Source organism: Pholcus phalangioides, unplaced genomic scaffold (assembly GCF_987345545.1).
Source record: "Pholcus phalangioides strain wild (caught in Gottingen) unplaced genomic scaffold, Ppha-v1.0 ptg000011l_1, whole genome shotgun sequence".
Taxonomy (NCBI): domain Eukaryota; kingdom Metazoa; phylum Arthropoda; class Arachnida; order Araneae; family Pholcidae; genus Pholcus; species Pholcus phalangioides.
Window position 1 is genome coordinate 51,574,839 of NW_028301604.1, and position 243,793 is coordinate 51,818,631.

General features: G+C 36.5%; 3 protein-coding genes and 1 long non-coding RNA gene across 5 annotated transcripts; 2 read left to right on the top strand and 2 right to left on the bottom strand.

Moving 5' to 3' along the window:
• The first annotated feature begins 5,706 nt into the window (after positions 1-5,706).
• On the top strand, positions 5,707-18,612 carry LOC149080543 (BTB/POZ domain-containing protein 2-like). The gene is made up of 4 exons (XM_089239641.1): positions 5,707-5,726; positions 7,990-8,262; positions 15,640-16,008; positions 17,791-18,612. The coding sequence occupies exons 2-4, from the start codon at positions 8,012-8,014 to the stop codon at positions 18,485-18,487; spliced, it is 1,317 nt and encodes a 438-aa protein (XP_089095767.1). The 5' UTR covers positions 5,707-5,726; positions 7,990-8,011; the 3' UTR covers positions 18,488-18,612.
• Positions 18,613-30,930: 12,318 nt separating this feature from the next.
• On the bottom strand, positions 30,931-75,701 carry LOC149080544 (cytochrome P450 4C1-like). Of its 2 annotated transcripts, XM_089239643.1 has the most exons (11): positions 75,072-75,701; positions 68,663-68,775; positions 67,987-68,072; positions 62,079-62,272; positions 59,268-59,334; positions 59,010-59,136; positions 48,296-48,490; positions 42,600-42,773; positions 41,033-41,099; positions 34,903-35,082; positions 30,931-31,252 (listed from the first exon to the last, which is right to left on the bottom strand). In XM_089239643.1, the coding sequence occupies exons 1-11, from the start codon at positions 75,331-75,333 to the stop codon at positions 31,083-31,085; spliced, it is 1,635 nt and encodes a 544-aa protein (XP_089095769.1). In that variant the 5' UTR covers positions 75,334-75,701; the 3' UTR covers positions 30,931-31,082. The 2 variants fall into 2 exon arrangements, with proteins under 2 accessions (XP_089095769.1, XP_089095770.1); XM_089239644.1 differs by lacking the exon at positions 34,903-35,082 and having other exon boundaries at positions 30,939-31,252; positions 75,072-75,483.
• Positions 75,702-93,600: 17,899 nt separating this feature from the next.
• Positions 93,601-243,218, top strand: LOC149080545 (protein qui-1-like). The gene is made up of 25 exons (XM_089239645.1): positions 93,601-93,734; positions 121,151-121,330; positions 134,283-134,485; positions 134,914-135,116; positions 141,130-141,296; positions 145,694-145,777; positions 146,909-147,059; positions 151,061-151,232; positions 157,865-158,068; positions 172,319-173,174; positions 174,724-174,899; positions 178,876-178,972; positions 185,797-185,912; positions 189,345-189,462; positions 191,896-192,153; positions 197,555-197,678; positions 205,314-205,501; positions 207,470-207,813; positions 213,748-213,928; positions 215,278-215,468; positions 216,844-217,037; positions 226,138-226,300; positions 230,781-230,979; positions 234,511-234,747; positions 239,190-243,218. The coding sequence occupies exons 2-25, from the start codon at positions 121,210-121,212 to the stop codon at positions 239,738-239,740; spliced, it is 5,298 nt and encodes a 1,765-aa protein (XP_089095771.1). The 5' UTR covers positions 93,601-93,734; positions 121,151-121,209; the 3' UTR covers positions 239,741-243,218.
• LOC149080546 (uncharacterized) lies at positions 154,746-156,803 on the bottom strand. The gene is made up of 2 exons (XR_016193510.1): positions 156,383-156,803; positions 154,746-154,960 (listed from the first exon to the last, which is right to left on the bottom strand). It is a non-coding gene; the product is annotated as an uncharacterized LOC149080546 (long non-coding RNA).
• Positions 243,219-243,793: the final 575 nt, after the last annotated feature.

The window sequence follows — 243,793 nt, forward strand, 5'->3', positions numbered from 1 at the left end:
CAATTATTTGGAGGAAACCTATAAACCACTTTGATTACTGTTATTTTTCTATTGCGAATATTACTGGCATAAACCAAAATAACCGCAGCAAGTGGACATATCCTGATTTAACCTCTGCAAGACGGCCTTTTCTTCACTCGGACGAAATTCCTATTCCATCGTTTCATCAGCTTCCAGAGATCTCAGAATATGAATTTCATCTTTTTGATGTTCCTTGTGATACGGACCGAGTGACTGATAATGATTATGAAGGAACATCCTCATACGTCCTCAACGTTTCAATAGAAATGAGTGAAGTGACCTTATAAGAGATCTGCGTCTCTCAAAAAAAGCATCTAAATTACTTGCTTCTAGATTAAATGATAAGAATTTACTTGATAGTGGAACAAAAATTACATTCTATCGTACTAGAGAAAAGGATTTGTTATCTTTCTCCTCTCATAAAATTTATTTTGTGTTTTGTCAAGATATTAGAGAGCTTCTAATAAAAATGGGTCTTCTTGAATATTGCTCAAATGATTGGCAACTGTTTACTGACAGCTCCAAGCGAAGTTTGAAGTGTGCACTTTTGCACAATGTCAACAAGTACGGGTAATACTCCTTGCTCACTCAACTAAAATGAAAGAGGAATACGACACTATCACTTTGGTCATGGAGAAGTTTCACGAACATCAATGGGTAATTTTTGTGGACTTCAAACTGGTTAACTTTCTTCTTGGTCAGCAAGAGTGCTACACGATATATTCTTGCTTCTTGTGCCTATGGGATAGCAGAGCCAAACAATACCAATGGATAAGAAAAGAGTGGCCTACGAGAGAGAGAGCATGGCTGTTGAAGAAAGAAATGTCGTTCGTAAGCCTATAGCTACGGTAAATGAAACAATTCGTGAAAGCTCTTGATCAAGGCAGCTCTTGTTTTGCATACATCGGACAAAAATGCATGGAATAAGTACAAAAAACTTAAAACTGGAATTTTTGATGGTTCTCAAATCAGACAGCTCATAAATGGTCCTCATTTCATAGATTCCATGAATGAGAATAAGCGAACAGCGTGGATCTCATTTGTCCTTGATGTCAAAAAATTTCTTGGCAACCACAAGGCTAAAAACTATGTTGAACTAGTTAACAGCATGCTCAACAACTTAGAGACCTTGGTTGTAATATGAGCATAAACGTCTATTACCTGCACAGCCACTTAGACCATTTCCTCGAAAATCTAGGCGATACTAGTGAGGAACAAGTGAACGATTTCACCAGGACATAAAGACAATAGAAAAGTAACAGACAGTTTTATTGTACTCAACAACCGGTAAATCTTGATAACTTGTTAAACGTTTTCCTATTAGACTACTAAAAGAAGTAGGTCCAGAAGGTGGACCATCGAGGGCAACCATAACTCTTTATTAAGAAGCAATTCGTTTAAATGAAGCAAACAAACCACTGCTTGTACTGGGTGTTTTAAAGCGTTTTCGAACAATGAAATTGATCCATTAGAGACTCCAGTATTTGATACGGTACCATCACAACAAAAGAACTTTAATAGTTTTCTCATCAATGCAATTTTCTTTCATAAATTTTAGTATTGATGGCACTATGTCTTTCCCAGAGCCATTGTCTGGAGTTACGTGTTCTAAATATGTTGAATCTGGTTCTTCAACCAAAGATACGTATGCTTTTTGCATGCAATTATTTCTGAGGTGCGAGTTGAACTACTACCTTTACACAGGGCCGTCTTTAGAGTATCATGGGCCCCCGGGCAAAGAGATTTTTCTGAGGCCCTACCTGGCGAATTCTCGAACATTTGAACCGGTTCTTATGTTTGTGAGGCCCCTTTTTTCTTGAGAGCTCCCGGGCCGTGCTCGAGTGAGCCCATGCGTTAAGACGTTTACAGTATTCACTGCGTTCACTGCCTTTACAGTATTTTACTTTTTCACGAAAAACCTTCGATTTATCTATTACCGCTGCCTGATTTTCCGACGTTACAACATTTAAATCCTTGCTAGCTCAGCTCCTGCTCTACTGGAAATGACTCTACTGTCACATGCTCTACATGAAGAGAGTAAATTTTCTGGCAGCCCTTGTATCATTGAAACACTTGAAATTTCAGGCTCTTTCTCCATGGTGAAAGCATTTTACTATCAAATGCACTTTCATCGCTCGAACTCTCAGACATTGAATTATTTTCAATACCATTGCCTTCTTGTCTCCAAGCTGGAGTCGTTGTTGATTGGAGACTTCTATTTAGCTCGGATTGCAAAGACTTTTCCTTTCTTTTACTACGTTTCTTGAGTTTCTTTGTTTCATGAGTATTTTACTCTTGCGCAGCGGTTCTCCTCGAGGTAAATAAAAAATAATACAGTAAATTTGAAAGAATTATAAGTATTTTTAAATAATAAAAAAATAAATCAGTAACTTTGATAAATAAGTAAAAAATAGGTCTACGGGGCTCCGTCATAGACATTATATGCCAGAAATGGCTCCGCGAGTCAAAAAAGTTGACAACTGCTGCTATAGTGCATCATGCTATAGACATCCAATAAACATAATCCTCATGCTCTAATGGTGGCGCTTTCCATCGAGCTGGACACAGACAGTTCTCTAAATCATTAATGTAAATTATGTCAGTTTTCAACTGACATTTTAAAGCTCTTTGAATATTTTGTGTTATACCCCGACGATTTTTGTATCTTTTCACACGTTCGTGTAGTTTTAAAACCACAAAAACAATGCTGTTTGTGCTTGAAACGGGAATGGAAGCCTCCTTGTCCAAATTTTTTCTAGCTTTCGTGCTACTCGCAATGCAATTACTTTTTTTCTGGTTAATGACATCCCTTCTGTTTTCAGTTGATTTTTCACCCATTCAAAATACCGTAGCACATCACCTTTAGTAAGCAAGTCATTGATATCACTTATATCAACAGGTTGACTGATTATCGGTGCTACAGTAGTTTTTCTTGTAGGATAAGTTTTTTTACTCATGACGATGAAACAACAACACCGCACTGATTTCACCACTCACAAACTAAAAACTCATTAACTATCAACGCACATATACTTAACTTTAGCCCTAATACATAAGGCATTAAAGAGCCGACTGACAAAGGAGTAACCGTTATAACGAACTCCAAGAGACCGGAGAAATCACTTCGTTATAACGAAATTTCGTTATAAAGGAATTTCAGGTTGTTTGCATTGTTCGTAAGCATACTTATTTGAGGGATTAGAAAAGTGTTCGTTAAAACGAGATTTTCGCTATAATGGTATTCGTTAAAACGGGATTCGACTGTAATATAACATAATTATATCATAATAATAATGATATATGATATTGTATTATATATCATTATTATATATGAACTAGTATACCCCTGTAGGCTGCGGCCCGCAAACGCCTTCGCTCCTCCGGCCGTTAAAGGGGGCCCCCTGCCCCCAGAGACTGAAAATATCAACTCTGTTCTCATCACAACCGGAAATATGGCAAAACTGATAAGTTGAAACAAGATGTTCCAAAAACCGACCGCGGGTAACATTATTAAAAAAATTCGAGCGGGTTTTTCATGGATTCGAACCCACAACGTTCATTACACAAATCCCATGTTCTAACCATTGCACCGACTGACACATTGCGATCGCAGGTAAAATTAGGTATATCTATCATTAAACGTTGCCACGAAATATATTGGAGCCAAACAACAGTCACCGGAAAAACGCGTGCCAATAACTATGTCGCGCATGCGCATTACATCGAAACCCGAAGTTACGATCGGGTTAGAACTCCTTAATACACTCCGTATATGAAGGCGTCTTAGATCGGGTGTGACGATTTAGTGACGTAATAGCGACCTCAGCCAATGAGGCACATCCCATGTTAAAAAATCCTATGTACGGTATGGAATTACACCACTTTTTGATTTAAATATATTTTTTATTGCATAAATCTCTCTTCCATGCTCTCATTGATATATCCTGAAAATTTGGCAGTGTTCGGATGATTAGATTTTGCGAAAAACTATTCAGAGTACGGAAACTTCAAACACAATCACCCTGTACGTGCATGAATCTCAGAATGTCAATTTTTAATTATTTGAATTAGGCCGGGAATATGCTATAAAAGTTTCATAAAAGTTCATTTATAAAACTTGAATAATATAACCAAAAACGTTATCGGTTATATTCGAGAAAATGCAACCGATAGCCTTATTGGTTGAATTTTTCAAGTTTTATAAATGAAATTTTATGAAACTTCTATAATGTTAGGCCGGTATTACACTATAAAAGTTTGATAAAATCCCTTTTATAAAACTCAAAAATCCAACAAATAAAGCTCATAGGTTGCATTCGAGCAAATGCAACCGATGCCCTTATTGGTTGCATTTTTCAAGTTTTATCAATGAACTTTCATGAAACTTTTAGTGTAATCCCAGCCTTAGTTATTTTTACGCTTATTTTGTTTTATTTAAGTGTTATTTGGTTGATTTAATTTTGAAAAATTCAATTAAATAATGGCTTTTTTTGTTTTTTTAATCTTGATTGATGAGGTAAACACTGCAGATTTAGATACAGACTCTTTATCAAATTAAGGCACCTGTCTAAGGCTTCCATCGAAGAACAGGTTTTTCCGCTCTGAACAATGATCTCAAATCGTTGAAAAAAAAACGGTTAAGAAACAATTATTGACTTGTGCTCCTTGAAAAAGCTAGCTGAGTCATCTCCATTATTGAGCAAAAATGGGATGTTAGTATTATCGTTACAGCCAATTACTGGTCTACACGATGAACGACGAGTCCGCTCTCCTCTATAGGTGCCTTACGATTGAGGGATTGACTATTGCGATAAAACTGACGTCACACTTTTGCTCAAATATGGTGGATGGGCCCGCCTTTTTTTCAAGGACTTCTACGTCAAATTAGGGCGCTTTGTATCCTAGCGGGCTCGTCGAGGGTGAAAAACTAGTTTTCTCTGCATCCATCAAAGTGACGTCTACTGTAAACAAAAGTACAGGGGGCAGCTATTGGTTGCAGAAATAATACTGACGTCACACTGCACAGCAATGGTGGATTATGAGTCGGCCTGTGTTTCTAGTGGCTATACGTCAAATATTTGCTGCATGAGATCACTGCGTCGTAATTTTTGAAAAAAATACGCGTTGTCGCAATTAAATCCGAAAATTTTACACTTTGCTCTATTGTTTTTGGCACTGTATAGAACACCTAGGAAATGTGTGAAATATTGAATATATCTCTTCAGACATCTTCACTTCAGGCAGTCTATAAATTGCAGTATGCCACACTTTTTCGGGCACATATACCGTATATTCTTCTTATAATACCTAATTAACAATATTTCGCAATTTTGAATTTCTTAAATTAGTTTAATTAGTAATATATGCAAATTTTTAGCTTTCATTTTTTAACGATATGAAATTAAGTTCTGAAATTTGATGAATAGAAATAGTATTATTACTTAACAAATTCATTCTGGTGTTGGCATCATCATACAGTTCAACGCATTCAAAGAAAACGAGCTCGTCGTACCTTATTTTAGTGTGACCAATCCGAGTAAATTAGTTTATTTTCCGTCTTACTGTTGGGAGAGAATATGTTCTGAATTCTTGCTCATATTGCTTCATTCACATAGATTAGCTCTATAGGTATGTTTCAATTACTATTTTTTAAAAACAGATTTATCTTTAGAGAGATATAGATGGCTTTTGTTATCTTTGTTATTGTATGTTAGTTTTATATGCTATTGTCTACATATCGAAATTTATACAACTCGATAGATTTCTCATGGATATTTTATCGCAACACTTTAAAAATGCCAGTAAATATTTAAAAAGTTATTTCGCGGATATTCAGGTCAACTATATTGATCCCCACGTACAAGTACTATCAAGATCCCTTTTTACGTAAATATCATCACGCATATTATTCATCATAAATGCCCGAGTCGTTATGACAGTTTTTAATGTTACAGGAGCTGCCCAAATTCTGAAATACGGAATCAATATAATCAATTTGAATGTTGAAATTTCTGCATAGAAGCTATCGTTTAAGAATTTGTATGTAGTTTGTATCCATGAGAAAACTTAATTCACTGACACTGTATAGAAACTAAACACGTTGCACAAAATTAAAATTGAATTCAACGGCTTGTCTCAAACACTAGATTTGAGTTTCCTACGAATTTTGCTTTTATAAAATGTTCTAGCTACATTATATTAATCTGGCTATTGTAATTGTTTGTCAGAGTGCGATCAATGTAGATTCGAACAAAAATTATCAAATTTTTCTCGTGAATGGATTTCGAAGTTTTTTTAATCTCTTGTTTAACCATTGGAAATCTGAGCTGCAAATGCAGAGGGTTTTTGTTTTTCGGCAATAAACGTTTTAAATGAGTCGATGTTTTCGTTACAACTGCCATAGAATAAAACGTGAATCTTGAATTCCTTCGATGCATAGGTAGTTTTGAATAATTTAATTCAAGCTTCATTCCGAAGGCATGAGACTGACCTGTCGCTAGCCACTTTAACTATTCGGGACCACAAGTTTAGTGGCAATGAGAAATCCCTAACCAACCCTTCAAAATGCCATACCTTTCTTAATGAAATAGGCCTCCCATTTTCAGCAGGTGCAAATTAAGGGGTATAGGAGAAAGTTTTTCATTGAGAAATCAACTTTACAAAAAAGATCCAAGTGCTAAAAAAAGACTTCTATTACATAACTCGTCAATGCCGCTTGAAAGGGTTAAAATAGTTCAAAATTTTCGATTGGCTATCAAAGTTTAAAATGAAAAGGGTCAGTGATGTCTTAACGGAGGTCAGTGGGGGGGCTGGAATAGGGGCAATTTCCCCCAGTGTCAGACTGATCTAATGTCAATTCGTATATATGCATCGTCCTGCCGCCCCCCCCCCCAGCTTTTGAAGTCTGGGGCCTAGACTCGGAGCTAATCATTGAATTTTATTTTTATTTTGCATTTTGTTAATGTTTTGTTTCAGACTTTTATTTAATTTTATTTGTCGATTTCCGTGTTTTCACTTCAAAAAAGCAGTTTTCAAATAAGCAAAAGTTGAAAAGGGACTTCAAAATGTTCAAAACTTATCGCTTACCAGAATGATAGGTAATTATGTATAACCGGTGGAACATATACCCCCGATAGGTTCACCCTCCGTCAGAATCTAAGTAGGCCTACATATCCGTCAGGCACGTCAAACTAGTTTAACACCGTGCTTGGTATATTGCTCCACGCGATGGAGGGTTAAAAGAACAAAATTTGTTTTTGACATTCTCTTGAGTTCGAAAATTTTCACGTGATAATTTTTTAGCTTACCGGAGACATTAAGGATAATTTTAAAGTTTAAAATCCGTCGGTGCATACGAGTAATATATGGCTGTTGTGAAATCAACCTACTCAAGTGACATTAGTCGTAATATTTAAATTGAATTGGCATCATAAATGCAAACAAATCGCTCATTTTAGATTTTATAGAAATTTAGGACTTTATTCTGGTACCAATGGGATTGATGTACGTAAAGAGCGATCGTACGCCCGAATATCCTTTTGCGGTCATACGTCCACCTCAACATGGGACCGCATCGGGAAACAATGGTACTGTATTACAACGGTCCCTTACGATAATTCAAAGACTCCCCATTTATTCGACTTAGTGTTTTTTGTATAGCTGACGAGTTCTAACATTAAATTGCGTATGATATACTGAATCACCAATTTGAAAAACGGGACGAATAAAATTATTGGAAGTTTTGAGAAATATATAAAAAATGTAGTTTTAATTTGATTTCTGGCATTGAAAAAACTGCTTGAAATTTGACATTAAACGAAACGATAACTTTGTACACGATATCGGTAGGCTATTTTGTAAGCAAAAATCCACCTCAAAAGCGAGCAGTAATAAGTTTTCAATGATGGGTTTGTATTTATACATCTTTTTTTTGTTTGCATCTAAACTATTGTAAATTTATTTTGTAAGGTTGATACTGTTAGAAGTTATCATGCCCTACCCACCCACAAATGGATCACAGAATGGTGCGGGTGGCGTTCTTTACATGAACGAGCGTCATAGCGATGTAGCTATATCTGTAGTATGTGGTGAAGCAGAGTGGAGATTTCCAGCCCATTCATTGCTTCTGTCTTCTATGTCGGAAGTGATAACGAATATGTTGGAAGTTGATATGTCTGAGAAATCGAATAAAGTTATACGAATCACGGACAGCAACCCAACGACCATAAAGAATTTTTTAAGGCAAGTCTGAAATTCTTTTCTAGTTATACATTTGAACCTGTATTCACATCAGTAACCTTGTCTAAAAATCAAGTTAAGTCTACGGATTTTGCATTTCTTGCTATAAACTAGGGCTGGTAATCAAAGTTTAACTGGTTAATAAGTTTTATCAATTAAGCGTAATCAAGTTTTGACCGGATATATGCAAATGCTAACCATTTATAACAAACGTAGCGTTTGGTAACTATACAGTGATAGTCAAGTTCCTCCCTTGGCTGCAGATTACTGGCGAACCGTTCGTTTTACAGGCACACGTTTAGTTAGAAACAGTATTCACATATAACGTATATTTATATTGAAAAGGGATGTATAGTTAAAATAAAATAATGGTAACTTTTGATACCTCCTTCCTAAAAAAACCTAATTAAAAAGTGGCTTTCTCCTGAGGCCAAGATAAAAAAATTTCGTTTCCAAGTGCAATATTTGCTATCTCCGGTTTTTGAATTCAAATAACTTGGGAAAGAAACTAAGGATAAGCTCATTGCACTTAAAAAACGTGGATTTTTGTCTGCCTCGAGAGACGGGCCAACTTCCTAATTGGTGGTTTTTGGACAGGTATCCGTCTGTACAGTTTTATTTTATAGCCCTTGCAATTTTTTACATATCTGAGGTCTACAAGTTAATTGGATACTTTCTTAATTGGAAGTGTGCCTGTAGGATCACCAGTAATTTTCAGCCAAGGGACTTGACCGGTCACCCTGTTATAACTGCTATAATAAAATATTTATTCATTTTCACGCACCTATTTGCTACGCATTATTATAAAATTGAGGACACCTGATTGAAGCAATTTAATATGCTGAATAATATTTGTCAAATTTTGCGATTTCTACTTGAAACTCGGTTTTTCTCCAAAATCGGACATTTTATGTTGGTTGAATTTCGAACTAGACTTGAAATTATAAAGCACGCAAAAATTAGTTTGATTTACTATCCTCGCTGAACGAAATGAAAAAATTAACTGCACATGAATCTCATTTTCTATGAAATCACTGTCCCTACTCGCGGACTCCATTTATTTTACGCTTTTTATCTGTATGAAAGCATAAAGCATGTACAATATCGTGCATTCTATGGTAGGATGGTACGTACATCGACCTGCTCCTTATATATATGGTCACTTATCTGCAACATAATAGGGCATTAAATCGGTTTCGTAAGATTAATCGAATGGGTTTAGAAAAACTTTATTCGATCAATTCAATTACAGAACTGATTATCTAAACCAGAAATTTTAACGACGATTAATTGGACCAGCCCTACTATTTGCACCCGAGTGGCGTGGTGAAAGTTTCCGTCTGGTCTCTGGTTCGAACCGGGAAAAAATATTTTCCTTAACGAGCTTGATGGCACGCGCCTTCATTTCAAACGCAATTCGTTAACGACAGTAAATTGAAGTATAGCAATATGGCCGCTGTTGATGTGAGAAGTAGCCCTACTATTAACCTGGTTTTGACCTAACGTGTGGGCAGTAGTGTACAAGGCGATTCTAAAGTCATGGGACACCTAAACAAGCATTTTTGATCATAGAATGTGCGGTCGAATCGCAATAGCAAAGGCGGTAGGTGCTTTTTTAACTCCTGGAAGGTGCTGAACTCGTTTTCCGGGGTATTTATTGCGAAACATTTAGGAAATCAAATTCGTCTACCGATTAGGTTAGCTGCCGCACTTCGATTTATTGCCAGAGGAGATTCCTATACATGTCTTGAGTACAAATTAATACCGAAGCAATCTTTATTAGGAAGTGTTCCGGAAATACGGCTCTCATACTATCATAAAAACAATTAGTGAAAGTAAAAATGGCATCGTTTAAATACATTCAATAATGACCTATTTGTCCAAATTTATTGATAGAGGCTATATTTCATTCACATGGTTGACTCTCAAACTGAGAATTACGATTGTAGTTTCCTGCCCACCGTCTCTGGTTGATTAAATCTTATTTCTATTCACGTCCAGACTTGGGCAATATTTTTCTAGTGTTGCAAGTTCAACATTTCAACGCGAAGCACGAAAAATCGATGTTGCATGCCATCACTGAAACTTCCGAAACGAACCGGAGACAGTTGAACCGTTTATGTAATATGTAAGAACACTGTTCAGAAAAATTGCAGTCTGGACAAGGTTTGAGTGTGCATCCTATAAAATATATCCGATCCCACTTTCAAAGTTCAATAGTATTCGTCTAGTTCGTTTCTAACATGCATATTTGTTATCCGGGCTTGGATGTTGACTTTTTTTCAGCACGTTTAACTCTTTTCGGAACACAAGTTTTTCGGTACTTCGTTGGTACTTTATAGCGCCTCCCCTCTGAAAGCTATTGCGGTTTTTTATAGCTTATAAGTTTTGTTAAAAAGTCAAATATATTCATTTCCTGTGTAATAGCAAGGGTACTGGTTTTTCGTGATGTCGATCCACCTCGACATAGGATCGCAAAAGGTTAAGGCATCATTTAATTTTTAGGATACTTTTTCACCTGATTCTTTTCCAGAATAAAGTTTACATAATTATATATTCAGAAAAAAGCAAATAAAAAAATTCTTTTTCGACACCAAGTGTCGTCTTCGGAGGATAAAAAATATTGCGCTGACCGAGGATCCCACTTGGATTATCAAATCAACTCTCGGTTGCTCAGCGGAAAGAAAATGTCTGTCCAAGTCAAACGTCGCGACCAGAATGAAGCTGCCAACCTCTCGGGGTAAAAGGCTTATATCGCCTGGGCCACGACTGGTCTTACGTGCAGGCGCTCAGCTTCATTCTGTAAGTCTTCTATAACGCTGTGGTTGGCTGCTTACGAAATGGAGCTATCTGATTGGTCTATTCGAATTTTTCTACGATTCCTGCTCGTAATGAACTTGAGCCATGGTGTTGATTTATTTTTGAAGGCCCGAATATATACATGTGCCTTGTTAGAGGTCTAAATCGGCCGTGGACTTTGTGAGAAAACTTCCGCTTCCTGATTTGAATCTATGGCCCTCTTGACAGTGAGCGGCGATGGTCGATTTTTCATTCTTGATTTTAACACAACGGGCATGCTCATTTAATCTTGTTTTTATGGGTCTCCTTCTCTGTCCTATGTAACCAAGAGAGCAATCGCCACATAGAATGTAATAAATGTCCCATTGTTCATTCTGTGGTATAGCATCTTTATGGGGTTTGAAACTAAAGTTTTTATCAGGTACATCTATGGTTGTTAGGTAAAACTTTTGAGAATGGGTTTGATCTTTAGTGAGAATATTGGATCGTAAAAAGGGTACAACTTTGTTTTTGAATGGCCTCTGATATTTTCTAAAGTGGTTGCTCTTATTGGTTTCATGAATTTATACTCATTTCGTCAACGATCTTGGTGTTAAATCCACCCCCCAGGTCTTTAGTAATTGCTCTAATGGTTAAGTTATCAGCAATCGCAGTACAGAAATCAATTTCCAAACCTCTGTCTGAGGTTTGGAAATGTGCATGCGGCATCGCTCAAAAAGCAGTAAAAAGTGGGAAAAAGTTTTCTGCTCAGTGACGTACAATGTTAAAAAGCCGGCATAGCTGACAGCTATAGCGATAATGTTGGACACGTCACACTTTCCAAAAAGATTTTGGATAAAGGATTATTCACGTCTTAAAGGTGGATTTGACTCGGCTCAAGCCGAGTATTCACTCACCGTGTCGTGTCGGATATGATAACCATTCTTTAACATAAAAATGCCTGCCTGCGCGGCCACGATACGATAGATATGAATGCGTTCATTGGTTTTACATTAAAGAATGCTTGCCGTGTCTGACACATGGTGAGTGTGTGTAGATGTGAACGCACCATTTGCTCTAGGCAGTGGTAATATAATGAAATTACTCGTAAGCAGATAGCGTGTTTCCACGTGACTTTCACGCATACAGGAATGCTGGAAATCTACTAAAAAAAAAAAACCTTCAGTCTTTGGCCGGGACTATTGTAAAAGTGCTTTTATGAAACTTGAAAAATATAACCATTAAACTGATCGGTTGCATTAGCTCGAATGTAGCCGATCAGCTTATTCGTTGTATTTTTAAAGTTTTATACAAGCACTTTTTTTTGCAAAACTTTTATAGAGTAATCCCGGCCTTTGTAATGTCAATACCATTTCTTTCTTCATAATGTGAATAAATTTACATGCGATTTTTTTCAATACTATAAAAAATATTTTGTTTTTGAACATAATTTGTTTTGGGGAATTTGAGTTTTAGAGCATGTTTTTCCTCTTCAGGGTATTTTATGACGCATTTTTAGAATTTTTGGTCAAGATCCGGGCCTTGGTTATGATCGATTGAACAAAATCCAAAATTGTGTAGATCATTGTTTCTCAACCGCTAGGCCGCGACATATACCAAAAGTCTATAAATCGAGGCCGAAACACTATTGACGTGGCGCGATTATCGCATCACGCAGAGATGTGAATTCTGATTCGTGGAAGTTGTTACGTGGAATTTCCCAACGTCACAGAATTTACACGAATCTTAATTCACAACGTCTGATATGACGTGAAGTCACGTCAGTGTAGTATTTTGGCCTTTATGTCGGAATTACACTAATTTTCTAAAAGTTTATACTAATTTTACCCTAAAATTTTCTAAAGTTTTTATAAAATTCGAAAAATTCAACCAGTAAGATTATCGGTTGCATTTGCTCCAATGCAACCTATGAGCTTTATTGGCTGGATTTTAAGTTACAAAAGTTTATCCCTTTTTATAAGTGTAATCCCCGCCTTCCTGATGGCTGTAATTTTGTTTTTAATTAATGTGTTAGTGCAATAACAATTGTTTATTGATTTACTTTGACTTAGGACCCTTTCACACGGATGCGGATCCGCATACCCTTTCAAACGAGCACTGAAGATGCGGTCGGAACTTTAGTTCGAAATTCGTGCATAAAAACTGTTTTTTCGCAATTTTTGTAATTATTTTTCTCCTTCACCCCTGATTCAGTGCCCATAGGCAGCCTAGAGGCATTCTTTGGTGGTTTAATCTAGAGCCACATAGAATATGGGAATAAAGATGTCTTCATTCCGATCCTCACACGTAGTCGATGGGAGAAAATATCTTCAAATATTTTCAAAATATTTTGAAGAAAAAAATCAGTCTTTTCGGAAAAATATGGAAAAATTTTCTCCAAAAACATCCAATGTTCCAAAAATCAAATCCAAAAACGTCCAAAACATTCGATGTTCCAAAAAAAAGAAAAAATTCAGGAGATATCAAAGAATTTGCAAGTAGTAAAAAATGGGAGGGGTAGAGACTTTCAAAATGCCTGTGCTTAGAAATATTCACATCACAATTCGGTATTAGGTCGGGATTACACTATAAAAGTTCGTTTATAAAACTTGAAAAATGCAACCAATAGGAGGATCAGTTCTCTCGAATGTAACAGATGTGTTTATTGGTTACATTTTTCAGGTTTTATAAAATAACTTTCATAAACCTTTGAGTGAAATCCCATCCTTAGATTAGTCTCACTTCTGAAATATAAAATTTCATTTTTTCAGTTTATAGACAGAATATCGAGTAAAATAAACTTTAATATTTTTGGTGGTTCCTCCGATATCTACAAGTGCTAGGGTCTTCAAACGACTTAATCCGGCCCTGAGTGAACACCGTACGTGGATAACGTTGTTTAATAAGTGTTTTTTTTAAAGTTTAAAAAAATTAACAGATTAAAAATGTAAAACAATAACAAATATTTAAAATATTTCAGATATTTATATTTTTAAATTTTAAAAATTTAAAAAGAAAATTAAATTTTAAATTAAATTTAAGTTATTAAAGTATGTAGTCAACTAAATATTCGTAATGAACAGAACGGCTTATAATTTTGGTCCCGTCAGTGGCCATTGTTGGCAGGTTTTATTGTATAAAATTGTGAAATATAGCAACTTCAACTGCCTTTTGTCCATATCTCCATCTCAGAAGGAAACGGGGGGGATAGACGTATGTAGGTACATTATATTAATGAGCAGGGACCATCATATGGTGTTTTTAAGGGTATTTATGGCAAATAATTAAAAAAATTCCGTGAAAAATCACCTTTAAAAAGTAGCCAAAGATGCGGACGAATTCGCTCCGCATCGTCTGAATAGCTCCGAATAAACCTATTGTCAAAACTTCTATGTGCTGATGCGGAGCCTGCACTTAGGTTTTGACACATGCGGACGACGTCCGGACCCGCATGAACATTTCCTAGGTGCGGAGATTTTTCGGCTCGTCTGAAAGGCGCAGTATATTCCAATTGTTAAAACTTCTTCCGGACCCGCATCCGCTCCGTGTGAAAGGCCTCTTACCGGTTGGTGGTTTTAAAGGTTGTATTGTGGGTTAGATTATACGCAGGGCCCGGATGTGGATGACATTTGCATTCTTCAATGCTTTTTCACTTTTTGAGGCATTGGGATATTTTCTTTCAAAAATTTTTACAAAATTAAAAGTAGGCTGAAATTGTTTAACGAAAAATAAACTTTCATCACTCAACTTGTATCTTCCTTTGTAGGTGAAAAAGTTTAGAATGAATTTCGGGTAAATTTTTTTTAGTATTTAGTAAAAATTCAATGAGCTGGCCACACTTAACCAAACAATAAATTAACAAAATCCTATTGCTGCATGTAGTAAGATTTCGGAAGGTTTTTGTCGCCTTGGGATATTGAACTGATGACGATAAGATCAATCTTAGTTTCCACCATTATCTTTGCAGAAAAGTATGGAGCTTATTGATGCTATCGATAAAGTTAGTGGAGTAAGACAATTTTCTGTCAAAAAATTCGAAAAAATGGGGAAAAAGCGGACTTATTGAATGTAGAAAAATTTGTTTTACGGGAACTTCTAAAACTTTTGAAATTGCAATTAACACTGAGATCATATCTCCTCCCTCTCTCTCCCCCCCCACCACCAAATGTCCTCAGTAACATCAGTGTTGATGTTGAGAGAAGTTTATCTTGGTTTTTAGAAATTTCAATTCCACTGGCATTTTCTGAAATCTAATGTAGAGAATGAGTTAATGACTGGTTTAGTTTCTCAAATTTATCATTTTAACCGCAATTTTTTGATTTTTGGGAAATATTTTTTTAGTTTTTTTAAGGTATTTTTTTTCGAATTTTTAGGGCGTTTTTCTGGATTTTTTTTTTAGGTCTGCCACATCCTGGTCTTGATTATAAGTAATTGTATCACTAGTATGGTTTTTGATAAGTTCTGTTGACATGAGAAATTTTAAATCTAAACTGAATAGAATGAAGTAAATTTGGACATGGATGCGTATATTTTGCATCTTAAAATATTTATCGTGTCTGTAGGCATAAATTTGTGATGCGAGTGCAAACTTCTGTTCCTTAGGTTTGTCTACATGGGTGAGGCAGGAGCAGTTGAATGGCGAGATGTGATCGATTTGTTATCAGTGGCTCATAAGTACCAAGTCGAGCCTTTAATCAACATTTGTGAAAAACAACTGTTGCAAGCCATTTCGTTGTCCAGTGTTTGCTTGTTTCACGAGATTGGCCATCTTTATTCTCTTCCCACACTAATGGCGGAATCCCGTAAACTCATCCTAGATGGTGGTTTTATCATTTGGAATACAGAAGGCTTCGAAAACATGAGCAAGAAGTCTATAGAGCATTTTATATCGAGCAATCACTTAAACATGGAAAACGAAATCACTGTTCTCAATGCTTTAAAGAAGTGGGCAATCAGCGAATGTTCAAGGAGGTAAATAATATTTGATTATTGATTTGATGAAATTGCAAAGTAACACTGAAGTTTTTTTATATTTCGTAATTTTAAGTGTTCAGGAAGATGACAGTAATACATATTGTGTAAATACTTATCGAAAAGTAGGCTAAAATTGTTTTAAACGAAAAACTATCGGAACTTGTACCTTCCTTTATAGGTAAGTTTAGAATAAATTCAAGGTAAATTCTTAACCCTCGAGTGCACGGGTCCTATTTCAGACCAATTTTTGAAGATATTTCATATAAAATATTTATACACAACTTTTTATTTTATCATATTAGCTACATTATGAACATAAACTGAATGTAATTAGCCATTGGTAGCTAGAACCTCAAGAAAATATTTCCCAACACCTGTCGGTAAACAAGAGAAGTGCATGGATCTCGAACACAACCCGTGCACTCGAGGGTTAAACCAGCGGTTCTCAATCTTTTTGACTCGCGGAGCTCCTTAGCATTATCAAGTATACCGATTTAGTTTATTGTCCTGGGAGCCCCTGTGAAGTGCCATCAGGGCACAGGTTTCCATCCCTGCCTCAAAAATTCAAGCGAATGTAACATTGTCTTATTGGTTATATTTTTCAAGTTTAAAATGTCTCTAACGTTATTTTGAGACTTTTATAGTGAGATTTTCTTTTATCGATTACATTCGGTAAACTTTCATGCGCTTACTGGTTGCATTTCAAACTTTTCATAAAAGTTTGATAAAACTTTTGTAGCGTAACCCCAGCCCAACGCAGAAATGTTTTGCACTTTATTACTAAACTGCATGAAGTCTTTTATAAATGTATTTATAGATCATTTTGTTCCAATATTAGAGAATGAACGATTCTCTCTAATCGTGAAATTTAGCAAAAATCGGTTGATTCTGAACTTGTGTATAGAGTTTTGTATTCTCGAAACAACTTAGCTGACCAACGGAACAATTAAAATTTTCAATTATGACACTTCGATTTGACTTTATGAACTCGTTACGGCCTTTGACTGATCGGATGGTTTTTTTGCACAATTTCCCAACCTTCTTTCGTCGGAACTTACAATTTGAACTTCAGAAGTCCTGGCGATGAAACATTACTATAGTGTCAGTCACTGGAATTAACGAAAGTAGAAAGAAATCGTGACGTCCCCCGTATGTACATTGGGGGAAGAGCCTAACGAGTCAAGAATTGTCTAGCTAGGCCCATCTGTTTAGGTACCTCAATGTTAAGAAATGTGTGAAAAGTGTTAATTCATACTTGGTTTCATTCTGGAAGAAAAAGAAAAGTTGGTGATTTTTGACAATTTTGGTGGTATAGCGAAAACTAATTGTAGATGTGTTTTATAAACATTTTTTTTTTTAACTTTAATATTAGTTCTTTTGAAAATTACTCGTAATAACGAGATAGACCACTGTCGTAATCGTTATATCGGGCTTTTAATGTATTTTCAAAATTAGCTTCTCAACTACGGGTCATGCAACACTATCATTTCTAATAGCAGGGGGTTTGCCAAGTCAGTATTAGCAATACAGTAAAAGAAATTGATGTTTTTTCGTTGGAAATTATCTGAAAACTAACATCGCTATTTTATTTCACGAGTATGACATTTTTGGAAATAAGCTATTCAATTTCAGATGACTGATCGTATGCAATGGTTAACCTGAGGTGAAGAAAATTAGTTGGTTGACTGATTGAAGTAGAGAACCAACGTATATAAAACTCTACAATAACTCATGTTTTATCTAGTCTTTTCTTTTGATATTATATATATTTTCTTTCAGGGGGCACCAATTGACAGAAGAACATGTTCATAACATTATGAAGCCAATTCTACGATATATAAGGTTCAAATTCATACATTCCACCAAACGTCAGTTCATTCCAGATTCTTTCGTCCAACATAATCAGAGTGAAACTATAAGCAGAGTGAAGTTTTTCGTGCCACCCATACTTCACGCCCATATGACATCACTAAAATTTGTTGTTGAGCTAGGATCTTTTGTTGCTAAAGCCTCTGTTCCAGAGCCTCTTCACTGTCTCAAGTTCTCGTGCGATAAGCATCTCTTCATCCTTGGTTTTCGAATAGTTGGCATGTTCAGAAACAACTTCACATTTGGCAGCGGCAGCCCCATGCTTATACTGGGGCGTGAAGGAAGCAGAAATGCTCCCGTTCAATTTGACCTCAGTTCCATTCCGTGGAAAGGTGGTGCTTCGGTAGGAGAGTATATGTGGCGAGAAATAGTGGCTTACTTTCCCCATCCTGCTAGAATAGACCCATTCGCTTGTTATACATTAACAGTGAAGTATGGAAACCTTCTACCGACAAAATGGCCAAAAACCAGACTTGAAAACAATAATTTGACAACTGGATTGGGTTCATTCACAATATTCACTTTTGGACAGTGTGCTGGAATCACAGAGATATTTTTATTACCGGCACCGCCAGCCATAACGTCTTGCAATAGTTTACAAGACTAATTTACACGAAGTACTATAGCGAAGTTTTACATTCGTATTCGTTTTGACATGTTTTTAATTCGTGAATTTGTACAAGTATTTGTCCCCTTTGTTTTGAATCGACAATAAAATTTTTAAATATTTTAGTGTAGTGTTGACTTTTCAAACTAAGCACAACTGCGGTTTATCGTCGTGGCAATTTACTACCAAATAAGTTGTGCCAGAAGTGTGCGTGTGTACCTAACGGTGCTTATCTAGTGTGGCTGCGTGAATTTTAGTGCTGCCATCTACTTGTTATTGGGACTAGGGACATTTCCTGTGAATGAACGACACTTAATGCAACACTTGATATTAACATTACAGAATGCACACTTGAGAGTGTATACTGTAATGTTGATGTCAATTTTGCGCTGATGTGACTTGCATACTTACGAAGTTAATTGGATCTTTTAGAATTTCACATTTTTATTCATAAACTGAAACAGTTGCAGACTTTTGCTAAACAATTGCTAACAGTTCAACTAAATACGTCTTGTTAGATATCGAAAATTCTGCAGCTTCCAAAGAAATTTTCCGCGTACCATCTATTGACACCTTGACGGGGTCTTTTTCTGTATTGAAAAAAATATAAACAAGCTGTAAATAAATATTTCTAAATCTATTCTTTGGACTATTGGCTTTTAAATTGTAATACTGTAAGTTTTTTAAGGGGCTTATTTAAATTTTAAAAGCTTGTGGACAATAGTGCCGTTTACTTCTGACAAAGAAAGGGTCCAAAGGTGTCCTCGAACATACTTGAATTGTTTCATAATTTTCTCTCCTGGCAACATAAAATTAGCGACGGAATGAAATTATTAAAACCACAAAAAATTACTAAAAATGACAGCAGTTGGCTACTTATCCCCCTCGCGCTTGGCGATATCTACCTTTCCTCGGAAGCGGATAATCTAGGGCCGGGACTTAACCTACGAGCTTTATTGGCTGAATTTACATTCGATAATGCAAACGATAATCTTACAGGTTGAATTTTTCAAATTTTATAAAAACTTCTATATAGAAAGCTTTTATAGTGTAATTACGGCCTTTCTGAGCTATTTTTGGTCTGTTGCGCATGCGCACTGTGAATGTTCTACATATCTGATATCTAAAGCTATTGATATCTAATAATGCCAACTGTTTCTAGAGCAGTCGTATTGACAAAGCGATCCACTGGCGAAGTTTACGGATTCGATTCCAGCTCGTCACAACGGTCTTTTATGATCTGATTTTTCTTGGCTATTATCCTGTGATCGGGTCCTCCCTCAACAACGAGCGTGGTGAGACAAGTCCCCTTAGGGCGCGACCGCAGGTCTTACTATAGTGATTATCTTTAGGGTATCTGCGATTTATGTGATGTTTTAAATAACTGTAGTCTTTAGTGTATCTACGATTTAAGATTGTTTTAAGTAAGGAACGGAAATCGTATCGCGGTACAGAGAGAAATTTTTTAAAAACCACAATTTTCTGTTTCTTTGAAGAGGAAATCTGCGTGAGAATCTCGCGCGATAGAGGTTAATCGTCTAGGTTTGACATGACTAGATTCAACTGAACTGAATTTGTTATTTAAAATTGAATTTAGACATTTTTTTTAAAATTTAATTGTCGTAAAATAATCCGATGTGTGGCAGATTTGTTCACTAAACATTTCTGGCGATAATCGGGGGTGGGCGCTTTTTTATCGGGATAGTACAGGAGTAAAAAAAAATTAACATGTGACTAGCCGGAATCTAACCCGTAACCTATATTGCCAGCCCTACGCTCTGCGGGGTATTACGTCAGCAGATTTAGCCATTTTTGATCCCTCCCCAACAGCAAAAGATTTAGTGAGCTCTGCCCCTTGTTATAACCCACATTAGTATCAGAGACGTACATGGGAGGGGGTGCTACGAGCCTTCCTCATGCCTCTCCTCCCCAGACGATCAAAAGAATTTTTAAATTTAAATAGCTCGGAAGCAAATACACATCGGTGTTCTTTAATAACTTGATTTCAACGTATAATTAATTTAATTGAAATTAATACTTGAAGCGCGCTATGTAAGAACTCAATTTCTCTAAGAAATACATCGCGACCTACTTTTTAAGCCGTTGAGCTCAGCTCGTTGAACCCGGAGTTATCTGATGTGGCCAGTCACCTCAAACCTAATTTTGTAAAAATAAACTAAGCGGTGCATTTTTACAGATCTCCCAACGGCCGTATTCACCGATAGTTTAAACTACAATCACAGGTTATTATAGGACCGATTAGTGATCGATACGGGTTGGCTAAAATCCTCAATTTTACAAATCTGTTTCGATTTTCAATCCTTTCACGTTCGATTGTAGTTGAAATTGTCTGTGAATACAGCCGTAAGCGACACGCAGCACAGTTCCAGAACACTTAAGGGATCTCAATGTGCCATGGACCGTTTAAGTGACAGGCACAGTTTTAGAGCACTTGAGTGGCCCGCAGTGAAGTTCTACATCACTCAAGTTACCCGCGGCACATTCTCAGATTACTTAAGTGATCCGCGGCATATTTACGGATCATTTGAGACACGCTGCGCAGTTCCAGAGCACTTAAAAGGCCTAGATCACTTAAAAGATCCGCGGAACATTTCGAAGTCACTAAAGTGGCTCTATAGAGAACTTATCAATGGGGGAATATTAGTTCAGGTGGCCACACAATCTAGGGAAAGGTTTTTCTCGTTCATGGCACACTGAAGCCCCGTTTACATGACATGTGCAATATTGCGGTATCATTGGGAGATCTAGCACCCGCTTCACTTTTTCCTTCGTAAGGAAAGAAATGAAAAGGTAAATTCTTTGAGCTGGTTTTAAACCCGCTTTTTCTATTTTCCATGTTAACGGAACTTTCTTTCCTCCAGTTATTTTCTCTAGAAAAACGGGTTTTTTTTCCTTTCACTGTACTATACCTAAAAGTAGAACCCCCTTTATATTAAAGTGTGTTTGAATGACATCACTCTAAGACTGGGGTTGCGGAATTTTAAAATTCATTCTCGGTCGCTATTGGTGTTAAAAATTGTTATATTTTTTTTTGTGACCTATAATTCCGCCGGATATTTTTATATTTATGTGTATATTTTAGTGAGTGGAACTTTGGCATGGTATCTTTGAACCCTTTCCTTGCGAGTTAAAAAAAGTCAATACTATTGACGTAGTGCGCCTTTTATGCTTCTACGTTTGATTGTTAATAAAAATGCGTTCTACAGTGTGCAAAATTCATTTTACTCTTGGACAAATATGTATTAAATAATTAACAGTATTCATGACATCAAAAAATGTTGATATTTAAAAAAAAAAGCTTGAACTTCTGACAAGTAAAGTGTCCCAAGGTGTCGTTCTCGAAAAACTATGAAAACATTTAAGTACATTCATTTTACCCAGAAACAAAAATAATAGTGGCAGAGGGCAATCATTAACCATTTTACAATCAATGACGTAATATATTGCTTCCAAATGTCAGTGGAATAAAATCAAGCAAGTTTTCTTTCATCGCGAAACTTTGTTTCAACCCTATGAAATTAGTTTGTTCTTTTTACCTCCGTTTATTTCTATCTAGTCCCGACTCGTTTCCATACACAAAAGAGAAGTAGGTATTACGCTTTCGTTTCGGCCCAATCGGTATTCACTTCGAGAGGTTCGCTGCATCCGTATTCATGCCGGTTGAACTGAGACGAGCACAGACCCTACTGATAAAAAAAATATCAATCTCCTTGATCCTTTCTTTGTTTTCATCACTATAATCTTAAAGAATTTGATTTAAACTTTGACTTTCCATTTGTGTAATACAGTCGGTCCCGCTGAAACGGATAGAGATCAGATTACTCAAGGTATTCGATTATTGCGGCGAGCAATTCCATTGCTGTTTAACACCGTTAGTATAAGTTAGTTTGTATTTTAAAACTAACGAAGCATCAATATTAACAAAGCTTAATAATATGATTATTATAATGGTAAAGGGATAAATCTAACATCAAAATGAAATGGAAATACTTTTGAATTGCGACTATCAAAATACCTAAGATTTTACTTTTCATTGCGAAAGTTAGCTCCCTCTAGAGGCTAAACAGAGAACAAAAAATAAAATGTATGTGCTGAAGACAAGTACTCGCTCTCAAATCTAGATTTTTTCCAAGTCTTAACTTAGGAACATATTTTTCATTATACAGGGTGTGTAAGTAACAGGTCACTGGCGAACCGTTGATCCTAGAGGCATACTTCTAATGAGAAAAAATTTTCAAATAACGTAGTACCAGCACCTCCTAGAGATAGGCCTCCGCAGTCTGCTTGTGACGTCAGTAAGTAGTCCATTTTCCCTCAGAATATTCAGGAATAAAACGTCCCTGCTCATGCCAGTATCGCGGTATCTGTGAGCCAATCAAGAAGATTCTACGCCAAAATAAGAAACGAAATAGGATACTGTGTTTCAAAATGTGGCAAACTTGCTAGGTAGTCTGAATGACGTTTATGGCAAACAGTGCAGAGGCCTATCTCTAGGTGCTGATAGTACTCGGATATGTCATTCATGTTTCAAGGGGTTGTAGAGCTATTAAAAAAAATTACTTTTTATACAGTCCCGTGTGCCCAAAAACCCTATTAAAAAGTTGCTCTGACTCTCCCAGTGCCTACAAAAATGTTCCACGTTTCAAGTGCAATATTAGCTGATACATTCGAATTCAAAAAATGGAGGAGAGTTTGGAAAAAACAGCGTTAAATGCGGATGAACCGTTTTACCCGTATTTAACGCTGTTTTTTTTCGCACCTTTCCTCCGTTTTTCTAATTCGAATATCTCGGCTAATATTGCACTTAAAAATGTGTAATTGTTTTTGTTGACATCAAGAGAGACAGCAACAACTTTCTAATTTAAGTTTTGTTGCACAAGGAGAAATAAAAAAACTTACCTTTTTATACATTTAATAACTATACAACCCCTTGAAACATGAATGACAAATCTGATTATACAAATACAAATACAACGCCACAACAGGCAAAATGCCCAACGAGGTGGCTGATAAAAAGATGCCCATAAAAATATGGATGTCATGTTTCAAAAATACAGCAACCCCATTAAAAATGCAATTAACACAAATTATAAACAATATATACACATAATAAAATATTATACAATGCCCATAAAGAATACTTATGGTTGTCTTATTCTAAGAATGGATAGCTTCTCGATTTACCACAACATGTTTATCGTATTTCTTTTTAAACGTGTCAATTGTGTTACAATTTACTACCTCCGGGGGTAAGCTATTCCATTTATTAGCAACCCTATTAGAGAAAAATTCCCTGCAACACCATAACCTTGCATTGTCCCTCACCAATCGATACTGGTGTCCCCTTGTAAAAGCAGTCGATTGGCGGTGTACTAAAAGTTCATGGTCCATCCTATCCATCCCATTGAAAATTTTGAACACTTCGATCATATCTCCTCGACACCTGCGTTCATCCAATGTAAACATATTCAAAAAATGAAGTCTTTCTTCATAACTCAAGCCCTGTGTGCCAATAAGGACACGCGTAGCTCTTCTCTGCACCCCTTCAATCAAGTCTATGTCCCTCTGTAGGTATGGTCTCCAAAACCTTACAGCATACTCCAGTCCAGGACGAACTAAGCCTCGAAAAAGCGGAAGAATGACTTTAGGAGAACGCGAAGAGACCTTTTTGAAAATGAGACCAAGCATTCTATTCGCTTTTTTGACAACCGCTGAACAATGTTCAGAAAACCTAAGTCGCTCGTCAATGAGAATTCCCAAATCGGTGACTCTAGTTGCATCCGGGATAGTGACACCATTCAACTCGTAAGAGAACCGTGGGTTGTTCGAACCAAAATGAGTGACTATGCACTTATCTACGCTAAACGTCATGCCCCATTCATTTGCCCATGCTGCAATCTTGTTTAAGTTGGTCTGGAGCAACTCCCTATCGCTTTCATTCCCGATTACCCCCATTAGCTTCACATCATCTGCGAATTTGCTAGTAATTCCATCGATACCCTGATCGAGTTTGTCGATAAAAAGTGAAAAAAGTATGGGGCCAAGGACACTTCCCTGAGGAACTCCACTTGTGACGTCTGTCCAACCAGAGAATTCCCCGTTCACCATAACTCGTTGCGACCTATCTCTTAACCACGATTCTATCCAATTCAGCAAGTTGCCCCCTATTCCAATCTCGTGTAAACGCTTCAAGACTTTGCCATGTTGGACCCGATCGAATACTACACGTTATTTGGATACTTTTTCTAATTGGAAGTATGACTCTAGGATCAACGGTTCGCCAGTACGATGCTTATGGCATCGTTATTTGTTATTTATGCACCCTGTAAATGATTCCAAACGTTTTGTCCAATATACAAACATTGTATACATATATAGGGTGCATAGGTAACAGGGGCATAACCATTTTACTGCCGAACCATTGATCCCAGACATACTTTCAATTAGAAAAGTATCCAATAAAACTCAGATATGTCATTCATGTTTCAAGGGGTTGTATAGTTATTAAAATGAAAAACTTAGCTTTTTATACATTCTTCGTGTGCCCCAAAACTCAATTACAAAGTTGTTGCCCTGTCTCTCGTAATGCCCAACAAAAACATCAAAACCTCGAATATTGCTTTTCAATATTGAAATGTTTAAAGTGACTCTGTTATATGAAGAATAAATATTTAATATGATTGTAAAATAATTTTCTACTCTCTACAGAATTATTTTGGACATTATATGTGGTTTTTCCCCTTATAAAATATACAATTTGAATAAAGCATAGCATAATCACTGAAGGGAAAACTATAGAATGATTTGACATTCTCCGATTCAAGATGATTCTTGACCCTCCAAAATTGATATAAACCATCTGCTGTACTCTTTTTACAACAGATAAGTGTTTAAAAAAGTTTATTACATCATATATGTAATCTTGATTTCTGTTATTAAATTATCTAGATAATCACTGATACTTAAAATGATACTCTTATAATGCTAGATATATAATCGCTAGATATATTATTGAAATATATCTAGCGATTAAAATACTAAATCGTAAGACTAAAATGTCATTTAATTTGGCAATGCTTGTACATGATGTTTAAGAAAAACTGTTACTTATCCTTAGTCAAACTTAGTTATTCTTAATTTTGCACTATGATATGGTATATTTACTAGCATTTATGATGTAATGGTTTTCCAATTGAAGCTGTATTTAAACGTGCAAAACAAATGCTTTGGGTATCAAGTTCTGTCAGCACTGCTTTGGTTAAAAATGCTCTTTAAAACTGTGAATTTATACACCCCGAGCTAAGAAATTTTTAGGTGAAAATAAATGAGTGTAATTCGTGTATTAACAGATGCTGCTTGAGAATTTTTATATGGAATAAAATTTTGAGCAGATCAGAAAATTTAAAATATCAAAATAGATACTTTTCTCAGTAATTATATAATTCTGAATATAAAACCCTTAAATAACAAAACACTTTTATGTAGATTAAGCATATCTATCAGGTTAAAAAAAAACTATTTGACAGCATTGACAATAAATGTATGACTGTTTTAGTACTAATTTAGTTTCTGAAGTCAAAAACCTAACCAATGCCTTATCATACGTATTTTCTCAATAAGCAGCTCTATTTCGCTTAGCAAATTCACACAGGTAATGAGTAGTTTAAGTAAATAAACCATAAAATTATATTTTATATGTTCTTGACCAGCTGTTCCCGACCGGGGGTACGCGAAAAGAAAATGGTAATGGCGGCCACCCATCTAAAAAAAGGTTAAAAAGTAGGTAGAGGTTTTTACTAATATTGTCAGTTGTAATATGTTAACCCCCCTATCAATAAAATCTTCTATGAAAGACGGCCTTCCCGGTCGCGCCCAACCTATGATCCGGACTAGGCGCACTCCTTCATCTCGGCTCCATTTTCTTCGGCGTTTTAGATTTGATAGTTAACGCATGCTTGGCTGTGCATAAAAACGAAGAATTAATTGATTCGTGTTGTGCTTAACTTTGATTATGGGTCTTTGTATTGAGACGTGTGCGTGTTATTACCACAATTTTCCACCAAGCAGCTACTACTCACGCGATTTACGCTATGGAAATATTGGCTTCAGTCCGTGAGGACAATGAGCCGATATGGCGATGTGGCTCGGGTACCTTTCGGTTTGACGGCTAAAAACAGGATCTGTGTAGAAGCTGAAGTTGACTGAAACACCAAAATGAAGTACCGCGCACCTGTAAACGTGAAAACATATTTTGAGTCTGCGAAAAGTGATTCTGTCAAAGCTACCGACACCTCCTACTACATTAGCTATCGTATTGCAAGACGAGGAAAAAAATCACACTATTGGTGAAAATTTAATTTCACCGCGTACATCAAAGATGCTGTCAGATTTGTGCTTGCGGAGGAAAGTGCTCCTATAATGAGTTGATACCTCTGTCAAATAATATGGTGTCTCGAAGAATATAGGGCATGTCAGGCGATGTAGAGAGCATTGTCATAAGTCACGTCAAAGATTGTGAATTTTTTTCTATCCAAGTCGTCGAAAGTACCGACGTTTTTTGCGCAACATTCTGTGTTACTTTTAATTGCTAAGAAGTTGAAAGAGAATTCGAAGAAAATCTTTTTGTTTGTCACCCATTGAAGGGGTCGTATGACTTAATGATCAATTGCTTCAAATGAGTCATTATTTCGTTCGAAAAGGAATTCAATGGTCAAAATGCGTTGGGCCCACCACAGATGAAGCAAAATCCACGGAAGGTTGCTACTTAGACCTTGCACGCGTGGCAGAAGTCGCCCTAAAATGAAATGTCACCCTGCATTGAAACCTTTGCCTCCAAATTTGCGAAACGTTCTTGATGAAGTTGTCAAATTTATCATGGTGAATCATACCAACTACAGGTTATTTGAATTGTTGTGTGAAGACATGGATAGCCTTCACAACGCTTTGCTTTTGCACACTGAAGTTAGGTGATTGTCCCGGAGTTAAGTCCTGGCGCGGCTGTTCGAACTTCGACACGAGGTAGCTCTTGTTTTGGAAGTGTTCGAAACACTTCACGATTTCTTGTCACAAGCTGAACTAAATTTAACAGTTGATCACTTGGAAGGATTAAAATCATCGTTTGAAAAATATTTTTCAGAGGTGGAAATGGATGATCGGGGGATATCTAATCGTTAGTATTTTGAACCGGCTTCATTGTCGATTCCAGAAAAGGAACTTGCATCAGATACCACTCTGAAGATCCTCTTCAATGGCGGAATGGTAAACTTAGTCAGTTTTCGGGCTCGTCACGTTGACTAATACAGTGAACTTTCTACAAAAGCCATAGGTTTGCCTAAAAGCCTAGAAAAGCTTAATGTTTTTGTTGCCGTTTTTTAGCAGAGGGCTTGTGGAACGGGCGTTTTCTTCGTATACTCATATAAGAAATAAATATAGAAGCAAATTGAACGCAGCTCCGGATTTGACTTTGCAGTTATCCTCTTTTGAGCCTATTTAATTTTTCGAAACTGTAATTCAATACAGTCCCAAATATTACATTAATTTTTTCTTCCAATCTTTTTGTTAATTTGTTTGCTTACTTCAAAAATGAAAAACAATATAATGAAAAAATAGACCATTTAATTCAACATATACCTTTTTTTAGGGAGGTTTTCAGAATCTGTAATGGGCGAAACATTGTTGGGGGGGGGGGGCGATGCCTAGCGGATTCGGGATCGGGGGTACGCGGAAAGGAACCGAACCAGCTGGGGGTACGCGTACTGAAAAAGGTTGGAGACAGTTGTTCTAGACTCTTGTGTTGAAAAATTCAAGATTGGAAATTATAATTAATATTTTGTTTTAATTATTGTAATAAATTAATGTTTAAAAATGAAACATTCTGGTATGCAAAAAAGTAAGTTTTTCATCATCTTATATACACTGCTGGCCACCCAAATTGCAACACCAAGAAAGACAAGAGATATCGCAACAATATTTATTTTGTAGATAACATGTTGACCAAGCATCAAATGATTAAATTTATAGACTTCTGTGAAGTGTGGTTCCTGCCAAAATCAGTAGCCAGAGTAGCCGCCATTGTTGGAGATCACCGCTGCCACACACCTCGGCATTGATTCAAAGAGACTTTGGATGTGTTCTTGGGGTACAGCAGACCAAGCAGCTTCCACGCGTTGCCAAAGTTGATCTGGTGTGGCAGCTGGGGATGTAATCTGGGTCAATCGTTGAGCAACCATGGACCACATGTTTTCTATCGGCGAAAGATCCGGAGAGCGAGCTGGCCAGGGAAGCAATTCAATCTGGCGATTGACGAAGAACCTTTGGACAATGCGTGCCACGTGTGGTCGCGCATTATCCTGTTGAAATATGGCTGTGGGCAAGCCCTGAAGGTAAGGAAGGACAACTGGCTCCAACACCTCGGAGATGTAGCGCTGGCTTTTTAAAGTACCGGCAATGCGTACTAGAGGAGTGCGAGAGTGATATCCAATACCGCCCCATACCATAATACCCGGTGCAGGACCAGTGTGGCGGTGCATAACGCAGCTGTTCAGCATCCTCTCTCCACGGTGTCTCCAGACTCGAATCCGACCATCGTGGTGATGCAGACAGAAGCGTGACTCGTCAGTAAAGACAATTTCATTCCATTGTGCCGTCCACATCCTTCTTTCATCGCACCATTGGCGGCGGAGACGTCTGTGGTTCTGCGTCAAGGGTAGACGAAGCAATGGACGTCTTGCGGACAGACCACTCTGCTGTAAACGGCGTCGAATGGTACGCGCAGACACTGGATGATGCGATACAGACTGAATGTGCTGTGCTATGGTTCGTGATGTGGCTGAGCGATCCGTCACTGCCATACGCCTGTCATCACGTGAAGTGGTGCACTGAGGTGGATGCGATCGAACACGTCGTTCCGTCGTACCCTCCTGCATCCAACGATCACATATCCGCATTACAGTTGTTTGGTTTCGTCCAACACGACTACTGATTTCCCTGAAAGATAATCCACAATGTCGGTAGGCCACTATCCTTCCTCTGTCGAACTCGGATACTTGCTCAAAAGATGATCGCTGTTTTCTACGAGGCATAATTGATCGTTTTTTTGAAAAAATCACAAGAAAAACACAATTGCCGTACTTCAAATCGTCGAAATCTCCAAGCCTTAAATAGCGCTTTGAAGTGGCGCCACAGGCGCGCGTGATGTGCGTCTGCGCTGAAATTCTAATCATTTGCATATCTCACCTCCGCTAATGCATGTTGTGAATTTCATATTATTTGCATGCTTCCTTCAGGGTGTTGCATTTACGGTGGCCAGCAGTGTACTTATTGTATTCAAAACATTATCAAAAAGCATTCATTTAGGTTTTTGACGGTTGTCATGTCAAAAACCCATCCCTGAAATAATTATAGAAATTTATTTTTTGTAGTTTTGAAACGAGTGAATGACCTTCATGTGAAGGCAAAAGTGTGACGTCAGTATTATCATTATAGCCAATCGCTGTTTCCTACCCCGCTCTTTTTTCAACAATTAAACGTTACTTACAGTGGCAAAACCAGTTTTTTTATTCAAAGATGGAAGATAATGTGTCCGTCCTCCTTTTTAGACGTCTTATATCAACGCATCTGCATCTAAAAATAATATTCAGCAAAATTGTTTATTATCCTTGAATGTAAAATAGTCCACAAATTGGATTATTGTCGACCCTTGTCCCTGGGGATGATGGGATAATAATAGTAGCATATATAACAAAGGACCCTACGGGATCGCTCAGGAAGGGGGCGATTAGAAAAAAAATTCCGAATGGGGGGCAATGAACAGAAAAGTTTGATAAACTATAATCTAGTAGAAAATTTTTCGAGAAGTAGAAAATGTTATCCAGTAGGTGTTGGTTTGGCCCTTTTCCTCGTGAAATCCCGACCAATTTGATATTGCACTACTTTACCGCACGCAAACTTCGGTAAATATCGCCGTACAGGAATTTACTACCGATCGAGTCGGGTTGGTTTGACTTCTGTACTCGTTTTGAACAGAGAACTTCCGGCGAGAGCATATTGAAGCAATATTTATTGCTAGTCTGATAGGAGATAAACCCATCTATGTCTTTCCCCGAATCGAACCTGCAGACCTGATTGTAGCCCTCATTTTGGTAGACGAGCATCTTGCCACTCGCGCCCCTTCGTCTTGTACTGAGGAGGAATTAGCGAATTTAGAGCCATGATGCAAACGGAATAAAGGCCTGCCAAACTTAGAAAAATGTATTCATTCTGAGTTTCTTTTAAATATGGTAGCCACTATTAAAAAACTGATCCTTTTTAAAAAAAAAATCACAGGGTGAAAGTATATTCGTGAGTAATAAGAAAAATATTTTGGAAGATAAATTGACATTATTCGAATATTGGCAAAAAAATAAGTCATTTTCATGTTCTTTGGTCAGAATCGAACAAATTTTATTATATTTATAGGGGGGAAGGAAGTGAATATTTTATATGTTTAATAGATTTATGTTTTATCTATTCGATGAGTTTATACATATTCTTTGAAGGCTCTGCTGTTCCAAACAACGGCTAAGCATGTACACGTTCATGGAATTCCAGTCCTCTCCTTGATTGTTATGAATAAGCCTTCATCATTCCTCAAAACCATTTCGGCCGTCAGTTTGAGGCGATCTCGTGCTTGAACGGTGTTTATTGCGTAAGTACGAAGTACATTCGCCACAACCGTCTTCTCTTCAAGCATAGCAAATCTTTGTCCTGCGTAAAACAGAAAAACGAGTTGAAAACATCTATAATAGCATTCATTCTGATTATGATCATTTATATACGCTGGCTCCTCAAATAAGATTTATTGACTGCAGATTGAAATGATACAGAAGTTTCAAAATAAGAAAAATTGTTTATAGGAGTCTAAGGGCAGACGTTTTCGGCTATCGCAACAATTTTTTATTTATCAATTTTCCGTTTTATTCACGAATCGTCAAGCTTAAGGATAATTTTTTAATTCATGCAATTACATTAATTGTTTTGTACTATCTTCTTCAATTGAATGCCCTTTATATGTGTTAATAATTTATAAATCAACTGCATCTGTGGTTTTGATTCATTCTGCATTATATTTTATACCACATCTATATAGTTATTCTTAGCTTTTTGACACCGGTATAGAAACTGCAGTAATGTTCAAAAACAAAAGTTTTAAACAAGTTAATAAATACAAAATGTTTAAAATTTACTCAAAAGATATTTAAAAATGTTTTGATATATGATTTTTCCATTACGGAAGTAAATTTTTTCAGAGATTTTCGTAGAAATACATGACATAAAAAACGAATATGATTTTACAATTGCATAGACGAACTCTAATAGGAATGCAAACCACGTTCAATAGGACCTAAGATTTTCTTCGAAGAATTCACAAGCTGCAAGTTTTACAGGATTTACTCATTAGAATCACATAAACTATTGTAATAACTCATAACTCATTATGATGGTTGTGTGCCCGAAACGAAACGGAATGATGAGCTTTAAAAAAGTGATGTTAACTAACTTTCGATTTAAAAAGACAATTCCTTTTTTTTCATTGAGAATGAATTAAAACATACTGAAAGGTTCAGAGAGATATAGACGGCTTTTTCTCAGCCCAAAAAATAGTCGGCAGAGACAAGATGACTTTTCTTTCCGAGTTCACCTGAGCATAATAACCAGAAAATTGAAAGTTTGATTATCGAACCCATGATATTGAAAGGTTGTTTCAAAATGTTTTTCCATAGGGACTAACTCTGCGACAGTTGATTTTAAAAGTATACTTTTAAAGAGTACTACTTTATTGTGTAAGAGGTGATATTATCACCTATTTTTCATCATTGGTCAAAACAGTAAAGGCACTAATATACATAATTATACAGAGTGTCCGGTAAGTGCTAGCACGGCCTTTATCTCATCAACAGTCCGTCGTAGAGGTATGATTCCAATTTAAAAAATGCTCAATAGGCGTTCAAAAATTACCCTGTACCAGTTTTGAGAGTGAAAATACAGTGTCTCACAAAATAAAAAAAATCTAAATTTTTATACGGTCTCCCAGTGCTCTAACTTCCAGTTAGAAAGTTGTTGCCTGTATCTCTTGAGGCTAACAAAAAATTCAGTAATTTTAAGTGCAATATTCACAGAGATATTCGAATTCGAAAAACGGAGGAAATTTGAGAAAGAACAGCGTTAAATGCGGAAAAACCGTTTTACCCGCATTTAACGCTAAGAAATTTTTGAAACACATCTCATTTGGCTAAATGGTACAAATTTTGTGATAAATTTGCTAACATAGAAGACGAAGCTAACGCGTAAGCTATACGTAATAGCAAGGTTAGAGTATCAAACTACATGGAGAGAAAAAGTGCCGATCGTGAAGGAAGGAGGCCGAACTTGGCTTCTAATGGGATTGAATATTTCAACTCATTTTTAAGAAGACAACCCGCTGCTGGCGGAGAAATGTACTTTGGTTCGGTGTTTGGCATATAATTTACCGTTAGAAAAATTTTAAAAGCTTATAACTCACTTAATATTCGTCCGATCGAAAAACGGAAACACTTCTCTATATTAGTTTTTCACAAGGAATCACGTGTATAATTATTGGGCGGTCGATACAAATACAAACACAACGCCACAACAGGTAAATTGCCCAACGAGGTGGCTGACTTAAGAACATCATGGATCCCCGAGCCATTTTTTGGAGGCCCTACCTGCTACTGCTACACCACACATGCCCCCCCCCCCCGCGGAAAGCCCAATGAATCGGTACATGCGGGAATGTGCGTGTACGTGTAGTGAAACCTGACGTGACGTTTTTTGTGTTTCTCTGTAATGCTTGTTATGTGTAGTGCTGCCATCTGCCACCAGTTTTTCTAACTATGAGTGAAGTGTTATGATTGAATGATTTATCGTTGTAGGACTGTTGCTCTCTGTGGCGAGACTTTTTAACGGGGAGATCGGCTCGCATTTGCGCCTTGAAGTTGGGAACCACAGAAAACCAACTTCAGCCGACCACCACTGTGGGGTTCGAACCCGGATCCTCGCATCGCGAGTCCGTCGCTATAATACCGATAGTTACCACCCTGAATATATTTCAGCATTCGCTCAGAATTCACAAATTTCTCTCCTAACCATTCAAATTTCCACGTTTGTAGTTTTTTGGCATGCTTCCGATTTATGAGTATATGAATTCCATACTAACAGAACTTTATAAAAAATTTTCCAGACAGTGTTCACTCAATTGTAATTTGTTATGTTCTTATGGGTAAGAAAATTGAGTGAAAATAAAGAGCAGAAGTCCAATTGGGGGGTGGTTAAGCAAATTCACACTTTTCCGCTTTTACTCTACCACAAAGCCTTAGAGTAGTTTGCAGGCAGACAAAGCATGCTATATCAAATCACTTCGACCGTTTCCCCAGGATATGTAGTATCATATTCCAAAGTCGTCTCTTATGATCATATGGGAAGTCTTAAATTCCTTTGTCACCTCCTGTAGCATATTGTTAGGCTTAGCCACTGATGAAAGTGTCATAGTGCTGTATTATCATCGACGCTACTCGGTCTTTCCGGTGCATCAGATAAATCTCGTACACCATTGTTAACTTTTTCTGTCAGTCATATCAAGTCTCCCATCCAATATTACAAGTACCAAATGCTTTTGCAATCTATGAACTTTTGGGCATTTAAATTCTCGTGAAGCAATACCGAACACAGATTTTCCATAGATATAGTTATCAGGGTCGTAACTAGGATTTTTGCCCCCCCCCCCTGCAACTTTAAAATTCGATAATTCTATAACGGCGTTCCAAAACACTATCGCCCCCTAAATGTTTCCGCCAGGGCAGTTGCCCTCCCCCCTCTAGTTACGGCCCTGTAGTTATCGTGCCACGGACCTGCGCAATGCAATACTATTGATGTTCACTAAAGTCTTCTCTTATGACCTAAACTTTCAAGTGCCGTATCATGGGATGTACGTGTTATTTGCAGTACAAAACATCATTTGTTCTACGTCGAACGGGATTTTTTACGGATCCTTTCTTTACGGATCCTTACGGATCCTGATAAAACGCAATTTGTGCTGTCCTTCATTTGATTGACAGGATTTTTATTGATTTATTTACATGTATAACAGATACTACAGGATAAAACTAGAAACTCCAATTACAGATGTGAAATAGTTTTGCAAGAAAATCCCACAAAAAGGGTCGAGAGATTGTCGCTGTCCTCCCCTTCCCACTAGAATAGAAAGAATACGCATAGAAATAAGAGTAGAGATCTGCTCTTCACATCTGAAGTGTGCATGATATTTCGTTCACAGTTCTGTATTGCTAGCTTCTAGAAAACTGAAAGTCAAATTTTATACGGTTAGTCATTATATTTACCAATGCAATTTCTTGGTCCCGCTGAGAAGGGAACGTAAGCGTAAGGATGCCTTCCGGCAGAATTTTCTGGCAGAAATCTATCGGGATCGAATACTTCTGGATTCGGAAATGTTTCTGGATTTCTGTGTAGCATATAAGTTGCTATCATGCACGTAGTGCCTTTAGGAACTGTATATCCATCTGTCATTCAAAGAAAAATTGTAAAAATGATATAACAATTGAAAGTAAAGTATAACGTAACATCTTCAAATAAGAAATGCTACGCATACATTTTCAAAATCAACTTAAGAGGCCTACGACGCCTATTCTGATGATATACACATCAATGCAAATTCACAATTATTGGTGATTTTCCAAATTTTTTTTAAAAATTCACTGAGAAGAGCTTAAAAATATGGTTCCCAGAATATTACCGAATCACTTTGAAATATCGGTTGATTACAAGAAATTGAATTTCATTAAACCTCTCCGAAATCATTTAAAAATTGTTTTCTAACCAAAAAATATCTGTCGAATTTGTCAAAACACGTTACACTGTATAATAAGTTAGTCTGTATATCAGTTTGATCTCAAAATTGACAATGATCATCAGGTAGATATTTTATAAGATATCTTTGTTAGAATGGATTCTAAATGAGGAGAAGCGCGCGTAGTCTGGTCATTTTTAAATGAGCAGCTAGTGAGATATCGGAAAGAAGATATGACTTCGTAGAAAAATTCGCGATTATCTTTCTTTCAAACCGAGCAAAACTAAAACACACATTCAGTTATACCTGCGTGTGTAGGGGCCGTCAGTTGACCTGCACAGGCGACCTGAAGGGAATGGTTTTTCGATTCGGTATAACTGTACAGTTATGCCTGCGCAGGTATAACTGACCGTGTGTATGGGCCATCAGGTATAACTGCGCAGTTATTTTTTCCCGCTTTTTTACTACCGCCCTACTTTCTTCCCTCTTCTTTTTTACTGATAATGTAATAGAACAATAATAACTGAATAACTTGTTTTGGAAAGGGATTGCATTTAATTAGAAGAAAATTTTCTAATGGCGTAATTTTCACGATATTTTCTTACAATTTCATTTCGAATAAAAAAATCGAAATAAAATTTTAGAAATATTTCGACCATTGTTAAAATTTACAATTTTGTTTCTGAAATCACTCTTTTCAATAAATTTGCCCGAAACTATGCACCGAAACATACAAACTCTGTATTCAGATTATGTGCTATGACTATTAATTGTTTATTGATTATTTAGAGAAGAGAGGTTGACCAGGGTTCTTGAAGATTTTAGGGGCCCCGTATATAACGTCAGATTATTTTAGTATTTTTTCACATGTAGTTCCTTTAGAAATCAAGATTCCTAGAAATCAAGCAGGTGTTTATACGAGTCAGTTAATGTTTGCAATCGTTTGCAATTTCAAACGCAGGACTCTCACTCCTTTCTTGACCGAAAACCAGCAAGCATCAACAGGACAAAAATCACTGTAATTTATTATTTTCTTTTACATGTAATTCTTAATGAATCTTATTGAATTTGTTTTTTGAACACATCTCGTCAGATTGCAACAAATTTCGACTTTAAGCTCAAACATTGAAAGATTCAAATGAAATTACGCTAGTTAAACGTAAGAAAACAATCGAAAAATTTTTTGAGTGAGATACGATTGATATGATTATATCATTGAGTAATATTATTAATATACATACTATGCTTAATAATAAGTCAATTTCTAATTGAGTTGAATTAATCGTAAGAGGTCACATGAAAATTCAGTTTTCTTTCAAGGAAAAACACTACGTAAGTTACCATAAAAATTTTCCAAGTCAAAAAAATTTTTTTTTTTTTTAAATCGACACTATCGCGAGAAGAAAATGCTATCATACGATGCTGAAGGAGCATGTATCCCCTATCTGTATATTCATTCAGAGGAGAAACGATGCTTGTTTTCTAAGATACAGTCGACGCTCGTTATGACAATTTCACGTTATAGCGACAAAGACTGGTAGGGTGAGTCCCAAATGTTTTATGAGTTACTTACCCCGACCCGGCGAATGTGATTCGACATACGGGGGTTCCCCGAAGGGAGCATTTATTTTCTCAATCAAAAAAAAAAAAAAAAAAAAAATTCCATGTTAAAAATATATACATTCTATATCCCCGGAGCACCATTGGTCCGAGGTTAACAATTCACCTTACAAAACTCGGGCAACACCATTAACAACCCGCGAGCAGGAATTTGGTGCTCCCGATTACCACTTTTTCAATCTATTTGTTTCTCTCGGGAACATTTCACTCTATTCCTAAGTACCTTTGCACTGCCAAGTCCATTATACCAGAAAGAAGGGTTCTTGTTTTTTGGTTTTTAATCAGTGCCGTAATTGGAATGTTAGTGCTTGTGAAGTTTATCTTCTTTCTCTGGCTTTCCCAATATTCGCATTGATATATAAGATGTTGGGTGGTGCCACTATCTTTGTTGCAGAAAATGCACATCGGGGACTTTCCATGAAACCTAGCTTGAGCAATTCCTGTGGCACCATGTTGCGTGAGTAATTGATTTATATAAAAGTCTCCTTGAATTCTTGTGGTGCTAATCTTAGAGAAGATAGCATATGTGACCCTTCCTTTGTTGCTATCATCCCAATATTCTTGCCACTCTTTGAGGATGTCTTTCTTGATAACTTGTCGAATATATGATTTTGTATATTTGTTGTTGATGTCTACTTCATTCTTTTGCGTGGCTTGTTTTGCTTTTGTATCAGTATAGTCATTTTTAATGTTTTCGTGGTGTGCTTTAACCCAATGTAGTTTTGTATTAAATTTTTTAAAGATCTTCTGCATTATGAGCACTCTCCAAATGTTTTATGTTTTACTTATATAACGACCGTCCCAATCAGGCCCGACCACACCCTCAAGTCTCCCCTTTGCTACGACCTTGCTCCAAATATAACGTCCATTCTCGAAGGGGTCGTTATATCGGGCGTCGATTGTAATACCAAAATTTCTCTTTTATTGCCTATATTGTCATAATCACTGTAGATATGGATAGCATTCTTGATAAGCATGAGTAGGCAGTAGTGCCTTTTACTTAAGTCATGAAAATCGGTCATCATGAAAGGTTTTAGTAACATCAAAATTTTGAAGGAGTAAAAAATACATTATTGTACTTTATATGATGTAGATTCAACATCTTCCATTACAGCAGTATTCCTCAAAGTGTGCGTCGCGGCTCTTGGGCGTCACCACCCACATCCTGCCGCAGGGCACAGAGGCTATTCTCTTTGCCGAGCCGCTACTATAGTGAATTTTTAACGTGGAAAAAAAGAATGATTGGAATCGTCTCGGGCTCTGAAACCAGAATCCTGATGCCAATCCCATCTTTGTGGGGGTTGGGGGGAAGTGGCTCGAATAATGACAATATTCATTAGTAAAACCAGCCCCCGGGGATACAGGACCCCAGATGGTTTATCCTCAGATGGTGTGGAGATCTGTGACAGTAGGTTTTACCGATCAATTTACAGTTACAGTACATCTGGAATGTACAGCGCACATTCAAAGGGAGAAAAAAACACTTTAGCTCTGATGAAACAAGTACGAATTTCTGTGTGCAATACTAGTTTTCTTTTTTTTTCTTTTTTTTTGCCCAAGGCCCATATTTACAAAGGCTTCCTTGGTAAAATGGTCTGAGTTTTTAAAAACTGATGTTTTCCTCTCGCCCCTCCCCCATCACCCCCTTGTGTCCATTCATAGCCTGAATAGTCCTACTTTGGGAAACACCGATTTCAACACTCCACCAGAGTTTAGTTTAGTTTTCACGACTCGAGGTTTATAACGACGAGTGATCTTCGAAACGGGCAGCGCGAATGTTTGGAAGAATTCATTGAAATGTATAGGAATAAGAAATGCTTGTGGCAGGTGAAAACTAAAGATTACCATAACAAAATTAAGGAAGATGATAGTTATGAGAGATTGGTGTGGAAAATGAGAGAAATAGATCCTCTAGCGAACAGAGACAGTGTTGTTAAAAAAATAAACAGTTTGCGAAGCAATTTCCGAAAGGAATTGAAAAAAAAAAAAAAAAAAAGCTTTGAGTAGAGGTATCTTGATCCATTCTGAGAAAATTATGCCAATCTTTTGGTGCAAATCTCAATTCCTGTAATAATTTAACGTGCTAATATTGTTGCCTTTTTTTTTTAACCAATCTTTGTACCACGTTACCCGTTTTTTTCTTTTTTTTTTTGAGTCAATAACTTTCTGTGCCATAACCAATCCAACTACACACAAAGCACACATCATCTGTGGAAATCATACTAGAAAATTCCGAACTTTATAGACTATGAAAAAATCCGAACTGATCAAAAGACCGCGAAGACAGAGATCGAAGAATGGAAATATCCCCCCAGATTGCCTAGAACCGGTTCCAGAAGCTTCACCTGCACAGGTATAACTGAATGGTGTGGATGCATCGAACCGTTCAGTTATGTCTGTACAGGTATAACTGAACGTGTGTAGGGCCCTTAAGGTTTGTCGCCTCGGGCAGTCACTACTTATTGAGTTGTGCCGGAAGTATAAGTGTGTACGCCTAACAGTCCGAGAGCGTATGTGTGTAAATTTTTAGTGCTGGTGCCATCTATACTACAAATTGTAAGTGAAGTGTGATGTTTGCACCGCTTGTACGCCTGTTGTTCTCTGTGGCCAGCCTTTTTAACGGGGAGATCAGTTCGTATTCGCGCCACGAAGTTGGGAACCACAGAAAACAAACTTCCGCTGACCACCGGTGGGGTTCGAACCCGGGACCTCGTGATGCGAGTCCGTCACTACGATCACTCGACCACCACAGCGGCATTCAAGATTATCTACTACTACTACTGCGACTTAACCGTACATGCACCTTGCACACATTCCTCTACGGAATTTCTAACAAATCGGTACATGCCGGAATGTGTGTTCTGATTGTATGTGTTGCCCTAACTTATTTATGTTGTCGCGTTGCGCTTGTTTCACGTTTGTGCTGCCATCTGTTTTACATTTTCTGATGAAAAGATGGAAATGCTTAAATTTTAATGTTATGTCAGTATCGTGTTGCAGGTCTGCCTACTCTTTGCGGAGAGACTTTTCCAACTGGGAAACCGGCACGCATTCGCGCCTCCAAGCTGGAAATTCCTTATTATCTTTCTTTCAAAACGAGCACAACTCAGGTCTATCGCCATGAGAAATTTACTACCTAGTGAGATGTGCTTGAAGTGTAAGTTTGTTTACCTAACAGTATGAGTGCATATCTAGTGTTGTCTGATTTTTCAGTGCTGCCATCTATATTTCAGAATATAGATGAAACTCGCGATTAGAGTACGTCACTATGACCACTGGACCATCACAGCGGCATTTATATATGCTGTTCTTTCTTAATTTTTTCTCTGATTTTCGAATTTGAATTCACTAGTTCCCAACCTTGTTTCGCTATACCACACCAAAGCATCTTGTAAAAAAAATCCTGATCTTCCCCCCCCCCCCAAGAGACACGAGGAATGGAAATTTTGTGAGATAAGCAATTGTTGGAGAGTGATTGTTCTCGATGCAGCTAGAAGTAGATTTTAGTTCAACAGAAATTGCGACACGATGACCGCAGAACAAATTGCTACCACAGGAAGTTATCGAAGGATTAGCGCAACAACCTTTCGACGAGACACATGACAGAAAAGAGTATCGAACGCTGCTGTTTGAAATCGGCGATAAACGATAGATCCTGTGCTTATTAGCCCTCGTGTGCAGAAAATATACGCGATGCGGCAAAATATGATCGAATTATATGAGGTTTAAATGCTGATGGAATGAGGAAAACGTGGTGTCTACTTACTGTACGTGATCATATATATAATCAGATCGTTACACAACTATCCAAAAGTGATTCAAACGATTTTGCTCAGTTGAAAAGCCCAGAGTGATCACTAGATTCCGCAGCTTCGCCAAGATTTTCACGAATGCAATACCGAATTTTCCCAGCCGCTGAATTTTCAAGGAACTGGAAATTTCATTTTCAACAATACCTATCATGCAATGCGTATTCTACGCCTTTTTAAAGACTTGGGTGGCCGTGACTCGGCACAACCCCATTAATGTTTTGAGTAACTTACTGACTACAAGATCTTCTTCCAGTTCTCGTCCTATGACAGGCAGCGATGGAAAAAGTCGTTGACTTTCCTAATTTTAAAAATAAATGAAGTAAGAGACAATTGTGTAATATGAAATAAATTGGACAGAATCGTGCTGTAACATAATTGAAACATCAGACTTAGGGCGGTATTCACCGACATGGTTTAACATGTAGTCACAATTTTTGGATAAGAGATGAACATAGATTGGTTAAAAACCTGAATTCAACCAATCCGTGTCGATCTCTTATCAAAAAATTGTGACTATAGTTTAAACCATGTCGGTGAATACCACCCTTAACAAACAGTTAAGCATATTGAATTACTTCCAGCTCAGTCACCCTTTTCTTTTGATTATACTACATGTACAGGATGGTAAGGGAAGTCCCCAGGCCACATTTTACTGGCGAACCGTGGATATTAGAGGCATACTTTGAATTAGAAAAAGTATCCAAATAACATGTAGACCTCATATGTCATTCATATAGCAAGGGGGTTCTCTGCATTTTTTTTTCAAATATTGTAATATATGTAATTTAATTGTAAATTCTAATTTGTATAGTATTATCGTAATTGACTGGGGACAAATAAATTATGGTTACGAATACCGTCCCCGAAAAACCAATTACAAAATTGCTTCCCTGTCTCTTCTGAGGCCAAGAAAAAGCATTTTGCGTTTATAAGTGTGGTATTCCCTGAGATATTTAAATTCAAAAAATGGGAAAGAACTGCAAAAACTAACGGACAACGCTTCTTTCTTTTTTTGAATTCAAATATATCAATGAATAGCGCACTTACAAACGTGGAATTTTTTTTCCTTGGCCTCAGAAGAAACAAGGCAAAAACTTTCTAATTGGGTTTTTTGAAGACCCAATAGGTGTCCATATAGAAAGTTAGTTTTTGTATTTTAATAATTATACAACCCCTTGCAAAATGAATGACGTATATGAGGTCTACATGTTATTTGGACACTTTTTCTAATTGGAACTGTGCCTCTAGGATCAACAGTCCTCCAGTAAAATGCGGCCTAGGGACTTTCCTTACCGCCCTGTATACAGTGTGTAAACAATTATATATATGTAGCTTTTTATATATTTCTGCATTCGTTTTCATTTGATAAATAGGTACTTGAAACGAACAAAAGAAATTTTTGTAGCATCAATAAATATTATACAGGTGTCAATATTAGGCCTACGTTTGTTATAAACGATTGACATTCAAAAACAACCGATTAATCAGCATATTAAAAATGTTAAACTAATCAGTTGAAAAATATGATCGATCCCCAGTATACGTTTAAAAGTATGATGTTCACACGAATGGTATACAAAAGATAACGGGGGACAAATTCAGTGATGTTTTTCATAAACATAACTAACGGGGAGAGAATTTGATATAATTTATTTTTGGAACCACCTATATCTGAGCAAATCATTCGTAATGTTTTTTGTATAAGGAGGAGGGTACTATACTGCTGGCACAAAATTTTCCACATGCATTGTAAAGCTGCATTATCGAAAAGAAAACAAAACCACGAAAGCAAACTTACTTTGAGTACGCATTCGAGATACTTCATTGCTCGCAAATCTTCAGTGGTGATTGGTCTGACGATATCATCACCAAATATTCGATCCAATTCGTGATGAATATTTTCTTGCACATCTGGGTACAAACCAATATTATAGAGTGCCCAACTGATCCCCATAGCAGTCGTATCGTGGCCCTTCGTAATTGAAAACATGGAAAATATATAAGTTATGTTTAGAAAAAAATCTGTTTTGTGCCACATTTTTTTTTTGTAAAAGCAAGTTATATTTTTTTCACTTGTCTCTCTTTATTGAATCAAAAGCTCGGTCACAGCGAGTACAAAAATAAATATCCTACAGTAGCGCTGAAAAGTCTTTTGACAAATGCAGTAATGTTTGTAGTGCCAACTCATTTGCATGCACTGCCCTGACATATGTAAAGGAAGATATTTATCGACACCTGTAGCTGAAATTTTTTTTTCTTGGGGTTAGTGAATTTTTTTATTCCCTAATTTTTGTTTTTGAGCAGATCAAAGTGTTTTGTCATATATAGTTTAATCAAATATGGACGTACAGTAGAACGTCGCTTAACGAGCGGTTCGGTTAACGAGCAATTCGCATAACGAGCAAAAATTTTGAACACATTTTGATTGGATTAACGAGCGATGATTCGTATTACAAACAAAAATTTTGAACTTTGTTTATTTTACCGTTGTCGCAACTGAGCTGATGGTTTTTCGCTTCCGTCCACATACGTGCTGTGAAATTGTGAGTAATATTCTCCCCTACAGTCTCCGGTCAGCGTGCCTAACTCGAAAAAATGAACTCCCGTACGAATGTCACTGTTTACAATATGAAACTAGATGTACCATCGCAACCATGCGTATGTGCACTTAAAGCATTTTTTTAATTGTGCTTGGAGTAAACAGTGGGCTGATTGCATTATTGAACGTGATTTTGAGTGGCTAGCGCAAGAATAAGGAGAGATTGTGTATTTGGGGGAAGACCATTTGACTGGAGGTTCACGAGTCCCTCATTCAAGAAATAGTGGAAGAACATGGTCACATCCACAGGCGAACTTATGGAACTGCACGGCGCGCCTCAGCAAGAGCTTCTGCGCGGAATCTCGTCTGAGGAAGACGAAGAGAGAAATGAGGAGTCCCTCACTTCAAACGAGATTAAGAGATGTGTTGAACGTGAAATTCTGTGCAAAACTTTGTATAAGAGAACCACCCCAAATAAAGCTGTAGCACTGCGAGCAATAAATCTGTCCAACATTAGTGCGATTTCTCATTTCCGAAATAAGCAAAAAAAAAAGAGGCAACAGCAAGTGTCGTAGATAGGGTTGTTTTTTACAGTCACACAAAAAGAATATAGAAGAAGTGAGTCCTTAAGTCAGCCTAAACGATAGTCTTCCTCTTTCTGGTCGTTTAGAGTGAGTTAATTTGCAAACATTATCGTTATTGCATGTTTATTTATGGCATTATTATAGTTCTTTCATTGTATTATTTATTATATTATTTTGCATTATTGAATGAATGATGTTTTTATTAGTAATTTTCATGTGAATGGATAATTGTTGAACGAATTATCTAAGTTTCCATTATTTCCTATGAAGAAGTTTGATTCGAATAACGAGCAATTCGGATAACGAGCACGTTGGCGGAACGGAACGGATTAAGCTCGTTAACCGAAGTTCCACTGTAATTCATTCCTATTTAATATGGAATTTATAGTAAGATTGTATGCAAGGACACATAATGAAAACGCTAAAACATAAAAAATATTTGATGGATTTTTTTTCGAGAAAGCGTAATTAAGGTTTTAAGTAAGGGATGAAGCCAAGCTAAGGTGACAAGTAATTTTGGTATTTCAAGACAGTTCACAATTTTCTAGAATTATGTTTAATATTCTCGGGAACCTGAAAAAAGTAATTTTCTTTCATTACGACCAAAAAGACAAAGGATATTTTCTGATAAACAATCAAAATGCAAGCAAACAGAGATCTTTGAAATTTCCACTAGGCAAAAAACCTTATGAATTTAATTAAAAATGCGCTGAAGGTGAATGTATTACTTGTAAAAAGTTGACTGAACATTATTGAACTGTTTGTTGAACTGTATGTCTTCCAAGTGAAAAAAAATTGTTATTACTGAATTACAGAAAGGCAAGGGAGAGGGAAAATTATGCCAATCTTTTCCTATTGACAAGAGAAACAATCCAAAGTACAAATAGGTAATACGTAATACACATATGAGGTACTACAGGCTCCTCTAGGTAGTTATAAGGCAATTATTAAGGTATTATAGGTTCTTACTGTTAAACAGAAACGTGAAAGTAGGGATATGCTTCTCTGCTCTCGGTGATGGCACTCTTTACCTTCTTAAAAAACACAAGGGACAGGTTATAAAAATATATTTCGTAACCACATGTCCTTTACGACGTGACACGTCACTATTACCGATACTCCAGCAAGACAATTTCCGTAAATATAGCTCAAAAGTTATTATACATTACTTGAAAGGCAACAGAATGAGAGTTTTATGAATGATAAAGTTAGAGCCATAACTTGAATACCATCAAGCATTTATGGATTGAGTTCGATAGACGAGTCGGAGCCAGAAATTATTTCAATTCGATGGTTTTCTCAATTGTGTGAAAAAATAATGGGAAAAATATCCACTCACACACACACACACCATGGGACGAACTCATTGAGCTTGTCCCATGGTCCATATTTGTCCACCAGAACATGTCAAGTAGTTTTAAAATCTAAACTGCTTCCAACAAAGTGTTGACTGATTCTATTTTTTTATGGTGTCCAATGCATGACTGATTTGATTATTTAGTAGGTGTTTGCTTTCTTGTTTGTTTGTGTCAAAAGACTTTCGACCAAATATAAAAGTAAATAAATTTTTTTCTGAATTTAAAAAATTTAGATACGCAATTTTTTGTGTTCATAATAGTTTGTAATAAGACTCTGTGTTTGTTTCATAGGATGAAAAATTAATACAAATTTTGCAGGCACATTTATGGTTTTCAAAAGACTTGAGCGCTACTGTACGTTAAGAAAATATTTTCTATTTTTAAAACACCCAGAATACGGGAGTATAAAGGCCGAAACACGCTACACTAATGTGACGCGATTTCACGTCATGTCAGAGACGTTGTGAATTCTGATTTGTGGAAATTCTGTGACGTGGGAGTTCCACGTCACATAGTTTTTACGTCATGGAATTTCCACGAATCAAAATTCACAACGTCTCTGACGTGCATCACGTCGCGTCAGTACAGTGTGTTTCGTCTTTAAATTTTGCTTGGGCGCAATTTATGTTCTATCCACTACAGTTGTTCGAGAACAAATGAACTTCTGTAATGTGAGAGGGAACTATTTTTACACAGTTGAACAAAAATCATGAAACCTTATTAGGATTTATGTGGAATATACAAGGTGTTTCAAAAATAATCATTCAATTTAAAAAAAATCATGACTATCCAGCTTTTAATCCGTTTTGATCGAATAATGTATAGGTAGAAAGAAAGAAATCTCGAGTTTCACACAGTTGCTAACAGGTAGCGTTAACGCTCTTTCTTCGGCCGCAACTTCAGTGTTTGTCAAGATGGCCACTGCACAACAGAAATCGTTTTGTGTTCTAAGCATCGCGAAATGTAAGTTCAAAGTGCGAGTCCATAACAACTGTTCATCGTGCTTTTCGTCGACAATACCCTGGTGTTGCACTTCCTACCACTTAGAGCATTAGGCGATACGATGGTATAAACAATTCCAAGACACGGGTTGTTTGTGTAAAGGGAAATCCCCTTGCCGTCCCCGCATGTCAGATGAAAATGAGAAGTGCATCCAACAGAGTTTTGCACGTAGTCCACAGATATCCACTCGCAACTCGCAGTGGATGTAAACATACTCGCAGAAGTTTAGGGCGAATTTGACTACCTTATAGACATATGCCGTGCAGCCTAAGGTAGACATATTGAGCACCTTTAATTTGGTTTGTAAAAACTTTATGATTAGCCATGTAATGTAAAATTAACCTCAAGTGTCTATGTGTTCAATATTTTCCGTAATATACGTATTTCAAATCGGGTGATTCTTTTTGAAACACTCTGTATTATTCCAAAAAATAATTTGGCCTGTAATTAAATTTCAGCCAATTAGATTTAATATTATGTATGCAAAACCATAGGCGGAGATAGACATGGAAGTCTGGGGGGATTGCACGATAATGAAAGCTGAGGAAAAACAAGTTAACCGTTAATTGTCGTAAATTGAATGTTTCTTCAACTGAAATCACAGGCAGTCACATATTTTGCACATAAAAAATTGCACAAAGCATCTGCGTATTGCATACAAAAAAAGATTAGACCTGGACTTAAATCTTTTAAATGCATAGAAAAGAATTATTTATTGGTCCTTTTCATCAATATGCGCAAAAAAGATTTCACTCCCATATTTTCATAATGCTGTTAGGCCGGGATTATACTATAAAACTTTTATAATAGTTCTTTTATAAGACTTGAAAAATGCAACCAATAAGCGTCTCGGTTACACTCGAGCAAATGTATCCAACAGGCTTACTGGTTGTTTTTTTCCAAGTTTTGTAAAAGATCTATAATCAAACTCGATCTATCTCGAAAAAGATAGAAGTCTGGAGGGGGGGGGGCACGATGATATCTATATATACGCAAATACATTAGATCAGTCGGCTTTACCTTTGATGCTGGGGAGGGGGCCGTAACTCCGCCCATGATTAAACTTTTATAGTGTAATCCCGGCCTAACTTCAATATTGACCGAAATGGAGTGAAACATTTTTTGCTTGGGCATCTGTTTACTTGGCACTTGCTATACTGTCTTGCTGAAAATTCATTGTAATTTGCCGTATGCTTGTAGAGGCCGGGTGGTAGAACGTATTGGTATTGTAATGGTCTAAGGCTGGTATTACACTATAAAAGTTTCATAAAATTTCATTTATAAAACTTGAAAAATTCAATCAATAAGGCTATCGGTTGCATTTTCTCGAATGTAACCGATGATCTTATTGGTAGCATTTTTCAAGTTTTATAAAAGGACTTTTATCAAAATTTTATAGTGTAATCCCGGCCTAAGAGAGATTTATCTCAATTGGTTGAAATACTAGTTTGCATTTATTTATAAAAAATGCAACAGTATAAATCGGAAATGAACTTCATAATTTCAATTATGCACAAGTGTTTCTTAGGGGTCTGTTTTTGACCTCATCTTGTAACTGTTTTTTTCCAAAACTCTCAGAGGGTAAGATTTGATCTGTTTGCTGAAGATTATGCGTAATCGACCAGAACGTGTATAGGCAAAAGCGAAGAGCCATCGGGTCATTTGTGATATGTAAACAAAACGGAAAACTTTTGCTCGTAATGCGAATCATCGTTTATCGAGTCAATATTTGCACAAAATTTTTTCTCGTATATCGTATACTATACCTTATAATTACAGAAATCTAGCGTGTACACATATACGCCGCAATTATTGTACTACTAATGACAACAATTTCAGTTGGATATTAGTGAAATTGAGAGTTTCCACAAAACTTGCCAGATTGAGGTTCAAAATTTTTCATCACCAATATTTTCTGAGAAAATAGTTTTCAAAAAAGATTGACTACGTGCAAGATTTCCATTTAATACTGAAAGACTAGTGTTATTGGAGGAAATAAACTTGAACTCACAGCAAACATGAATGTATCTACTTCTTCTCTGATGTCTCGTTCTGTTAATTTGCCATCTATTAGATGCTGATTTAATAGAAGATCTAGAAAAGCTTGTCTTCGTTTTGTACCACAATTCATATCGGAGATGTCATTATTAGCGATTACGTTTTTCATCATATTCACCACCATTTCTTGTTTCCTATCTTTTATGACCTGTAACAAAAAAAAAAATTTAATTGACTTATGCAAGGGAATAGGGTGAGATAGACTTGAAAGTCTGAGGGGCATGATGATATCAGTTCACATATACCCATATACAGTCAGCGTCAATACGGGGATACGAGGGGGGCGCCCCCCTCGTATACCCGCTCATGTTCAGGGGTGGGGAGAGAAACATCGCGCAAATAAAACAATGTTTATTGTTTATACGTTTTAGATAAACAATAAGCTTATTTCACCCCGCTTGACCAGTGAGATGGAAAAAAGAAGAAAGATGATTTGAGCTGAACAAAAAAAAACCTGAGCATGGGAAGACTGTATCGCTGGAAACCTACACAATACAATTAGAATTAACGTTATTCTTTTTGCACCAGAAAGAAAAAACGGAACTTGAGAACTTTGAAACCAGAAGCAGAACGTCACGCCAGAAAGAAAGGGAGGAGTAGAGTTTATACTCAGTCGTAATATAGCCTCTAGAAATAGCCTTATCCAGTTGACTTAGGTCGTAATAAAGTAGTATAAATACAATTACAAATACCACAACGGGAAAAGTACCCGGCAAGGTGGCTGAAAAAAACAAAACTGTGTACCTCGATTATCCAGAAAGCATATTAACCTGTATAAAAATTTTCATACCCTCAGGGAAAGGGGATGAGAGCCGAGCATCAAATTATTGTACAATTAACGTAAGATTGAACAAAGGTTAATATTACTGTATTTAGTAATTAGAAGAAACTATTATATTATTTAATATATGATTATTTGGATTATTGAAACTTGTTTTGCATAGCAGCCGTTTCCTTACAGCCAAAAAAAAACAAAAAAAAACTGAGAGCACAATCTATAAAGCCAATTTTTATTGCTTTATTTGCAGTCAGTACCTGTGACTTGAAGGGAGCCCTAGAACATGGTTTTTCAACGTAAAACTTGGAACCCGTGATAGTTATAAGTCTGTTCCGCGGAACCCTTGATGATAATGAGGCTGCTCTACGGAAGTCAAACAAATTTTTGAACATTTATCCAAAAGAAAGTGTGTCTGTGTGCCTTCTCAACAGCATCATAGCCCCAGGCCAAAATGAAAGAGGGCTTGGGCACCATCTCTTAATTTACATATTTATTGTCATAAATCATTGTGTCGGATCTTATCGTGGAAGTCCCCAAGGCAAATGAGGTCCCCGGTGGGACTCATGTGTTAAGATGGTCCAGGGTATCCCGTAAATACACGTAAATTTCGCAATTCAAGAATTTCGCCATTCACTTCTAGTGCAGGGTTTTCCAACGTGAAAGCTTACGCGGAACCCTTGATAATTACGAGACTTTTCCGCGGAACCCTTAGCAAGTTTTGAATATTTCTTCAATGTACTAGGTGTCCCAAAAGTCAGCATGTGCTCTGTGGAAAAAGAATCCAAACTTGTAGTAGATAAAAAGTGTCTAAATAAATAAATATATATAGAGTTACACATAGTATGACCATATAGTCATATTTCATCGTTTTAGTAAAAATGTTAATTTTGTCAAGCTGCTAAAAAATACTCACCTTTTTGAAATTTTTAAATCGTAAATTCGTTATTTTAACATGAACTGTAGGCCCTACATCAATGAAAATGTACGTTTCTTTTTTTTTTGTCATCCTAGTAATACACACAGATTCAGAATAACGAAAAACATGCTTGTTTGATCATTTCTTTTCTCCACCATCTTCATTTTCTGCACAATAGGACTAATTGGACTGTCAATTACACAGTTCACAGCCGATTCCGAACGGCTTTTTTTATGTTTCTCACCGAGTGGTTCGCACTCCAAATGTATGGTGTGCAGACATCCCTCAATAGCAATGTGCTGTTTGATCATCATGGTGCTGTTTTTGTAATAGCTCTTGTTTCAGAGAAGGCACTGGCAAGGACAAAAGAGGGTATCAAACAAACGAAATACCTGAACATCTCGTGGCACAGTTCGCGAATATCTTATCGACCTGGACCACCATAGTCGTATTCCACAAATACCCGCGGTTTTTTAATCATGACAACCAATAAACAGTATCACTTATTTCTCGTTTAAGTATTCACATTATAATTCACGAAATGCAAGAAGCTGTCAAAAGAACAAGAAAATTGTAAAACAATGTTTGATGAAATAGTCTTTTTTTTATTAATAACACATACAGAACAAGGGAAAAAAATTACAATTCAGTGCACTTGGTCAACCGGGTTGAATGTGAACTTTGACATACACCATTCTCATACGAAATATAGGACGAGTGGTCAAAGGAAGAGAAAGAGTGAATTCGCCCTTCCCCCCGGTCCAGTACTCCAAACCAACACCAGCTATAGTAAATATGAAGATTAAATTATTCAGATTTTTCAGCACAAACTGAAATCGTTATCTTAGAGGAGCGAAAAATTCTAACTTGAGGAAAAACATAAAACATGAGGTGAAAGGACGGTCAGTTTTTAACAATTGACTCCATGTAGGCTTTTTCCTGGAGCATGCTAAATATTTGTTTGTCACGTGATGTTACATGACGAGCACTGATCAGACATTGAGAGGGAATATGTGTTACTGGGGTGCGGAATCTGGAAACTTTCGGTGAACTCACCCACCCACATATATGATGATCACTCGTGGGAAATTTCCCTTAGGCTTTTCTTTCAACATTAAACAAAATAATAATTGGAAGAAAAAAATTGCAGTTCAATGTCAATGCCTTTCTTCGAGTTCTTCTCGTGTGGTTCAAATGACCCCAGACCCTCACGGACGAGGACGGGAGCAAAAAGGGAGGCAACAAGACATTCATGAGTCGCAAAAACTTCAATTAACCGGGTCACCAGACTCCCCAATTGGAACCTCGAATCCCCCCCCCCCCAGCTCCACCCGTTCAGAATTTTTTTTTTCAAACCGAGCACAACTCAGGTCTATCACCATTTATGGGTGATTTACTACCTGGTGAATTGTGCCGGAGGTGTAACTGTGTGTATCTAACAGTCTGAGTGCATATGTAGTGTTGTGTTTGATTTTTCGGTGCTGCCGTCTATACTTCAGAAGGGAAGTGAGTGATGTGTTGTGATTGAATTACATTTGTGCTGTTTGTAGGTCTGTTGCGAGACTTTTTAACGGGGAGATCGGCTCACATTCGTGCGTTGAAGCTGTGAACCACAACCCGTCCGGAATATAGTCTGAAAAAATACCCCTTCAAAGCACTAAACAGGCAATCAGCAATGTGGACAGCTAGCCGCGACGTCCTTGACGAAGGTTGGCGATGCCCCCTGAGAGCCGCGACGCATGGTTTGAGAAACACTAATGTCCAGTATTTCGGTTTTTTTCCTTTTAGAGATCTTTTAAAGAGCTAGATTCAATTCATTATCTGCTTCACTTAGATATGAAAAAGAAAACAAACAAACAAAATCTCTTTCTTGAAAAAGTGAAAAATTACGTTTTTTTTCTTTCAAATCTTCAGGAGAATAATATTTATAAGCAACGGTGATGTAATGAGAATTACAGTTATTTAACTAATTTATAACATGATTTTGAAAAATTTAATGTTATGGGTAATTTTTCTCAAGAATGACTATTATATAACAAACAAAATGCAATTAAAACCATTGAATTTTTGTGATATTTTCTTTGGGGTCTATGGGGCGGCTGGAGTCATTTTCAGAAGTTTCTTTGTACGATTTTCACCCTTATACAACGTTTTCACGTGGCCTCTCACATAAACGAGGTTCTATTTGTGGTTAAGAATCTATAGAATGGGAAAAATAACCTCGGCGAGTTAGAAAGTGTTTTCCTTTTCTCTGTCTTATGATTGCTATTTAGGATTTGCTATTCAGAAAAGAGAAGAATCCGACATCATGAAGTTCAATTGGAGATCACAGAGAAGCGAGACGGGGGCACAGAATCCAAAGAAACAATTTAAAAGTTCTGCATCTTTGGAGGAAGACCCCTCATAAAATCTGCATGCAAGGCTTGAGTTTCGTGAGTACCAACTCCCAGGAAGTCGTCTTATAAAAAATTACTTCAGGTGAAGCAGTCATAAGACAATTGTTGAAGCTATCGGGGTTCCGGGATTTTTAGGATTCCGCCAAAGTAATAGAACTGACCAAACGGTGGGCACAATTCATTAGAATCGAGGCAAGACTATCTTTGTTGTTTTTTTTTTTTTTTGCTTCAACTCATTATGTCTGTGCTACAGAGATATGTCTAAATGTCGAGAGACGTTTCTAGTCCAAGACTAGTTTTTCGCTGTCATCATCCTACTCCCCCTTTCCGCCTGGTCTGAAATTCTGAAGGGGGAAAAATTAACCAATGGACGGCAACATTAAATAATCTTGACAACTGTAGGAGAAACGTATTACTTTTTGCAGATTATGACAGTTCTACTTCACAAACATCTACTATATCATTAATATTTGTTCCTCTCTAGCGGGTGAGTTCAAATACAAATACAAATACAACGCCACAACAGGCAAAATGCCCAACGAGGTGGCTGATAAAAAGATGCCCATAAAAATATGGATGTCATATGTTTCAAAAATACAGCAACCCAATTAAAAATGCAATTAACACAAATTACAAACAATATATACACATGATAAAATATTATACAATGCCCATAAAGAATACTTATGGTTGTCTTATTCTAAGAATGGATAGCTTCTCGATTTACCCCAACATGTTTATCGTATTTCTTTTTAAACGTGTCAATTGTGTTACAATTTACTACCTCCGGGGGTAAGCTATTCCATTTATTAACAACCCTATTGGAGAAAAATTCCCTGCGACACCATAACCTTGCATTGTCCCTCACCAATCGATACTGGTGTCCCCTTGTAAAAGCAGTTGATTGGCGGTGTACTAAAAGTTCATGGTCCATCCTATCCATCCCATTGAAAATTTTGAACACTTCGATCATATCTCCTCGACACCTGCGTTCATCCAATGTAAACATATTCAAAAAATGAAGTCTTTCTTCATAACTCAAGCCCTGTGTGCCAATAAGGACACGCGTAGCTCTTCTCTGCACCCCTTCAACCAAGTCTATGTCCCTCTGTAGGTATGGTCTCCAAAACCTTACAGCATACTCCATTCCAGGACGAACTAAGCCTCGAAAAAGCGGAAGAATGACTTTAGGAGAACGCGAAGAGACCTTTTTGAAAATGAGACCAAGCATTCTATTCGCTTTTTTGACAACCGCTGAACAATGTTCAGAAAACTTAAGTCGCTCGTCAATGAGAATTCCCAAATCGGTGACTCTAGTTGCATCCGGGATAGTGACACCATTCAACTCGTAAGAGAACCGTGGGTTGTTCGAACCAAAATGAGCGACCATGCACTTATCTACGCTAAACGTCATGCTCCATTCATTTGCCCATGCTGCAATCTTGTTTAAGTTGGTCTGGAGCAACTCCCTATCGCTTTCATTTCCGATTACCCCCATTAGCTTCACATCATCTGCGAATTTGCTAGTAATTCCATCGATACCCTGATCGAGTTTGTCGATAAAAAGTGAAAAAAGTATGGGGCCAAGGACACTTCCCTGAGGAACTCCACTTGTGACGTCTGTCCAACCAGAGAATTCCCCGTTCACCATAACTCGTTGCGACCTATCTCTTAACCACGATTCTATCCAATTCAGCAAGTTGCCCCCTATTCCAATCTCGTGTAACCGCTTCAAGAGTTTGCCATGTTGGACCCGATCGAATGCCTTCTGGAAATCAAGGTAAACAACGTCGACATTTTTGCTCTTACCCAAAGCCTTAGTCACGTAATCATAGAAGCAAAGGAGGTTAGTTACACATGACTTCCCCTTCCTGAACCCATGCTGATTATCCGACAATACATTATTCTCGTCTATCCACTTCACAAACTGCCTTTTGATGATAATTTCCAAAATTTTCGAGAGGGAGCTCGTCAAACTCACTGGACGATAATTAGACACCACTTCTCTACTACCCTTCTTAAATATCGGAACAACGTTAGCCAGTTTCCAATCTCTCGGGACGATACCCTCAGCAACACTACTCCTGTATATCTGTGCGACTGGCCCCAACAATTCATTAGCACCTTCCCTGAGAACCCTGGGATAGATATCATCTGGTCCTGGTGCTTTGCTTGCACATACATTTCTTAGAAGATTTAGGACCTCCACGTCTTCCACTTGAATATCGTTGAGCGTTTTATTACCCCATGCAACACCCGTATATCGAATATCATTATCTCCATTAAAAACCGACGCGAAAAAGTCATTGAAAGCACTACACATGCCTACATTGCTCTCTACTTTTGAGCCTCCTATCGAGAGGGGGCCAACTGTCCCCTTACATCCATTATTGACGTATCGAAAAAATGATTTTGGGTCAGAGCCAATGTTATCTGCCAACCTAGATTCAACTTGCTTTTTACTATCCCTTATCGCTTTCTTCAACAGTCTTCTTTTATCAGTAAACAATGATAGGTCACCTCGTCCACTTTTATACTCTCTGAATGCTCTTTTCTTTTCAAGATAAAGGTTCCGCACGCTATCCGTGAACCATAGAGGGTGTGATGTACAAACACGCTTTTTTCGAACAAAGGGTATGACGTCGTGCAAAACAGAGGACAGCTTCGTACTAAATTCTTCCCATTGACTTACCACCCCTACTGATTCCAACCGGTCTTTGAAAACTTCCGCTAACCTTCTTCGCAAAACATCAAAGTTAGTTCTCCGAAAACAAGGAACCAGTCTTTTGCTATCAACCTTACCCGAGGAAAAGTTACAGTGAAATCTGACGATACGATGATCACTGGAAGAAAACTCTTCCCCCACCGAAACATGTTCAACAAGATCCTCAGAACTAGTAAGAACTAAATCCAAAATAGCAGTACCCCTAGTGGCTTCTGATACATGCTGATACAAAAAATTTTCGAGCACCAACTTAAGAAATTCTCTTTCATACTGATTAATTGAAATCCCCTAGTATGAGAACCCTCTTTCGCTTACACATGTAGGAAATTTCATCATGCATATTTCGAATGCATCAAGTTCGAATAACCTTTTTCATAATTATAGCCCGGATTATACGCAAATGCGTACGTGCATATGCATTTGCAAATTTTGACCTTTTTCAGTATTAAATATGCACACAAATGCCTAAAATTGAAGAATTTCAGAATAAATACACATTTTCGTCATATTTATCAACATTTTCAAACATAAGCAACATCTCCAGTATGTTGAACAACGACATAGCACAATATCTGGACCAAATCGTTATACATCGAAATGTCAGAGGAATATCAGATGTCATAACCACGATAAAGGACGACCTCGTCCTATATGGTGCAAATTATTTGACATTAATTGATTAAGTATTTAATTTTTCAGTCGAATATGTATTTGATTCCATGTGAATGATCTTTACATTGAAGAACAACTTGGGACAACAAATTATTTTAATATAATTTGAAAATATACATAGATCTATATAGTGAACCTGATAGATCTATATCAGATTCCCGATATATACTTATAGATTTGATATAGATCTATCTTAGGAGACATAGATCTATATCGTGAATCTGATATATATATCTTTGTCAGGTTCACGATATAGACCTGACATAGATCTATCTTAGAAGACATAAATCTATATCCTGAACATGACATAGATCGATATCGTGAACCTGACAAAGATACAGTATATATCTGATACACAATATGTTGACATATCAAAATCATTTCATCAATTATATTGAATCCATATATTACTGTGTATGATTTATATCGTAGATGTTGCTATTTTAAGAGGAGCAAAATCATATCCACCATAGTTTGATTGCCACTTTATAATTGTACATAATTTTTAATTTAGAAAAATTTGTTCTTGTTTGTGTTGTATATATGTGTGTGTTTTCCATAAAGTTATTTATTATTATTGTTTCTTTTCATGTTTTGTTCATTTTTTACCATACATTGAGAATTTTGACTTTTCTGTGTTGCGTATTTTTTATTTTGTATTTTTTTGTTCTATTAGTATAAATTAATAATTTTAGATAAATAATTAACATATTACACAATACATCAATTCTAATACATTAATTTGTCTTTCATTATGTTGTGTTTTTTTGTATTATATAATTTCTTCAATCATCTGCCTCTAGATGATAAATATGTCTTGTAATTTTTGTGTGCACATGAAAATGAATAAATTTGACCCGATTTGAAATACAAGTAAAAAACCATTACTTGTAAATTAATATTCTAATAGCAACCTACAGCCATGGTGGGCTGATAAGTCATGAAGTGACAGTAAGTCTGACTATGCCTTTTTTACCCAGAACGATATCGTGGCCCGATATAGGTCAATATTGGAAACTGGATTTCACGATATAGATCTATATCTTTGTGCTACCTGGGATCACTGATCGACTCCATCATCCTAGGCTGAAATTTGAGCAAACTTTCCAGTCACCGGTAAATGTGAAAAACAAAATTTATTAAACTTACAAAAATGGTTGGTGATTATGCATAATAACCGAGTTTATCAAATTTCCGTAACTTATATTACATAAGGGGCCGTTCAAGTATTACGTCATCATCGATGGGGGAGGAGGGGGTTTCCGAATTGCTGAATTTTGTTGACAGGGGGGGGAGGGTTTGGATAATGCTTACGTCATCAACCACCCTTTATGAAGATATGAAGATTATGAAGATAAGTTTGTGGGCACTTGAAGTAACATTCCCCCCCCCCCTATTGATAAGTGCCCTACAGAGCCACTTTGGTGATCTCAAAATTTTTCGCGCATCCAAGTGATCTGGAAATGTGTCCGGGCCACTTAACTGCTCTGGAACTGTGCCACGCATCACTCAAGTGATCAGTAATTATATGCCGCGGACCACTTAAACAATCCAAGAATGCGCCGCGGGTAACTTGAGTGATGTTGAACCGCACTGGGGCCAATTAAGTGCTCTAAAAGTATGTCATATGTCACTCAAGGTATCCCTAAATGTGTCACGGATCGCTTAAGTGTTCTGGAACTGTGTCCCGGGTCATTCAAGTGATCTGAAAATGTGCCGCGGGTCGCTTAAATATTCTGGAATTGTACCACGGGACACTTAAGCGATCTGTAAATGTGCCGCTCAGTTCATTTTTTACAAAATTATGTTTGAAGAGGGCAGACCGCATCAGATAACCCCAGAGCCATATTTGGTCCATGGGTCAAGGGTCTTTATGTGATTTATCATTATATGGCTTAGAGGGTGGGTCACAATGAATTTATCAAATTTTGAGTTCATAGCCTTCAAATAACATTGAAATTCACAGAAATTGATTATAATAAAATATAAACGTATTTTCTTCCGAAATTTCAATTAAAAATTATTTTTTTGCATTAAAAAAAAAAAATTTCATCGTGGGGAAGGGGGCGCGAGCCCTCCCCCGTGTACGTATCTGATCTAACCAATATGCGTTAAGATTCAGAGGGACAGAGCTGATGACGAAATTTTGCTGACAAGGGGGAGAGGGGGTCAAAAATGGCTAAAAATTTGCTTACGTAATACTTGAATGGCCCCTAAGTTATGCAGCGGTTCTGTTTTAGTTTGGAAAAATTATTGTGGCCTCGGTATAAAAAAAAAAAAAAAGAATTGTCTACGTTGGTGCTGCCATCTATCTCACAAATTAAAAGTGACTAGTGCACACACAAAAAATTGGCAATAACAAATGTGAAACAACAGAAAATTAAACTTTGGTTTAATATAACTTTGGTTTATAAACTTTGGTTAATATTTTAGCCCGCAAGGGTGCCAGCTCTTATAAGAAGAGTAAAATTATGAACAATCTGCACACTCACGCTAATGGCTTCACGCACATTCGCTAAGCAGGTGGCGAAGAGAGATGAAGCGGGTATGGGCCGCTATCCCACCAAATATGGTCATGGGAATCGCTTTGGCGTCCCCAAAATGTTTGGTCACGAGCCACTTTTGGACTAACAATGATAAAAAAAAAATTTTTGGAACATTCTTTTTTTTTTATCATAATACATTCGGGTAATATAGAATGTGCCCAAGGCCCCCAACTCCGGCATACGCCTCTGCTTCAAAGAATGCTGTATATATGAAGGGCCCTAAAAAGTTGTGTTTGCCCAGAGGAACAGGTCCTGCAGGCAAACTGGAACCTGCAAAGCCAAAGAGAAGCTCACTAATCATTTGACTACCACATAGAAAATTGTGTTCTGGACTTTTACAGTTAATTAATAATTATGTGTGGGGTTCACGTTTTTTTCTGTCCCATTTAAAGAAATTTTGGTGCCTCTAGAATACTTTGAGAAATAGTCTATGTAGAAAGGGGTTATTTTTAAAAAAGCTTAAAGCAACGATTTTTGATCACCGTAAATTCCTGTTTGCAAACAAAACTCATTGTTTTGAAAAAAAATATCTCGGAACATGTTTGCAAATGTAACGTGAACTAGTTGGCATGGGAAGAATGCCCATTCATCACTCGTAACAAAATAAAAAAAAAGAGGTGGGATGGTTACTTACTTTTGTAGTAAACTGCAGCATCATTTGCACGTTTCGTTTGTAACTTCTTCCGTCTTGAGTCAAATAATAAACAAAATCAGGCCACAACCATGGTTTCATGATCCGATCAGAAAATTGTTCGGAAGCCCTATTTCGAAAAGTATAATTCGTAATACATGTTTAAGTTTGTATCACAAACCAAAGAGTTATTGTTTTCACCCGTCCAATGAATTTGGTTAATTTTTTTTTTTTTATTTTGCAATAAATCACGTGACTTACGATTTCAAAGCATTGATGTAATCGGAACTTTTTCTCTGAGCATCAATTTTTATTCCCATAGCCGTCTCTAAAATGTGTGAGAGAATTAATTCATTAACAAACCATTGTAAATAAAATATTCGAAAAAATGAAAACAACCGAGAACGTAAAATGGTAGTAACATCTCTCTCCTACCAATTTAACAATCTAGCTATCTTATTCAGCTGTACTGACGAAGACAAAACAGTTTTGCCATTTATCTTTAAGGTTGTAAAATCTAAAGTTTATCACACGCGTATCTGTCCAATTACAGTATTTCATAGACGATATGTTAAATGAAATTTCAAAACATTCACACGTACATCAACAGATTTGAGTGTTATTTATGAGCATAACATACAATCCTTTAAATTTTGGTCTTAAACCTCCATCATCACTGGCTAAATGTACTGTGAAAATAATAAAACATTTCATTGATAGAATATTTTGCAATCGTGTTTCCACTAATACAAGAATTTTGCTTAAAATTTGACATAAAAATGACTTTCATAGAAAATTATATAAGTAGTCCAAACGTTATTACTGTTTACACCATTTCGAGACACTTTCTGTCAAAAAATGCTAATAAAGTTCACTCCAGTACTATTTTATAGAAAAGTGTCTAAGAAAGGTAATCGGATACCTTAAATTCCTGGCACTCCCAGCATACCACAACATATTTTTTCCTCAGACACCGCACAAGTTCCGAATCTGAATATTACCCGACATAGAGGAGAGTGGGGTAATGCCGCTACCTTAAGACAAAAACTTTTTTTCGGACTTTAGATATTAAAAAATATTTTTCAGTTAATTTAAAGACATTAACAAATCATTTCTGTACCTTTTGTTATTTTTGAAAAAAAAATTCTTCTCTTTTATAACTTAGATATATAAAAAAGAAAGAAAACCATCATTCATCTCATCCATACACCATAAACCAAACATCTCTGTATTTGTTTCGTCTATCCATCTTTGATATTGCAATCATCTGTATCCATACTACCTGTCTACCCATCTTGTTTGGGGGGTGGGAGAACAAATCAACTAGTTGACTAGCGCAAAGTTTAGGTTGAATCCTTTGAAAGCACTGTGAAAATCTATGGAAAAACTAAAAGAACGACATGTATCCCATTTTGTTGAATTTGTGAAAATAATCTAAGAAGAATAACTTATATATATATATAAAAAACCCATTTCATTTTGTAGTGTGATATCCGGAGTACTTTACGACAACAGCTGAAAAAATCATTTCATTTCGTTAAATCTTGGAATTTTATGTGAACGTAAAATTGTCATGTTTCACTTGCATTTTTCATCATAAATTAAGAATTATCCCTTATATATTGTGTTTGTATGTATTTTTTCTGTGTTTATTTTTTATTTGACATCAGTAATTTTGTCTTGTGTTTTTTTATATTTTTTTGTTAATTTTATAAATATTTTATTTATCCCTTAATACCAATGTAATTTTTTTAATCGTCGGTACAGGCATTTTTCTCTAGATGGTATATATGTTTCTCATAATTCAATTTTTTTCTGTATATATAAAAATAATAATTTCATTTGAAATAGAATATGTTAAAATTAGTAAAAGATAGTAAATTGTGTGTGTGTGTGAATGAGAGAAAACAGCTGAGAATTCGTTCATCTCCAGAAATTGAATATGTCGGAATTAAAGATTGGAAACCAAAAACTGATTTTGGAAAGCATTCACTGTGAGAACTTTTATGAAAGAAACAATGGATTCACACTGAATAGTTAGGGAGGAATAATGTGTTCAGTTGGTCGTTCAAAGCGTGCCCTTTGAAAGTAATAAGTGTCACTCACGTAGGTTACGTTCTAAGTCACGATATAACATGCGATTTAGAAACAGTAAAAAAGGACTTTCATTTTGAAGTCTTGCTGGCTAAAAATTCCTTGTGGACTATTTTTTTTTGAATCATTTTTATGAGTTTTAACATTTTTATCATTTTTCTGAGTTTTAACATTTTTATCATTTTTCTGAGTTTTAACATTTTTATCATTTTTATGAGTTTTAACATTTTTATCATTTTTATGAGTTTTAACATTTTTATCATTTTTATGAGTTTTAACATTTTTATCATTTTTATGAGTTTTAACATTTTTATCATTTTTATGAGTTTTAACATTTTTATCATTTTTATGAGTTTTAACATTTTTATCATTTTTATGAGTTTTAACATTTTTTCATGTTATTTATCCCTTTTTTTATAAAAGTATTATTATTTTATTGAATACACACATGCTTCTGAGAAAATTGGTGCGAGAAAGAATAAAAGTTAAAATGTCGTGTTCACTCTTTAGTTGACACCCATCATATCGGATACCGTAGTTTATTTTTAGCCTTTTCTTATTCTCATCACTATTCGAAAAAAAATGCCTCTCGTGGTAACAATGTCTGCTAAGGAACATAAAGTTCATGAAAAAAAAAACTCGAATAAACATACAGATATAATATTTTATAGTACTGACTGAAGCTTCCCGCGTCTCCCGCTAGGGCAGTGCCTGACTCGCTCGCGTCTAGTAACAATACGAAAGCCAGTAGAATGGGATGGCGGAATTGTACCACTCTCCCCTAAACAATTTTCTGAGAAATTCTTAGCGTCAACTAAGCAAAATGCCACGTATATGCTTATTTATATATATTTTAGAAGAAAAAGTTATAAAATAGAATTGCATACGAGATTTGAGCACAATTTGAACTTGAGAAGTTTCAATTGCATTATTATGCATTCAAACACTTGAGAATAAATTTGGAAAATATTCACTCACCACATAATATATCCAAAGTACATAAGGTTATCGGTTGAACAATATCGAACATTTCCCCAGATCTTGTTTTTTCCTTCAAAATACTGACTAGGATTTTCGACTGTTCATCAATAACAGGCTGAAAATCCGAAAGGATTCGGAAATGAAAAGCAGGAGTCAGTAGTTTTCTTCTGTACCTCCATTTCGAGCCATTACTATGATGACAGAGAGAGAAAAAACTAATGTAAATAAATATATATCCTAACATTAAATTCCTGGCACTCCCACAATAATTTGATCGATGAAACTAGGAAAAATGGTAGTGTTTTTATCTTATTTCTCGATATTCTGTATGAATGTGGGATAAACAGCACTGTTTAACATTTAGAAGTAGTTTCACAAAATTTTTTGTCCTACCGCTTCCTTCTTCAGATTTTTTTTCCTCATCGGTCCCCCTCCCACTTAACCCTTTCAGGGGCGGGGGTTCCGCTGCAAAACTACCTGTTTTGGTAGTTTCAGTCAGTTTGTGTTAGGTTTTCAGCGGAATGTTTTTTTTTCAGCCAGTTGGTGGTTTAGAAGTCGTCGATTTGGAAAAAAATGTTATCAATTATCTGGAGAAAATTTTTCAGCTACAAACTCTCGTATTTTTTTTTAAGTTATGAAACAAAGAAAAATTTTATTGATAATTTCTATATTTTTTTTTCAAAGATTTAAGGTGGTTTCATCGATAGACCACCACCTACTTAGAGCCAAGTGTGAAATTTTCTTGTTGCTACAGTGTAGTATGATATGCTTCCAAGCGAATTATACATTTTTGGAGAAGTTGGTATAGCAGTAGTGTAAATCGCAAAGATGTGCCTTTTGTAGTACCAAAGAAAAGCCCCTTTGGACAATTACTAGGTGCAGTACTTGTAAAGTACCACTGTGTTCTTATCAGAAGGATGTCACAAATGAAAATTGAAATTTTATGACGTGCCATTTTTCTAACGGTCAGTTACGTGCCAAACTCGAACGAAAGTACATTTCTCCGCCAGCAGCGGGTTATCACTTCTTGAAAATTAACTGAAATATTCAATCCCATTAGAAGCCAAGTTTTGGCTTCCTTCACGATTGGCGTTTTTTCTCTCCATGTAGTGTGATATTATAACCCTGATATTACGTATAACGTACGTATTCGCTTATGTTGGCAAATTTATCACCAGATTTGTAAAGTGTTAGCCAAATGAGATCTGTTCGAAATTTTTTTTAGCCAAATCAACACTTTTTTACCAAAATGTGGCAATTTGTTTACCTTTAATATCAAGTCAAACTTTTTGAGGGAACGTCCTCAAATTTTTTGAGAGATACAGTGCGTACGTGTTTACTGCGCGATCGTTATTTTACGTTGTCGTTTTAATCAGATTACATGTTGATCAATAAAATGGCAATATTTCTTTGGATTTTTTTGAACTTTCATTGAAACTGTTATGCGTAAAAGTCTTTCATGAAGGATATAAAAATTATAGCTTGTGTGACTGGTGGAAACAGTAAAATAGTAACAACGATTCAATCGGAAACTTTTAATCAAACTTATTATCTTATGAATTGATCTATTCAAAATAATTTTTGGTTTCGGATTTTTTCTATTGATTACACTACTGAATACTGATTTTGTTCTAAAATTTTTTTTTGTGATTTTAGGATGCTTTTGGGTCACTGATTCCGGATCTGACATTGGTTTTATCACATCGGCCTAGTTTTTGGGTTGAAATGAAAGTTGAATTTCAATGATAATACTATAAGCCAGGTACGGATCTATGGGGGGAAGGCGCTCGAGCACTGATCAGGTTCCCCCAAGGAAAACGCGAAAATTAATGAAATTTTCGAAACTTCGAAATTTTCATGAACATTTTCAATCAATCCGTTGAAAATTACCCGTATAAACGTTTTTGTTTAAATAACTGCTTCAAGAAAACTTCGACTGAAAAATAGGAAAAGCCAGTATATTTTTTCAAAAAATTCTGGACGGAGCAAAAACAGAAAAAATCGGATGTATGGTCACCCTATTCACAGTGTATAACTCATTTTATTTATTATTATTATATTGTAAAATCACCCTTCCTAACAATGAACTTTGGATCCGCTGATGCCACAAGCAGCATACAAATCACATTGACCTGTGCGAAATGTAAATCATTAAATGAAAAGTTGCAAGGAAAATTTCCACGCAAAAATTCATGCTGCAGACCGAAATATTGATATTATTCTTTATGTCAAAGACTAGAGCCGATTCGGCAAAACCAACACCAGTTTCGAAATTAGCAGCCCCAGTATACCCTAAAGCCATTAAAACTTCCTTTGGGAACATGAAAATGTTTTTTTTCTAGCCCAAAATTTGGCTATTTTAACCTACTCACAAACGTTTAGTTTTGCGGTAGTTATTAGAGCCAGTGTACAGGGTGTTTCAAAAAAATCATCTGCTTTAAAAAAATCATAACTATTCAGCTTTTAATCCGCTTTGATGGAATAATGTATTGGTAGAAAGAGGGAAATCTCTAATTTCACGCAGTTGCCGACAGGTAGCGCTAACTCTCTTCTTTCGGCCGCCACTTCAGTGTTTCTCAAGATGGTTTCTCTTCCCTTGCAGAGCGATATTCAAACTTTACTCGACCTGTCCGATAAAGCATGAGAGAATCATCTATTGTATTTGTTAGATATGACCCAACTGAATGAGTTCGAGCAGTATATATGAAAATAATAATAAAAGTTTGTATAAACAATCATGAAGGAAAAAGAAAAAACACCTAATTCCTCAATTTTATTGCGGTATGCTCAGGGCCGCAACTAGATGCTTGGTCAGCCGGGGTAAGCACGCATTTTGGCGCCCCCTCATAATGTTGAAGGAGAGGTTAAAGAGTGAAATTTGCGCTCCATCTAGTCCGGCGCTCGGGACACCAGACCCGCATGCACGGCCCTGGGTATGCTTCTAAATCATGTCCGTCTCTGAGTTTGACATGACGTCGTAACAGTTGTTAGAATAATTTTATCTCCTGATCGGAAGTCCCTTGTCAGTACGGACTTTTTCTCAAGTACAGCTGGGTCCACACCGCTACGCTACGGGGATATCATACCACAACACAAACTGATAGCGACTTAAAACAGCAGAAGAATGCAGAACAACTTTGAACGGAATGAGGTTTGAGCAGCTTGTTCCATGTGGAGCGTGCGATAGTACCGATCATTGTACCAAACAGCGCTACGCCTCGGAAGAAGAAAACTCCGTCCAAACCGAACGCGCACGAATGTGCTACTTTCTTTGGTGTACCGAGTTCCAGTGAATCGCGCTCCGGCAAGAGCGAGAATACTCAATTTTGCGCTGTTCACCGTCCACATCGATCGCACGGTTCCCAATACTTCACCTGAAAAACCAATTTTCCGCTATAAAGGTCTGGACACACATATCCGCACCGTGCCAGGACCGTAGCTCGGGCGTCAGTTGGCCGTGGCTCGGCTCGTTCCTCTTCAGACCACACCTTTCCGTGTGTTGCCCGTGTCGCTGCCGTATGCTGACTACGAAGCTGTGTCGATTGCTTCAAGTCTTTAACGCAGCCGGTTCGGTGTAATCAAAATGTTCAGTAAATTAATTAACAAGAGTAATTTGGATATAATAGCCCTAGCGTAAATTAACAATAATTAATTGTTCTAAACATTTCTGTAAATAATCTATACATGTATATAAATTTTTTATTTTGGATTGATCTCCGATAGATTTTTTGTATGTGACAAACCCGCAAAAAAGGATAGGATCTATTTAATGCAGCTGAAAATAAAAAGACGGCCATTTGCTTAGTTTGACTATATGCATTCTTGTTTATAGTTTGGAGAGAGATTATTTACGGAGTGATAAAAGTGGAGAGAAGAAAAAAGCCATATAGAAATTAAAACAATCTGTGGGGGAGAGGGGTACTCTCTCTTCCTCACCTACACACTCGTTTTTTTATTATTCAGAGTCAACGGCCATCATAAATATAATCATCTGTAGGGGCAGGTGGTGTCAAATTCCGATAACACCTCGGAGAAGTGTATCTCAGCTCAGTAGGAGCATATTGTACGAAAGAGCGAGCATATCTTTTACTCCGTGTGTGTGTGTGTGTTCGTGGAATCTTCTAAACTGAAAATTGGCTCATCTGCAGATGGCAAATGGATATTAAAATCAATAACGATTGGGGTGTTTAGTCTGCCGGGGCTTGATTCAATGATAAAGCCTCACCAGTATTCGATGGTAATTTAAAGCACTCATTGCCAAAGTCCCAGTCGCTGAAACACCTTTGTCAGATATTTAGCACAAAGGTGCTCGACATTTTGGAAGGTGTGGGCCACTTCATTGTTTTGAAATATTTCGCGGGCTTCTTAAGTTATCCAGAAATGAGTCTCGATCCTCCAAAATTATCTAAAAAGAATTGGCGCGTGTCGCTTAATTGATCTGCAAGCGTGCCGCGGGCCACTCGAGAGATCTGGAAATGTGCCACTAACCACTCAAATAGGATAATCTGCAAATGTATCACGATCCACTTAAGTGAACTGGAGGTGTGCCGTTAGTCGCTCAAGTGATTTTGAAATGTGCTTGAGACCACTCGAGAGCCTTGTTTTGTTTTTTGTTGTCACGGGCCACATCAAATGCTTCCGAGGGCCGCATTTGGAGCACAGGACATGGGTTAAGCATTTATGGCTTAACATGTTGCATCTGATGTGAGTACCAAATTTAAAATGTCTCCTATATTTTCCCATAAGAAAAACCCCAAAAATTTTCGAACCGTTTTCTATTTATATATATAATTTATGTTAAAACCAAAACAATGATTCATTTATAGAGCATCGGAAATTAAACCCAGTTAGTTTTCCAAGTTTACATTATTATTTTAACAAAAATCTCCCCGGCACAATTTCGTTATATGCTATGTGAAACATAATTTTAAACTTTGTTTTCCCATCAAAGTTGTGAAAATGTTTATCCATATGTTTTCTACATATTACGCTAGTACCACAGAAGCGGGGCCAGGTGCGTCCAAACAATTTCGGGGCACGAAAAATGTTTAGGACACCCCCTCTCTTTAACAAGATTTCATATATTTTGTGGGAAGAGGGAATCGGCATACTGAATATACACGAACGCTAAGAAATACCCCCATACAAAAAAAAATAATAATAACTACACAAATGTGAATTAACACAAAAATTAAGGAAAACTTTTGAATCGATGGATTAAAAATAATTGAAAGAACCAATGTACCAATGAAAATTCAGAATTAATGAAAGAAATAATTTCGGAATAGATTAAGATTTAGAATTAACGGAAGAAATAATTCCAGAACTATTGAAAATTCAGAATTAATAAAAGTAATAATGCAGAAATTGATTAAAATCAAGAAATAAATGGAATTAATAATTCAGCAATTGATGAAAATTGAGAAGCGAAATAAAATTTAAAAAAAAAAGAGCTCTTTTATAGAAAAATATATCTGCTCTCTCTCTCCCGAGACCGCACCGTCACCGTAAAAATATAAAATAAACTAGTTGGTGACGGTGCGGTGACGGTGCTCGGCTACGGTGCGGATATGTGTGAACGGCTGCATTGCTTAGCAAAGAATTATTCTTTGACCGTGTGATGACCTACACTCGGCCGACGCACGTGTCGGGCACGGTGCGGATATGTGTGTCCAGACCTTTAAGCGCTGTGGGTGTGGACCCGGCTTGTCTGGGAAGTTAAGGTGATTGAGGCATGTGTCTCCCACAACTAGCAATCTCTTTCCATGTGGGTTTTCAATGGTGCCAAAGTTTGGAAAATGCTACATTGTTATATCTAGTCGATGTAAAGTACATAATTGGTAAAACTTTTTCAATTCATTGATTAGACAATAAAGAAAGAGACAAAAGTAAACTATAAACCTACCTCGTTATTAGGCCTTCCTTGAACCAGTAATTGAGGAAACCGTACATGAATGTTTTCTTCAATACTGTATTGCTGTTTAATATAATCTGAAAATTTTTATTACGATGGGTTACTATAGAACACAGATATGCATAGAATATAGCATTTTCTTAGAGATTATAATGAAAAATATATAGGAATATGCTAAAGTCGTAACTTTTTATCGGCGCGTCTTATAACCGACACATGCAAATTTCACTGCAGTGCTTTTAAAAATGAAGCCATCGTACAGCGTAATTCGCACATGCAACTTTCTAGTAACCGTCTGCATCAACACGAATACAATGTCTTGATATGAATACATCTCCGTTTTCGGAATGGAGGAAGCTACTGATCATGTTTTTGTAAAAAACATTTTGATACTTATAATCGTATCCATACGTAGCTATCTGACGTAATTGGAAAAAAAATTTTAGGAATATTTTTAAAAATATTTATTTTTATTTCAACCTCTCAGAAAAGAAGATGCAAATAAGTTAAAATACGCAGATTCTAATACGAGGATTACAGGCATTAAATTGTGGTAACGTACCGAAATGCAGTTCTGTATTAGGTTGTGTTGCATATAAAATGTTTGATTTCTGGAAAAAATGTGTTAAAAATAATCATCATTAAGATTTAAGCATACACAGCATACCTCGACTGTTTCCGGAGCAAAAAATACAACTATAGGTTTCAATCCCAGCCACATGCGCCATATTTTTTCCTTTTCAAATAATTTAGTTGTTCCACATAAGATTTGAAAAGAGACTATATAGGAAAAAAAATTGAAAAAGTAAATTGCTATTTCAGTAAGAAATTCATTGGAAGTTACACGTACACAATGACAAAAATAAAATGACGTGCCGAGTGATACTCTTGAGAATGTTTTCCAGTTAAATATAAGTTAGTAATTAGATTCATTATAAAATATTATAAATAGGTAGCTAAAATAATAGTATAAATATAATTATGAATAAATTTATGAAATATATCAAAATTGTGAATAAACTTTTCAAAAAAAAGAATCTTTATTTTTTTTCTCTTAATTCCAAAGAAGTAGTAACTAAAATTTTGGGACAAGATAAAAAGGATATTTTCAACAGCTTAGTAATCGAAACGAGGATTTTTTAAAGATCTAGGTTTGCATAATAAAGTGGTTTAATCCATCATAACATACAGTTGGCAGCCCCTTCTGTCTTGTCTTCGAATAGACAAGTTTGATTGAACAGATTTACTGAAATCCAGCATTAAAATATATAGAACGTTCTCAGTAATGAAATACTCGAAATTACCTGCGTTTTCTTTTCAGGCTAATTAAACTCCGAATTAACCATGTTAACCCTTTCAGTACCACATTATTAAAGAATGAAATAATTATAATGAAAAATTATTGGTCATTTTGGTTGTAATTAAGGCCTAAAAACAAAAATAAAATAATTTTTTCCAAAAAATTGTTTAGTATTCAGCGATTTAATTAATCTGGTGCTTGAACGTTTCACCAGCACTATACGTTTATAATAAAACTAAGAAAAATAACAAACAAATACATTGAATAATATACACTCATGTCCATAAATAAAGGATAATTCAGAATCACACGGAAATCGAAATCTAAAGTAAAAATTTCACCTGTAGAATTATCACACACATCTGCAAGAATGATATGCAAATTTTAGGAAGCCACCAGATGATGCCGATAGTACGTCACAGTGACGAGAGTGTAAGAGGGGGTTATATAAGGAATGGTGGCAAAGAAGTAAAATTGTTCACAAGAGTTCTGTAAGGCACTCAGTGCCATAAGCGAATAGTTATGACATAGAGGACGCATGTGGATGATTTTTCACGTGGTGGAATTATCGGCCGCCTGGAATGTGGGCGTACTCAGATGGAAGTATCCGAGGAACTTGGAATTGCCCAAAGTGTCATCTCTAGGCTTTGGCAACGATTCCAAGATAACGGAAATGTCAGTAGACGTTACAGTACAGGTCGCCCCCGAGTTACAACGCCGAATGAAGACCGGTATTTGGCAGTAACTGCCAAAAGAAGCAGACGGAGCACAGCATCCGACCTGTCTCGTCAGCTATCTGCAGCCACGGGTACCACAGTTTCAAGGCAAACCGTGTACAGACGTTTGGGAGATATTGGTCTATATGCTTGCAGGCCTGTCAGATGTGTTCCGCTCACGGCAACTCACTGTCGGCAGCGATTAGCCTGGAGTAGAGAACATGCAATGTGGACATCGTCACAGTGGGCTTGTGTGATGTTTTCCGACGAGTCCAGATTTAGCTTGCAGTCTGATTCACGTCGGACTTTCATATGGAGAACGCCAGGTACCCGTTACCACCAAGACAACATCATTGAACGACACCGTTACGGTGGTGCAGCATTGCTCGTTTGGGGTGGAATTATACTGGGTTCCAGAACAGATCTGCATGTTCAAACCGGAACCATGAAAGCCCAAATTTATCGGGACATCATTCTGGAACAACATGTACGTTTGTTTAGGGGTGCCATGGGCGCAGAATTTGTGTTTATGGATGACAACGCCCGTCCTCACCGAGCAAACATCGTAAACGAATGCCTTGAATCTGAGGATATAACCCGTATGGAATGGCCAGCATTCTCACCTGACTTGAATCCGATAGAGCAGGCCGAACAGTTGCAGCCCGTCAACACCTCCTACATGTGTACCGGAACTTCGGAGAGCATTGCTTGCTGAGTGGAGTGATCTTCCCCAAGATCAGATCGATAATTTGATACTCAGCATGCCTAGGCGTTGTACGGACTGTATTTCATCGCATGGGAGACATACAATGTATTAACCATCATACCAACCATGAAGTTTTTGTAAAGGAGATATTTTTTACAATTGCTCCAGGGAGCAAAAGTCGTAGTTTTTATGAATGGTATCATACATACACCATCGTTTTTGTTCTTTATCTTTTGTTTAATAAATGGGCTTTATGAGTAAGTAACGTTTGTTTTGTTTCTGAACCTTTATTTGCCGGAGCTGGCATTATCCTTAATTTATGGACATGAGTGTATATATATATATATATATATATATATATATATATATATATATATATATGTATATAGAAATTTTAAAAATTCATAAAAACCGGAAAAGTAACCGAAATAAAAAACGGTTTGCAGGGTTAGCATCGGTAGGTCACGGGAATTTTTTTAAGACAGGGAAAAAAACTAAAAAAAAAAAAAACAGCCGATAGGTGTCACTGACGTACACAAATCAAAGAAAAGGTACGCAAATAACGAACAGAATGCCTCCAAATCGTTTATTAGAGCAGTATGTGTTCCACATGACAACCACCACAGGGGATAACACATTACAGGCGAGTCACAAATCCAGTAACGACAGTGTGCAGCATATCCACATACACGGTTTAAAACGGTGAACTGGTTGTGGATTAGGAGCGTTCTTATAACCATCTCATTTGCATATTTCCACCGAAGTCGCTCGTACCAGCACCACCTATCAGCTATTTTTTGAGGGTTTCCTATGGCCTTAGCGATGCTGACCCTGCAAACAGTTTTTTATTTCGGTTATTTTTCCGGTTTTTATTCACTTTTAAAGTTTCTACGGACTTGTTGCCCACCCTGTATAAAGGCTGTATAACTACTCTACGATTACAAGATGAAAACCCAAGTATAGGACAAGTAGTTTTTTCTCTAAATATGTTGATTAATAAAATTCAGTTAGATGTTTCACTCCTGCAAAAGTGTCTGTGCAATGTAAAAAAACACTGCTTCTACAAAATGTTCCCTAGCAAATGTATAAAACAAATTATGGCTTTTTTTGTGGTAAAATAAATATTTTTTTCTTCTGTGTTATTCAACGTATTTCATTGGTATTTTTTTTATTTATAATCGTATAGTGCTGGCGAAACTTACAAGTACCAGGTTAATTAAATCGTTGTGTACGATTAATTAAATAATAAAAAAATTATTTTAAGGAAACAGATATTTTCTGAATTTTATGGCGAGGTGAACTCGGAAAAGAAAGTCATCTGGTCTCCGCCGGTGCTCGAACCCAGGCCCTTTTGCATTCCGAGTAGGCATGCTACTATTTACACCACTGGAAACACGACCCCGCTTTCCTTATTTCCCGCCTCTACTATAAAAAAATATTTTGTTTTGGTTTTAGGCCTTAATTACAACTAAAATGACTAATAAATTTTCACGATAATTATTTCATTTTTTTAATAATTTGGTACTGAAAGGGTTAATATGGTTAATTCGAAGTTTAATTAGCCTGAAAAAAAACACAGGTAATTTCGAGTATGTCATTACTGAGAACGTTCTATATATTTGAATGCTGGAACATTATTTCAGTAAATCAGACAAAGTCAAACTTATCTATTCGAAGTTGAAGGGGGACTGTAAAAAAGTTCAATTATTCAATTCATGGATACGAGATCCGTAAATTGGACACAAATCGCAAATTGGTCCCATCAACATTTGCGTTCGATTCAATTCAATTCAATTTTATTCATAAATTTCAGAACAATATGAGCGGGATAAAAATTGCTAAGAAGCCGAGACATGGCTCTTACTAGCAATCACATTTTTTTTAGACAATAAATGTAAGAATTTGATTCCGAATTGGATAAAATAATAATAAATGAGAGATAAAGGCAAAAAAAAAACAAAAAAAAAACCAAGAGGAAATAAAAGGGGAGGGGGGAAACTCGAAAATGACAAAATACAAAAATACTTGGTGGTGTCAATTGTGGTTCAGCAACAATAGTAATTGGAAAAAAAATTGTCTGATCTGTTTTCCCTTCATTTTGTTCCAAAATGTTGTTAAATTGGACGTAATTAAAAAGTCAAAAGAAAAATAAACAATAAATAAAAAAATAAGTTGAAAGGGTTATTATATATATATGTTATGAAGGTAGTGAGGAAAAATTAAGGAGAGGTGACTTGTGGAAAATGGAAAGTAACATGACATATAGAAAAGGGGTTGATAAATGCAAATTTTTTAAAAGAAATGTTCATTGTTTGTGATAGTAAAAAGATGTTTTTTCAAGATTTTCTTAAAAGTAGATATAGATGCTGTACCTGTCACTAATTTCATTTGGTAAATTATTGTAAAAATTTGGAATCGGATAGGTGAAATGTTTTATCAACTGTTTTATTAATTTTTGAAATCAAATAAAAATGATTAAATCTTGGGGAAGATCTACAGCTAATAGCTCACTAGTCACCCACACTTTTTGTTGGATTCATGCAGCATGGGGATGATCTTCATTCGGATTTAGATAAGTGGTTCTCAACCTTTGGAAGCCCACATCCCGGTTGAGTTCTTTTTTTTTTTTTTTTTTTTGAGTGAAAGGCACGGTCATAAACCCGACTAATGGGAAATTGAGAAACATTAAACGAGGAGAGGACGAATCACACGGCCCGGTTTGACTAATGCCACGGCCTGGCAGTTGAGAAACGCTGATTCAGATCATCTGGTTTTGCCGGTTTTCCGATCATTAACATCTGTAATTTTTTTCGAGCTGAGCAGTTAAACGGTAAATGTAACGAAAAGAGAATGTAAAATTCCGTCTGACGTACGTTTCGACATACAATGTTGGGATTATCAAAGGAATACGCATCCGTATTTTATTAAAAAATCGACCAAATGACAATCCGAATAAAGTTCCCGTCAACTTCACATTAAACAATTAATTTTTACATAAAATTAGATGGGGAAACTTCATAGAAGTTCGTAAAAATTCGAATTAACTTCGTTTAAATTAACCAAAAGTTACTTTATATCTTCTTTTTTGAATTTTTTGTTATAATTGTAACGTGATTCGGTGTGAGTATGTGATACCACGTCTTTTTTCGTTTGATTCCTTTTATATTTCACTTTTTTAGTTCCAAACCAAACAACTGCGATACATTTGTTGAGATTATATGTTGATATACCTGGCATTCTCGACTTGACTTCGGTATAGCTCAGTTGTATCCTATATTATACAGTTAATACTATTATATTCCGCCAACTGTATCAGAGGCGGGAAAATTCGGAAAAAATAATTTTTTTCTTTACAGAAGTGTTTCATTTACAGCCTTATGGTTATTTTTTTTTCTAATTTGAAGTGTAATTTCTATTTGTATTTTTTCTAATATTTTCAGTTAAATTGTTGTCAAAGGAAGAACATCTTCCAAATTACTAAGTTTTGTTATATAGTTTCTTTCGTTACTCTCTTCAAAAAAAAAGAAAGAAAAAAAGTGTGATTGACACCAGTTATTCTTTCTAAATACAGTACTGTGCCATAACTGACTCTACCAAACAAACGTGTGGAATAGAACTCCCAAGGATTAGTCTGTTTTCGCATACCTTGAAAGTATCGTAATCGCATTCTTACACCAAGCGGTGATTAAAGAATACAACGAAAATAAATACATTATATTTACCATAGAGGGGAGGGAAGATACATATATTCCCCCTTGTTTATATGAATATTTTCCACACAAATATTAGAAAAGTTGAGATATACTTAACACGATTATACGATTAACACGATTATACAGTTTGAAACAAAAACCGTAACATTTTCATTCGGTAGCATATAGTATATCGTAATGTAGCACACATACATTAGCGTGCGGATCACGTAATGTAAGCATTCACAATTTTTGCAATGCAAAAAAAAAAATCCCTCTTTCTTATTACTTCAAAGCAGGCATTGAAATAAATCATTTTTATAAGACAACTTCACACCGTACGACACAGACTATGATTGCAAGTTTAAGTCTTAAAGCTCTATGTGAGAAAATGTTCGGTTTTTGTATCTTTCCTGATACGTTTTTAAGTAAGGTACATACCTAAACAAATTCATACCGACTCTCAGATAATTTAATGCCGGTTGATTTCCCTTCACTGCGAAATATATTTTGCAGTTATATTTTTATATCCTGAATAATCGAGGAATTTTATACTTTCATATAGAAAATATTTTCCGTCACTTAAAGTTGTAAAAAGAATCTATAAAAATCATAAATCGAGAGAAAAGGCAAAGTAATTTTTCAAATCAGTTGGTACTCACGTATGTTAGTCTTTACATTACAGCGTAACAACGATCTTGCTATAGCCAGGTACAATAGAAAAAAGTTCACTTTGCATCCAGGAATTCGCCATATCAAATCGTGAATCCTTTTCCGCTGTACATATTTTTTCACTAAAAAGTATGTCAATAATCCGGCTGCAATAAAAACTCTGTACCGTGTTACTGAAAGAAGAGGCAGTACATAATTTAGGGCTTGATATTGTTTGCCGAACATATCAAAAGCTGTGGTGACAGTAAACATGACGGGAGAGTTTCTTCAAATTCAGACCGTGTGAAATAAAAATAAAATGATTAATACTTGATGATAATCATCAAAATTATTCGTTTTTAACTGAAACCGATTCGAAGTCGAACTTCGAATCAGTTCTCAATAACTAAGGTGTTGGCCACGTAAATCAATCAGAACCTGGAAACAAAAATGAGTAAGTCGGGGGTTTTTCCAATACGGATCAGAATAATTTTGTATGCACAGCTTGCAGAACTGTAAACATATAATTTCGTTCACCAGAATCACTATCTTGCCGATCAGTTTCACTTTTGTTGTTATACGGAATAAATGTTCTTTTCGAATATTCGAAAGAATTGAAACTCATTGGTACGTCGGAAGAACTAGTTTCTCTTTCCTAACAAATGTCGTTAAAAGAAAACACCTTTTTTAGTTTGTAATTCTACTCACTGTTTCGTAACTCACTCGCTTTCCATCGGTTATATCACGAACTCGTAATATTTACGTAATATAACGTTCCTTTAACCATCACTTTCACTATCAACTAGGTCATATGATGTAATAGCTAATCCACTGAGACTTTTCATTCTTGGCCTCTGAAAGTAGGCCGACAAGTTCAATGTCAGGTGAAAGTGACATTCAGCTTGATTTCACTAGTTTCAGAAAAAAAAATTCTGTTCATTATCGAATGCAGGAGAAAACAGTATACGTTAATGAATTTTACAACTTAAATGCGATGATGCGGAAAATATATTTATAAATATATGACGATAAGTAAAACACAACCTAGCTATCGATTTGGGAAACGCATTTTATATACAAGTACATTGGTTTTAGTTAGACTTCATTAGATTATCATCTCGTCATCATTGTACACTGCTCAAAACAATTAGTGGACATATATTTAAATTTATTAAAATTTAGTTAATGATTAACTCTTGTGACACAGCTCTTTGTGTTAAAATACAAAAATATTCTTTGTCAATATTTTATCAATTAAAATGTTTGAAAACCACGTTAAATAAAAACTACATTTCCGCTACTGATTGTTTTGTGTAGTATCTTTTAAAACTTTTTTTCGAGTACGAAATTATTGATAAATAAATCATTTTTCATTCACAGATTTCTTTTTAGTTTTAGCATAATTTTATATCGCCTAGAAATAACAACCGACACAATGTGAAATTTGAGCAACAGTTCGGAAGCCCACAAAATATCTGAGAATTCCCTTAAATGTTTCGGAGTTCAGCCAAAACTTATTACATATAGGGTGCATAGCTAACTCCTAGTACCACAAATTACACAGATCTGCAAAAAAAAAAAAAAAAAAAAAAAATTCAGCTGTATGGGATATATTTGGTGATTTGTATATTTTTGGGTTACTGAAACCGAAAATAACCTCGGTTTTTCTTCATCACGTACAGTTTTCTGGCAAACTCAGGTTGGCTTTTTATTAAAAAACACACTGCTAAAGAAAGAACGGCGAAGAAAGTGTACTTTTATTACGATAGGGAATGAAAATGTAAAACAGTTTTAACATTTCTATTAGTTAGCAGTGTTGAACAGACGTATTCATTGCTGTTGGCTGCGGAACTTGTTTTATTCTTTTTAATGTGGACGCGGTAGCCCAGATCGATAAGATACTCGCCTAAAAGTACCAAAGAATGTTTAGAGGTGTAGCGAGTTCGATACCCGGTTCGTCCTTGTCAGAAACTTTCCTGGCACAGGGTTAGGGGCCGTTCAAGTATTACGTCATCATCAATGGTGGGGGTTTCCGATTTGCTGAGTTTTGATGACGAGGGGGGGGGGGGTTTAGATAATGCTTCCGTATTCAACCACCCCTTATGAAAATATGAGTTAGGATTCCAAGGGGCAGAGCTGATAATGAAATTTTGCTGACAAGGGGGGGGGGGGCGTCAGCGTTTTGCTGACTTTTGCTGAAAAGGGGGGGGGGAAGGGGTCAAAAATGGCTGAAAATTTGCTTACGTAATACTTGAACGGCCGCCCCTTACAACGGAAACTAGCGACATGACCACAGAAAAAGATTGCTACCGCAGGGAGTCCAACATCTAGAGGTTAGTGCACCAACCTCTTCGTAAGTACAAAAAAAAAGACTACCGCGTTCGGATTCGGCAATAAATTGTAGGTCCCGGTCTAATTAGCCCTCGTGTGCAGAAAATAACTGTGGTGCGACAAAAATGATCAAATTATCTCTTTAATGCTATTACTACTACGTTTTCGTTGCTTTGTTTCTTCAGTTTCCCGCTTAATCATCCAACAATAGCTATAGCTATTTTTCTCAAGAAATAGAGCCAATATGACAAAACTTATGACAGTTCTCCAATATCACCCTAAAATCATTGAATTATCTTTGGCAATGATTTACCATATTTGTTTATAACGCACAGTTTCAATGTAATTTGTATGCTGCTTATGTATTACCATTGAGAGAGAGAGAGAGAAATTTACTTCCTCCTTTTTATCTCAAAAACTAGACGTGATGAATTTTTTAAAATTATTTTTCCACTAATTAGCACCCTAAAATTGTAAGAAACACTAATTATTTTTAAAAAAGTTTTTTTTTATCGCAGACCTCTGTTACTGGCGAACCGTAGATCTTAGAGGTATACTTCCAACTAGAAACAATTTCCAAATATCGTGTAGTACTCAGATATGTCATTCATGTTTCAAGGGGTTGTACATTTATGAAAATAAAAAAAATCTACTTTTTATACAGTCCCCGTGTGCCCCAAAACCCAATTAGAAAGTCGTTGCCCTGTCTTTCCTGATGCCAACAAAAAACAATTCCACGTTTCTAAGTGCAATATTCACTGGGATGTTCGAATTCAAAAAACGGAGGGAATTTGGGAAAAAACAGCACTAAAAGTGGGTAAAACGGTTTTCTCGCATTTAATGCTTTTTCTCAACTTTCCTCCGTTTTTCGATTTGGAATATCTCAGTGAATAATGTACTTAGAAACGTGGCATTTTTTTGTTGACATCAGGAGAGACAAGGTAACTTTCTAGTTGGGTTTTGGAGCACACGGGGACTATAAAAATTCAATTTTTTTTAATTCTGATAACTATACAATTATTTGAAACATGAATGACATATCTGAGTACTACACGTTATTTGGGAACTTTTTCTAATTGGAAGTATGACTCTAGGATCAACGGTTCGCCAGTACGATGCCATACTCCTGTTGCTATGCACCCTGTACGTGTGTGTGTCATTCACATTGCAGGGGTTTATACAGTTATTAAAATAAAAATATTAACTTTTTGTACGAACACATTACGCTCTAAAACCCAATTAAAATTTGTTGCCCTGTCTATCCTGAGGCCAGCAAAAACATTCCACGTTTCTAAGTGCAATATTCACTTAGATATTTTTTTGAATTCAAAATCGGAGAAAAGTTGGGAAAGCACGGCATAAATGAGATAAAAAAGCGTAGTCTGTTAGTTTAGACCGTTATTATAAATAACTGAATTGAAAGAAACTAAAAGTCGTGGAACACTGCACGTACCCCTATGTGAAACAGACCACAATAGTATAGCTTGAAAACGGTTTCATCTTAAAGATAACAACACTTTTCTCTCTTATGTTGTGCGGTCTTTTTCTCTTTGCAAGATTTTTGCTTGTAATTTGATCAGACATGGTTGATCACGAGATACACCAACTCGTGCATCTCGTATTCCCCCTTCCATCTTGTATAATCAGAAATCTACTTACAAGGATATCACTTTGTTCCATCGAAAAATACGTTACAGACAAATACAGTAAAACCCCTAGGCGGCCACCCCTTTCGTGGTCAGTTTTTCTCGGAACGGACAATAGGCTCCGTAGACATAATACAAAAACCACCCCTTTCCGCGGCCACCTCTGTATGCGATCAGCGGCCAACCTGTTCGCGGCCACTTCCTTGTAGATAATAGTGTAAAAAAACAAATTTTTGTGCGTGTGTTTTTTTCTTTCTAGTATAGCCTTATAATCTTTATACATCAGCATAAATACCTTTTCGGATCAATTGGATTTTCTGTTTATGTATGACACTATCGGGTTGGAAACATTTGTAAACAGGATGACAAACGCTAATGATATACAGTTGCTGCTAGCTGGTGGGACAGTTTAAAAATTTGCTCCCGGGGTGACAGGGTAAACCAAACAAATATAATCTATGATCTTCATCATTTTTGTCGCACCACGGCCATTTTCTGCACACGAGGGCTAATTAGACCGGGACCTACAATTTATTGCCGATTCCAAACGGCAGGCTTGTTTTTTATACTCATTGAGAGGTTGATGCGCTAACCCCTCGATGTGGGACTCCCTGCGGTGCAATTTTTTCTGCGGTCATGTCGCCGTTTTTGTTGTACCAAAGTTTTCTGACAAGCACGAACCGGGTATCGAACTCGCGACACCTCTAAACATCCTTTGGTACTTTAGGCGAGTATCTTATCGACCTGGGCTACCGCGCCCCGTCTATGATCTTTACTGAATAGGTAAAGGGTGTGGAAGTTTCGGCTTTGAGGATACTTTCTTCAGAGATTCAGTAGAACAACAGTGAGGGAATAAAAGGAATGTGATGAAAGAACATGTGCTGTACTTGCTATAAAGAAAGAACAGATCCCGGATAATACAGATTGAGGAATTGATCGGATGATCTGGTATTTTAAGTTCTGCGTAAGATACAGTGAAACCTCGGTATGCATAACGATACCGAACCAAGAAAAAATATCTTTGTAGAGGAATTACCTTCAAATCGACAGTCAAAATTACCATCACGTGTCATCAAATTTATGCTGCTGTTGGCAACTTTTCTAAATTGACGTTTTCAGTATCAATAAAAAATGCGCCTTTGAGTATTTATTCACTAAAAAATATTTTTATTCATTAGCTGACAAAAGAAATTCAGTTAGATGTGTACTGCTCCTATAAAGGGGTTTATCACAATACACTTTGATGTGGAATGGTTATGGTGTCGCAGGGAATTTTTCTCTAATAGGGTTGTTAATAAATGGAATAGCTTACCCGCGGAGGTAGTAAATTGTAACACAATTGACACGTTTAAAAAGAAATACGAGAAACATGTTGGGGTAAATCGAGAAGCTATCCATTCTTAAAATAAGACAACCATAAGTATTCTTTATGGGCGTTGTATAATATTTTATCATGTGTATATATTGTTTATAATTTGTGTTAATTGCATTTTTAATTGGGTTGCTGTATTTTTGAAATATATGACATCCATATTTTTATGGGCATCTTTTTATCAGCCACCTCGTTGGGCATTTTGCCTGTTGTGGCGTTGTATTTGTATTTGTATGTATCGCACAAAAAGTAGCGATACCGAACACTTTCGGTGATTAGGTTATCATCCCAACACCGATATTATTAGACGTCTTCAGAAGAACTGAAACATGTGACGTGAGTTAGAAAAATATACTGAAGGATATTTCGAGCGAAAAATAAATAAAAATAATAAAAGTTGTAGTGATTTCTCAAAATCCTCCTAAAAATATTGTTGTAGAGAGGGTTTATCATAGTAAAGGATATCGTTGTATCGAGAGAAGTTTAACATTACAGACTATAGGCTGTTCCAAACAATATTTGAAAAAATACCGTTGTAGAGGGATTTATCGTTATTTCGAGTATCGTTGTAGCGAGGTTTCACCGTATATGTATCTGTTTTGTGGGCATTGTAAATAAATTGAGCGTAAGATTTTTTGTTATATTGAAAACCGTTATTTTGATACGCCCCCTGAAATGTGCTTTTCCTGTCATATAACCTCTATTCGGCGGTCGGCGGTCACCTCCGCAGACGGCGACTTTTTTACGGAACGTCGGATGGCCGTCTTAAAGGAGTTTCACTGTACTTATCAATGTAAAGTAACGAAAATGTGAATTTTCCAGAAAATATCGCGTTATATAGCCTCTTCGCTCATCATTCGGTCTTCATTTTTGACGGTTTTAAATGGTTTTTTATAATGATTTTTTTTCAAGTTAAGACCTGAGTAGAAGCAGATATGTGTACCTAACCCTAAATGATTCTATTAAAGTTGTCGACTCAAATTAATTACTTGATTGATTTTTTTCTTTTTTAAAGGACATTTCGACATACAATGAACACGAATCAATCAATTTTTTTTAATAGTCAGGTGTGGCTCACATGTGAAGAGGATAGACACTGTACTGCAGAGTACCCCAAACTTTTTTGTTCCATCGCCCCCTTCTTCAGAAAATTTTTTTTCTCATATCCCCCGCCCCCCGCCCCAGTTCAAGCCCGCTCATAGGAACACGTGTTAGGGTACGCGCATGGTGCACGCGTGTTTCCGATTCTGGAAACCGGCGTTGTTTCTGATTGGTTAAAAATCCGAATTTCAACTTTTTAGATTTCGGGCGATTAACGGGAAAAATTTCTTGGGGTTTCCGTTTCCGGCAATCGGACCAATGGGAATGGGGAAACACTTCGTTCATTTACGTAGCTTGTCACCGCTTTTTACAAACCGGCTGTGAGAAGCAGAAAGTTCCCCAGAAAGAATTTTTCAAATTACAAACTCCGCGCTTGTTGAACTAGTATTTGAACTAGATTGTAAGCTATAGAAGATACTGATTTATTGATTGAAAAAAAAAAAAAAAAAAAAAAAAATATATATATATATATATATATACATACATATGTGTGTGTGTGTAATGATATTTGCCGATTTTCTTTTCAAAACTCAATTTTGGTACCCTGATAAATTTGAAATTGGTAATTTGGTAAATTTGAAAATATTGAGAAAATCGTTCAACATCAGTTAGTAGTTGGATTAAAGAAGTAAATTTATAAAACTGATGCTACAGACTGATAAATTGACATACTAGTGAATCTGTAGTAGTACAACTACGTAAACCGCAACAACTAAGCTAGTGTAAGTCGTTAGTCAATAGCCCGGCGACCTTTGGCCATGTATCAGTATATAATATCGAACTGCATAAAAACTAGAGCTTACATAGAGAAATCTATTTCAGATTTTAAATCAGCAATAGGAAAATAACTTAGATCAATTTAAAAATCTCATGCAACAGAAAACGAGAAAAAGAATGTTCCCCAGTGTTATTAACTATAAATATTATTAATTAACGAATAAAAAAAAGGATTATATTAACTTTATTATAATTATTTAATCAACTGAACCTCTTCCCGAGGCGAGTTTACTGAGCCCAGAGTAGATGGGAGAAATTATAAATTTTCGAGATCTCTCTCTCTCTCTCTCTCCGTCCTTCATACTTCATGACAGGGGTGTCCAACAGCTAGCCTGTTGATAGTAAAATTAATTATCAAATTAAAATTAAGAATTTACAAGGTTTTCAATCAAATTTGTGGTCATTATTCGAGCTATTCTCGTTCAACAGCGGAAAACTACTTACATTCATTTATTGTTTGTGACGAAAATAATTTACTACTATGTTATCATTAAGGCCCAGATGTTGCTCTAAAAATCTTAAAAAATGACTTTATAAAATGCCCTAAAAATATTGGAAAAAATGTCATCAAAATAATAAAACAAAGTTCTCTTGAAAAACCGGTTATGTTCAAATGCCGGAAGGAAAAGTTCTGACAGCATCAAAATCATATGTCAATTTTTTTCTCTCATTTAGATTTCATCATAAATAACAATTTTTCTAATAAACGAGTTATAATTCATGAATCGGTTTGGAAACAGCGGTGTTATGGCCCTCATAAGGGTGGGGCTGACAGGGCTCCGACTTGGGGCCCTGAGACGACTCTTACCATTTTTTGTTTTTTCCATTAAATTCCAGATTAACTGGTTATATTATCTGGTTACATAAGATTAACTGGTTGTATTATCTGGTTACATAAATGGTTAACTGGTTATATTATCTGGTTACATAAATGGTTAACTGGTTATATTATCTGGTTACATAAATGGTTAACTGGTTATATTATCTGGTTACATAAATGGTTAACTGGTTATATTATCTGGTTACATAAGACTAACTGGTTATATTATCTGGTTACATAAGACTAACTGGTTATATTATCTGGTTACATAAGACTAACTGGTTATATTATCTGGTTACATAAGATTAACTGGTTGTATTATCTGGTTACATAAGATTAACTGGTTGTATTATCTGGTTACATAAATGGTTAACTGGTTATATTATCTGGTTACATAAATGGTTAACTGGTTATATTATCTGGTTACATAAATGGTTAACTGGTTATATTATCTGGTTACATAAGACTAACTGGTTATATTATCTGGTTACATAAGACTAACTGGTTATATTATCTGGTTACATAAGACTAACTGGTTATATTATCTGGTTACATAAGATTAACTGGTTACATAAGATTATCTGGTTACATAACTGGTTAACATACATAGATTAACTGGTTACATAACTGGTTAACATACATAGATTAACTGGTTACATAAGATTATCTGGTTACATAAGATTATCTGGTTACATAACTGGTTAACATACATAGATTAACTGGTTACATAAGATTATCTGGTTACATAACTGGTTAACATACATAGATTAACTGGTTATATCTATGGTTTTTTCACAAAAATTCAATATTGAGAATTCCGTGAAGAATCTGATCGGAGGGTCCTGTTGCTACATGTGGGAACCATGACTGGCGTACTGGGGGGAAGGGGAATAGGGGTTTTCCAGTAGAAAACAAAAAATGAAACTCTCCCCCCCCCCCCCCGAGGAAATCCTGTGTATGCATTGTATGGTTAGGAAGCCATCTATAAGCATCCATCCAAAAAGCATCTTTTATTTTATTTTCCAAGAAATTCAAGCGTATATTTTCATGAGTGCTCAATGCAAAAAAAATCCGTATTCATATAATTTTCTCAATCTTTTCCATTGTGAAAATGGCGAAAATTCCAAAAAAAATGTGCGCGTACACTTATACCTATAGCTTGCCTAGACCATTCCATCGCTCTCCAGGAAGCTATATCGCCTACTTTGAGAAACACTACTCTGCTGTATTTAGAGGTTGATTGCCCCAATCACCTCGGAACTTCCTAAAAACACGTTTTTAGGTCGTAAGATTTAATTGTTTTGATTTTAAACGATGTATATAAAATAAAGCATAAACAACATATATACAGGGTACATAGGTAAAAAACATCGCGTATGGTATTTTACTGGCGCACCGTTGACCCTAGAGGCATACTTCTAATTAGAAAATGTTGCCAAATAACGTGTAGTACTCGGATATGTCATTCATGTTGCAAGGGGTCGTACAGTTATTAAAATAAAAGTGTTAACTTTTTATACGGACGCCCTGTGCTCAAGAACCCGATTACAAGTTGTTGCAAGGAAAAAAATTTCACTTTTCTAAGTGCAATATTAGCAGTGATATTCTTTTGAATTAAAAAAACGGAGTTGGGGAAAAAACAGCGTTAAATACGGGCAAACTTTGCAGAAATGTTTACTCACCATGTGTGTTAGTAAAATGAACCTCAGATTTAGGAATTAATGGATGGGAACACAGGGCCGTCATTTCAACTTTTTCCGGGGGGGGGGGCAAAGAACATGTACACAATGTATGTATACATATATATTTGTATAGGGGGTTTAGGGGGTATTCAATATTAGATAAATAAGAATTAATTACTTCAATATTAGATAAATAAGAATTAATTACTTCAATATTAGATAAATAAGAATTAATTACTTCAATATTAGATAAATAAGAATTAATTACTTCAATATTAGATAAATAAGAATTAATTACTTCAATATTAGATAAATAAGAATTAATTACTTCAATATTAGATAAATAAGAATTAATTACTTCAATATTAGATAAATAAGAATTAATTACTTCAATATTAGATAAATAAGAATTAATTACTTCAATATTAGATTTAACTGTATTTGTCAAAACACTTTCGGTCTACCCAACAACGAAAATTAGACAATAAAAACGCTCTAAACCCAAACAAACAAATTTCAGCTTCAGGTGTCGATAAATATCTTCCTTCTGCTTTACATATGTCAAAGTCAAGGCAATGCATGCAAATTAGCTGGCGCTACAGGCATTATTTGTCAAAAGACTTTTGAGCGCTATAGTAAATTCGGGTAATATGGAATACCACTTTTATTTCTTCGATTATTCCAATTTGAAACATGGTATAAACCTGTATTTCTATAAAATTTGGTTTGCCTTTGCATTGACAAGCATATCATATTTAAAAATAAATATTATAACTATGAATAAAGTTATTTAAAAAAAATTCGTGGGGTAATGCGGAATATAGTCAGGTAATAAGAAATAGGGGTTCAAAATGAAGAAAAATAATTCGAATTTATCAAAAACAAGATTTAATGAGTCTATGACCATGAAAAATAAAAATTTCATCGTCTGTTTCTTGTAGTTGATGATGCTGTGGTGTCACAGTCTATTTACAAGAGTCACAAATGTAATATTTCTAATCTGCTCCAAAATCGTCAAGGTGGGCCCACAGAAAACGGAACACACATTATTTCTAGACCCAGTTCTTCTTTTATCTTACTAAACATTCCATTTTGAAAAGAGTTATTCTTGACCAACTCAGATAATACTTATAGTATTCCATATTATCCGACACGCCATCTGTGAAAAAATAGCGTCCCTAAATAACTGGATGGAATCGCAAGCTAAAAATTAGCAGAGCACAATAAAATAAAACACGTGTGATGTACATCGTGCTTAGTTTGAAATTAATGGGCACATTTTCAAATAATTAATAAACACCTTTGTAAACTTGCCTGAGTAAATGCAGTGATATCTTTTCTTTCATTTAACAAAGCATTAGGTGAATGTACGAACGAAATGAATAAAAGGGTCAACGGAAAACAGGATAGAGCGGAAAAAATACGCAACATGGCAAGCGCAAGTAACTTTTTATTCTTTATGAAACGAAATCAAAAGTTCAAGTCGAAGTGCAAATAAACTAATGACCTCGATTCGTTTTATTAACGCCGCCTTAATCCTTTCATTGCCGACGTGTTTTTTTTACAGTCCCTCACTAATAAATTTTACTTTAACAACAAAACTGCTTTTCTTACTCATATCAAACTTTTCAAATAATTTTTTTTTTCAATTAATTCAACAATTATTTCAACGTAATATAGTTTTCGTGATTTTTTATTTCTTGCTTACCACTCCATTGATAAGTAGCAGCAGTCAGAACTTATTTAACTAACAAACATAAGGCAAAAAAAATTTCAGCTCTCTCTTAGGTGTGTTTGTTTTCTTTATAGTCAAAAGCACAAAATGTCTCATCTTTAAAACACATATTAAAGAAAAACAACTAGCAGTGCACATTGTAAAGTGTTATCTTGTTTCCTATAGAATATTAGCATTATCTTCTTGATTACGAAAAGAAATACTGCAGATTTTTCTAATGAAGGGAAGTTATAAGAAATGTTAGAAAATGTGTGCACAGTGTTGACAATGGAAACGATCAAATACCGTCCACAATCATAGAAGAAATCGCGCAACACGTGGATTAGTCCTTCTCGCGAAATTGGACTAAATTGTGTCCCCAGCAGCTTACATCAAACATATTTGGCACAGAACTTTCTTTTTTCCGTCACTTTCTATTTATATATATTCCTGTTTCCGACGAGTCTCCACTATTTATAACTTTTTCATTAATAAATTTTTCAAAATTTGCTTGAACAAATTTTCATTTCTTTAAGAAATATTCTTCTCCTGGATGCCTCCAGCCCACTTTTCAAATTTTACAATGATAACCTTCCATCTTAGAACAAAAACATAATCTTATTTTCAATAATATATACTTTTAAAATCAATTAACTTTCATACATTTCATCCATTTTATCATTTTAAACATTTTTTTTTCAATAGCGTATAGCCAAATGAAAATTTTTCCCAGCTTTTTTTTTCCATTTGTGACATTTGGAAAACATTGGCTCAAATCCTACAACATCAGTTGCCACCTATCAAATTTTGTGTTGAGAAGATTAAGAAGAATGTAGTGATCACTTGGATTTCCTTTTAAATCAATTATAAATTGTAAATTGCTTCACAAATATTGGATTTAATCAGGAAAAAAGAGGCAAAAGTGTTTTTGTTGAATGTTCTTCTCCTGGCTCCTCCTTTTTTGTGAGAAATACAGTGCATAATTAAAAATTATTTTCACTTTACCTCATGTTTCAGTTCAGAGGCTTCTATTATTTTTGAAAGGCGCATATTTTTAGCATGCACAGTTATTGAAATATATGGCATCCATATTTGAGCATCTTTTTCTCAGCCATCTCGTTGGGCATTTTGCCTGTTGTAGTGTTGTATTTGTATTTGTATTTTATCACAGTGTTGCAAAACATGTAGAAATATCTTTCACCTGAAGACTTTGCTTTGAGAGCGCTTCTCATGCTCATGCTCTAAACAAAGACAAATTAGAAATCGGTTGTCCCCATGAAATTGGAAAAAAAAAGCGTGATAAACACAAATGAAAAAAAAGCAATAAAAATGCAATTGACAAGAAAAAAAAACTGTCCAGAGTTCAGTGCTTGTCCAAAATGAAGATCAACAACCAAAATGAATGGAACATTTTGCAATGCATAAATATCAAATTAGTGCTGGAAATAGGCAAAATGCCACATCAGATCAACTTAAATCAAATGTTTCCACCATAAATTTTCAATAAACTTCGCTGCTGACTATATTTCATTTATCAGCAGGTAAAAAAGTGTCCCTAAGAAATTTTTGGATTTTTTTGGTTGACGTTTATTTTTGATAATTTTTTTTCATTTGTTGTCCACTTTCGTCAGTTTGATTTGTGTATAGACAATGCTCTATGATTGTGTATTGACAGTTCGTGCAATAAATCGAGTGTCCTGCAACTTCTCATAGACCAAAATCGCAGATGTATGGTCAACCATCTTGGGTGGAGAGGAGATGGAGACAAGTAGCGCAGCACTATGTAGGTGTGGACGCGTGACAAAGTCAATAGACCGTTTCGCGATTTGTTCGACTCTGTCTATGGCCAAATTCTGCGAGACAGTCACGTGATTTCGTCTATGAGCGCGGACGTAGCTTAATCCTTTACCTACTGACAGTACTTTAAAGTACCAGGTAAGATAATTTTAAGTTTGTCTTTAATAAGAACTAAAATGATCTACCAAATAATTTACATGATAACTATTAATTATTATCATTATATTTTTATTTATGTTTATTGCCATTTTCTTCTCATTCTACTTTTCATAATGTGGTAGATAAAAGGTTAAGAGTTGCGATGGGAAGGGAAAAAAACACCGAATAGAGAAAATTTGTTTATTTCAATAGGAAATGTGTTCAACGTGAGTGCCTCACATTTCCAGCACAAAATTCCTGGGTTACGGTTTCTCATATTCTGCAAACAAAATTGTCAGAAAAGTTTTGCTAAATACTCAGAACCAATTCTGACTACCGTAATTTTCTACGTATAACCCACAGATGCCGATTTCACTACTTTGAGAAAAGATATCATGGTATAGCGTACACAGCGGCATATTATAGTTAGCGTGTAAAAATTTAATTCACATTATTAATGAAATCTTAACGGTGATAACGACTGGATGAGGTTGTTTGTAAAGTAAATGCTAATTTTTCTACTCACATTTATATGTTCTCCATAGTTTTAATCTTTAAAAATATTTTTTACAAATTAATTTTGAAAATATCTGTTTCATTTCCACCCTCACAGAAACTAGTGTTTAACGTATAATCCACGAATTATATGCAGGAAAATACGGTAGTCGACATGTTTATTAAATTAGTTGATGTTCTTGAATGTAATTCGTAACAATATAAAATTATATTTAGAGAAAATTTTTTGGGTAGTTTTTCTTTTTAAACAAAAATTAAGGTTATTTTTTATTAAAAATAGTGTCATGTAACGGTGCCTCGAACATATATTAAAATTATATAAAAAATACATTTATAAACAAATAAGCATTCTGAAGCGTTATGTGCCGCAATAATTAACTTTAGTCAAATTTTAGGCATTTCAAAACGCATTAAAGGTCATTAATCAAACACAATTAAACGAGCATTTTAAACATTATATTCAATTTGCGTTTGAGCCGTATTTAAACTGAATCAATTAATAAAAAACGTTTCACAAATATAAAATAATAGATTTTTTTCGAATACCACACACACAAAATTAAATGGGACTTACCAGGGTACTGCTCTTCAACGTCCTCCCTTGCGGCCGGAGTCAGAACAAAACGGCTTTTTAATTACATTTTTAATATTTTAAAGGAGTAGGGGGTCCCCTGCTCAAGAATTATGACTCCTCCAGGGAACTATTTATACGCGAACCCTTACACACGCAAAGGTGCAAAAGAAAATGAGTGTACTAAGGGATACTTCTACATTACAAAAAAATATATCCAATTTGGTTGGTTAATTGAAGCGTGGGAATGGAATGATATTTATGTTTTAATGTCTGGGTGCCAATCAGTATAAACTAATGTCGTGGCACACCAGTTTTATGGAAAAGTGGTAAGTAAGAAATGATGTGAAAGCAAAAAAAAGTCTGGTGCCATGATTTTAAAATGAGACTAATTCTACCTATTCGATTTCAAAAGTTTAATTATTTTAGAGGAGAAAATGGCGATCACACACGACAATAGATTAAACGGAAACTATTCCGTTTTCTTACTTTCGTAACTGTTAAGAAATTGAAATTGTCTAAAATATTAAGCAAAATAGTCGGGAAAAAACGTAGAGTTACTTTAAATTTTTATGAAAACATGAGCGTATATTGTACGAAATGGGAATAAAGATGAAAAAATTTATTACTGGTGTCATGATTCAAATAGACTTTTTAATAAATTATTAAAAGGGAAAAAAACCCGAACGCAAGCGCGGATCCAGGGAGGTGTGTTGGGAGGGACGATTTATATTGTTTAGGTTCATTGAATCGTCCCGTATTTTACGGGACAGACAAATTTTTCCCTCATGTTTTGGTTGCTGAAAGGGGTGATCACCCCATCGCCCTCTCTTGATCCACGCATGCCCGAATGATGCATCGCACTGCTCGCTTTCAATAAGAAATTCTCATAGAAGTTAAAATGTTGGCTATTTGCATTTGTGTTGTAAAAGCTAATAGAAATTATTGGTTTTGAAACCCTGCTCTTTTGAAACACTATCAACAAAGATTACCAGGTGGAATACATTTAGGGGCACTTCCGGCGGATAATTTATCATAACCTACGTTTCTACTAACTTATTAGAAAAAAGGTCGTTTTGAATAGACAGATGGAGCATGTTGTTGCTTTCTCAAGTCATTATTTTATGTGTAATGTATGATTATTCAAAAGCTAACGTGGTGACTAGAACTTGATTTTTCGATTTGCACGCGTTTACAAATATAATTTTCATGTGTTCTCGAACAAATTAAAAAGTCTCTAGAGCATTGAATTTGCATGTGATTTGGCACAGAGATCCCCTTCACCAATCTACAGCAGTTGAACAACAACAACAATCACGTTTTTGCGAAAGTCTCGGATGGTACACATTCCACTGATGTCTATGCTGGATTTAAATACTCTTGATAAACTCTTCCTTACAACTGTTGCACGAGAGAATTCAAAAGAACCTAGATTAAATAGAAGGGCACATTCTCTTTACTCCAGCAATCTCATCAACGTGAACCAGAAACATGCTCCCCAATATATGTGTGAAATCATGCCGCTGGAGAACGCCACTTACTCGTTCAGTACAAGATAGCTACACAAATTGTACGTTAATTACAGTGAGGTTGCTATCCTTCGTTCTAAGAAATCGTATACAGTGGAACCTCGTTTATACGTCGCTCTTTTATGCGGCTTTCACATTTACACCACGTTTGGCTTCGGTCACAATTGGTTCCTGTACATTTGAATGTCAAAATAATCCATTTATTCAACGTAAAACCTGAATTGTTCAATGTTTTCGCTTCGATTCGAACTCAAAATCTTTGAAAAAATGTCATTTACATCCACCAAATGCGAGCAATTTCTTTGAAAACGCGTTGCTGAAACAATTTTTCTTGCATATTGTCACCGCAAAAGCCGTAGCTTTTAGGATGAATGCTGACATGTACGAAAATAGCCATTGAACTGCTGATAATCATTCAGAGTGAACACTTAAATGATGTTTTCATTGATTTGTTCATTGTATTGCTTGTTTCTGAGAATACGCAGACGCAGCGAGCCCCAAAGAAATGGGTTTTAATTGTTTGGAATCGGGCCTAGAAACCTTGGGGTCATATGTTATCTTAGAATTTTCTCTCTCAATGTTTTCAGCGTTATCTCCAGAGGGTGGGAAAATCCATTGTGAGCATTTGGAGGGTATAGATCTGCCAATAAGAGACATACAGAACTCACACACAGTACTGCACCAGTTTTTTCTATCATTTCTAGTGAAATGTTCTTTCGTTGTGATGCTTTGCTTACTGGTTGTGTTAAATCCGCAGTTCATTATGTCGAGAAAGCCAGAGGCGCTTTCTCTGAGAGATAAACTGGAAATTTTGGAAGAATTTGAAACGAAATGTAACGAAATGAAATGTAATGTAATAAACGAAATGAAATGTAATGTAATAAACGAAATGAAATGTAATGTAATAAACGAAATGAAATGTAATGTAAAGTAATGACGAAAGTTGATCTTGCAAAACAGTTGAATATCCCTGTGTCAACTTTGAAAATGATTATAAAGCAGAGAAATAAAATCAAAGACCAAGTGCCGGTTGCAGATCATCTGCGGCCAAAAAGATGAGAGTGCAAGGCGAGAAATTTTCCTAAGGCCGGGATTACACTATAAATGTTTCATAAAAGTTCATTAAACTTGTCGTTCATAAAATTTGTAAAATTCAACCAACAAGGTTATTGGTTAGATTAGAGCAAATGCAACCAATTACCTTCTTGGTTGCATTTTTTCGTTGCGAGTTTTATAAAGGAACTTTTATGAAACTTTTATAGTGTGATCCCGGCATAAGCACACTTGAAAAAAGGTAATGTTTTTCTAATTTTATTTCTCTAAGTGATTTGAAATTGGATTTTGAAATCCAATTATTTTTTGATGAAAATTGTCTTTTCTGGTTTCTTTTTTGTTTTTCCCCCCTCAAGTATACAAGTACAAATACAAGGCCATAACAGGCAAAATGCCAACGAGGTGGATGAGAAAAAGTTGCCATGATTGAAATGATTTTTTAAACAGAATTTTAGATGCAATCAAACACATTCAATTTCAAAATATTTTGTATGTCTGTTGGAAGAGGTCTGTTTTTTTACAAGTCTCAGTTGTGCGACTTTGTCACTTATACGACGTTTTAATCTGGTCTCTTGTGAACGTCGTATAAACAAGGTTCCACTATACTAAGCCTAGAAAACTCGATCCAATTAACCCTCTCCTGCACGAATTTTTTCATTCATTTACTGAGTTGGGTTATTTCCCCCCCCCCCCTGCACTTTCAACGACCAATCCCACTCGTCACATCTTGTTTACTTCATCCCACTTTCTGCAAACTGCATAATAAGTGTCCGGGGTAAGCGCTTATTTACTTAAGGCCAAACACATGATGATGAAGAGAGCAAAGATGTTATTAAATGTCTTAGATATCAAAAGAAAGAGGGTAGTGTGGATGAGAAGAGTGGCTAGCACATCTCATAAATTTGAGATCAGGGAAATTAATTAAATGTTGAAAGATTAACATCAGATCCCCGGATGTTAATCTGCTCCGGGCCCCTTCGTACCTCAAAAAAAAAAATACTGGTAATAGTATTTTCGTAATTTGTCTGGGTAAACATTGCGAATGCTTATCGGTAATCATTCATTATTGAATACTAATAATTGCTACTAATCAAGCAGAACAAATAGACGGCCAATAAATTTCATTTGAAATGAAAGACAAGTAAAAACTTGGCAAAATTTAATACGCGGCTATCGAAGTTGTGTTGAATGGTGCATGTTATGATAATACTGTATGAGTAAACGGGACGAATCTTAAGCATATTTATAATTTCATCAAATGACAAGATATGTGAAAAATTAATCAGTTCAATAAAGAACACTAGTTATTTCGAGGGTGGAATAAAAAGATAATACAAAGAGTGATTTTATATTTGCCCCGCTTTTTTCTTGCTTTTTTCAATGTGTGTTTGAGGGGAGGCGCTTGCATCGACACGATTCAGGTGCTGCGAAATTTCAGCTTTCCCGCAACTCACACTAGACGTTTTGCTAAGGAAATACCCACACGGCGCAGATCAAGAATAGCTTTTCAGTCAATACAAACTCGGCACCCAAATGAGAAGAGGAAAAGCGGCTCATAGGTAAATACCGCAACAGGCAGAAAATTTAATGTATTGAAGCAGCAAGCTGTGCAGATCAAAATGTTTTAGTAAGTTCTTTTTTTTTTTTTTTTTTGCTGAGTCCAAAATGTTATTTACACACACATAATGTTTTTTTTTTCTCTGCATTCAAACCAAGAACAATTTTTTATTGATAATCTGTACTAAGAACGAATTCAATATCAATTAATTATCTATCCGAATATAAACTTTTAATACTTATTAGGAACATCACATAACATTGCCCGAGATTAATGAAAATCATCTTCAAAGTGAACGAAAAAAGTAAAATTCTAAGCTTTACTTGATAAGTGATTTTCTACTGTATTCTGTTTGAAAAACTTGTCATATTTAATTTTTGTTTGAAAGAATCATAGGCATGCAACCGGAAGTTATTATGCTATAACGCTATTGTGCACTGCGTTTGGCGAAAAAAACATCGTTTTCTCACGCAAAGCATCTTACTTGTCGCGTGCAGGAAATTAACCCTTCTGTATCCGCAAGCAGAATAATCCACAAATTTCTGTTCCCGTTTGAGAAGTCCTCACCATTACCACACATCTTTTCTCGCGTGAACCACCAGTGAATACAGCATACTCTGTATCCTGGACACAATGAAATTGAAAGGTGATTTGAGAAAAAAAACCCTTTTTCTTTCTTTTTTCATATCATTACATTCATTTTTATGCATTTATTTTGTACGCACGAGAATCATTTAGAAAAGCTGCACCATACTAACCAGTATCTATTGCACCAGGTGTGTGAAAACTAACATGTTGAGATGATGGTCCATGACCCACTAATGATTAGAAAATTTTAGTGATCCGTGGAAAAATTTGGAAATTATTAGAAATCGTTGCTATGTTTCGCTATATTGGTTCCTTGCATTCTGATTCATGTCACTGACTGTCTTCATGTCACTAACACAGGACAGACGAAAAAATTAAACAAATGTATTTATGCAAGATATACAGGAAATTGGATGTTGTGTGAAGATGCTTATTTTTGAGATGTTGATTTTAGGAAGGCGAGGGGTCTGGGTTCGATTCCCGGTAAAGGTAGAGATGAGTTTTTTTCCTTCCTAAAATCAACATCTCAAAAAATAAGCATCTTCACACAACATCCCGTTTTCTGTATATCTTGCATAAACAAGTGGAGAGCAGCATTATGTCATAAGTGCATTTATATTGCACGTGATAAAAAGAAAATTTTATTACCGATACTTTGAAGATGTCTGTACTCTTTTTTAAAAAAAAATCATGTTAGTGATCCGCAAGATTCATATCTGTGAACTTAGTAGGCTGTGAGGTTCGAAGGGGGTTAGTAGCTGCTGCACAAACGAATATGCAGTCTAATAGTGAGTGAAGGAGCAATAGCGTTTAAATGTAATATGGTTTAAAAAATTTCTATTTTCTGTCCTGTGGTTGTCACAAAATTGTGATTGCATTCTGATTGTTGCATCACATAAAAGCTCAACAATGCGCAGCAAATGCTCGTCTCAAATTCAGTATTCTTTGAACACAACTCTGTTATCATAATAAAACGACCAAAAATACCGGCATCGTAGTCCCGCATGAGAGGTTTTGGCAGCTCTTTATCCTTACTAAAACTTGCCTACTTCCCTAGATAGTGGAGAAAAGTCATACCCAAGCTAGGTGAACCAAAGGATAGTACTTCATCCCAGACCTTCAACTCTTCGATCTCAAGATTTTTTAGAGAATAATTCCAACCCTTAAACTATGTAATAAAAACCAACCAATGTAAACTAGGTCGTCTTGAACAATTTTGGTTTCAAACCCAACCCAAGCCTGATTCATATAAAACTTTTTATTTTATTTTTCTCCCGTCTAACACTTTATAATATTGATGGGTACACAAATTTTTCGTCTTGTTGACCATATTCGCAGGCCTTATAGGAAATATACGGGTAACACTTTTTGAGGGCCAAACATGAATGGACAACATTGACGACATCAATATAATAATAAAAGTTATTTGCGTTAATTGGTGTGCAGCTGGAAATTTATTCTTTTTAATTTCATCACCAGCGGAATGAAGAAAAATAAGACAGTGTTCGATACGCCACCAAGCACTTAACCCATTGACGCCGGTTGATAAGAAAATTTTCCATTCGACATTTTAATTTTTTTTCCTTGCCAATAGATGGTGGGAGTGTGGTGTTCCACTCAGTATTTTTTTCTTCCAAAAAATCAAAGTCGTCTTCAATGGGAAGCTACCAGTTATTGCGACAAACTAATACCAGACCAAACACAGGGTGATAAAGAAGGCTTCAGAAACTTTACAAGGATGTCGCCAAGTGATTTTGAAACTGCTGCATGGAGGAAAAATTAAACATTAAAGCAATCAATTCCTCCATCGATTAGATTAGCTTCCACACTTTGATTTCTAGCCAATGGGGTTTCCTAATGGACACACTCGAATATCAAAGCAATCAATCAGCTTTAAGATTTTGCCTTGGCTTCACATACTGAATTAAAGAATAAATACTACGCGCGTAATTTCCTGCCCACTGCCTTTGGTTGACTGAACCGTGTTTCTAAACACCCAAAGTTATTGAAACTTGTTCGTAGTTGCAAACGTTTCCCAACGCAATGCAAGAAACTGTTCTGAAAGAAGCTAGTGCGCAACTCACGGGAACACTATAGAGAAACATTGTGTTTAAAGTCTAGACAAGGCTTTAGTGCGATGCATAATGTTGCGCTTTGTTTACCAAAAGCCGGGTCCAGACTCGCCGAGTTACGCGATATCGATCCACACGTAAACCGGTTTTGGACGGCAAAATCAGTCAAGATCATCTCAATCACGCCTCAAAAGCAGGTTATTGAGTGCCTCGGTGCGGTAGCACTGCGGGTGTGGAACCAGCTTAAACCTTTCAAGTGGCAGGCATAGCAGAAATCACTATAAAAAGGAATCACACTTAGTGAAATTCCATATCTTTTTTTATGAAGTAGACTTTCTTCCGATATTCAGCAGGTAAGGGGGATAGAAAATATGTTTCATTGAGAAATCAGCTTGACAAAGCATCTGGGCTTGTCATTGCTGAAATAAAAGGCTCAAACAAGCAACAGCGGAAAATTCATAAACGCTTTTCTGGGGAGGCAGATGGCGCAAAATAGTGATGTTACTATATACATGTGGATGCCGTAGACATAAACAACTATGGGCCAGAGCCTCCCCCAAATATTTGTCCCCATTTCTATAATACCTATAGAGATATTAGGTTTGAAGCTTCCCCCCCCCCTTCCAATATTTTCAATAACTTCACGCCTATGGCAGAAGTTGTTGGCAGATGCCTTCGAAAAATCAAAAAACTAGTGAAATGAAAAATAGATTGAATAAGATTTTGAGTAAGACGTAAAAAAATGCCGTTGTTGTGGCTTGGAAGTTCCTTCAAAAATATTCCTATAGTAGAATTGATTGTAAAAAAAGTGAAAGATATTATGTTATATCGTTGTATTGAGAGGAGTTTGACATTGTATTAGATACTATTCCAAACAAAATCTGAAAAAGAACATCGTTGTAGATCGATTTAGCGATACATCAGGTACCATTGTAGAGAGGTTTCATATGGTATTTATATTAAACCAATTTGTTTATAACAGTGTTTCCCAAAGTGAAAATAAATGTAATAAGTTTAATTGCCGGTGGAGGGGCGGTAGAAGCTATGGATTTAGTATAGGATACTATGAACGATGAGAACGAAAAACATTTTAAGAAGGGGGCGATAGAACCAAAAGTTTGCCAAACTATGGTTCAAAAGATATCCACTTCCACAAATAACACATAATCGCTCTAAACCGTTAATTCATTTCTGCAACATAAAACGTGTTGAACTTTAATGTGGGAGAAGTATTGGCATAAATGTTTCTATATCCAGAAATCTCTACTTGGATAAAACTTCAAACGCCGAGTCAAGAAGACAATTCAAATGCTTATATAAATTGATATTTGTTCTATGTATTAAAACTAAGAACGCTCTATTCCACAAATTTTTTCGGATTCACCCAGACTGAATATCATCAGTTATTTCTCATGCTTCCGACAGAGATTGCGATTTCAAAAATCGACCGGAATCCACAGGTGGCCAATCATTTTTCACGCAGCTCCTCAATCAATATTGCTATACGTACGCGTATATCGATTAACCGTCTTTCTGTTTTAATGATTATGGAATTTTTAGTTATAACAGAGAAAAGGAGAGAAAGTAGGAGCACATTCAAATACAATCAAGATTGATTACACAAAATAAACATTTTTAAGACCAACAATCAGGGGCATAAATACGATGTATATATTGAATGACATACCGCTATCCATTTAATGGAGTGATTCTCCCGGATTGTAAATTATACGACAGTATTTTTCAGTTTTTCTAGTCTCACGGCACATTTGAACCTAAAGTTAAACATTTGCAGTAAACTCAAATTGCGATTTTCAAAAAAGTAAAATATACAGTAATTTTTATAATTTAGTTATTAACGCAAATAAAACAGTTAATTATAATCTGTAATTGCATTTTGAATTTGACTCTTGTCTACAACAGCCAGTAACTCCCGCTATAAGGAGTTTCAATGTTTCAATATTTTTCTTTCTTCTTTGTTTCTGCTACTGATGAAGGAACTTCACATAGTTCCGAAACGCGTAAAGCCGTGTTCGTTTTGGAAATTTGGGTACACGCAAACGTTGATTATTCAATCGTATTATAATCTATACATATGAAATAACATGACGCATCATCGCAAAACCGGAACCGCTGAAGATATAAATCTTAAATTTTGGTCAATAGTTTTATTTAAAAAAAAAATTTAGACTCACTCTCTATATATACACTGAAGAGCCAAAAAAACTGACTAATCTGCCTAATATCGTGTAGGGCCCCCGCGAGCACACAGAAGTGCCGCAACACGACGTGGCATGGACTCGACTAATGTCTGAAGTAGTGCTGGAGGTAATTGACACCATGAATCCTGCAGGGCTGTCCATAAATCCGTAGGAGTAAGAGGGGGTGAAGATCTCTTCTGAACAGCACGTTGCAAGGCATCCCAGATATGTTCAATAATGTTCATGTCTGGGGATTTAGGTGGCCAGCGGAAGTGTCTAAAGTGAGAAGAGTGTTCCTGGAGCCACTTTGTAGCAATTGTGGACGTGTGGGGTGTCGCATTGTCCTGCTGAAATTGTCCAAGTCCGTCGGAATGCACAATGGACATGAATGGGTGCAGGTGATCAGACAGGATGCTTACGTACCTGTCAGAGTCGTATCTAGACGTATCAGGGGTCCCTTATCACGCCAACTGCACACGCCCCATACCATCACAGAGCCTCCACCAGCTTGAACAGTCCCCTGTTGACATGTAGGGTCCATGGATTCATGAGGTTGTCTCCATACCCGTACATCAGCTCGAAGCAATTGGAACCGAGACTCGTCAGACCAGGCAACGTGTTTCCAGTCCTCAACAGTCCAATGTCGGTGTTGTCGGTCCCAGGCGAGGCGTAAAGCTTTGTGCCGTGCAGTCATCAAGCGTACACGAGTGGGCCTTCGGCTCCGAAAGCCCATATCGATGATGTTTCGTTGAATGGTTCGCACGCTGACACTTGTTGATGGCCCAGCATTGAAATCTGCAACAATTTGCGGAAGGGCTGCACGCCTGTCACGTTTAATGATTCTCGTCAGTCCCGTTCTTGCATGATCTTTTTCCGGCCGCAGCGATGTCGTAGATTTAAGTTTTTACCGGATTCCCGATATTCACGGTACACTCGTGAAATGGTCGTACGTGAAAATCCAAATTTCATCGCTACCTCGGAGATGCTATGTCCCATCTCTCGTGCGCCGACTATAACACCACGTTCAAACTCACTTAAATCTCGATAACCTACCATTGTAGCAGCAGTAACCGATCTAACAACTATGCCAGACACTTGTTGTGTTATATAGGCGTTGCCGACCGCAGCGCCGTACTCTGATTGGTTCCATACCTCTTTATTTGCATACGCATGCCTGTACCGGTTTTTTTGGCTCTTCAGTTTATATATATATATTTTTTTTAAGAAGGGATTTTTCAAAATTCAACACCTAACGGGATCATAAGGGGAACTTTTGAGATTACGAAATCCATGTGAGTGAAGCCGCGGGTAACGGCTAGTTTGTAATAAGAATGATAACTAAAATTTCTTAAATCAAAACTTTTATTTTAGAAGATACCTTTTTTGCTACGTATAATATTGGTTAGACATCTCTCAAGTCGTCTTCCAAGGATTCTAGCTGTGATCGATTTATACAGCATTTGATGTATTTGATATTAATTTGTTGGGGAAAATCTAATGTCGCGTCCTGATATAATGAGATTTCAATTCCTGTTTTGTAACATATAAATTTGCTAAAGAAAAATTATATTATATTAAAAATATATATACTAGAATCCCCACATACTAAAAAATATCGTCTCTCTCCCCAGTTCTTCTCCGAACAATATATTTTGCTTGGGTCTGCCAATTATACAATATCAATCAATCATTTATTTAGTTCGGCCAAACCCGTGCGAACGATTGGCAAGAATACAGAAAACAAGTTGATAATCAGTGACACAGACAATAAATAACATACATGTAACAAATTATGAATATAACAATTATGGCTCGAGAATTTTTGGAAGCAAGAAATTTAGTTTACAAAATTTGTTTATAACGGATCATTCGGAACTATATATTGGCTTATATCTTCCTGGTTATAGCTCCAGAGCCGCAACTAGATACTTCTTCACCTGGGACAAACCGGCATTTTTGCGCCCCTTGCCATGTAGAAGAAGCTGTTAAAGCATAGTTTCCCAAACTTTTCATTCCACATCGCCCCCTTTCTTTAGAAATTGTTTCTCTCATCACCCCTTTTCTCTCGCTGGAGCCCGGGAGTCAAGGGGGCTCGTGAGGTGGCCTTTTCGATTTTTTTTCTTCACATATGTCCCATAGGAAAACAGACAAGACCCTTTAATATCAGTCGTATCAATTTGTACGCTTGTCGGCGGATCGTACCTTCTATTCTTATTGTATTTTTTTAATAATGCACACAAAGGGGTTTTCGACTTCTAACCCCCCCCCCAGAGCCGAGATTATAGTGTTATTTTGCAGGAAAAAACGTAACACTCCCCCCCCCACCCCCGAGAAAATCTTTGTACGCCTATGGCGATCACAAGTCTCAATATATTTATTCTATTAACCGGCCCATGGGGAAGCATTATTGCATTCTGTAAAATTATGTACAAATCACTTAATCATATCAAAATGTAATAATATTTATTACACACACAATTATATTTTATGATTTAGTTTAAATATACAGTGAAACCTCGATATAAAAATATTCTGCGGACCAAGAAAAAATAACATTTATTCTTTTGTTATCTTTTCTACATCAACATTGTTAGTACCATCAGAAAATAAGCTCTTATGTATTTATTGGCCGCAAAAAATTGTAATTGTTTAGTTTATTTATAAAACTCACTTAAATCCATTGCCCCTGTAAAAAACTTTACTGCATTCCACATGTGACTTACATAGAAAGTAGCAACGCCAAGAACTTCCTTTAGCTTTCGGTGATCAGTCAATGCAAAATATTGATGTTATTAGACGCCCTCAGAAGAACGAGAAAAAGTAACGAATTAGTTATAGAATTAAATTCAAAACGATTTTGAGCAAAATATGAAAAAAGTATCGTTTTTTATAGATTTCAAAAATCTCCTACAAATATCGTTATAGAGGGGTTTATCGTATTAGAGGATATCGTTGTGTATCGAGAGTTTAACATTAAACTAGGCAATTACCAACAAGATTTGAAAAAAATATTATTGTAGAGGTAGTAGAGGTCGCCGCTGTGGTGGTCGAGTGGTTATAGTGCCGGACTCGTGATGCGAGGATCCGGGTTCGAACCCCACAGTGGTGGTCGGCTGAAGTTGGTTTTCTGTGGTTCCCAACTTCAAGGCGCAAATGCGAGCCGATCTCCCCGTTAAAAAGTCTCGCCACAGAGAGCAACAGTCCTACAACGGTAAATCATTCAACCATAACACTTCACTCATAGTTAGAAAAACTGGGGGCAGATGACAGCACTACACATAACAAGCACTACACAGAAACAAAAAAACTTTACGTCAGGTTGCACTACACGTACACGCACATTCCCGCAGGTACCGGTTCGTTGGGGGGTTCCGCGGGGGGTGGGGGGTGAATGTGTGGTGTAGCAGTAGTAGGTGGGGCCTCCAAAAAATGGCTCGGGGATCCATGATGTTCTTAAGTCAGCCACCTGGTTGGGCAATTTGCCTGTTGTGGCGTTGTATTAGTTATTATCGATTGTCGTTGTAGCGAGGTTTTACTGCATATAGAAATTCTGTCGCGTATGCAGGATTTTTTCATCGGGGCGGGGGGGAGGGACATTCAACATTTTTGTTCCTTCCGAAAGGGGTTCCGTTTTTTTAATGCAAAAATGCACTATAATCTTTTCTCTTCAAATGGGAAGTTGCAAAATTTTTCGGGGCGGGCGCGAAAAATCCTGGTCTGGGGGTCATGGATACGATGCAGACAAAAATAGAGCATAAAGTTGTATATAATGGCATTAGTAGTATTTGAGAATGAATTTGCAAATTAAAATAAATGTAAAGTGCATGAATTAGGAGAGAAAAAAACATTGTACACGAATGCACACAATACTAATTCAATTAAACATAATACATTATGAACACTTTGCATAGAATCAAATATACCGGTCTGATACAAATTGCTTTGGAAAGTGTACTTTCCTCCCATTTCTGGTCGTTAGTATTTTCTCGTTCTTTTTAGCAGGATTTTCATCTGAAAGACTAGGCATTGCTGGTGGTTGAACATTGTGATTAATTTTTGAAGGCTGGTTTTACTCCGTCAATATAGAGTGACAGGTTTACCATTCACGTTTTTTAACAATATTTTTGTCGCGTGTTTGCACAACTGGATAAGGTTCAATGTATGGTAGACTTAGCGAAGGACGGACTTCGTCGACGCGTAAATAAACATGGGAACAAGATTGCAAAGTGGGATTAACATAAATTTTGAATTTTTTATGTGACGGAAAAACGGGTGACAGATTTCTCATAAGAAAACACAATTTGGACGCATAATTTTCATCTGGTGTTGATTTGAACACATCTTCAGATAGAAGGTTGGATGGTACCCGTAGAGTGGTTCTATCATACACTAATTCCACAATTCCGCACAGGTGGCTTGCAGATCACTTTTGAAAAGCTGATCGTAGGCCGAGAAGAACTACGGAAAGTGATTCTGTCCACTTTGTGTTACCATGGGCAATGATGACACATTCAGGGTGTGATGGGATCTTTCAATCATCCCGTTCGACTGAGGATTGTAAGAGGTCGAACGGATTCTGGCAGTGCCCATCATGTCGGTGAGCTGTATGAGAAGTGATGATTCAAAGTTCCTACCCCAGTTCATGGTTAGTCACGGGACATCCGAAGCGTGATATCCAACTGTTGGAAAGGGCTTTGGTAGTCGTTTCAGCCGTCATGTCAGATGTTGGAATGACTTCAGGCCACCTAGAGAAACGGTCGATGGGAGTCATGCAGTAGACCTACTGGTAACCTTCTGACGGTGGAAGAGGTCCAATGAAACCAAAATGGGTGTGGGTAAAATGAGCGTCGAGAGTTGCAAATGTTCCTAGAGATGATTTTGTGTGTCTGAAAATTTTACTCTTCTGGCATTTGTCACAACTGTTCACAGCATTGTGAATTTCACAGATGAATTTCTCCATACGGGGCCATACAAATCTGGAAGATATAAGCTTGATCATGGTTGAAATGCTGGGATGAGAAAAATGATGTAGATGCAGGAAAACAACATTTCTCAAAGGAGCTGGAACGAAAGGTCATGGATGCTGTTTTCGTATCACATACCAGTTCAACATCTGCTAATGGGAAGAAATATTTTTCCAATTGTAATGATGAAGAGTTGGATTTTTGAAGTTGTTCAAGTTCCTCATCTTGGAGCTACATATTTGACATCTGCTTGTATTTGATGACAAGAGGTGAAGAAATAGCATCAATTTCTATTCTTGACATGGTGTCAGCAATGATGTTTCCAGAACCAGTGACGTGTCTGATATAGGTAAAGAATTGCATAGATCAGTGGTTTCTGATCGGTGTGGATCGAGAATTTCCGGCCTCCAAGCATGTGCCTGAATCTACGGACAGTTGTGTAGATGGCTAACAACTCTCGGTCGTACGTTGACCACTTTTTCTGATTTTGTGTCAACTTCTTCGATAAAAATGCAATAGGATTCCATTGATGGTCGTGGTATTGCATAAGAGATCCACCTATCGCGATGCCAGATGCATCGGTCCACAAACTGATTGGGGCATCTGGATTTGGATGGTGGAGTAAAGTTGCTTCAGCCAATGCAATTTTCGGTTTGTCGAATGCATCCTGGCATATCTCATCCCATGGGAGAGGTTCTTCAGAATTTTTGCGTTGGGGATTTTTTCAGTTTCGCCGACCTTCTAACAGTTTCACTAAAGTTGTCGAGATATGAGCAACCTTCAGAACGAAGCGACGGTAGAAGTTGAAAAGACTCAAAAATTTTCTAAGTTGTGTGAGCGTGGTTGGCTGAGGATATTTTGTGATGGCTTCAACTCGATCTGGAAGAGGTTTGATGCCATTTCGCGAAATCTGTAGGAACTCCAAGAACGTCACACTCCAAGAAAGTCAACTGTGAAAAGTCCAAAAACACACGTGGAAGGCTTCAGCGAGAGACCATAGTCATTGAGTCGCTGAAAAAGTGCTCTTAGATGATGAAAGCTCCTCAGCTGATGACACGATGCAATGAGAATATCATCAACAAATGCGTAAGTGAAAGGAAGATCACGCACAACACACACACTTCATCAATAAAACGTTGGGAAGTGGATGCCGCGTTACACAGACCAAAAGTTGTGTACTCGAAGAGACCAAACAGTGTTGTGATTGCCGTTTTGTGTATGTGGTCGGAAAAAATTGGAATCTGGTGATATGCGGAAACTAAATCAACGTGAGGAAAGATATTTTTCCCATGAAGTCCTGCAGTGAAGCCTTGAATGTTCAGGACTCTGTTCTTGATGGTAAGAGCGTTTAGAGCTCTGTAGTCTCCAACTGGTCGCTAATCCAAAGAATATTTCTTTGGGATCGTGTAGAGGAGAAGAGGAAATTGCTCTTAGAAGGTCGAATGTGGCCGAGGTTGAGCATTTCTTGAAAAGCTGATTTGGCCAATTTCATTTTAGTTGGATCCAGCCTGCGAGGTTTAGCTGAGACTGGTGCGCCAGAAGTTTGTATGTAATGCATGGTACTATGCTTAATGGGTTGGTCGGGACGAGGTGGTTTCGTGGTATCGGAAAACTCAAGTAGTAATTTGTGGTAGATGCTATCTTCCCACACCACTTTAACTGAGTGAAGATCCGCTTTATTCAAATGTCCCGAAACGTCCAATTTGGTATTTAAATCAACTAATTTTCTATTCCTAAGATCGGGTAGTAAGTTGAAATAATTAAGTCGTCTCCAATGATCGCACATGACACATCACAAATAAAAAACGAGAACACAAACGGTTTCTTAAGACCTAAATTTAATGTAAGTAATCCCCAGCCATACACTTTACCACTAGAAAGATGGGCCGGGGGACTGTACCTAGAAAGACGGGCAGGAGTCTGTGTAACCCATTGCTTTTTCCGGCAATTTTTGAACATTTTAATATTTTACAGCATGGTGTAATATTTTTATGACAGAATGGAGTTATATACCACAAAGAATTAGTGGGTAAAATCATTGATCTATTAATACAGGCCTACTCTTTTGCAAAAAAACGAAGCACCCCTATAAAACAATCCAACCATCTCGAAATTTCGCATGCGTATTTCTTTATGCCGAGTATGAAAATGATTAAATTTTCAAGGCCAACGAATGTTAACTTCGGTCATAGTATGCGTTTCTACTGCGCAACTAGCATTGTATAAAACAGGTAACAATCTCCGACGGTTTATATTTTCTCGTTGTCGGCATTGCAGTTCCCTGGGGACACAACTAATAATGCCGTTACGACGTTGTCGAAGACTTTATAGCCAATTTGACTACTTTGAACGTGGTCGCATAGTCGGGATGCGTGAAGCTGGCTGGTCACACCGATCAATAGGCCGCCCCCTGCACCGTACAGACACGGCTGTGCAAAGGTGCTGGTAGCAATGGTTGCTGCAAGGAACTCATCAGCGGAATGAAGGTTTTGGAAGGCCAAGGTGCACGAATGCGAGGCAAGACCGAATGATTGTGCGACAAGCCCGAACTTCCCCAATGTCATTATTGTCTGCTATCCAACGTGCTAGAGACTCTTCCATACCACCCGTAGTATAGTCCACCGATCACGAGAAGAACACTGGCTACGTCACGTTACGTCACGTCGGATGATTCTATTATTTACTTTTAGGTAAAGCAACTGCCCATCGAGAATAGCGCATTAGCAACGGCACTTTCCCGTTTGGCGTCTTTTGCACTATTTTGGCCTCTTAGAAATTTCACTAAAAGCGCCACGGCAGTGCTCTCGATAACATCGTCATCGCAGTGTTTTTCTTGCGTAAACACCGGCTGTTCGACAATGTAGTCTTGAGGCATTGTCGCATTAGATTCACAAAAATAAGATCTGGTTGAAATTTTCCAGAATTTACGCGGTAGGGCCTCAGAAAAATCACTTGGCCCGGGAAAGCCCGTGATGCTCTTAAGACGGCCCGGCTGCTCGAGCACTTACGGCACATTATTTTAATACAAAAAATTTATTTTTTATTCCGCAGAAGGGATCGAAAACTCCAGCCATTTTTTAATAATCAGTTCCATGCATCAAGCTGAAACTGAACACTGCTAGTATATAACATTTTCGACCATGGCCCCCAGATGGATGGGCTACTACACCGCACACCAACTCCGGTCATATATCGCCATACGGCAATTTCCAACCAGTGGAGTTAAATGGGAAATGAAGGCTCCATCCATCGGCGGTCGCCCTAGGCTCCGTAGGTAAAGAACTTGCTTCGAATGTCCTATGCCCGGATTCGAACTCATGGACCTTGATGGTAACCTTCATAGTGGCAGACGAGCTGAAGACGAAGGATGGGCTGACAAAATCCAGCCTATAGGAAAATTCTTATAATTTTCTTTTTTTTTTCCACACTGTAAATTCAGAATGGATGGCCGGTGAGAGATCCCTGCTGCAGCATGAGAGGACCATTCTTCCGATGCCCTTAAGCATGGCCACCACATCTTGCAGCCGGGCTCTCAGATTGGGATCTTCGACGGGTCACTCTAAAATGAATTTATAGTTGTAAAAAATGATTAGAATCATCCAGGGCCCCAGGGCTGGATCCCTGTCAGCCCTGCCCTTGGGGGGACATGCCCTTAAGGTGGCTACAGATGTAACTGCAAACTTGACAAGCAGGCATGCTTAATCTTTTTATTTGTCACTACTGCATTTGTCACCTGTTTAAAAAGCCCATATGAGTAGCTTCTGTGGAGAAAGTAAAAAAGTAAAAAAGACACGATGACATGGCTATAAGAGAAGGTAAACAGACGAATGGCTAATTGCTAGCAGGTGGCATTCTGTTGCTGCGGTATAGAAATTAAACCGAAGAAAATGCCATATAATTTACAGTCGTAATAAATTATTATTATTATATTAATAATACTCCTTTTGTATTAAATTATTAATTTAAAGTAATTTTACTCCCTTTATTACTAAATGATCACTACTCCCTTCGAATTTTTTTCTGTATCAAATATTTTAGTTCAAAATATTAAATTTAATAAAAATTCAAATTTTTTAAATTAAAAAATTTATAACAATTTTCGAGCACATCTTTTAACAAACGCCAACACAAAAAGCGCAGCTCACTCAAGCGTGAAGACCGACGGAGCTGACTGAAGCGTGAAGAATACCCTCATAACAGAGATTTGCGCCAAGACAGACTTCACTGGTAACCCGGGAAAATTTTTATCCTTTCCCCGCGCCGAAATGGACCCTCTCCAGAGAGGGCGGTTCGCGTAACTCTTCTCGTGATCTGAGAACTATACCTTCCACCATCTCATGGCGCTTGGCTAAGGCGGGCTTACGCTCACAGCGGCCTTTAAGACGGGTGCCTTTAATCCCACAACATCGGCAGAGTCGTCTATAGTGGTGTTGCAGCCAATAATCATGGCTGCCAGCTAACTGGCATCACATAGTGTTCAGCGATGAATCCCGCTTCAGTCTTGGAGTAGATGACCCACGGACCCGTGTGTGTGGAGAGGCTGGGGTCAGCGTCCCAATCAGCCTTTGTTTTAGAGAGGCATACAGCCATTACCCCTGGTGTGGGGTGCTATCTCTTATGACAGCAGGTCGCCTCTAGTCGTCCTGCGTTCAACTTTTAACAGTTCAACGATATGTTGATGACATCCTGCGGCCAGTTGCATTACCCTTCATGGCACGTCATCCTGGGACCATTTTCCGACAAGAATATGCCAGGCCCCGTACGGCTCGCATATCTTTGAACTGCCTCCGTGCTGTTGATACTCTACCTTGGCCATCAAGGTCACCGGACCTTTCGCCAATCGAACATGTATGGGACATGGTAGGCCGCCAGATTCGGGCACCCCAAAATGTCGCAGATCTGCAGCAACAATTGATGAATGCCTGGCAGAATGTATCTTAAGATGAGATTAGGAATCTTTATCACTCCTTACATCGGCGTATGCAAGCATGCATCGCCGCCAGTGGGGGGAGTTCAACAATTACAAAAATAGTCAATCTCTCCATGGTGCTCCGTTTTTTTTGCAAAAAAGTATTATTGTTATTTAATTTTTAAAGCATTCTCTGTAAACGGCCTGTCTTGATGAGCGTCAGTGTGGGGGAAACTCGAGATCTGTATTTTCTATATTCCCGATAGGATTTCATCGCTTCTAGGTTATGAATGTGAACGAATGTGTGTGCTATATTTTTGGAAGCACCTGACGATTTTTCAAAGGATTTCAGATTTAGATTTGAAAAATAAAATTCACATAACTCCAGTGATGTGCAATCAGTATCTGTAAGCATAGTTTCCTGTAAAATATTTTGGAATCCTTGATGTTCTATTGACGAGGAAGATCAAGGTTGTTACAATGTTTCATACACTTCTATCAGCAGAAGTCTCTTCGCAACCCGATAGACGGGATATCATTCAGATCTCTGGTATTTATGGAAATCATTTGACGTTTGGGTGTAGTTCTAGGTTTTCCTTGGTGGCTTTCAATGTGGTTTGAATTAACTGTTTCTAGTAGCATTTCATTTTGCATCAGCCGAGGCATTTTTGGAGGTATAATTTTATTCTGATTCACATATCCATCATCAATACTGTTTTGCTTACTTCACAAAAAGTTTTGTGAATTATATAGGGTAGTTTTCATGCTTTGTCTCTTCTGAATTCTCATCATCAGAACTACTGTTTTTTCACACACCTTTCCCATTTTCTGAAGTTTTATCTGCGGTGAATCTGTACCTTTTTGCCATTTCTACAGCAATTATAAGCATGTAGATATTTCTAATTTGCAGAACAAATAATTTATTGGACAAAATGACAAAAATGCGTGACAACAAAAGCCCAAACATCTGCTGACCGACATCTGCAAAAAAAGAATGAAGGTAAAAAAACGTCTCGAAAATTGGAATTATACCGCATTAGATGCACAAAGATATCAGAAGAATTTCGACCTTACAAAATCAAATGTGACAATGTTGGTAATATTATATGTTGAATGTGTTTTAAAAAATATATATGGGAAGGTCAGTGTTACCCCCTTTCGTATTTCTAGGTATATCTAAGATGTCCGAGTGATGTAAGGATCCGCAATGACCTCACAATAATTAATTTTAATGCAACTATATTATTTTAAACTTGCAAGTACACAAACTAAAACATCGATCATTCAAGTTGAGATACATACGCTCACATTCGATTGCAACAACCGGTTATATTTCTAGTCTAATTCCAATTCCGCGCACACTGTGTTTACAATAGTTTTTATAGCGAACTCGGTGCACGCTGTTTACGTCACGAATGAGCATTACTTCATTTGTATCTTTGGTCATCACAGTTCCTTCCTTCGTAAATGAAGTGTAGGTCAGTCTGTCCGGTGGTATTGTTTGTCTTGTACTTCGTCTTGGAATCCATTCTGGTTCTGGGCTGGACGCTGTGGCAACCGGTTCAGGAATTTCATTCAGCTTCGAAGTTTGGCGCGGCACTGGTCCAAGTCCTGGATCTTCCGTAGAACTAGTCCTTTTTACAAGAGAATTCTCTGCACCGTCTTTATCTTCTATGGGCAGCTTTGACACTAGAGGTTGACTACGTGAAAAACATTCTAAAACAGAAGATTTAGTTAGAGGAACATTATCACCAATATTTCGCATTTGATCCACGTGGCGATGGTACATATCATCACCAACAGCTACACGTTAATTTAATAATCCTTGTCGTTCCACCACTTTTCCAAAAGTCCACTTGGGTTGTTCAGGTCTCCCGTAATTTCTTACTGCAACATTTTGTCAAATTTCGAAAATTCTCGATTTATCTTTCTATTATCCAATTTATTTTCCATAGGCTTTTGGGGACACAACAAGTCCAAGCGTGTTCGAATATCACGGTTCAATAATAACATCGCTGGGGATATTTTTTTCGTCATGTGGGGCATTTTCCTATACTGCATTAGGGTACGTCCATAGTGCACCGCTTCCCGCTTCTCGCTTTATTGCTTAAACCGCGGCAGTTGTAGACGGCGAGATGACCTCGCGCGATTCTAGTGCACCGCTCGCGGGAGCGTCTGCTTGCATGAGCAGTTGGCATCATAGAGCTATCACGTGGGGATCTATTGTGTTTTTGTTGACAACAAAAAATATGTACATGGACTCGCCTTGAAGTTGCAATAGGTTTAGTGTAATCGCTAATTATAGTTAATTAATTAATTGATGATAAATCAGCGATTTCGCTTTTAGTGCCACGACAAATTTTCGATTAGAAAAACGAGAATTAATCGTTACAAAATTCCGTTTGATTTAGTTTTATCGTTAATTAGTTTATATTAATGATAAAACTAAAATCATGATCGATAATTAACTAATCAACTAATAACGATAAAACTAAACTGGCCGATAATTAGTTAATTAACGGCAAAATCCGTTTGATTTCGTTTTATCGTTAATTAGTTAATCAACTTAATTAGTTAATTAACGAATTAACGCTAAAACGAAATCCAACGGTATTTTGATTAATTAACGATTTCGCTTATTATGTCATAACTAATTAACGATTAGTATTAGCAACAATTATCCGTCACAAAAACTCCGTTGGATTCAATATAATCGTTAATTAACCTTAATTAATGATTAATCACCGATATCCCTTTTATTATGTCATATCTAGTTAACGATTAGTATTGACAATAATTAATTCTCACAAAAACTCCAATAGGATTCACTATAATTGTTAATTTTCCTTAATTACTTGATGATTAACGATTTTGCTCTTATTATGTCGTAATTAATCAACGATTAGTCAATCAACTCCGTCGATTTACTATTCCACTCTAAAACGAACACTTAGAGGAAAGTATCCGTTTTAAAGTGCAAGCGGTGAGCCGGTCAAGCGAGAAAAAGAAATAACAATTCATTCCGGTTAAAGCGGGTAAAAGCAGTTTAAGCCGGTAAAAGCAGGTAGGCGGGCGCACTATGGCCGCCCCAATGAGTTTTCACGATCTATTTTCAGCCGCGATAAAGCGAGTAGCGAGAAGCGGTTCACTATGGACGTACCCTTAGGAATGATTCAAGCTTCGATTTTGTACAACAGAACACGTAAACGAATCGTTTACGTGTTCTGGAACTGTGTCGCGGGTTACTTAAGTGATCTTTGAATGTGAAAGTGATCTTTGAATGTGAAAGTGATCTTTGAATGTGAAAGTGATCTTTGAATGTGAAAGTGATCTTTGAGGCCTACTTCAGTGATCTGGAACTGTGCCACGGGTCATTTAAGCGATTTGTGAATGTGCCACTTAGTTCATTTTTACAAGATTAGGTTTGAGGAGGCAAGCCACATCAGATAACCTTCAGGGCCACATTTGGTCTGCGGGTCAAGGGTTTACCATATATATGACTCGTAAAGGGTGGCTTGCAATGAATTTCTTAAAGAGAAATTTTGAGTTCTTACCCTTCAAATAGCATTGAAATTAACAGAAATTGATTATAACATAAAAAGGTATTTTCTTTCGAAAAAATTTTTAATTTTTATTTTAATTTCTTTTTGCATTAAAATTATTTTTTTTTTGTCAAGGGGGAGGCGCATGAGCCAGCTCCCTATGCCCCCTCCCGCGTACGTCTCTGATCCCACCAATATACGTTAGGAGGTAGGGGGCAGTGCTGACGAAATTTTGCTGACGGGGGGGATCAAAGTTTTGCTGACAAGGGGAGAGGGGGTCCAAAATGGCTAAAAATTTGCTGACGTTATACTTTAACAGCCCATAGACCTATAGCATTGGATCTATAGCATTTCAAAATTTCTCCAAACGATCGAATTCTCATATATTTCGGACCTTCAAATCGCACCAAGCTCTCTAATGAATATGTAATACTAGACTCGGGCAGAAATTGCCCGAATTGTAGTAATAAGTTTAATCAAATATATATTCGATGTGTTCCATATACTTGTGGAATGTCGGTTATTCAATTTACAACGTACTGCATATCTAAAATTTTTTGTTTCAAATCCAGCAATAACTGACAAAATTTTGTAATTCAGATAACAAAGCTTCAAATTAGAAACAATTATACAATATGCAATAGTAGTGGGGGGTAAGACTATGAGTCTAATATATCGAGATGGTCAGAAATGCTTTGCAAAAATAATTAACAATGCATCCCAAAAAATATTCATGATCCAGGACTGCAATAATGACTATAGATTCAACAGTCACACGCACTCCCTCACAACACACACACATACAAAACTTTATCTTTACAAAAAACATTATTTATTCAGAAAAATCCTGCCTAGTTCAAAATAAAATAGTGAGGCAAACTAGACGAGAATAATTATCCAATACGAAGTGATAAGTAACCGAGGACGCGCGGTAGCCCAGGTCGATAAGATACTCGCCTAAAGTACCAAAGAATGTTTAGAGGTGTCGCGAGTTCGATACCCGGTTCGTCCTGGTCAGAAAACTTTCCTGACGCAGGGGTACAACCGAAACGGCGACACGACCACAGAAAAAATTGCTGCAGCAGGGCGTTCCCCCATCGAGGGGTTAGCGCACCAACCTCTCGATGAGTATAAAAAACAAGCTTGCCGCTCGGAATCGGCAATAAATTGTAGGTCCCGGTATAATTAGGAACAAAAATTGCAATAGAACATGCATGGGTGGAGATACGGGGGGGGGGCATCCCCCTCTATATGTACCTATGAATTGACATCATTATCATCGTGCCCCAGCAATAATGACCGTGCCCCCCCCCAGACCTCCAAGTCTCCGCCTATGGGAACATGGTGTCGCAAACCACGTTGAGGGTGAAAATCGCGAAAAACGTATGCAGGTTTCGACGTTACGCTGGAACGACAAAAAATACAAGAATAACTAGAAAAAGATTTATTTGCAGGGTCCCCTGGTACCCTAAAAATGGTATATATATGTATACATATATACAGGATGATTATAAAAAAACTATCCCGACATATGGGCCCCTAACTATCATACCATTCACAGAAACTGAATGAAATTTTGGCATAAGGTATTTTGAGGTATGCGCTCAAGAATGATATGGAAAACAACAGTGTCACTCTAACAGTTACGGTTACAGTGAGAAAATTTCGAAAATATCAAATGGCAACACCAAGTTTTTTGTATTGGAATGTGATCTCCATTGTGAAAACCCTAAATAGCGTTCGAACGGCAACTGTAGCATGAAAATCACCGGCGGTAGATAGGCTAAAAGTGAGGACAACCAATAAGGACAGAGAAGCAGCATAAAATAAAGCATTTTATTGTGTTTCACAAATTCTCCACATGACCTTGTGGAGGACTAATCAGGCTGGGATCTCAGCCGAAGAAACGGTGTGACGAATGAAACGAACATTAATGCTCTGGTGCACGGCAAAGTCCTTTTTACTTTTTCCTTGCCTAGCTCCGGGAATTTTCGTGCTACAGGTGCCATTCCAATGCTATTTAGTGTTTTTCAGTATGGAGATCGCATTCCAATACAAAAAACTTGGTGTTGTCGTTTGATATTTTCGAAATTTTCTCACTGTAACCGTAACTGTTAGAGTGACACTGTTGTTTTCCATATCATTCTTGAGCGCATACCTCAAAATACCTTATGCCAAAATTTCATTCAGTTTCTGTGAATGGTATGATAGTTAGGGGCCCATATGTCGGGATAGTTTTTTTTATAATCACCCCGTATATACATATATATATATATATACATATATATATACCATTTTTAGGGTAATAAATCTTTTTCTAGTTATTCTTGTATATGGTTATTCTTCTTTGTGTCCTTTGTGTTCTTTGCCCCCCTCTCCTCCGGGAAGAAGTTGAAATTACACTCCTGTGTTTATTTGATTAATTATTACAAGATTTGTTGGAAGTGGCGGCCGCTGACGTCATTGCACAGCCTATACCGACGTAAAAACGATTCCCAGACGTTCTCGAAGATACCAAGTATTCTTTTGATGTTTGCCGCAGCGACGACAATCCGCGCTATGAGATCCTACGATGTGTCCACAGGCATCGCATAAACAAGTGATTTAAGGTGACCCCATAGGGAAAAGTCACACGGATTGAGATTCACCTTTCGTCTCCTCTGGACTTGTTTTTCGCGATTTTCACCCTCTCAACGTGGCTTGCGACACCATGCTCCATTGCAATTTTTGTTCCTCTTGATGCCTACTAACAATGCTCTGAGTTTGTCGGTCCATTAACAGAACGCCCTGTATAATCTGATTAAATCTCAATTTCAAATAAGCAATAAAAATTAGTAAATTATAATTTATGTACCGAAGTTCTGAATGCTGTATTAGGTCTGTTGCCAAGTATATGCAAATCAGTGAACCCTAGACGGATTGTGTGATCCCTTGAGTAAAGATGGAATGTAATATGTGTGTGTTTGTATCTGTTGTTGTGACTGTATTTTCTCTCTTTTTCTGTGTTAATTAAATTTCAATTTCCCACGCATTTAAAACAGAGGAACTTGTTACCATGACATACAGAGAGAGAGAGAGAGTACTATACTAGTTATAATCGCAGGAGAATATATTTTTTTAATTATTAACTAACTAGCTGTTACCCGCGGATTCGCTCGCGTGGATTTGTTAATCTTTAATTGGAGATTTGTTAATCTGAAAATTTCTCGGTGATGATTTCCCCAATATAACATTTGACCCCTCGTGTGAAGATTTCCTCATAATCTTTGAACACTCCCCTCTTATGACCGCCCTTAGACGTTGAATTTTGGAAACCCCTCCTTAGTGAATCTCTATATTACAAAATAAAACTACTGACCAAATTTCATATTTACAGCTTCAGCGATTCCGGCTCAGCGATGATTACCCTATATAACCTTTGAACCCCCCTCCTGACCACTTAACGGGTCGAATTTCGAAAACCCCTTCTTAGTGAGTCTTTAAGTCGTGAAATAAAATTACTAACCGAATTTCATATTTATAGTTTCAGCGATTTTGGCTCGGCGTGATTTCTTTATATAACCTTTGAACCCCCTTATGTGCATCGAATTTTGAAAAACTCCTTCTCAATGAGTCCTTACATAATAAAATGAAACTACTGACCAAATATAATATTTATAGCTTCAACTGTTTCGGCTCGGTGATGATTAATTTATCCGAATACAGCCAAATTTTCAGAATATCTTAAGACCATGGGAGAAAAATTTATACAAAAAGTTCAATTTTTGACTTCAAGTGAATAAGTGGCTATTTTTATTTCATTTTCTTTTTTTTTTTATGGTCCATATAGCGTATATACCAAGTTTCAATGGAATACGTCCACCAGAACGGGCGCTACATACGTCTGAGTAGTTTCAGTATATGACACTGCTTATACCTATGAAGCGCCCATTCTTATGGAGGTATTCCATTGAAACTTGGTGTATACGCTATATGGACCATGGAAAAAAAGTAAAATTCAATAAAAAAGCGCCATTTATTCATCTGGTGGTCAAAATTGAACTATTTTTTTTATTGTATAAATCTCTCTCTCCCATGGTCTCATTAAGATATCCTGAAAATTCGGCTGTATTCGGAGAGTAGTTTTTGAGAAAAACTACTCAGAGTACGGGAACTTTAATTATAATCACCCTGTATATAGATGAATACAAAGTTTGTAAAACTTTAGAAGATTATAATTTTCAACAAAAAGCAAAGAGAGTGGTTTCACAGAGATATCGAGGACATAAATGAAAAGTATCGGGGCAAATGGAATGTCAACAGATACAAGCATTTTGTGTGACATTGCACAGAGCCGCCACGGAAAGATGATTCCATATTAAATAAGAGCTTTGAATTAGAAAAAAGACGTCACAACAATAAAACAATCAGTAATCTATAATTATTAATCTTCAGTGCATAATTTAATTTTTTTGATACTGTGTATATACGAACAATTTTATATACTGCCAATTTTCTTAACTTTAAAGCGTTTAAGAGCAAACTACCAGCAGCAACATTTAAATCCGTTTTGCATAATTTTCGTGAGTAAAATAGAAAAATGAGTGAAAAATACATTTTTTTGAAATCTGTGGCCTATCACCAGGAATAGTTCCCAGATATTTTTTATCATTCGAATTTCACAGGCCTGTGATATTGACATGCAATTCGCTTTTTATTTTCATAATTACAGTATTTAAGAAATTCTTCGCATTAAACACGCCATATCCTAACTCTGGAGATTCAGTGAAAAGACTTGAAAGTGCAGTGCGTTCAGCCGAAAACCTGTCTCTCAAGGGTAAGGATTTTGTTTCAAGTCACCCCTGGATATAAATCTCAAAAATTTGAACATGAAATATATTACTCGTTTTTCTGAATTAAAATTAGGTGGTCGAAAAGTCTGGCTCTGTTTTGAAGAAAATATTTAAAAAAGCTATTAAAGACAGGGACCAATGGCTAAGCCAGTGGTTCTCAAACTTCTGTCACCTGCGGCTCCCTTGCCTAATTCATGGTTCCTCGACGACTCCCCAGACTAGTTTGGCAGATATTTTTCCATATAAAAAACCACTTCAAAGCATAAATAGCCACACAAATCAACATCTCCAGCTAACTGTGACGCTCATTTTCAGAAACAGTGGGCTAAGCATTTGAAAGAGAATATTTAGAGGATGGAATTATAAAATGGATTTTTGAAGTAAAAAAAACCTAATCTATTTTACTTCCACCCTTACTTCCATGGCAAAAAATGCTATAAATGCTTGACATCCTCCGCTTCACTAAAAGTGCGCGTGTAGAAGAACTTCTGTAGTAAGCTAAAAAAATAAAAACCCTTTGAAACCTTCTCTTTCAAATGTTTTAAGCCGTTTAACTTCAAACTTTTTTAACAAAAAGCTTTTTTTAAGTTATTTTTTCTAACCAGGTCTAGACCCTGCAGAACTAATTGCATGCACCTTTGCAATAATTTCGACATGCATAACAATATTCTAACTCAAATTATAACAAAAAATATTCTAAAAAAATGGTGTCTCAAAAGAAGAGAAATTTTCGTCACAATGATATTGAGAAAAAAAAATTGAATAGCTTATATATATATATTCGTTTGAAAATTCCATCAGATATACTGCCAATTAACCTATGCAGATGCTTTCCGAGGATGACGTCACTCTCCGGTATCCATACAAAGGTTTTTTAACAACTGGTTGATGCGAAGATATATTTTTGGAAAGCGAGAAAATTTAACTGCCCCTGCGGGGAATCGAACCCTCGTTCTTTCACTTTCCGGGTGAACGCCCTAGACCACTAGACTACAAAGTCAACGAATACCTCAATTGACACCATTCAGGCCAAAGCTCACAATTGCTGACGATGTCACCAGATGGCGACTTATCCACGGATGACGTCACTCTCCGCTATCGATACAAAGGTTTTTTGTTGTAATAAATCTATAAAAATTAGGGTGTTTTCAATTATATTAATGTTAACTGCTGATTCGCCGGAACTCTGCTATCGGACCTACCCCGCTGCCGACATCTCTGCCCAGCTTCGTGGCAGTCTTCGGGGAGATCGGCTCGCATTCGCACCTCCAAGTTGGTAACCACAGAAAACCAACTTCAGCTGACCATCACTGTGGCGCCGCACAGTGGTGCGTTTTGCGAAAATCGTGGCCAAAACCCCAAAAAAAAAGTTTTGCCGTTCGACCCTGATTTTTTCACAGATGAAGAGTGAATAACCCCCGGCTTCTCGAGGTACGTTTTTTTTCGTTCATCACCTCTTAGTTTTCGTCCAGAAGGAGCTCCAATGTGGTGATTCAAGTAGCAATATACCGCACATCAATCTGAACCTTTTACAAAGCCGCTCTCGTTCAAAAATTTCGTACATCTCCGGGGAATTTTAGGCAGTTATTTCTTTTCTTGCAAGTGTGTTAGCAATTTAGAAATACATTTTGAATTTCGCTTTTGATATTTTTATTAAAAAATAAATTATTCTTAATACCAAGTCATTTTTTAAAAAAGTTAATTTTTGTGAGTGGCGGAAGAAAAAAGTGACCCGATGTGACCTCCTGAAATTTATTTCTCAACATACTTTAACATGTTTAGTTTATGAAAAAGGTGAAATTAGCTGCTGATATCTGCAACTCCGCTGACCCGACAAACCAGTCACGGCCCAGGCTCTGTCCCTCCAGGGATATAAGCCTTTTACCCTTGCGGGTTGGGTCGCGGGGGTCCGCTGACCCCCGCGACTTTTCTTCAACATGCCATAGCTGAGGCTTGCCTATACAAAGGCGGAATAGATTTGAATTTGAGAAAATTTCATTAAAAATGGCAGATTATTGCTCTGATAACTGCAGATTATTTGAGCTTTAACACTGAAAAATGAAAAACATGCCTCAGAATTTTTTTTTTTTTTTTTGTCTTTTTTAGTTTCAAACTTAGGGTGCTCCACTACGAAAAAAATTTAGATTTTTAACGAAATACTTATAAAGGATCATAGCTCAAATTTTAGGCAGCAATGCACCGATTTAGAAAATCGCGTAAAGAAATGAACACAGAATGACGTTTTAAATGCTTAAATTAAGTAAAATTTGAAAGGTGTACAGAAATCGTAAAAAAATGAATTGCAAATCTTGACTGATCTTAACAAACGTTCTCATTTTCTGCGAAGTACTGTACACACAAAGAATCAGTGGCGAACACATCAGAATTTGCTGAGACTAATAGGAGAACAAAAAGGACAATAACTGATTCATTAAGGAAACAGCGCATATCCATCAAAAACTTGAATAAATTCGAAAAAGTTTCTTGCAAAAACTCTCAAGATGTGATGTTTGAATTAATAACTTTTTCTCATCCATTCATATCTAGCATGGGGAAAACAACGAAAAAAAATTGAAGATTGCCGCAAAACGTCTTCAAAATAACCCAAAACTAGTTTTGACTATTTGAGCGATATCTATATATGTAAAATTGATTTTCTGCGTGTCTGTCTGTGTGTTGTATATGTTCTCTCTACAAATCCACAATTTTAGATCGATCGTTACCAAATTTTACACATACTCGTAAACGAAACAGGACCCGACTTGAACGATAAGCTACTGTAAAAGTTTGACAAAACAGGCCAAATGCCCAAAATTGTCAGGTAAGAATGGTTCTTGGGTTTCAACAATGATTTTCGGAATGTTTACTTTATTCACCGTGGTTCCCTAACAATGGGCCTCAGACATGTTTATTCCTTTTCAATGGTTTGTCACTTCTTAAATGCTCGCAGTATGTTGAGAAAGCCTGGTCAACGCCAGCTATTATAGCTAGTTGTTAATAAATCATAACTATGATTATAATATTATGATACACAATTAATATAACGTTATAATAGTGACCATAAGATTTTGCACCCAGACTACGACCAGAAACATTTTTCCATCCATTACAAACTTTTATCCTAAATTTCTGTGTTTAAATTACGTTTTATTCTTATTTTAATTTCCTGTTTTTACTTCTTTTTGAATTCTTAATTTTTTTATGCAGCATTTTTATGTTATTATAAGTTTTTTAATGCATCTCAGCAATATTCTTACATGTTACTGGAATTGAAATGTCATATATATGATGATGAGATATCATGAACAAATCCATGCTATGTTTTTTATCGCAATTCTATCAATAGCCATACTGTAAACATATCATATTTTATCCATTTCATATCCTTAAAATCCCTTTAATCATATAATCTGCGCCCTGCCGTTAAAAAAGCAAATATTTATTGTTCCAAACAGTTTTCAAGAATATGCAACGAATTTCAAGGCGAGTGAATAGTTTTTACCATGTTTTTCGCAAAACGCACCACTGTGCGCCGGTGGGGTTCGTCACTACAACCATTCGACCACCACAGCCGCACTGGATTACCTACTGAAAACCGCATGCAAAAATTCCACCTGAAATGCGAGTATGTTAAAAATAAAACTAATTAATAGATAATTCAGATTGGTGATGGTTTTTGTGTTTTGCGACTTCTAAAAACCAACAAGTTTCATCCTCGCGCTCATTATGGCTCAAAAAAATAACTAACTTTGATTTTAAAAAAAATGACAGTTTTATTTTTATTGATACAACGATTGAGATGAACGAAGAATTTGAGATCCATACATAAATATTTGATTCGTAAAAGAAAAAAAATTCATTTTTAAAAAATAAATAAATAGTAAAACTTTAAAAAAACAAATTCGTTTTTTCAATTTTTAAAAATTCTAATTTCAAATTAAATTTTGAATAAGAATGAGTCAATTAAATTTTTCAATATTTTTTTTTCATTTTATGAAAAGAACTGTTTTATTATTTGAAGTCGCATATTATGTGGTTACATTGATGTCATGTCATTTTGTCATGCGCAAAAGGTGTTTGTGATTTTGTACAGTATAATTTTGCTTAATACAGTGTTTGAAAATGTTTTGACCGAATTAGTGAAGATATTTTCAAAAAAACATACCATACCTTTATACATTCAAAAATATCTATGCCAAATTTGGAATAGATCAATGGTCAAAAATAATATTTTTATTGGTATTCCTACTAGATCATTGATTTCAGGCTTTCTGAGCATGTTTAGAGGTATGAGACCCTTAAATAATTCATATATTTCTCAGTTTCATACTAATCGATGTCAATTTCTATACCATACGTTTCGGTAATTTTTTACAGATTTTCGAAATGTGTGTGTGATTGCAAGAAAAACACCCCGAAAAAAGTTTCACTAAAGCATGGCTGGCGCACTGCTATATCAAGACAGCGTTTTACATTCTGTTCTTCATGGAAACATAAGCAGCGTTCCTGAACCATCATCCAAAGTTGCAAAAGTTGTTGTTATTTCCACGAAAGCCGGTAATACAAGTTTTCTGTGCAATATTCCTATGCAGTGTTTTAAGAAATTCTAAGATCTTGTTACTTTTTTTTCGATTTCAATGCAAATTGAATAAACATTATTTTTCTACATACTATATTGTCATATATAATTTATTATATAATTATACTTACGTATTAAATGATTCTTCATAGAAGCAATCGGCGCCAAATAAATTAATTTAGAAAGGAATCCCCCAAAAATATCAGTTGTTTAAAAATTTCAAGACCGCTTAAAAAAAATAAATTTAAGACCACAGAAAAAAAATCTGAATATTAAAACAAAATTGGAAACACCATTTTGTTCTATCAAAGTTGGGGTACGTTCTCTTTCATGAAATAAACTTAATGCTGAAGTTAAACTTTCAGGTATACGTTGTAGAGCCTCAATATTCTAATGCATTATTATTATTATACTTTGCGCATTGGCTCTCCTACCAAGCACGCTCTGGCCACATGAAGGAATCTCAGTACATTCTGTACTGAAACACGAGCTGATCACGTGACCGGATGCCTCCTTCGGAGGGTTCGAAGGGCCATTTGTGTGAAAACACTAGATCAGCTCCGGCTCTCACACGAGATAATCCACGTCGTCTTTCTCTCTCCTACAACTTCTAGGCATTGAACGAGCCAGGACTACCGCTTTCCATTCTCAAGCGAATGGTTTGATTTCATCGACCACTTGAAACGGCCATTAAATGCCATAACACCGAACGTTGGACCAGGGGCGACTAGAGCTTACCTGCCACCCGGGTGCGAAGTGCCGCCCCTAAGGGAGCTCTGGTAGTAGGCTGACAGGGCTTCAGTAAAGGGGACCTGGAGATAAACCTGATTTTTTATCAGAAGCAATCCACATACACACACCATTTTCACCGTGCGAAATGTCAGTGACCATACGTCCCGCTTTCGAAGAATGATTTTTTTTCCTTTTTTTTGGTCCAGAATTATTTTACCGTTCTTATGCCAGATAGCTTGATCCTCAAAACAGCACTTATTTTGGTAAGCCATCATCACTTATTCTGTAAAGATAATGAAATGCATAACGAGGTTATTTGTTATAAAGGCCCGTTTACACGAGGCAAGTGCTTTAGTTGATAACTTAATTTTAACTTACCGATTCTTCTTGAAAGTGTCCACACGATAAGTGGTAAGTAGACGCTCATTGGATAATTTTTACGGAGGTGAGCGCAGTTAGCGCATGCGCGCTTCAGTCTACTCAAATCCACGGAGAGAGAGAGACGCACAACGCGCGGGAGAATAATAGTAATAATTTTTTATTTATCTGGCATTCAGAGAAGTGCTTTTCTTAAAGCTCATAGCTTTCGTAACGATGGATGAAGATGATCAGGTAGAACTTACGAATACTGTGATCGCAGCCACATTATGTGATATTTTTTTTAAAGAATATAAATTTATTCACTTTCACTTACCCAAGAGGGGAAAAAAGAATACACAACATATTACAAACTTATGTAAGTCATCGAGAAGAAATATAAGATTTCTCTATCTCTCCTCTAAGTTGTAAATATCGATTATATGATATTTTAATCAAAGTTAAAGAGGAGATAAATTATATGAATTATGTGAGCCGAAAATATGGGAGAAGATTCTTGGCATTCGTAGGAAATTCTAAGGGTTAAAAATTAAATAATAGAAATTCATTAACATAAAAATTATTTCCAAATTTACGAAATTATTATTATTTTTTAATTTAATCTATAGAGATGACATCTTTATGTTAAATATTTGATCATGTATTTTTTCAACAGATGGCAGCAAATTCGTTCTGGACGAGAGAAATATTCGAACTCCCCCCCCCCCCTCCAGTTTTTAATATATAAATCCTCCACATCTGATATATATTTTTGAATCTTCAATTTTTTTCAACTCCTGGCATCACGTCGACAGAATATTCCATAGCTTTTTCCAACATCGAATAACTTTTAGCTTGCTTGTTGAGGTAATTTTCATTTCTATAGTTCAACAAACATTCATGGCGAAGATATTTTTCAACAAACTCTTGAAGGTTGTGTCCTCTGGCCACCTCACCATCCAATATTTCCGCGGAATTCTAGCGAAACTTCAGGAGACGACGGAGCATGAACAGGTTCACGCTTGAGATCAAAATAAACCCCTCCGTGAGAGAGCAAAAAGACCCCTCCAAGAGCGGCAGGTCACGCCCAGTGGCGCATGCGCATAGGTCGACTTAACCGGAAAAAATAGAACGTTCGTATTCACTTACCAACTAAATCACTTGCGCACTTGCCAACTAAAGCCGTGTAAACGGCCCTTATCGTCTGCATACATTGTATCGTACTTAGCAACTAAACATTAAGTTACCAACTAAAGCACTTGCCTCGTGTAAACGGGCCTTTAAGAAATGTATTTCAAGGGTGTTTCTAGTACTCCAGGAACCGGACAAGTGAGAAGCCAAATTTTTCCTTTGCTTCCTGACCAATCCGGAAAAAATACTAGGTGAGGGAACCAAAATTCACACTTGCCCCTTTGATACAGTACAGGGCCTGCCTGCTCTTGGGCCATGTGATCCATTACGGCCGCTCAAGAGGGGTGCTAAATCCGAGGTGAATGGGTGAAAAAAGTTTCATTGGCCAAAGATTATGATTTCTGTCCGTTCTGGAGAGGCGCCAAAGCCGAGACGAAAGGCTAAAAACAATGTTTTTGTTAGGAATTATTGGGATTAGTTGTGAGAGAGGGGCATGACCCACAAGGGTAGGGCTGGCATGGCTCCAGCCTGCGGGCCCGGGGCCCTGTCTTTATCATTTCTTTTCACACTATAAATTAACTATAGAAAGGGCCCCATGAAAAATCTGGCTTGGAGCTAGCGAAAGATTCCAGCCTAGGGGTACTGAAGCCGGATGTAGAGGCTGCGGAGGGAGGAATAGGCAGAAGGTGCAAAAATCCTTATAGAAGAGATCCCAAACATAGATTTTGTCTCGAGCCGCCCGTGATAGCTTACATTCTTGTTTCTGGTATTATGGTCGCAGGCCCTGTCTAATCCCTCAAGTTTGTTCATCTCCGTTGTCGAGGTATAACTCAAAAGCGTGATGTCATGTGAATTTTTACTGAGTGAAATTTTTAAAAATTTTGGAATCTTAACTAAAGTCTACGCTGCCGCTCCTTACAACCTGCTGCTCGAGTGCACCGCACCCCTTGCACCCTCGCTTAAGCCGCCTCTGCGTTGGACCGCAGTATTACCAACGATACTTATGGGCTACTGAGCCGCTCTAAAAGCCGACCTGCAGTGTACACCGACCGAACTCGGATTTGGTGCACCCTCACATCTTCCCGGCCAATTTTTCGACTCAGAAAATGTCAACTTTGATCCTTGTGACTATGCAAACAAGTTACGAGGACGCATGCAGCAGCTCCGTCCAAAGCCAACGAAACATCATGGTAAATATGCTACTTTTGTGTATCCAGAACTGGTGAACGCTACTCACGTGTTACTATGCCATGATAGTGACCGTCGACCTCACCAGAGACCATATAATGGTCACTTTCTTGTCACTGACAAAAATAATAAAGTGTTCAAACTTCACATCAACGAAAAAATAGTTTCGGTTTTCATCGACCGTTTAAAACCATCATTCTCCTTCTCGGAAGATACAACGCCGCTGGTGACGCAAATGCAGTACAACGCAACTGATGACAAGCCTACGTCGGAGAACTCATCCACGAAACCGAAACCACCAGTGACCACACGATCTGGACGTCGAGTCCGGTTCACGGTTTTTTATCGTGCCCAACATTGACACTATACTACTGTAGAGCCTCAATATTCTTATGTATCATTATTATTATTACTATTATACTTTTCACATTAGCTCTCCCACCAAGAACGCTCTGGTCACGTGAAAGAATCTCAGTACATTCTATACTGAAGCACGAGATGATCACGTGACTGGATGCCCCCTTCGAAAGGTCCGAAGGGCCATGTGTGTGGAAACATCACATCAGCTCTCACACGAGATACATCCACGTCGTCTTTCTCTCTCTTAATCTAATGCAAATATGTACCTGTAAAAATCTTCAATATAATTTCATCTTGTTTCTCAATAAATAAGACTCATCAATACGGAATCAGATGCGCTACCGACTCCTTATGAACGTATTATCCCACTCATTCATGATTGCCACTTTCAGTTGGCATATGTTTGCCGTGTAAAAACTGTACAAACATTTTCAGTAGGTAGAGTCTTGATTGAGACTCGGTCTCTGCCAATATACGATACCAAGATTTTCTCTTGCTCAAACCAAGTTTTTATTTGTTTAGAGTAGTGATTGCCACAGTGGGCAATATCGCCCCCTGGGGGCAGTAAAAAGGTTTGGATTTAGTATTGGATCCTATAAGTTTACTTGAGTGGGAGAAGAAGGTGTGAAGAAAAAACTTTTACAGATAGAACAAAAATTTTGGTAAACTATGATTTAGACTTCAAACCACTACTCTTGACGTTCTAAAGTTTAGATCAGTGGTTCTCAAACTTTTGTCACCCACGGTTCCCTTGCCCGACTCATGTTTCATCTGCGACTACCCAGAATAGTTTGGTAGATATTTTCCCATTGGTAGATATTGGTCGGCTGAAGTTGGTTTTGGTCGGCTGAAGTTGGTTTTGGTCGGCTGAAGTTGGTTTTCTGTGGTTCCCAACTTCAAGGCGCAAATGCGAGCCGATCTCCCCGTTAAAAAGTCTCGCCACAGAGAGCAACAGTCCTACAACGATAAATCATTCAATCATAACACTTCACTCATAGTTAGAAAAACTAGTAGCAGATGGCAGCACTACGCATAACAAGCATTACAGAGAAACAACAAAACTTCACGTCAGGTTTCACTACACGTACACGCACATTCCCGCATGTTCTGATTTGTTGGAGGGTTCCGCGGGGGTGGGGGGGGTGGGGGGTGGGCGGGGTGCATGTGTGGTGTAGTAGTAGTAGGTAGGGCCTCCAAAAAATGGCTCGGGGATCCATGATGTTCTTAAGTCAGCCAGCGTTGGGCAATTTGGGCCTGTTGTGGCGTTGTATTTGTATTTGTATTTGAATAAAAAACCCACTTCAAAGAATAAATAGGCACACAAATAAATATCTCCAGCTCGCCGCGTCACCCTAGGAGCCGCGACGCACATGTTTGAGAAACACTGGTTTATAGACACAGCAAGAGGCATTATTATCTGTGTTATTATTAGAGGCAATAATCTTGTTGATATTTCTAATATAAACCTCCTAAGAACAGACCAAATAGTATAAGACTTTTATATGGTAATTTTCGATAATTTATTGAATGATTGGCGTAGAAATTACTTAGGTGTTGGAAAAAAGTTTAAGGACAACCGAAAAATTACCATATCTCCAAAACCTGTTGATGTAAATACATGGAAATTTTAGAGTAATAATTACAAGTAAAATTTCAATTTTCCAGTGAAAATAGTTTTGATGAGTGCTGCACTGCTTCAGAAAAAAAATTGTTTAAATTATAGTAAATGTCAAAACCTGGAAATAAGTATAAGAACATGCGTGTTTTCTGACGTTGGGGAAAGAAATTTGCATTTTTTTCATGTTGGCCTGCCTAACAGCCGAGACTGTTTTGATCAGTCATGTGCACTGTGAAATCATTTTTTTTCTGAAAGCGTAAAGATGCCAAAGGCAAAATATTTATTGGGTATGGAAAGGGCGGAAAACTTTCTCTCTCTCAAAGAAAACATGATGTCTGATCATGAAATGTCGAGATGAATTAGAAGACTGAAGACTGTTGGTTAGAGTTTCATAAATGGGCACGAGAATAATGGAAAGCTTGCACAAGGAGACTTCTTCCTCTTACCATTTGTCAAAAGCAAGACGATTATTCAGTTTTTACGTGAAAAAATATAACAGCACAGATAAAAGCGAGTTCAATTCGCCAAAAAGCATGTATCCTTCGGCGCCACGTGAAATGACATTGTTTTTTTTCTCTGATAAGGAAAAGTTCAATTTAGCTTGGTTTTGAATATCACTTGGCATGACCAACACCGTAGCAGAGCCATATTTTCGAAACAATTTGGAGGTGGATCAGTGATGGCTTTGGGGGGGGGGGTTGCATTCGAAGGAAAAACTCCAATCGCATTCATAAACTGCATAATGAACAACTCAAAGGCATATCAAGACATTCTGGCAGAAAATCTAATACCAGGCACTTCTTATAACTCTTGGACAGTATTTGTTTCAACGGGATAATGCTTGGTTTGAAATCCATTCGGTGGAACTCATTGACTGGCTAGCTAGAAGTCCTGATCTGGATCAAGTTGGGCATTTTGGCCCGAGAAATAATACGCAGTACGGAAATAAATATAACCCTATGGCAGCAATCAAACAGGCTTCGAAGAAGGTTCCACAGCAAGTTATTTTATTTGTCTCGATCGATGACATTCAGAATGATAAAGATTATAGACAAAAAGTGTGATTTTTTTTCTTGGTTATTAAAATGGTGATTTTGTGCGTAATTTTCCAGTGTCCTTGTACTTTATTCTATGTTTTGACCTTCTCTATAAATTAAACATTTTTTTTTTTTTTTTTGAACAGAGTTGCACTCATCAATTTTTTTCCCTCGAAAATGTTTAGTTCTACATGTAATTATCACTTTAAAATTTCCATGCATTTAAATTAGCAGGTTTTTGAGATACGATAATTGTTCGGTTGTCCTTAAACTTTTTTCCAGCACCTTTGTAAATCCCATTTACCAGCGTAAGTAAATGCGGCTTCCACACCATTACGGATCATACTCAATTTCATATTTATAGCTTCTGCTGTTTGGACTCAGTGATTATTGCGCCATATAACCTTTGAAACCCCCCCCCCCCACATAAGACTCACTTAGATGTTGAACTTTGAAATATCTCTTTTTAGTGAGTCTCTACATTACAAACTAAAACTGCTGATCTTCAGCGGTTTCGGATCGGCGTGATTTCTATATGTAACCTTTGAATCATCTTTTGACTCCCCTTAGGATCGAATTTCAAAAATCCCTTTCTTAGTTTGTTTTTACGTCATGAAATAAAACTACTGACCAAATTTCATATTCATAACTTCAGTGGTTTCGGCTCGGCGATGATGAATCAGTCAGTCAGGACATGTCATTATTTATATATATATAATTATGACTATAATATTATCATTATTACAGTCATATAAATACGTATTAAATGGGCTGGACATATTGCAAGAAGACAGGACAACAGATGGACCACAAGTATTCCGGATTAGTACCACAGTGGTGATAAACGTCCGAGAAGGCGTCCCCACGCAAGATGGATTGACGAGATGGATGAAATCAACTGGATAGCTAAAGCATCAGAGTAATAAAAAATTTAGAGACCTTCATCCAGAGAGCAGTGGATTGAAAATGGTTGATGATGATGATTTTATGATGAAATATGTATTCATCTCACATATTTGTCAAACTAAACGTTTTTATCGTGAATTGTATTTTAATGCTTTGCGATTTGCAGTAGCGCTTTATTTTTCGCCATTAGAAATGTTTTGGTGACAAATGACAATTCTTACCTTTGACAACATTTTGGTGATAATTGGCGATGCCCAATATTTTCCCGTAAGGATCCTGATTTACCATATTTTGTCGAGGAAATGGGATCAGCCGAAGTATATATCGTTTATGATTTTCCACCGTAACACTTTTCACGAGCCGGATGGAACCTCTTGGTGGGCCGCACATGGCCCACGGGTCAGAGGTTGTGCACCCCGATCTAGAACATTAAGAGGTTGAACTTTTCTCTATTTCAAATTATCATTTGCTTCCACTTGTCATCCCAATATTTATTTTTGTTCATTGCAGTTTTCGTTTTTATGCAATATATTTCTCTCTCGGCGATAGAGATTTATTTGTAATTTTCCGTTGCAGAGCATTTGAAATAAGCTACAAATATTTTCAAACGGTCACGTAGGACATGATCTTCAGCGCCAGAAACTGCTTTCGGTGGGGGGGGGGGGTTGCATTCGAAGGAAAAACTCCAATCGCATTCATAAACTGCATAATGAACAACTCAAAGGCATATCAAGACATTCTGGCAGAAAATCTAATACCAGGCACTTCTTATAACTCTTGGACAGTATTTGTTTCAACGGGATAATGCTTGGTTTGAAATCCATTCGGTGGAACTCATTGACTGGCTAGCTAGAAGTCCTGATCTGGATCAAGTTGGGCATTTTGGCCCGAGAAATAATACGCAGTACGGAAATAAATATAACCCTATGGCAGCAATCAAACAGGCTTCGAAGAAGGTTCCACAGCAAGTTATTTTATTTGTCTCGATCGATGACATTCAGAATGATAAAGATTATAGACAAAAAGTGTGATTTTTTTTCTTGGTTATTAAAATGGTGATTTTGTGCGTAATTTTCCAGTGTCCTTGTACTTTATTCTATGTTTTGACCTTCTCTATAAATTAAACATTTTTTTTTTTTTTTTTGAACAGAGTTGCACTCATCAATTTTTTTCCCTCGAAAATGTTTAGTTCTACATGTAATTATCACTTTAAAATTTCCATGCATTTAAATTAGCAGGTTTTTGAGATACGATAATTGTTCGGTTGTCCTTAAACTTTTTTCCAGCACCTTTGTAAATCCCATTTACCAGCGTAAGTAAATGCGGCTTCCACACCATTACGGATCATACTCAATTTCATATTTATAGCTTCTGCTGTTTGGACTCAGTGATTATTGCGCCATATAACCTTTGAAACCCCCCCCCCCCCACATAAGACTCACTTAGATGTTGAACTTTGAAATATCTCTTTTTAGTGAGTCTCTACATTACAAACTAAAACTGCTGATCTTCAGCGGTTTCGGATCGGCGTGATTTCTATATGTAACCTTTGAATCATCTTTTGACTCCCCTTAGGATCGAATTTCAAAAATCCCTTTCTTAGTTTGTTTTTACGTCATGAAATAAAACTACTGACCAAATTTCATATTCATAACTTCAGTGGTTTCGGCTCGGCGATGATGAATCAGTCAGTCAGGACATGTCATTATTTATATATATATAATTATGACTATAATATTATCATTATTACAGTCATATAAATACGTATTAAATGGGCTGGACATATTGCAAGAAGACAGGACAACAGATGGACCACAAGTATTCCGGATTAGTACCACAGTGGTGATAAACGTCCGAGAAGGCGTCCCCACGCAAGATGGATTGACGAGATGGATGAAATCAACTGGATAGCTAAAGCATCAGAGTAATAAAAAATTTAGAGACCTTCATCCAGAGAGCAGTGGATTGAAAATGGTTGATGATGATGATTTTATGATGAAATATGTATTCATCTCACATATTTGTCAAACTAAACGTTTTTATCGTGAATTGTATTTTAATGCTTTGCGATTTGCAGTAGCGCTTTATTTTTCGCCATTAGAAATGTTTTGGTGACAAATGACAATTCTTACCTTTGACAACATTTTGGTGATAATTGGCGATGCCCAATATTTTCCCGTAAGGATCCTGATTTACCATATTTTGTCGAGGAAATGGGATCAGCCGAAGTATATATCGTTTATGATTTTCCACCGTAACACTTTTCACGAGCCGGATGGAACCTCTTGGTGGGCCGCACATGGCCCACGGGTCAGAGGTTGTGCACCCCGATCTAGAACATTAAGAGGTTGAACTTTTCTCTATTTCAAATTATCATTTGCTTCCACTTGTCATCCCAATATTTATTTTTGTTCATTGCAGTTTTCGTTTTTATGCAATATATTTCTCTCTCGGCGATAGAGATTTATTTGTAATTTTCCGTTGCAGAGCATTTGAAATAAGCTACAAATATTTTCAAACGGTCACGTAGGACATGATCTTCAGCGCCAGAAACTGCTTTCGGTGGGGGGGGGGGGTTGCATTCGAAGGAAAAACTCCAATCGCATTCATAAACTGCATAATGAACAACTCAAAGGCATATCAAGACATTCTGGCAGAAAATCTAATACCAGGCACTTCTTATAACTCTTGGACAGTATTTGTTTCAACGGGATAATGCTTGGTTTGAAATCCATTCGGTGGAACTCATTGACTGGCTAGCTAGAAGTCCTGATCTGGATCAAGTTGGGCATTTTGGCCCGAGAAATAATACGCAGTACGGAAATAAATATAACCCTATGGCAGCAATCAAACAGGCTTCGAAGAAGGTTCCACAGCAAGTTATTTTATTTGTCTCGATCGATGACATTCAGAATGATAAAGATTATAGACAAAAAGTGTGATTTTTTTTCTTGGTTATTAAAATGGTGATTTTGTGCGTAATTTTCCAGTGTCCTTGTACTTTATTCTATGTTTTGACCTTCTCTATAAATTAAACATTTTTTTTTTTTTTTTTGAACAGAGTTGCACTCATCAATTTTTTTCCCTCGAAAATGTTTAGTTCTACATGTAATTATCACTTTAAAATTTCCATGCATTTAAATTAGCAGGTTTTTGAGATACGATAATTGTTCGGTTGTCCTTAAACTTTTTTCCAGCACCTTTGTAAATCCCATTTACCAGCGTAAGTAAATGCGGCTTCCACACCATTACGGATCATACTCAATTTCATATTTATAGCTTCTGCTGTTTGGACTCAGTGATTATTGCGCCATATAACCTTTGAAACCCCCCCCCCCCACATAAGACTCACTTAGATGTTGAACTTTGAAATATCTCTTTTTAGTGAGTCTCTACATTACAAACTAAAACTGCTGATCTTCAGCGGTTTCGGATCGGCGTGATTTCTATATGTAACCTTTGAATCATCTTTTGACTCCCCTTAGGATCGAATTTCAAAAATCCCTTTCTTAGTTTGTTTTTACGTCATGAAATAAAACTACTGACCAAATTTCATATTCATAACTTCAGTGGTTTCGGCTCGGCGATGATGAATCAGTCAGTCAGGACATGTCATTATTTATATATATATAATTATGACTATAATATTATCATTATTACAGTCATATAAATACGTATTAAATGGGCTGGACATATTGCAAGAAGACAGGACAACAGATGGACCACAAGTATTCCGGATTAGTACCACAGTGGTGATAAACGTCCGAGAAGGCGTCCCCACGCAAGATGGATTGACGAGATGGATGAAATCAACTGGATAGCTAAAGCATCAGAGTAATAAAAAATTTAGAGACCTTCATCCAGAGAGCAGTGGATTGAAAATGGTTGATGATGATGATTTTATGATGAAATATGTATTCATCTCACATATTTGTCAAACTAAACGTTTTTATCGTGAATTGTATTTTAATGCTTTGCGATTTGCAGTAGCGCTTTATTTTTCGCCATTAGAAATGTTTTGGTGACAAATGACAATTCTTACCTTTGACAACATTTTGGTGATAATTGGCGATGCCCAATATTTTCCCGTAAGGATCCTGATTTACCATATTTTGTCGAGGAAATGGGATCAGCCGAAGTATATATCGTTTATGATTTTCCACCGTAACACTTTTCACGAGCCGGATGGAACCTCTTGGTGGGCCGCACATGGCCCACGGGTCAGAGGTTGTGCACCCCGATCTAGAACATTAAGAGGTTGAACTTTTCTCTATTTCAAATTATCATTTGCTTCCACTTGTCATCCCAATATTTATTTTTGTTCATTGCAGTTTTCGTTTTTATGCAATATATTTCTCTCTCGGCGATAGAGATTTATTTGTAATTTTCCGTTGCAGAGCATTTGAAATAAGCTACAAATATTTTCAAACGGTCACGTAGGACATGATCTTCAGCGCCAGAAACTGCTTTCGGTGGGGGGGGGGGGTTGCACCAAAGTGAGATAGAACAATAAAGACTTAACCATTCTGGTAATTTTTTTACATATGGAGGAGGGCGGGAACTGAAACCCCCTAGGTTTCGTTTTTGACGCGTGATTCGGCAACTAATTCTTCGATTTATAAGAGCATTATAGATAGCTGAAATGATCGTTATGGATTTATCTTTCAATATTTATGAAACAGAATTTTTCTCACCTCAGCTTTATTTAGGTTTTTTTCCTGGCAACGAAATTCCAGAAAATGGACTATTTGTTCACAAAACCAGTTTATTTATTTACTTGCTTTTATCTCTTGGTTTTCACTTACATGCTGGAACATCGTTAAGACGAATTCAAAGAAACAGCGAAAATATTTTGTACTAAATGAATTTTTATATTAACAGCCAAAACAGCGATCTGTGTTCTACGTGAAAAATATTTAATTCATATTAGATGAGTTTGTCTTAACGAGGTTCGAGTGCACAGTACATGATGGCTGCATCTTTCGATACCTCACAAGCACGATTCAAGTGATGTCGTTGGACAAAAGTGGATTGTACAAACGTTCTCTTCAAAGGTAAGTCACGACTTATATGTCAAGCTCCAGACATATAAAATAAACTTTATGTAAAAAACGTCATTAAACTGTACAGAAAGATGTGTGGAAATGTAGCCGAGCTTACAAAATTGGCAAAACAACATGCTTTAACTGGTCAAGTCGTGCTATTGTGATGGTTTGGCCTAGTTTTTTTGTTGGATTATGAATCGATCTGCAGAGATCAGGCAATATGACTTGCTTCTATTTAACCGCAGATATTACTAATGTGTCTATAATTGGTGATGTGATTTGATTTTTTTTCTGATTATATGACATGGTCTGTATTTTATTACAAATTTCATAAACGAAATTGAATTTATAAATCAAACAGTCTATGATTTTATTCATTACTATTCTGTTCATAGATTCTATGATTCTATTCATTATCTATATTTGTTGAAAAAACAGTAAGCGTGTCATAAAAAATAATGAGAATTTAAAACGGTAGTATATCAATTTAAATAATATAAATTTTTTAATAAGAATTTTTCTCATTGAATGATTATGAATTCGATTCATACTTCAGATTTTGAAGTGGAACGACGTTACTTGCAAGAGCACGTGTGGCCGGAACTCCAAAGACATTGTTCAGCATCTGGAATCGATATAGAAATTCTTGATGTTCATCAAGGTAACGATGTTGATTCCACTTTGGATCCTCACATCTTCAGTCAACAGTTGAAAGAAATAGAAGACGCATACTATACAACTTTAGGATGTTTTATGTTGGTAATATTTGTTATTTTTCTTATTCGTCTATGATAAAAAAAATGCCCAACAAAAATTATAATTTATAAAAAAAAGAATAAGAAAGTCTAAATCGTACTACATACAGATACTTATATACTCACAGTAATTTGAAATTATGTACCTCAGTCATAAAAAGGAAAGTGATGTCACTCTCCACTATTCAGTAGTGATAAGTGAAGAGTGGCATCACCTCCATATGTCGCAATCTCGGGGTGGGGGGGGGGGGGCATTATCACTATGACCTCTTAACTGAGTGAGTCTGTTGATGTTGGTTATATATAAAAACGAATGCGATAAAAAAAATCAACTATACAGTAAAAAAATTCATTTTTAGTAGTATATTTTTTCTCCTTATTTTTTACATTCTGGATAATTTAATCAAAAATGAAAATTTTTGTTGATTTCAGTGCTTGATAGGAGATAAATATCGGCCTTGTCCATTGCCACTTCAAATTGAAGCTACCGAATTCGAGCTTATACGAGGTAAAGCTGAAGAAGCGGGTCTTGATATAAGTATACTTGACTACTGGTACAAGCAAAGCCAAAACTCAGTAGTTCCAGTGTACTGTTTTCAGCCATTACAACAGAAGTTTCAGAAGTTTGCTTTAAGGTATACATAAAAGATCAATGCTATATTCTTTCTGTTTAAGCGATCGAGCAAAGAAACAGGGACATAATATCAGAATTTTCATTTAGCCAAATGCAATGCTTTATAACATTCAAAAATGTATTTAAAAGGTTACGTGATCTGTGCGACCAAATCCTTTTCTACTGCTCACTTCCATAACAAGGGACCATCCCTCATATTGTGGCATTATAATCGATTGTCATTCTATCTCTGTAATCCATCTACGTACTATAGAGACCGTAACATTTAGGTATATGATGGAGCTAAAAACCTTTTTTTTTTTTTTAAATCGTTTTTATATGTTTTTATACCGTTCAAATCGTTTGAACTAAATTAGGTCTCTTCAAAATTCAGTTCATTGCAACGAAAACCTTATTTTTTTCCTTAGATAACATAATAATATAGGAAAAAAACTCAGTCATTAGTCATTACAATTAACAATCGTTGCAGTTTTGTGAAAACACAAATATGACAGTATATCAGACCATAGTAAGATACCCATTCAATTGAAATTATTCAACTTTTACCTATGTCAGCGTCGTTATTGACTTTTTTTTAATTTCAAGGGAAAAAATAACAGAAAAAAGTTTTAATTTGAAAAAAAAAAAAAAAATTCCCCATTCCTACATTTTAATTTTGTGGAAGCTCGCGAACAATGCCGAACGCGTTCACAGAGTGCCAAGTGAACTTAATTTTCGGAGTAAATAAGTAAGTCTTAAATATTGGATACCTGACTGAATTGACCGCATTTTAAATGCTTGTATCATCCAGTGCAAAACAGTTTTTTGTTACATATTCATAAAGGTGGACAGACATCCTGATTTTCAGGGGCGGTACCGGTTTTTAACTAGTTAATACATTGTCACGAAAAATGCTTTCGGGTTTGTCTTGGTTTTTCATCACGTAGTCAGAGATTTAATGAAATACAATTCAATACTTAATTAAATCATATTTTTAAATCACCTTCCATAATGCTGTACAAATTCATGTGCTGACTCCGTATTTATCATGTATATCATTTTTTTATTATTTTCTTTTTCTTTTGTACATTTGGGGTCAATATTAAGTCTATACTAAGAATTCATGTTGATATTATTCATATGTAATTTTTATAGTACCCCCCCCCCATTGCATGAGAATATCCTTTATTATTTATATTACAATTTTTAACGTATTTTATTTATTTTTTGTTAATTGTACTATTTTTATTTGTAAATACTATCTTTCATTTTTGTGTTTTATTTTCCACCATATATCTGAAAATATTATCACTACTGTATTTTATAAACCTATTCGTTGTAACAACCAGTATGGGTTGTAAAAAATAATAATAATAAAATTTGTAATAAAATAAATTTTAAATTGAAATTTAAAATTGAAATGAAATACAAATTATTTTTAAATATTAACCTATTTCATTTTGACATACTACAAATCACAGTTAAAAAAAATCATTTCAGGAAAAAAATTGTTCATTATCACGCGCGCACAATGCACCTAAATTCATCATCGCCCATTCGTACCCTATTCACCACGCGTGAAACCAAACAGTTGATCCTCTATACATAAAGATTTGCACATTGTCAAGTCACGTCCTTATTCTGTGGAACTTGGCTTACTCTTACTGCGTAGGTCCCACCCGGACACAGTCTGAGGCAATTAAGCTCTCTCAACACAGGCCTCATGACATTTAGATCTGTTTATAATGTGCGAAAGTTAAGGTACAAACATAGTGCACGCTTGTTTCCGATTCTCGGAATCGGCACTGTTGCTGACTGGTTAAAAACCTGAATTTCAAGTTTTTTAACCAAGTAGCATTTCAGAGTCGGAAACCAGCGTGTAGGCCTACTATTTTCGTACCCTTTCTATGAAAATTGGTCAACCAGTTCTTTTTAAAAGCTGGGGGGAGGGTGGCTTAGAAAAATCATCATAGGACACCTTGGATCATATGATGTTGTTAAGAGGAATCTTACTTTATGAAAATTGCACGAAATCTCATTCCAAAAACTCAGCATTATCATTATCTAGTTTGCAATATTATTAGTTTTTCTGCATTGGTGCCATCCTCTTGACTGTATAATCAATCGAAAATCCTGTTTTTTACCGGATGCTGGAAAAAATTGTACATTAAAAAAAACACTTTTAATGACTTTTCGTGGTGCCCATTTTTTCCTGATGCCCTAAGCACATGCTTATTTTGCTTAATGGTTAATCCATTCCTCAGCGTGATGTACTCTGAGTGGAGACTTTTCAGTCTCCTTTAACTGAAGTTGACATCGGTGACTACATTTGGATAGAAAAATACAATCAATTCACGATAACTCGAATCTCTGTTTAAGTCGAAGTTTTGACTCAGCCCCAGAATTTTTTCCGTATTTTAGTGTTAAAATTTTCCCTTATATAACTCGAAGTTTTCTTCTTTCAAGTAAAAGTTTTTGGGAATTAAAGAAATTTAAAAATAGCATTTAGCAATAGAATTCAAAATGTAACAATAGAATTTGGCATTTAGAGATAGAATGTAATATTTAGAGATAGAATGTAATATTTAGAGATAGAATGTAATATTTAGAGATACAATTTAGCATTTAGCAACAGAATTTAGCACTTGTAAACAGAATTAAGCACTTGTAAACAGAATTAAGCACTTGTAAACAGAATTAAGCACTTGTAAACAGAATTAAGCACTTGTAAACAGAATTAAGCACTTGTAAACAGAATTAAGCACTTGTAAACAGAATGTAGAAGATTCGCTTAGCGGATTCATTTTTGTCTACTCTTGCAAAAAAGTGAATCACTTTCTCATGAAAGAAGGACAAAAAACAGAGTGACATTCAAAATTAACGGATTTTTGACAGAAAATAAATATTGTACACACTTTATTTATAATTCGTTTCATTTCTATATATATCTGTATGAGTTCGTCTCCATAATACAGAAATGCAGACAGTATGTACGTCTAGTTTATTTCTTAATATTCTCATTCAATAATTAAATATGATTAAGTTAGAATAACTTATCTATTCGAATTTCTTCATCTCCAGTAGTTTGACACGTTTTACTAAATCGGATATTCGTAAATAGCACTGTTATTTTAATAAGTCTTTCTTTTTGCCACCCTGAAATAGGAATTTCCGATAAGTCGAACTAACGATATCTCGAAGTTCTTTGTCGGCCGCTGCACATTTTACCTATCGAGATTTTACTGTATGTAAAATAAGAATTTTATAAACAAAAATATGGGACATCACTGAAAACGTTGGCAAAATTACCAACACTGCTAAAATTTCTGAAAAATTAACGAGGGGTAAGAAATGATGGGATACTGGAAATCGCAGTGAATTGAACTGTAATTAACCGAAAAAATGTTGAACATGGCAAATACACGAGATGAGAATTTAATAATTACAACCATAATTGTCAAAATATTTTATAAATTATGAAAATTACCTTCATTCACGATTTCAGTAAAAAATTTTAAATTCAAATTAGCTTCGTTGAAATAAACAGGAAAATTGCATAAAGAGGATGGTTCGTTGAATTGTTTCAGACGTTTTACTCGTCCAGAAAATTTGAAAAACACTGATTAAAAAAACAAAATAATCTACATTTATTTAAAATCTAGAAAATTTGCGTGGATTCGATGGATAGAAATGACATATTTTCCAAATGATTGTTGTTCGTAGGCGAAGATGGCCTTGAAAGGCTGGGGGGGGGGGACTCAATCATGATGTTAATACAGTATATGCATATGAATCAGATAAATCTGCTCCTTTATTAAAGCTTGACGGGTGGAGGGGGGGGGGCATTGTCCTTCATGCCCCCCCCCCCGTATCTCTGACCATGTCGGACTACCTGTCAGAGTCGACATAATTGAAGTAGTTTGGCGTATAAATGAAATATTTTAACATTATCTACAAGGAGTAATTGTGACCAGTGTTATCCACAAAAATAATTTTCAAGAGTAATTTCACTCCTCTCCAAAATTTTAGGGGGTAATTTTGTAAAGAGAAGAATATTTTTTTGTAAATGAAAAACAGAGAAATAACTATTTAAAAAATGACCTAAAATTTGATGAATTGTTTTCACTCCTCAACGAAATTTGGAGGAGTAAAATTGAATTTTAATGCTTGAATCACACACCTAGGACCGTATTAGCCAGCACTGATTGTGACGGAAGCCAAGCGTCGTATAAATGGGAAAATCCCACAAAGAAATCTAAGAAGGTCGTATAAACGGTATCCACTGTATAGTCCCACCCATATTCGTGATATGGGGGAAGTTTTAATACAAAAGAAGAAAGGAAATCTAATCGAACGATTACTCAAGATAACACAAAAGAAAGGATTCCTCCAAGTAAAGAATGGAGAAGGATTTGGTCGCTCAGAGCCACGACCACCTAGATAACTAGGTTATCTAGGTGGTCGTGTCAGAGCACGGCACCTGTTAAAAGAATGTAAATGGTCTTTACGAAGGTTTTCAACAGCTTGGCTATTGCGAAGATGAATTTAGGAAAAAAAGAAAGTTCATCTTCGCATCAGCCAGCTGTTGAAAACCTTCGTATGGATGGCGAAGAGTGACATTATCCTTGGATAAATGGTTATGACCTAACAGGTATTTTCGAAGAAAAATTTCACAAATCCAAAAAAGTTTGTTGAATATTTCTGTTGTGTACGCAATAATGATTAGAGCCCAGAAGTTAATGGTCGAAATAGGCAGGCAAAAAGGCACTAAAAAGGCATTTATAATTTTTCAAGGAAGAAAAAATAACTAAAAACAAAGATTTTAAGGGTCCAAAAACTAGTTGAAAAATCGGTTGCACTTAATCTTTCAATTATTTTAATTACAGTTTATAACAACTGGATTATTATCCAAGTTAAATTGATTTCAAGCCCAAAATAAAATGTTACTAGACCCTCAGGATTAGGCCAATTCCGGGGCCGCCATTACCTGACGTGGAGTCGGAAGGGATGATGATTTGTGGGGCTCTCTCGAGTTGCGAATGTTCTCGTTTTATTTTCTGTATCATTTAGAATAATCATTATCATTTCTATAGTTTAAATATGGCTATCTCGTTCCATTTTTGTAAAAACAGAAGTTATATTACTACGCATGCGGGACTTCAAGCGCTGGGCCCTGTGTGGCCGCATCTGTCACACAGCCCTGAGAGGTAACTCTTGTCAATTTAATTGAATACTAAATATGTATGTTTAATAAATAGCCATGGTTGTTTGCAGTACATTTATGGTGCAAAAAACGAAATCAAAACAACATGGGCCCCAGAGCCCTGTCTGCTCCTACTCCGCTTTGTGTGAGCCATAACTTCAATTCAAGACCTCTTGGGACAATCATCGGTCCGCTATACACATACAACGCAGCCCAATGCCTGAGCGAGACATTTTATGTGAAGCCTGGGGGGAAACAAATTTCTAACTTTCCTCTGCTTTTCTAACACGGGCTGCGTTCACCTGAAATAAAATAGTTCACGTCTAACACCATCCGGTCAAAGCAAAATTGATGCATGCCAACACCAATCTCTCAGATCAATTGTTTGCGTCTAAATGGGACTGGGAGGGGGGGGGGCTTACTGATGATAATTAATACTGAGCGTTGGAAAATTTTAAAAAGAGCGATTCTTTTGAAGTTTTCAATGCCCAAAATGTCATATCCAAGTTTACAGGTTATAGTCTCTGAAATTCACTAATAAACTTAAAACTATATTAAAATAGGCACACACACACACATACATTTATGGCACGAAAATTTCAAAAAAAAGGTATTTTTACTTAAAAAGTTTCAAAATAGTCAAAAAAAGGCATTTATTATGGCATTTTGCTTGAACTTCCGGGCTCTAATTACGATATTACAATCTGAATCATGAAATAAATATTTATTATTACATTTCTAATGCCCCACCTTTCAAATTAATAAAAAAGAATATAAAAAGATGATGTTATATCTTATTCGTTAAAATATTTATATTATCTTTATTTTTCAGTAGACCTAGTCATTATGATGAAATGGAGTTTGATGCGGAAGTTCAAGAATGCATAAATGAAGAGGAGAAAATTTGGAGTATTTTACAATATGGAGCTAGAGTTGCTTATAAAGACCGTCTAATTCATGAAGGAGATCCACAAATGCAAAAAAAGTTTCTTCTCTCGGGTAAAATACGTTCAACGTTTTTTTATAGTTCTATCACAAGTGTTGTTTTTTTCCCCCAAATTATGTAATCAATCAAAGAAAGGCGCTTTTTGTATATCATGTCGAGGCGAATAGATGTGTTGAAGGCTGAGAAAAAAATCTCTCTTTTTAATGTCGCCCCCTGCGGCGGCTATTGCCGCTTCAACTTCAGTTAAGGGAGACTGAAAAGTCTCCACTCAGAGTATATCACGCTGACTAATGGATTAACCATTAAGCAAAATAAGCATGTGCTTAGGGCATCAGGAAAAAATGGGCACCACGAAAAGTCATTAAAAGTGTTTTTTTTAATGTACAATTTTTTCCAGCATCCGGTAAAAAACAGGATTTTCGATTGATTATACAGTCAAGAGGATGGCACCAATGCAGAAAAACTAATAATATTGCAAACTAGATAATGATAATGCTGAGTTTTTGGAATGAGATTTCGTGCAATTTTCATAAAGTAAGATTCCTCTTAACAACATCATATGATCCAAGGGGTCCTATGATGATTTTTCTAAGCCACCCTCCCCCCAGCTTTTAAAAAGAACTGGTTGACCAATTTTCATAGAAAGGGTACGAAAATAGTAGGCCTACACGCTGGTTTCCGACTCTGAAATGCTACTTGGTTAAAAAAACTTGAAATTCAGGTTTTTAACCAGTCAGCAACAGTGCCGATTCCGAGAATCGGAAACAAGCGTGCACTATGTTTGTACCTTAACTTTCGCAAATTGTAAACAGATCTAATTGTCATGAGGCCTGTGTTGAGAGAGCTTAATTGCCTCAGACTGTGTCCGGGTGGGATCTACGCAGTAAGAGTAAGCCAAGTTCCACAGAATAAGGACGTGACTTGACAATGTGCAAATCTTTATGCATAGAGGATCAATTGTTTGGTTTCACGCGTGGTGAATAGGGTGCGAATGGGCGATGATGAATTTAGGTGCATTGTCTTATCGTTAATTAATTATCCATGCGAGATAGTTTCGCTGCTCTTCTGGTGTATAAGTCGCACTAGTAAAATAACCCTGAAAACTCGCGGTTGTGTTCCCAGCCTGATGAAATGCGTCAAAAATCACGGTTGTCTCTGCGAATGATTCAGCCCTGTTCGCTCATAGTTTAAAGATATTAAGATTTATAGACGTGCAAGAATATTCTTCGATGGGGGAACCTTACAATTAACATAAAGCTTCGGAAAAAATTCTTGTCCTTGAAATAACAAGAATTTAGTCGCTGAGATCGCAACTTTTGATACAGGCGCATGCGTAATATGAGGGGAGTGCGATTTCTTCGAGTAAAGTATGTGTCCGGCTGTTACGTTTGGCAACTTATCGCCAAACACCAGGGTACATTAACGATTTCGCTTTTATTTTGTCATGACGTCTCGCTGCTCGTGCAATAATAGTACAAATTCCTTCATTAATTCTGGAATTATATTATATTATATTATATTATAATACAATACGTAATATAATAATAATGATATTGACATACAATAAATACAGCGGCTTGCCGCAACGCAAATTCTATGTTTTGTTTCCTAATGAATCTATTTTTATTATGATCCAATAACCATAAAATGGGTCGGCTCCCTACGGAAAACATCTGGCCACTTTCGCTGTTTGGGAACAACCTCCTATCCCGTGCATCTGGCAATCAGTGGTGACATATAATATAATGAACCACATTTAACCTGTGCCACGGTTTTACAAAATTAAATGTAATAAAAAAATTAAATTTTATTAAAATTAAATATAAATTCAAGATCATCAAGAAACCAGGGGGCCAGGGGAATCGATCCCCCAACCTTCGGGACTAGAGCCACCAGCGCTAACCAATACACCAATTGCGATTGTCGGTTTCATGCAAAGCGTATTAAAACCTTCTTAATACAAATACACAAATACAACGCCACAACAGGCAAATTGCCCAACGAGGTGGCTGACTTAAGGACATCATGGATCCCCGAGCCCACCCCCCCCCCGCGGAACCCCCAACGAATCGGTATATGCGGGAATGTGCGTGTACGTGTAGTGCAACCTGACGTAAAGTTTGTTTCTATGTAATGCTTGTTATGTGTAGTGCTGCCATCTGCCACCAGTTTTTCTAACTATGAGTGAAGTGTTATGATTGAATGATTTATCGTTGTAGGACTGTTGCTCTCTGTGGCGAGACTTTTTAACGGGGAGATCGGCTCGCATTTGCGCCTTGATGTTGGGAACCACAGAAAACCAACTTCAGCCGACCACCACTGTGGGGTTCGAACCCGGATCCTCGGATCGCGAGTCCATCACTATAACCACTCGACCACCACAGCGGCTACCACCATACGCTTTGGTTTCATGTATAATTAAGTAGATTGTATTTGTTGTTAAACGTCGTCAGAGGAAATATGTTGGTGCCAATCAACAGTCGTCAGAAAAACTCGCCAAACGGATCAAAAGTTGCAGTCCAACGACTGTGCTATACCTGAATCGAGCTTATCAATACCAACATCGAGCTTATATTACAAGAGGGAGCATCCGACAGCAGCGACATCCAATGCAAGGAAATCACGTGACTCGGTGAATAACAGTTTGTGCTTGGCAATTTCGCCATTGAAATGTACAGTTCAGTCTCTAAATATTGCGCTTTAAAGATTACAAAAAGGATAGAGAACTAACTCATTTAAGATAAAAAAAGATTAAATTGTTTATTTCACTAATACTGGAATCATTCCTTTCATTAATACTGGAATCATTCCTTTCATTAATACTGGAATCATTTCTTTCATTAATACTGGAATAACTTCTTTCGTTTATTCTGAAAAATTTCTTTCATTAATTCTGGAATTGTTTTCTTTGTTAATTATCTCTCTCATTAATGGTGGAATTATTTCTTTCATTAATTTTTGAATTATCGTTTTTTCATTAATCTTGGAATTATCACTTTCATCAATCTGGAATTAACTTTCATTAATGCTGAAATTATCTCTTCCATTAATTCTGGAATTATCACTTTCCTTAATTCTGGAATTATCTTTCATTAATTCTGAAATTATATCTTATACTGAAATTATCTTTCATTAATTCTGAAATTATATCTTATACTGAAATTATCTTTCATTAATTCTGAAATTATATCTTATACTGAAATTATCTCTTTCATTTCCTTATAAAATAAAAAAAACAGCTTTTATTACTGGATATTCTGTACATTAAATATGTTCAATTATTTTTTTTTTTGGAACCCTATATATATATAAAGGCCTTTTAAACTATTACGGATGCCATAAGAAAATAACGGGGATTGCGCTTCCACTTTATGTTTCGCCAAGGATGACCGTACAGGCGTACCTCGGTTTACGCGATTAATTGGTTCCACAAAATAGTCGCGTAAGATGAAATCGCATAGAGGGAGTTGAATTTAACGTGAGAAAGATAGGGATGGGGGTTAGTTTTCTTCAGCGGGATTAATAAAATTGAACCCAAATAGCAAAGAAACTTTTTTTTCATGAATTAATTATTCAAACTTATATGAGAGAACAATGGTAAATTTTTCTCATATTTGTTTTGTACTTATATATGATAACAATAAATTTGATTTGATTTTTAAAAAAAATCCCGTGAATTTAAAGGCGATATAAATGAATTAAATTAATACCTTTTCTCTGTATTCACTACTTCTGATTGATTCTTTCCTGACGCGTCTGGTATGATAGGCTGAAAGAGTTGCCTCTTTCTTAAGGTTCTATAAAGAAACAATCGAGGTTAGGCTGACAAGCAGCATTTTTCGTCTACTTATAATAACGTTAATAGCAGAGACAGAGAATTTCGCATATTTCTCGCAAATATGAAAATTCTAGTTTCACTGGAACCGCTTTTTTCGATTAAATTTCTCATGATATTGTCAATATGTTGCCAAACGTTGTTCATCAGTGAGATCTGGTGAGTTGTATCTGAGAATTTCTCTCATATTTGTCTCAACTACATCATCATATCCAACGTATTTCGTCGTCAAAGGATTAAACTATGTTATGAATCTTCAATTTGCAAATTCATTTCCAGAATTAAACTCCAAGCCGAATTTTGCAGGTTAGAATTAATAAAATCAACTTTTAAAAATCGCGTAAGCGAGGGATACCTGTATATGGAAAGGCAGCAAAATACAAGCAACAAAAGTAATTAGATGCAACTTATCGTACGTTTAGGTACGATCGAATGCGTCAAATAGATTTGATGTATTCTAAAGTCTTATCAGTCAGAATAGTCATCTGGTTTGTGGCAGTCACGAAAATGCTTCTTCATCCGCAAGAGCATTATAAAAATACGTCCACAAATGAGCTCAATTATGGAAAAAAAGGCAGTAAAAGAGTTTAACTTTTTTGATATGGTGTTTTTTAGGAGTACATCAGCAACTAGACCAAGCTGTGTGTCTGTCCCACACTGCCAGTCAACGAATTATATGTGTTTTGCGACACATAGAAGGTTAGTTATTTTTCTACATACTGTGCTGTTAGTTTTTGTTCTAATCTCGATATATCAAAGTAAAAAAAAAATACATTTCCGATTTTTGTGGCATATAAAACTTTTAATATTTATTTACCACATACTTTATTGCTCCGAAATTAAGTAACACTTTACCACCTGATATTAACACCACTAATTAATAATTCTTCAAAAACCACATGAAGCCATATCTATTCTCAATCAGTGACATTGAGAGTTTTTTAGAATATTTTCCCGCTTCTTATTCTATAAAAACTATAAAACCATTCAGCTTTACATAGCATTTTGTATTCAGTTTACTGTTTGTACTAAATTGAAAATTACGTTGGGTGTTAATTTTATAGGATTACACGCCCTTCTTTTGCCACATGTTTTAGAAATACTGTGATAAAAATGTATTAAATGCATTTGATTTTGTCTCATTCTATCAAACTCTGTTGTACATTAATTTTTTTCTTAAAAAGTTTGTATACTCTTTTTTATTCTCCTTTACCCTTTTCTTACCAGTTCGACACAATTTGTAATAATTCATATAATACGTCTATTAATACAGATCAATTGCATCCACTAGACTCGTTGGTCGATTCCCCCACCCCCTCACATTCGATGTTTTGTAAAATGAAATTTATTGACTGTTGTGCATTTAGCGAACGGCCACGTTCCTTCTTCTAAGACGGAGATGTCCAACCTTTCGATTTCTGGAGCAGAATTTAAAGAGAAAGGAAGTCGAGGGCATTATATTGAGCCACAAGCTCTAATGAAAGCAGAGGAAAAGTCGTCGAACTAATCAACTTCAGCCAAGTAAAACGAGCCGAATTCTTTCGAAAATTTGTTGAAAAAATGAACTCATACCAATGACGGTTTTTTGCGCCGAAAACTTATCTTTCAACGCGGCCACGAAAACCTTATCAACCAGATACTGTAAAAGCATACTGTTTTATTATTCGATCTTGTTTAAGATATTTTTGATAAATAAAACTTGAGCAAATTTAATAATATAAATGGTGAAGAAAAAATAAAATACAAATTAACAAAATAGGAATAAATGATAGGAATTGAGAAATGGAGAAACACTGTGCTTATCATATAGCATTCACATTTTGTTTTTAGATATGATTGCAAATGATCAAACAGCTTCTACATACTTGGAAACGCTTGAACTTGGAAGATGTGCTCTAAAGGAAGAGAATATGTCCAGTCTTCAACATTTGATTGATGATGTGGTTTTCTCTATCAACAAGAAAAATGTTCATTATTTCACGTATGTTTAGAAACATATCTCAATTATTATGTGACTTGATAACTTTTTCGGATAGTTTTAGGTCGGTTATACCGAACCCAAACATCTGAATACAGGATGGTAACTATCGATCGCCCAATAATTACACACGTGTTCCCTTGTGAAAAACTAATGAAGAAAAGTGTTTTCCGTTTTTGAATCGGACGAATATTAAGTGAGTTATAACGATTTGAAATTTTGTGCCGTGTCATTTTTCTAACGGTCAGTTATGAGCCTAACTCCGTACGAAAGTATATTTCTTCAGCAGCTGTTCGAGACACTTGAACAAATTAACTGAAATATTCATTACCCTTAAAAGCCTAGTTCGGCTTTCTTTAACGATTGGCGCCTTTTCCCTCCATATAGTGTGATATTATAACCTTGATATTACGTATAGCTTACGTGTTAGATTCGTCCCATATGTTGGCAAATTTATCACCAGATTTGTATAAATGTTAGCCAAATGAGATCTGTTTGAATTTTGTTTTGGCCAAATCAACACTTTGGTTGCCAAATGATGCAATTTGTTTACCTCCACTATCAAGTCAAATTTTTTGAGGGAAGGTGCATACAGTGTGTACGTGTTTACTGCGCGATCGTTATTTTCATCATTATATTATAATGTTCATCAATAAAACGGCAGTATTTTTGTTGGTTTTTTTTTAACTTTCATCGAAACTGTTACGCGTAAAAGGCTTGAATGAAGGATGTAAAAATGGTAGTTTGACAAATGTGTGTGACTGGTGGAAACAGTAAAATAATAACGATTCAATTGGAAACTTTTAATCAAACTTATTATCCTATGAATTGACCTGTTCAAAATAATTTATGGTTACGGGGCGCGGTAGCCCAGGTCGATGATACTCGCCTAAAGTACCAAAGGATGTTTAGAGGTGTCGCGAGTTCAATACCCGGTTCGTCCTTGTCAGAAAACTTTCCTGACAGGGATACAACAGAAACAGCGACATGACCACAGAAAAAGTTGCTTCCGCAGGGAGTCCTCCATCGGGGGGTTAGCGCACCAACCTCTCGATGAGTATAAAAAACAAGCCTACCGTTCGGAATCGGCAATAAATTGTAGGTCTCAGTCTAAAAAATTAGCCCTCGTGTGCAGAAAATGACCGTGGTGCGACAAAAATGATCAAATGATTTTAGGTTTCAGATTTTTTCTATTGATTACACTACTGAATATTGATTTTATTCTAAAAAAAAATTCAGTGATTTTAGGGTGCTTTTGTGGGGCACTTTTGATTCCAAATCTGACATTGGCTGTATCAGATCGGCTCTAGTTTTTGGATGAAGTGAAAGCTTAATTTCAATGGTAATATCATAAGTCAGGTGCGGATCTATGCCCCCCCCCCCCCCCGCACATGAATTTTTTTTAACTTGTATGATATTTTTTTCTTCAATCCGTTGAAAATTACCTGGATCAACGTTTTTGATTAAATAACAAATTCACGAAAACTTCGACTAAAAATAGGAAAAACCGGTACATTTTTTCAAAAAATTCGGGACTTAGAAGAAACAAAAAAATCGAAACATTTCCGGAAAATACGGGATAAAATGAAGAATGTATGGTCATGCTATTCACGCTCATTTTATTTGTTTATTTTATTATTATTTTGTGAAATCACCCCTCCCAACAGCGAGCTCTAGATCCGCTCATGTCTTAAGCAGCATACAAATCACATTGAAACTGTGAGAAATGTAAATCATTAATAAACTTAATATCAATACATAAAGATCACTAATGTCTGGTAATGATACAAAAGTGATAATGTGTTGAATAAAATAGAAAAGTAAACAAAAAAGGTGAAAGAAAAATTTCCACGCAAAAATTACTGGCTACAGACTATATTAAAATATTGATATTACACATATTATCTCAAAAACGATGATACCAGTTGTGAAATCAGCATTCCTAATATACCCTAGAACGGTTAAAATTTCCTTTGGAACATGAAAATGGTTTTTTTCCGGTCCTAAAATTTGGCTGTTTTAATCTACTCACAAACGTTTAGTTTTATGGTAGTTATTAGAGCCAGTATTATTCGATAACATAATTTTGAAGAATAACTTCATCGCTCTCAAAAATTTTTTAAGGGTAGTTCAGCTGCTGAATGCCATCAAATTAGAAATTATAACCAAAAAAAAAAAATATAATAAAATACTCAGTATTTTCTGGAGAAAATAAAAAAAAAATGACTAACACTTATCTATAACCTCTGTAAAGCTGGCGTTGTGAGATGCAAAGAACATATTCTGATTGACTTAAAAAAACTGGTTTTTATATCTCTCGTTTTCTGGATTTCGTGTGTGAGTTAATATATATTTAGCATTTTCAAAAACGTCAAGTTATACGTTTGGTGTACGATTGGGGAATTTGGCAGGATTTCGAAGTGGCATCATCAATTTTTAAAACGTTATAACTCATTAATTATGGGTCAGATAAAAAAAAACCAACACTTTTCCCTATTAGTTTTCCACAAGGAATCACGTGTGTATTTATCGGGTGGTCGATAGTTACCATCCTGTATATCTGTCATAGTTCAAGATGCAGTTGAACCCAGGTATAGTGAACTTGGTATATAACGAATCTCGAGATGTAACGAATGAAAATTTTCATCTCTGCCTATATAGGCCGTTCTCCTATAAAATCAGTTATAGTTAACCAAATCTTTGGTCCCTTGAAGTTGAGGTTAGTGGGTTCTCTTGAAGTGAAGTTAAACGACGTTCCACTGTATGTTACAGATCTCATGCATACCTGCTGTGTTTGCAACCAATGGCTTCAGAAAATTTTGCATGCTCTGCAACAACCGATATGCAATGGTTGTTGAGAACCTTTCTTAATTTTATCAATCACTTGTAAGAATACGTCATACTTTATTAAACAAGGAATATTTACCCATACCAGATATAATAAGTTTACACATTATAAATTGTATCGCATGTACCCGAACACCAATCGTGAGGACGTGAGGTAGAATAAAGATTCGCTAACAGTGAAAAGTCCGCCGAAAATAGAATACCTGGCGGCTCCTGCGCGCTCCGTACCCGATTTTATTTTTAATCAGCATGAATCCAGGATACTTAGGTCGATGCTAGAGAAGCGCAATTATTACCGCACGCCGAAGTTAACGGAAAGCACAACCAGTTGTCAGACGAGTGCTGTTTTTAACGAAGGAACCGGTTTCATAATAAAAAAAAACACTCGTCCGTGAAGTGCTACGTAATTTTTGATGTCGGCGATCGCCTGGCAAAAAGCCGATTGTATAATGAGTGTATAATCCTCCGTAAAAAACAGCGTTCATCTAATACCATCTATAGCAGGCCTCCGCGCGAAGCTCATGACGTCAATGAAGAAGGCCATCTCACCTATAGCCATTGGCTATACTACAAAAAAGAGTAAAGATGGCGCAAGCATCGACCTGCCATATCCAATGGCTATAGGTGAGATGACCTTCTTCAGTGACGACACGAGCTTCGAGCGGAAGCCTTCTGCTATAAATGGTGTTGGCTCATCTGACAACTGGTTGTGCGCTCCATCAACTCTGGCGTGCGGCGATAATCATGCTCGTCTGGCATCGGCCTTAATATGAAGAAAGTTTTTGATCAGAACATATCAAAATAAAGATAATTATTAAGAGAATTTATAAAATAACCTTCACACACAACACAGCAGGCATAAGGTTAATTTAACAACTTGCGTTCGAATCACAGTTCGCACATGGAAGCATATTTTAGCAGGCTTTCAGAATCGACGTAAAGCCATAAATTCTGGCATAATTAGACCAAGGCTGCATAAAATCACCGCGGGACAAAGAAATTATAAAGTATGAATGCACTACAGAGATCTGGTTAAGTTCTAAAAGGGAAATCTACTGTGAATATAACCACCTTTTTTATGTTTAATAAACATTCAGTTCCTTTATACAAGTTTATGCACTCGGTTAACTTTTTTTTTAACTTGGTTTTTTTTTCAGGATTCCCTGGGCTGTCGGAGGTCTAAATCGAAGCAATAAGGATCACCAGCGATATTTGGAAAATTTTGGAAATGCCATTTTTATGAACATGAAAACATTAATAGATGACGATCTTGCAACTAGTATTCCTGACTGGATAAACCTTCCTCCCACAATCCGAAAGCCAATTCAAGTTTGCCGATTTCTTTCCTTAGTTATTTTTCATATTACATATATGAAATATTTGTTTATGTAATTTTGAACGATAATCTATAATCAATTGAAAACCCGGTTATACTACCCAACAACAGTTGAAAATGCTGTGACAGTATTCTTCGATGTGTGTATTTTTTTCATCCTTTCAGCTGATCAAAATAAACGCAAGTATGGATCGTAGAAGCTAGGCCGATGAAACCCCTATTTGCTTTATATACCAAATGACGTTCCGCGGTTTCCTGGATTCAATGCCAGCTCAAACTCCTAGTTCTCCTGGGTTCTTTCCTGACCAGAAGTAATCTGCCACTTGCGGTCATAGTAGCCCAGGTCAATAAGACACTGACAACATTAAAAAATGTTTAAAGGTATCACGAGCTCGATACCCGATTCGTATTTGCCAGAATCTTTCTTGACGCAGAGATACAACAGAAAAGAAAAAATGTGGTCTGCGATATGATCACTGAACACATTGCTATCGCAGCACGTCCCTCACCGAGGAGTTAACGCACCAACCCCCTCGGCGGGATAACGAAGTACGTCGTACACTGACGTTCATTAATAGCCTGTAGATCCCTGTCTGATTAGCCTTCGTGTGCCCGGTCTAATTACCATGGTGCGACAAAAATGATTAACGATTTGTCACTTGAAAAATCAATGACCTCCCACCATGAATACATGTATCATATTTACTTTTAAGCGTGCCTATTATGATTTAGTTTACGACACGACGGAAGGTAAAATACTACTTTTTTTTCAAATCCTGTTAAGCAAAAAAAAAAAAAAAAACACTATGCGTCTGAACAATCTCCAGAATCTTTGAAAATGTCTAACATTGTCCAGAATGTCTAACTTTTTAATCAATCAATCTTTATTTGCTCATATACTTGGATTGATAACAGTATAAATGTGGTGGGGCAATAACAATACAGTACATGCAAGGACGATATGCGCATAAGATACGAAAAATAACTTGACGATACGTATAACTTAATACGCAAAAATATATAAATTAGTACACAGAAATATGTATAAATTAGTATGTAGAAAATATAAAAATACGTACATAAAAAAATAAAATAAATATAAAAAACTTTAAGAGCGAATAACATTCGGAATATTGGGTGGATGGAAAATTAATTAACATTGAACAAAAACTACAAGTGACAAAAAAAAACTAAAGATACTGTTATGATATCGATTTGTGTGGCCATTAAGATAGGTTACAGTGCCATCAGTCGAGACTTCTTCCACAAGTTTGAGTCTATATGGATTATAAGTCGAGCAGCTAAGTTAAAATGTGAGACTAATGGCCGTATTCACCGACGGCTGTTAACATGCAAGCGCCTGCTAAAACGATGGTTATTTGGAAAACGGTATTCTCCGCGCTTCACAGACCGGTTAGCAGTCGGTTCTTTCGTGAAAATGTAGCCACTGCTATTTCGGCTGTTAAAAAATGACAGGCATGTTAACGCATGCGCGATTAGTGTGTTTTCGGACTTCACTTTTCTTTCATGTTTATTTCGTGGACTTCGATTTTTTTTGGGGTATTTTTCGAAAATTCGAATTTTATTCGCGTTCTGAAGTTTCGTTTTTTCTTTCTTTCTCTTGGTAATTCGAAGTCCATTTTACGGACTAAAAAAAAATTTTTTTTTCAATATTTTTGACAATTCTAATGCAGTTGGATCCCGTTTTAACGAATACCGTTATAGCGAAAATCTCGTTTTAATGAACACTTTTCTCATCCCCCAGCTAAGTTTACGTAGGAGCAATGCTAAAACCTGTAATAACTTCATAACGAAATTTCGTTATAATGAAGTGATTTCTCCGGTATCTTGGAGTTCGTAATAACGGAATTCGACTGTACAATTTCAGACTTGAATTTTTTTTTTTTTTTGGTAATTTCTTTTGCGGAATTCAAATTCCTTTTTTTCGGTTTCTTTCTTGGGTACTTCAGTTTCATGAACTCTGAAATGCATATCGCGCTTTTGGGCAATTCAAAGTTAAATTTCACGGACGTTGAATTACCAAATATATATTTATACAGTTGAATCCGCCTATATAACATTTTTCATAAACCATCATGGGAAAACGCTTTAAACGGAAAATCTTATTGTTGAGAATGATTGGGACCGAGGCCCCCACACATAGGCGGAGATAGACTGGGAAGTCTGGGGGGGACACGATGTCAATTCATGTATACATTAGACCTTTGACGTTGAAAGGGGGGGGGGAAGGAATGCCTCCCGCCCATGTTTCCTCAAGGGCGGGGCTGACAAGGCTCCTGTCCCATGGACAATTACTATAATTTTTTTCACGCTATAAATGCACTATAGAAGGGCCAGCCAGATCCCAGCTCCAGGATGGGGGGACATGAAAATAATTAGTCTTAATAATCGAGAAAAAGTTGTGGGGATGTTATAAGCGTATCGGCTGTATATGTAATATTAATAATAATGAAGACATTCAAATTTCATTTTCTGGACTTTGAATCTATTTTCGTATATATATATATACATATATTAGAAACGAATTCTATTTCATTGTCTCTGCATTCAATTTTTTCTGTTCATTTGGTAATTTAAAAAAATATACTTTAAACCATCGGTTCTCAACCCCCTTTTTTGACTCGCGGAGCCCTGTGGGAAAATTTAATTACTGATCAAAGTTACTGGTTTATTTCTACTATTTAAAAATATTTATAATCATTTTTTTAAATTTCACTGTTTTTTATTATTTTCCTCGAGCCGCGGAGCCCTGGAGAGTGCACAAGGGCTCCGCGGAGCACCGGTTGAGAACCACTGCTTTAAACTATTGAAAGAAAAAGAATTGATCAATAATTTTTTTCCTGTATTTTTGATGATTCGAAGTTCATACACTGATTAAAATTTCTAGGTGTTTTTTCAGAGCCACATTATAAATTTCATATGGCACATAACTTCTCATGTGTTTTTCAAATTTTTTTGTTCTGTTGCTAATGTCATAATGGAGCAGTGTACTGTAGTTATACTGTGCAATTTCATTATGTATTTGAATATTACACAGCACAGTATATATTTTGCATAACTGCAAAATGTGGGTAACTATATAAATTATGTACTTGTGGATGCTCAATATGAGTGTGCATTCATACAGCATTTTTCGAGCATAACTCTTGATATAATTTTTTTTTGTCAAACTCAGCTTCTCAATGTAAAGATAAATGGTGCTTCTTGATACAATCTGTTCGTAGTCCAATGTTATTAGTAATCTAATGCACAGATGAGAAAATGTATTTCCATATTTTGTCATTTCCAAGATTTTTTCAGCACAAATCTCATACGAGGCGGCATGTTTTCGAATACCTTGAACATAGAGACGTTTAAATTTTTCCTGCAAAATGGTGAACATATAAAACATGTTTTTGTAGTATAAAGACACTGTACTCTGAAATAATATTTAAAAATCAATTGAAAAAACAAATTGACAATTTCGAAAAAAAAGTCAATCAAACTTTCAAAACTATAATTGCTATTTATTGTACTCATAAATGTATTGATAGAATAATTAAAAGGCAGAAAAAAAATTTGCATGAGCCAGTCTTGCTGTATGATCATCTCAGACAAATTGTCGAATTATCTTTTGTGAAAAGAAGTGCAGAACCCCCAAGTGTGGTGCCTGTAGACTGCTTGCTTAGGAGTTGAGAGGTTTACTTGATTTGAAATAATTCTGTAATAAAGTACAGTAGCCAGAAATTAATTTGTGTCAACTTTTGAAGTATCAACTATATTTCATACTACTTCAGGAATTTTACTTTACACATGAAACAATGACAGTGAAATAATAATGTAGATTACAATTTTTATAGCTTATTTAAAACTCAAAACCAATGAAAATAACTACAAATAAGAAATAATGTAATACTCATAAACTCTTAACCTATTTTTCTGTTTGCACAACACTTATTTACGTTAAACTCTTTCTAAACGTATTTTTTTATTCCATATAATTTTATTAGAGATGTGAGGTGAGAATATTCATTTTTCTTTTAAATAATTTACTTTTTTTTACTAATTTCGTTTACATTGTGAAATATAAGTTGCCTGAAACATTACAACAAAACAATTTTTGGTACAATCACCCCCCTATTAATCCTGGTCATGATGAGAGGTTTTAAAAGTTTGTATAGAGATTTTAGAAACCTTTAGATTAAATTCTTATATAAACAGTTATTTTAAAATTAGATAAATTTTCAGAAATAAGTTCACAACAAAAGAAATTAAACCAAAGTTGATTGATAAAGGAAGCTATTCCTATATGGTAATCTTCATTCTAAGATACAGAACTGTTCAATGAACATACACTTAAATATTCTGTATGACTCACTTTTCTTTAAAAGTTGTGCAGTTCAGCCCCATGTAAAAATCGTATAAATTGAAACAAAAATCATTCACGAAAATTAAAGTATTTGTATGCTCGACACTGGGTCATAAAATAAAGGGTAGAATTTATCAAATTATTTCATATAATTGCTTTAAATTAACCATGCCATCAATAAGTTGCACAAATTTTTCTCGGAATGTAATTTTTTCTACATTTTTAATAGTAATTATACACTTGCAAATGATGTTTCACAATTAAATAGCATATTCTCTTCCCATCCCCATTGACACTGTTTACAAACAATGCAGAGTATTGCTTACAAACTGGCATTTCTTTGATGGCTCAATCGAATACACATACATAAACCTCTGCTTTTGAATAGAAAAGTATTTGTAATTTTATATGGAAAAAATAGAAATCTACTTTTTTTTTTTTTCGTGAAATCAGACATTAATATTTTTTCAGCATTTGTGATATTAAAAAAAGCACTAGTCGTCACATGGGAAAATGAGGTGGGGATGTTGACAGAGCTTCAGCCCTGGAATGGGTTGATCGTAATTTTTTGTTTTTACATTCTAAATTTACATCAAAGGGCCCACAGAAAATCCTGGCATGCGGCCCGGCTTCAGGATGTGGGGACCTTCGTTGAGGGATAATCAGGGACCACTCAGCAACATTATATATCGCACTTTGGATACTTAAATTTGTTTATATAATGATTTTATAAAAGGAAATATAAATAACTGTTAAATAAAGCTTTACACATACCTCATCAACTGCTTGAGAATCATAATCAGATTCCTCCATCTCCCAGAAATGCGATCGAGCATGTTTCTTGTGACGAGGTCGAAACGTACCAACGTCCTAAACATCTGTTTCTTGAAATTTCTCTAATTCGTTACTTTATTCAATAAAATAAAACTACCAATAACAAAAATAAATAACATCTTGCGGCGACAGCCAACGCGATCGTCCTCCATCTTGTTTTCAAAAACAATCGCAGCAGCAGAAGAAAAAAGAATAAACACGTGATCGATATTGGCGAATCAGCATCAAGATCATCATCATCACTTGTTAAACGCCGTGGCCTTGTCACAGCCGCTCACTGGTTAGCCGAGAATACCGATTTTTTCTAACATACGCGATAGCATTCATCCGCATGTTATTCGACCGGCCGTTTAACAGTCGCTCCGTGAATACGGCCATAAGTAAAACCTAAGTAAATTACTAAGGCCGGGATTACACTATAAAAGTTTTATAAAAGTTCATTTGTAAAACTTGAAAAATGCAACCAATAGGCGGATCAGTTAAGTTCGCTCGAATGTAACAGATGTGTTTATTGGTTACATTTTTCAAGTTTTATAAAAGAATTTTTATCAAAGTTTTATAGTGTAATACCAGCCTAAGGCCGGTATTACACTATAAAAGTTTGATAAAATCTCTTTTATAAAACTTTAAAAATCCAACCAATAAAGCTCATAGGTTACATTCGAGCAAATGCAACCAATGAGTTTATTGGCTGTATTTTTCAAGTTTTATACAAGCACTTTTACAAAACTTTTATAGTGTAATCCCGGCCTAAGACATATATCCTCATGTTGCAAGAACGTGCAATTAGAATATGCACTCGCGTGGATTTTCTTTTTATTAAAATAAAAGCTCTGCCGCCTGGCAGTCGAGTGGTTAGGGAACTAGCTTCTCACTGTGCAGGTCTGGGTTCGAATCCCGGTTCGGGCATGGATGTTTACTAACACTAACAAATTCCTGGACGGATCATGCTGATCCCCTGGGAATACGTGAGGATCACGTTATAAAAAAAAAAGTTCTAGGGAAATCAAAGCGCAATTTAATTATGATATGGATACCTCTGTTTGAGAGAGGAGATAATGCTCGAGACTCTCCCTAACTTTTTAAAGTATGAAGCCCAGTATTTTTTCTTTTTTGACCGCCACAGAACAGTTTGCAGAAAATCTAAGCCGCACATCAGTGGGAATTTCTAAACTAACAAGCTAAGCTCTACCCGGAATGGTTTCGTAAATGTGGGTTCTGAGGATGAAAATGAATAACCATATACTTTTCAAAGCTGAAATTCGTATTCCATTCATTGTCCATGATGCAATCGAATTCTAGTTGGGTTTTGATCCGCTTGTTATCGTTAGTGTTCCCCCATCATCACTTTAATTTCTTTAAAAAAAGAGGCTCATAAAAATTATTTTTTAATTTAGGAATTATTGTTTTTATTTACTTTAGGAAGTTATCCGAGAGTCACAAAGCCATTTGACGAACTGCCGAAAACATCTGCAATCTCTTGTTGTTTCGCAATCATTAGACAGTGATTATGGACCATTACTGCAAATTCAACAATCGATGCTTAATCAGGAAGAATGCGTGAGACATTCACCAACTATTGTCTGTGGTCAGAATGGTTGTGGCAAGTCGACGCTTCTTTCACAGGTATCGGTATAGTAAAACCTCGCTGCAACGATACTGGATATAAATCCATCTACAACGATATTTTTTTTTCAAATCGTGTTTATAATTACGACTATTCAATTGAGTATACACAACTACAGGAAACCGAATTACAGTTGTGAAAAGAATACATAATGCCAAAAGCACGAAAAAAAAGACAAATGCGTATAGTGTATATAAATAAAATCACTCAGAAATAAAATCAGACAAAAAATAAAAATCATCAAAAACAACATACAACGCACACATAGGGAAAGTGTCCATATACCGTCCCCCCAAGCAAAATCGTTGATTCTGAACATTTCTTTAGAATTAAAAATAATTTCAAAACTAATTTAAGTAACTCAATTCCATACCTAATAGTGCTGCAAGTGTGACTGAACTAAATAATTTTTTTCAAACCAAAAAAAAAAAGTAATAATCCAAACAACGCAAATTTTAGATTTTCACCAAAGGTGTCCTAATTCCGTCCCGTACCTCTTTCCAGTAAATATCTACACATTTATTTTAGTTGCTTGTATTTATTAGATATATAGTAAGAAAAAAATTGTGGTGTGAAAAAACACCAGATGCAGCTTTGGAAAGATTGAGGAGTGCTGTAGTGAATTCCTACTTATTGTTACATATGTGGCCGAATCTACATATTTGTGAAATGAGAATGTTTCTGAATATTTTAATGTTGATATTTTTGAGTGCCAGTTGCTTAAATAGTTAACAAAAAAGTTGGAGTTTTTTCTTTTGTCGTATACAACTGTTTCCCATTTATTGTTGATTTTATATATTTTTATATCCAGGAAATTGATTTGTCTTCTTTTGTGGTTTCCTTCAGAGAAAGCTTTTCAGTGTAGATGTTGGGAAAGATACTGTTAAAATTGCTGTTGTTGTTGCGACTCCCACTGCTTCCCAACAGAGGGAGGCAGAGGTACCATATGTACGAGCTGTATTATTATTATTATTTCTTTTTCCTTTTTTTGTGTGAGTATATTTCAGTAGTACACATCATGTAATTGAGGAGAAAAGAAGGACAGAGCGTCTTCTGTCACTCTGATTTAAGAAAAGATAAGATTATAACGGTTTTGTTTTCGACTAAGTGTTGTTTAATTCTTGCCCAGTGTGTCATTTCATTCATAATGCGAGAGGGGTAAGTTTTTAATTTTTATTTGGTAGAAACATGATTTAAAATTAAATTTTAGATCGACCCGGACGGGTTCCGCTTTGTCGATCCCTACACGAGTGGCGAGCCAGCCAGGATAAAGAATTTTTTATTTTAAGAGTTTTTAAATGAAATAATTTTAGATTTAGTTGAAAAACAATTTTTGGATTTTCCAAGTGAAATAAGTTTAGATTTTAACCGAAGGTATTTTATTTGAAGAATTTCCATCATGGAAAAGTTAGTTAGACAACGAAAGCCAATTAGAAGTTCATTCACAAAAACGGTAAACTCTCTTAAAGAGGAATTAGGTAATGAACCAGTGAATCAGAGTGAAATTCTAGATAAATTTACCAAGCTTGAAGAGTTAAAAGAAAAATTAGAAAATCTAGACAGTTTGGTTCTAGATGCACTTCTAGACTTGAAAGATGTTAGTGATGATGATGTCTCAAAAGAATATGATACCACCGAAGAGTATAGAGATGTGTTTATTACCATCAAACGTCTGGTAAATGAGGCATTACAAAATGCCAGTCCAGAACAGGGCAGTAAGGCAGAATCTGTCATTAGTTTGAATAGGCGTACTCAGTATAAACTGCCAGAAATTGAGCTTAAGAAGTTTGATGGCGAGCTAATCAATTATTTACCGTTTTGGGCTCAATTCAAACAAATTCATGATAATGATGAACTGAGCGAAATTGATAAATTTCATTATTTGTGCCAGGCTATGCAATCTGGAACCAAAGCCAAAGAATTTATCAATGCATATCCTGTCACAACGGAAAATTATGAAAAGGCAATTAATGCTTTAAAACAGAGGTTCGGTAAAACCGAATTATTGATTGAGGTCTATGTAAGAGAATTATTAAAATTGATAATTGATAATTCAGGCCATAACAAAAATAAGCTGCCCTTGGGAAAATTGGTAGATAGCATAGAAGCTCAGTTACGGGCCTTAGAATCTATGGGTGTTGATTTCGAAAGCAATGGAGCTTGGCTATATCCCTTAGTAGAAAGTTGTTTGTCAGAAGAAATTCTAAGGGCCTGGCAACGCTATTCGTATTCTTCCTCCCCCGCTTTAGAATATTCCACAGATGTGCACTCCATCCCCAATGAAGAATTTCCCCCTCAACGACAACCAAGTTCAAGGTTAACGAGACTCATGTCTTTTCTGCACCATGAAGTAGAAAATGAGGAAAGGGTGTTGTTGGCAAGAAAGGGATTCGAGGGAGGAAGGGATCAACGACCCCGAGAAAAACAGAAAAAGGGAGATTCTCCCCTTCCCACAGCAATAAACCTACATGCTGGGAACGTTAAGTTGAACTGTATTTTTTGTGATCGTCCCTCACATGAGAGTAAAGATTGTTTTGAATCTATGTCTCTTTCACTGAATGCAAAATTAGAAAAAATTAAAGAAAAAAAATGCTGCATGAAATGCATTAAAAGAAATCGCATTGCAAAATTTTGCCGTACCCTCGTCCGTTGTCATATTTGTAATAAAAATCATCTCACGTTACTATGTCCCGAAACACCTATGAAAAAGGCAAAAGATAAACGTACGATAGAGGATAATAAAAACCTTTCTTCAGATTCAAGCACTGTGCAAAGCACATCTGTTCAGGAGAAATGTACTTCATCTGTGGCATTAATGACATTAGAACTTAAGGTTACGGGGAAGTTCTCAAAGCAAGTCCGTGTGCTTTTAGATTGTGAATCGCAAAAGTCGTATATTAAACGGTCCACAGCTGAAGAATTGGGCCTCGAATGCGTCACAGTGGAAACTATATCGCATACCTTATTTGGGGGTTCAACAATCAGTGCTAAGCCCCATAAGAGATTCCGTGCAACTCTGGGGGCAACCGATAGATATTTAAAAACACAGTTAGAATTCGAATTTTTGAGTCAGGAAGTGATTTGCGGAAGCATCCCACGGTTAGCCCTTGACAGTAAGCTACTAGAAGAGCTCAAAATTAATAGAATATGGTTAACCGATGTTGGAACTAATTGCCCAGAAGTGGAGGTACTGATAGGCGCAGACATATATGGTAAGATTTTGACCGGACGAGTGAAACAGTTGTAAAGTGGTCTAACCGCCATCGAAACAAAGTGGGGATGGACAGTATGTGGGGAGAAGAATGATAACAAATGTCCAATTGACCGCTCCGCTAGCACTATGACAGTGACAAATCTATCAATAAGGGAGTTAAAAATTCCAGAATTATGGAGCTTGGAAACAATTGGCATTGGCGAAAACAGGAGTCATATGACTAAAGCAGAGGAGGAAGAGCACGCTCAAGAACAATTTTGTGGATCACTGGATAGGAAACAAGATGGTAGATACTGTGTAGGATTACCATGGTTGGACGGACGTCAAGGTATTCCTTCCAATCGACACATAGCCGAGAAAAGGTTGTATAGCGTTACTCACAAGCTGAAAAGAACGTCTACTTATGATGATTATGGAAGAGTACTTAATGAATGGGAACAGGAAAGAGTAATAGAAAAGGTACCCAACAATGAGTTAGACCGAAAATGTCACTATTTGCCCCATCATCCTGTCATAAAACCTGATAGTTTGACCACCAAAATCCGACCTGTATTTGATGCTTCTTGTAAAAGTGGTAGGAATCCCTCACTCAATGATTGCCTGGTAAAGGGACCGTTATGGTTGAAAGAAAATAGAGATACCTGGCCTAATCTAGAAGTGCATACAGATGAGCGTCTAGTAACTGTAGAAAGAAAGAAATCGTCCACTGTAAATTTAAGTGTTAATGCTAATAATGAAAATTTTAGTTGGTATAAAAAATTCTCTAACTTCTCTCGCATTGTGCGCATCTTTTGCTGGGTGAGAAGATTCATCTTGAGAGCACAGAAAAAAGTCATCCCGAAAGGGAAACTAGTGGATGCATGTGAGAAGGAGAACGCAGAAAATCTCCTCTGGAATGCGCTAAAATTAATTGATTGGATTAAAGTTACCAACGATAAGCATTTATCTCCAATCAAGTGGAAATTCATCCCTCCTACTGCAGCCTGGTGGGGAGGATGGTGGGAGAGACTGATAAGATCAGTCAAAGAACTCTTAGTGCGGGTCCTAGGCCGATCATCTCTACATTTTGAAGAACTCTATACGATCATTTGCGACGTTGAGGCTACAGTGAACCGCAGACCTCTCACATTCGTATCAGAGAATTCTGACGACCTGGTGGCGCTTTCTCCAGCATCCTTTCTCCAAGAAATCCCAACATCAGGAGTTCCGGATCTTGACGTGATTGATCATAAGAGCTCCAACGCTAGGCTCAAGTACCGTCAGAAGCTCCGAGGTGAATTGAGAAGCCGTTTCCGAAAGGAGTACTTGGGTCAGCTGATTCAACGGTCAAGTGAACAAGGAAGGAACTTCCAAGTCGGCGATGTGGTCTTGGTGGGACTGGAAGACAAGAAAAGAGTGTTGTGGCCCATGGCCAGAATAACAGAAGTTCTTCCCAGCAGAGACGGTAGCACGCGCGTGGTAAGACTCCAAACGAGATCTGGAACTCTAGTTCGACCTGTACAAAGACTTTACCCGTTAGAATTGAGTGACTCACAAGATCCGGTCATTAAATTCAGCGAACAGAGAAGGTCTAGATTCGGTCGAGAGCTGAAAATACCGGACAGACTTATATTGTGACACTCAACAGTCGTGTGTGCAAACAAAATCAACTATATGTGTCGCACTACATAATATGTATTTATTTTATGAATGTCATGCATTTTTATACATGTTTTCATGTACTCAAATTTTGAAAATTTAACTTTTATTATGGGTTATTATGCAGAGCATATGTATTTTTCAACTTTTGTAGTTGCATGTGTATATATATAGCTATTTTTTGATTCTATGTAAAGTAATGTTTATTTCGGAACAATATTTTGTATAATTGGAATTTTGTTTAGGCGCACTGCAATTCCAATGGTGGGAGGATGTTGCGACTCCCACTGCTTCCCAACAGAGGGAGGCAGAGGTACCATATGTACGAGCTGTATTATTATTATTATTTCTTTTTCCTTTTTTTGTGTGAGTATATTTCAGTAGTACACATCATGTAATTGAGGAGAAAAGAAGGACAGAGCGTCTTCTGTCACTCTGATTTAAGAAAAGATAAGATTATAATGGTTTTGTTTTCGACTAAGTGTTGTTTAATTCTTGCCCAGTGTGTCATTTCATTCATAATGCGAGAGGGGTAAGTTTTTAATTTTTATTTGGTAGAAACATGATTTAAAATTAAATTTTAGATCGACCCGGACGGGTTCCGCTTTGTCGATCCCTACACAGTTGTTGAAGATGCAATATGAACATCAATGTAACGAAAGCCAATAAAGTCGTATTGCAGTTTAGATTTTTGTTCGAAGAAGTGGAGAAAGAGGTTGTTGAGTGGCGGATCTCTCCCCATTGGTATTCCTTTAATCTGTGTGTGGATATGTATGCCATTGAAAAGGAAGTTTTCAAGAATGCAGAATTTATCAAGGTTTTTCCAGTGTGTGAAATTAAATTTAACGGAACCTTCTCGTATTTTTGAAAGAGATGAAAACAGATGTCAATGAGCTTATTGTGTGATATATTGGTGAAAAGGTTTTCGAAGTCATATTTGCAAATGTGAGATATGTTATTGTTGTTGATGACGTCAAGGACCTTATGGTTGTTGTTAATGATAATGTTTTCTTCTTCGATGAATGAGAGTATATTGTTCAGTGCTTTAAAAAATATTTTTCCTGCAGTATTGTAGCTCCCAGAAAAAAGTTGTATTGAACCTGAAAAAAATGATTCTGGACCTTTGGATCCGATTATTGAAAATGCCAGACCATAGATATCCTAAACAATGTTACCTCCGTTTGACCGAAAATGCAGAAAACTCAACACCAACTCTTTCCCCCGAACTGGCTGGGCTTCGTATGGCAAATTTTGGACGAAAGCGCTTTTTGTTTCTTAAGCGAAGTGAGGAACCCGATCATCATCCGTACTTATATTCCCCTTATCATTCAATCACTGAGAGATCAAAGTATACAAAATGACATATCCACGTATTCAAAACTCGTCGCAATTTCCCCAATACAAATTTTTAAAAACGAACTTCGGTCAGGAAAATTATCTCGATATAAACTGGGAAATTCGTGTGAAACGGGTTTCCACACAACTTAAGGCTGAAACACACTACACTGACCATCATGCCAGAGACGTGGTAAATTCTGATTCGTGGAAATTCTGTGACGTGGGAATTATACGTCACATAATTTGTACGTTACAGAATTTCCACGAATAAGATTTCACAAATTCGTCATCATGCCTTAATGCATAATTAATGCATCTCTTAAAATATCAGACCAGTGTACACAACATATAATGTCTGATATGATCCCGTGCCATCTGACGTGTCATAGTTACACGTCAAGTCAGTGTAGTGTGTTTCCGCCTTTAGATTCGGAGTGGACTCGATCTTCGTGAATGGTAGAGTATTGGCGATAAATTAGGAAGATATCTGCTCTTTCTATAATGAAAGGGTATCAGAGACTTGGCAGCATGTGATCCTGATATGCAGGATTTACATTTATTACAGAATAAAATACTTGGGAGCCCCCTACAATAAACCAATCCTTCATATACTTTATAAAAAATGCTGATAGACATTTTATATACAAAATATTATGGTTTCTTTCCGACATCTCAATGTTTTGGGACTCATTTGCATTGTAGCCTTTTATAACCTTTCATACAGTTCTATTATTATATCTATTTTTGTACAGTGTTGAGCACTTACAATTTAGTTATTCGTTTCCTGTATATAGTATTGCGAATAGACGTGTAAATTTTGTTGTATAGCATGCATATACAAATACAACGCCACAACTGTCAAAATGCCCATTGAGGTGGCTGAGAAAAATATAATGGTCTTGCCTTTCGTCACCCGTGCCTTCATTTTCACTTTATATTTCATTGCATTATTGTTAATTATACCTTTCATGTTGTCACCTTTGCAATTAGTTTTAAGACCAGAGCAATAAAATTTGAATTTCAATTAAATTTTTGTGAAAACTTCCTGTAATTTCTGTATATTTTGTAATTTTGTATACACATTTTTCTCATGCTTCATTTTGCTTATAACGTGAAGCTCTGTATATTTTCAAATATTGTATTTCTTCAATATGTTTTTTACTCACTTTTCATTCCATTTTTTTCGTCCAACATGTTTTTAAGAAGGCAGGCGTCGAGGAACAATTGTTGGCACTTTTAATAAGCTAAATCTATTAGATATACGGTTTTTTAAATTAAGAATGTCACACATATAGGAATACAGTACATAAAAACGTATGTTTATTACAAATTTTACAAAGAAGTTACAAGCATTTATATCCCAGCAATTAGTTAAATTCAGAGTTAAGTTGTCTAGGAGGTGACAATATTAATAGGCCTATTTAAATCATAATAAAAATTGAAAATGTTTATGGGCGTGTGCAAAAATCACAAATGTAATTTTTTGGACTGTCGTACCCACTGTATTCAGAATGAGTACATAATGCACATAATGCAGCTGTACCAAAGTTCATTATTACGAAACTCTCCACAAATCATACACATTGTCACATCAGGATGTAATAAATCAAAAGCGTCATCATCTTCATTACCGTCGCATAGAATTTTCTCGTCGATATCTTCTGACTGTCGACAGCTGATCAAAGTCCTCCTGCCATAATTCTTAGCTGCTTTTGTTAAGGTTCTTAGACTGCAATTTATTGACTTTTGCGTTGATTTTGGGTTTTTCAGTTTGAACCTGTCTATTTACAACTTTTTTCTTCTTTTTTTTTTGTCGGTCTTATTATTGACCTTATATTTCTTGGATGCTGCTCTGTTTTTCTTTTGATTCCTTTTTTGTTGTCTTCTTTCTTTTTTCCTTCAACTCTTTTTGCAATTTACTGTCTTCAAGAACTGATTTCACGGGTGAAGATGTTAAAATAATAGAGTGGTGCAGTTTTCCATCTTTTCCAGTTTTGGGTCCAGGGTCTTTTGCTGGCACTGGTGAGAGCTCTTGAATTGTTGTTTTGAATTATCTTTCCGAAGATGTGCCTGGTTGAGGATTAGTATACAAGTCTTCTGATACTGAAGGAGTTGCGCTGGTTTCAGTGGAATCTGCCGTTTCAGAAGCAGCGTTCTCATACTCAATAACTACTGGTTGGATTAGGACAATACCGCCACATGGCGGAATTGTCTCACATAGGAGGGGGTCTGAATTACCCCATTACGACATTATTGTAGTTTGGAGCCTACAGTTAGCAAAGTACTGGAGGGAAAAAATGAAATTTTCGTGCCAAGCACCTGATAATATGCACTATTTGTTTATATCCTAGCAAAACTGAAAAATACTCACCTTTGTACAAATGTCACAAGTTGAACGGATAGTGAAAACTATAGAATAATGAGGAAAATTTACTTATTTTTGCAAACAGCACGTACACTAGGCGCAATAGGTGCAATGGCGGTACTGGTTGAAGCTTCCCGCGTCTCCCGCTAGGGCAGCGCCTAACTGTTTTACCAAAACATTACGATTACGATTTCTGGCAGTGCCTATCGATATTTTCGACATTAGCTGCCCTCAAAACAGGCCCGCGGGGGACCAATGTGAAGAGTAAGCCAAGGGAGGATTGTATGTGTTTATGTGAAGTGCGTGTTGTAGTGTCAGAGTTTGGGAATTTAGACTACGTTAATTAAATTTAATTAATTAACCAGGAAAAACTCAACGTGTCCTTCTGAACTTGTTAGTAATATTACTTATTAATATTTTCGGCAGGAAAAGTGAACTGCTTCTGTGACGTCGGCTGGTTTGCGCTATAGTCTCGCCTCATTGGTCGGCTGAGTACCTGGTCAGGGATTGGCTGAAAAGAGAAAAAATGCACAAAAATACAATTTATTAATTCAAAATGAGTTTGGTGAAGAAAAAGATGAATAGAGTTAGTAATTTTAAAAACGATCATAGTGGATAGATGAAGAAGATTTTTATAAAAAATTTTAAAGTCATTCCTGATATTTCTATCAGAAATCACTGATTTTTTGTTTTTTATGGGATTTTTTAGAAAATATTTTTGAAAAGATGGGTGAAGGAAAATGAAGAAAAGGATAGATTTTGCAAACGCTAATGTTTGCTAATTAAATTGGAGCTGGTCTCTGCTACTAGCGTTCTCGCTTGCTGCTTCACGAGAATATTTCCAGCCTCCTTCAGAAATCGCTGGAGTATCGCTCTCTTATCTTTTTTGGAGCTTTGCTGGACGATATCCTGCATGCAAGACTTAGCGAACTCGAACATATCGTATGTTGAATTAAGGCTAGCCGCGGATTCAGAGTCCGAGTCTGTAGAAGTCGACGACGTTCCTTCTCGCGTCGTGAAACTGAACTCGTGTAAGTCGCTGCTTTCCTCGCACTCAGCTGCGGTGGCACTTGTGACGCCGGCACCTCCATCGGTTGGCTTCGGGGAGCTACTCTGCCCAGTTCCTTCGTCACCGGGCCGGGTCGGCTGCTTCTTGCCTTGACCTACCAAGTTGTCTGGTTGCTTGCCACAGTCTGTAGGTTTGGATTGCATTTTTTGCCTTGCGCTGCTCCTTTACCAAGTCCGTAGACGTGCCTGCTTTGGCATTTCCTGCCGCGTTGATACTGTTCGAGTTCCGGCTGTCCGCAATTTCTTGGGTTTTCTGTCTCTGGTGGTCCTGGAACTGTTTCCAGACCTTTTTGGGGATATGTTTAGCATAATTAAAGTTTTTCCCGGATTTTCTGAAAGTTGCGGGCGATATGGTCACCGCTGTTTCTTGAGTATTTTCTTTCAGTTCGAGGTTTTTTCGAAGTTTCGCGAGTTCAGTCTTGTACACCAAACAACCGCGGAAGACACTCGGGTGCCCTTCCCCGCAATTACTGCACACAGGGGGATCGATTCCGCGTTTCTTAATGCACTGTTTCACATCGTGAAAATCCGCACAAAACCTACATTTTTGGGGTAGATCACATTTGTCACCGCGGTGACCCCATTTCTGGCAGCGGAAGCAAATACTTAAAGTCTGGCGATTTGGATTCCAGCGATGTCTTTCGACTGTTATAGCAACGAGTAACAGTTGCTTAAGTCCTAAAATTTCTCTGGACTTGTCGCCGCTTGGCAGGTCAACTTTCCATAGCGGAAGAATTTTAGACCGTAGCCGCCGCCTTCGGGATCGCATGTGAGTTACTCGGATCGGTTCAAATCCATTTTCAACAAGTTCTTGTTGAATGTCTTCAGCGGGCATTGCTGAGTCAAGTCCGCGTATGATCACGCTGAACATTTCGGCGTCAGGTGCAGACTGCCTTAGGATTTTTTCACCGTTGAGAAACTCGATGATCTTGTCTCGATCCGAGGTGTTGGTGAATGTGATTCTATAATCACCGCGCGTAAATTTCACTTCACACGCGGCGTGACACAGTTCTTGAATTTTCTTGGCCACCGAACGCCATCGTCGATCACACCGGATCACCAGCGAGTACTTTTCTCGCTCTGTTCGTGGCCGTCTGGCTCGCCGATCGCTGTGGGCGGAGCTTCGTCGCTGCTAGTGACGCGCGATTGGCCCGTTTGAACCGGCGCGGCCATCGAATCAGGAGTCGGTGTAGCTGGTCGTTTGTCCATGTCCCGTGCATAGGCCTTTTCACCTTCCTCGGGAGCGGGTTTATCCAGTTTTTTCTGCAGTTTCTCCGGTTGTTTTTCAGGGGTGGCAGTTATCCGGGGCTGTTCCACTGTCTGGGCCCAAGTTCTTGGTTCGGGTTGTTTCTCCTGCCTTTGCAGCTGGCTTGCTTGTGCTGGTTCTTTCTCTCAGGAAATCTGGGATTTTTATCCAGTTGGTGCTCCTGTCCCTTATGAGCTTGGTGATCCTCTGGGAGAAAATTTCGCCTTTCTCTGCATTGACCTGCAGGCTAAAGTAGCAGATTTCAGTGTTTGTCAGAACTTTCTTGACATACTGCCGTAGGGCCATCTTCAGCTGCAGGACATTCGCACCTTCCGGTTGTTTCTGGATTTCTCTGTAGATTTCAAAGATTTTTTTTGTAGCATCTTGTCCCCCCTCGCACGAGAATTGGTCGGCTGCGTCGAAGTGTCCGGCTAGGTAGCCTTGGCACCACAAGTTGTAATGGCGGCTGGTTCGGCTAAGGAAGCTGAATATTGCGCTGACTTGTGCGGCAGCGTTGGCCTTCTTGTCACCGAAGACTTCAGACAGCTTGGCCCAGTCGTCATTTTCTTCGACGAGCACCTCCCCGTGCAGGAAGCAGGCAGGTTGTGCTTTGATGCTTGACATTTCAGAATTTTAAAGCAATTCCTAATTATTTGTTACATTACAATCTGACTGAGTACGGATATGTAGCTTAAACTTTTAACTGACTATTACAGCATTGTGGTTTGCTAGATTACAGCAATCTCGGGAGCTCAAAACATGCGTGCTCTCTCTCTCGCTGTCACATCGAGAATAGGTAAATTGCCAAAACATCAATTCCGCAGTAACTGCTCTACGGAAATATCGGACTTACTAGACGATTCGAAAAGGTCCAATGAATGTTGAAACATTCGGAGTATGATAACCATACGAGATTGTTGACTGTTCGTCCTGGAAGAGGAAGAAAACCCGTTTCTATAGACGTAGTACAGGACGTTTCGCTTCAGGTGGAAGAGGACAGAGCTTTTCTCGTGGCAGCACTAGTGTCAGGCGTGTAGCAGCAATACCTTCTAGATAGCTTAGTATCTAGGAGGTATTGGTAGCACAGGCGTTGTGTGTGGATAGTCCACGTTCAACTGTCCATAAGATCATGTGGAATATTATCCGTACAAACTTTCACTTGAGCAGCAGTTGCTTCCACATGATTATGACGCTTGACTCCGGTTCTCACTGCAGTTTCTAGCTCGCGTTGAGGTCGATTCAGAATTTCCTTGGAATATCCTCTGGATAGACGAAGCGCATTTTCACTTGGATGGTGCAGTCAATACTCACAACTGCCAAATTTGGGAACCAGAAAATCCGTACGCTATCTTAGAGGCTCCGTTGCATTCACCAAACGGTATGCTGTGGATTTACTGCATCATTTATTCTCGGTCCTTACTTCTACTACGAGTTACGTTCTACAGGTCCAGTGAGATGTTCGATCACCGGGAAGCTATATGCATTGCTGCTACAGAATGAAAATGTTCCGGCTCTGCAAGCACGTCACTGCTTTGCAGGCATAATCTATCTTTATGCAAGACGGAGCTCCTCTACACGTTGCAGGGTGTGTTAAGAATGTTCTTAAAACACATTTTATAGAAGAACGTAACATCAGCCGGCACTTCCCTAATCTATGGCCTCCCGATCCCCGGACCTTAATCCATGCGATTTTTGGCTTTTGAACGTCTGGCAAGTCGTGACAACCCAAGAACTTTACCTGACATTAAAGGCAGCCTTTCACACCACGTACTGAACATTTTCCCGCACACACTTCGGTCAGTTGTGGAACATGCCATCTTGCGATTTCACGTGGTATCTGAAAATAATGGCCATCATATGGAACATGTTTTGTTGCAGTAACAAATTGTAAAAGTACAAAGGTTTTTAACAGCTGGCTGATGCGAAGATATATTTTGGAAAAAGAGAAAATTCAACTGCCCCTGCGGGGAATCAAAACGAAGTCCTTTCACTTTCCGGGTAAACGCCCTAAACCACCAGACTACAGGGGCAACAAATATCTCAATCTTTCCTTGGAGCTCATGTGAACTGAATAGGACCGTTCATGGACGGTCAGACCTAACTCAAGCCAAAGCTCACAATTGCTGACAATGCCACTAGATGGCGACTTATCCGAGGATGATGTCACCCTTCGCTATCCATACAAAGGTTTTTAACAGCTGGCTGATGTGAAGATATATTTTGGAAAGAGAGAAAAAATATTGGTGTCTGCATAAAAAGTTGGTTTTTTATTGTAATAACTATACAACCCCTTACAATATGAATGACGTATCTGAGATCTACACGTTCTTTGCATACTTTTTCTAATTGGAAGTATGCTTTTCTAGGATCAACGGTTCGCCTGTAAAACGTGGTTTAGGCCGGTATTACACTATAAAAGTTTGATAAAAGTAATTTTATAAAACTTGAAAAATGCCACCAATAAGATAATCGGTTGCATTTGCTCGAATTTAACCTATGAGCTTTATTGGTTGAATTTTTTGAGTTTTATAAAAGGGATGTTATCAAACTTTTATAGTGTAATACCGGCCTTATGGACTTTCCTTACACTACTCTGTATATATACAGCAAATAATAATGCAGTATATAATTCATCCTATATTTTATTTCTTGTGATAGTTTTAAAAATCGCGTAAGAAGGTTCAATATACAACAGGTAAGAAGGTACAACATATTTCTATAAAATGAAATTCATGTTCACTTTCATAACATTTTACGTACTTATGAAATGGAAAGATGCTGTGTGTGTGTGTAATTATGCTCAGATACACCAAACCACGCTTGCATCAAGGGAACACGTACGACGGAAGGTAAAATATCGCGGTCACCCTTGCTTGTTCTCGAAGCTCTTCGGCGGTACCCAAGGTTGTCTTGGTGGACTAGTCAGAAATTAAATCTGTGTATTTCTATTTTCTATCTAACTTAGGCCGGGATTACCCTATAAAACTTTTAAAATAATTCTTTTATAAAACTTGAAAAATGCAACGAATAAGCGTATCGGTTACATTCGAGCAAATGAATCCAATAGGCTTATTGATTGTTTTTTTTCAAGTTTTCTAAAAGATCTTTGATCAAACTTTTATAGTGTAATCCCGAGAGATCAGCACATCGTAGTTATAAATTTAATGAAATATCACCCAACACATTCGAGTTATAACAACTTTGTTTCACTAGACTTGCCTTTTAAAGCGTGTTACGCCTCTTAGAGATAATTTTGTTTTAATTCATGTATTTTAATCAATTCCATAGTAGTAGTACTCACATGATTTATACCTTATAATAAACTGGTTTTAAGCATTCTTTTGCAATATCAAATAAAAACATTTTATTTTTTCTTCGAGGTTTTCATGTATTGTTCTGAATGGCTTGGTACAGACGTTGTCCGCATTGTAAGACACGTTGGTCAAAGTCCATGTACGGCTTTCACCCCCGAGCTTTTACGTAATCTTTGCTTACACATATGTCTTCGCTTCGGCTTTGAAATCGCACCATATAATTACAGTTTTGAACTTGGCAAACTCAGCATATGGTTTCAAGATTTGCTCAAGTTAGTCGAATCCGAAGACAATGATTTAGTGATAGTACTTGACAATCTACACGAACTTCGTTCAGCTCCCAACAACCAAGCTGCTATTCTAGGCTGGTTGCCTTGGAATTTACCATCAAATGTGCATATAATTTGCTCTATAGCGGAAGAAGCTGAAACAGTTCTTGGTCTACTGAGATCCCGGATATCAACTGGGGAAAACTTCATCAGGATACCTCCGCTAACTTGCGAAGCTGCGTTGCGCATGCTACAATCTAATCTTAACGACAAAAAACGCACGTTAACTCAAGATCAATTGAATGCAATCAAGCAGAGATTAGAAGGGCAATCTCTGTCCGCACTCTATGTGAAACTTTTATCTAAACTTGTAAAAAAATGGGAATCATATACAATTGTAACTGAGAAAGATATTCCTCAAACTATAGATGAGATTACTGAAATTGTACTACATGATTTGGAACAAAAATATGGGAAAGAAACTATCAGAAAAATGGCTATTTATCTAACGTGTACTAATTTTGGTTTACGCGAAGTGGAGGTAGTAGAATTGTTGTCATGTGGTGAGTGGGACGATCAGCAAATGGAAACATGCGATACTAAAGTCTCAGAATTTTCCACAACTGGCTGGTTTAATATGAAAAAGGAACTCGGTAAGTTGCGTTCTTTATAACTTCAAATCTAACTGCTCTTATCTATCTGTTATCTATGTTACCCATTATTTTGACCAATAAACTTTGAAGTTTTTCTTAAATTAAATATTTATCAGAAAATTTTTTCATGAACTCAAACATCTTCATACTGACTCAAAATGAAATTGAAAATAATCAATCATAAAAGTAAAGATATACTTGAAAAATTAATCTCAGGTGAATAAAGTAGGAATATAAGTGGTGAATATTTAACCATTTAAAGCACAGCAGAAATCACTAAACCCCCTATAATATAATGTTGTATCTTTTTTAATTAGAAAAGGCTTTCTCTTCCGATTTTCAGCAGGTGCAAACCAAAGGACACAGAGAAAAATATTCCATTGAGAAATCAACTTTATACAAGGCTTCTCAATGCTGAAATAAGTCTTTTAGGGAGGCGAGATATCTCGTCAATGCCACTGAAGGACTAAAACAAAAAGAAATTGGCGATTTGACTATACATATACACAGTGAAAACTCGCTACAATGATACTCGATATAACAATAAATCCCTCTACAACGATTTTTTTTCAAGTATTGTTTGAAAATGTTTATACTCTAATATTAAACTGCTACCTCTCGATATAACGATAATCTCTCTATAACGATATTTTTCTTCGTCCTTAGTGTACCGTTTTATCGAGGTTTCACTATGCTGTACACTGCTCGAAATGGCTGTGGTCCCCATACAATTCATGGCTCAAAAAACAGAAAACTATGTATTTCTATTATGGCCGGTGCACAGTTTTGTTTATTTTTTTGATTTATCGACCCCTTACGCCAGAAACATGAATGTGCAAATTCTTGGGGGGGGGGGGGAATAACTCGGAAAATGGTGTTTGAACGTTCAATCTACCCATGTTACTCTATGAATGTTATTTTGCTAAAATGTGTCACACACACACACACACACAAAACATTGTTTCAATAGGGAATACACATTCACGTTTCTGGCACAAAACTTAGATAGCAAAATAAAGGACCCAACCATCTGATAAACCAAAAAAGTGAAAATTTGCACGTTCATGCTTCTGGCGCAAGGGAAGGGGGAGGCAATATTCAACAGGAGTGTGTATGTATTTCAAGTAATAATTTTTTATTGTAACTGATTTTTTTCTCTTCACCTTACGCCGGTATTACACTATAAAAGTTCTTTGACAAAGATCTTTTATAAAGTTTATTTGACACAAAGATCTTTATTAAGTAGATTTGACAAAGAAATATTATAGTGTAATGGTCAACTTTGAAAAAGACGAAGATAATTTTGATAAAGACGAAGTAAAAGTGTATTTGAATAAAAGGTTTATAAAAGAACTTTTATAAAAATTTTATAGTGTAATCCCGGCCTTACGTGAATGTTTTTATGTATAACAGTATAAAAAAACAATATCGTGCATTATTTGATACATCAATCGATAAATTTGATCGACATTTTAGTTGATTCTTGAAAACTTCACCATTCTCTTTACATTCCTTTAAGTTTATTGTCCTTTTTTTAAAACTATTCCAGCTATTTTGACTAGAGTTTACGTTGTAGACCAGAGGCCATATTTACAATGGTGTCATAGATCCGTTGCAGAGACTGTACGAAAAAAGTATTTAGGAAGCTTACAAGAAGTGCAATTATGTCATGCTGATCTTTCCAACGCATTCCATTTGGGCTTCCTTATGGAAAAAGAAAAAAAGGTGCCGATTTTTTTTTAACTTGATGTTTCTTGAGTACGAGAACTTCAGAGTATTACTAAAATCTTGAACATTCGTTTGAAATAGACTATATTGCTTTCAAATTTATAATTTGTTTACCCTGTAGTTCAAAATAAGATCGCACCAAACATGTATCTCGATCAATTCGTATAACGACGAATTGACAGACTACTTTCTCCGCAAAAAAAATCATGGAAAAGTCCAAGTAAGTCCATTCCAAGTTCATTCCAGTCTCGAACCAAAGTTCCAGTAACCTGGATTTCAACCTTTCGGGGTAAATGGCTTATATCCCCTAAGGGACAGAGCCTGGACCATGACTGGTCTTAAGGGGGTTGGTGCACGCAAATTTTCCAAAAAACACATTTTCCAATTTTTCAATTTTTAAATACTGTGAAATTTGCTGCGTCTAACTGTGCTTAAGTTTTTGTTCTACCTGTATTAAAAATATTTTTAATGTATTTTTACATTAACTGCTGGCAGGCATTACACATGCTAATGTTTTTCACTAAAATGCGTTTTTCTCAAAACTATGTTTATTATTAGATAAGGAACATTTTTTCGAACATCGCTCATTCAAATGTCATGAAACTTTGTGTGTCTCTCAACACTATAGTGTTACATACTTTAACACGAGATTTTCAATTAGGATTTTAATTAGGATTTTATTAGGATTTCAATTGTTGGTTGTTTTTATATCGAATTTTAACTCCACCAATATGCAACTTTTTCAAAAACCATCAAAATGTACCCATATTTTGTGCCGTAAAAAATTTTAAAATAATTTTAATAAAAAATCCTCGTGTTAAAGTGTGTAACACTACAGTGGTGAGAGACATACAAAGTTTCATGATATTTGAATTAGCGGTGTTCGAGAAAATGTTCCTTATCTAACAATAAACATAGTTTTGAGAAAAACGCATTTTAGTGAAAAACATTAGCATGTGTAATGCCTGCCAGCAGTTAATGTAAAAATACATTAAAAATATTTTTAATACAGGTAGAACAAAAACTTAAACACAGTTAGACGCAAAAAACTTCATAGTATTTAAAAATTGAAAAATTGGAAAATGTGTTTTTTGAAAAATTTGCGTGCACCAACCCCCTTAAAGTAACCTGTATTTCAGCAATCCGACCAGTTCTTCTCTATGTCATAGAACAGTGGTTCTCAACCAGTGCTCCGAAGAGCCCTTGGCGCTCCGTGTGCCCTCTCCAGGGGCTCCGCAACCAATCGAGTAAAAACCCCATTAAATTTGAAAAAAAAAATTATGAACATTTTCAAGCAATAAAAATAAATCGGTAACTTTGATGAATAAAATTTCAATTTCTCCGCCATAGAAATATTTTACCGAAAAGTTTTCCGCGAGTCAAAAAGGTTTAGAACCGCTGTCATAGATAAATCGTAAGTGGTGGTGTTGCTAAAATGAAAAATCAGTCATTATAGCCTAAGGCCGGCATTACACTATAAAAGTTTTAGAAAAATTCATTTATAAAACTTCAAAAAATGCAACCAATAAGCGTATTGGTTACATTCGAGCGAAAGTAAAAAATGGGCTCATTGGTTGTTTCTTTCAAGTTTTGTAAAATAATCTTTTACCAAACTTTTATAGTGCAATCCCGGCCTAAAGAAATATTAAATTCTCGGTACAAAAAATAATGATTCTGTTCAAGTGATGCAAAATGCAATTATACACCACACTTGAAATAAAGAATGAAATTTACACATGGACATTGTAACTGAAAGTAAAGGCCCGTTTACACGCGGTAAGTGATTAAGTTGTTAACTAAATTTTAAGTTGCCAAGTACGTTACAATGTATGCAGACGATAAGGGCCGTTTACACGGCTTTAGTTGGTAAGTGGAAAGTGCACAAGTGATTTAGTGGTTAAGTGAAATAAAAGCGTTCTATTTTTTCCGGTTAAGTAGACCTATGCGCATGCGCCAGTGGGCGTGACCTGCCGCTCTAGAGGAGACCTGTATCGTCGGCAAAATATATTAAGTTTCCATTTAGTTTAAGTTTGCAAAATTCGTTTATGTATATGAGGAAAAGTACAGGTCCTAGAACTGGTCGCTAACCCTTTTTTACTTCGAAATAAAAGTACTAATTTTTTCATTTATTTTAACTGCTTGTTGTCTTTATAATAATACGTTTCAAACCATTTCAATAGATTTCCTCGTATTCCATCTGAGTAAAGTTTCTTAGTTAGGATATTTAGGTCAACGTAATCAAAAGCTCTTTCTACATCTAAGAATATGGTTATTGAGACTATTTGTTTAGGTTATATCCATTATTTAATCCATTGCATAAATCAATTATAGACATTTCTGTATTTTTTTTTCTTTTGGAATCCATATTGATTAAATGCAAAAAATTTTTGATGATTTAAAAAATTAAGCGGTTGTTTCTTTATACATTTTTCTATAACCTTTGAAAAAACAGGATTTATACATGGAAATTATACAGGAATTATACATGGAAATTATACAGGAATTATACATGGAAATTATACAGGAATTATACATGGAAATTATACAGGAATTATACATGGAAATTATACAGGAATTATACATGGAAATTATACAGGAATTATACATAAAGGAAATTATACGTGGATTTTTTTGTGTATTTTTTGTACAACTTTTCTTTGTAGTTTATTCTCTCTATAATTTCCTTGGTAATTCCTTTTTTTTCTTGGCTTTTTTTGGATTTTTTCTGTTTTAGACCATAGATTCGAGTTCAACGTTATCACATCAATGAATAGTTTATATTTATTTTGAGTATTACTCTCTCTTCAATCATAGTCTTTAGATTCAAATTTGAAATGAATTTTTCAAATTTTTCATAGTTTATTATCGTTATTTGTTCATTTGTTTTGTTGATTTTTTATATTCTTTTCCAAAAAGTTGATGTAACCTATTATTGGGTAATGGTCAGTGACTTGAGTTTTATAAACAGTGAATTCTTGTATAGTTGTTTGTTTGGTTCTATAGAAAGCATGGTCAATACATGTCATTTCTTGAGATATGAACGTTTAAGGAAATTCGTCACGCAACTTTTTGCAAATGCTTCCAGTATCGTCAGATGATTTAAAAGACGTATTCACGTCAAAACATTCACATAGCCAATCCGGTATAATGGTCTAAAATGAAGGTCCCAGGTAGCCAAATCCTAAGGTGATCAACCGCCTCTAAGGGCTTTTCTCATCCTGGAAAACCATTTATTGAGTGAGTTCGGTAATGAAAAGAAGCCTAGCAAAACTTGAAGCCGCAAGATTCAAGAGGATGGTCAGAAATAACCAAACATTAATAAAATAAGCGAACTCGCGAAATTCTGGGAAACGAATATGGACAGATCGCACACCTAGTTACCATCCAGTCACGAGGCAGAAGGAGGGAATCAACTGGAGGATCAACGTACGCTGCGATCGTGACATGGGCACGCGGAAACAATTCACAAGAATCTGAAACGTTCAGTTACAATGAAGTTCACTTCATACACAACAGTCATGTCCCGTCTGTCCTAAATACACAGTATCAGATTCTGAACTGTACCTGGCGAGTGTGAAAGAATAGCTTAACAGAGGGAAGTAGAATATATTTTTTGAACTGAAAAAGACGAGACGAATCTCTCGGAACGAGCCCTGACTGTGTAAATTGACTTTAAGGCCCACCTAGTTCGAACTCAAACCGAACTCTTTGGTGCGGTGCACCCTCGCAACGTTGTTGTTCAAATAGTTTTGACACAATACTACCGTGCTCTCTCCTAAATGGGCAGTGGAATGATTTCCCACACTTGACAGAGTCGAGTGTTTAAAATAGCTTTTAACAGATTCGAATTTTAAAAAAAAAGTAATGTTGAGTTAAGAGTTTTTACTTTGCAGAGAAAAAGCAATTGTCCAATAGCTTTTTTTCCCTCAAAAGTAAAAAATGAATTATTCGATACTTTTTCTTACTATTTCAGGGTTCACCATTGTATGAAACCAAGTCTAAACGTAAAGAAGATTGGTCTGATATGCTAAGAGATATTGATGAGTTATGGTATCATCTCATGCTCAGTGGTAAATCAATATTTTCAAGTAATATTCCTTTTTCGATTGAATGATATACTACAAAAAAAAGGTAGCCCCCAATAATTGATTAGAGCTATAGATCTTATCATGTTTAAAAACAAAACTTTTTTCCATTGATGCAAGAGTAAGGTAGCTCCAAGCGCTAGTCTAGAATACCTGGAACAATATAACTTGAAAATTTGAAGTTTAACGTTTGTGTTTGTTTTTTAAAGTTTGATAAATCTGGAGTTACCACCATTATTCAGTAAACGCTTCAATTTTCGTTATCAAGTTTTAATGATTTTAGTTATACATGACCTATTCGTACTTTCCTCGAATTTACGTGGAGACATCTATTTAATGTCACATTCTCTCTCCTTAAACATCTTTAAACTTGATAGAAAAACGATTTTAATTTTTTTTTAAATATGTTAATGTATATACTCTACATATTTTTAAACATATTACGTAAATCACATATTTAAATGTTACGTAAATCACATATTTAAATGTTACGTAAATCACATATTTAAATGTTACGTAAATCACATATTTAAATGTTACGTAAATCACATATTTAAATGTTACGTAAATCACATATTTAAATGTTACGTAAATCACATATTTAAATGTTACGTAAATCACATATTTTAAATTGTTACATTGCAGTAAAAATGCGCCAAAACAAAATTTATAAAGCTGGCGATTCTGACATTAAAATAAGTCATTTTTTCACAATACGATCATTTATTTTCCTGCATTTTTTATAGCAATACTAAATTTCCCTTGAAGCGTAAGTGTCTGCATAATACGTTGCAATCGAAATTAAAAAGCTGTAAATTTCTTGTAACACTATTTTTGGTTTTCGATATTTCGATTTGAAAAAGCAGAGAATAAAATATTCAATAAAATTTAAGCATTATAAAAAAAAAAGTTAAACACTCGTTTCATTTAGTAGCTGTGGACATTTGCACGAAATTGCTACGCCGTCCGCATCAATATTACTGCAGAAAAGATCTGTCCCAAAAATAATAGTAAAGGTTCACGTAAATACTTTTGTTCGTAAAACGTAGGAAAGTTTATCTACTTTTATTCATTTTTTTCACGATACACTAGGCCTATACGACGTGGGTGACACAGAACAAATCACTGGAATCTCGAAACAATACACGTTATATGCGTCGATACTCGCAGTATTTTGTGTATCCACCTCTGATTCGTTTTTATTACACGTCATGACATTGAACCAAACATAGTTTTAATAGTGTCATGGGGAATAACCAGTTGTCTAGTGATACATAGCCACCCAAGCTGCAATAAAAGACGCCCAAAGTTCATCGAGATGAGCTGGAGGATCGCCAAAACATTACCTTTTGTTTCCACTATATTCCACGTATTTTTGATAGGTGTTAGGTCGACTGATGACCGAAACGAAATGGGACATTGTTAACACTGAAGAAGCCTCACGTTGTTACTGTAGCATGAGGAATGGCAATAACCTGCTGGAAAATCACCCCAGAGAGGCATTGTAAGTACGAGAAGTGTGACTAGTGGAATGTTTTCGACGTATCGAGCAATTTTTGTGGTAGTTTGAACTCTCGAAAAATTGGATTTGTTGCTAGATTCAATATATGACCACATAAAATAACTATTTCGTGTCAAGCAACGCCAGGCACTAATACATGTACTATCATCGACAGTACGGTCAGCTGAACCGATGATGATACAAAGCGAGTGACAAAAATGACTTGAACAATTATAGACCCATTACGGTTCTTTTCACGGCATCAAAAGTTATGGAAATAATTATGAGAGACAGACTATTTTCATATTTAAATGTCCGTAATTTCTTTTCAAACAACCAACACGGGTTTCTTCCAAATAGAAATACAGAAACTTCACTTCTTGAATTCAGTAAGTATGTTGTTGATAATATAGACAAATATCAAATAAAACAATAGCTATCTTCCTGGATATACGGAAATGTTTCGACAGCGTTGATCATCCATTTTACTTGATGAATTTCAAATGTATGGAATTAGAGGTAATGCGCATAGCCTATTTAAATCATACTTTAAGAACAGGATCCAAAGAGTCAAATGTATCAAATACATTACATTAGTACTCCGATGTCCATGAAGTGAAGAAACGAATTCCTCAAGGATCTACTTTAGGGCCACTTCTTTTTACTATATGCATCAATGATTTCTGTAATCGAGATTATATTTGCTAAAATTATCACATTCGCTGATGATACTGCATTACTTTATTCAGCAACAGATCATCAATCTTAACGAACATCATAAATCATGACTAAAGGCGGATACACACTACTATGACGTGACGTGTAACCACGTGACGTTAGATGGCGCGAGATCATATCAGACATTATACGGTGTGCACACTGGCGTGATGCATTAAGACCGAAACGCACTACGATGTCGAATTTGTGAAATCTTATTCGTGGAAATTCTGTGACGTTGACGTGGAATTCCCACGTCACAGAATTTCCACGAATCTGAATTCACAACGTCTCTGACATGACGTGCAACTTTATTGCGTTAGGCGTTTGTGCTTTCCAAGCGTGGCCCATCTCAGCTATTCTGTCGGCTGCATTCTTCAATCTGTGCTCTTCGCCCGAGAATCGTACTTTGGACGCCATTTTGTACTCTAAAAAAAGGGGAAACAGAGAAATTTTAAACACACTCAAAGACGAATTTTGTCCATTCCTTTGGTGGTGTGGGGAGGAAGCTGATTTCCGTCGTTGTTTTAGTCGATTTAATAGTATTTATTGGTCGTTATATTGCAGCGTTTCCCAACCTTTTTGATATCACCGACCGCTTGTGTTGAAGGTCAATTTCGAGATGCAAGCCCCCAATAAAATTCAAAAGCATAGACGCTGGAAGCTGGGGACTAGCTATATGAGACCTCCGCAAATAAATTTTATGAGGAGGGTGAGTCCCCTTCCCCCCAATAATTAATTATTGTGCAATGCAATGCACTATTTCGCCACTTTCGCGTATGGGGTTGATATATACAGGAAGAAAAATGATTTTCATCTCCCCTCAATGTTTTCTACATTTCGGCGCCTCTGTCCAAAATATATTGTTTTTGATAATTTGCGTATAAAAAAGAATATACAAGGATGACGTCACTCTCCGCTACCATACGAAGGTCGTCATTACCATCGTCATCCTCGTATAAGTCGGCATCTGGTGGCAGCGTCAGCAGTTGTGAGCTTGGCCTGAGTCTGGTCCGGCCGTCCATTTACGGTCCCTTTCAGTGTACACGAGCTCCAAGGAAAGATTGAGAGATTCGGTGCCTCTATAGTCTAGTGGTCTAGGGCGTTCACCCGGAAAGTGAAAGGACGTGGGTTCGATTCCCCGCAGGGGCAGTTGGATTTTCTCTCTTTCCGAAATATATCTTCGCAACTTCCAGTTGTTAAAAAAAAAAAAAAACCTTCGTAAAAAAGAATAATTCCCTAGTGTAGTTGGGGAATTTTATAAATATGAAAAAAAAAAATCCAAATGAGTTATTTCTGATGAATATAGTCGGACCCCGATATAATAACAAATTTGACGAGCGTGCCCCGATGTAATGATAACAAACTTTACTATCGTGCCCCGATATAATGATAATAAATTTTACTATCGTACTCCGATATAATGATACAATACATTTGTGAATTATTATGTATATCATATAGTACGTTTTATCATGTTTACCAACGACGCGACGCATGGTTATTATGCATAATCGCCATTAAAAGCTACAATTTTTTATTAGTTATTAAATTTACCGATGATGCTTGGGTACTATGCATAATCACTGGTAAAATGAAGTGTATGTTGAATGTGTTTATGTATATGCTTGTATATATGTTTGTATGTTATAATAATTAAAAAAAAAATTTAAAAAGTGATAAATTTGGAACAATTTATCAAACTCACCAAGACGATTAGTCAAGTCCATAATAACCAGTTATTATGTATAATAACCGCATAAATAAAATTTATCGTAACATATATGTTTATTTATCTCATATTCAGATAGACTGGTTTAATTTTACAATATTTCAAAGGCTAAGTAAATAATTTGTTTACTGACCTGAAGCTTCATGTTTTCTCCGTGAATTGTGATTTCTGTATTCTCGGTGGGTAGGGTCATGGAGCAGAGAATTTGACCGAACGTGTTCAATCAGGTGCTCTTCCATCAACAATACACGAGCTAAAAACAAATTAAATGAAAACACGAAAAAAATTTAAATAAATCAAAACGCGAACAAAAAACAAAATTGATCAAAACACGAACGAAGCAAAAAGTACGAGGAAAACAAATATATCGTCTTCACATGCCATCACACGACTGACGAAAATCTGAACGATTTGATTTTTCTGTGACACGTAATAAGGCGTGTTACGTCGTATTTCATAATCCGACACATTCACACGTTGCGTCAGCACAGTGTGAACGTACCTACAGAAGGCTCATAGGTGGAATTTATATCGCACGCATTTCTACGTGGTCCCACGTCACGTCAGAGTAGTGTGCATGGATTTTTGCGTGTTATGTCAGATTACATCATCACAGACTTTACCACGTTGCGTCAGCACAGTGTGAACGTACCTACAGAAGACTCATTGGTGGAACTTTATATCACACGCATTAAGGTGTGGTAACATGCCACGTCAGTGTAGTGTATATCCGCCTTTAGTTAAAGTTCGCAACTGGTTTTCTGCAAATAATCTAGAAATTAACGTGTCGAAAAAGAAACTTATGAGCTTTTCTTTGTATAACAATACAGATATTAGATGCAATATGATTTTTCATAGCCAAAACTGCCCATATAACTTTTCGTGCATATGCTCATCTTTAGAACAAATATCTTGGTGCACATATAGATAAAAACATAAAATGTGAAAAACACATGTAAAACACGTACAATCAAAACTTCGATACACCCCGTACAAATTCTATTACCTAATGCATTATGTAAATCGATCTTACCTATTGTCATTTTATTATGCCATTATTCATTCACATTTATTACGTGGCCTGACTGTGTGGTTAAGCGATTACATAAGTACTTTACGCTCCCATTATTCAAACACAAAAAAAAAATAATTAGAGCACTTACTAACGATTATTCCATTCCCTCATGACAACTTTTTCGTCACCTAAATATAGTATAATATATACCTCTTCGTTATCTATATTTTCACAGATCAATAATTCTCTTTAATAAAAATGAACTCGACTTACCTTTCAATACTTCAAGAACATCGAGTACATTTAGCAATACATTTTATCTATACCACTTATTCATAAAAGAGCAAAGATCATTTCACATTTCTTGTTCCGAAATTTTACAACAATCTGCCATCTGAAACTCTTGACTGCATTTCATTATTTGTATTAAAAAACGTCTCAAACAATATTTGCTCTCCGTAAATGATATTGAAAGATATTTTTAATATTCAATATTCTTTTTCCCTCTATTTCAATTGAGTCTCAAAAAAAGATACCAAAAAACACTACCCCATCGCTCAAACATTTCTGAATCTCACCTTCCGTTGTTGCCATTATTTCAATACTAATTACTTGCTTCGTTCATAATTTAATTCATTTATATGAATAAAACAAATCATTCGATTTAAATCAATGTAATATTTTTGTGTCTGTGCATATGTGTATGAATGTATCTGTCATATTCACAGATGATTTCTTAGTCTTGCGTTTTTTCTTTTGTTTTGTTTGGTATTTATTTTTTAAAAATTACAATTGGCAACGATCCCTTGGATGGATTTTGTTTGTTTTGTGCAATAGTTTGTTGATGTGATGAATAAAATTGAAATTGGTACATTAACGACCACTGGTGACGTACCTAAAATAGGCACGTTATTTGAATCCTTTTTTCTAATTGAAAGTATCTCTAAAGTCATTGGCTCAAAGGTTGAAATGTTGTAGTATAAGAACTTTACAATGATCCCGTGTAATCCGCACTTTCTTTCAAACTGAGCACAACACCAGTCTATCGCCACGATCAATTTACTACCGAATGAGTTGTGCCGGAAAAGTGTGTATGTGCAGGGCCGCAACTAGATGCTTGGTCAGCCGGGACAAGTACGCATTTTGGCGCCCATTATAATGTTGAAGGAGAGGTTACACAGTGAAATTTACACCCCCTCTGATCTAGAATAGACTAGTGGGCCCCCCTACTCCCCCTTACTTGTGGCGCTGTTCATGTGTTCCTACCTAACAGTTTGAACCTGTATATAGTGTTGCAAGTGAAATTTTAGTGCTTCCATCTATTTTTCAAACTGTGGGTGAAGTGTAATGATTTAGTGTTCGCACTATTGTAGGCCTGTTACTTTCTGCGACGAGACTTGTGTGCATAATCCGCACTGAAAAATTCCGATGATTTTCAACGAATAATCTGGGAATTATGTGGTATTTAGCTTAAAAGTTTTCGGGTTTTTTGGTCGACGTGAAGTAAAATCCGAAAACTTTTTAAGCTAAATTCTAATTTACACGATGGCCACGAAAGCCTTTTTTTTTGCTTCATTTGTGTGTGGTATTTGTTTATTTTTTGTGATTTTTATCGTTGTGTGCCTAACGAGGGGATTATTACGACGAAAATCGTGGTACTTTTGGGCAAACCTTCTAGTTCACTTCTGTTCAATGTTTTAGTTTTATTTCATTTTATCTATTATTTTATTTTGTGGTGAATTATTCGAAGACTCGTAAACACAATTAGCCAGTTTAAAAAAATTATTTTCTTGTAAAATTTTTATAAAAGAAAAATTTTCTACATATTTTTCCATATTTCCCAGGAGATTTGGTTCGTCTTAAACAAGATGCTGTTATAAACTTTGATTTTTTACTTGCGGCTACAAAAGGTGCATCCGTTAGTTATGTTAGAAGTATGTTTGAAATAGTTCGGTGCCAGGTGAGATTTTTTTTCCCGATAAAGTTTCTTGTTAAATGATGGAACATATACAAGGTGATTCAGAACTCATGATCAACACTTTAAGGAATGATATTACACACCTAAGGCCCCTTTCACACGGAGCGGACGCGGGTCCGCATACCCTTTCACACGAGCACTAAAGATACGGGCGTTTCGTCTTCTTTGGTGATCTAGAGCCCATAGAATATGGGCCTAATAAAGATGCTTTCATTCTGATCCTCACAAGTAGTCGATGTGGGGAAAAATATCTTTAAATATTTTCAAAAGAGTTTGGAAAAAAAAAAATCTGTCTTTTCGGAAATATATGAAAGAAAAATTCCAAAAACATCCAATGATGTTCCAAAAAAAAAAAAATTAAGGAGATATTCAAAGAATTTGCAAGTAGAAAAAAAGGGGAAGGGTGGAGACTTTCAAAATGTCTGTGCTTAGAAATATTCACATCACAATTCTGTCTTAAGCCGGGATTACACTATAAAAGTTTGATAGAAGTTCGTTTATAAAACTTGAAAAATGCAACCAATAAGCGGATCAGTTAAGTTCGCTCGAATGTAACGTGTTTATTGGTTGAATTTTTCAACTTTTATAAAAGATCTTTTATAAAACTTTATAGTATGATCTCGGCCTTACGCTCACATTACACTATAAAAATTTTATAATAATTCTTTTAAAAATGTAACCAATAAGCTGGTCGGTTGCATTTGCTCGAATGCAATCGATAAATTTATTGGTTGCTTTTTTCAAGTTTTATAAAATAACTTTATAAACCTTTTAGAGTGAAATCCCATCCTTAGATTAGTCACTTCTTAAATATAAAATTTCACTTTTTTTTTAGTTTATAGACTCAATATCGAGTAAAATATACTTGTAGGTTTCGGGGAGGGGCACCAAAATTATTCAAGTGTTTGGGGCCTTCAAACGTCTTAATCCGGCCCTGAGTGAACGCCGTACGTGGATAACGTTGTTTAATAAAAGTATTTTTTTAAGTTTAAAAAACTTAAAAGATTAAAAATTTAAAAAAATATATTTAAAATAATTTAAAAAAATATATTTAAAATAATTTAAAAAATATTTATATTTTTAAATAATTTTAAATATTTAAAAGGAAAAAAATTAATTTTTTTAATTAAATTTAAAAGTTATTAAATTATGTACTTAATTAAATATTCGTAATGAACAGAACGGCTTATAATTTTGGTCCCGTCAGTGGCGTTGTTGACAAGTTTTATTATATAAAATTGTAAAGTATGGACAAAAGGCAGTTGAAGTTGCTATATCTCCTTTATCTCAGAAGGAAACGGAGGGATAGACGTGTGTGGGTACATCCTATTGATGAACAGGGACCTTCATATGGTGTTTTTAAGGGTATTTATAACAAATAATTAAAAAAAATTCCGTGCAAAATCATCTTTAAAAAGTAGCCAAAGATGCGGACGAATTCGCTCCGCATCCGCATCGTGTGAATAGCTCCGAATAAACCTATCAAAAACGTGTCAAAACTCCTATGTGCGGATGCGGAGCCCGCACTTAGGTTTTGACACATGCGGACGTCGTCTGGACCTGCATGAACATTTCGTAGGTGCGGGTGAATTTCGGCTCGTTTGAAAGGCTCAGTATATTCCAATTGTTAAAACTTATTTATCCGCATCCGCTCCGTGTGAAAGGGACCTAAGCAAGCAATTTTCGTCATACAATGCATGGTCGTAATGCAAGCAGTGAATCGCTAGACGGCGCTATCATTTAAATCATAAAGCTTTGATTTGGCATTTATCGTCATTTCTATCGTGAATTTCAGAAGGGATGAATGGTTCAAAAGAATCAAGAAACGGCAGAAATGTATTTCATGTATGGTGCTGTGGACGTGGATATTTCAAAGACTGTACTAGAGTGTTTTACGACAAGGTGCGTGTCAAATCAAAGAACCTTTCAGGGATTGCACCGGTGTCTGTTCGAAATGGGCTCCTTTGTCAGTGGCTTGCAGGGCACAGGGAGTGCCAGTGTGAGGACGACACAAGAAGCCCGTTATGTGCTGACACCGGTACAACCACTCAAATGTTTTTCGATTTGGCACGAGTCTTGTCGGAAAACCTTCAGTGCAGTCTGTGGTTTTCCAAACCATTCCCTTTCGCAGCACCACACATGAAATGTACGTCTGTGCCTTTCCATCTCTTCTGTGATCCCCGATAGAAATGGCATAAGTGACAAAACTAACGCTTCACGCGTCCAATCACAGCAGATAGCAGTTTATTGCTATCCCCACGACCAGTATTGCATGACAAAAATCCCTTGTTTAAATTTATATCACTCCTTAAAGCTTTGCTCAAGAGTTTTGAATTACCAGATATATTGTATGACATTTTTGCTTGTTTCTCTGTTATATTTTTATCATGAGAAAAGAAGGGGAAAAAAAACTTCCTAAAATATTGAGATAAAGAAAACAAGTCTAAAATTAAGCAATGAACACAATGAATTCGTACATTCAGAGCCCTAATAAAGTTGTTGAGATTTAAAATTTAGCCTTTATTTTATTTTTAGATGTTGATGACAAAAGTGGAATTTTATTTCATGTGTTGGGATGTTGTGGTTTTTTATCGACAGGGAAATGTGACAGAAAAAAACATAAAGCTCTGAGCAAGACCATCTTAACGTTTTCGGGCCCCAAATATAAAAAGGGGGAAGCGGAGTCAGCATCAATGAGACATACATAATAACAGAATATTTCTACAAAATGCTGAAAAATACCAAACCAAAGACATGAGCTCACGGAACGAAAATTCAAAATACAGGGAAATGCAGGAATAACAAAAATTCAGAATTAATGAAAGGAATGGTCTCAGAATTAATGAAAAAAATAATTTTGGAATCGATGAAAGAAGTGATTTTAAAAATTGATAAAAGAAATAATTTCAAGATTAATGAAAATTCAGAAATAATGAAAATCCCTAATTAAAGGCAAATAATTTCAGAATAATTGTTTAATTAGTTATTGAAAAATACGCGTCATTAATAAGCCATTGATGTACTTGGTAATTTTGTGTGGGAGCGGGAGCATATATATATATTTTCGCCGTAACGGTCGGGCCCCGACACACAGGGTCGAGGAGAATGAAGAGAAGATTCCTAATTCAAAGAATAATGTTGAGGAATGTCATCAACAACATTTTTTACTCGATCTTATCTTTCTGTTTTCAATGTTCCAAATCGCGTAAATTATTATTTTTCCAAGAAATCACGTCATGTGGCTACGCAATGTACAACGTTGAATTGTAACAGAATTAATTTAAAATCATCTCAAATTTCACCATGTATTTCATTTGAAATTCAATATTATGGCATCAAACATAATATGATTATGTTTATATATCATATATTATAATAGCAAAAACATTTTTTTCTATGCATCATATATTCTAGTATCTGGATTGGGAAATGGAGCTTGTGTACAATATGACAAAACAATCAGTCGATGTTCTAAGCCAAGATGCCCAACAACTAGCAACAGAAATAATAAATTGGTTGAAACCTTTATCCGGTAAGTAATGGAATTTGTAGAAAGGATTCAAAACGTTTAGAACTTAAAAAAAAGGTTTGTTATCGATCGTCCAAAAGATTCCACTTCCCACTCATTCAAGCGATTTGTTTGCAACGAATTCTCCGTATATTACTTCTTTATTCAAATTGACAAAAAAAAAGAAAAGAATTCAAGCTTTTTATCAGCTTTAGCGTTGATAGTTATGACTCATAACTAGAGCCCGGAAGCTTAGGCAAAATGCCATAATATAATATAAATGCCTTTTTTTGCCTATTTTTTAATTTTTTTTTAAACTTTTTTGGTAAAAATGCCTTTTTGAAAATTTTCGTACCATAAATGCCTATTTTAATACATAATGCCTAGTTTTAAGTTTATTAGTGAATTTCAGAGGCTATGTGTAGAACTTGGATATTTTGGGCATTGAGAAATTCAATAGAATTGCTCTTTTTGAAATTTTCAAACACTCAGTATTAATTACCATCAGAAAGCTCGTCTCTCTTGCAGCCCCTAATAGAAGCAACCATGTGATCTGAGAGATTGATGTTGGCATGCAATAACTTCGCTTTGACAGGATGGTATTACAGGTGAAGGATTTTGTTTTAGATGAACGCAGCCCGTGGTGGAAAATTAGAAATTTGTTTCCCCACTGGCTTCACATAATGTCTCGCTATGGCATTGGACTGCGTAGTATGTGTATAGCGGACCAGTGATTGTCCCAATAGGTCTTGAATTGACGTTATGGCTCACACAAAGTGGAGTAGGAGCAGACAGGGCTCTAGGGCCCATGTTGTTTGATTTCGTTTTTTGCACCATAAATGCACTGCAAACAACCATGGCTATTTATTAAACACACATATTTAGTATTCGATTAAATTGACAAGAGTCGCTCTCAGGGGTATGTGACAGATGCGGCCATACGCCATACAGTTCCCTGGGCTTAAAGGAGTTCCTGACAGGTGGTAATATGAATTTAAAAAAATATTTTTTTTTTCTTTTTACAAAAATAGAACGAGATGGTCATGTTTCAACTATAGAAATGATAATGATTATTCCAAATAATACAACAAATAAACGAGAACATTCGCAACTCGAGAGAGCCCCACAAATCATTATCCCTTCCGACTCCACGTCAGGTAATAGCGGCCCCGGAATTGGCCTAATCCTGAGGGTCTAGTAACATTTTATTTTGGGCTTGAAATCAATTTAACTTGGATAATAATCCAGTTGTTATAAACTGTAATTAAAACAATTGAAAGATTAAGTGCAACCGATTTTTCAACTAGTTTTTGGACCCTTAAAATCTTTGTTTTCGGTTACTTTTTCTTCCTCCCGAAAATTACAAATGCCTTTTTTACTGCCTATTTCGACCATTTTTAGTGCCTAAACTTCCGGGCTCTACTCATAACTTGAGAGGAAGAGGTACACTCATATCCATAAGTTGGGTACAGCTTCGTTTATTGTTGATATATTGCAGCCCCGCATGCCAGAAGCACGAATGTGCGAATTCCCCCCCCCCCTTCTTTTTTTTTTATCAGCTGGGATACCTTATTTTGCTAAGTTTTACCTGTAACGCGCGAATCTGTATCCCTATTGAAACATGTAGCAAAAAATTTTAGGAAAATAACTTCCTTAGAGAAAACAGTTCTTCCCCCGTTCTTTTGTTTTTCCAAGGACATTGCACATTTGTGGTTCTGACATGATGGGAACGATACATGGGAACTTAGATTTGATGGAGAAGTAGCATATATATATATATATATATATATGTACAGCATACGATGCCACATAAAAAAAACTACAATGTTCTTAGTGCAAAATAATGAGTGCCATCATTGGTAAAAAAAGAGTAATTATGTGCTGAACGTCTAATACGGGGATGTGATTACTCCCCTTTTTAACTTTTCACAATTCTTGGCACTTCGACCTGGGACCATTTGCGTACTACCACACTTTTTAACCTTTCATACGGATCCCCCTACGAGTCGACTGTACCGTACCCTTTCACTTCCCTTTAGCATTTTATTTTCACCACTCATGCAATATGGTTAACTTTTGGAGATTGGCGAGTTTGCAAAATATAGTGGTACATTATTGTATTTTACTATGGTACTAAGCATATAAATAACAACTTTGACTTCATATCAAAATTGTATTTTCTTGCTTTTTCTGCAGTGACACGTGCGAGGAATTGTAATTTACCTAAAAGCGCATGATATAAAATATGAGATTGACTAAAATTTTTATTAATTAATTTAAAATGTCATTATCTACAATAATTTATAATTATAAACTAAATAATTATTACTTAGAAAATTGACAGTGAATGTTACGATATAACATAATAAGAATCATTAAACAACCTGAGGATTCACATGCATTTTACCGTTTGGCTCTCATTTTATATGACTTTAATCGTTAGGTAATCTATTTCAGACGGAACTTCGAAAACTCTTGATCAGTTGGTGAAAACTGCTCGTGATTGGTGCAATTACAATACAATTCCTCTACTAGTTCCTCAAAACTCTTGGCTCTCACTTAGTCTTCCGCCACAAGTGACAGTGATGAACACCAAACACGCGATAACTCATATGATTTGCACCTCTGACAGTCAACACGTCATGTGTTCAACTCCGGAGAACACTGTAGAGATGTATAATCTACCATCGAAAAGACTTGTACAAACATTTTCTGGTATGTCTTTATATCGATAAAATTTTAGACGTTTCTGTGAGGTTAATACAAATAAAAAAATGAGACTTGTGTGTTAATCGTTAATTTATGCTTACGTACAGTATACATACATGCATTTATGTATCGTACTATACAGGCTGTTCGAAGTCCTTTGAGCTGTGACTATCTCTGTGACCGTTCACTTAAAAAATACTGAATAAAAAAAGTTCTTGAATGACTTGTAAATATTCAAAATGTCATAAATTTTTCTATTGGTTATATGGGAAGTGCAGATAGTATGGAATAGCGGGTTTACCCCGCCTTCGGGTACGGCCACCAAGTGGAACAGTGATAGAACTTTTGTTCAGATTTAATCCTCGAATATCTTAATAGAGCTTCATAGTTTCGATACGATGAAAAAAAAAATCAGAATGTAGAAATAATATTAAGTTAAATAAATGATAAAAAATAAAACCAACTGGATGTGATATTGAGAATATTATTACATTGAATTATTTTAATATTCGATTACTTATTTATTTTAATATTCGATTACTTATTTATTTTAATACTCAATTACTCATTTATTTTAATATAAATAATAATAAATAAATAAATAAATAATTTCATTGATTTGACTTTCAATGAGTGGTAATGCGTTGTTATTGATTCACAACCATATTTACAAAATATACAATGTATTGAGAATATAATAAATCACATGAGGTGGTATCAGAACAATTAATATAATATAAGGGGGGAAAATGAATGAATAATAAACATTAGAATAATATATCGACAAATAGTAATGGGTAACATACATATTAAGTGGAGAGAAAAAGAAATAAAAGAAAAATTAATAATAACAATAAAAAGATAGAACTCGGTTCAACCAGGGCGAGCTTAGGCGAATACACACCAAGATAAACAGATATACTGAGTAGACGTTGTCAGTGATCGAAAGTTATTGAATCATATTCGCTCATTTTAATATTCAATTATTTATTTGTTTTAGTATTAATTATTCATTTTCATATATTAATAATTTAAAAAATGATTAAATATTAATACAATTATACTTAAACAATTAAATAATGTCAGTAAAGCAAATGATAATAAATAAATGTCATTCTATTTGTGTTCAATCCGTAAAAGAGATTTTTGAGATAATAACCAACTTGTAACAAAACCATGACTTCAAAAAAATCGTAATTTAATTTTTTTTAAATCTTCAATATATATATGTCTCGGTTAATATTACATTTCTTAAAAAACACGAAGTTTTGGTAGCTGAATTCCAGAGCAGGATTTAAATTGCAGTCACTGAAAATAAAAATTTAGCATACAGAGTTTGTGTGTGCTTCATATAAAAAGTTAATTTTTTTGTATTTTCAAATTATATATTCCTATGATGTTTTGCATTTTCGCACGTCATTTAAAAGCATTTTCCTAGCTGCATGGCAGTCGAGTGGTTATCGTGCTGGCCTTCGGCTGTGCAGGTCTGTGTTCGAATCCCGGTTTGGGCGGGGATGTTTACTAAAGCTACAGCCACACTCGTGTCCAGCCTGGTCCAACAGTGATTCGTAAATATTTGCTTCAACTGTTCCCCCTGCTACAATGAAGCACCAGTGGCATAGGCCAAAAAAATCTATAGCAGAAGACCTCCGTGCGAAGCTCTAAAGAAAGTCATCTCACTTATAGCCATTCGATATAATACAAGAAAGGGTAAAGATGGCGCATGCGTCGGCCTGCTATATCCAAATACAAATACAAGGCCACTGTAGGCAAAGCGGCCAACGAGGGGGGGCTGAATGGATATAGGTGAGATGACCTTCTTCAGTGACGTCACGAGCTTCGCGCGGAGGCCTTCTGCTATAGACGGTGTTGCACAGGCTGGACTACACACTAGCTCAGTCTGGCTCAATGTTTCTTACGAATATTTGCTTCTAGAACAATTTAATACGCAAACGCGTGTTGTGACTACTGAGGTTCTTCGATCAATGTGCGGCCAGACTAATTGGAAGGTCGGGAAGGAAGGCGGCTCCTTTGACTCAGGCTAGAGGCTTTCTCCAATACTTTCCAGCCTCCAACAACGAGCATGGATATGATTATGGCCTAGCTTGACACTAACAAGTTCCTTGGACATGATCCTCACGTACTTTCCGATACTCACGTTGATTCATCAAACTATTAATTAGAAGTGAATTTCTACAATCAACGTTTGCCGAAACAGTCATCGTTCAAATGATTTGGGATTGCCTTGTATATATATATATTCCTTTTTTTCAAATAACTATAAACTTTTTTCTCTCGTGTCTGCATGCTTTCATTTTCCAACCACACTTCCGACTGTCTTTATGTGTACATGCGTTCATGAAAAATTTAGACACTGGATGAAAGCGTCCCGTTTTGGATAAATTCTAAATGGATTGTTAATGAATTGTTACAAACACATACTCTCATATTTTCTTGATATAGGCCTACTGTATACAGTAGGTTACTCGTCAACTTTGTGTACAATAAAAGAAATTGCATTCAATACAGGGTGTTAAGCCTGTATAAATGATACTTTTTAAAATGTATATCTTTATACACCCTTTATCTTTTGAACCGTTTGGTTATGGAGAAACACGATTTTAATTACATTAGTATCCAAATAACGTGGTCATTCATTTTACTAGGGGCCGTATATGTACTGACACACAAAATTTAATTCTTTATATTGTCCCTCTGTCCTCTAACTTCTGATTAAATTTTGTAGTCCTGTCTCTTCTGAGCCCAAGAAAAGAAAAATTCTATGTTTCTAAATGAAATATTAGCTGAGATATTGCTGATTGAATCTTAAGGGCACATCTCAGAATTTAGAAAATTTTCAACTGCAAAAAAAATGTTTGGAATTCTTTTTTTTCGAGTTTGTTCCTTAATGTATTCTGTTCTTTCCCTCATTTTTGGCGATTTTTTAACTCAAATATCTAAGCTAATACCGTGCTTGGAAACATTTTTTTTTGGCTCAGTAAAGACAAAGCAACAACTTTCATATTGGAAGTTGGAGGTCGGGGAGGGGGTATAAAAAATTGGTATAAAAAAATTAAATTTGATAGTTTGAAACATATACCGTCTCTATTAAAATGTATGAAATGTCTAAAATATGCTCGTTATTTGGAGATTTTTTTTTCTAATCAAAAGTATGTTTTATCACCAACGATTCAAAAGATAAAGAGTGTGTAAGGATATTACTTTACACCTTGTATACTCGACAAGTCATATGACATGAAAACAGAAATAGCATTAAGATGAAAAAACTACTGCAACTGCTGATATGAACTACGAGGTTTTCAATTTTAGCGATACAGGCACTACGTTCATTAGTTATGATGTGCTTTGTCTGGTTGATGGTCTGGTCTACTTTCCGTAGACACAAAAACCTTATTTTCGGAAAAAATTAAGACATCAGGTTTTGACACTAGGCCATTGATATACAGTATATGTGTTTTCGTTGGAGAAACTAGCCTTCAATTATTAGTGGCTCGATTCCATGCCAAGTAGTCCGAATGAATGCCGTGGTTTGTGTTTTGTGCTACTAAGTTCATCTATAGAGCTTTCTTAAGTTTATACACGATGCGACTATTTTTAGCCCTTTAAGCGGTTCTAAAAATTTTCCCGATTCGCATTACAACTGCCACATTTAAAATTGCGAAACCCCTTCACAAATTGCCACCTATTTTCAAGAAGAATTTTTTTTCATTGCGAGCTGATAACGGCTTCTTCCCCCCCCCCCCCCCCAACAAGAAAAACTCCGCCCATCGTTTTTATTTCCCTCACTATGATACAAAAAAAATCGTTTTGTATCTTTGTACTGAGCATATACAGTATTTCTTTATAGTGCTGAAAGAAGGAGGGGAACAAAAAGTCCCTTTTTCTCACTCTTTCTCTTATCTAACTTTGAACAAGAGCTGCCTCCAAACACTGGCAGTTAATTGATTGGGGGGAGGGGATGGAAAACATGTTTTACTGTAAAAACGACTTCAACGCGTTTTTAGAAGCCGAGATATTTCGGTGTGACTGAAATAAAGCAGATAAAGTTTGACGAGATATCCCTGAATTGTTGTTGAAAGGGTTAAACATTTTTTCCCTCGTGTCATCTTAACACTGTAAGGTCAGAGTTGTCAGTCCGATATGGCTAAAATACGTGGCGCAGTATACCTCCCACTTTACAAAAACAATTTTCGAAGTCAAACTTGATCTCCTCTCCTCAACAGGAAAATCCATATCAAACTATTCATAATTCAACTACGCTTTGGCTTCCCCATCATTTATTTTGATAAAAATAAAATCTACGCAAATGTGGATTCCAATTGCACGTTTTGCAACATGGGAGTAAATGAGACCTGGTTTTATATTTTGCTAAGGTGGCCTACTTATAACTCATACAGAGTGCATTTTCTGGGACAAGTCTCGACCGATGATATTGTAACCTATCTTAATGATCACACAATTCATCATAATGGTATCCGTATTTTTTTCCGTGCCATTTCTAATTTCCATTCTTTGTTTGACTGATGACCATACACTATCTTCCAAACATATTTACTTTTATTTACTGTATTTTATTTTGCGCATGTAAATAGTTTTTATATACTTATACTAACTTTAATTTTGTGTTTTTACTTATTTACATCTTGTTTTTACTAATTCATGCTTCGTAATCTCATTTACTCAATAATCTCGCAGTTCTATTGTAATTGCCATTACATTTACGTTGTCGTGGGTCCATACACCCAAAAAAATTGAGAATATGGCTGATTGATGATGACTTGGAGATTGTCGATTAGATTCGAATTAGGGCCACATGCTGGCCGATGGAGAAATTCACTTTCGTAAACACGAGCCAGCTTTAGTTCAATTAGAGAAGAAAAAAGTCGAAAAAAAAAACCTATTCTGTGTTCTAAAAATCGGAGCCATACCTTGGTCATGAATTTTTTGTTTATCATATCTGTAAGAAATGCTAGATCTTACACAACCAATTTTCATTCTTAGAAATTAACATACTTATTAAAGAATTCACTGCTATGGAACAGCACATTGTACCGCTACAAGGCAATTTTGATTGGATTGCCAAGTGAATGAGTGTTTCTAATGGTTTTTCTTTCTTTCTTTCTTCCATCTGATGAATAAGCGAGAAAAACAAGTTTCGGATCATAATTAGTGAACGGTTTTTGTTTTTTGGTTTTTTTTTCGGAATACGGCTTTTGTGAGAAATATGTGCTCTTAAATTTAGAATGTGATCAATCTTTTGATTTCTGTTTTGCATTATTCAATGTCATGCATAGCAACCATTTCGGTGTAGTTTACCGTCAAAATTTATTTTATTTCTAGTATCTAAATATCAGCACTCAAAATAATGGCTTGCAACGTTTTATAGGTCACAGAGACCGAATAATGTCTCTTCATATGACGTCTTCTGGTCGATACTTGCTTAGTGGGTCTAAAGACTCCGAAATTGTCGTTTGGAGTATAGAGACTTTCCTAGAGTTATACAGATTTAAGTAAGATTATTTCCAAGATTATATATCACACGTTGCTTACGTGTAAAGCAACATCATGCGCTATATATAAATGTTTACTTCCTTCATACAGTTTTTTGTTTTGTACATTTTATCAACTGTCGGCCATCGAAAATAGAACATTCATGAAGGAAGCATCTTATGACCTGTCCAACACGACAGGTTGAAAGTCGCCCAATGACTGGCACACCATAGACTATCTATAACATCAGATGAAATTATGCAATGTGCAGAAGCGTGAGCGTGTGTATGTGTTAAAGAGAGATTCTGGTACCTCTTTCGCATTCACAGCACACTTAGAAACTCCAAACATACACTTATACTACTACCCAATCTCGAGGAACTTTTGCTTGCAGCACCCTAAATTCCTAACACGCACTAGGGTGTAGTCTCATACCGATTTAGTTACGCTCGATATAGTTTTATCTTTAAAATTTCAGATCCCTAATCGATTGCTTTGCATCGTATGGTGCCATTGCACAATGCTTGGAAATCACTGTTCGAATTGACGTACTCCCAAACATACATCAAAAACAAATTTCTTTCACTCGGATTTCGTGCATTGTCACAGATTGCAGCTACGAAAAATATAGATTAAAAACATTTTCCAATTTGAATAGATCTGCATATAATGCTACATTCATTTTAACCTTTTAACTCATGTTATTTGCACTATTATTGTAAAAGTATTCACGGTTTTTATCTCTTATCCATTGTGGTGTTGTATTTTGGATGGCCAACAGAGTACATTCGACATTTGAAATTTAAGAGGGTTTTGCTTGCAAGATATCACTGTTGAAACATGCCATGACTTTCTGTTTTTAGAACATTTTTGTAAGACATGCGGGAAAATTTATTTCAAGTTGAAATTCAGAAACTTTATAAAAGAGAGTATACAGTATATTAGAGCTAGAGCAGATCCAAACTTTATACTGCAAAATTGTAGTAAAGGGGAAAATTTGTGATGCAAAAATTTATTTCTTAGAAACTACTATATGATTTTAATTTAAATTTGTTACAGAATCGAAACACTCATTATTTAAATTTAAAAAATATCATTTTGACATCTTCCGTATTCTCTATTGCAATCGTACACTTCATATTCAAATACATGGAAAATATTACTTGCTTTAGACCCACCAAGTATGCGGTTTCTATCTGTTAAAGCAGTCTCTACAGCCGAAAATTGCAAGGGTGCATTTCCAGGCATTTCCGTTTCGTTCTCAGAAACTCTATGCTCTTATCTCATAACTCTTCCCTATTAAGCTGGAACGACACTAAGCGTACTCGGACTTGTACTCAAGTGATTTATGAGTTCCCGCGTAATGTGGATGGGGTGATAAGCAATGAGTTGGCGGCTCGTAAAGCTGGGATCCCACAATGACTTGGTCCTGACGTAGGGTAAGATAACAAAGGTAAAAGATAGTAAAAAGGTAATTAAGGTAAAAGATAGTAAAAAGGTAATTAAGGTAAAAGATAGTAAAAAGGTAATTAAGGTAAAAGATAGTAAAAAGGTAATTAAGGTAAAAGATAGTAAAAAGGTAATTAAGGTAAAAGATAGTAAAAAGGTAATTAAGGTAAAAGATAGTAAAAAGGTAATTAAGGTAAAAGATAGTAAAAAGGTAATTAAGGTAAAAGATAGTAAAAAGGTAATTAAGGTAAAAGATAGTAAAAAGGTAATTAAGGTAAAAGATAGTAAAAAGGTATAATTAAGGTAAAAGATAATAAAAATTCTTTTTGGACACAATAAGCCGCAAACCGCCAAATGCTATCGGCAACCGCAGCCGGCGTCAAGAAAAGCCGTACTTTTTCGGAAATTTCAAAGGAAGACGTTTGGGGGGGGGGGGAGAAAATCTCCCGTTCCGTCATTATTCTATGGCCTTTGTATTGAAAGGCCTCTGGGAAGCAATAAATTATTATATAGGTCCGAGGACAATGCCTGGACCCAGTCATTGTGGGATCCCAAGAGCCACTCAATGTCCGTACGTAAAAGCGACTTGTGCCTGTATGGCAGAAAGATGTTGCGCTGCGGATAAATATATATTCTAGAAACCTTGGATAAAACCGGTTTGCACGCTGATGATTAAAAAAAACAGAAGTCAGTCGTTGACGAGTGCCAATCTGGGGGCAAAAAGAGCCCTCAGGTTCCCCGCGGAATACGTATGACTTTTGCTTTTTTCCCTCTTTTCCACCCACTCAAAAACTGGTTGTGACCATAGGCGGAGATAGACTTGGAAGTCTGGGGGTCACGGTCATTATTGCTGAGGGGGGGGGCTAGATGATGATGATGACAATTCATATATATACATATATACATTAGATCAGTCGACTGCACCTTTGACGCTGGGCCCCCCCCCCCGTATCTCCGCCCATGGTTGTGACCACCATCTCCCCAGTTTTCCATCATACAAGGCATGGCGCAAATATTCATATGTAATTGATCCTAACGAGTAGCCGATACGTTTCGTAAAACTTGTCATCCACATTACATTTTATTGTCGAGTAATTTGGCTCACGCGTCAAATTATTCGAGGCAGTTCAATTACGCTCATAGTGTGTACCCAAATTACAGATCACGACTCACCACAAATATGAACGTTTTGACACTAAATATTTTATTTCTTCTCTTTACGAAAAAACATTTCATCGTTTCAAAAATACATTCTATAATACCGAAAATAGATTAGTGATCTTACTTATCCACATAAACGCATAAAACTGCGGTGGTGCAACAAAACGAAGCACAGAACAAATAATTCAACTTTATATTTAAGTCAAGTTATTCAATCATGTTTTTTTTTCTCTTTTGTAAATAATCGTGTCAGTAATTAAAATCCGTTTGTGTGTTAACGTTGATAACGAGTACAAGACAAAATTTATCCACAAAAGCAAAGAATAGTTAAAAGGTGCCACTATACAGAGTGAACGTAACCTGTTCTGCCAAATGAAAGGGGGGGGGGGTGATACACAAGCCCAAGTAGAAAATGAAACACCGATTATCTATCATAACTGACCCATCATCATCCTGCCAAAGATAATTCAGTAGTTTTAGGGTGATTTTGGGGTACTGATTCCGAATCTTTGGTTTTGTAAGATGGGCTCTACTTTTTCAGATAAAGTGAGAATCGAATTCCAATGGTAATACATGAGCAGCATACGAATCACATTGAAACTGTGATTTTAGGGCCTATCATTATAATAATAGAACTAGGATATAAATGTGAGGTATTGTATTTATGAGGTGATAAAAATAAAAATTAAAAAAAATTCCAATACATTTGGATTTGAGTTATTTCCCCCAAAATATGAAATCGTTTTGTCAAAAAAAACCTTACGTGATCGAAAAAAGAGGATTGCATTTTTGAAATCAGCAAATCCCACAGTCACATCAAAACTAAATAAGGTTTCAAAAAGTAGTTTTTGTAGACCTGTGTAATTAATTATGCAAAAAATGCGTTCAGTCTGAAAGAAATCTGAATTTGTGAAGTTTCCGCACCACTTACACACAAATCAAGCATATATTTGGAAAGAACAGAAAAATGTCTATAAAGTGACGTGAATATCGTCGAAATATCTGGATTTAATGGCGAGTTACAAACGCTGAAAGATTGGAGAAGTGCAAAATAGAATTGTTACCAAAATTTTTACTCAACAATTCCGCAAAAACACTCTTCTACTTACAATCTGTAAAATTTACTAAAACTTGTCCATTGCACCAACTTTCGAAAGAGCCTACAATAAACCATACCGACGATCTAGTTTAGGAGAAATTTAATCTTTAGTTTGCAATACACCACTGAAATCTGCGTTCGCGAAGTAATTTAGACCTACATTTTTAATTTTTAATTTAACCTACAAATAGTAGGTTTTGGTGATAATTCAATTTTTCAAGGATGATGTCACTCTCCGCTACCCATACGAAGGTTCTTAACCGCTTAACCACGTCGCTTACAAGCGATTGACAAGAAATGGTAACCTTGTCTAACCTAAGCGCATGTTAGAAAAAGGAAGGAAAGAAAGTAAAAAAGTAAGAAAAAAAACAAATGAAGGAAAACAGTATATATATTACTATACTCTCTCTCTCTCTTATCTGTCATACTTACAGATAAGAGAGAGTAGGCACGAAATATATTTCTCTTTTCACCTACACCTACCTGCTCTCTTTCACTCTTATGTACATGTATATAGTAGAAGCTTTTCACCTCCTCATCACGAAGATAAATAGAACTATTTTTTTTTTCATAGGGTCGCAACAAAGTTTCGCGGTGATGAGGAGAGGAAAGAAAACAGAGAAATTCTTGTTTGAATCTATTCCACTGGCGTTCGCACGCAATATTACGTCCTTGATTTCATCAGCCAGCTGTTAAAAACATTCGTAATTCAGTTTTTCACTTCACCAATCTCTCAGTGCTTGTAGCTCTCCATTAAATACAGATATCTTGTAGGTAGGTAGAGGTCAGTGGTTCTCAACATTTGGAATCCCGCTTACTTTTCGTGATTGGAAGGCCTAGCCATACATATGGTTAATGTGAAATAAATGGGTAAAAATGAAACAACGAAACACTCACGGCCCGGTTTCATTGATAGTAACACCGCTGTAGATAGAGGTAGCGTCACCTTACATTTTTTCTGCAAAATCAAATTGTCACCAAAATCTGCAACCGCCAATTTGTTGCATATATACTGTATATCGACAAACGCTGAATTCGGTGATATATTGCAAACGAAAGATTAAATTTCTCCTTAACTGGAAAACCAGTATGGTTTACTGTAGGTTCTGGTGAAATGGACAAGTTTTTCGTTGAATTTGACCGATTGCAGCTAGATGATTGTTTGTGAAATTCGCGGTTAAAAATTTTGATGAATTCGATTTTGAACTTCTCCAATATTTCAGCTCTTGTGTGGTATAGCTAGCCATTTTATTCAGATATTTCAATGAAATTAGCGTCACCTGATAGGATTTTCTCTGCACTTTCCAAATATGTGCTTAATTTGCTTGTAAAATTTCGAGAAACTTCAAAAATTTGGGGGTTTTTTCATACTTGACAATTTTGTTCCACAACACTGGGGAACAAAATTTTTGTTGTATTTATACAAGCACTTAATCTTACCTAAGGGTGTGAACATAGTGCGTCCGTACTTCAGATTCTGGAAACCCGCGTCGATTAGTTAAAAACCCAAAATTCAAGTTAAAAAAGTTGAAATTCGGATTTTTAACCAATCGGAGATGACGAGTTTCCAGAATCTGAAATACAAACGCACTATGTTCACACCCTAATTCGAGTATGCTGATTTCAAATCTGAATTTAGTTTTTCCCTATAAGCTCTAGATTTTTTTCAAAATAGCATTTTTAGTTTCTTCCGAATTAATTTTTTCTGACACTTTGCAGGCAAGAATTTGCTCTTATAACTCTTGCGTTTGTGGACTTTATGAGGAAAATTTTGTTTGATGCTCCAGCACTAGTCCACCATCATATTTTTGTCCCAGTGGCCTTGGTAGCGCTCTTCCATCGTCTTGAAATCTTGATGAAATCGCTCTCCCTGTTCATCATAGCCCCAAGATTCTTGGGGAATTCATCAAGTTTATACAGGAAACAAAGCTTTACACTCATGTTGCACCAGAGCTCACGAAAATCCAACAGCATTCTAGAAACCAAAAGAAACTTTTATCACGAACCCATCACACACTTGCTGATCTTGCTCAGTGTCTTCATCTTCCGATAAGCCAAAACCATTAAACACAGTAATCGGGCGTTGCTCAGTGTGGAATTGGACAAATAACGGATGCAACATCAGGGTAGGAGATCTTGTGCTGATTTTTATTGCAGACACACCGTGTGTGGACCAGGCAAAAATAGCAATTAGTTATGAGATTTGTGGGTTCCCGCTAAACCACATGATAACTCCAAAAAGCAAACCCTTTCATTTTCCTTTTGTTCAGTCACGAAGCATTTTCTCACAGTTATGACACACAATATAATGGGTCCATTTCTTGTCGTGGTCCCCAAGTTGAATTTCACAATAGGCTTTATAAGCACGCTTCACAAACAATGAAATATTACGCCGTTGACGAACAAGGGTGTAGCAACCATATACATAATAGAATGCATTAGGACAATTTGAGCATCATCATCTACATGAAGAAGCCATGAATCAGATCTGAAACGAACGCCATAAAATGAACTTGTTTACTCAGTTTCAAACTAACACCGAAAATAACGCTAAAGAGCGAGAAGAATATGAGATTTCCTCATCGCATCTCTGCAACTGAAATGTACTGTGGTCGTCTACCTGACGCCACGCTCTTCATGCTAGAAAAATGCTGCCCTCTAGTAGCCACTGGAAGTAAATTTATGAATCTGATGCTACAGAGACTGATAAATTGACACACTAGTGAATCTATACAGTAGTACAACTAAGCTAGTGTCTAAGCTAGTCGTTAGCCCGGGGGACGTTTGGCCATGTATCAGTATACAATATCAAACTGCATAAAAACTAGAGCTTGCAGAGAAAAATCGATTTCAGATTTGAGATCGGGGATAAGGAAATAACTTAGATCAGTTGAAAAATCTCATGCAACAGAAAACGAAAAAAAAAATGTTCCCCAGTGTAATCCATTATCCACCATAACTCGAAAACGATTCGAGATAGGACAGGGTTGGTGGGTGTTTCTCATGTTCCACTTGGGCTCGTCTATCATTCCTTTTCGTTTGGTAGAACAGGTCACGTTCGCCCTGTACACATACACATTTGCGTTACACCATTCTCTTGATTCATTAAGTTTTCACTTCGATCAATTTATGCAAGGACCTAGTTTCACTTGAAACTGCAGATTCTATTGAATCCCGAACATATTGTTTCCGAAGCATATTGTTGCTCCTTGCGAGTCCCAGATTTCACTGCAAGATGTAAGCACGCGTGTTCTTTGACTGTGATTATCAAACATAATTTTAGCAGTTAAAGTTTAACGTTGTACTTCCCAACTTGAGTTAATTTAGGAAAAAAAAAACTTCTTCCACGCAATAGAATTTTATCGCTTGCATGTACTATACTGTATTTATTTACAATTATATCATACGAGTTATGTAACTTCAAATTTTACCAATAAATTGAAAGGTTTTAAAAATAAATATGCGCATATAAACTGAGGAGCCAAAAAAACTGGAAAGGCATGCGTATGCAAACCTGTGGAGATATGGAACCAATCAGAGTACGGCACTGCGGTCGGCAACGCCTATATAACACAACAAGTGTCTGGCTTAGTAGTTAAATCGGATATCTGCTACAATGGCAGGTTATCGAGATTTAAGTGAGTTTGAACGTGGTGTTATAGTCGGCGCACGAGAGATGGGACATAGCATCTCCGAGGTAGCAATGTGCATCTGATGATACCATTGCTTTTGACGTTCTTTTGCGTATTTCCTGAGATATGAGCGCTTAAATAATTCCGTCACGCAACTTTTTGTGAATATTCTCCCAGTATCGTTAGATGATTAAAAAAGACGTATTCACGTCAAAATACGAAAAATTTGAAACTGAACTTGAAGTAACTCTATGTGTATTGAAACTTTTCACAATTTTCTTCCTTAAGGCCTCTTATCAAACTTTTTTTTCCAGTTTTCATACAACTGGAGTTCAATGTATAACCACGACGTTTTCAGAGACAATGATGATCAGTGGATCAGATGCGGGTGTTGTTATCATATCCAAGCTAGACAGTAACAAGATTATCCGCCGTCTTGAAAATCATCGAGGCGCTGTAAGCAATGTCGCAGTCAATTCGGGAGATGATATTTTTGTCTCTGGTGTGTTACATTTTTTTTCTTCAGATATATAAAATGATTTTTTATTAACATATAGCAACGTTTTTGAACTTATTTTATGTGCAGTGTGTAAAAATGTTATAATTCTCAAGGCCGCAACTAGAGGCTTGGTCATTTTCATCATTTTTGTCGTACCACGGTCATTTCCTGCACACGAGAGCTAATCATAGCGGGACCTACAATTTATTGCCGATTCCGAACGGCAGCCAGTTTTTGTATACTTACCGAGAGGCTGGTGCGCTAGCCCTTCGATGTGGGACTTCCTGCGGTAACAATCATTTTTTCGTGGTCATGCAGCCGTTTCTTTTGTAGCCCTTAGGTGCTTAGTCAGCCGGGGCAGCACGCATTTTGGCGCCCCCTTGTAATGTTGAAGTAGATGTTAATAGGTGAAATTTTCGCGCCTCCTGGTTTGGCGTCTGGGGCACCAGACCCATCTGCCCCCCCCCTCCCGTTGCTGCCCGGGTAATTCTGTTGTAGTACAGAAAAAGTAACGACACAATATTATACTTTCAGACTGACGTATGAATATTCATTCATTGATTCGTTATAGTTTTTAAAATAAGAAGCAACCAGTAAGGCTTCACGTTTGTAAAAATTCAGATTGCGACTTCGAATTTTTGTTTTAGTTAGTTTTTTTCCGATTTCTTAATAATTTTTCTTCGTGCTGTAGTTTCTTTATATATTTTTGGCATTTGTTTTTAGGTTAAATATAGGCCCTGTATATTGGAACACACACACTGTATATTGGAAAACACATATTAACTATTTGAGTGTAGAATTGAATCGCAACATTAGGAAATTTTATTTTATCAAGAATAAATGTCCCAATCCATTTTGAAACTACTTTATTTTGTATTAGTAGAATCTAGATTGAGTTATGGCATTACATGTTGGGGGGGGGGGGGGGTCATACTTCAGCAATCTTTCTACACTTTTCGTCACGCGTAAGTCCTTCATCCGTATCATTATGGGTAAAAATAGACTTACGCATACTCAAAGAAACTCCCTCTACAACATTTGTATGTTTATAAAATTTTAAAAGGTTTTTTAAACGAAGTGGCCATCTCAATCAGAAGTTGCACATAAATCTGGAATACAATTTAGGCGTCATATTATACAGGTACCAAAATCAAAGAGACTCGTTTCCAAAAATTTTTCCTTTATTCAGCTCCGAAAATATTTAATTCACTTTTTCATATGCTGCTAAATGCTGATTTCTTGCAAATATATCTACTCCATTTCTGTTGCCACTTATTTCTTTATATTATATTCTTGCCGCTGTGGTGGTCGAGTGGTTATAGTGACGGACTCGCGATGCGAGGATCCGGGTTCGAACCCCACAGTGGTGGTCGGCTGAAGTTGGTTTTCTGTGGTTCCCAACTTCAAGGCGCAAATGCGAGCCGATCTCCCCGTTAAAAAGTCTCGCCACAGAGAGCAACAGTCCTACAACGAAAAATCATTCAATCATAACACTTCACTCATAGTTTGAAAAACTGGTGGCAAATGGCAGCACTACACATAACAAGCATTACAGAGAAACAAAAAATCTTCACGTCAGGTTTCACTACACGTACACGCACATTCCCGCATGTACCGATTCGTTGGGGGTTCCGCGGGGGGTTGTGGGCGGGGTGCATGTGTGGTGTAGCAGTAGTAGGTAGGGCTCGTAGGTAGGGTAAAAAAGGGCTCGGGGATCCATGATGTTCTTAAGTCAGCCACCTCGTTGGGCAATTTGCATGTTGTGGTGTTGTATTTGTATTTATATATATATGTGAATTCTCCCCCCCCCCCATTATTATTTGTACTGACAAACATGTAAAAACCATTATTTTTCGGGGTTCACAAGTTAGCTTAGCCCCAAAATGTTTTGTGTCCGTATTTTTAACTGATTAAATTAAATTATCTTATCTTATATACTTATATACGTGCTGCTGTTTGTTTCTTTTACAGCATCAACAGATCGCTGCATTTGTATATGGAGTCTTGAAGACCTCACCTTGCTGAACACTATTCATCTTACTAGTCCAATAACTCACATGGATATATCGAGAGATTCTGCATTTCTTATACTTGCATGTACAGACCAATCAGTTCATGTGAGATCTCTAATAACTGGCTCTGACGTACATTGTCTTTACGGTCATCCAACTCCCGTGACTTCTTTATGCATTGCCAAAGATAATTGTAGGTGTATTGTCGGCTGCAAAGATGGAAAATGCTATATTTTTGACATTCATTCAGCTAAACTTATTCAAACTTTAGCCGGCCATCATGACCCAGTTTGCAATGTCCAGGTACGGAACAAAAACTCTCTTTCTGCTTAATTTCATCATTAAAAAACATTTAAAGAGCTTCACTTTCGTAAACTTTCAAACATAGTTTTTAGGAGCAATACTTTTCGAATAACATAGATTAGGGGTTTTAATCTCTTTTTTTTTTTTAATATGAACGAATAGTACCTCTCCTCAACAATTATTTTAAAAAAACTGACGAAAAAGCATAATTTCCTAAAAATTTTCATTAAGTTGGCAGTACTAAAAAATAATCATTTTAGGGAATTGTGAGCGTTAGCGTAAATTATAAGAATTTATTTTTTAACTAGCACATGTTTCTTTATTTTCTCCTTTTTCAATGAAACGCATTTTTTCTCTCCCCAACGAAAATTCGCCAATAGTGGAAGATTAGCGATCATATCTAGGAAAAGAGATTATATTCTAGTTCGATTTTTTTTTTTTTTTTTCGAATGTATTCTTGGTTTCAGAACAGGTTTTTTCGAGACGGTTTGCTCAATGGAAATCGGGGGATATGAGTGGATATTCGTCTCATTACAGTAACCCGCTCCTCCTTACCTTGAAATGTGACTGTACCATTTTTACTTGTTTTTATTGTTATTTTGCCTGTGTAGTTTGTATTTTTATACTTCCTGTATTATAGTGGTATCAGTTTCAACAGAGAGTTTTCGCAAGAAATGAAATAACTGATTAGGAGTGATGAACATATAAATTAACAAAGTAATTTATAAAAAAATAAATGTACACGAGTGTATATTTACATAATTATTTAAATTGGTTTTACTGTACTGTGTCGCATATGTACTTATGTTGTTTATATATAACTATATAAACATCATTAGCCTTCTACAGTTAAGTGACACCGCATGAAATATACAGGCACAGATACGAAAAATAATTCAATCATTTATGCTATATATATATATATATATATGCTATTATATCATATAAATACAAAATATTATATACCACATATGTCACGTGAAAGTGATAATTCGGTGATCAGTTGTAATCGCCAGTTATTATTAATTTTTGATAATGACTGGCTGCAAATAATTAAACAAAAGTTTTTACATTCCATCACTATGCGTAAATCAGACGCGGAATAAAACATACAGCAAATAAAAAATTAGAAATTGATTCTCAAGCATTATCTTATAGAAAAAAACAACAGCATTAGGTATAATATAATGGGCAGATAATAATATATGATGCCAAATTAAATGCTAGTGAACTACAGTATATGGTGTCGAATTATCGTAAGCGTGGACTTGTATCTGGTCTATGAGCCCGAACCCATTCAATATTTGCCACGATCTCGATAATACCTATAAAAATATTGGGTTTAGCCCCCCACCGCAAAATATTTTTGATCCCGCCCCACAATATTTCCAATAACTTCACGCATTGGCATATTGTACGTGATATCATTTCTAATTTGATAACGCACTAGTCAGTTTTAAATCCTCTCTCTGCGAAATTTTTCTTATGCACGATCCCTCAAGCAAAGACAAACGTGTGAAAAAATAGGAAAAGAAGATTTCGAGTGACATTCTTATTACATTCTTATCTCAAATTGGCGCAAATACACTCATGTCCACAAATTAAGGATAATTCAGAATCACACGGAAATCGAAATCTAAAGTAAAAATTTCACCTGTAGAATTATCACACACATCTGCAAGAATGATATGCAAATTTCAGGAAGCCACCAGATGATGCCGATAGTACGTCACAGTGACGAGAGTGTAAGAGGGGGTTATATAAGGAATGGTGGCAAAGAAGTAAAATTGTTCACAAGAGTTCTGTAAGGCGCTCAGTGCCATAAGCGAATAGTTATGACACAGAGGACGCATGAGGATGATTTTTTACGTGGTAGAATTATCGGCCGCCTGGAATGTGGGCGTACTCAGATGGAAGTATCCGAGGAACTTGGAATTGCCCAAAGTGTCATCTCTAGGCTTTGGCAACGATTCCAATATAACGGAAATGTCAGTAGACGTTACAGTACAGGTCGCCCCCGAGTTACAACGCCGAATGATGACCGGTATTTGGCAGTAACTGCCAAAAGAAGCAGACGGAGCACAGCATCCGATCTGTCTCGTCAGCTATATGCAGCCACGGGTACCACAGTTTCAAGGCAAACCGTGTACAGACGTTTGGGAGATATTGGTCTATATGCTCGCAGGCCTGTCAAATGTGTTCCGCTCATGGCAACTCACTGTCGGCAGCGATTAGCCTGGAGTAGAGAACATGCAATGTGGACATCGTCACAGTGGGCTTGTGTGATGTTTTCCGACGAGTCCAGGTTAAGCTTGCAGTCTGATTCACGTCGGACTTTCATATGGAGAACGCCAGGTACCCGTTACCACCAAGACAACATCATTGAACGACACCGTTACGGTGGTGCAGCATTGCTCGTTTGGGGTGGAATTATACTGGGTTCCAGAACAGATCTGCATGTTCAAACCGGAACCATGAAAGCCCAAATTTATCGGGACATCATTCTGGAACAACAAGTACGTTTGTTTAGGGGTGCCATGGGCGCAGAATTTGTGTTTATGGATGACAACGCCCGTCCTCACCGAGCAAACATCGTAAACGAATGCCTTGAATGTGAGGATATAATCCGTATGGAATGGCCAGCATTCTCACCTGACTTGAATCCGATAGAGCATGTGTAGGACATACTTGGCCGACGAGTTGCAGCCCGTCAACCACCTCCTACATGTGTACCGAAACTTCGGAGAGCATTGCTTGCTGAGTGGAGTGATCTTCCCCAAGATCAGATCGATAATTTGATACTCAGCATGCCTAGGCGTTGTACGGACTGTATTTCATCGCATGGGAGACATACAATGTATTAACCATCATACCAACCATGAAGTTTTTGTAAAGGAGATATTTTTTACAATTGCTCCAGGGAGCAAAAATCGCAGTTTTTATGAATGGTATCATACATACACCATCGTTTTTGTTCTTTAGCTTTTGTTTAATAAATGGGCTTTATGAATAAGTAACGTTTGTTTTGTTTCTGAACCTTTATTTTCTGGAGCTAGCATTATCCTTAATTTATGGACATGAGTGTAATTGGCAAGCAAAAAATATGGTGTTTGTGTGTATTTCTTCCGTAGAACTTCGATGTAATATTACGTCAGTAACACTGGACGGGTTAACGGTTTCATTACCACTACAAATGTATGTAACTGTAACTGAATAAATCGTTTACACAGTCTCTCTCTGCATATTCCTACTTTTTTTTTAGAAGAAGCTGGATCTAATTCGATCGACTTTTTGAACATGAAAATACGGCAGATTGGGTGGGTAATAAAATTTTTAGCGAAATGTTTTTAGCATTTATAATTCATACTCCATTAATTGGTCGAATTGGTTTATATTCAAAGCGTACAAATATCAATCAAAAATTATAGCACAGAAATATTTTATATAACTTTAATTATATTAAGGATTACATACAGTAGATTCCACTTATAACGTTCTCACTTAGAACGTTTTCCCGCTTAGTGCGTCTTATTTTCGTGGTGCTAACTTTTACAAATACTCATCGAGATTTCCCGAGTGAAGCGTTTTCCCGCTTGCAACGTTTTTTATAACCGTTTTTTTTGGAAAACGTTATAAACGATATCCGTTGACGAGTTATCCGAACGTTATAACGAGTTGGAAAAAATCTATTAAAATACGAGAATATTTGCGATAAATATAAGAGTTTGTTGTCCAAACTGGATCAAAGATAGGCAGTTAAATTTCCATAGTGGCGCTCTGCTTTTAAAATAAGCTACGCCCAAACTAGAAAACTAAAATAATTTCAACATATATAAAAATACCTAAGGTGTGTGTGTGTGTGTGTGTGTTTTTTTTTTTTAATTCGATTCTCACTGTGTGTGGTAAAGAAAAAACACGTAAATAAGACTACAAATTGCAACTTAATCATCAACATTCACATAGGATATTAATTATCAATTATTAAAATTTTTTATTATCAGTTACGAAACTATTTCCCAAATTTTAATAATTTATAATTGTAATAATTGATCTTAGTACTACATTATTCCACTACTCTGGAAAAAGCATCACTGCTAAATTTCTTGACTATGCTCAAAGCCTGATTTACTTGAACAGTTCATGATCATCCGCTAGAGAAGAAAATTTTGCTTTTCATTCTTCTGCTATCAAGGAAATATATTCTCATTAACGTATTACAATTTGTAATTTGCGATACTCTTTCCATACTCTGTATTAGAATGATAAAAGATTCCCATTCTGAATGGCAGGAGAGACCGGGGCAGGTTGGCAACAGTTTGCGGTTTATTATTTTTTAGGGCAAGTGCGATTTAGTTATGATAATTTTCTACGGAAACCACATATATTCGGCTATATTATGGCATTTTTGTTCATTCCTGAATACCTAACACTCAGACGTTGAGAGTGCTTGAAAGTCATTAAGTCAAGTTGGCCAACCAGCCCATCCAGCGAGTAGATTAGCATACTACTTCTGTGATGAGAGATATAATAAACCAATGCCAAAACGACCTATTTTTCAATGTTTTACTTCAAAGAATTCTTTCAAACATGTAGAACAAATTAGCCATTGAATCGGCTATTAAAGTAGTCTCAGTCGATATAAATTTGGTCTTTAAACTCTAATCTTGATATTTTCCTCTTTAAACTGAATTGTTTGTTCTCTTTTTTTTTTTTAATTTTTTTACAACTTAAGACTTCTAATATATGATCACGAACGTAGGTATTTAAAACTTAAACAAAAAACCAAAATAATCTTTTAGCTGGCCATAGTCATAATCTTAGCTGGCCAGTAGGTAGGTTATGCACAAATGGTGTTGAATTATGTAAGTTAGAAGAGCAAGGTAGCAATAACCTACCTACTGTCAATTATAGCATTTCAAAACTACGTTGGTACCACAAGTAAGTAACAAAGTTAATGATATTTCATGTCCATTAAGTAATCGTTCTCACCGCGAGATGAACACGAGAACTGAGACGAAGGAACTTTATTGAATCATTCGATAATTTATACAAAAATTAATCGTTATTTTTGGGCCAAGCCCAGTACTTCCCCATTTTCGGCATCGTGGTAACCAAAACATCCTCTTCATCCAACAGTGACTCTTCCAGGGCATGTCTTTCATAGTATAAGACGTAGTCACCTGGTGACAACCCTGCTAGGTTAACTTGCTTGGAATTTCCCCCATTAAAATTTAATGTAGGTGAGTCAGGTTCGTACAAATTTCCTCCAACTCAGGAGGAATTTTGTCAGCTGAACTTTCCCCAATCACTGATGTTGATGGCATGTTTGAAACGGAATATGTCCATCTTCGTCGTCCTCATCATCTAACCCAAAGATCCTCTCCACATCGAAACCGTCATCCGAGTCAGCAAAAATATTATATCTCTATCATCTTCTTCCTCTCCTGTGCTCAAGTTGATTTTTTGTTTTGCTCCTTTCTTTCGGTGTGTCTTCGTCATCTTTAGTTTGCTACCTTTCTGGAGTTTTTTTTTTTTGTTCTCTGCTTCTTCTTTTCCTTCCTTTAGCATCTTTATTATTGGACTGTCTGTCAGGATTTTCTTTTCTTTTGACCTCTGTTTGGTTCTTTTCTGGCTGGTATGTTCGGAAGTTGTAGTATTTTTTCTTGAAAAATTACGGAAACATTGCTGTTTGAGGGTTACACTGAATTTGATGGCGTAACGCTTGAGGTAGCTTGCAAAATGATGACACTTTGCTCAGCGACTTCTCCAGAGAACCTACACTCACCGTTCTTATTTCATCTGGAGCAAAACCTTCAGAACTTGAAGTTGGTTGGCACATGGCCAACCTGAAATTAACCAAGTTATACTATATTTTCTCCCTTTTTCAAAAGGGAACTATTAATATCTATTTTTTTTTCTCAATAATAAATATAGGCCCAAGAAAATGATCGATTTCTCATCACCTCTGGAGGTAACAAAATTATTATTTGGAATTTCTTCACGAAAAAAGCAGAAGCATTTGCTCCGAGATCTAGAGGAAAGAAAGACGACAACAAGCACCGTGATTATGTAACCTGCGTGGCCGTGTCGAGAGACGGCTCTCTAGCTCTCTCTGGTACGAAAAATTTTAAAATACCGTATATTTTTCCAGTATTTATATAACCGACACCATATCCTTTTTATTCCTATTTGAAATTGTGATTGTGCATGAGTGAAAATTATTTCCATCGTGTCTCAAAAATGTCTGTTTCGTATGTTTATATTTCTATGTTTTTTATACTGTAATTAAATAAAAGAAATTGTGGATGTTATGACACCTTCCTCCAATTTAGAATATTAAAAAAATAGTATCTAAAAGTGGAAATATATATTTCTTAGCAAATAGGGTAAACCGGGGAAGTTGATAGCTACAGTGGCATGTTTGGTGAAACAGCAAAATTATCGCAAATACGCAGGTTTATGTCAGTGGAAGGAGACATACCAGTAGTGGTCATCGATTAGCCATATCATTTTATAAACATAAAAATTTCTTTCTACGATGTTCTTTGAAGAACTTGTTTTATGTATATAAGGTTGCTTTCTTAACTGTTGTTTGAAGTGATCTAGAGGCCTAAATTAATTCTCAGAAATTATTTTCTTTATGACAAAAGTTTTGGCAACTGTTTGGTGAGAAAACTTGTGCCTGCATTCAGTCAATAAAGGACTTGGGCAAGTTCGATTTGGGGCAAGTTCACGTAAGAAAGCTTTACTAGAATTGACTTGGATGCGTTGACAATCCGGATTGTGCGCGATCATTAATAAAGACTGATGCCTCTTTTACTTAACCCAATTGATTTGTCTTCGATGGCATGTGTTTTTCTGAAATGCAAATGATTGGTAATATTATTTTAATCATTGATAATTTTTGTCCTACTATGGTCATTTTTTGCTCACGAGGACAAATTAGACCGGGACCTACAGTTTATTTCCAATTCCAAACGACAGTGTTTAACTTTTTTTGTACATAATTAGGTCTCACCGAAGGATTGGTGCACTAACCCCTCCGGCGTGGGGACTTCCTTCGGTAGGGATGTGTTTTGCGGTCATCTAATCACCGTTTCTGTTGTACTTTTTTGTCAGGAACGATTCTGGCAAAGATGAATTGGGTATCGAACTCACGACACCTCTGAACATCCGTCGGTACAATAGGCGAGTATCTTATCGACTTGGGCTGCCACGCCCTATTTTGTTCATCGTGAACAATAAATGAGATTTCCTATGATTATTAGCATGTATCCCAATGTTATCGGCTCATTAGACATCTCCTCAATGTGCCCCGAAAGTGCAATAACACATGACAGTTATGCCTAACTTTTGAACATGATGGTTATCACTACTGTAATGCTGAGATGTCGATATAACAACATTTCTTACTTTCTTCTATCTTTAGAATCATGATTTGAGGGTTGTGTTGAAAAATTTCAGGTTCAAAAGATTATAGCATCCGAGTGTGGCAACTGAATTCTGGAGACTTGCATGCCGTCCTAACAGGACACACAGCATCAATAACTTGCCTAGCGTTTTCTCCAAATGGATTGTTTGCTGTATCCGGTTCGGAAGACACTACTCTAAAAGTCTGGGGTCTTACTCTTGGGCTTATTGTATCCACTTTCCAAGTAAATATTGTCTATTTTCTTTATATTCAGCGTATATTATATTGAAAAAATTTTAAATTAAAAAAAATTTGACTAGAGAGTAACTTTCTATTTCTATCAAAAAAGGTTTAATTTTAAAGTGGCATTTTTGAAAGTAATCAAGAATACTTGATATTAATCATAGTTCTGAATCCAGTTCACATAATTACCGTGCATTTGTATAGAATATGAATCGCTTTTGTTCATTCCGTTCATATTTGTTGAGAAAGTCGAAAGAAATATATGTATCGTATTTGATACTAGCTGTAACCAGTGGCTTCACTCGCTTGGATTTGGTGATCAGAAAATTGTTGTACACTGATTTCCCCCATATGACATTTGTACCCCCTTGGGGGTTAAATATTCATAAATCCCATCGTAGTGATTTTCTGTATTATAACATATAATACTCACCAAATTTCATATGTATAGCTTCTGCTGTTTGGACTCAGCGATGATTCCGCCATATAACTTTTGAAAGTCACCCCCCCCCTCCCCACATATGACTCCCTTAGATGTTGAATTTTGAAATATTTATGCTTGATGTGATTTTTCTATATAACCTTAGGGGTCCAATTTCGAAAAACTCTTTTCTTAATCGGTCTTTACTTCATGAAATGAAACTACTGACCAAATTTGATATTCATACACACACATTCATTGTGTGCGTGTGTGTAAATTGTTTTTCTCAAAAACTACTCATTCGAACACAGCCAAATTTCTGAGGATATCTTAATGAGACCATGAGAAAGAGATAAAGAGGTTTATGTAGTAGTTCAATTTTTGACCACGAGGTGGAAAGGTGACGCTTTTTTTATTATATTTTCCTTTTTTCTATGATCCATAAAAATAGCGTATATACCAAGTTTCAATGGAATGCGTCCACTAGAACGGACGCAACAGAGGTCCGAATAGTTTCATTATAGCGACACTGCTCAGACCAATGTAGCGCCTGCTGTTGAACTTTCAGGGCATTTAAGATAACTTTCAAGGGAAAGTGCCTCCGAGAAAAGCTCCTCCTCCTGGTTTATTACATAAAATTTTGCAATAAAATTCTGGAACAAAATTGTATGTAAAGATGAATATAACCTGCATCATCTTGGCTGAAAATTTTTTAACAAAGTGAATTATTTGTTCACAAAAAATAAAGAATTGAAAATTTGAAAAAATAAAGATTTGATGACACATATTTATGTGTTTTTAATACATTTTTCAGTAAATAAAACATGCAAAAACATTTTGAAAATTCCAAAAAGTGAATGCTCCGGTCTGAAAGAGCCATGTCAAAAACATCTGCTCTACATTGTATCCATTTTCATGCATATTTTGCACACTGTAGCATGCTTACTTTTGGCAGGGGCATCGAAGTAAGGTGATGGCCGTAGCCGTTACTTCGGATAGCAGAAGAATATTGTCAGTCGACATTTTCAGCCAACATCGATTGTGGCAAGCCGATACAGGTGCTCAAATAGCGGTTTGCATAAAGCCATCCGTACAAATATCGGTTCATGCTAACATGGTTTTTGCGGTAGGTGGAAAGAACGACTGCAGGTAAACGAAAACTTTTTACCTTTGTTTTCATATGATAAAATGAAAAAAATAAATTCCTCAAATTTTCAAAATGGCGAGAAATTTTTTTTTTTTGTTCATGCAAAGCAAATATAGAGGTTGCAAAGTAAAGCCTTCAGAGACCCTTTAACCCCCTTTACGTACAGGTTTTTCGGGAAAAAATTTGGACGGTGCCTCGTCCGAATTTGTTGAATATCCAAAACGTATTATTATTATCATTTATGAAATGAAGGGGGGGGGGGGAAATGAGAGGAAAAGCAAGTTTTCAATTCTTTCCGTTATCCCACTGACTCTCTTCCCCAATATACGGGGTGATTATAAAAAAACTATCCCGACATATGGGCCCCTAACTATCATACCATTCACAGAAACTGAATGAAATTTTGGCATAAGGTATTTTGAGGTATGCGCTCAAGAATGATATGGAAAACAACAGTGTCACTCTAACAGTTACGGTTACAGTGAGAAAATTTCGAAAATATCAAACGACAACACCAAGTTTTTTGTATTGGAATGCGATCTCCATACTGAAAAACACTAAATAGCATTGGAATGGCACCTGTAGCACGAAAATTCCCGGAGCTAGGCAAGGAAAAAGTAAAAAGGACTTTGCCGTGCACCAGAGCATTAATGTTCGTTTCATTCGTCACACCGTTTCTTCGGCTGAGATCCCAGCCTGATTAGTCCTCCACAAGGTCATGTGGAGAATTTGTGAAACACAATAAAATGCTTTATTTTATGCTGCTTCTCTGTCCTTATTGGTTGTCTTCACTTTTAGCCTATCTACCGCCGGTGATTTTCATGCTACAGTTGCCGTTCGAACGCTATTTAGGGTTTTTCACAATGGAGATCACATTCCAATACAAAAAACTTGGTGTTGCCATTTGATATTTTCGAAATTTTCTCACTGTAACCGTAACTGTTAGAGTGACACTGTTGTTTTCCATATCATTCTTGAGCGCATACCTCAAAATACCTTATGCCAAAATTTCATTCAGTTTCTGTAAATGGTATGATAGTTAGGGGCCCATATGTCGGGATAGTTTTTTTATAATCACCCTGTATAATATATATACACAGGGTGAACGTGACCTGTTCTGCGAAACGAAAAGAGGTGATAGAAGAGCCCAAGTGAAACATAAAGCACCCTACCAACCCTGTCCCACCTCGAACCGTTCTTGAGTCAGGGTGATAATCGATTATGGGAAAAAATTGCGTCAAGTATGAAAAAACCCAAATCTGTGAAGTTTCCGAAAGACCTACACGCAAACTAAATACATATTATGAAAGAGCAGAAAAAAATCCTGTAAAGTGACACCAATTTCATTGAAATATCTGGATTTAATGGCGAGCTACAAGTGCTGAAAGATTGGCGAAGAGTTCAAATCAATTCATCGCCAATTACGCAAACACCCTTCTAGCTACAATCTGTCAAATTTACAAAAAACTTGTCCATTCAAGCAGCTTCTGAAAACGCCTATAATATACTTTATCGGTGATCCAGATCAGGAGAAATTCGGTCTTTTGTTTGCAATACATCACTGAAATCTTCGAACTAATTTTAGTACGTTTAGGCGACAATTCAATTTTTCAGTGCACCAATCTCTCAGCGCTTGAAGCGCGCCAATTTAATACAGATATCCTGTTGATAGAGGTACAGCCTCCCCTAACGGACACTTTTCTGATCTCCGGTCCTGGGGAATAGGGCTTTAATATATTTCACTTTCCGTTAACGGACACTCGATAGCGCGTGGCCAATACAATCAGGCAAATTCTAATTTTTTTTCCAACTTATCAATTTTCGAACTTAATTTCTAACTTATTAAGTTTTGGTCATAAACAGAGAATTTATCATATTCAACTAAGGTTATGTTAAATCCCAAGCTCTCTCTCTCTCTCGTAATGTTAAATATGATAAATCGCGTGAATTAACTACTTAATTAACTGAACATAACTATGGTCCAGAATAGTAATTCGAATAGTGTGAAGTAAGCCAACATTACAAGACCGATAATGTTGTTATGAATGTTTCTATCTTCTTCACAATTATTTTAAAATCGTGAGAGAGAGAGAAGGAGATAGAAACATTAATTTTATAAGTTAAAATTTAAAACTTATTTTTGTAGCAAAATATGTGTAGTGCACTTATCATGTACGGATTATTAATTAAAAATAATAAATTGGTTTTTAATGAAGAGAACAAAGGTTATAAATGTTTTCATATTTATCAGACTTTCCAACTTTATTTGAAAATTATGCATAACCGTCGGTAAAAGTAAGAAATAATGTGAAATTTAATCAAACTTTCTTTATCGAGACGATTTGTGAATATTAGGGCTCAGATTTTTATAACCAAAAGGTGAAACGTCGTTGCTGATAGGTTAAAAAACATAAATTTCAAGTTTTTTAACCGATCAGCAACGACGTTTCATCTTTAGGTCATAAAAATCCGAGCCCTAATGATTATGCATAACCACCGGTTTATTACTTTTGAACACAGTAAATAAGGCTGGAAATCATTAAAATTTTCAACTGGTTAATCAAAAACTTTTAATCAATTAATCGAATTTTAATCGAATATTTTGAAATGCTATTCATTCATAGCAAACGTTGTGTTGGTTACTACAGTCGACGCTCGATATAACGACCCCTTTGTTCCGCCGAAAATGGACGTTATATTGGGAGGATCTTTATATCGAAAATAAAACATATGTGGTGGTAGTCCTATGAAAACATTTGGGACTTATCGTGCAGATCGTTGTAATGGAATGGTCGCTATAACGTGAGGTGTCATTATAACGAGCGTCGACTGTATTAATTGAAAAAAAAAATATTCTCTATGAAAATATATTCTATTCATTTCACGCATCTATCCACTGAATGGATGTAAACGAATATAGAACTATATTAAGAAATACAGGCCGCCCGCTTTTGAAGCTATTTTAATATCGTTCTTCTTTACCAGAAACATGAATATGCAACTTGGAAAACGACTTTTGAATGCTCTATGAAAGTTGTTCTCCTAAAATATTTTATAAAAGGTGTTTCAATAGGGGATACACATTTGGGTTTGTGGCAAAACTTGGTGAAATAAGCGGAACAATCAGTTTATAAACCCAAAAGTGAAAGTTTGCACATTTATGTCTCTGGCATAATGGAGACGATATGCTGAACATGCTTGTGATATCCTGGAATTTCATAACTTGGATCTTGTTTGTTTGTTTTTTGATCGGGTAATTTTAAAAATCATCACTGGTTTTAGTTAAATTGATTTGTGTTTTTTCATCAATTTGATTAAAATATTGATTCAAATATTTTTAAATCTGGTCACTTTTCTGAAGTGTTATGTATAACATAATTTAAGATATTTTTAATCGGTTTAGTCAAATAAATCAAGTTAAATTACAAAACTTTAATAAAAATTTTAATTGAATTTTGATCGGATTGATCGAGTCGATTAACTCAACTAAGATTTTCAACTGCGATTAAGAATCAGTCGATTAACCGACCCGATTAATTGATTAATCGCACCAGCCCTAACAGTAACATATAAACTGAAGAGCCAAAAAAACTGGTAAAGGCATGCGTATGCAAACCTGTGGAGATATGGAACCAATCAGAGTACGGCGCTGCGGTCGGCAATGCCTATATAACACAACAAGTGTCTGGCATAGTTGTTAGATCGGATATCTGCTACAATGGCAGGTTATCGAGATTTAAGTGAGTTTGAACGTGGTGTTATAGTCGGCGCACGAGAGATGGGACATAGCATCTCCGAGGTAGCGATGAAATTTGGATTTTCACGTACGACCATTTCACGAGTGTACCGTGAATATCGGGAATCCGATAAAAAATTAAATCTACGACATCGCTGCGGCCGGAAAAAGATCATGCAAGAACGGGACAGACGTGCAATCCTTCCGCAAATTGCTGCAGATTTCAATGCTGGGCCATCAACAAGTGTCAGCGTGCGAACCATTCAACGAAGCACCATCGATATGGGTTTTCGGAGCCGAAGGCCCACTCGTGTACCCTTGATGACTGCACGACACAAAGCTTTACGCCTCGCCTGGGACCGACATTGGACTGTTGAGGACTGGAAACACGTTGCCTGGTCTGACGAGTCTCGGTTCCAATTGCTTCGAGCTGATGGACGTGTACGGGTATGGAGACAACCTCATGAATCCGTGGACCCTACATGTTAACAGGGGACTGTTCAAGCTGGTGGAGGCTCTGTAATGGTATGGGGCGTGTGCAGTTGGCGTGATATGGGACCTCTGATACGTCTAGATACGACTCTGACAGGTGACAGGTACGTAAGCATCCTATCTGATCACCTGCACCCATTCATGTCCATTGTGCATTCCGACGGACTTGGACAATTTCAGCAGGACAATGCGACACCCCACACGTCCACAATTGCTACAAAGTGGCTCCAGGAACACTCTTCTCACTTTAGACACTTCCGCTGGCCACCTAAATCCCCAGACATGAACATTATTGAACATATCTGGGATGCCTTGCAACGTGCTGTTCAGAAGAGATCTTCACCCCCTCTTACTCCTACGGATTTATGGACAGCCCTGCAGGATTCATGGTGTCAATTACCTCCAGCACTACTTCAGACATTAGTCGAGTCCATGCCACGTTGTGTTGCGGCACTTCTGCGTGCTCGCGGGGGCCCTACACGATATTAGGCAGGTGAACCAGTTTTTTTGGCTCACGCAATCGGTTTTCTTCAAACTTGACGCAATTTTTTTCCATAATCGATTAATTACCATAACTCGAAAACGGTTCGAGATAAGACGGGTTTGGTAGGTTGTTTCATGTCCAACTTGGGTTCGTCTATCACCCCCTTTCATTTGGCGGAACATGTCACGTTCACACCCTGCATAACACTATATATATTTTACTAACCAAACCATAAGAAGGGAGAAAATAAAAATAGATAATGTTGAAGAGAGAGTTAAGAGCATAGACTAAGAATATAAATTATTACTCTGTGGTTAAGAGAGAGGAAGAAATGTCCGGGGTTTACAGGGTTACCAATGAAGAATCTTGATAGAAGTGAGAGAGAATGTATTTCTTCATTTCTCCTGGAGCCATTTTCCAGCCGAATGTATTTCTTCCATCTACTCTAGGATTAACAATAATTTTGTTTGTAGTAATTTAATAAATATATAATATAAAAAATATAAAAAATAATAAAACATATAAAAGTTTGTAGTTTTTCCTACTCTCTAGTTAGAAAAATTATCCACATGAACAGGCCGAAACCAAGATTTTTTTTTGGGGGGGGGGGCAAACATTATCTTGCCACCAACACCACTGCAAAATTTGATGATTTTATAACGGTATTTTTGTTCTTTTCTAAAATTTGCCGCCTTGTTAAGTTTGCCGCCCGAGGGCAGTTGCCTCCTTTACCCAATCTAGTTCCAGCCTTGAGCATGACATACATCTCATATATGTCACACTTATTTATTTATTTTTTAATTAGAATAAAGCACAAACATATACATAGATACAGACATATAAACGTATAAAACATAAACTTTGTGACCTCGAGGGACTTGAACGTCCTTCCAGCAGGTCTACAGGGTTAGAAATTCGAATATGTTTTATACGATTTTTTTTCTTTTTTATACTTTTCATATCTAATTACAATGCATTTGTCATAATCATTTCGTAATACATTTTTTCAACAAAGTCAAAAACTAAATGATTTATGTTATATTTTCATTGCTAAATTGATTTTCAGTGTAGAATAAGTTTACTACCTCACGGACAATTTGGGAGAAGCTATTTTTATATTTTTTATTATTTCTCTTTTTTTATTTCTTCATTTGTGCAAATTTGATAATTCGATATAAGTTTTGTCTTAGAGATCATAGTATGGCACTGCATTTTGGTATTATCTGTTATTATTTGAGATCTTATTCTGTTACATAAATGCTATCTAATTTCCGTATATTGTCGCGTAATATGCTCCTCCTAGTTATTTATTTTACAAAGGTTGTTTTATAAAATACGAAAATAAATTTTTCATACCCTACTAAAAATTCCGATAAGAAAGCTTTTGTCCGGCATATAATGAGTCCAACAAGAAAGGGGGGTTTTATGCGTCAAAGTTAAATATTAGTGGAGATACTTTAAATTGTATGATTTTTATCACATACCAAACAGTACTAGATGAGCCCCGATTAGCGCCCTCCATAGAGCGTTAATCTGGCTTAAGAGCGTCCTTTTCATTTGGATTTCTGTATACCAGCCAACACTTTGCGTCGTGGCTCCTCGGGGCAAGCACACTTCCCTCTCCCTCACATCCTTATGCTGGTATCTTTGCGCCCCCTACAGATTTTTTTTTACGAGCCCCTGTATAGTGAATTTATAGTGTAAAAATTTAAAAAATGATAAGAATCGTCCCGAGACCACCGACTGGAGCCCTGTCAGCCCCGAATTTCGGGAAAACAGGAATAGGGGCTTCGCGATGAGCTGGCGATAACGGTCAGTGCTTTGATGTGGAACTTTTCTAGCCCATTCTAAGGAACTGTGGATAATCAATGACTGGACAAGGGAGCCGCGAACCGAAAAGTTGTGAGAACCGCTGCCCTTTTTTTGTGAGCTGCGACTGTTACGGTGATTCGATTGAAACAGTATAATCTGTTTCGATGACTTATTATGAAAATATATCCAATAAGGAATTTGATTGATGCAAGCAAACAAATGTGTGTGGATCGATTTGGATGAATCAATGAATAATAGCCAAGCCGGACCATCCGGTGCGTCCTTCGATGCTCTAAAAAATATCACTGGGTTGGAAAACGTGTAAACCGACCCTTACATATCAACATGCGCTTCCTCTGGTCGCGTTGACTTTGCAAATTATCACAAAGTGTAAAAATCACAGAAATCTAACTACTGGGAGATCCATGGCCCCTACATGGATGGGGCACAGGGCTCTAGCCATGGGGCCGGAACAATTCTCATCATTTTTTGCTTTCCCACGCTATAAATTAACTATAGAAGGGACCGTGGAAAGTCTGGTCGGGGGGGGGGGGCGTAAAGAATCCCGGCCTAGAGGCCCTGCTACAGGATGTGGGAGGCCATGGGAAGATCCTCTATTTATAAGAACAACTCAGTTTTCGATTGATCCTCGCAAAAGGATTAAATCATTTAAAGGATTAATCATTGCATAAATTAATTAAATCAAACGAGATTAGAAAAAACGTATTAGCAACCACGGGGGAAAACACGATAGAATGGTGTGTAATGGCAGGGCTACAACTACGAGGGTTTAACCCTCCTTCAACATGATAAGGGGGGCCAAAATGCGTGCTTATCCTGGCTGACCAAGCATCTAGTTGCGGCCCTGGGTAATGGAAGTCAACTGGCATTCAAATTAGCCTGCCGCGCATGCGCATTTTGACAAACGTGATGTTCCAGGAGACTCCTCTTAATATTGAACGATTCAATGTGTGATGTCTCGATGAATATATCGATTATAAACATAGAATATGTTTTCATTAAAAACTTTTCTGCTGATCTCTGACAGTGCATAGTCATTTTACTACTATTTATAACGATAGATCAACGGTTCACAAAGCAGAGTATTTATGGCTTTGCCTCATGCGGGCTATTTAAATCTTGGGACCCTTCTCTCGTTATAATTTATTGTTCTCGACTACCGATTTTTAAACTTTCTGCCCTCTGAAGTTGCGGCCTTGGGCTATATCCCACTTAGCCCCCTTAATACGCCTCTAGTTCAGAGGTTAAAGGGCGTCTAAGGACATTTCTTTGCACCCTGCACTCCGACACGACGCGACTTCTTGCTTTTCAGATTGGGTGAAGGGAGTATTACCCAGCCATTGCAGAAAATAAATTTCTTACTTATTGATTTCAATTATATTTAATGGACCAGCATCTGCATGACCCCCACAGGGGTGGGGCTGACGGGACTCCAGCCCTGGGACCAGGACGATTCTGGTCATTTTTTGTTTTTTCACGCTATAAATTAACTATAGAGGGGACCCGGTTCCCTTCAAAGGTTCCAGCCTAGGGGCCCTGTTCCAGTATGTGGGAGCCATGTGGACCATCTCTTATCGGTAAATGCACACTCTCTGGATAGTTGAATAGTTGACTCTGAATGATTTCAATAATTTATTTACTTGCATACACGTCTAAAGGGTACGAACTGGTTTCCGATTCTGCAAGTCGGTGCCGTTGTTGATTGGTGAGAAACCTGAATTTCAAGTTTTGACCAAGCGTGTCAAGTTGCAAGTAGCATCACTTATAGTATCGCTCCACTGTGCATCCTGTCTTAGGCTGCGAAGAGATACAGTTTCAAGAATAAAAGGACTAGTAAGAAAAAAATACATATGTGGTGGAGGAAGTGATGGCCGCGCATACTAAAAGAGGAAGAAGATAGAGAAAATGGCCTGAGGGGTTCTGAAATGTAAGGATGCGACGATGATAATCCCTCCGCAGAAGAGGGAAAGAAAAAGGGAAGAAACGAACCAATATCAGCAGATAGCGAAATTCAGCAGATCGAGGTGAAAACAAACAGAATTGTTCAAGTCGCGCACGTCGTTGAGTGGCTTCTTTCTCTTCTTTTTCTCGCTCCTGGAGTACGTGCGGTGTAGAACAAGCCAATACAATTGTTTTTGCCGTTAGTCTCTGTTATGCACTCCCGTACCTCGTGGTCGCCTCACTTTACGTGTTCGACCTAAGGCAAGTTGCATACTGGAGCGATACTGCAAGTGATGCAACGTGAAACTCGACATGGATTGGTAAAAAACTTGAATTTCGGGGTTTTTTTTGCAGTCTCGCTCCAGTTCGCACCCGTTTAACAGTTTTGATCGAACGTAATGACTTTATCTGAAAGGAATGTATGTAGAATGTGCATTTATGTAAGTTTTATTAGCATGTATAAAAACTGACAAAATATTACGCGCATCTTTCTCTGTAGTTTGCACACATATTTATGTAATGAAAATACTTTTTTCTTTCTACTGTTAATTTTTAAATTTTATTGAATGTCAATTTTAATTGTTATTTCACTACTTGTGTTGCTTTATTATTCCAGTTTGAAGTTCTGGTCAGTAACTGATATGGATTCTGAAAAATCTGTTAGTCATAGTGATGCCATTACTTGTTACACCGTAACTTATGATTGTCAAACTATAATTACTGGGTCAAACGACATGTCTTTAAAAGTCTGGGAAGTTGGAACTGGTAAGCTGACACAGGTAAACAAAGTTTGTTACGTCAAATTGAAAAAAAAAAACAATTATAGGTGGACGATACGTCATTAACACGGCGACAAGGTTGAACGTGAACACGTCTTTTAAATTTCGTTACAATGTAGCTGTTTAGTCTGGTAACTATAAATAAAGAAATACGGTAGAACTGGTAGAACTTGGTTAATTCAAATTTTGATTAATTCAAACTTACGAACTCCGAGTTTTCTATCTAATTCAATGTAAAAATTTCTTATTTAATTCAATTTTTTTCTAGAATTCGAAGTTGGAGATCGTGATTTTTGTATGAGAAAATTAAGTTTGGAAAAATTCTACAAGAATTCAGACTTTGCTTTTCTCGATCAATTTGTTAAACAACAAATTTTTAAAGATAAATCAATGTTTGAAAACTCTGTTTCCTCTACTCTTTTTTTTTTCCTCTTCATAATTTAATTTCATTTTACCATTGTTCAGCTGGAGTGCATCGAGAATGTGTATTACTTGGACGAGGGTCAGTTGCACTGCTCGTAAAACCTGTCAATCAAATGCGACGGTCAATTGCATTGGACTCCGCTATTGGGTGAGTTGCATAGGAGGGAGCTAAGTAAAATTCACTGAACCTTATCTTATCTATAGTAGATGGTGTTAAAAGAAGTATGTACTAGACCAGTGGTTTCTTAACCAGGGGTACCACCGGGAAAGCATTTTTGGGGGTGCGAGATGTAGAACAAATAATTTAGCATGTGATGGCTGATTGCATTCCTGAAAATTGAAATGATACAAAATATTGAATTTTTCATTTGAAAAATGTGAATCATACCTATCATTTTAGCACCTCATTTTTTTACCTTTCGCACTCAGAAATGTGTTGCGCGAATTTGAACACCCCAATATTTATATACAGTTTGTCATTTCAAAGGATTTGAAAAACACACTTATACGCAAAGGTGAATTGAGGTCAGTTGAGGCTCCAAGAGCAGAAGAAAATACTGTATTGGACCCCCATAAAATTAGAAAAAGTGTTAAGTCTAAGATTTTGCGGACCCTTCAGAAGTCGGGGTCCAGTGCGCGCACCCGGTGCAAACACCGTTAAATACGCCTCTATTTATATGCAGTTTTCAGATTGCTTTTTCAAACGTTTCTTTTTCTGGTAGCGATTTCGGATGCATTTATTTTTCATCTTATAATGAATGATGGTAATTTAGTAAAAAATTATTTTACTGAAATGCGAGAGCCAGCGCACGTATCTAAATGGAATTTCAAAACTCCTATTTAGAACTATTTCCATGTGCTCAGTTGGAACCATTTCCAAAGCTAGAGAAGACAACTTTGCAAACACTTGTACTAGTCGCTACTCCTTTGCGAAATGGTGTTTTCATCACTTTTGCTTGTAAAAAAAGTAACCACAAACCACTCGAATGTAGGTGATGATGTGCAGCCTTTTCGAACGAAGAATCTCAATTTAAAAATTTCATTTATTATGAAAAAGAAACAACAAGTTAACAACAAGATCACTAAAAGTCGACATGTAGAGCAATTTTAATTTGTTTCATTGATACCAGTGTGCATTTTTTTTTCAATAATCTAATTTTGCCAGAAACGGCGACATGACCACAGCAAAAAATTGCTACCGCAGGTAGTCCCCCATCAAGGAGTTACGCACCAACCTCTCGATGAGTATAAAAAACAAGCCCGCCGTTCGGAATCGGCAATAAATTGTAGGACCAATTAGCCCTCTCGTGCAGAAAATGACTGTGGTGCGACAAAAATGATCAATGACTAATTTTGAAATTTAGAGGGTTAATATTTAAGTGAGCGCGTCCGGTGCAATTGGGACATGGATAACAAGAGTGAAGCAGTGCAATTAGGTAGCCACGCCTACTTTCCAGTGCAACTGACCCATCTCCATATCACTTAATGCCAGTTATGTTTTTCAACGTGTAGATCGAGGTATAAATTCAAAATCTGAATCTTTCTGTCGTCGTAAAAGCAAATATCGAAAAGTTCCGATTGTGTTATACGTTAATGAAAGTATATTTCCTTGACAGCATAAGAATGATAAGCAAAATTTGGGAAATAGTTTCATAACGGATGATCATGAACTGTTTAAGGAAATCAGGCCTTGAGCATAGTCAAGAAATCTTGCAATGATGCTGATTCCAGGACAGTGGAATAATGTAGCAGTTAAGACCAATTATTATAATTATAAATTATTAAAATTTGGAAAAAGTTTCTTAACTGATGATAAAATTTACAAATACAAATACAACGCCACAACAGACAAAATGCCCAACGAGGTGGCTGATAAAAAGATGCCCATAAAAATACGGTTGTCATATATTTCAAAAATACAGCAACCCAATTAAAAATGCAATTAACACAAATTATAAACAATATATACACATGATAAAATATTATACAACGCCCATAAAGAATACTTATGGTTGTCTTATTCTAAGAATGGATAGCTTCTCGATTTAATAATTGATAATTATTATCCTATGTGAATGTTGATGATAAAGTTGCAATTTGTAGTAATTTTACGGATTCGGGATAGATTAATTGAATAATTAGAATTTTGGACAATTCGAAGTTTTTCCGGTGAATTTGGACTTCGAATTAACCAAGTTCGACTGTATTTTCATGTAAACGGATATAGTGGGACTTATCTCGACGAGATTTATCTTCATCTTGTACATACTTCCTGAAATTTTTTGTCAATGATACCCTAACCATAAGACGTATTAACACTTATAAAAAGTATTATTCGATTTTCCTTAATCCTCTAATCGGCATTGACGAGATGTCTCGCCTCTTATTCCAGCATTGACAAGCTCAGATATTTTATTGAGTTGATTTCTCAATGGAACACTTTCCCTATATCGATATCCCTTACTTTGCGCCTGCTACTACTAAACTACACCTGCAGCTCGTAGATATGCTTCTATGGAATTTCTAACGAATGCGTACACGTTGAAACGTGCGTGTATGTGTTATGTACCTAACGTGAAATTTTGTTTCTTAAGAATGCTTGTTATGTGTTCAAATAGTGCCGCTATCTCTCTTTTGACTCTGCACCTGCTAGAAATCTATCCATTAACCCTTTCCGTGGTTTTTAAAATTTTACTGACCTGCTTTATAACTGTGTCACAGTGGAACCCTCTGTAAAATGTTACATCTTTTTTCAAGACGAAGAGTTTCCCCTCAACTCGGAGGATAATAAACCGAGGGGAAGAGAAATACTCTATTGTTTTCTATTATTTGCACATAGTCTAAATTTAGCGCATAGTCTAACTTTGCGCATAGTCTAAATTTAGACTATGCGCAAATTCCTATAAGGGATATACTACCCTATAAAAACGGAATTAAAAATATCTTCTTTCCTCCAAACGGGAAGAAAAGAAGTTATGTGTGGTTTCAAACACTTTCTTTCTTCCCTTCTGTTATTAAAATTTAACAAAAGCTGACTCAGCCCACTGGCAGTTGGTCTTCCAGGTTGGGGGTGATAGAAAACATGTTCGAGAAAAGTGCATGCTCAACAGAGATCTCTGGGCTCGTCATTGCCGAAATAAAAGGGTTTTAAGTAGGCGAGATACCTCGTAATTGCCGAAGTACAAAGCATCAGGTTATGCAAGATATCTCGTAAATGCCACTGAGAGCCTTAAAAAAAGACATTGCATTTTATAGGGGTTTCGTGATTTCTACTATCCTGTGATAAGAGTAGTCTATTTTCAAATACTACTGACGTTCATCTGCGTCTGACACTTCCTGGGATATAAAGTAAAATGGCTTTGTTACGAAAGTGTACTTCTAACCTGATACCCGAACCGAAAACGGATTAGAACCAGTGTGTTATCATTTGGATTTGTTTTAACGAAACCTATCTGTAGACACCAAAAACGCTGATACGCATAAGCGTTTAAAGTATTTTCGTTACGGCAAAGTTTTCGGGGATATAGCCAGTATGATAAGATACACGAAACGTATTCACGTAAAGAAGAAACAAAAACGTGTACGAATGTTTTTAGAAAAAACAAACTAATTTATTTCAAATACATTATCCTGTGTATACGCATTTGTATCCTTTACTATTTCAATTCATTAGAATTTAAATGTCTGAACATTTTTTGTTCAACATATAGTTGTAAAAGTGACTAATTTTTAAGTGTTTGGAAAAATTAGTCTATTTTGATATAATTATGAAGATAATTGGTATGAAACTAACTCTAGTAACAATGATTAACGTTCTTTGTAAATCAATGTTAAGGTATCAGATAGAAATCCACTGAGGCTCTGAACCGTATTACTAATCGGATTGTCCTAAAATGCACGAAAATCAAAACAAAACCGGAACAGCGAGAAAACAAAAATTTCAACTTCGCCTGGAGAATTTCTATCAAATACATAGTATTATTTCGGTGTATTACTCTTCAGTATTCTAGAATTATATAATGAAAAACATCATTTTCAACCATTTTTGAAATTTCAGGTTTTGGTTGGTCACGATGGTACTGTGACGTGTGCAGCTGTAGCTCCTTTTAGTCCATCACTAGTGATTTCAGGATCCGCTGATTGCAAACTTATACTTTGGGATCTAACTACTGGAAATGACAATTTCACTCTTCGGGGTCATACTGAATCTGTGATTTGCGTTAAATTGACTCTTGATGGCACACTGGCCATATCAGGTAAATAGTCAAGAACTGTGAAAAAATGACTATCAACCGACTAATTAGTAAAGACAAGACAGTCAAAACACTAAAAAAGTGAAAAGAAAAGTGCTTAAACACGTGTCGTTTCATCCAAAGGCATTAAATGTTTTTGACATTAAAAGCAAGGTCCGACAATGTTATTATATCTGAAGTGTTATTCTACCGTGTTTTTTGACTGTTCAGCATATAGATCAGTGTTTCTCAAAGTGGACAATATCGCCCCCTGGTGGGCGATGGAATGGTCCTGGGGGAGCGATAGAAGCTACGAGAATAACATAGGATCCTATGAGTCGGGGGCGATGAGAGAAAAAAATTTCTGAAGAAGGGGGCGATGTAACAAAAAGTTTGGGGAACTATGATATAGACGAAAAATATTGTACATGAATAGACTACGCCAGCGGTTCTCAACCGGTGCTCCGCGGCGACTCGAGGAAAATAAAATAAATCAGTAAATTTGATAGATAAATAAAAAAAGAGACCTACAGGATTCCGCCATAAAACTTTTACACAAAAAAGGACTCCTCGAATCAAACAGGGCTCCACCATAGAAATTATATACTGAAAAGGGCTCCGCGAGTCAAAAAAGGTTGAGAACCACTGGACTACGCAAACGGGGTTGCTCAGTGTTTTCTGTTCCCGTGACGCATGTAAGACCATAAAAATGGCTGCAGAGACCTCAGATCTATTGGTAACACCCCATGTGATTACGTGTGATAGAAATGTAAAAACTGCTTTTTCTTCCTTTCTTTTCACTGTTTCCACGGTTCTATAAATTTCACTGATCACTGAGGAGAGAAAAGAAATACACTATCTATTATCTATACTATATGTATATACTGCCCCAAAGGAAAGGGAAATAGACACATTTTTTTCAAAAAAAAAAGCACCGTCTCTCTCTCTCAACAAATCAAAATGTGAACAGAAGCTAACTCCGTCCTCTAACAGTTGATCTGACAAGTTGGGGAGGATGAAAACCATGTTCTTAGGAGAAGTAACGTCTCTGGGATCGCCATTTCCAAAATAAGAGAGTTTTAAGAAGGTGAGATATCTCTTAAATGATGCCGTTGAGAAGGTTCGGAATCAGATTAAAATAAAATCATGTGTGAATAATACAAAAATAAACTATGATAAAATCAAAAATATTAGATTTTATCTCCAATTTATTTTAGACCAACTATTTAGGGTGTGCCCCTCAGAGGAGGTATAGAAGGCTTCTGTAACCCCTCTAAGGTGCTCCTATATCTCATATAGGTAATAACAACAAATATGTAAAGGAACTATGTATCTAGTAGATAGTCATCATCGGTAACTGTCATCTTTAATCACCATCAACAAAAAAATGAAGAAAAATGGAGGGATATGAGTGCAATGACGTATAATTCTGCACGTTAGGCCAGAGCTGGACGAATCTCATGCGCCAGGTCACCATGGTGACGAAAAAATTGGAATTGGCGCCTAATATTTTTTTATGTATGATACCTTATTGAAGCCGAGGGGCAGCACAAAATTATCTGAAATCATGCCAGCGTATCTGCCAACATGTAAAGGGGTCCCTAATTCCTAGGGAAGACAAAAAATGCACTAATTTGACTGATTTTGTCGGGAAAAAAATTGCTTGGCATATATCTATCAAATTTTGCTGAAACCTAAATGTTTTTTTATTTGTCAACCCCTGCGTTAGGTTGAATGCAGAACGTATTAATTTGATATTTTACACCAAAACACAGGGCGGGCAAAAAAAATCGTAGAAACGTTAAAAATTCATAAAAACCGGAAAAATAACCGAAATAAGAAATGTTTTGCAGGGTTATCATCGCGCTAGGTCACGGGAATTTTTTTAAACAGAAAAAAAACTCAAAAACAGCTAATAGGTGGCGCTGACGTACACAAGTCGAAAAGAAACGATACGCAAATAACGAACAGAATGCCTCCAAATCGTTTATTACAGCAGTATGTGTTCCACATGACCACCGCCACAGTGTATAACACATTGCAGGCGAGTCACAAATCCAGCAATGACAGAGTGCAGCAGGTCCGGATGTATACATGACACCTCTCGGCCGATCGCATCTTTCAGTTCCGACAGATTGGATTGACCAGATCGATACACCCGGGATTTCAAATATCCCCATAACCAGAAGTCTACCGGTGTGAAACTGGGGACGGAGGAGGCCATGGGAACCTGCAACGCCTGCTAATGATTTTGTCTTCCCCGAACGTCTGTATCAGGAATGTCTTGACCGGAGTAGCAGTGTAACTAGTTGTTCCATCTTGCATAAACGTGACGGTAGAAAGTGCATCTCTTTCACGCAAACATGGCACGACCTCGCGCAGAGGTGTTAAATAACGCTGCGCATTCACCGTAGCAGTTTTCCACCCATTTACTGGGCACTGCGTTTCAAAGAAGGAGGGTCCTATGATGAACGAACTTGTGAACCCACACCACACTGTCACTTTTGGGGAATGCAATGGTTTCTGCGTGTACTCACGTGGATTAGACGTCACCCAGATGCGACAGTTATGGGTATTAACGTCACAATGAAGCGAAAAATGAGCTTCATCTGTCCCCAAGATGTTAAAGACCCAGGTCGAATTCTGTTCGATTTTGGAGAAAGCTCACCTCGCAAATGCTTCCCTCTGTACGGTATCTGCGGGTAAAAGTTCATGGCACGACTGCAATCTGTATGGGTACAGATCAAGGATTCCATGAAGAATATTGCTTACCGAGGATGATGGTAAGCCCGCCCAAGCGTCTGGCAGCTTCACGAGCACTGCTCCAAGACCAGACATGACCCAAGCTCTGTCTCTTAGGGAAAAAGGCACGACTTTCGGGCGCAGTTCGGATTCGAACCCAGTTCGTTCGAGGATTGCCCCTATGTACCTTACGCCATGCCTCTACCGATCGCGCTTCACGAGCACTGCTGGTCCCTGCAGCTGATTCGGACGCTAACGCTTCCATTTCGGCTGCAACGCGGCGAACGTGCCTTCCTTAAACATAGTCGTCCGGCTCTTACACGGTCCTCCAGCGTTCCAGTTTCCTCAAACCGCCAAACAAGCTTTATGAGGCCCTTTTCCTGTCCTCACATTCTTCTGAACTCGGAATTTACGCAAGGCAATGGTCGCTGATTCCTGGTTTACGTGAAACAACTTCACCAACAAAGCTTTATCCCTCGCATTCAGCATCCTTGTTCACATACACGGTTTGCAACGGTGAACTTGTTGTGGATTAGGAGTGCAAGTTCTTATAACAGTCTCATTTGCATATTTCCACAGAAGTCGCTCGTACCAGCACCATCTATCGGCTGTTTTTTTAGTTTTTTTTCCTGTCTTAAAAAAAAGCCGTGACCTAGCGATGCTAACCCTGCAAACCGTTTTTTATCTCGGTTTTTTTCTATGGACTTTTTGCCCACCCTGTATTCACTTACAATACTAGTTTTAATAAAGTTAATTTCCTCATTAGTAGACATTTTTTCTTGTCTGACCATGTCTTTATATTTCTTTTGTAAGCCTCAAAGGATAATACGATTCAGATATGGAATACCACAAATGGACTGAGAGTGAGCATGCTTGGGGTTCACCTCACTATTTTGAATATAAAGAGCGCATTGAACATCAGTCAAATGGTCTTGCATTTGGCAAACACCACTGTTGTTCCTTTAATTAAACTATGCAACAACCCAACAAAAGCCATGGTATTAGATTTGCCTCCAGGAACACCAGTAGCAGAAGAAGCGAAAACTCCAAGTAAGTAAAACACAATGCATTTCTTTCAAGTGTGATTCGAATTTTCAACCAATATCATTTAAGAACTTTTGAAAATTACGGATAGCGTAAATAGCAGTGTGTGCTTGAATGAATTTTTGGTTTTCTCACCAAAATCTTGACAAACATCCCTTTGGCAGTCGAGTGGTTAGGGAGCTAGCCTCTCACCGTGTAGGTCTGGGTTCGAATCCCGGTTCGGACATGGATGTTTACTAACACTTACCCATTCCCTGGACGGATCATGCTGATCCCTAGGGAATAAGTGATGATCACAATTAAATAAAAAAAGAAATCACGTGATAATAAAAAGTTCGTCTACCAAAACTGACGCGACATATTAGTTGGCGTATAGGTACTTCACTTGTAACAAAAATTTCACATTCTGTATCATCTATTTATCATTTAGAGCAGCAGCATCACGAGAGAATAAATTCTGAATTGGAAAACAAGCATTTCCAAAGTGTCCGTCTGCTACCAAGTGTTTGAAAAAACCCACACAACCCTGCGAAAAGGACTCAAAGTAGCACAATAATTCAAGCTGCAGAAACAAAAACTGTCATATTCAAAAGTTTGCACAAAACTGTAGTTTGCGTAGATGTATACGGAAAGCTGTCAGAATTTACAGAGATGTACGCGTGTCTAAAAAGGTGTATGAATATTGAAATTTGTAACAAACAAAAAAATCACAATACGTTTATTGTGCAAATGAGGATGGTTTAACGATAAGATCCCAATACGGGACTTTCGTTATTGGTGAAAAACAAAAATAATAATACCGAGATAAATTATTGAGCGAGTCGATACGTTTTGTAGCGGAAAAGCCTGGAGAGGCGTCAAATTGTGAGGCTCTTATTGCCGTCCCGTATTGTTTTCATCCCCAACTGTCTGCTGTAGCTCTTAGAAGCCATCCAATAGCAATTCATGGGCAGACTAATTTTTCCCATATTATCCGGCTCTTTATCCTTTCCCATCGCCTTCCTCTGGATCCGTGCCTGCGAAGAATGTAATGCAACGATTGGTCATATTCTCAATGAAAGTGTTAACAGCTGCCCTTTTAGAAAGAGGACTACTCCTCTGATCCTATTTGGAAGCATTGCATGAAAACTTACGCCGTTTAGCAATAGGAAAAATATTTTTTTTCCATTCAACGAAAGGAACGTTTATGAGACTCAAGTAATTTAGTAGTCAACTGAATTTTAACTTAATTTCAAGTGAAATATGACGTGTAAACAGAGCGGTAAGTAACAAATTTTATTAACGATTAAGCTCGAAAGTTTACTCGATCCATCCCTTGGGATATGCGATAATTCTGGTGGTCGTCCGTCGAGAAAGCAACCCCGCCCAGCACAAAAGGCTAAGCGAAATCCTAACTCGGAATTTTAAGGTTAATTTAATTATCTACATCATATTTTAGTGTTATTATTCTTAAAACTCCTGGCTAATCCCCAAGCAATCCCGCCAACTTTTATCGCTCGAGAATCACCCCCTCTTCTAGCTGAACTGAGCATATTACATAAGGTTCTCAAAGTTACAACACCTTATTATATTAGTAACACACATTCTGGGTAAATTCATAATTAAACTAAGATATATGTACATTATGTACAGTTTTGTCAGTCCGTCCTGCCCGACGTCTGTCTTTTATTCATCGTAATTGATGCTTGCCCTCAATCTTCTCAATTCTTTTTCATGGCCACTGCAGTCTCTGGAGTTACTCCTATGTCCTGTGGGAATTTTGGTACCCTTGGCCACGTTATGCGCTTGGTAATTGCTGCATTTAACTGCAGCTTTGAACTCTCTTTCCTTGTGGTCCTTAGCTCCGCAGGTTCTGCACAACTCCTTGTTGTTGCACCGCTTAGCCTGATGTCCGTCTCTCTAGCACCGAAAGCACTGGAGTGGCCGGACATAATCTCTAATCGATGCCAACCGATGTTCACCTCTTCTCTTGAAATGAGGCTTTGTATGTTCCTGCGTCTGCTTCCAGAATCCAGCTTTGTTCTCTTCTGGCACATGAGATGAACTTTGTCACCACTTTGATCCTGCTTGATTCCACTTCTGTGATGCCCTTGATGAGCTCGCATAGCTCCGTCTCTCCCACGTCCATCGCCACGTCGTGTACGATGAGTCTAGGGTCGCTTTTCCTTGTTTCTCCTACTCTGAGCCTCAGTCCAAGTTCTGGGTCCAGTTCAAAGTCTTCTTTGATCTTCTTGACATCTTCAGTTTGTTCCATTTCCACCAGTATTGCTCCTTTTCTGGTCTCCCAGAAATCGAGTACTTTAACGCCTGCCCTATCCAGACTTGCACCCTCGGCTATCAATTCGACCACTTCCTCGTGGAACGATTGATTAAGCAACTTCTCTAAAGCTTCTGTGTTTTCCCGTCTCAATCTCCAACTCATGACGATAGAACTCAGCCTCATTCGTTTTACAATCCAGTTCAAGCTGGATTTCTTCGCAAGTTCTATCCTTTTTTTGGATAAGAACCCGCAAAGACTCATTCCCTCTCTCGTTTTCTGCCTTCTCCCCCATGAAGGTTGCGATTCTAACGTCGCAGTGTCTAACTTCTTGGCACTTCTCCTCGAGCTTCTTCTTTAGCTCCTCCAGTTGTTGCTGAAGTCGCTTCTCGCTCTCATTTAGCATCGCTGCTGAAGAGCTCTTTCTAGTCCTGTTTTCTTGTATCTGCTTGGTCAGATAGCTTCTCTCTCTCTCCGCAACATCTCGATCTCATCAGCTTGTGTCACACAGATTTTCGCCACTTCTTTCAACTCCACTAAGACTTCTTTCAGCTTAGCGTAGAGATCGTCCTTCTTGATCTTTGAGATGGGGGAATGGCTTTGGATAGTGGCCCATAAAGGCCACTTCTTTCTCAAATTTTTCCTCTCGTTTAATAGCGTTTGGGCCAACGCTTCCCTTTCGCTGCTGGGCAGAGCTGCTTTCGTTCGAAGCCATTCTTGAAACTTAGTTTCGTCAGGCGAATGGTAGTTCTGAATGGAGCCACTCACCTTCGTTGGCTGGCCTAAAGGCCACCCGACACCTAATCACGAGAAGGTGGAGGTGAGTTCCCTACCGGTGAATAGACAATATGGAGTTTAAACTCTAATATACACAGAGAAAACCACTGGTTAACTCACTCCAATTGAAATTCTCTAGATTAACGCCTTGCTAATAGTCTATTCACAATGGCTCTCGGCGGCCGACTATATATTAACGATTAAGTGGTCAAGTTGACAAATAAAATAGAATCCCGTCTTTTTTTTTCTTTTTTTTTTTTGATTAATCGGAATTTACGAGATATTTCGCCTAACTTGATGCGTTGTATTTCAGCAATTACTAGATATCTGGCCTTCCTAACCCTTTCCGTGGTTTTACAAATTTCACTGATCTGAATTATAATTGGCACAGTGGAAATAGCTAAACCATCTGGGAAATGAAACATCATTTTTCAAGAATAAGATTTTGCACCGATTTTGTGCCCCGCCCCCGCCAACTCCGAGAACAATAAACTAAGGGAAGAGAAACACTCTAGCTCTTTCTATTATTAAAACTGTACGCATGTTGCTATACTATTCAGAAGGGAAGATGAAAGTATGCATTGAACACCGTTTCTCTTCTTCTGTTATCCAATTGGAAAAAAGCTTTCTTCACCCACTGGCAGTTAATCTGACAGATTGAGGAAAGGGGAAGAGAAACATGTTTAAAAAAAAAAACTGAGAAGCAACTTTACAAAATCTCTGAGCTCGTCATTGCCGAAATACAACGTGTCAAGTTAAACAAGATATACAATACAATACAACGCCACAACAGGCAAAATGCCCAACGAGGTGGCTGAGAAAAAGATGCCTATAAAAATATGGATGTCATATATTTCAAAAATACAGCAACCCAATTAGAAATGCAATTAACAAAAATTGTAAACAATATATACACATGATAAAATATTATACAATGTCCATAAAGAATACTTATGGTTGTCTTATTCTAAGTATGGATAGAGCTTCTCGATTTACCCCAACATGTTTATCGTATTTCTTTTTAAACGTGTCAATTGTGTTACAATTTACTACCTCCGGGGGTAAGCTATTCCATTTATTAACATCCCTATTAGAGAAAAATTTCCTGCGATACCATAGCCTTGTATTATCCCTCACCAATCGATACTGGTGTCAATCTCGCAAATGCCGAAGAGAAGGTGAGCGCCACTAAAGATTTTCCAAAAACCACCGTGTTTATTTTCCATAATATTATTCTTTGAGCAGTTTTCTATAGCTAATGATATTCCGTTGTTATCGGGCAATTTGCTATGACTGCCCTACGCAACATGTAACAATTTTCTGTAATTATAATGGAATGCTTTCTCTCTCTCTCTCTCTCATTAATATCTACATATACATATGCGATTTCATCTTCCTTATCCTTTTCTTCCAGATCATTCATGGAGAGGCGTCGTTCCTCAACGAGTCATTTTGAGAGGCAATCTAAAACGGGAACAATCGTTTGATTCCTTCTATTGGGATTTACGTTCAGCTTCACCAAAACACGACCTTGGTATCAGCTTAGAAGATTTCCGTAGAATATCTTCACCATTTGGGTCGAGAGAACACCTCCATCTAGCTGGAACAGTATGGGATGGTCGTTTAAGTGGTCGCGGTGGCACAACACATGTGGATCTCCAACCTAAAGCAAAACATCCGAAACATAAAATGCTGAAAAAGCAACAAAGTATGTTCGCATGCTTCCCAGAGTTCATTTCGAATCAAACTGCCCAGGCACCAGTTCATTCTCCGCAAAGTATCGTTCACAAAGATATTAGTGGCGAGAGGAAAGCTATGGAATACGGACGAGTTCCACAATTGAATGCCCGAAAAACTTTGAGCAGAACTGCCAGTCTGGAAGAAGCAGGGGCGCAAATGGAAGAGCGGCAACGAAATGTGAGCATGGTGGCCGTAAGGAACACTGCTGTTTGTGTGCTTTCGTAATCTAGTATTTATGTATGCGTTTATAATCTTTGATAAAAAACGAATCGATACACCAACGAAGTAACATTAGAAGTTACCAAAGAAGGTACAGGGTGGTTATAATTTAAGTGATCCTATTCAGAGCGATTCAGAGAAAATTCTATTTAACATTTTACCAGGTGTTCGGCAAAAAAGAAACCTTCCCCTCTCTTACCCAAAAGGCCGTAGACAAATTGAAAAATCCAACAAGATGTCATCGCCAAGTAGCTTGAACAACTTTTATACAATACGGTTCACATTAAAGTGAAGGTTAAAAAAGCTCGGTCAAAAAAAAGTCTTAACTTTGACAACGAGGACAGAATAAAACTTGTTTTAATCCTTTCAGTGGCAATCCCGAGATATCTCGTCAAACTTGATCTGCTTAACTTCTGTCACCCCGAGATATTTCATCAAACTCTGTGTGATCCGCTTTATTTCTGTCACTCCGATATATTTCGTCTTCTAGAAACGCAATGAAGCTGTTTTTACAATAACCTCTAAGCTTATAATGGATTGGCAAGAAATTCGGAATTTGACGAATCGGCGATAGATATGGTAAGTTGTCCTAACCTAACCGCACGCTAGAAAAAAGGAAAAGAAGGGAAAAAGGAGAGAAAAGAAAGAAAAAAAAACAAATCAAAAAAGAGTAAAATAGTATAATAGATAAGTCGTAAAAGAGAGAAAGAGAAATATACGCTCAGTTTGAATAATACAAAACGATTTTTTTCTCAAAAAAAAAGTATTTCTCTTCCTAGAAAGCCATACACGTTTTTGTATCTAGTGCGGGAAATAAAAGCGATGGGTGGAGTAAATTTTCTTGTTGGGGGGAAAAGCGGTTATCTGCTCGCAATCGGAAAAAAATTATTCTTAAAATAAGTGGCAATTTGAGAAGGTTTCACAATTTCAAATGTGGTAGTTATTTTAAGAAAAAATTTTCAAATACCGCTTAAAGGGTTAAAACACCCCATTTCATTCCACCTTGTTCAAAGTGACATCAAATCGTTAAAAAAATGGAATCGAGAACAGATATTGGCTGACGTCACACTGCGTATTAATGGTGGATGATGAGTCGGCCTGCGTTTCCAGTTGCTATAGGACAGTGTACTCAACCTCCGGGCCCTTACATCAGTCAAACCGGGCCGTGAGTGTTTCACCGTTTCATTTTTACTCATTTATTTCACTTTGATCATGTGTACGTTCCCATATTTTTAGCACCAATAACGGTAACTTATATGTTGCTGTCTTTGAAAAGCACTAAGAAAAATACCGGACACTTTTTGGTATTTGCCAATAATATTTATGTGTGCTTTATATATAAGTGAGTTTTCAAAACCTCAGAAGTAAGAATGCTACATAAGAGACAGTTTCCTTTGTCATAAAATGTCGTTGTCATTAAATGTCATTTACTTCTAGATCTATAGTAAAAAACGCACGCACGATTATATTTAGATAGGTTTTTTGCACTATAATCGTAAGGTGCATTTCTTTAACATTGTTCACCACTTGCCTTTGAACTTCTTTCGCACAATTTTAAGATTTGTATTTTTTTTAATCACTCAAACTATTCTTTCTTTCTCTTTCGAATTTGTGCCTATCAATTATTATTGATGTTAAAATCCACTTTATATCATGTTGAATTCAAATATGTACCTTCACATCTAATGCTGTAGTCAAACAAGAGTTTTTTACAAAGTACGGAAGACGCACTGTATGAACAGCGGCGGAGAACGACATAGGTTTTCTTATTCGAAAAAAAAAAGCTAGCAAGAGCTTTTTTCTGGACAAATAAAACATAGAAATATGAAATGACTTGAAACTCAGGCACAACGATACTGTATTTGCTGATGATTTCTAAAATAGCCAATCATTATTTGGAAACGCAACCAGATTGTTGATGCTCATAAAGTTCTGATGTAATTTGCCCCTCTCAGGCGTACAGACATGTAATGCTCTAACAATAGCACTTCTGATATGAAATTTCACATCGTTATCTCTATATGCAGTATTTCAACCTTCCTCTTGCAGAAATCAAAATTAATGAAAAATATCGCCTCAGATGCGGAGCATGACGTAGTCACAAGAGTCAATGAATCCGGTCTCCATTCTCAGAAAAGATTCACGAAAGACTGGATTATGAAACAAATAATATTTTCGCGTATTGTTTCCTGATAATATAAAAAGTCACTCAGACTCGAGAATGCCGTCGAGGGGTTGGATGCTTATAAATTGTATCCCCATCTAAACTTGCCTCAAGGGAGCCCTCCCCCGGCTTTAAAAAATATACTAGAACGGGTGTATATATATACATACATTGAGTATATGTTCTTTGCCCCCTCCCGGAAAAGGTTGAAATAACGGGCCTGCATAGGATATAGCTATTATTGATGTTTAGAGCGCGTAAAACCTCGATAGTGTATGAATTCTTTACCAATATGACGTTCATCCTCAATTTATCAAAAATAAGACGTAGGTTAGCGTGATGATGTAGGCGAGACAATCATTTTGCCGTTGTATTTCTTAGAAGATGCAAATAAGAGAGAGAAGATAAATTACTATATGAGAGTGATTAATTTTTTTTTCACTTTTTTTTGTGAGAAAGAGGCTGCTTTTATTCGTAACACCAGCGCGCACATAAGCACTCATACGCACACACACACTGATACTTTTATATTACAGCCTAATACACAGTCGAGTCACATTAATATGATCACTATCTCACTATCTAATATCCAGAATAACCGCTTTGTGTAGTCCACATAGCAGTTAGGCGGTCTGGGAATGACAAGATAAAAGACACTTCATATTTTCGTGCTGGTAGATACCATCGCCTAAGGAAAGAGAATCAACATATATGAGCGTACATGATTTGCAAGAGTAGTTTATAATCATATCAACTAATTGGTAACCATATCGGTCTAAAGGCCGCTACACACTACTCTGAGTGGTCCCACTTCACGTCAGAATAGTGTGTAGCGGCATTTAGTCATACATTTTAGAAGATATGAGTTCATCTCGTATACTATACGTAGTACTATAGTACTACATAGACCATAGTACTTCTGCAAATATTCTTATGTTCTCCTAGCAATCGTTGTAGAGCGTGTGTTCTCTCGGTGCTTTCTCGTCATGCGAATGACTATCCGTATGGTGTAACATAAAACATGACCCATCACAGAAGGCAGACCACACTTCATGTAATCAAGACCCGTTCATCATAAGGTCGGGCCCTGGGCAAGCATAAATTTCAGCCTCCCACTCTTATATGAAACGTTCTTTGAGGTTATGTTAGCAGAGTTGCGAATGTTTGCTTTCTACAGGTGTTGTCATCAATCTTTTTCCATATTCTGAGGTAAAAATAGCATGACATCAAACAATTATGTACAATTACTATAAAAATAAATCCTTATATATGTTACGGTAAAAGCCCGAAGAGTGGTAAAACCTAGTCGAGTTGGTAAAAGCTGACATTTGGTAACTTTCATGAAAATTAGTAAAAATGTGAATTTTCTAATTTTTATTAATTTGAAAGCTTGTAATTTAGTAATCACAACGATCAAGATGCTAATTAAAATATTAATTAATTAACTAATTAGTGATTAAAATTCGTAAAAATGAGTAAAATTGTGAATTTTTCTAATTTTTATAAATTTGAAAGCTTGTCATTTATTAATCACAACGATCCCGATTCTAATTAAAATCTTAATTAATTAACTAATTAGTCGTTCAAATTCGTCAAAATTAGTAAAATTGCAAATTTCTTAATTTTCATAAATTTGAAAGCTTGTCATTTATCAACCACAATGATCCTGGTGCTAATTAAGGTCATAATTAATTAACTAACTAATCATTCAAATTCATCAAAATTAGTGAAATTGCGAATTTTCTGATTTTTATAAATTTGAAAGCTTGTAATTTAGTAATCACAACGATCCAGATGCTAATTAAAATATTAATTAACTAATTAGTGATAAAATTCGTAAAAATGTGTAAAATTGCGAATTTTTTTATTTTTATAAATTTGAAAGCTTGTAATTT

What these genes read in the sequence shown, in the direction of transcription:
- LOC149080544 (XM_089239643.1), bottom strand. Translation starts at nt 75,333, where the DNA reads ATGTTTACTGTCACCACAGCTTTTGATATGTTCGGCAAACAATATCAA. An exon ending in TACATCAATGCTTTGAAATC is followed by an intron (nt 59,137 to 59,267) that starts GTAAGTCACGTG and finishes TTTTCGAAATAG; the next exon opens with GGCTTCCGAACAATTTTCTG. An exon ending in ATCTCGAATGCGTACTCAAA is followed by an intron (nt 41,100 to 42,599) that starts GTAAGTTTGCTT and finishes TTTTAAAATTAG; the next exon opens with GAAAGTCAACGACTTTTTCC.
- LOC149080545 (XM_089239645.1), top strand. Translation starts at nt 121,210, where the DNA reads ATGGCTGGCGCACTGCTATATCAAGACAGCGTTTTACATTCTGTTCTT. An exon ending in CAATCCGAAAGCCAATTCAA is followed by an intron (nt 151,233 to 157,864) that starts GTTTGCCGATTT and finishes TATTTACTTTAG; the next exon opens with GAAGTTATCCGAGAGTCACA. An exon ending in AGATGATATTTTTGTCTCTG is followed by an intron (nt 205,502 to 207,469) that starts GTGTGTTACATT and finishes TTTCTTTTACAG; the next exon opens with CATCAACAGATCGCTGCATT.
- LOC149080543 (XM_089239641.1), top strand. Translation starts at nt 8,012, where the DNA reads ATGCCCTACCCACCCACAAATGGATCACAGAATGGTGCGGGTGGCGTT. An exon ending in ACCATAAAGAATTTTTTAAG is followed by an intron (nt 8,263 to 15,639) that starts GCAAGTCTGAAA and finishes TCTGTTCCTTAG; the next exon opens with GTTTGTCTACATGGGTGAGG. An exon ending in ATCAGCGAATGTTCAAGGAG is followed by an intron (nt 16,009 to 17,790) that starts GTAAATAATATT and finishes ATTTTCTTTCAG; the next exon opens with GGGGCACCAATTGACAGAAG.